At 38.2% G+C, this 288,358-nt stretch overlaps 1 protein-coding gene across 2 annotated transcripts; it reads left to right on the plus strand.

Annotated features, from left to right (window-relative positions):
* Nucleotides 1-7,855: 7,855 nt before the first annotated feature.
* On the plus strand, nt 7,856-203,250 carry SHISA9 (shisa family member 9). 2 transcript variants are annotated; one of them, XM_075105232.1, is made up of 5 exons: nt 7,856-8,327; nt 9,521-10,126; nt 17,344-17,471; nt 180,961-181,116; nt 200,615-203,250. In XM_075105232.1, exons 1-5 carry the CDS (start codon nt 8,158-8,160, stop codon nt 200,983-200,985), a joined length of 1,431 nt encoding a protein of 476 aa, XP_074961333.1. In that variant the 5' UTR covers nt 7,856-8,157; the 3' UTR covers nt 200,986-203,250. The 2 variants fall into 2 exon arrangements, with proteins under 2 accessions (XP_074961333.1, XP_074961334.1); XM_075105233.1 differs by lacking the exon at nt 7,856-8,327 and adding an exon at nt 8,762-9,093.
* Nucleotides 203,251-288,358: the final 85,108 nt, after the last annotated feature.

Genomic DNA, 288,358 nt, shown 5'->3' on the forward strand with positions numbered 1-288,358 from the left:
CCATGATGTGTGTGGGAGGAGGGAGAGGTGCCAGCTGGATCCATCATCTATCTTGGCAATTATACTGTGTTCATCACCATGGTATCAGAACACCTTTACAAGCTCTAAGAGTAATCACAGTAAGGGATCTCTAGTTTTGCCTTATGTCCTAAGAGGACTGGCTTTGTTATTCTCATTATTATTGTTGAACAGGTAGGTGAAAATAAGGGATTTTACATTTTATTCTTAAGGAGCTGAGATTTGTAATTGTTCTAATATGATCAGGGAATGAATTCCACAGCTGTATGTCAGCTGCCAAGAAGATTTTATCTGTTCATGGTATAGAGGTGACTCTTCTCTTGTCCCAGAGGAATGCAACTGTAGTGAAAGGTCACGAACTCAGTGAGAAGTAGCCTTCATCTTCTTACACTGTCAGGGCACAGAAAAGTTGCTTAGGGTGGATGTAGGCAGGAAGGTAGAAACAAGGATAGTTGAATACGCTGCTGATTTTTATTGGCCCCTCTAGCAGTGCAGGCAGCTTCCCTCAGCATACGTGCTAGAGAGCTGTCCTTATCACTGCCAGCAGACCATGCCTCCCTTGGGCTTCAGTGTGCTGATGGACATAGAGACCAGAGCTTGCTCTGGATATGTTTTGAACAATATATAGCTATCTGCGCTGGAGTGGTAAAGGTGCATTGTATGTGAAAATATTTCCTTAAATGTTTCTACATTCTCTCATATAATAGGCATCAGAATGTGGCCCTTTGATATTTTCACCTTTAACTTTTTCTGTATGGTTTTTTTTTTGTACCCTTTAATGTTAGATTTTGGGTTTGCTTTTATTATGAGTAACACTAGCATTATAAAATGACCCCATTTAAACAAATGAAATTTTGTGTCCTATAAAGAACATCTCAATGAGAATAAACTTATTCAATCTTGATCCTTAGAGAAGAATCTTCACTCCATTGAATTTAATGGTAATATTCCTGTTGACACCTAATGAGTCAAGACTTTGTCCTTTGCTGTCAATAAGTAATTAATGATAACCAACAGAGCTAATATTAAAAAAATCCTTTGCAATGAGATGAAAACACTGAAAACTGGACCTGGGTTCAGGCTTTGCATGGAGGATCTATTTCTGATCTTGCTGTGCAAGTGTTGGTTTTTTTTTTTTAACTTGAGCTAAACATTATGACAGAAACAAGTGAGGTAATTGGGTATTATGAGATATCTGCTCTTTTTCACTTATGGTCATTTTATGTGTTGAAATACTTGCATTGTTTATGTATGAATGCGATCCTATTGTTCAGCCATCTAAATTATCTGTTTCTTCATTATATTATGAATGCTTACTTCAACTGTTCTAGTTTGCATAGAAATTACGTGCAATTTCCTTTTTAATTTTGTTATTTTTTCTTTTTAAGGAAGAACAATCACTATATTCACAGTGAGAATTTGTTAAACTGGAAAATCATATTTAAGACTTCAAGGTGTATATAAATTACAAAATTGACTTTAAAGAGGCCAGCCTTCTGTCAGGTGTGTGTGAGTGAATGACAGACTAATTCCCACACACACTCAAGAAAATTGTGAGTTGTCCTTTTACCAAGTATTCAGTTACAACTGGCCCTATATATGTATTATTTCCATATTATACAGAAGTATTCCTCTTGCAGCTTCTTTACATTTTACTCCAATGTTACCTGCCTATATAAATATACAGATCAAAGAATCCATTCTGAAAATTGTACTCTCAGGTGCCAGTGTTTTTTACTATAAATGTGTTTAACCGTGTTATACTCTGCAATAACCTCCTATATATATGTTGGGGAGTAGATATCCTAAATATGTTATTAAAATTAGATTATATTTAGCAGGTTAGAGATAATCTGATGATTTAAGTAAACACTACAAGAAAAAGATACCCCTATAAACTGCTGTCAGCATCTTTTTGCACCACGTCTCAAGACTCCCTAATGTGTTTCACATTACAGTTAAAATCCTCTTATTTGTCCTGTTATTTATCCAGCTGTGGAATCACTGCACATCCACAAAAATAAAAAAACCTCTAGGCAAATATATGTTACAAAACCACAAGAAAAAAAAAGAATTATTATCAAAAATGTTCTGCTACACATTATTTACTTTAAGCATTTGCTTTTCACTTCAGTATTGACATGATGCGAAGAGCAAGGAGATTGGATTGATGCCTTTTCATTCAAGATAGGTATAACAGAATACTTAGATAGATGTTCTAGATAGATATTCTGTATATGTAGGTATAACAGAGTTGCGCTTTGCTGAGAAATATCATTGATAATCCTGTTAACATTATTAGAATGCCCTCTAGGAATAAAACATAAGAAATGGCATTTACTTTTCCACCTTGAGATCTTCATGGTTTTTTGACCCATCTGTCAGTATACCTGGCTGGTAGATTATTTCTTCTCACTGGCTATCATGCTAGAGGACAGAGAAGCAAACCCTTTTGGAGCCAGCTTTAGTACTGCTCTTTACATTGGCTGTCAAGTGGAGTCAAGGAGGGAGAGTTGTTACCATCTGCCTAAAAGTGTGGTCTGGAATGTGTATATGTGTTTGGGCACATCAACACTTTTCCAGCATATGTGCCTAAATTTAGTCTCTGAATTCATTATTCAGCTTTCAAATATGTGACCCGGTTTTCAGAAGTACTGACCACTCAGACATCTGGTGATTTCAGCATAAGCTGTGATTATTCAGCATCTCTTGAACAAAATCACCCAGTGCAGTTTCCATTTTAAATCAGTGGAAAGACAGTTCTTGATTTTAGTAGATACTGAGTTGGCCTGTGGATATTTAACCTTTGGCAACTACATTTGACAATCTTGGCTAGGCGTGGTAATCACATAAGAATCTGATAGCCACATTAAAACTGCAGTGTCATATAATCAAAAATGTATCACGGAACTCAGACTATTATTACTTTCTCTGTACCTCTTATTTAATCTGTCTTGTGACTTACCATTTTAAAATCCTGAATATCTTTTAACAGCATCCCTTAAAAAATGGAACTGTCAGAGAAATTTTCTTCTTCATAAATCTGAAAGTTCCTACATCTATACATTATTACTAAATGTAAGATACAAAATACATCAAGCCTTGGATGGGCATGTTGTGACAATGATATGGAGAGACATCATTAAAGCTTATTATCAGGGAAGCACACTAAGAAGGTCTAATGTTCAGAAAGAACTTTTGATTTTGGTTGCCTGACAGTACGTTTTGGAAGAAATGCAAAATATATGGTGGCTAAAATCTTTTGTTAGTTAAGTAATACAGCAACTTCACATTTCTGTGAAGAGCAAGTTCTTCACTTCTGAGGTTTACATTACAGCTTACTTCTATAGCCCTTGAGGGTTAATAGTGTTAAAACTGACAGACTATAACAGACTCACTAATCTGACTTCTTTCTGTTCTGTCTCCCATCCATGGATGTTCCAGGCATGGAGGATGCGCATTCTAGACTAAAACTTGTCTACCTCTTAATCTCAGTTACTGAAGAGTTTTTAGAAAAGTTATTTGTTAGATCAGCTCCTCAGCTGTTCTAACATATGCCAGAGTCAGACGGCAGAGGATTAGAAAATTTTCTCTGCTGTGTGTCCTCTTCTGTGTCTAAGCACAGCCTCTCTATGCTCAGGCACAGTATACAGCCTATTATACTGACTTTAACCTTGAAAGTTTTTAATGCTATTTTAGGTCTGTTTAGGAAGGCTTCCTCTCTGCATTGAAAAGTTGAACCCATGGGAACAAAGATGGTTGGGTTTTCAGCTGGAAGGATACAAAAGCAGTTCCAATTTTTTTGATCCTCTGTAGCCTTTTTTTTTTTTTTGTTAACAAGAGATAAGGATTCTGTTGGCACAATTTGGGATGATCTGCAGAGCCTTCTCCATTAGTTGAGTAATCCTCAGACACCTGGCCAATCATTCCAGATCTAAATTCCACCGTAGCCTTTACTACAAGCAGAAACATACCTTGTTCACAGGTACTTGCAATACTGTTCCAATTCAAAAGTAACACCAGTTTTGCCAAAATGAGAAACTGACTGGTAGTTTTCCTTGTTCAGGATCAGAGGAATAGCTGTGCAACAGGCAAACCTGAGGGCACAACTCATTTTTCAGCTATACTGCTGAAAGCTGCTTTAGAAATTTTGGCACTTTTTTCCCACTGCTGTATACTGAAGATGTTTGCAGTATATAGGTGTTTCCACTTGTATATTTACAAGTACTTAATTTACCTTCTAAATTTATCTGATTTTTTTCTGAGTTTCCTTTGAATTAAACTGAAGCTATAAGACTCTCAGGATTTCATTAAGTCCACTCCAAATGTGAATGCTGTTACTGCCTGCCTCAACGCCAACTCATGCAGTTACTACAGGTTTGGTTTTACAAGAAGACTGAAGAGAAAAACATTAGATGATAAAGGTAATTTCTGTATTGCAGAATTGCAATAAATTATCTTCCTCCTCAGTGAGCCATGAAAACAAGTCTCTCATGTTTTTTCATTCATGAAGCACCTCCTGGCTCATTAAGATCTCTTGATGGTGATCCCTTTGCTATGTGCAAAGTGTATTTTTTTTAGACTTGATGACAATAACTAAAAAATGCTCAATGTTTGTAAGATGTTCTAGTTAAAGTTGCTATGAATTAATGAAATCATAAGAACAAGCTCATTCTGTCCCTGTCTGTATGTGCATCTTTTTTAATGAAAAAGAGAAAGGTTAGTTTAAAAGATGTGTGCTTAATAATTATAAAAGGAGAAGTATATTTAGCATCAATACACTGCAGGCTGGGATTTCACATGCTGCTGCACTGATACGATATAATGATTGTGGTTATTTGGTAGAAGAACAAAGGCTTATGAAGTGTTAGCTGTGTAGCTAAAAGAAAGGTCTAGAACCATTGGTGTTTTATGAGTTACAAGAACGAATGATGTTTTAACCATCCAGCAAGCCTAATACCAATGGAAACGCATACTGCTCATACAGGGATGACAAAACTTATTAGAAACAAATGGGGCTGTCTGATCTATGCAGATTCAAGAATGTAGAGGTGTTCGAAACAAACTTCTGTGTCATGTCATTCAAGGCTGTTTACAATATTTGTAAATCATGGGACTGTTCTCAGTGTCTCTAAACATCATGTCACTTGTAGCCTCCTTCTTAAACACATTTTCCTTCTTCAACTCATGCCTGCTAAGGTCTTTCTTTCATGACTTAAGCTACCTTATTGCTCCACAGCAGACATCTTCTAACATTTACCTGTACTTTTAAAGACTAGTGATTGCAAACATGCTGCCAGTTGGCCTGCTGTAGTACTGTCACCTCTTTGTTTTTCAGCTGCAATATATTTTGTATCTAAAACATCCAAATATCCCATTACAGTATGAAATAACTATCAAGGAAACAGACATTGACTGCTTCATTCCAGTTTCCACATGACATTTCTTATCACAAAATACCTTTCACATCAATACTGCCTGAGATCAGGCCTGTCTAGCTGCTTTTTCTGACAGATTTTCACAGCTCTGGAATGCCTGTTAATAATGATTGAGGTATATGGCATTTTCCGGGAACTAATGATTGGCTAGAAAACTCCATTGATTCAGTGCTCAGCAAAGGACTGTTCTCTCTAGCAGGTAATCAGTCCCTGGGAAATACTCAGAGGCTGCATCAACGTTATTATTAACAAAAATGAAATACAGAATTTGGAACATGATAACTGCAATTGCTCTATAAGTTCTAATTGTTCTATATTCTTCAGATTTATCGCCACCTCAACATTCAGGTTAACTCATTAATTTTCTCTCCTAATTTTACTCCTTTTCAAACTATCTTATTTACAGAAAAAGCCCTTGAAGAATCAGTTCTAAGAATATAAAGAATTAAACACGTAATTGAACATGTATAATGCACACATACATATATATAGAGCACGATTGTGTGTGCGTTTATATAACTTCCACTGAGACATAGCTGTACATAGCTACACAATTTACCAGGAAAAAAGCGCCTATTTTCTAGCTTAAAGTTGAACAAGCATTGTCATTGATCTACATGTGAAATTCTCCATGAAAGCAAGTGAAAGAAATTAGAGGAAAATATAATAGGAATATTTAATTTTGTATAAGGTCTGTGCCTAAAATTAAATATTTCATTTAACTAAAATGATATGTGCTTGAGTAAAGACAACTCTGTAGGTTCTAGTTGAAACATTCATGTTCTCAATTGCTTCAGAGGCAAAATACATTCCTTATGGGATAACTCCATAGAAAAGTAGGTAATTATTACTTAACTCAAAGCAATGTCAAAGAGAGAAGTTTTGAAAGTGGAAGGCGATGGTGCTAAACTGGGAAATTTTTCTTATTTCCCAACTCAATAAAGACAGCTGAAATACATTAGAAGTTTATGGACTGACTTCATTGAGAAAAGCTTTATAAAATTGCATAATAACCTAAGATGTGCCTCAGTACTGTGTGTAATACCCACTTCTCTCAAGTAGTTTTCTTGTTTCCATTATTATACTTAATGGTTTTATATTTTGATCATGCAGGTGTTCTTACAACTACACGCTGTGAAGCCATTAAAACACACTGCCACAGGTCTAGTAAAAAGGGTTCATGCCCTAGTCTAGAACAACTCTTGTTCATTATTAGAACTCTAAGACATGGTACAGCTAAAATAACTTCACTGCTAATATGACTAACAGCCACAGAGAGCATAACAATTATAGTAACTAATGATTAATTAGAATAACATGATTTATGGGTTCTGGGTTCTATGGGTCTGATCCAAAGTCTTATGGTGCCATAAGAAACATTTTTTTTTCAAAGAGCTTTAATCAACCTCCTGCTTTCCCCAGTTCTGGGCTCTCGTTCCAAGCACATGCCACTTAGGGTCAGATTCTGATCGCGTGGACCTAAATTCTGAAAATGTTAGATTCTAGCCTAAATCCTTTGGTCTTTTCTGCAATAGGGGAATTCTTAAGGAAAACCCCAGGAACTCAGCAAAACAGGAAACTTGTACAATAGTTGGTCAGGGTTAATAGCCCATAAAATAAATCATTTTTTTATGTTATTCTTTCTGCACATGTATAGCACTAATCATGCAAAATATTTAAGCAGCTTTTTAACAGTCAGATCAACAGGGAAACTTGCATAATCTTAAGTGCCTGACAGGACTGGACTGTAACTGTCTCTAGATGCAATAATAAGTATGGAACAGATTCATTTTGTGCAGTATTTTCAGCACAAACTGCATCACAAAGTGTTAAATAATAAATAATAGCAGAGAGAAGTATACACAAGGGAGGAATGATATGATTTCAGAGGAGACTTGAAAGGGGATGTTGATGAGGTAGAGGTTTTAAGAATTAAATATTAAAACCCAAAAAGGCTGATTTTGGCTGGGACTGATTGTTTTTCTCTTCTGAGAAATAAAGGGGCTTTCTAACCTACCTCCTGGTCAGGGATGCAAGGCTTACTGTCAAACTGTTCCGTGGAATCATCACTGTACTCAGAGTCTATTTTTAAGAGAAGGCAAAGGATCACAATTAGCTAACTACAGCCCTCTCCGATTCCAAACGTCTGCTTTGTCCTCTGCCTCACCTTTCTACTTACCGCTTAACAACTCCACGTGGAGTTGGCCGAAGTTCCTGAAGTGTGGCAGCAATATTGCCCACTCGCAAGAGGAGGTGGCAGACGAAGGGTAAGGTGCCATTGCAGAGCCCCAGCACGCTGGCCCCTCTTCCCCAGAGACAACAGTAGCCTGCAGGGCTGCAGCGAGGCTGTCACAGGCATGCCCCGAGGAAAAGGGAAGCGGCATTAAGCACCAGCCCACACTGTAAAATCACACCATAATGGGCTTATTTCCTACATTTGGTGGCAGCATAGTATTCAGGATAATATTATCACTACTTGCGCAGGTTAGTGCCAAACCAAAAGACAAGAGACGAGAGAGTTAAACAACAGTGATGGGGAGTGAATCACTAAAAAGTCTTTTCCAGAGTCAGTTCTCTGTTTGGGGGAAGTTATTTTAATTCCGTGCCTCGCAAACAACCCGCAGCCTCACTCTGTCCTCTGGAGCCAGCCTGACTGACATTATAACAAGATTTTAAAATAAATGATGTGCAGGGGCCGCTCATGTTTAGCAGACATAAACGTAGCCCCACTCTGAAGCTCGCAGTACAAGTAACACCGTACCTGTGCAGAGCGCGCCGGGGTGAGGGCAGCGCCCGCTCAGGCCTATGGTTTAGCGGAGGTACGGCCCCATGGACACCGCTCCGCCAGGAGGACCTGCCTTCGCCTCACAGGTAAGCGGACCTCGGGACAGCGCTGGCCTCTGAGGAGAGCGGGCAGCCGGAGCAGCAGCGCTCTTCTTATCGGGAGAGCGGCGTCCTGCTTTCCCCCCTCGGGACTGCCGCCCGCTCCCCCGAGGCGCCCAGCTCGGCCTGGCGCCCGCGGCGTAGCTGCGTGGGGTTGCGGGCGCCCCCGCTTCACCTCCCCCGCCCTGGCCGGCCGTTGCACCCCTCAGCGCGGCGGGAGGGGGGTGGGAGGGGACGAGGAGGCGCTCCCGCGCTTTTGGAGACGCACCTGTGGGGAGCGCCCGCCTGGGCGGGAATTCTCTTATGTAAGGATGGCGGGGCTGAGGGGGGCGAGGTGGGGGCCGGCCCCGCGGCGGGGCCGATGGGAGAGGGGAAGCCCCACAGAGGGGCTGCTGGGGAGGGGGAAGGCGCTGGCCCCCCAGAGAGGCTGCCTGCGGGGGGGCAGGTCGGCGGGCAGCCCCGGGTCTCTGGCGCGCAGCCTCCCGTGGGCGCCTCGGAGCACGGGCTGGGCTCGCCGGGCTGTCTCGCCCTCGCTCTCGGCTGCACGCTGCCCGCCCAGGCGGATTTCCCCTTCGGCGGCAGCCCTTCCCCGCCGGCTGGATGCCGCGGCGAGCCCGTCCAGCCCGCCGCGCTCTGCCCTGGCGGCCGTCGCCTCCCGCGGACTCGCCCGGCTCCAGGCGGGGATCGGCGGGCGCCGTGGCTGGCTGAGGGAGTTGTGCGAGAGACGGCGCCGGGCTCCGCGGGAGAGCGGAAGGTGGGTGCCCCGGCGCCTGCACGCTGGCACCAGGCGGCGCGGGGGGGCTCCTCGCTCGCCCTCTCTCTTCCTTCCCGCCCCTGCGGCGCCCTCGCCTCAGCCCTCCCGCCTCGTGGCCCCCTCCACGCCCCTCTCGCCAGCCCCTTCTCCCCCAGCCCGCCGCACAGCGCCGTGCCCCGCGCTCCCGCCGCCACCTCCACCCCTCGGTACTCCTCCTCCTCCTCCTCCTCCCGCCCGCTTCCTCTCCCGCGCACTCCACAAGTGCCGCCCGCTCGCTGCTCCGCAGCGGAGCGGCGCCGGTCTGCGGACACTGCCCGGGGGGCGGCGGCCCCCGCCCGGCCCGGCCCGCGCGGGGCTGTCCGTGGTGCTGAAGGCGAGCGCGGGCTGAGCGGACGCCCGGCCCCTGACGGAGCCCCTTTATGTTCAGCTCCTGGCGCAGCGCAGCATACAGCAACTCGAGCGGCGGCGGCGGCGGCAGCAGCATCGCTGAGCCGGGGCTGGGAGGCAGAATGGAAGGCTTCATTCGGCTGCTCTTCGGCTACTTGGTGGCGGACCTCCTCACGCTGGTGTGTCGGGCTCAGGAGAAAGCTGGCCAGCAGCTGGGGAGCTTCGTGGTGCTCTCAGGAGGAAACCACTCCAGCCTTGGGGAACAGCTAGACCCCTCTGAGCCCCCTCCCACCCCGGACTTCTGCAGGGGCTACTTTGACGTGATGGGGCAGTGGGACCCCCCCTTTAACTGCAGCTCGGGGGAGTTCATCTTCTGCTGCGGCACTTGTGGCTTCAGGTTTTGCTGCAAGTTCAAGAAGACAAGGCTGGATCAAAGCACCTGCACAAACTATGAGACACCGTTGTGGATGAACACTGGGAAGCCTCCTTCCCGCATAGATGACCCTCTGCATGACCCGACCAGGGATAAAACCAACCTCATTGTCTACATCATCTGTGGGGTTGTGGCAGTCATGGTGCTGGTGGGAATCTTCACCAAACTAGGGCTGGAGAAGGCACACAGACCCCAGCGGGAGCATATGTCCAGGTAAGGCTGAGTGCCAGGCAGCAGGGTCCCCTTTCCCCCTATCTCCCCCCCTAACCCTAAAGCAGAGAGAGGAGCCCATGTGTTCCTGCTAAACAAACAACAACTGCCAGGCAGGCTGCATTCCCCTGCAAGGCACCTGAGAGAGACCAACTTTGGAGAGCACAGCTCCTGCAGTTCCCCAAGCCCAGGTTATCAAAGTACATGGATATTGAGGAAGACTAGAAATAATTGTGGAGCCTGCACAGCCAGTAGTCCATTTTTATCTGCAGTGTCTGACCCTCTCCCAAACAAGATCCAGCAAGTGTTCCCAGATATACTGTGCATGAATAGAAAAACAAAAAAAGCCTGAAACCAGCAACACTGAATTATAGAAAGCCTGATGGGTTCCCTTTTCCAACTGTTTCAAAGCTTGGAAAATGTTTTTACTTCTCAACAGAAGGATGTAAACAAATGTCATCTCACCCTCCCTCTCCAGCTGCAAAATGGTTTTGGCAGGACCTTCCCTACTCCCCCAACCCTTGCAAGTGTGCGAGCTATTTGTAAAATTTCTAAGCTGTGAAAATGAGCCAGGATGGAAGGGAAGAGGGAGACACAAAAAGGAAGAGCTATTGTAGAATTTCTTAACATTTTTTCAGTTAGTGTTGAGAAATAACAAATGGAATCTGAAAGTCTTGTCTCATCCGTATCTGTGTCTGTTATACCCTGTATCCACAGTGTAATGGCTGAGTTATATCAAAGAGAACCTCCCCCACCTAGAGTTAGGCATGCTGTGTACCGTCTACTCTAGATACTGTCTGCCTAGTGGTGGATAGGCAGGTGGGCAACTCAGGACAGAGCCCAATGACTTTAACAACATGTTCCAAACCCAGATTGTTACAGCAGTCCAAGATCAAGGCATAACACATTTGTCAAGTTTGCAGTCTGTCTGATTCTTTATGCTAATCCCAGGCACATGAAAGTAAAGCAGATGGGGGAAAGGCATTAAAAAAGGCAAACTCTATTAAAGAGTCTAAATAGATTCCAGCATATTGGGCAACTTTAGTGATGAAATGCAATTAAAAGGATACCTTCTACTGGACATGCAGTGTGGCAGAAAGCTTCCTCTTGCCCTGACTGGTAATGGTGTAGTTTACAATCTTTAAAGCTTATATGAACAGTTATCCTTTCAAAGATAGTCCAAGAGATCAACTCAACACCTGGAGCCTTATTTTTTACTGAAGTTTCTGCATGACTTCTTGATAAACTGCTTATCCTGAAATGAATAGAGAAAGCTACAAAAATACTCCTGGCAGATGCATTACCAGTTCACTAGGCATTATTTGCTATTTATAAATGGGCTGATGTGGATACGATTTTACTACCAAGGAGCAAAGCACGTTGCAGAAATTTTAGTCAACATGTGTGTCAGTGATACTTCTGCAAAGATGGTTTTTGTTGAGCAAAGTATAATAATCCTTTAGATATTTTTAATATTATCCAACTACTACATTGACAAAAAGAATACATGGGTCCCAATTTCTTTTTAAAATCTTACTCTTAAACTACAGAACTTGTTTGGAAAAAGCTCTCCCTTGCTTCACCCTCTTTCTGTAGTGTCTTAATGCAGGCAAAAAGGCAGGGCTCGTAACAGCTACAAAAACCAGGACAGAGTGAAGTTGTGGCCGTCCCTGCTTATACATGGCTTAAATCGGTCCTATTTCTACTAGTAGAAATACCTGCCATCTAAAGTGCAGGTGTAATGTTTTCAGAAAAGGCATTCTGTCCTAGTTTATGGAAATAGAATTATAGGGGATTGGAAAATCATTCTGAAATCCTTCAGTCCTGTATGCATAAAGATTAGGTTTCTGAAGTGGTTCTTAGAAAAGGTCATCTGTTACCCTGATTACTTAACAGTGTCTGAGATCTTGTACTTTTCTTGCCATGAAAATGTTCAAGTCTGGATTATATAGAAACTTGGAAAGTCATGATCACATGGGAAAACAGTCACCCACTCAGTACACATAATAGCTAGTCATGTTCTGAAAAAGCAGTGCTCTAGCTTTTCTTTTTTTTTTAAAAAAAGTTCTCACACTCCTATTACAGCTGTGGGGTGGGCTTAGCAATAATTTGAAATTGAATTAGATTTGTAAATCCCTTCAGCAATCTAAAAATCTCTCCATTGAGTGAAGAATTTAAGTAACCTTTTTGTCCTCGAATGTATGTTTAACTAAGATATTCACTCCTAGCTCATTTTACACTAGTAATGTTCTGAAAAAAAGGCTGCAATGCTTAAGAAATAATTTATGTGTTTAAACAGTTAATAGTACCATCAATTAAAATAATGTAGCCTATATTCATATTCACCTTCTTTTATAACACTCATCACTAAATATCAAAAGAACAAAACCAAAAGGAACACTTCTTATGTTTTTTTTTGTGGTGTTTTTTGTTTTTTTTTTCTGTAATGAACCTTTTATAAGCAAAAGTATAATGCATTGAGAGTGTTAGGTAGGCCAAACCAAAAGTACTAAGTGTTACTCCATTTTGGCTGGCAGCAAGAAACACACAGAGGCTGATTTGTCATCTATTTCCTTAGCTAAGATTCTCTCCTTTCCCTTTCCTAGCCAAGGGCTACATGAAATGCTTGAATCCTCTTCATTCCTATGAACAGCTTCACCCATGGAAGGGATGGTACTGCTTATCAAAAAAGACAATGCATAATGTAAACTGATCTTTTTTTATGAGGACTGATTTTTTTTAAAAAGTGAACAGAATACAACTGGTGTATATTATATATTTCCATTTCTGATTTACTAAAATATTAAAAAATATGAATGGAGACCTGACATATGGGAATAAGAACATTGACTTATAAATAGAAAGCAAAACTGTGCCACACTTATTAATTCCTTGCATTGTTTCATCTTGCAGTAGTGGATCTGCTGTTGAAGTAAGACACTGGTGTGTGTAAGAGTGGTACAATGTTAATAAAGGAAACTTCACAGGCTTGGTGAGCCTAGTTTCTACACAGTCACCTTTCATTACATTTTGTTTACTGCTATACCAAAACAAACCAAGAACACTGCATTAATTTCACTGAATTTTTCTGAAATATTTGACAATGAAAAGGCACTGGGGAAGTGTATTCATTTAGTGAACAATCCATAGGAAAAAATCTCTATTGGGCAAGACCTTTTAGGAAAAACGAGTCAAAATTTGTCTTTTTGATTAGAGAGCTTGTTACTTCCTTTTGTTTTGAGAAAAAAGGCCAAGTGTGGCACTGTTGACATTTTCTTTCTTGTTAGATCAGTGCTTTTCAGTAAAACACTCGTACTGTTGGCATGGAACTGTAAATCTGGAAGATGAAAAAAATGGAGAGGGAGTACAGTATTAACTCTACATGGCATATTTCACTTTAGACGTCATATGATAATGTTTTGTTTATTTCATTCTCCTAATTTTAAAATTTGTTACTTGACAATAAAAGGAGATAAATATTCCTTTCAGCTATGGTGTCCATGAAATAAGCAGTAATAGTAGTATCCAAACAGGGTAACTCTTCCTTTACCCCCTGCTTTCTAAGAGAATAAAGGAATAAGATGGTGTATGTAATCAGATATGGCAAAGGGAATGAACGTGGCAGTATTGTGCCTAAAAGGAAACAGAATTGATCTGCCTCCTGAACCAGATCTAGAAGCTCTGTAAGTCTGCGTAAGACTACATCAATGGGACTTCCAGGCTCCACCAGTTAAAGTGGAGAATTCTCTCTCAAAAATGAGTAGAAAGGGAAAAGCTTTACTTCGATTTCATGGAGGAGATTTTTCTGTAAATAAACTCACACCTTTGTCTTCTTCCCTAATCCTTGTGGAGAATGTGCAAACAAACCAAGAACCGAAAGGACAATATTTACAATCGTGCTCGTACGTTATAGCTCCTGTTTTTTTGAAGCAGTGCTTCTGACAGTATGTTAGCAGCCTTCCAAATATTGTGAACCATCGGAGCCCTTCTTTCTTCCTTCACAATGTGCTGAGCTCATGAGTTAAGTCTTTTGTTGATCATTCAAAAGGCATGTACCTGGGGCCAAAAATAGTCTGGCTTGCCAAAATCCTGAATCCTATGTGAGAAATTATTTCCCTTATGGGGTTTGACCCAGTTTTGGAGGCAAAATATGACAAGTGACCTGTGTTTCAGCTTCTTCATGTTTGTACCCATAAGGGAAATGCCTGGCTCCACATGCTTTATAAACCTGAAAACAGCATTACATATCCAAAGAGAAAAATCTTATGGCAAGAGAAATGCTGAAATTTTGTGTGTGATACTTGGATAGTTCTGGGTCGTGAACTACTGTGCAGGTAACATTTCTCCATTTCTGTAATACTGCAATCAGTATCAATACACAGGGCCTAATGATATTACTACCTGATTAGAAGGTTATCTTGTATTTTGCATTTCCTTAAAAAGTCGTTCAATATAGCAAAGCTGTAGATAAAGACCTTCTGCGTATATAATTTTTCAATGGGACCCACTCTAACAATTTATTTAGATAACGAACAAAATCTGTGTGACAATATTCAGGTAAGACAAATGCATGAAGGTATTGTAACAGCCTGTTGGCTTATGTGGAACTTTTCGAAGCAAACATCTATTCAAGGATTTTGTCATGTACTGGGGCACAAGCCTCCATTTATCCATTTTACTATATGGGCAAATTCCTAAAAGTACAAAATGCAGGTACAGCATTTTCTTTGTACTTCAGTGATATAAGCTGCTACACATTTTAACTCTCCCTGACATCAGTGGAAGATAAGGACAAGCTCTTTGTTATATGAGCTCTTCTGCCCTGAGAAGACTTTGGCTAACACAGTATAAACATAGGTGCTGTTTTGTTAAAAATAGAACTTGTTGGTGAGTAGTTAATTTTTTCTTTATATAGTGGGAATTGGACAGTTAATTCCTTAAAACCCCTTTGAAAAAAGCCACCCTAAAATGGTAGAAAACTTAGTTGGCATTTTCACTGACAGGCACTAGTTAATCTGCTATCATACGGGGTGTTACTTAAAGTCTACAGTGGACAATATTTACCATCAGATTAAGGGCAATGAGGAAAGCATTTCTGAAAACCCACTCTCAAAAAGTTGGAAAGTACTAATCCATGTATTACAAGCTCTCACAGTTTTAACTCCCTTTAACTAACATTGAAGTCAGGAACTTCCATTTGCATTTCTTTCCTTCCCAGAAACATGTCCTGCTGCCTCTGGAATAAGAATTAATATTGGTATTAAAAATTTCCTTTGTATAGAGACTTATTTGCATAAATTGACTAGATATTAATGGTTTTGATCCCCACTTATTTTAAACTATATTTTGCAATATAATGCTTTCCTTTTGCATAATTTTCTACATACCTTACTGAATTTTTATTTTTCTGCTGTGTAGGCCAGCTCTGCTATTTATGCTGTATAAGCATTGCTTTAAATGGGAGCTTGCTCTGATACCATTAATCATTTGGTTACTGTCTTCTGGCCTTTTACAGTGTCAACAGAGTATTCTGTAACATGTTGATCACAACTGTAACTAGTACTTTAATAACATAATGCTAGCCATAAACACAATGAACCATCAGTATCATTCAGCTGTGTACCAAAGCAATGTTGCTGCAATCTGAAAGCAAGATTCAGCTCAGGATTCCTCTGTCTGTAATTTAAATTAAGCTACTTTTAAATACTTAAAAGTACAGTGCTGCTTGATTAAGAAATCCTCATGTCACAGTAGTACAGTGGAGGAGCTAGATGGCACTTGCCATGGCTTTCATCAGTGATTGTGCTTATTTTTATTTATTTATTAGTTTATAAACTAGTCTTTCTTGATGCAGTATCTGCGACACTGTACATAATTTTGCAGCAAATTAAACTAAACTGGGCACAGTGCCCAGAAAATGCACCCATTCCCTGAAAAAAAATAGCTCAAGGGGTCTAAAAATTAAAACTAGTAAACCAAAAAGGAGGCAAATAATGGTCAGTGATACATTGACCTGAATAGAGAAGACCTGCATTGAACCCTGAAGACACTGATAACACAACCATAGCCTTCCTTTGCCTAAGGCAAGAGCTTCTGCAGGTGGGCCAATTATTTTGTGTGGCACAGTAGTTCAGCAGGTAGCTATATGGCATATACCTAAGGGCTAATCCTGTTCCTACAGAAGTCAACAGTGAAAATCCATAGCCCAGAATCTCAGGCAGAGCTAGATGTTGCCATGCTGAGAGTTTCAGAGCTTGAAACTTAGTCACTAACTCTGGATCCACAAGGCTGATACAGGAGTGTGCGCTTATCTGTATGCCTAAGAATGGACTTACACTCAGCAGGACACTCAGCGGTGAAACTAGTCCTTAGAAAATACACCAGAGCGGGAGGAATCTTTCTGTCTTTCAGATATAGTTACTTCCTGCAGATCTGCAGAAAAAGTCCACAACCAGCATCAGGTTGGGCATGGCCTAACTCTTCGGAATCCTTTTGCTTGCTTCCTCTTTGCTAGCAAAAAGCTTTCATCCTGTTTCTGAACTGTCTTCAAAGCAGCAAGGAGCATTCCTGTGCAAGCTGTCCTCCATCTTAATGACTAGGACACTCATAGAAGTTAGGGAAGACATTTTTGATCTCCCGTTCTGGATGACAAAGGCTTAAATCCCTGATCATGAAGAGCCTACTGGATTTCTACATGAAAATCAGGTGACCTTTCAACCTGGGTGACATCTTTGAATGAAAATCGCCAAGAGCACTGTGTTGTCTGGTGCTCTGTGCAAATGCATGTGTGAGAATTTACTTTGACAGGCCCTACTAGTAATCTAGATATGAAAATAACTGGTTTGTGAAAGCTATAGGCAGGGGCTAGGTGTTGAGGTGCTCAGCTTAACCAAGATGGCAATATTATTGAGCACATGCAATGGCAGAACTCTACAAGTCTTAACAAGCTTAAATTATGTTCCTGCAAAGCCAAGACAGCTAACAAACTTCATGTGTTTCTGTGTATTACTGCTAGCACACTGTCTAAGACAACCTAAAAAGAGCTTTAGGTGCAAAGTCTCACAATGAATCTGATTCCCTGATTTCGCTGTGCATGGAGCTGGTTTCCCCAGCAGACATTATGACAGACTGCATCTCACACTGAAAAAACCCCTTAGAATATATTGGTAATGCCTTGCAGATTTTGCAACAGGTTCACTTTGATTTTGTTTGGTTTTCAGGGCTCTTGCTGATGTTATGCGACCTCAAGGTCCTTGTACAACAGATCATATGGAAAGAGACCTAAACATTGTAGTACATGTGCAACATTATGAAAACATGGACACGAGACCTCCTCCAAATAATTTACGTAAGTTACATTATAACTATGAATATCTGGAATGCTGGCACTAAAATGAGCATTATGAAACAAATATTGCTGGATGTCAAACAAGGGTCGACAGCACATAGGTTCTTGCAAATTAGAAATATTCTTTATTTCAGAATTAGAAATATTTAGGATTTCCTAGTGCAAATAGTGCAACACTAAGAGAAAGCTATTTTGAATAGCAAACTTAGTTATATTTATTTTTAATTAGTTGTCTTGTTTGACTAATATTGGTTTTGTATCTTTGTCTCCTTCTACCTGGTACTTTTGCTCAGCTCATCAAGCTTTGCCTTATTCTATGTTTTGTTATACCAAAATGCAAATAGTTAAGCTTACAGCAAGATTTAACAACATGTTTCATAAAGCTGTAACACCCAATAAGAAAGCAGTCTCATTAAGCTGTTGTATCATCTCCGCTAGTAAAATAGTTAAATACTTTCCTGGAAAGCATCAAGTTGTATGTGGTGTTCATTTTTTTTTTTCTATCTTAGGGAAAGGTGAGAGGAAGGTTATTATTTTAAGTTTTAAATAATATTTTTATTCTGTATCTGCTATTACATGTTTATGTTATTGAAGGCAAGGAAAAAATGCACCTTGGAGCTTCAGAGGAAACATGGTGACATTTCAAGTGGTTCTGAAGTCCTAGGCAACTTATTTCTCAGTCTTGTATGACTGTGATCTTGTACTGACCACAATACAGATCTTTCTCATGCTCAGATACATTTTCCTTTTGTGATGAAAAGTTCCACTGCAATTTTAATTTGCATATATATTTATGCATTTTATATGAATCTATATATTAAATAAGTAAGTATACATGGATACAAATTATAGATAATATATACAAATTCAAGTTTAATATCTTTATAAAAGAGAAAGGTATAATTCAGGAAGGTTTAGGTTGTTAGGCAGTGGATGGCTTTATTCTGTGCTGTAGACCAATGTAGATGTGCCTTTTACTGCAAATATACTTCTGTTGCATTGGTATTTGGATTCTGAAACATTTAAAGTATATGCACTAGTCTTTTCCTTATCTTTCTGTAACTACAGGAAGCAAAGAATTTGCTTATATTTGGACAAAGAATGAGTTTTATTTGGGCTGCACTGTTATTGTGAGATTTTACTGCGTTCTTTTGAGGGAAGGGTATAAAAACAATGGGAGAAAGAGCAGATTTATATGCTGCATGTATGCCTCATACTTGTTTTGTGGTAGAAGCTGGCTGCGATTCCTTATGTGCATGGTTACAGAGCAATAGGAGAGAATTAAAGCTGTGACCTCTAATAAAGATACCACATATAGTGAAGTGTGACACCTAATCTGTCTGCACTGCTCTCCAGCAAAGTACTTCCACCTGGGCCTGTGTGGTTCTACACTGCAGAGGGGGAAGTACATACATACTGCAGCATTGCATCCCTAATTGTATAAAAACACACCACTTCTGGAGGGGAACTTATGCTTCTCTCTCAATCAAAGCTGCTCTAGACTGCTGGAGCTGAGGTGGTGAACTTCTGAAGGTTTAAGGAGGATGGGAATATGCACTGTATCTCTCTCTGCTCTGTGTATTAGCTCTTTGCTGATCTCTGATCCCTCCTGTGACCATGTTTTCAAGAAGAAAGGTGCCAAATGGTAATGAAGTAGGGGTACAACACCTATTTTCTCTCATATGTGAAATGTTTATTCAGAAACCCAATTAATGAAGGAGCCAGAAAGTAAAGAGATTCTTACCACGTTGACTGTATCTAGATTTTTGTAATCATCACACTGAGATATTTTGCTTAAAACTCTTTGTATACTACAATATACGATATAACACAGCAGGTCTTTAAAGTTGTTGCTTGGATTTGAATACAGATTTAAGTCTTGCTTCTATAAACTCTTGCATATAAATGCAACTCAGAGCCACGTAGTTACTGCTCCAAGGAACTAAAAAGAGATACATTTTATAGTACCTTAGGATCTTGGCTTATGATGACCCCAGACATCTGTAACACCTCTGTCTCAGAATTTGGCCCTCTGGCAGATGGAAGAGTTCCATGTGAAACAGCTCTTGCACGACTGCAGTTTACAACATAGAAGCACTACTGCTGCTTTGGAGCTCTTAGTCCACTGGGTAATGAATAGGGGCAGTCCCAAGATTGCTTCACATGCAGCTCAGGCATTCCTCCTACCGATGGAAACCTCAGAGGCAAGCAGCTATGATGGTAACTGATTCATAAAGTTGATTAAAGACTGAATCAGGTCAATCATTTTGTGCTGTTAAAAGTAGAGCTTCAAGTGGTGAAACTACCCAAGGCATTCTATAACCAGTATTACACACATTTACTTCATACCAAGTAGATCATTATCTTATATTTGTTGTGATTATATTATCTCATAAACTCACTTAAAACATGACTAAATGACCTATTAGAATTAGCCAGAACATCACAAATGTTTGAAGTCTGTTGAGAGTATGTGAATTTATGGTGCAGAAAAAAATCTTTATGAAGACAAATTATCAAGACACATTTTCCAAGTCCAGTGTCTTAGCAATTTGAAATTTTATAGTGGAGTTCTGAAACACTACAAGAGTGGATATTACTTGCAGAAGCTTGGGCAGTGCAGCATTACCTACTACTAGTGCTGGAAATGTGACAAGTTTTTTGAGTATTTTTACAGGCAAATAAACCAGGGTGAATTACAGCTTTCATGGAAACTCTATTCCAGATCTTTACCTGCACAGAGAAAATGAAGTGATACAAAATTATAGCATCAGATACTTTGAGATTTTTAAAGTTCTCTAAGTTATCACTTTCTATCTACTAGCCATCTCAAAACGAGACTTAAGAATTTGAGACTGATGTACTTTTCACATTGGTCCATAGGTATGAAGAGAGCAGGAGAAATTTCTTAGGCATTATGTACCCCTTCCATATTGTGTCTTTCAGAATACTGAAACTATTGAAGGCCAAACATTATTCAAAATATTCTAATTTGAATGTTCGTTTGCTCTTTCTGCCCTCTTGAAAAACATTTTGCTGATGCTGCCAACCCATTCTGGAAGTGTTTTATGAAGGGAGGCTCCGTCAAAATGACAAACTTCGCATGATCTCTGACACTGAAGATGTGCATGGTTTTGTTTCTGGACTGTTTGTTACCAGAGGACAAAGATTTTCTAAGTTGCTTGCAGTTAGCACAGCTATTTGCCAAAACTAGCAGTCCAATGGAAAGCCAACAGTAGAGAGTACTTTTCTGCATCTTGCAGTTTACTCAGCTTCTTGTCCCATCTTTTCTGATATACAGAAAAGAACAGCCATATTGGAGGTTCTGGAAAAACACAGGTTTTTTTCTTTGCCCATCTGAATCCATACAACCTAGATGCTTTTTAGTAAAAGCTATTGTGTCCTTAGTGGTTGTTAGTTGTCATAATTTTCTTCCAGTACTGTGCTTTACTTAGGATTACTTTTCCATTTTCATTACATTTCCATTACTTTTCCACATTAGAATGTAGTGGTGCTTTGTAAAAAAGCAGCAGATATCTACCGAGAATCATAGCATTCAAGGTCTCTAACAGGGAATGTTAAATAAAATAAAAAAAAGAGGACATTTAAAAGTTATATTAAAAACATAAAACCAAAAGCAAAACTTCCTGCAGAATTTGAGTTGTTTTGCTCATCTCTGACTTTCATGAATCTTAAGAAAGCAGCAGCATTCAAGATTTTCTTCTCTTTTTTCTTTCTACTTATTGTGTTAGAAGTAAGCAATTTATTTAACGTGTTGGGTTTATAACACTGGTGCAGTGGGAGTTAGGAAGCTTTGTAGCTACATCCTCATTTCTGAAATATGATTACTGCTATTATTTCTAAATAATCTATGACAGTAGAGTGAAACAAATACTTAAGGTAGTGCTATCCACAGCCATTTTTCCTAATGATCAGTAAAAGCGCTGTTACTCTCTCCTCAATAATAACTAGTCTTGCACTAGTATTTTTAAAGCATTTATGCTGACTCCCAAGATAAAGGTGATTTAAAGGGAAGCCAATTCTAGATTATGGAGGTATTAAGATGAAAAATGCTAGCTTTTAGTTAGTTTGACATGTATGGGTTATTTCTTCATTTCAAATTTAACATTAAAAAGAAAGAAGTGAATTGTAAACACACCACCACTCAAAGAATTGTTGCCCTGTGTCAAATGGACATTTTTCACACCGGCCAAGGATTTGCAGCACATGTGATTAAAATTACTTTTTCTGTTCTCAAATATGTGCAAGGTAATAGTATGTTTGCTGCTGCGTTTTATTGTCAGTTGTCCTGGATACTTACTGACTACAAATGCTATCGCTGAAAACAAAGCTAAGACATTTCTGTAACTGGTGTCTTATGAGAAGTTAACTTTTGTTATTTCTTTGTTTCTGTGTTGAGACAGTAAGCTTTTAAATAAGAGGGTTTTTTTTAAGTTCCTGTATATTGGAAAAAGCATTCTGTGTTGCATATTCCTGTGCTTTCCCCCATTTCTGTAAATAGAAGCGCAGCCTCTGTTTTCCAGTGAGGAAAACTGTCACCAGTTTGATACTGTGAAAATACAGTCAGAATTTGCAGGAATTTTTTGCGGTCTCTTTCATTCCTGGTGAATATGCTTTTTGTTGTTGTTGAATACAGTAGTCTTTGGCAAACTAATTATTTTTATGTTTAACATACATAAACATGTTTAGATCAGATGATTCATTGTATCACATTGCCTAAGCATAATTCCTACTGTTGCTCATTGGAAATAATCATACAGGCAAATTAAGGAACTTTAGTAAAGAGAAGTACTATTATTTGAAATGCAAAGCTCTTGAAGTATATAAAACATAACTAACTTACACAGTAACTGTTGGCCAATGAATTGCAGAATATTGTAGAAGTGGTCATTGAGAACATGCAGGTTCTCTGTAACAATATGCTTCTGGTGGAACAGGCCTTGAAACTCTACTAAAAACCTCGTTCAGACAGAGGGCTACAAAATCCAGAGGACTGAGCAAGTAACTGTATGTTTGGCCTCATTGGTATCTAGGTGCCTTGATTACAGTAAGATGCTTTTTTTAGGCCTGACTATATGCACAGGTCTAGCCCAGAGGAGTTGGACTATGTTCTTCATAAACTTTAATTAGGTGTTCCCCTCCTCACTTAGAAGGACGAAGTACAGTCAGAAAAGCTGAGCTGTACAGACAGGGCTCCAGCCATGTTTTATGTGTGAAAAGATGGACAACACTAATAAGTTTTCAGCCAAGAAAAAGATAGTTTTAGCACAGTCACAGAAGAAGTAGTGAAGAATTACTGCTGATGGAGTGCTCTAAGACAGTGAAGAATAAGCAAGAATAAAATGGCTGGCTTAATTGGAGGATGTACTTAGTTCACAACAAACTACAGTGCTATGACAGCGGGAAGGGACTGTAGTCAGTACTGGGAATTTGTTTCCATTTAAAGCCTTAGTCTTCACTGTCAGTGTGCAAAAACTCATTTTACTGGGGTTTCTATCATCTGTCCAGGAAGCACTTCAACACTATTCCAAAAGAATCTGATAATTAGGTTAAATTCCTGAGCTAAAAGCTAGTAGACTTATGTTAACACCAAGAGGTCTACTTATTACATTTTGATTGTAATATACAACAAGGAGGACAAATTCCACATTTAACTTATACAGGTTTCAAAACCAATCATCCAAGAAAAAGCCCACACTACCATCCCCAGCCATGTCAAAAGAAATATTGTATTTTTAAAATATAATTTCTGTTTGAGGTTAAAAGCTGCAAGTTGCTTTGTCACAGCTATCTTGAGACCACTTTTCAAACCACTTTAAATTAATTTCTAGATACTGACTTCAACTGAAATTATGCTACCAGTACAACTTCAAAGCATTAGCAGATTGGTGATAGAATTTTTGTTAATATAATTACAGCTATAGCAATGCATTCCAGAGGTCCAAAGCCTCCATGCTGGAAACAAAATTTCCCATATAATCTTAGAGTCTGAAGATGCATTTCTCTTGCAACTCAGTCACTGTAAGACAGTAATGTTTAATCAGTTTTGAATGTGTGTTTAGCCTCACAATCATTAATATAAAAATGTTTCTAATTTACATTCAGATTTTAATTCAGATGCATGATGCTGATTTATGAGAAGATGCTATGAAACTTCTTGAAACACCGATGAGTATTTTCAAGGAAGTTAATTACAATCTGAGAATGAGAGCTTCTGAGTTTGTTTAGGAAAGACAAGAAGTAAAACAAATGAAATACCTCATCTGTCATTGACTGTTGTGCATTTCATCAATTATTTTTCTTTTTGAAAAACAGGATGATTTTGAAAATTTTAATGTATGTTATATACAATAGCTGTTTCTTAATAACTACACCAGTCTTCACCAAGTATAACATGTCAGAACTCTAGCAATGCTCCTACCATACAATTAATTCCATGCCTTTGGAATCATTCTGTTGGCTTAATCTGGCAAATGGGAGAGAAAAAAAAAAAAGCTACAGCAAATAGTAAACACAGAATTTTGCATGAACAAGGACTGAGGGATTGCATGCTGGGTCTATAATCAAATAAAACTGTGAACATCATTACATACATTCAGTGGGTCTCTTCTTTGTTTTAAAACATTTCTTTCTTGTGAGATACAATTTTATTGGAAACTCTATGAGCATGTTATGCATCCTACCTGCAATTTTAGTCAGTGGGGTATGTTTTGAACCATATTGGGTAGGTCTTCATAAGCTCTGCTCCATATAACCATTTCCATTAGGACTGAACAATGAAGTTTTTGCTATTTCTTCGTTTATTGTACAATGAGAACAATTAGATTAGATTACTGCGTAGCATCCTATCATTTACTTCTAGTCAGATATTAATTCAGATAAATTTGACACATCTTAATAAAAATATTCATCGATGTAAAATGTATTTGGGAGAAATACAGTTCATCACTGACATTATCCTGTAGCGGCAATAATTAACATTATGGTAATAAAAACTATTTATAATATATTTTTACACTTTATAATGTAGTTTAAAAGGCTGCATGATTATTTAATAAAACAAAAATTATTGTTCTAACAGAAGAGAGCATTGCTGTACTAGACTATTATATAGGCATCTTTGAGTCACACATCAGCAGACTTGAAAAGCACATATAAAGGTTGAGACTCATTTTGCTGTCATTGGGGTGCAGATTAAAGTACTTTGAAATGTTGCCCAATAGTACAGGGATGTATTTCCATCTACAAGAGGAAAAGTTCAATATCTGTATGTGTTTTGGCTTTGGGAAACAGTTATGTGTTTCCCTTGTGGTTCCACTTTTACTTCCATACTATCAGTGTAATTATTTAATAAGTATTTAGTTCCACAGGTGCTTGTTATTAGGTGCGTCTTGTCATCAAATACTCACCAAAACAAAGGCAATGCTTAGAAAAATAAGGATCCTCTACTGTTTTGGCATTTTGCAATCTAAGTTTTACTTATTAAATTTTATTAATGAGGTGCTATTCCTATAATGTACTACTCAATTTAATACCTAAAGCTGTATTTTGTTTCTGGACAGGTACACTGAATAATAGTATTCTCAATGAATAATTTCCAGTACAAAATATTCCCACTATTAACCACAACTATCAGCAAGATCAATCACCAATGCTTCAGGCCTGTTGCAATCTTTCATGTCACTGGGATTCTTGATGTCAAAAACTGGTACAGGAAACTGCCAAACTAGTAGGAATCATGGTTTTTGAGAAAAAAAAAACCAACCCAAAAAATGAACCACAACACAACCTTTTTATGGTTTTATTCTGCCAGATTTTAGGTCCTTAAAATGAAGAGGACAGAGATTGAGGAATACCTTCCTTTGTTTTTTTTTTAATATGGCATGAGTCACCTCATTGAAAGGCAAACAAAAAGTACCTTTTGCTTTCACTGTTGGTTTGCCAACATCATTACACAGATGAACTACACTTGCCTTTTCCACGCCAAAACAGTATCATTTTTAACTGTTGACTTACAGCTTAATCATCTCTCTAAATCCATTAACTCCCACCCTCATGTTTTGTCTCAAGAATCATAGATTTGTAACAAAAGTGATAAAAACATAAATTCATTAATACGTCAGTTTCTGTCCATGCATTCAGGCGCAAGCATTAACTAGTGCAAACTGATATATCCACAGCCAAAGAGATACATTTTTTTATGTCTCTGGCTGTGTGAAACTTTGTTATTATATTTTAGATGTTAAAATGCTCTTATTAGAATTTTAACATTCTGTAAAATTGCTTCCCTTTTCATTTTTCATTCAGTCATACCAACTTTATCATGCAGAATCAGTATAGTGGTTACAAAATAAAGTAGAAGAGGTTGGCTGCATACATTAAAAAGCTTATGAATACACATCCCAGTATTATGAGGCAATTGTGATATGCTATTCAGTGAGAGGTATTCTCACAAATTTCAATCAACAGTTTCAATCATAAATGATTTTCAGTACCTTTGTTCTATGTTCTCTGCTTTATATCATAACTTTCCTTGAAATGTCCACATCGGCTCTGATTCCGGTTTTATTATCATAAGATAAAGTCAAGAAGGGAACTGAGTGTGTTTAATATTTATGAAATAGCTTTGTTGTTGATTTTTATAATAGAAAAAAGGGCTGAAAAAATCTCTGGAACCATGATACGAAACTACACTGATAATAATTCCCAGATGATTACAGTGTGAATTTTAATGTTTTCTTAGGTATGCTAATAAATTTAATCTTTAATTTTTAGTTACCACATTTAAATAGCTTTTAAGAACCCTTCAGTAACATGTTTTTGTTTTTAACTCATACATTTAAGAAACATGTTCATGCACGCAAGCTTAAGGATTTAACTGTACTTCTGAATCTATAACAAACTTGTAATGTAATCCAAAATAATCCTATTGTCTTTTACCATCCAATCCTTACCAATTAAAGGAAATACACATTTGATAAATAGTTATTTGTACATATACATGAGTATACAAAAAAGAGAGTGTGCATGACAAAATTTGGGCTCTATTGGAGTTAGCAATTTGTTTAGCAATAAACTGTCTCAAACACAGACCTGTTTTTTACCCTGAAAAGTTTTTTCTCACTGTGTTAGTTCACCTTTTATGCTCTACAGCGCTACCAGGAAAAAACCCCAGCCTTTCCTACGTAGACTGTTGCTCTTCGAGGGCAAATCTGATCATTCCTTATCACTTTTGAACTGCTTTATTGTTTTCTCTTAACATATTCTCCAGGCAGACTAAACCTTGTGCTTCCTATTGCTGTCTCTTCTGTTGCCTGTAACAAGCTCATCCTCTGTGACTAGAAATACTGCATGATGATGCTAGTTTTTGTTGTTTTAGGAAGTCTGGACAACATATGAAAGAATACCACAACATAGAAAAATATGGCAAATGTCTACTAGCATTTCATCTTATCAGCGGGGCACTGAAGATTAACTACTTTCAGCCATAAACGACAAAATGGTTGTGGATCAATTCAGAGGTGGGGGTAGGCACAGTCTGTCAGCTTTGCAACAAATGTAGGATTTTGACAGTGCTTACAGTAATGACTAGTTTGATCCAATTAGATGAAATTCTGATTGGTTGAAAGTTATAGTAAAGCATTCACTGTCTTTAATGGCTCAAGGATTTTACCCAGGGGCACTACAACTCACTTACGACCTCATATATATCTTATCAAGGGGAATTGTTTTTGTTATTAATCTTGAATAAGGAGAGAGATAAAGGGATAGGCAGGAAGTTTATCTCACGGCTTTGCAAAAAAACATTATACAGCTTAGAGAATTCAGAGTTGGAGAAGGAAAAATGTGTGTTCATTGCCAAGAGTAGTAAGAGCTAGGCAGGGGAAGTGCAGTGAAAACTACCGAATAATTTACCAAATAAAACCCTCCTGAGAAATGTTTTGAGAAGCCAGGAGGCTAGAAGTAGTTTCCAGCTAGATATACTTTCCATTTTTGTTCTGATTTCAGAGAAGTGTAGGAGTCTGCAAATTAGGAAAATGTCCGTGCCCTTGGCACACAGAAGGAAGGGAATCTTTCATGCTCTTCTTCGACGCTCCTCCCCTTTGGCAGCACAGCAGCTCTAGTTGAACAACTGTTGTCACCCTCCTGTATGCAGAACAGGCCTCTTGCAGGGCTTGTGCAGGTACTGAGTTCTCAACCGCTGAACCCTGGCACAAAACAGAATTGCAGGTGGCAGCTTTCACTTACATAAATGGTCTAAAATTTCTCTGGAACCTTACATGAGTAGAGAACTGATCACAGTGGAGATTTGTTTCACTGAGGCCCTTCCAAGTATGGAGGGATCCAAGTCAGCATGTTTGCAAAGGGGTAGTTAGCCAAGAACAGACTAACTGGTCTGGTAGTCTGGCCAGGTGGGTTTGGGCTATGTAAAACAATATGTTTATATCATTTGGAAGCAAATTAATAGATGAAGGTGTTAAAAAGAATGTGGCCTACCAACAGTACTTTATAAACAGTTTCCAAAAAGGAAGAGTAGTCTTTTCAGTATCATTCTCATCCAGGAGTTAAACTAAGGAAGCTGATCATGTTTTATATGTTTTTGTTCTTTCTTTTATACATCTGAGGGCCTGAAAGAGTTGCTGTGCAACACACTCTCAGATATTCCTGCCAGCGGCTGGGCTAAGAATCAGGAATGCAATTTTTCCTAAAAGCTTTGCTCTGCCTCATCAAATGACTAACTCTAATTTGAAGAATATATTTTGCATTTATAATAATGAATTAAATGATTTATCTTTTCTTTTTTTCAAAGCTGGAAGGTTGGAGCACTACATTTCTCCCAGAGTAATCCAGATTCTTGTTAAAATTTGAAGTTAATTTTTGAACGGCCAGCAGCACAGTGAGGAACTGTTCCTTATCCTTTGTCAAAACAAACCTGACCACCATTTCGATTAGAACAGTTTCAACTTTCTAGTTATAGCTTTGTGGTTAAACAACCATTAAATGCTTTACTTAGTTACATGGACTCCTATAATGATTTTTTTAAGCAAAATCATTTACATTTATAACTGATTACTTTTTTCCCATAATATTAAAATTTTATTTTTCTTTTGTTCTGCTTCTCCTCCTTGCTTAAGGACCTCCACTTAAGAAAAGAGGTGTGTGAAAAGGAACAGTTTCTCTCAGAAATAATTGGCCCAGCAAAGACCTTCAAGAAACCATGGAAAATCAGAAAAAAAGCTTGCAGTGTGTGGGATAAGACATCTGCAGAAGGTTTTTGCATAGACATTTTAACTAGAGTAAAGATCTCTTTAAGAGTTGTAATGAGAAAAGTTCACTTATAACAACCATCTCCTTATTCTCTAGTATGTGTCTGAGGTTTATCTTGTGTATGCAAGTTCTTGCATCAAAGCCAGGAAACCAAATTTTTACCTTGGGAAAGGAGTATACTATTCCTTAACCATGCAAACGTATGACTGTGGTGATAGAGAGGCCAGGAGCTAGGTGTGGATAAAAATGTTTGTTGCAAAAGTAGTAACAATTACCAGAAACTTCTGAATCTTGAAGAATATTAAAAATAAAATTATTTATGCTTCTTTGAAGATGTCCACATTTTAGCAGATATATTTTAGAGGATAAGTATATAAAATACAATTTATATTACTAAGGTAGCTCTTTCTCTGGCTTGTTCACTATATTAATGATTTAATGCCCCTATCTAAGAATTACCTAACTAATTTTTTTTCTGACTGTGATCCTACAGCTCTTATAGAGAGGTCTAAATAACTATATGCAAATAGATTAGGCTTATTTCTTCTTAGAGTAAGAACATTACAAGAGAGAAAAAAACAGGATTCTTTTAAAGCACATACAAATTACACACTTTATAGTATGATGATCTTGCATTGTCATAATCTAGAATTTTAGAGCCATTAACATTTACTTGTGAAAATCTGCTTTGAAATATTTATTTGCAAGCTACACCGTATTTCCTAGGTGACACCATTTCCTCCATTTCTACAATTATAGAGACACAGATGAAGATGTCTCTGGAATCAGAGACACAGAGCTAGAGTTAGGTTGCAAAGTATGTATCACCTATCTGCTCTATGCATAGGAAAAGATTTTCAGATTTTTTAAGTGTCAAAATTACCCAAAGATTTTCAGAAAGGAAGACAAGAGGTCCATGAAAAGCTGGTCTCTGTAACTTAGTACCTTACTCTGCTGAAATTGTCCACTGGAATAACCCTAGTGTTCCCCTTTCTTCTTTACCACCTCTCATGTCTCTTCATCAGGAAGAGGAAGGATTGTGCCTCTCTGCTCCAACCCCTCTGCACCTCAATGACCTATACAGAGCACCTCAGGTTTCTCTTGCGTTTCTTGATTTTGTCTGGACAAAGAATAATATTTTCTGGCTTTTTCAGAGTTATCCATTCTGGTATACATACGCTGATTGAGCAGCAAACAGAACAAACAAGACAACTGTAGAGTTCGTACTTCAGCCTTTTGTGTCCATTCAGCCATTTGTTTTCCTAACAGCTGTAGAAACATCTCATCTTTGAGATCTCAGTAAACACCAGAAGGGGCAAATTGGTTAAAAGCTGCTAGAGGGAGTAACAGGTAGACAAAAAAAAAATTTACATTAGCCTTGTTCTCTTTCAAGAACAATAAATCTAGAGTTATTTACTGAGTGCAATAAAATGCTACAGGGCATTGTTAGCACGAAATTTGGATCCATAAATCAAATAAATATTGAGATGCTGCTCTGAGAGTCTGTAATCATCAAACAGGGAGACCTAGTCATCAAAGGTTGGGAATGCCAGAAAAACAAGAAAAGAAGGATAGAATAATATATGGCACATCCTCTTCCCTGAGGATCAAAGAAGTTATCCATCAGGATGATGCCTGGTTTGTAGTGTCTAAATTAATTGAACAAGAAAGTCTGAAGGGAGTTGGGACATGTCAGAAGTCCAGATCATAGAGGAAAATAAAAGCTCAAAACTTGGCAGATGTTTTATTAATTGCTAATTATTCTTATTTCTACTTTACATGCTGTTAAGTGTATTCTAGAAGCTTCCAGGTAGACAATCCACACAATAGTTAATGCAGTTCAAAAGCACCATTAATCCCCTTCTATGGCTTGCAACACTCTTGGTAAAAAAGATACTGCACAGCTTCAAGGTTGGAGAGTCTCTGGTGTTAAGCAATCTGAGACTAACTATGAGATTACAAAGGGAGAAGTCGTAAGTGCTTATTTCTCTGTGTGAAATCTATGTATGTAGATGTGGATTTACTTTCCCCATATACCTGTAGCCTATACAGAGACTGAGGTCAGTGCACCCTGGAAGATGGTGAGCATGAGCTAGTAACTTTAAGAATACTCTTCTCATATACTTACTGACAAGTCTTTTCAGCTTTGAAGGAATTAACAGAAGAGAAATAATTTTATCTTAATTATCATCCCAGTAAATTAAAACTAGAGCATATGCTTGTCATAGTCCAACATCACAGGCATGACTGAATCCTGGCAGTCAGTATGTCATGATCAGTTCTCTATCATCTGAAGAATCCTTTTGAAATGACCTCACAATAATGGATTTCACTAGATTTGACCTGCGAGAGATAATTGCAAGTGGTATGCAGACTGCTCTGTGTAGTGGATTTGATATCAGTGACAGCTCCTAACTCTGACATTCTCACCAGCATTCCTCTGATTAAGATATGGAGTGCTTTTTTACATTGTACACAGGACTAAAACAGGTACGTGCTTCCTCTTCTGTTGAAACGGTTCCTGACACCCCCTTCATATAAAAAATGGTGAGGCCTTACAGCTGGAGCTATGTACATATGAAGCAAACCTGAGCTTTTTTTCGGTCTGACTGCATGCAAGCTGAGTGCCTCTGAGCTTTGTGCTTTATATTGTACAAGGGTGTTGCAGAACCTAGTGCAGAGCTGGCTGTGGTCCAGCAATACAACATTATCTTATTTATGGTTAGATACCTACAACTGGATAGTGTAGATTGCTGCTGCCACAGCTGTCTGAATTTGTATCCACTGCTATCCCTACCAGTCAGAGCAAAAGAGGTTTGGCAAACTACAGTATACAATATCAGCAAGCCTGGCAGATTGAATTACCAAATGAGGATCAGCATAGCCTTAACATAAAGAAGTGGCAAATTGAAAGGTAACTTGCTCAGAGAGGATGTATTGAACTTATAGGATGAGAGAAACTGTTAAAGGAAGATGACAATGAAGAGCCTTACTTCACATGGAAGATGTCAGAAAGCACACAGAGAGAATGGGTTTGATTTAAAATGCTTCACAGATTCTTTCTTCAAAAAGGATTCAAAATTTCAGAACTAGATAGTGTGTAACACCTGGAACTGCCTACATAGCTCACTGAACTTTCAGGAGAGCTGTGTCTGCAGAACAGTAATTACCCCCATGGGTAAATTTACCTGAACTGACTATTTGGCACTGTATCAACTTACCTCGTTTGGTAGATGTTTGGATGATAACCATATTATATTTTTCTTTTTAAGCCACAGATAAATAGTATCAGAAAGAGAGTAAGCAAAAATAAGCCTGGAAGCCAAACTCATTTTACAACAGTAGAAATAATAAGGTAATGATTTACCCAGCTATGACTCAAAAGCAGGCCAGGCAAAGTCTCATTCTCCACACCCCGATTTGTACCTAGTGGATGATACTATTGTTTCAGTTCAATCTCTCTCTCTCTCTCACTTGATCTCTTTCTCGCCCATCAAAGCTTTTCTTGCCTTCATGTTTGTGATTCGGCTTTTCTGTGCCTGACAGTTGTAATGAAGATATGCCACAGTTAGTGACAAGGCAAGTATTCTAGAAAAATTCTGCTAGAAGAGATGAAATGAAATAGCTAATACCTGACATCGGTTTCTGGAAGTGAACACCAATATGTAAATTTATGTCATGCTCTGTAAGTTACGGAAAAAACCGTATTTGTTGAAAGGTCATCATTAATTACAAAATCAATGAAAACACTTATAAATGCATGGAAGAAAATAACTCACTGTTAAAGTGTCATTGCAGCATAAGGATCCATAAAGGTGGTACAGGAAAAGACAGTATACATTTGTCTCAGTTTCAACACCAGCTCTAGCTGAAAAAGTATTATGGATTTTTAAAAGGTTGAAGTTGTGCTACTGGGCTTAGAATAACAAATGTGGGGTTTTAAACAAATAATTGTGCCTTCTTACATACTTAAACATTCTTATCACATCAAGATACTGCAATTCTATGTAAGTTCTACAACGGAATATGACAGTCTTCTCTCCCCATCAAATTTCTGAATTTAAGCCACGTATGTACAAAGCATGTGTAAGCTGCCACAGTATAGATAGCTACATACATTAAGATATATATACACCCCTGACATGTGCTATGTAATATATATATGTATTGTAATATACATATATACACATATATATGTATATATACACATATACAATAATATGTATAGCACATAATATTCTCAGTTCCCCACTGACATTTGAGCAAAAGGGTAAATGGAGGGTAACATAATGCAATTTTTCCTCAGCTGTGTAAGGAATCCTCATTTTGCTATTGCCTCCCCTTAAAGTATTAGCAGGGGAAGATCCTGTTCGTGATTAATACACCTTTATATGAATATATAAACAAAAAGTGCCTTCTGAAAGATGCATTTTCTAATATTATCTGTATATACTATTACAGGATTCCCTGAACTAACTCGTTGCACATTCTGAAAAAATCAAATCTATTTTAGTAGCACCATCATCATCTTTTCACCCATTGTTTACAATGTTTTATAATTATTGTAATCATTAACTCTACAGGCATAGAAATCAAAGAAATTTGTATCTTTGGATCTTAGGAATTAGTGCAAAATAATGTGAAAGTGTGCTGGTTTTGTCTGGGATAGGTTAATTTTCTTCAGAATAGCTAATGTGGGGTTATGTTTTGGATTGGTGCTAGAAACAGTGTTGATAACACAGGGCTGTTTTGGTTACTGCTAAGCAGTGCTTACTGACAGTCATGCCTTTTCTGCGCCTCTCCCCACCCTCCCACCCACCCCAAGTGGGCTGGTGGGGCACAAGGGGTTGGGAAGGGACACAGCTGAGACAGTGACTCCAACTGACTGAAGGGATGTCCCACACCATATGGCGTCATGCTCAGCATATACGGCTGGGGGAAGAAGAAGGAAGGGGGGGACGTTTGGAGTTACGGCGTTTCTCTTCCCAAGTAACCCTTTTGTGTGATGGAGCCCTGCTTTCCTGGAGATGGCTGAACACCTGCCTGCCCACGGGAAGTGGTGAATGAATTCCTTGTTTTGCTTTGCTTGTGCACATGGCTTTTGCTTTACCTGTTAAACTGTCTTTATCTCAACCCAGTTTTCTCACTTTTACTCTTCCAATTCTCTCCCCCATCCCACTGGGGGGGGAGTGAGCAAGTGGCTCTATGGGGCTTGGTTGCCAGCTGGGGTTAAACCACCACCTAAAGTTAGAATAGCATACTGATCCTGATACAAAACTAGGGAAAGTCACGTATTGTCTTTCATTGTCTTTGAATTCCATCCACTGTGTTTTAAACAGATACACTTGAGATGCAACAGTATAATTTGTATCAGCATAATACTGTAATAATTTCAGAAATATAATACAATAAACACTATTATTGTTTACATAATCAAGATATTCCCATCTCATAATCCAAGGATGCTTGTAACAATCTGTTGTATCACTTACGTTAACATTATTACCTACCCTGGGTACACTGTGATGTAATTTAAAACAGAAGCAACAGAGTATTGGGGATAAGGAAATGCTGATCAAAACCTTAAGGATTTCTAGAGGTCACAAACATCCTGGCAGTCTGCAAGGATCATAGCTGCTGACTAGAGAACACTTTCCACTTTCCCTGCAACTCCAGGTTAACACAGTTATTAAAATAAACACTTTGAAAAAATTAAGAATTGGTACTAATCAAGAGCTCATTTTGGGGGCAGAAAGGGAGAACCATAAGTTTTGTAATATCTATAATGCTTCAAATAAGCATATTAAAATATAAAAAATGTAAAATGACTACCCAGGCTAGTTTTTTAATTTTCGTGCAATTCACTAAAGAAATTAGCTTAGTTAGCAACGGTTCAAAGATCAGATATAAAATCTGAGTGTACGAAAAAGCTCCTTCTATTGAAGTGGACATAGGCATTGACAAAAACATACTGGCATAAAAAAAAAGCGCCTTAAGGGACTGGGTAGTGATTAAATAGAATGTGGAGCTTGTCACATCTGGATCGCCAGTTTAAATACAGTCGTAGCGAGTATAAGTGGCTAGTTGGTAAGTTTGCAGCCTAAACTATCTGTCAAGATTTCTAATCCTTTGAGCATTAAATATTCTGGAAAGAAACAAGTTTGCCAGTTTCTTAATAGTGTCAGTAACCTGTTCTCTTAAGCAGACAGACTTGCTAAAAACAGAGGTGAGAGCGTTTATTAGCAAATGTTTAATTTATGAGCACATTTGGTCTTACAGAAGTAAAAGTCTTTTAAACAGAAGCATGTTAGCTTTATTGATTGACTGCCTTTCGGGTGGAATCATTACTTGGGGGAACTAATTCTGTGACAGACTGACAGAGTAACTGGGCGATCTAGTAAGGTGGTGTGCCTCTGCTTTCTCTTCTCTCTCACTGTTGTTACGACACGCAATCTCAGTGGTACCTAAGTTCCCTTGCTGCGGGAGAAAAAAGGGAAAAGTGAGTGGGCAAAACTGATCCACCAGCAATATGCTCACATTGGAAGAAATTAGTTCTATTAGGACTATCTACGTTCTATAGAGACACATCCTGTATAATACAAGTCCTGTAATTTTACCCAGCAGCTCCTATAATCAGCATGTGGGCTGTGAAGCCAAAATGCTGCTATCCTTCTGTACTGAAGGTTTTATTTTAGTGACAAGTTTTTTTAATGATCAATGCTTGTGTATTGTTTTCTTTACTTGCTTTGGTACCATATATTAATACAAACCAGAAGTGTAAAATATGCTTATAATCCTGAGAGTTCTGTTAAACCCTAACTGATGGTAGGACAAAGGAGAATACTACTAATGGAAACAGCATATACTGAAGATTTTGCTTTTGTGTGAATGCAATTAGAGCTTTTCCCTTAAGCTAATAGGATAAGTAACTATATGATGACATCCATAGACACTGCAAATGTGCAGGAGGGAGAGAGTAGTCTTTGCTTGGTGTTCAGTGGTCCATGTGTAATAAGCTGGCAGTTCCATCTAGCTCCTACCAGACAAATGTCTACATCAGAAATTCCTGTTTCTCCCCTCCTCCAACTGCACATTTAGAAGTTTCAGCAGCAAAACCAAAGGCTGAAGCAAGACAGACAAGGCTACATTTTCAAAGCTATTCTATTTTTCATTCTCTAGATAAAGATAGACACACAAATAAATTACTATCGCGTATGTGGCAGGGAGATTCAGGACATCAGTTAATTTCCTGAATATCTGTGCATGACTGATCAATTCACATGTCTTTTGCCAAATTATTCTGTGAGATCTATCCTGATATTCCTAAACTTTGATCTCCTCCAAACAGCATTTGCCAACCTGATATAAACAGATAAATACTGTGTCTTGAGAGTAAAATAATGTTTTAAAGTTTTCAGTAGTGAGTCTGATTCCTGGATGATAGACTTCTAATAAATAATGTACAGGATGGATCACAGCTTTAATTATTTTTCTTCAAATTTATTCTTAAAAGATGTTGAAAATTTGTGAAAAGATGTTGAAGCGGTTCCTTAATACTGGTAGTTCTTCTATAGAAAATGTGGCATATACATAGCGTAACACAAACAAGCAGTGAATACATGGTAGTTTGGTGTGGCACAATTATTGTTGGCATTAATTTGGGATGTCTTGGTTTTGGGTTTTGCTTCAAAAACTGTGTTGACATAACCTCTGCAGCAAACCACAGTTACATGTAGCTCCCACAGATCTATATACAACTGGCAGGAAACTTATCAGTCTTACTTTGATCCATAATATTTTAGCTCTATCTTGGCCAGGATGTGGACTGTGGGTTTTTTTGTAATGTACCATTTACAAACTATGGAAAAGACTGTCAGACCTATTCCTACCCAGCTGCATGGCTTGGGATGAGAAGGGCCAGGAAATTGGTGCAGTTGGCCAGAAGTTCCCTTAAATAGCTAAAGCTGCACCATCTTTTTTAGGAACTGTAGTGAGTATCAGGGATTGGAGCCCTTTTTGAAGGAAGAACAGGGCATCACCGAAGTTGCCCTTGTAACAGCAAGCTCAGGTGGTGCTTTAACTCACTGAGAGCCAGGGTGGCTGGCATAGCTTTGAGGCTGAGGTAAAGCACATTGTGACTGAAGAAAATAGAGAATTAGGATGTAAATCATGTAAATATAAAAGATACTTTTCAGCTTTTCCATTAGTTATGGACAGTCCGTAATGACAATGAGCTGTAAATACTACATATACAGTGTTGCAGATTTATTACTCAACAAAAGCTATCTGCTTGTTATATCTTTTATTTTTTGTCTTCCAATATTCTTTCTAGTGCCTACATATGATCCTAGTGTGCAGCTGATATTACTGATCTAAACCAGAATTTATATTTTTTGCCCTCAATAGTTTCAGGTTTGAAACAACATTTAGGATAGTTGGAATGGGGGGCATTAGTATCATCCATCGTCTTCTTGCTATAAATGGTCCCTACTGTATGAAATGTATTTTAATTTGTGGGTAATATCTTTCTAACCTAACCAACTCCCACTTTCCTATATAATTTCATAAACCTTAACCTCACTCTGTGCAATCTTTGTAATTGTTTAGATGCATAGTGACTTGTCATTTGCATCCCATGAAGCTTTTATAACAATAGCAACTTCAATTAAACTATACCACTTGGCTTCATCATACTTCCTCCAAAATATCTTTGCCATCAACATTTCTCAGAGTGGCAATTCTCTTGAGCTTTCCAGAATTTATAGGTCACAGGTAAACCAGCATGTTCTCTGCAAATGTTAATGAGTTTACAAACTGCTGAGTATTACAATGATAAATTTGATCATATTTCTCTACTGACTTTACACAGTCTTGGCACTGTAATATTTTTAGCTTATATCTGCTCTCAAAGGGCCCAGTCCAAAGCTCATTGAAGTCAAGGAAAAGAGGTGTATTAAGATTAGCAGCTTTTGATCAAGCCTGAGACAGTCAGTGCTGTAAAAACATTATCTGTGCACATCCCTTATATGCAACTGACATCTCCTTGCACTACTGCGAGTTACTGAATCTCATTTTCTTTGCAGCTTTCCGCCTGATCAGGGAATCTATTAAAGTCCACGCAGTCAAGGCAGCTGTCTTGAGTCAGATAATTTCCAGCTTCCTAAATAAAGGGAACTAATATAATACCTACTTTATGCCCACATCACTGCCATAACTCACGTGGTATTGTGGATGGTTTTCAGAGAGGAGGAGGGCAGAATGCAAGCAGCAGTGATTCCTAAAGGCCTGTCCTTGGTCAGTCCTCTGCTTCTGCAACAGGCTCCCCCCTCCTGCTTTTACAGATATTTTCACCAACCTTCTTGGGCACAGTTCACTTTACAAAGTAATTGCTATATCTCTTAAACGTGTCCTTTCATACCTGCAGGGGTACAGTGCACACTGTGAACAGGAGAGAAGGTTGCATTGCTGTTTAGGGTCTCTGCTGATACTGGTATGAACAGAGATCTGTAGTCTGACATCTTTCCTGAGCATTTTAATATATTTACAGATAGAAAGGTGACCTTTGTTCAGAAAGCCTTTTTATTTCAGGGGGATGCAGGTTTTCGTTATGGTAAATGATGGCATTAATAGATAACATTTGAAGGGCTAGTAACCAGACCTAGCACTACTTTTAGAGAGAAACAAAATTGTTCACACCTGATTTGTTGAACAATCTTCTACAACAAGTTAACTTAAAAATACAGATGACAAAACTATCATTTTTCAGATGAGAATCTCCATGAAATACAGGCCAAATACTGAAAATACCTAGTGGTAGCATATCAAATATCCTTGTCAGTGAAAAACATGTCTTAAACACCAAAGCCCCTTAGATTAGTCTTCTATCAGAAGGCCAGTCACAAAATCCCTAAAGCCATAAAGGCAATTTTTCACTGTTGCTTGAAGCATTAGTATACACATATACTAATACTAAAAAAGTTTTATTCAAAAGTTCAGTCAGATACACTCAATTATACCAAACTTTAATATCTACCTTGCCTCTGACATTTAAATGTGGGGGACTATGCTATTCATTTATTTACCATGATAAATCGAGATTAATGGAAGATGAACCAAGTAAAGCAGACTCTTACAGAGACAAATTAAATTGTTAGAAAGGAATGAATGAATACGGCTGCATCTGGCTTTTTTCTTTTTTTTGCAAGTCATGAAGTTTACTTCTACACAGCTTAGGGACTAACAACTAGATACAAGTTACACCTTTCATCTCTACCAAATAAACTACTCCGTTAATGAAATAAAATTTTGTAAGGGTTTTGGTATCATACTGCTGAATGTCACTTGTGGAAAAGATTATTACCTAACATGACTAAATGTTACTGCATATACTAAGTCTTATGCAAGTATCAGAAATTTCCGTTCACATACCAATGAACAAGTTTTTTGTTTTTTGGTTTAGACACCTGGTAGACTGCTTTGGAGGTCCACTGAATGTTTGAATACTAGATATTATTTTTAAGTTGAAACTGGTTTTGAGTACTTTAGTTTGCAGGCCCCGGCACAGCCAGGAGTTTCTGAAATTCAACTATATGACTATTTTACAGTTTCCTAAGATTCTGCTCTCATAGTAAGAAAAAGACATAGAAAATGACTGTTTCAATTTTCTGTTTTCCATTTTTTGCCAACACTGATAATCTTCCATTCCACACAGCTACAATGATGAGCTAAAATACAAAATTACCTAAGTCCTTAATATTAGAAAAAACTAAAATACATTTTCTGATCTAAGACTCTTGTTTTTTCTTTTCTTTAAAGCATGTGCTTTAGTCAGTGTAATACATCCTGTAAAAACACTGTGTACACTCCACATACTTTCTAAATATCTGGTGAAATGACTTTTTGACTTTTTCAGGGCATAGGATGAATGTGCAGTGAATTAATAAAGCTCTATGTGGAATTTCTGAGATGATATTGATAGGTATAGTTTATTTTTTGTTTACAATTTCTCAGGCCTTTAGTTTTGTTTTCTTTCCTGCTGTCTGAATTCAATATCAAATAACTTTGGAATCCCACAATGCTGCTTCAAGCCTGAAAAAAATGGACTACAGCCAATTCCAGTTTTGGGCAACTATCCAAAATTACACACCAGCTACATAGTGCAAAGTAACTTTCATTACCTTTTTATCATGTAGCCACAATTTTTTTCTTCTTGTCCCCATTCCCTTGAGGAATGACCTCCTTGTCTGGGTTGCCCCTGTCTAGGAAATGTGCTAATCGTTATTACTTCACTTCTTACCATGAATGTGTTTAATCCTATGCCTGTTAACTGTGTGAACAGTAGTTTCATTGTACTTCATGTACTGTTCGGAAATGTAAAGCACAAGCACTGTTTAAGCTAGCATACAGTGCATGATCTTTTTAGATCTTTGTTTTGAAGGTGAACTTTAGGAAGAAGGTATTCATTATTTTCTATTTATTAATGTATTAGAAATTTCTGTCCTAGTTTTGGAGAGATGCTAGAGCCTACTGGCCACAGTTCTGACATTTTTAAACACAACTTCATTAAGGGATTAAACAAGTCAGCAACATACACAGAATAGCTATGCTGGCTGTTTCAGACACAATTAGAAAGTGTCTCGAGTCTCAAAATCTTAACCTTTGCAGGATACCAATACTGATTTTGTAAACACAAATAAATACAAGAAATAACCTATTATTCGAACGTATACTTAAAACATTATATTGTATAATGAATTGAGTTAAAGTGAATAATTGGAGTTAATGAATGATAAGTGGATTTAAAAATATTTCCAAAACAATGTATAGGAAGATAATTACATAAATGGGAACATCGAATAAACAGTTTAAGGTCATATACCATGTACTTCTGAACAAATTTATGGCCATAGTCACTAATGCAGTAAACAATCAATTCATTGTTTCTATTTAAAGTGGTCATGGCAGTGTTTTAGATATGAAATATCAGAAGAATTATAAAAGTGAAGAGGCATGAATATTTCTCAAATTATTACAAGGCTTTTTACAAAGTCTATGGGTCCATATCTACTAAATCAATAGTCAAATGAAACTCAGACATACAACTCTAAGATTAGCTAACAGATCCTCTACTTCACAGTAACTGATACTTCACAGCTTAAGAAAAAAAAATGCTCCATGGATTACTAACATTTCAGCAGAACATTGTTGTAAGTTAACTTTATGAGACAACGTAACCAAAAATATTTCAGCATATTTAATGCCGTCTTATATATGGCAACGGAGAAGATAATCCACAAGCTGAATGTCTCTACCCAAAGCTTTTATATTTCTGTCAGTCCTTTTCAATAAATAAGTACTTAGTTTGGCCAGCCGTTCATAGGGGAACTGTTGCTGGTTCACATGGGAGTATGCAGGCACCCCGTTCAGTAGGTGCCGGTGATGCCCATACCAAAAAGCTATTCAGTATGAAGTAGGTCAGATTAGGAGAGAAGTCAAGCTGGAAGTAGAAAACAAGACCTTTGGAGTAAAATGAACTTATTTACATTGGATTTAAGAATGCCATCCTGCTCACATTGTGGAACACTAGTGCTTCTCTTCCAGGTCCTCCTGCAAAGCTAAGCAGAACTTTGCTTTTTGTGTAGATTTTGTTGAAAACTATGAGGGGGTAGAATGCCTTCCATTTATAGTACACCCACAGGTTTTGTTATTGCTCTTTTATTAAAGGCTTGATCGACAGAATCATTAGCTGTGCAAATTATTTTCTTACATAAGAAGAAAAGAATGTCATGTTGTCATGGTTCAGGGGTGACTAGCAGCCCTGGTACCACCCTGCTTCTGTGTGGGTACTCCTTCCAGCTGCCAGGCCCTGATTCTGCTGTTAGGTCACTCCATCTTTACTCTGGATCACAAGGCTTTGCAATCATCCTGTTCCCATCATCCTGCCATGAGAATGCAGTAAGTGGTGCCATGGGTCTCTGGCAAGTCCCTCAAAACTGTCATCTCATGCATCCTGCAGTCCTATTGCTTTTTGGACAAGCAAAACTCAAGGTTTTCCCACCCAGCTCCAGCTGTCTCACAACTGTCATATCTGCCATAGATACCACACTTTCTTCTACAACCCTATGATTACAATAATCCACAGTAGCTCCTTTGAAATAATGCACCATCCCTTAACATAAAAAAACAGAGACACCTGGCAAAAATGTTGAAATTATGCATGGTTTCTGTGCCTGGCTCATTTTTCTTAAGACCCTGATGACCCACATGCCTCAGGTATATCCCAGGAAGCCTGTGGTTCAAGCAAATTGTATCCTTTTGTTCTTTGTGGCTGTGGTGTCACCAGGCAACATTTTCAGCAATAACACTGCTCAGAGTGTGTTCATTTCAACCCCTAGCCATTTTCCTGCCTCTTTATTGAGGAATATCACCCGCCTCGTTCCCACCAATTGCAATAGCATCACTGCTTCAGGGCTGTCTTCTGAATCAGACTGAAGGGTGGTTACGACTTTAGAATAACTTAGCAAAAAAGCCCTGTATATGTAGTTAAAGCTAGATTGGTTCCTCTCACCTAGTCCTTCGTGTGACTTCACAAAATGGAGCTGGAAGAACACCAGGGCAGCTGCCTACAGCTTGGGGGTATGAACAAGCTCTTTTGTTGGCATACCTCCACTTTTAGCTGCAGGCAGCTCATATTTCTTCTGTAGACACAAGGTTTGTTTTCAACAATTTAGTGTCCTTCTGAGTTTGAAATACGAGAGAAATAAGCCTGCTAATCAGATTGTAGCCAGAAAGTGAGCACCCCTAAATTAAAGGCTATTTTCTTAAGGACTCTTAATTCCTTTAAGGACCTCTGATTTCCTTTCTTGCTGATTTCCCAATAGGTCAGAATTAAACAAAGCAAATCCATTCACATATTTCAATATACTAACAGAAGTTGCATAGCGATAAAGTAATTGTACATTAATCCTGTGTTCTTCATGTACGTATACAGAAATAATAGACTAGGCAAGTTAAGTCTTCCTAGAAGAGCTAATCAAAGGTTTTAATTTAATCAGTTCATTTTATGTTCATCTTTCCTGTTTTGTCAGCCTGATACACATAATAAAAAATTAATCTCTTCATTGTGTTAGTAGTGTGAACCACTATTTTACAATGAGTACTTGACTGACAGTCATAGCCAAATGAAACATTTGCTGGCCCTCCCAGGGATTTTAAGTAACTGGTTTAATTCTGTGCCTTGAATAACATAGTTTCTTTCCTCAACAACATGAGGGACAAAAAGAAATGTGAGGCTTTTGTTGATCCCCCTTCCCCCGCAACTTTCTGATATTGGCTTAGAAATCTTTCAAAATAAATAATTCCCAGTATATGCATAAATTGTCTACTATACTGTGGTTTTCTTGAGTCTCCTAGGAGCTCTGTTAGGCAGGTATGGGAAAGGTAGTGCTATAAAAACCCCAAATAACCTTGTTTTACTAACTGAAAACCATTCACAATCATCAAAATAGCAGTCAATAAAAATGATGTTTCAATCCAAAAGGCATAAAAGAATGAATAGGAAACAAAGTGATTTTTCATTCATAGCCAATGAAATTTCATTTATGGCCAACAGAGGCGTGGTAACGCAAGCCTGAGAAACAACTATGGGGGCTAATACACCCCAGTGTGACAACACCTTGCCCATCAGAAGCTTTCACAGAACACACTGAAAATAAGTAAATGGTCCTCTTGCTGTGGAGCCCATGGATAAAAAGAACTCTTTGCCTTGCTTCCTTTTATCTTGGAAGATGCAAACATGGTCTTCTTGATTATTTTTGTCTTTTCTTTCAGCCTGTGCAGGCAATCAGGAAACCCTGGAAGGAACTCAGCATCCTAATGACCGCACTGTGGAAAGCGGATATTCAGCCTTTCAATTATAAGGTTTTACAAAATGATGTTTTCTAAATAAAAACAATACGTTCCTTTCCCCTCTTTTTTTTTTCCTGTCAGACAAGCCTTTCTAATGGCATTTTTATAAATGATGGTAACTTTTGAACTTATGTTTATACCACCATTCATAGCATTGCTATTATCACCATGGAACATACTGGTGAGAGAGGATCTTCTTTCCATAAGGCTCTTCTAATAGTAAATTTCATAAAGATATTGATTTTAATTAATTGAGCAATTAATAGTGGAACATTAAACAAAATCATCTGATGGATTAGGGGAAGCCCAATAAGCCATTCATAACTTGTGCCAGGATTCAGACTAATTCAAGACTGTGAGAGCTGAAAGCCTCCTTTGTTCTGCACATAGTCAGGCTACAAGATGCAGCCCCTTGACAAAAACAAAATTACAAACCTGCTGCATTTGCTGTCAGAAAAGCTGCCTGCAATTAAAATCTTTTGCCACCAACAGTGACAATAAAAGTGGAAATAGGAAAACATTCAATGACCTTGAAATGTAGTTATCCTCACATTTTATTTATTGGTATGAAAGAATTAAACCTGCTTGTCTCAAATAGAGAAATTATTGAATATTCTACTATTTTCTCTATGTATGTACTTGACACTCTTTGTATTAGCTGTATAAAATATATTAAATCACCATTGTACTGTAGTGATGTGTGTACACACACATATATGTTTATATATAAATTTATATAACAATAATCCTGCTTAGACTTCAAAAGATGAACTTAACTGGATTTCAGAAAAGTTACCAATCAGCGGTCAAAACATGCAATTTTAGAAAAGATTTTTCAAACTGTAGACTGAAGCAAAGGAAAGGCACTTTGAAACTACATATATATTTGAAAATAAGACATTTCTCTTCTTGCTGCTAATAAGCTCTCTGTTATCTTTTAGTGGTGCTATATTGTCTCCTGCATTTTTCAACCCTGACTGTAGAAACGCTATTTTTTGCTTTGGCCAGCACAAGCTTCTTTTGCTCCAGCCTTTATAGGTAGAACTAAAGGGAACCAGCCTGACATAGAAAAGCTCTTAAGGACTCAAACTTATCCATGAGAAAATTGTCCCAGTGTAGGACTGCAAAAAGCACACTTTACAGGGTATGCTGAGACAGCCTCACCATACTAAGTAGTACAGACTCTGCAGAAGGAAAATGGGCATGGAAGCCAGCTAGGCACTGCCACTACACTTCTGCATTCACTTATTGACAAGCTAGAAGTCTTCTTAGCACCACGTGCCTGTTCTTTGAATGCAAGACTATCTTCTGAGGTGTTCCTAAGGTTCTTGTTACTAAAACCAATCAATTTTAAGACAGCTTTCCAATTCTCCCTTTTCCGCAGACTCTCCTTGTTGCAGAAAATGCCTACAATACCAGTAATTATGCAATCCAGGCACATTAGCTAGCTGAGCAGGCTGAGACCACTGATTGTTATTTAACAACTTTGTACAGGTGCTATGTAAAATAAATAAATTATTTAGTAGCTTAGAGGAAAAAGTTAGAAGGCTTGACTTCAGTTCCTAAAATTTTTCTAACTGACTTTATGCTTTCTAGTAATGCTGAGCTTGTAATCCTATTAGTCAGCTCTCGTTTTCATGGTACACTAATTTGAATGCTTTTATACATGGATTCTGCAGAAAAAGTTTCAGGTCCTCTCCCATTGTTTTGTGTCACTGTGCTCCTGCAGCTGGCGATGGCATTTCTGAGAAAGCAGGTGTATGGCCAGAACATCCCCATGACTCAGTAATCCCTGGCTGCCAGAACTATCCCATAAGACTTTTCGCTGCCAGTTGTCACTAACTTTAAATCCATTATTCTTTTGTGAGGGAAAAGACCCCAATCTTCCCAGACTGGACTTAAGATAAACCTATATAAACAGATCATGTTTATATATCATGTGTAAGGGAAGTACATTTTGATTGAATTAGAAAGTTTGCTCAGTATCAATTTAGAATATTCACAAGTGGGTTTTAAAAATTACGGCAAGTGGGGATCCAATATTACCAGAGAGGACAAAAAGCAGTGGACAATTTGCCGCAGGTCACTTTTTTCAAGAAGACTTTTATTTCTATATTGTGGTGCATAATAACATATGGAGGATCATAGTACCAACCCTTGCCATGAAGGCAGTTATTTCAGGTCATTGTTTATTATTTTATAAGCAATTCAGATATTGCTTATCAAAGGAGGATCTCTACATTGCTGTATTCTTTAAAATGATGAGCCCACTTTTAAGGACTGTGGGTTTTAGAGCCTTTTCTTATCTCTTTCACATACTTCTCATACAGTTAGGGTTATGCTGTCTTTTTCTCTCCTAGAAGTTGCATGAACACACTGATCAGTGTTTCAGTGAGAAATCAGAGAAGTTATAAAATATGTTTGTGTCAGTACCTTGGAGCTGAAGTAAATGAAACAGTTCTTTCTCAGCATGGGAAGTGTTTTCTAACTCATAGAAAAAAAATTAAATAAAATGATGTTGCAGTAGACATCTTATAGATCTGCGCATAATAATTACCTAAATTAATATAAACTTAAAAAATGCTGCACTCTTCAAAGTCTTCACACATACAAGGTGCACTATACAATAAGCAATATATAGGCATAGAATCAAAATTTAGGGTGGAAGGGATCTTCAGAGGATATCTAGTTCAACCACATGCTTAAAACAGGTATAACTACATCAGGTTGCTCAGGACCATGTCTAACCAAGTCTTGAACACCTCAGAGGACAGAGATTCTGTAACCTTGCTGGGAAACCTTTTGCAATATTTATCCACTTTTCTGCAGAGCAGCATTCTTGCAGCTTGCACTGTTGCATGAGATTCCTTCCCAGATGCAAGACCTCATACCTTCCCTTGTTGAATTTCATGAAGTTCTGCTCAACACATTTCTCCAGCCTGTCCAAGTTCCTCTGAAGAGGACCCCTGCCCTCCATCATATTGACGGTTCCCCCCAGTTTGGTTCCTCCCATGCCTGCTGCGAGTGTACTTTATCCTATTCTCCAGGTCATTATTGAAGACATTATATTACATTGGTCCCGCTGCTAATCCCTGAGGGACCCCACTAGCTACTGCCTGCCAGCTGACCTTAGCACCACTGGTCACAATACTTTGATCCTAGCACTCCAGCCAGTTTTCCACCCACCCTATTTATCCTGTCCATATCTCATTAATTTGGTGATAAGGAGACTATAGCAGACTGGGACAAAGGCCTTGCTAAGAATTCAGGTATACAACGTCCAGTGTCCTCCCCTTCTCTACAGGGTTGGTAACCTCATCTGAGAGAGAGCAATGAGGTTGATCAGGCATGATTTGCCCTTTCTAAATCCCTGCTGGCTGCTCTCAGTCACCTTCTTGTCTTTCATGTGTTTAGAAATGCAGCTAATCCCCTCAAAAGCTATAACTTTACCAAGGACCAAGGTGAGGCTGATCATGGATTTTATTACAATAAAGTGAATTGTTACTGTTTCACTTGCATTCAGTGGAAAAAAAAAATCTAACAGAATAAATTACTGAGTAAGTTTCATGTACTTCAATACTACAAGTCAGTGACTTCAAATAGGGGAAAAAGCTACAAACCTGTTTGTAGCAAGAAACATCTCACTGACTGAAAAGGGATGGAAGCAGAATATTACCAAATATTTGAGATAACCATGAATCAGTTAATTTCACAGACTGCTATAATGGAGGTATTTTGCTACTACTGTGCAAAAATTGTTGACACACTTTATTAAAAGGCAAATAAATAACATCCCATTTATTTTCTGAGGATGCATGAATAAGAAACTCAGTTAAAAAAAACAACCTAAATTGCTGTTAGTCTTTGGGACTCATCCTGTAAAGTGCTGAGCAAACACTGAATAAAATGAGCCTTACTGAATAAAATTCTAATTAGAATAATTGAACTTTGATAACTGCTATGTCAGTAAACATAAATTAGCTTTAAACTAATTGTATTTACATTGTATTATGATTTATATTAATGAATGCATTAATGTTTATACTCTGCAAACTCTTTTGAAGTAAATATTAAAATCTATACCACTTAATCAGAAGTGGAATGCCCTTTGAATGCAAACCTGGCATGACTCTACCAGAAAAGGTTCTGTAAAGGAATATGGTCCAGATCTTCACTGTTAAGAGCAGGGGAAATGTGACTTCCTCCATTCTAGGCAAGGGGAGCTATGTATTGGTCTCTCTGCACGACGTAAGTCGGTACGATGCGGGGTTTCTGTAATTTGGTCTAGCTGCCACAAATCCTGCAGAGCTTATGATGCAACCTCAGTAAGCTGCTTGCTCTAATTACACTTCTCATTCCAATAGTGAAGTGTACAGTGGGACCCAATAGTTTTAGATATGGTGAAAGATAGAAAAATCATACAGCCATGTTCCACTTAAAAACAGAAACACCTGCCAACCAAAGCCAATCCAAAATAAGGAGGTAGGAGAAGCAAAGTGGTACTGAATATATCATAACTGAGCTACATAATGCGTTTCTTTTTGTGGCATTGAGAATGAATGCTACGAGGTCAGTGCTAACACAGACCTCTCCTCTTGGGCAAGTCAGGAAAACCCTATTCCTTAGCGATGCCGGGTCCCATTGCCAAGCCCTATTGGCCTTGTCAGGGTAGGGGGGGGAACCAGACAAAAATAACCAACCACAAAAAAAAAAAAACCCACAACACACTAAACCCCAAAACCAGCTTTATGAAATTTTACCCTGAAGGGGAACCCGAGGCTATGCATAGTGGTGTGTTCAGAACTGCTACCAGTAACTAAGCATTTGTTCTGGGAATTCAACTTTACACATAAAGCCTTCTTTTGTGTAGTTGGTCTTGCCTAATTTAATTTCAGTTGCTATTGACAGTCAACAGATTATCATAAGAATTTTTTCTCTAGTTGGTCTCAGAAACATGAAGATTGCATTGCTGTTCTTGTACTTGTGGCATATTATTTGCCACTGCTTTTAAACCAAATTATTACAATTTCTACTGTAAATTTACAGTACAATACAAAATGCAAAGAAAAAAATTATTAACCCTCTTAAAAACAATTATTTTCATCAACATTCCTAATGTTGACCTTATTCACTGGAAAATTTGCAGAAGGCAAAAACTGAGAGAAAAGAACATGGACACACACTTGTTTAAATATTCACATGAATATTCATGACAGGTGTGCATTATTTTCTAGTTATTGTTTCCATGAGGAAAATGGTGCAAGTTATGAAAATTAGACAACGTTCAAAAAGCACACAGTAATAAAAGTATTAGGGGAAAATTCTGAGTTTAAAATCTGCTGCTTTTCTATTAAAAATGACTGCCTAAAGCTTATTTTCAGAAATCTGCATTTCCAAATTCAAGTAGATTAAAATAATTGATTAATTACATGCCAGCTGACCATTCATTTTCTTTCATAAACCAAATCATCAAATTTTCTGATTCAAATGTGTTGAATATTCAGTGTCATCCCATAGTTCTGGAAAGGAAGGCAAGGATATGAAGATCACGTTTTGTCTAAATAATTCTAAACAGCTGGAAATCTGAAACTCCATTTGTCAGACACTCTAGCACATTTCCAAGAGCTTGCAATACCTTACATACTACAGGACAGATCTCGCTGTTTCTGTCCTGAACATTTGCTGGTGTTCAGTATTTCTGTTAAGCCTTTCCAGATAATGATATTTTAACTCCCTAACTGATGCCACACTTGTACTGATATTTGGACTTCCAGAAATTTGGAGTCTGTTGTCCTTTTGCCTAGGCATCTGCTGCAAATATTTTACATGATGCAAGTAGTTGCTCTGTAAACCCAGAGCAAAAATACTCCTCTATGGAGGTGAGCTTTATCTCCAGGGTTTGGGTCAAAGCTGAATGTGAACTTCTCTGGAACTTGATGCTTGCAGGAAGGTTTTGATTTATACTCAGCTGGTATTCTCAGCCATGTGAGATGAGATGAGCATGGTTATTACTGTCACAAATGATAAAGCCAAAGGTAAACATGGGAATTTCTTGACAAAGCAGTGGTTTACATTTGAACTTTAAAATGGAAAAAACCCCAAACAATTAATGCCTTTTATTTATTTGCTACACACATTTTCACTTGTGTAGTTTGATTAGCCCTCTCAATATTTTTGGCTTTTGAGTTTTTGACAGTTTTATAGTGAGCTCTGAATCATTCAAGCCACTGTGTAAGTGGTGTGCAAATATGGGGCACCTATATCCCTGTCTCCCTGTAATGAATGATGCATTGCACTTCAGGCATGCAGGTAGCTGTCCTGGAAATCTCAGGAGAAAAGTAGAGATGGACATACTGCTTAGCAAGTCTGATGCCTTTAAGATATGCTAAACTCACAGTGCAATTTACTGCTCTGTGCATGCACCTGTATTTCTTTCAGCATGAGTTAGACTTGCTGCAGACCTGACTCCTACTTGACTTCCAGAGATCTGAAAATCTAGGATGATATGGTAAATCACTCTTTGTCTTCTTAGATAATATTTCTCAGCATCTCCAGGGAAGTTCACTGGTAAGGAAGTTTTGAATCTCTAGATGGATATCAATATATAGATGGAGTTAAAGTGCTGGGACCACCAGGTCTCCCAGCATTTTAAGAACGACGATTCAGGTGTGTCCAGTGGTATAAGCATACCTTTCATACCTACTGAGAAGACAGGTTGTCTTCATAACAAGTCTTTCTTTTCTAGAATTATGCTGTACATTCCACTAGAAACTTTTACATAATTGTGTATTATTGGTTATTTTAAACAAAAGTAAAGAAACATAACCAATGTAAGACTGTAGCTTAAGTGTAATGACTTATCTTTACTTTTTCTACTTCCAACATCTGGCAATATTATCTAAAATGCTGTCAGCCTAAGACGGTGCTGAGAAGTTCTTTTTCAAATGAATATCTCTCTCTTATATGTCTGAAACACAAAGTGTAGTTTACTTAGTTCATTACAGGGCTGTATGGGTGTCTATTTAAGTGATCCTCCATGTGTCCTTCAAATATGCAAGTAGCATAATCTTTGTTTCTAAAGAAATAGTTACACGTACTAATTCAGGATAAAAATGTAATCTTACTGCAGCCCAATGAAAATCATCAAGCCTGCCTCCCTACAATGTCCACTTTTCACCAGAACTCTGTTGACTTAATTAAATTTAAGCTATGATTAAAGTAGTAAAGGAAAAAACTGTGACAAACATAGCTCATACACCCTAGATGTAATAATTTATAATTTTTTCATCAGGAACAAGGATAAAACACTACATATACTTAGCACCTGATAATAGAGACAAAACTAGTTACTATCATTTGCAAACTGGCCACATTAGGGCAAGGGATTCTTAAAATTTACAAGGAGATGAACAGAACAAAGGCATATTTGGTGAAAAATGTGCAGTAAAAGGAACTCTGGAGAGGAGATAGTACAGAAGGTAAAGGGCTGCTTTAGTATCATATCAGCCATCCCATTCTACAATCTACATTCAACATCCCTGATGAAAACCAACAGGAAAAGCTGCTTTCTGGAGTGTATTGATGTCTGCTAGTTAGATGAACAGAATTCTTCACAACAAATAAAAATCTAGTATTTTGAATGGTGGTTTTAAAAAAATTGAAACGTAAATGGTCTGTACAATGTTCTAAAAAGATTAAAGGTGACAGAATTATATTGGAATTCAGCAGATTGTCTTACAGTGAAAAACAACTTTGTGCAATAGTTTAAGTGCTGAATAAAATGTTCTGTGACAGAAATTTCCTACAAAGGAATAATTGAAGGAGGCATGTTTCCAGCGTAGGGTTCACATATTTGACAAATTGTGAAATTCACAAGTATTTTATTGTTGTATTTGTAAAAGATATGCAGTGAGCACTCCACAGTTTTCAGCCAGTGTCATATCCAAATACACTATTTTGAGCTAAATGTTTCAAAAGTCACAGGCAGCCTTTGCTAAATGATTACCTATAATAACCCATACCTATCTGATTGTTGGTGACTTCACTGGCCTTTGGAATGTTTACTGCTTAGGGCTTTGCTCATGCCAGTTACCCCCTGCATGTCTTTTTGCTTGTTTGCAAAGGCAGATGGCTGCACAACTTGTGGGAGCCTCAGCTCTTGCCTAGCAGTTGAAATTTGACATTGATTAGCATCATCAGTACAGGGTTTGTCCTTTTCCACTCTAGTGTTTGCAATACCCTTAATATCATCTTTATTTAGGAACTGTAATGACTTCTGTATACGTATTGCTACGTAGCATTAAAAGGTCTGTTAGCATCTCATCCTCAATCTAATAAGTGCACTGTTATGCTATCACTCAACAGCGTGCAGTGATAGAGAGAGGAAACTATAGCTTTTCAAACAAAGCTAAGTTGAGGGTAATTTATTTTGGATCACAAGCTGGACCTGCTGGTAAAAGCTAAACTTCATCTCACCTTTGGGCATTGCACTTGCTTTGTGCATATCTTTGGGAGGAAACAAGAACATATTAGATTATAAATAAAATGTTCCTGCCCGTAGGTTTTCTGTCTATTATTAAATGTGTCATGACCAATGGATTCAGAATTATTTTTTCATATCAGTATTAGGAAAGAAAAGTAAACACGATTCAATCTAATTTATGAGACACTTAGAAGATGATTTGAAGCAGACTGATTACAGTGTATCAGTCTTAATTACAGTATATATAAACTAAATAATATGAAATATTAATCTGCTGTTTTCTGACCAAAGAATCAATACACAGATTGGAAGTTAATTTTTTCCATGCTCTTAAGTAAAGAAATGAAGACAGCTTAATGTAGTTTTAGAATAGTTCTGGAATTTGACAATTAAATGAAAACAACCAAGATCCCATTCCTCCAAAATAAAAGCATGATTCTTCAGAACTAAGCACATGACTGCTTTTTTAAAGTGAATTTTAAAATAAAATATATTTTTCACTTGCTTCTTGCAATGCTAAATAAAAGCATAAATAATTTAATTGAAACATTAAATTAAGTAGAATCAATTTGTGACAGATTTTATGAAAGCACATAATGGCTGTTACACAATATGGGGCAGCTATACTTCTTATTTAAAAATCAGATTTCGTACATGATCATAATGAATGATTCCAGAAATATTACTTACTTTGTTTTACTTCTCTGGTTCTGGGATTCCCTCTGCTTATTGACACCCTAAAACTATATCTGCAAAGCTCAGCCCTGTGTCATGCCCTGCAGAACATTCTGATTCAAATGTGGTACTTCTTGATGCATGGGGAAGATATTCTGCATACTTTAGCCATTAGACTTGCAGCCTATTTTTTTTCTCTGAGTTCAGGATCGAAACTCTTTTCACTTGTGTTGCTCCTGAGCACTGAATACAAGTTTCAGTCCTTGGTCTCTAGGATTTTAAGACTTGAAGTTATGCCTCAAATATGTTGTGGAACAATTCGTGCTCTTCTTCCCTGGTACACCAGTGGAAAAGTGAGCACCACCCTACCTGTGGTACAGAATGATTGATCTCAATGTGCAGCAGAATTTTGCACAAAGCTAAAACATTCTGGTTCAAGTTTCTAAAAAATACTGTATGAAGCAGTAACAAGATGAACAGGATTTCACTGCAGAGAAAGTGAGGCAGCATAATGCAGGCAAGCTGCCAATTCAGAAAGTTAGATGTTTCACCACAGACAAGACCCTTAAGCCTACAACTATATCAGTAAACAGAACAAACTGGGAATAATTTTCTGGCTTTAGGTCAAATGGTATAGCAGAGCACATGTCCACACAGCTACCTATTCTCATATCTCAGACAGAGTGGCACCATCCAAACTGCTTGTTGGGAAGTTTGTGGCCTGTGCTGTCACCCAAGCCATGCCCAGACATGCAGGTTGGTGCTGCTGGCCCACCCCAAATATGCAGAGACTGTGCAAACCAGTGAACAGTATGGACAACTGTGTGCTAATGCCGTGGCTGAGACAGAGGCCCTGTTTAATTACTGTTACAGTTTGATTATCTGAAGGATTCACACTTAAGTAGAAAGGAGGTCCAAGTAGATTTCAACCAACAAAGTAGTAACTACTATAGCCTAAAATTATCCCAAGTTAATTTTAATCTCTTAAGAATTTTGCATGCAAGTTTTGTGGCTTTTTGGTACACAGCCTCTCAAGGCGCACACACACACTGGGCCAAATTAATCAGACTCAGGGACAGCACATCTCCCATTCTGGAGCAGCTGGTGCTGCTAGATTACTCTACCGACACTAGAGTATTGTGTGGATTCCACTGCCCTCTGGGGCTGGCAATCACGACAAATCACAGAGACGTGACCAGTGTTGAGCATGCCTCTTCCAACCTGCTCCAGTGCCTTCTCTCCTCACATCTATTTACTGCATCATGGCTTCTCTGAAGGTCAGCCATCCAGCCTCCAGAGCACAAAGATTTTGTGACTAGAATTTGGCATTTAAATTGCTTTTATTTTATTTTCAAGGCAACATTTTTGCTTTTTCTCTTTGAGTATTAGTTATTCAAAAATGTCAAAGACAATTTTCAGGAAAAAAAAAATCTTTCTCCTCTCTCCCTGTCTCTGTATACACACACACAGAGCGCTATTTTTTCTGTATTCTTTTCTTATACTGAGGATAAACATACAAGTTGGGGTTACTGGTTCATTTGTTCAGCCAATTTTGCAGAACTGTCCTTGGCATTCAGGGACAAATAATTCCATCCAATCAGCAAAAAGGAGACAAAAGAGATAATCTAATACTGCATTAGATTTGCAAGCAGTTCAAGGTCCTATCAGGCTTAAAGATCTTTTTTCAAAGAAATGTAGAGGTTTCTGAAAGAAATATATAGAACATTATAAACTTGAAGTAACAGTTATAACAGTGGAGACAGCAGAGCAGAGGCAGTTTATGATTCCCTTTCAGATTCTGGTGACCTTGACACTGTAATTATGAGCAAACAGTCCATTATTGTTAGGCCTATAAAAAGACAATAATTGCCTCTACATTTATTGATTGCCAAGAAAAGGGGTTTCGATACTCCTTTATCAATTACTTGGAAACACCTAACACCAAGGTTAGTTCCAAAATCTGAGTTCAGTTTGCTGAAAGAAAAGATGCCAGTAAATTTTCAGTCTACCAGCCTTAGGCCAAGATAGGTCTTATGATAGCACTTAAAAAAAGACATAGTGGCCATTACCTATCTACTTACAGATGCAATTTTATATTCTTTTCTGCATAATAAACAACTTCCCTCAGTTAACAGTTAACATCACTGAGTTCACATGTAAAGTAGGAAGGAATTGCTTAGGAAAAGTTGCAGGGCCTAGGCCTGAAAATGCCAACCATCCTTTCTTCCTGTTGGTTTTAGCCCTCAGCATTTCACAAGGTTTGACCAGGACCAAATTAATCACTTGCATTTAAATGTCTGCATTATTTCACTCCAGTTAATAGATGTCATGCTTTAGCATGAAGGGAATCTGGAAGAGTATTGCATCATGTAGAGTGAGAGTGCAAAGAATAACCTAAAAACCAATCGGATCCTGAAATTAAATACTTTCTCTCTTTCTCACCTACCAATATCTGCAAAATCTCCTTTGAACTTCTAAACATAGGTGAGATCAATTTAAAGACATCGTAAAGATAGGTGGCAGTCAGTGCCTGCTCTTAATCTATTAGAGTAGCTCTACCTCACTTGTACAGAACTCTTATTAATCTCTTTTTCACACAGAATTTGAGAAGTAGACATTGAGATGGCTTTCACCACTGGCTTGTGCTGATGGCCAGCATAAGGTCTGTGCATCAGTAATTTCTAAAGGCAGGTTTAGTTGGAGCTGGACCCCTTCCCTACTGGCAATGTGAACTGGCCAGACATGAATCAGCTCCTGTCAAGAAGCCGTGTACTCCCTGAGCCATTGCCTGCTACAGAAATCTCCCCCAGCTGCACACACACGCTTCTTCCCTTTCTAATATTTTTAAAATAAAATGTTGAGCATTTTTAATATTTATTTAAAGACAATACCCTTACAATGAAACAAATGAAAATAAAGCATGAGGTGGGAGATTCCACCTCCCTTATATGACTTCCTGTAGTTTCCACTCTCTTTGTGAATGAATCTTGCTCTTTTTCATGTATTTATTGACACAGTATAAACCAACAATAACCCTGCTTAGCAAAAGTCTTAACCTGCATACCTGCATATGAGGCTAGAATTGTACCTCATAAAGCTAAAAGAGGTAAATCTGCTAAATGGGTTTATAGAGGTTCACTTGCTTTTGCTACACCTCTCTCTCAGTTTATAATTCTCAGAGACAGAGAGAGAGTCCTCCCACCTTCTTCAGGGCTGCATGTTTGAAACACTGAAGTACATTTTATATGAAATTTTCTGATTATTTGAATCATACATTTGAATGCTTTTGCCAAAGCCAGTGAAATATTAGAATAAAATAATTCTTTAGACAGATTTTATGAGGCAGATGCACATTTGCAGCATTTCAAGGTTTTCATAGTTCCCTTGATTCCAACAGCCTGACTCAAACACTTCATGTTAGCCATGTGTTTGAAGTACTGTGTTTAGACCTAAACAAGAATTCCTTGGCTAAGAAAGACTTGTCCAATCTTCCATTTATGAAATAAAACAGGTCTTACCTCAGTCCTTTCTCTTCTGAGAGACAGAAAATTCTTGTTTCTGCTTTTAAAGAGACTGGCGTCAAACAAGTTTCCAAGGAAATGACGAGGTGTAACAGAACATACTCCTTGTAAGTCAAGAGAACAATACAGTTTCCAGGTCTCCTGTATTAAGCTTTTCAGGTGAAAACAAATCTTCCAGTACCAAAAATAAGATTCAGACACTAGACCTGCAAACAAATATGAGAATAAGGGTGGTTTCACATGTCAGTATTCAATTCTATAAAGTCGCTAGACTTTGCAAGCACTTGCAAAGTGTGAATAAGGTTTAAAAATCCCCATCCTTTTAAGGAGCAATTCCTTGTTTTAAATTTGCTCAATATTAGAACTAATAAGATTTTGCTTTATTTAAGGAGAAGGCTTAAACTGATTTAAAAGACATAAGAATACTTTTATCTATGGATTCAAAAGCAAGTCCATTGAACTCAATGAAGAAACATCTTTTCTTCAGGCTCTGGATCAGGCTTGATTGCCAGTTTGATAGCAAAGGCAGTGTTTTTACTGAGAGGACTCTAATGCTACCCTACTGCAAACAGTTATTTTTTTAAAAAGAAAGAATCACAACTCTCTGCAATGAGCAGAAAGCCCTCAAAATAATGCAGTAAAATTGTGATTCTGAGCAGATTTGCATTGGCATACATTCTTTTCATTTGGAAAGACTTGGATCTGTCAGGGTTTGGGTGGGCTCATAGCTATCATCCCTGCCATATAAAATCCAGTTTGGATCTCAAGAAACCCAGAGGTTTAGAGTATATAACAATAAACTATCTTTTAATAAGCAAATCTGGAGTTAAAACACACCAGCTTTTGCATCCATCTGGTGGTCTTCAACATTTCTTTGATCCTTTTATGTCTGTCCAGGATCACACCTAGGCTTTTAGTGAGCTCTCTGTTTCTTCTGCTGATCCTGAAGTTGCTGTTACCTTCAATGGCATTGTTTGTTTTCACCAAAAACTAAGTTTGGCAGTTACATTCTACCACAAAACCTCATTCAGCTCTTCATAAAAGGATTAAGTAATACAAGCTCTGCTGAAACCTGATTCTTGTTCTTGGCTTTTTTGTCAGCTGGTTGTAACAGTAGGCAACTCAGAGAGGTCCTGTGTCTCAAGGGCTTCCAAAACTCTTGCCTGCCCTGGGCAAGGATATACAGTTTGTCTTAAAGGTTACAGATGTTTACTAGTGATTAGTATTGCTTAGCTATATTGTATTGATGATCATTCTCAGATCAGGCAAACAGTAATTAATTGATTCCATCTGTATCTACATTTGGGCAGAGTGATTTATAATGACCATTCCTACAAAGAAGCAAAGGGCATATGGTTAACAAGTCAGCCCTAAGGGATGATAGTGGTGTTGAGAGACTGACAGAACTGACAAGGCTTTCCATAAGAACATTAATATACAAGTTAAGCTATTGCAATGAACTTACTGTACCTTGAAGTTTGAATATAGAACATGTAAACTTGCTATGCTATTCAACTATAAGAATTACTTCATGACAACATTTGTCCAAATACAGAGACACTGCAAAATAGTATCTGAAACTACTATTGTGTAATTTTTGGTTAGAAGGTCATAAGACCTCAGATAAGCGGAGCACTTTTAATATTAAAGGTTTACTATCTAAAATCAAACCAGAGATTTTCTGTCAGTGACCTATTTTAAGAAACGCAGAGTGCAAGATATTACAGTGCATATGCTGAAGTTGTCTTTCGTTACTATTTTTGGAGTACCTATTATTCTGATAGATTATTACAATTACAGATTCACAAAAGAACAATGTAACGTTTTCTGACGGCTACAAAGGTTCCAATATTTACTGTAAGTATCTTCTAGAGATCAAAATTCAAAAACTGTTCAAAACTTAGTCTCATAACCATCATTATACATGGTCAGTTACAATCCGTATCATGTAACATTCTTATTCTGAATCATCTGGGTGTTGTAAGGGACTTTATAGGATTTGCATTAGGGTTCTCTGAATTAGTATTTTTGGAAATTGTCATCTTGATGTTGGGAAGCCCACCACAGAGCCAAGTTCTTCCAAATCACCTGCTTAATCCGTAAAACAAGATCTGTGGACCGTTCCTTGTTTCCATAAGGCAATTTCTACAGTACTGAGTTACATAGTTTTGATGCATTTCATTGTTTGTTTCCATAGATGAGACTCTTGTATTACAAAAGAAGCATTTGAAGGACAAACTTGGAACTGTTCTTGTTACTGATGGCTGGTTTTCCTCAGATAAAAGCTTCCTGGGATTAGTACTTGAATAGTCTCTGGTCCTAGACTGATAGGCAAATTTCTCCTTGTGAAGGTTGTACTTTGGTTCATCATATTTTAAATGGGTCTTTCTGAATATTCTACACATTTTGAATAGAAATCTCACCAATTCTGTAAGTGGATTAACTTGATCACAAACCTGCTAAAAATGCCAGGTGAATATTTGATTCTTGAAAACAAGTTACCTATGTGAAGGCCAGCGCTCTCTTTTCAAAGGCAATAAAACTCGTGCTAATATTTACCACTGCTTTGCAGTTCTGGTACAAACCAGGTGACTACAGTATTTCAGTGTAGGCCTATCTATAATTAAATTAAACTCACAAGTAATCTATTCTGGCTATGCTGTAGTAACAGCTGTCAGACCGAGCAGCACTTTGTAAATCACCTTCTGTTTAACATGCAAGTGTTAGAGTTATTTATGACTATGCCATATAAACGTCACAAAGGATGTTTGGTGATTCACAGACGATAACAAAGAACATACTGTGGAACAGACATAGGAGAGAAAGCAACACGGTTTTATTGACAGAGCCATTTGGAGTTCTTAATACTAGTCCTGAGCAGTCCCCAAGGGCATCAGCATTGCCACTGCATTGGACTGAAAGCCCAGCTCTGCTGAAGGTAGCAAGAATTTTGCTCTTGTTTTCCTAAGAGTCAAACTTTCACTGATGGCTTTAGTGACAATTAATACTATATTAGCATAGAACAACCAAGTAAAAATTTGAGTGTGGCAGGTTTGCATTGAGTGCAATAATTCCCCAGGTTCTGCCTACCTCTGAACCATCAGGTGCTGCTCATACATATGACTAGGTGACATATATGCTATTTTGCTAAATACATTGTAGATGACAGCAAAAAAGTGACCCAGGCATTCCACCAGCCTGAGGGGAAAAAGGCAGGTTTAAACCTGTTCTGGCAAACTTGCCTACAGCTGTGCAAAGCAAACGTATTTCTTTTAATTTGACAACTGTGATCTCTTTAACATCAGGATTTCACAAAGTTAGCAAAAGTTTAAATAAAAAAAATTAACTCTGTCAGAATATCCTAGGGAAAGAAGTCCCATACTATTTAAAGCTTGATAAAGACCAGCTTTCAAACAGATTGGCTCTTCCTTTCAGCTGTTTGACCAGAGGAAGTATCTGCTCTGAGGACCTTGACACCACCATAGAGAGCTAACCTTGGAGTTCACTGTTAAATGTATAAGATAACTCAGGACAAATCCCGCATGTTTCCTTAGACTTTCAAAATGTATGCCACTGAGTCCATGGTTATATGTTGCTGATTGTTGGGAAAGGGGATTTACAAATATATTTAAGTTTTAATCTGAAGGCCTTTGGTTATGGTGTTGACCATTGTTCTTGTGTCTGGTGACCTTAAATCTCTCTCCTGGCTGTGATTTCTGTGCTTTGTGATTTCTGGTTTGTGATCATCACATGCAGCTAAAACATAAGAATTTAAAAAACACTGACAAATATAAAATTATTTTAGCTATATTGAATTGATTGCTGGAGACTGAAGCTCTGACAAACAAGAAAAAGCTTTCTGCCTCATTGCAGGGGGCTCTCTCCCCTTCTGCTGTTTGTGATATTTGACCGATTGCCTCACTCAGGTATGACTAAATCTGCCAAAACTGGTAGAGATTAGACTTGTCCAGAAGTGTATCCTACAACTTTGGGAAATAGCTGGATTAAATAGATCTATGGACCAAAATGTTGTGATGTGGCTTTTTGGGAAGAAAGCATTTGGCCCAGTCTTCCCATACTGTAATAGTTAACATACTCCTGTGTGAGACCACAGCCACCAGCTCAGAGCAGATGAGTAACTCAGAATCCTAAATCACTGAGTTGGTAATCTTTCTACCAAAGCTGCAATAAAAAGTAATATCTAGTACCACAGATGGTTGTGTTGATTTTTCAAATACCAAAGCTTTTCTAGTGACAACTAAACTTACTGTGCCTGGTCAGCTCATGTAGAACAATGGATAATTATTATAGAAATGAGCAATTTTTGCTTATTGGCCAATTTTATACAATTGATTGTAGAAAGAAGCATCATTCCGGTCTCCAGGCTCCTAGTCATACTTCAGTCTTGTATAGTGTACGTACTTCAGAATGTAAAGTAGGTCTACACAGAGGTATTAAGGTAATATAGCAAATGAGAAAGCAGCAGAAAGGAGGTTTTTTTTTTAATAAATATGTAACAGTTAAAAAGTAATTCTTGTTAGTTGTTTCTAACCAATAGCACATTAGTATTTGCACTACTTTAAAATCAGTAGGGATAAAACATTCTGTCACTTACAAACATTAGAAAAAATTTAGAAGCATTCCCTAGCCATTGAGTGAATTTAATTCTCTGTGGTTGACAGTGGTAGTTTTGACTGTAATTACCAGAGATGGCATTGTGGATAATTTCAAGGGCAAAAAAATACCTAAGCCAGAATTTACAGATGAAAAGCAAACTTAGAAATAATATCAGACCTATGATTCATTGATAGCCATTAAATTTTTTTTTTTATTGTAATGTAATATAAAAGCTACAGCTGCATCCAACCTTTTTTCTTTATTTATTTCCATCTTTAGGTTTTTTTTTCATTTTCTGTTTTAGTCATGTTTTATAGCAACTCTCAGAGAGATCATATTACAATAAATTTATCTTTTCAAAGCACTGCTAAAAATCTCATACCGTTACCTCGTAGCTAATACAAATCTAATCAGCTCATCTAGCATAAGTTTTCATTGCTTGTTGAAACAATAGCTTGTAGTTGCTCTTGGCCAACATAACTACTGCCTAAAAACTGTAAACTCCAAAACCATCTATAAAACAAGCAAACAAACAAAAACCCCACAGGCTTTACAAAGGCAGAATCAGTCAATTGGATCCTGACAAAACAGACCATCTAAATGTTATGTTTATTTAAATTCTTCACACTCTGTCTTTGAAATGACGAGACAGTGTCCAGATATCCTTCACAGTTCATTAGTCTTACCAGAATACAATGGCATATTAATCAAAACTAGTGAAAGGAATGCTGTCCAAGATGTCTCATTAAAATCACAACTTGGGGGCATACCCTGGAGTTGGCAGACTAACTACGATATGGAAGTTTGGGAAGAATAATGGTAACACATTCTTTGGCTCAGCTTTCCCCACTTTGATGGCTAGAAATCAATACCATAGCAGCCATAGAAAGTAATGCCATTGATAGTGTGTTTGTTGTTTTTTATATCTCCAGGAATTAGATTTTTGAAAGTGTGATCAATTGTCAGTTTAATCACTGTTTTGCTGTTCTGTGTTTTATCAAGCAGCAGATATTGACCTTTGAGGTTTTGAATTTTTAATGCAGCTTTAATTTGTGATAGTTCTCTGCACTCCACTGATATATGTATTTCTCCTGGACTGTTACAGTCCATATAGCAAATCTGGAATGCATCCATGAAGCAGCAACACATGAAGCCTTGAAACACTTGCTTAGAACAAATACATTTTAAATATTAAGAGGATTAAGTGACACTGTGATAACAATAACTTAGACCTAGGCTTTAAAGAAACCATACATACACTCGTAATCCTTGCAATAACGTACTCCAGACCATGTCTAATTTACTATATTTCTTTGGTTTAAAACCCCTCCCTTTCTTGTGTCCTTTCCTCCCCACCTGGAACATATATTAACTTTGCTGAAGTATACACCTTTCCTAGGAGACATGTCAGTCTTGAGCAAGTCCTGATAACAGGCATTCCTCAAACTGTGATTTTCTGTATGTTAATAGCACAGTTAACATACTTATGTTAATAAGACATTTTCAGTGCCTTAAAAAAAACCAACCCCAAACAACCAATGCAAGAAACAGTATAATTTTCTAGACTTTTCAAAATTAAATACAGGTGTAAAATTCAGAAATCACTTGGACATAAGGATTATGCTTTAGCATAGGTTTTGCAGCACTAAACTACTAAAGCAAAAACAATGTAAGAGAATACCCTACCAGAGATGAATTTTCACAATAGCTGCTTCTCTGACTCAGAGCTTCCATAAACTGCTACAAACTGAGGAAACCATTACAGCCAGCTGCCCAGACCCCACAAGAAGTACTCTCCCCACCCTCCCATCATGATGTACCTGACAGACCCAGGAGGCCATGGCTTTAAATTAGACTCAGCCAATCACTCTTGAATGGGAGGACTGTGAAATCTGTAGGTATTAATTAAATCAGATAATATTAGGCTTCTCATTGAGATTTGAGAGATACTCTGAGTAGAGTGACAAAATCAAGATGCAACAGGAGAAAAAAAACAGTTTGAGTTAAAATATATTAATAAGAGTTATATGAAAACAAATCTGCTGTGTAGAAGTAAGGTAATATCCCAGGTGTTTGGGCTGTTTTATCTGACCTTTAGAGTCTTTATTCAAGGAACATTCTGTCACCAGCATAGACTCCATGCCCCCATTCTGGATAATAGGAAGATTTGCAAACTGAGAACTTATGCTTAAAACATACATATTAGACAAAATTAGAGCATATATAGGTGTAATTTTTTATAATTTTATCAAAATTTTAAAGAATCTGTAGATTGATATCTGTAGGAATACAATGCATTTTAAATATTTTCTGTATTTTTCCATTTAAGAACAAAAACTAAAATGGAAAAACATATTTAATTTTAGCTCCTGAGTTGTTGGGATTAAAGCTTAACTGGTTCAAAGGATGCACATGCCAGAAAGACTGTTTTATGGTAGGAATAACTGGACATGTTTCCATGTTAATGTAACTGAAAAAAGCTCTTTCTGACAGCAGCTCTTACTTAAAAACTGTGTCTTAAATCCAGTTCCCCACAAAGGAGAATTACTAGAGCAGGAGACTCTGATTGTTCTAAAAGCGAGTTCACACATTGCATTGCATTAGACTTGTTTTCAAAAAGACAAATAACAGAATCTCTTATACTTTTTGCTACTATGCTGTTTTGCCACTTTAGCATAATAATAGGTGTATTTATCTTATCCCTTGTAGATTTTTTAAGTACTAGGGAGTGCTATTAAGCAAATGCAGTAAAACAATGTCAAGCTTGAGTGCGAGGCATGTGGACAATATCAACTCATGTTTTAGTCATATGAATCGCTGTTTTTCTTATTACTGAATTCATAGAATCATAGAATAATTAAGGTTGGAAAAGACCTCTAGGATCATCAAGTCCAACACTACCATGCTTCCTAAACCATGCCCTGAAGTGCCACGTCTACAAGTTTTTTGAACGCCTCCAGGGATGGTGACTCCACCACCTCTCTGAGCAGCCTGTTCCAATGCTTGACCACTCTTTCGTAAAGCAAATCTTCCTAATATCCAGTCTAAACCTCCTCTGACATAACTTGAGGCCATTTCCTCTCATCCTATTGTTAGTTACTTGGGAGAAGAGACCAACACCCAATTGTTAATCTGCAGTTTGGTGTTAATCTGTAGTTTGGTAAAGAAATGTATTTGGAGGACATGATAAGGGATGGGGTCAAGTAACCCATTCCTTGCTTAGCATGGGTCTTTGAGAAAGAACCAGGAGCACTTACAGCCCCGGCACAGCTCTGCAGCTTCTCACCCCCGTGCTCAGAACGTGATGCTTCCTCCTCTATTCCGTAAGATAAAGCAGATAGGAGAGCTGCCTAAGCACTAAGGAAGTACATGCCCTTTTAAGTGGATGCAAGAAAGTGTCTCTGTATGAGTTGTGTCCCCAAAGCTACAGTTGAAGTGACAGGGTTTCTGCATCCCCATCTCAACACTATGCATGTGGGCCCTCATCTGCGGCCTGTTGCAGCCAATGGGAGTCATTGCAGTGACTACAGTGGGCTTTGAATCCAGCCCTGGAGAGGAGTTAAGGCTTCACTCATCTGTATAACGAAAGGTTGAAAAACCTGACGAGCAAAACAATTGCTTTGAAATATTTCTTCATTAAAGTCTCATAGAAGGGACTCTGGCTGTCAAACACTATGTGGCAAAGGAAAGAATAAGACTGTATTTTCCAACTCATTAATTGTCTGATGAGTGTTAGCCTTTCAACTACTGGGAAATAACCGATCCCCCAATCAACAAAAAAAGTTGATAAATAGCAAATATTACATAAAAATCACATTACATTTAGGCATGTTGAATGAAGAAATCTATGTTTATGTGTTACTGTAAGAGTCTTGTTCTCCTATGTTGTTATACTTCTTTACTGTATGTTCTTCTGTTTATGTGACAATGCACTTGTAAAACAGAGCAGAGATTTTAACCATTACATATAGATTCATATTAATTCATGTTGAATATTTTTAAAAACATCTATACTTCAGCAAGATGAATTTTTAATATTGTTAACACTGTTCTCTCATATAACATTAGATTTTTTTCATTCATCACCTCTACAGTTTTCTGCCTTTCAGCCCTGCAGTTTATATGTACTTACCAATGTTATTTGCTAGTAAAACTTACCCTTAGGTCCTTTGTACAACTAATGTCTTGGGGTAATAATAAAAAATAATCTGATTCCCTTATCAGAAATGTAAAATGTTGAAGTTTCTTTACTGTTGCCCACAAAAAAATGGGGAAAAAAATTGAAGGTCAGTGATTTCATGGAAACAAATATTCAAAAGAGAGAAGTGCTACATTATGCTGAGGATTTGATTCATGTCAAACTCCATTTGCTAAATGAAAACCTTTTAAAGTAAAATGACTAAGGAAGTCTTCCTAACATGTAAGAAGTGAAGTTTTATTGTTTCCCTTTTACAATCCAAGGAAATAGTTTCACTGATTTTAATTATTCCCTTTGCTTTCAAGCACTAGACAAATCAAATGCAGCCACATAAAACCCCACGCTCATTCTGAAATAAACATCGTTACAGAGGGCTGGAGATAATAAATATAAACCATGTATAATTAGGAATTGGGACACAAGAAACTATTTGCCAGAGGTAAAATGGTCTGCCACAGACAAGGGAGATTTAAATGTGAGTTTAAATTACTCAGAGAGGCGTTCTCAGGCTCTGTTTCTGATTCTCCTTTGTGTTGTCCAAAGATGAACACTGGAACACAAATGAGAGTAGGTCTTAGCTTATCCTTATGCTACTAGATTTTTTTTTTATTGTCTCCTTACTGGCATTCTGGCTTTTTTTTTTTCTCCATTTTCCATTTACACAAAAAGTTTAGAAAAGTTAAGAAATCTCTTGATTTGTAAAACAGAACTATAAAAATATTCTTTCCACTCACAAAGAATCTATAGGTCTACTCCTCAGCATCTTTTGGATGAGGTATCTTTTTAGCTAGTACAAAGAATACCAACAGAAGAAGGAGCTGCTTTTCCCGACAAACAGGCTAACACGTTTCAGAAACTGAAATTTGTTAAGAAAGACCACAGAAGTCAAACATTTCAGATCTTAGTCAGTATTGATCTTGGGCTTTTTTATTTGAGGTGAAAAATGTTTTAGAAAATAAAACAATAATAAAAAAAATGCCTGGATATTTATTCAGGAAACTTTTAATTAATGCTTGCTTTTAGGTGGTTCTCACATGGAACAGCCACAGCAGGCAGTTGCCCAAGGCAGCAAACTGGGACAGTAAAACAGCCTTTGCCTTCTGTGGGGTCCTGACCCTGGGTCTGGACTAATGTTGGGGGTCTGCTGAAGAGGGGACGCCACGATGAGGCCAAGGTGGAGGGTGGAACTATGTGAAGACTTGGTGGTTGCCACTTGCTTAGCACACAGCCCCAACTGTGCAGACTGATAATATGCCTCTGCCACTCCCTACACTGCTTATCAGCTGCCAGAAAATTAGGCCTAAACTTATGTCAAGACCCTAGACAGTTTCTAACAGAACACCCTGGGGGAAGTATTTAAACCAAATCAAGAAGCTGTCACCTACTCGCAACTAAACACTAATCACAAGCACAACTCATAGTTGAGGGTTTAATTGTGTGGCTCCTTTATAGAAGAGTGAACATTTTTGCTGAACCATGAGGCCTTTATCCCTCCTCACCCCTCATTTATCTACCCAAACAGCCCCTGTTCAGCTCCAAGAGTCTTAGCAGGCTGTGTTGCAGCGATTAAGACACTGGGTACAAAGATATGTGGCGACTAGGGGCTTCACACCAGCTATAAAATTGGAGAATGGGAGTAACTGGGTGGAGCTCCCTCTCAGCTGGCTGAGACCCCCACCACCTTTGACCTTGCTGCGGACTACGGGAACACCAAAGAGGTCATATTCCCCTTCCACCATATTCATGTATCTTGCTCTACCAATTTATTATGTATTGAGCTTACTATATATGTTAAAATAACTTGCTTAAAGACAGTGGAAAAGGTAATAAAATTCTGGTGTGGAAAATATAATAGAAGTCTGGTGTATATATATATCTTGAGGGGAGACCTTATCGCTCTCTACAACTACCTGAAAGGAGGTTGTAGTGAGGTGGGTGTTGGTGTCTTCACCCAAGTTACTAGCGATAGAATGAGAGGAAATGGCTTCAAACTGCATCAGGGGAGGTTTAGGTTGGATATTAGGAAAAATTTCTTCATTGAAAGAGTGGTCAGGCATTGGAACAGGCTGCACAGAGAGGTGATAGAGTCACCATCCCTGGAGATATTTAAAAGATGTGTAGACATGGCACTTCAGGGCATGGTTTAGGCAACATGGTAGTGTTGGGTTGACAGTTGGACTTGATGATCCTAGAGGTCTTTTCCAACCTTAATGATTCTATGATTCTATATGTTAACTGCCTGGCATCTCATTAGTGAAGTGCGTTAACAGACAGAACCTGTCTCACTGCGGATAACAATCCGGGAACAGTGCACGACAGAAAGATTGGCATAGTTGGCAGGATTGCAATGGTAAACTGTAGTAAACAGTGAATTTACCACCAGCAATTCAAAACTTGCAATTGGATATAATCAGGGTTTGAGCCTAGCTGCCCCCGGCCCCTCTTAATATTTGAGGATTAGCTGGAATGCAAGGGGGTTCACGCTTTGCCAGAAATACTGCCTGATGCTTGGGCAGCAAAGTAAGGTGAATGGATAATGCCTGGAAGCCATGTCCTTAAGCAACTTTTTGCAGAAGTTTAAATGTAAGCCCTCTGTACAGGGATTAGAACGGGCAAAGTCTAATTGGAAAAATGAGGACAAAATAGTCCAAAGAATAGAGCAGCTGCACAAAGAACAAAAACAAAGGAAAGGGAAAGGGAAAGGAATAATATGCTCTGTCTTTGGCACCTGTTTAACATGTGCACAAGGGTTAAAATGCCAAGACCCCAGCCCCAATTTTGAATCAGTTTATAAAGATATAAACATTGAGCTAGAGAAAGCAAAATTATCTCTTAGAACTGAAAAGCTTAGTCAGGAAAAGCAGAAGTGTAAGGACTATCAGCAGGAAACATATGAGCAGAGGAGATATGCAAAAGGGTTAGAAGCTACAAACAATCCCCTGCAGTGAGAACTGGAAGTAGTAAGAAAGGAAAAAGAAGAATACAAAAATCACCTTAGCAGAGGCAGAGACCCGAGAAAAGCTTATTAATGTCACAGGTTCCACTCACACATAATACAGCAAAAATACAAAAATTGATTGCCTGTGCTGATCCTGAAACATGGGATGGCAATATTTGGGACTCAGGCAAGGAGGAAGGTGAATCCCCTGAGGCTGCCCTCTGACCTACTGTCAAAATGGACGTAGTGGCAGAGACTGGAGGGGAGGATCAACTGGGAGCCGTGACTACCATGACCAGAACTATTCTCTGGTCCCCCGCCAAATTAGCTAAACTACAGGAAAAATATTCTAGACGGCCCCAAGAATCAGAAACACAATATGTTTGGAGAGTATCTCTGATGGGGAGATTGGATAATGCTCAGCGATGCTGAAGCTAGTGGGTTCTGGGGCCCAGAAGTCTTCCATAACTCCATACCAGGTCAGGGGGACCACTCTTAGACTGCCCATGTTGCTTATTGGGCCAGGGGACTGGACCCCCAAGACCGAGGGGATCCACTGGTTATACGAACCCCTGGCCTCTCAGACCTTACGTTGTCTGTGCAAAAGGCTGCTTGTATTCAGGCAGTGTATGATCGAGGACTGGTCGCTGAGTCCCCAGTGTTAGCCCTGATAGACCCTGGTCAACTCACTCTATTACTTTGATGTCTCCCTGACAGTTTGAAAAAGTATGTAGCAGGAATACAAGATCACATTAGGAATGCTTCAAATATAAGAGACACTGCTAGGCCTGATAGGCGCAGCCACCTGTTCCCACCTGGAATGAATTGGTACAAGATGTTATCAGTTATGGGCATTGCATGGGGTGATCTGACAGATATTGGAGTCCTCGAGACCCAGTAGACAGACCCATGAAGAAGTTCGGATTCGTGCAGCCTCGTAACCCAAAATCGCAGCTGAGTCCACGTGAAAGCCCAATACCTAATCAAATGGGGGAAAACATGAAATTTGACCAAGAACAGAATAAACTCTGGTGCAAAGCACTTGAACTAGGCATTCCGAGACAGATCTTACTTCGCATATCCATCCCTGATTTACAGAGGCTGGTGCAACTGGTAGGCACAGATAAGATGACAGGAGACGCTAAGGGGTTGCCCTGAGCCATCCCATCGACTCTTGCTCAACCACTTGACACCGAGACAAACCTTACTAGTTTTGATGAATCGAGGCCAAAAGACATGGCAACTGTAGATACGTCTGAATCTGACTGGTGCCGATTGCTACAATGGCTCCATGTCAAAAGGGATCACTCAGGTGTGGCAGAGCTATACCAAGAGGGAATGGCACGAGGTTGGCCTGTATGAGCAGGCAGTAACAGCATGTGCCCAGTGTCATCTCTAGTTAAGTACGGACCATCCTTTGAAGGCCCTGCCGATGCATATCTGCAACTGTAAGACTACGGCACACATGGCAAATTGACTATATAGGACCCCTTAGGCCTTCTGAAGGGAAATGCTATATACTTGTAGGGGTAGAAGTTGTATCAGGCATTACTATGGCCACAGCGGTTAGAGCAGCTATGGAAACAACACTGTACATTGTTTATGGGAATGGTTTAGTATGCTCCCCAGCCCAGAGGAAATGTAAAGTGACAATGGCTCACACTTCTGCGCAGTAGTAGTGCAAAACTGGGCTTCGATGTATTTAATGGACCTTCCACACCCCCTACTATCCTCAGGCCAATGGGATAGTTGAATGGACTAATGGGCTAATCACACAATATGCGAAGGTAACTAAGTCAGACTGGTACTTTCGTCTATCCACAGCAGTATACCTGTTAAATAACCACCGAACCAATGGGGGAAGCCCAAAGAAAAAGGCATTTGTCTTTTCCACCTCTACCACAAAAACAGAATCTACAGTTTCTCCAGAACAATATCCTGTTCCATATCAACCCAGCCAACCTGTCCAGGTAAAAATGGCTCATATAGGCAACGTTCCTGTGGTTTTGTCATATCCTAAAAATACTTATGCCTGGGAAGCAAAGGATTATTCAGGAAAACCCACCAAATTCACATCTGATGGATTTTCCCTTTTTTTAACCCACTGCTGGTGCAAGTCTCAGCTCACCAAGCAGAGATTTTTCTCTTATTTACAGGTCATGCAAAATGATCAGCTGCTCCTGGGACAACAGACTGGATTGGGTAGAATTGGAATGCCCTCCAGGACTGGTTTTTTTTTTTTTTATAACTGAAGCTTTTTTCTGCTGTATATTATATGTGTTGCATAAATTAGTAGTCTGCTATATTTGTCAATATGGTTATTAGAAACCTTTGTTTTACCATTGTAACATGTGGATGGTATTATGGACAACATTCAAAAACAACAAAGCAGTGTTTATCAACTCACAACACATTGAAGAAAGCAAAGAATTTCCCCAAGAAAACTTAGTGTTCAAAATGATTAAGGGATTTTATTGCCTCACTAACCTGACAGGGGAGGGATCTGTTTGGAACTACCAAGCAGTGCTGGCACTGGCCTCCCATTTGGAGCCTTTGATGTGAATTTGTGGTCAGTATATGCTGTTAATTTAACATTAAATAAAACAAAAATAATTTGGGGATATAATGAAACACTTGGTGTAGCCGCTTATCGGGAACAGTGCATGACACCTTCCTGTTTACCTTTTCCCTACCAGAGCTCTGTAAAACAGTCCAGGTCTCCTAGTAATGATATGCTAAAAATTTCACAAACTGATGAAAGAATTCATAACAGCCCACCTTACAGAATGCCTTTCCCTTCCAACAGCAGAGGATTAAGGGCATTAGAAGGAGGCTATGAGACAGAGTTTGAAAGGAAATTTCATGCTGCAAATACTAAAGATTCCATGGAGAGAGGCCACTCCGCAGCACTCACTAGGCTCAGTAAGAGCAGTGGACACCTCAGTTACCTCTGCACCTTGTGAAGGGGAATGCGCTAATGAAAGGCTATGAGCTGTTTCTGGCAGTGTAATCCAGAACTGTGGAAGGAGACATGGGGGCTCATGAGGGCCAGGGCTTACACCTGTGTCTCTCTCCAGAGACAGGCCTTTGGGATCTGATTGAGAAAAGAGGCTGAAGGAGGAGATATTTGCAGCAGCCCAGTGCCGTTCCTGGAAGAGGGAACTGCAGCAGTGGATGGGATGGGAGCCTGTTAAGAGCATTTATTAACTGTTGGTACTATTAAATCAGCCTTCCAGCACAGCCTTTCTAGCTCACTGTATGGTACTGACACCATGGAGCAGGAGCAGAAGTATATCCTCCTGATGTTTTTTCCAGCACTAATTTCATAAAGGTGGGAAGGGGGAATGTGTCAGAGGATGGCTCCTCCTAGTACCCATCATCCTGGTGTGTAGCTTGGTACACCATCCTTCTGGGTCCTGGGAAGGAAAGAGAATGTGCAACATTTGCTTTTGTATTTTTATTTTCTTTCCCATGTCATGCCTCTGTATGTCTCATGGGAGCTCCAAGTGATTAGCCACAAACTCTGGTTGATGATCCCTTTAAAAGCAGTTTGCTGTGCTCCTGTAGAAACCAGACTGCCCTTCAGGCAAAAGTAGCATATACAAAATACGATGCATTTACTAAAAAATGTGCCTTTCCCTCTTTGAAGCTGCCTGTAATTACATATCTAGGGAATAGTTTGATGTTTCCATTTGCAAGTATATGGCTGGTTGTATTTAGCATAATATTTTTCATCTTTTCTCTTTCTTGTTGCACTTTTTGTGGTCATAAATTAAATTACATGAAGTTACAAGAAGAATGAGGATTGAGAGCAAGTCACAGCAGCCCTGAAACAAGAGGCTAACAACCAGTAAGGCATATTTAGGTGGTGGCCATCTCCCCTGAGCCTTCTGAAGGAGATGCCAGCCGGCTCGCTCTAACAGCTTGCATTCAGAAGAGAGTCTGGATATTTTCCATAATGTCTAATGCCCAAAGGGATCTACTGACTAGTCTGACATCACTTCTTGGGAAGAAAAGCTGGTTATCTGCCACAGCCTCTCCCTCCTGCAGCCAGACCAAATGTCTCTTGCTCAATAAAGCTGGCTTTGGGCCCTTGGGTTAAATTCTTCTCTTGGATTCAGGACCATAAGTTGAAAGCCTTAGTTGGTTTCAAAGGAGGTATTCCAGTTTTACACCAGCTTTCTTGTGATCAGAGGCCAAAGTGAAGTCTAGAGTACATAAAATAAATCCAGGCTTTTGGTCTAAATTTATAAGTTTCCTTTATAAAGCCTTCAAACAAGATTTATCCTCTGGTTAAGAATTTGTTTCAGTTTACTTCATCCTTGTCAGCCACTGAACAACATCCTGAAAATATTCTTTTGCCACTAACACAGCATTTATTATTTATATAATATATGTGTATACATGTGAACAGTGCCACAGAAATAATTTTAACTCTAAATTTACTGTCTTTTTAAAAAAATAATTGTGGCTTTGTGATTTTTCTTTAATTTGTTTACAGATTTCACTAACATTTTCTAATAATTTTAATAGATTAATTTCTATTCTTTAGGTTACTAGTTAATTTTCTTCACTCAAATAGACTGTTAAAGCAACTTTGTGGTTGCAGACATGAGCTCCAAATAATGGCCTCTAGGAACTTTGCACTGACATCAGCGGGATTTGCGTGTGTTTCTGCAGGCAAAATGTCACTCTATGTTATCAATTTTTGGACAGTATTTGTTTGCTCGTTTTGGTTTTCAAAATCTTGGTCATTAGAATTAGAGAAGCTTAATGATGCATATTATAGTTTAGGTTTTTGAATACTTAACACATTCTTTAAGTATTTTCATGTATTTCCTGGAAAAAATCCTGCTTTTTTATGAGATGCTTTAGTGGATGGGTAATATACACTCTATTTTTTGTGCTCTAATAGATATCAGCTGCTTGGGACAGCATTTAGGAATTCTAGACATTTTTAAAGAGGTATACCTTTGGCAGGTCTGTCTCTTATTGGCATTGCTTAACACTGCTTTGTCAGAGCATGTTTTCAGTTGCAAGCACTGAGAAACTTCAACCATGTGAGTTGTATTTTCTGTGCTGTCTGCTTCAGGCTACTTATTTTTAGCTAGAGAAAGTTTCAGACAGAGCAGTTCAGCCTTTAAAAAACATTTATCTAGCTCAGCCAATGGGTGGGAGAAGGACACAGGAAGTGGCAGTGGGGATGGAGAAAAGTGGGAACCCAAGGGAAGGAAATTTATTTGGGAGACAGTTACTGGGAAGGGGAAAGATAGTTCAGAGAAGTAGGATGGAGGAAGGTATTATACTGACCAGAGAGGTCTGCATTAAAGTGAATGACAGAGATGAGTTTAAACTGGAGTCTTGAAAGTATGATGAGAGAGAGAGAATACAACTGGATAAGGAAGCAGAAACCGAGGGAGAAAGTTTTTGGAGGGACAGGACAAGCCTTGGAGGTGGTTTCCAGGAAGACTTGCTCCATTACCTTTCCATGGGCTGCGGTGAGGCTAACTAGCCTGTAGCTCCCTGGATCCTCCTTCTTGAAGAGAGAAGTGACGTTACTTTATTCCAGTCCTAGGGAACCCCTCCTGATCACCACAGTCTTTCAAAGATAATACGTAGTGGCCTTGCAATGACATCAGCCACTCCCTTGGCACTCATGGGTATAGCCTGTCAGATCCCAGGGACTTGTGCATGTCCAGTTTGTTTAAGTGCTCCCTAACCCGATCCTCTTCCACCAAGGGTAAGTATTCCTTGCTCCAGACTTTTCCAGAGGTCTCAGGGACCTGGGATTCCCAAAGGATGGTCTTACCAGTAAAGACAGAGGCAAAGAAGGATATTGAGTACAGCAGGCTTCCACTTGTCCTTTGTCACCAGGGCCCTGGCCCTTTTCAACAGTGAGCCCATGTTTTCTCTTGTTTTCCTTCCGTGCTGATATAGCTGTAGAAGCCTTTCTGGTTGCCCTTCATCTTGCTTATCAGATTTAACTCTAAGTGGGCTTTGGCTTCCCTAACCCCATTCCTACAAGCTTGGACAGTGTCTCTATTTTCCTCCTGGGTCACCTGTCTCTGCTTCCATATCTTATATGCATTTACTTTACAGTTAAGTTTAGTCAGGAGCTCCTTGTTCATCCATGCAGGCCTCCTGCTGCCTTTGCTTATTTCCTGCTCACAGAAATGGATCATTCGTGAACTTGGAAGTGGTGATCTTTGAAGATGAGGCAGGGGAGTTGCTGGAAAAAGGGAAGATATCCTGAATTTTATATGCTGCCTCAGAATATCACATTATAACTCTGCGTCTGTCAAATGGTTCATGTCTTCATCTCATTAAGTGAGGCACTTAAACCCAATTTTTCATAGCCATTCATTTCTTATTTTCTAGGTGTCTGCTCTGAGCTTAGGTCTTGATCAACAGAAATGCTGAGCACTATTTATTGCAACTGAGATGAACAATGATTTGTAATTTGAACATAAGGAGGTTTATTGTTCTAAACACCATGTTCAGACCACCTCAATACCGCACCTCCAAGTTAGAGGATACTTTTGACCTTCACCTCTCTGTGCCTCAGTTAAATGCCTTATCTCGCAAGAGTTTGTGAAGTTAAATTAATTAGTTATTGTGAAGACCTCAGAGACAGTAGTGATAAATGAGACAGAAAAGCCTACATAGGAACTATTTGTCTTTTGAGATGGTTTGAACAGTGAGAAACAAGTAAGACTGGTGCTACACACAGCCTACAAAGTGTATCAGAAGGTGCTGAACAGTTTTTTGTGAGAATTGTTTACCCTTTGGCACTTAAAAAGGCAAGAGTCCTATGGAAAAGTGCTGAGAGCTTATGAAATGCATATCCATGAAGAATACAAGTGCAGCTACACAGCCAATCTTAAATTTTGGCATTTTCCAATTTTTAAATTATGATTTTGCAAACTTTGAAGTCTTCCTACATGTAGTTATGACAGTGTATTTGATACCTCAGCAGAATAGGTGGTGACATCAGAAGGTTTCGTTGTTTGTCACAGCCTTTCAGTTTTAATTACTTTGTGACTCATATTTTTATTAATATGCTTTCATTCTTAACACTCAGAAGTTTTTTCACTAATGAAACTACAGGAGTGTCTCTGGTAGTATAAGAAATAGTCTCATTAGAAATACTGTTTTTTAGACACAATACTGAACTTGGTATACAGTTAATTATCCATGCTTTTCTCTGAAGTGAAATATGGTCTAATCACGCATTTTACTCAGTGCCTACGCTGTGTGCATATCTTGATTACTGGGAAAATAAGGTAATGGAAAACATCTATATTGTGAGGAAAAATATGTATTTCATTTTCGTTAACATAATGGAACACATTTTCTATAGAATTATGGTACTGTAACCATTGCAGCGTCGTCACATATTTTGTTACATTCCTTTATTTTCACAGGTTTAAAGTTTGGCTACAAGCCTAAGCTAGAAAATAAAAAATGAACACTCTTCCCTGTTACCTTTCAAAAAAAATCAGATTCTCTAGTGCCAAATCTTTAAGTTCCAACTACGCAAAGTTTTCTTCTTTCTAAAAGATGGGAGATGCAATACCTGCCATTCAGACAGCAAAGTGAGAAACTTTTCTCCTATTAACTTCAAGAAGATTTAGAATTAATAGACTTCAAAACTGAGAATACAAGCTATTTGATAAAAATTTTGTTGTGGTTAAAACCCAGTTGAAACCATGTAGTCAGCATGGTTTTACAGCAAGCTGAGGCTAAAACAAATAGGATGAGTCGGTGCCCACCTGCTGATGGACCTTCAGTACTTCTTAAGTCCATCTAAACCTGTGTCTGTCTCTGAATCTGTGAGGTTGTTCCATAACCTAACTACTCTGCTAGCTAGAAATCTGCTTCTAATTCAGCTGTTGTCAGTTTATAAACAACTGGTTTTGTGCTGTTCCTTCTTCCTCTGTGGTATTTACTTTGCAGATATATTTTCTAAGAGTAATCATATTTTCTCTCAGCCTTCTTTTGTTGAGCTAAACTGTTAAACTGCCTCTCACAGAATAGTCTTCTTGTGCCTATTCTTTTGGGAATGCCCTCTCTGCATTTCCTGTGTTTTGAATTCAACAGTTTTATATGGCTGTCCAGAACAGTATTGTAGAGAAAGTCTTTCAAATACTTTCCATAGCAACACCAGTGTTTCCCCTTTTCCAGCTGCAAAGCATTTTATCTGTACTTACAAACACTGTACTACCTAGTAAAAGGCATGTTTTCTACAGTTGTGGCACGAGAAGGTTTACATGTATTATAAACCTAGTGTGCTCACATCTTTTTCCTCATCTGCTGTTCCAGCACAGAAGAGAAGACTGGGACAGTACCTTGAAGCAAAACTGTTGGGAACACAAATGATATGCAGTGAAGCTTTGAACCAGACCTAAATTCTTCTCACCAGAGTCAAAGCAACCATTCTTTATTGCAAAAAGCAGAATATAGCACATAAACTCATATTGTACAGGAGTATTCTGTAATATTTAAAATTACTCTGAAAATTTATGATTACTGCCTAGTAATGCTAAGAGCAAAACTGTAGACATGAGCTTACAGAAAGACAGCTGCATTTCTGCTGAATGTGTTGGAGGGGTAGGGAATGGTGGGGATTGGAGCAGAACTCAAGTTCCATTGCTTCTATTTAATTTTGGGTCACCAGGAACATACATAGCACAGCTCCTCAGGCACACTGGCAATATTCCAGCTCCTGCTACATCAGTCCCCCCCAAACATTGCCCCTTGCCCCTTTGCCAGCAACCCTGAGCAGAAACTTGTACGAATTACTTCTTGTGCCTGGAAGAGGCTGCATGCATGCTTTCCATGCGACCTTGCAATCACCACCATAGGAAGTTTACACTTTTATGTCATTCATATACCAAAAACTATTACTCTGAATTGTGACAACTGTCAATTTTCACATAATTAAAGAGGGCTTGATGTAGCAGAAAAAATGAACATGCCTGCACTTGTGCTCGCTCCCCAATGCCCCCTACGGAGAAAAAAATGTTTAGTTTGACCAGATTCTTTATGAGGTAAAAAGTGGTACTCAGAGGCAGCTGGAATCTGAACCTTCAAGTTTTAACATGACAGTATAGAAAATAATTTTTCATTAAAGACAATAAGTATCTGGTTGATGTGTTAGGTTCTTCACATTCTGAGATATCACCAAAAATGTAACCAGCCATGAAGGTTTCAAGAGGAACCTGTTTATATGGCATGCTCCAGTTGATGACAGAAATAAATCTTTGACATACAATGCCAAAGGCAGAATTCTTCAGCCTACACAGACACAATGAAAAGCAGGATGATCCTAGGTGATATTTTTAAGTCTATACCACTATTCAGGATTACATAATCATTTATTTGACTTAAGAGAACAAGAGGTACAGAGATGAGACAACCAAAGAAAGGGATGAGGTCTTCATAGCTGCCCAGTTTATTAAAGGTACCAAAATATTGTCTGAAAAGGCCATACAAGTAAGAGAACTAGACAATAATGAATTTAGTGAATCATGAAAAATATGACTGTTTCTTTGAAGCCCCATAGGTCTCCTTTAACAGTTGTAAACAATTTTCCTTTGTGGGGGCTTTTTGCATTTTTTTAATGAATGGTTACAATTATTTTATTCTTGCTAAAAACTACATATCCTGTGGGCAGTAAGGGCACAATTCTGTCTTCGGGAAAGAATTCTAAATGTTCATACATTTATTCCATGAAAAATAATTTTAAAAATCACCTTTACAAAAACATTTTGCCACTGTCACAGGTTTCAGTGAGGTTTTTTTTTTAAGTCAGTGATGGTTTTGCAGGTTAAATGCAGAAGTACTTTTTAGAGTAGTCAGTCATGTTGTTTTTAGGGTTTGGTGGGAAGCTGTGAACGCTGGCAGACCTGGACTGGGCAGTGACATGGTGATACCAGGACGGCCATTTGATCTGGGGGGTGGTCCCATGGCACTCCAGGAAAACATGCTGCTTGCCTCACTCCCACTGATGCAGAAGCAGGTTTTGCTTGTGTGATATGGTCAGAGGCATGGGTTTTGTTTATTGCCTTGCTCCAGCTATGGCAGTCAAGTGCAGGGCTGCCCAACAGATATCCCAGACTGCACCGATCCTATGGTTTGTGTACTTTAATATCCCTTTTCTATTTCCCACCTTTTTACCACCCACTTCTTCTGCCCTGGTCTCCTCCACAACACCCACCTAATTTATTTTTTCCTCCTTGCTCCCAGTTATGTTACATCCATCCCAAATTTGCCAATTCTGATACCACTACCTAGGTAATCCAGGCATTTTGTGGTTTTAGTGATGCAGTTACCTTGGTGCCTTGCAAGATGTTACTCCCCCAAAGGTCTCCAGAACACCTCCCCAATTATCTGTGAAGTTTGGCCTTCTGTTCCATTTCTCACAAAACTCCCCCTTAACCACCTGTGAAACCCAACCATTCCTGCACAGCGCTATCTGTAACTTTAGTAATTTTCTCACACTCTTATCAATCAATCATGTTCAGCACTTTCTCATGTAATGTCCAGTAATTTTCCACAACCTGTTATTTTACCTAACCTCAGTTCAGGGCTTAGTCAGTGGCCTCGTTACTTGCTCTAATGTTGATTCCTAAAATAGGGTTTCTTTTTCCCATCCTTCAGTCAATCCAGATGGATGCTCTTTTGTTTCCTTAATTTTCAAATCCCACTGCATTGTTTACCTATAAGCTTCTTCCTTACTTATCTTTTCCCCCAGTCAGCTGATCCACTTGTTCCCTGGATTAGGGATGTTACAGGATGAATACTTCTTTCTCTTCGCCTCCTCCTATCAGCCTGTTAAAATCTGAAGGCAGCTGCTGGCCTGAAAGGAATTTTGTTAGCTGCAGAAAGACTTCAGCAATGAGAGGAGTCTTACTGTCAGGCAGAAGCAAACAGAAGTGCTTATCTGGAAGACTGTGGTGGAGCATTCGTTCTTCCTAGTACACATTCTTAACCAACTAACCAACTCCCACCCTCTATTCTTGAGTACAGAAGTACAGACTCTGACGCAGGAGGATAACTGTATGCTTTTATATGCCTATCACAGGGAAGAGATCATAGGGGCTTCAGGTTAAAAAAAAAAAAAGGTGTGCTTAACCTGAAGCACTTTGAAACCCCCCCTTTCCCAAAAATTTCTAAAATTCATGGCTCTTTGAAGGATTTCAAGTTAGGAACCCAAAACTGACATATCCAAAATAACTCTAAAGATTTAGTTAATAACAGTGAAATATTACAGACGTATTCTTATGTACTCCCAACACAGTGTGGTACTGAGACAGATACAGCCCTCTGCATTACAACTTTTTTCGCTTCATATTTACTGTCTACTCAAAGCTACATCCATCCAGTATTGTACGTCTCTGCCGTGCTGAGTTGAACGTAGCACTCTAGCAGCAAGGAGAAGATCTGCAGAGTAGGAGGAGGCAACACAATGTGTTTGGAAGTAGAAGTCATACTGATGGGACTACTTGGGTAATTAAAGCAAGCAGGGAAACTGAAATGATAACATAGGCATCAGGATGACTCCAGTGAATTTGAGATTGTTGTACTGTGTTGGGATGAGGCTTGTTATTTTCCCCTTTTCAGTGCTCCCCCTCGAATTTATACAGTGAACTGAAGATTTGCGAAATTAATTATTCAGATTTCATTAATGACTTTGGCTATAAGCACACATTTTAAACGAAAAAAATTATAACTTTTGCATGGTCTGTAATGTTGTGGGTTTTGATGATTCAGAACTTTCAGTTGGTTTCATACAACTGAAATCTCAACTGTACCTACAACACTTCATATACAACCATATTTTTCATTTCTCCACCCTGCCTAAATCTTCTTTTCTTCTTTTTTAACAACCAGCGCATTTTTTTTCCATTAGGTATGGATTTACCAGTGCAAAATGTACTCCTTTGTGTCATGTCAAAGTGGAGCAGCCATGAGATGGTTCTGCCTCTTATTCAGATGAGGCTGCATCCTACTCTGTCATTAATTATCCAGAACTACAAGAACATCCCCTTTTCAACTTCAGTGTTAAATTTCATCATATTCTGAACAAAACTGCATTGAAAGCCCCACACTAAATGCAAAGTAATGCTGTTTTCTCTGAAACATGTCTGGAATTTCACTACCACAAACTTTTTGTAAATTCAAATCTCTTATTACCATCTTTTATTTGCATTGGGCTGGGGGATAAACATGGAATTGAAAAAAGAGTAGAATGAATTTTATCATCTTATCTTCACATTCACCAGCCCAAATCTGCCTCTCAGTTCTCCCAGCCTGCACAAGAGGAGGCAGCTGTATAGGAAGGGAAATCTCCTGAATAGGAGGATGGCTTCAACATGAACAAATCCGGAGGCACCTAAGGCTTTAAAACTTCATGACAGCATGGTGTTCGCAGACACCTTTCATCGGGGCAACTGCGGTATGTTAATGGGGATGGTTGTAACTTTGCCTAAAGCAATCCTGTTTCTTCTCTGAAGTCAGCTAAAAGCTAGATCAGGAAACTGCAGAAAAATGGTTCATTGGTAGGCGGGAAAACTGACATTAGCATTGAGTTAGGGGTCTTGGATGAAACAAACTGCCACCAGAGGTTATAAAGGACTGGAAGCTTTGATGTAGCTGGAGCACTGGCTCCTTTGTTTTCTGTTTGTAAAAAGCTCCCCGGTGGAGTTTTTGTTTGGGTTGTTAAAATCTGTTTAACTCAAAGAGCTGACAATAAGCACTTGGGAGCAAAACTGCCTCTTTGAAAGTCTTTTTGCTGTTCGACTGCATTGGCCAGCCCTACCAATTTATAGCTCTGTTAGCTCTCACTTCTCCAAAGGCTGCTTAAGCAAACAATTAAGCTTTGCTGATCACTCTGAGCACCAGAGTGGCAAAATATGCACTTTCTCTATAGCGTAGAAGACATCCAGAACAAAAACATTTTCTCACTCACTGTTCCCCATGCCATGGTATTAGGCAGCTTGAGTTCTCTGGTTTTAGTAGTCAAGGGCAACCTATGCTTAGCAAGGACTTAATTTCTGATGTATCAGAGCCTTGGACTAAGAGCAAAGCCAGTATTAAAGGTGGGTGTTGTTTTACACTTAATGTTCCTTGAGTAAGGCCGTCTCTGTTAAATGCCTAACAGTCAGTTTTGATCACTGCTCAAGGTCGTTACGTGTTAGCCCCACACCAACTGATTTGGTAAGTATTACTCATTATTTCCAAGATAACCCAATGTGGTCCCTGCCTCATGCTTACTGCATTGGCTGCCTCTTTCTTTTGCCAGGACCTGAATGATGGGCACAAATGACTGGCTTACCCTTGGCTGCATCTTGTGCATTTAATCCTGAAGCAGGAGAAAGTTTTAAGTGCAACATAGCAGCCAGAGAATATTTATCTGATAAAGTGGTCCTTCCAGTCCAGGTGACCTGTATGGCTGGATGCCTGCGTATCATGGCAGCTGTCAGATTGGGCACCTCCAGCGTGTGAGTCAACCTACAAGCATGTGCTTGTGCCATCCCATTCCTACCTGAGGAAACCTCATAGATAAGATTTGGGATGTCTCTAGAAGCAGAAAAATTTTTGCTTCAAGTTGTATGCCACAGCGTGTATTATCAAAACTTACTAGATTGAAATAGTTCATAGATCAAGAATCTGTTGTGCTAGGTTCAACGTAACAATACAGAATTAAAAGATGATCTGGAAAGTTTACTGTTCATTCTATGCTGAAAAGTCTTCTGGGCAACTGGTGAAATCTTTGCCTTGTAAAGCCAAAACAATTGAAAGATAAGCTCTATAAGAGCACCTGATTTCATATGGGAAAACATCTTTGAAAGAAAGGAAGCCAAACTTTGACAAGTTTTTCAACCAGTCTAAACTTAATATTTAATAAATTCTATCACTGCTAGATTTTAGATTTTTCTTTCAGCCTGAGTTATCTAGAATAGTCTCATTCCAGCCAGGTCTTATGGCCGCTCCTCCACATTCTTCCCTACTCCAATTTACTCAGGTTGCCATGGCTAGAAGGTTGATAGGCACAGTGTAAAGAACAAGCATCTCCTACTTGCTTTGGTACCAGTACCACTTTTCCCCCCTTAAAGAACAGTAACAGAAATAAGTGATTGAGAGTGAACTTTCTATGCTGTAATCCTCTGTGTAAATGAGCAAAAGGGCCTTTTGAGTTTGTCTCTGTGCTCAAGTTCCCATCCAGATTTGTAAGCATAGCTAACTGCTTTTACTCTCCTGACAGTTAAAGAACCTATTCCCACTGCAGAAGACACTGGATGGAAAGTCACTACATAGCAGTTGTTTGGGAAAAACAAAGAAGGAATTTAGCTTAATACAATTATTTTATACTGCTTTTATCCACCAAGAATTGCAGCACTTTTTAGAACATTTGGAGAAGGCAGGAGGTGTTTTGTGGGAAGTAGTAATGAAAAATTCATGAAGGATTAAAAATAGTTGGATTTTTCGGGTTTAATTCAGAATGTCTTTCTATTTCCCTTAGTTTCCTTCCCTATTTATACTGAATATAAACAAAGAACTTGTTCTAAAAAAGCTAGATGAATGGGACTGAGCTAAAGTGAAATAAGAAATAAATCCAATAATTTCTAGAATAAGTGGTTAAACTCTAGACCCTATATCTATACCCAAGTGTCAAAGTGGTATGGTTTGTTTAGGTATTCACACCATCCACAGATTTATCCACAGTTGCAAGGTATTTGTAGGTGATTAATTCCCTGAGAATCTGTCCACTTTCATTTTTTACCTAAGAAATGACGGTCTGAGACTTTGTAGTTGTATTTAGCTTTATCTGAGCCTTTCGATGAGCCTGCACTCCTTTTTCACAGGGCTTTCTCTTTGCTGTAACACTGGGCTGTGGAGACTATAGGGAGAGGGATAGAGGAGATGCAAGAACAGAGATAACTGATGTATTCTGAATCATGTTATCTGGAAGGTCTCTTCAGCTGTAGCCCACTAGATGATACCAAGAGGAACACTTGAAGTGCAGTTTTCTAGTACAGGCACCCTAATGCCCGCAAAAGAGTACAACTCTTAACTTTACAAAAGATTAAAACTCTTTTACAGTTATTCTGCCCAATTTACCCAGGCATTTCCAAGCCTCCAAAAGACTGCAGAAATGAAGCAGTAAGAGAATAGAGAAAACACTGCCACTCCTTAAAGGCATGTAAAGCGCCTACAAGAAGACTGCCAATCCATTTTTAGCCAGGTTTACATGATGCCAGAGTATAGGGTGTCAGGAAGACATTTGAGGGGTAATTTCCAAACTGGTATCTCCTTCTGTGACTATACCTGGGCTTCTGCATCATGCCCGGTGTGGTTAGGTCTCCAAGGAGCTAAGCAAATGTTCCATCTTTTTTCTAACTTTCTTCTCTTAAAATCAAGTTGTATTTGGTCACAGTGAGCCAAACAAAAAGTAGGTATTTGGTAGTTTCATATAAAGCTGAAAATAAAAGGAAAAAACTTGCTAGTTTTACTTTCAATTACTATTTCTTTGTTAACATGTTCAAGATCTTCACAGACAGCTATGAAAAAAAGAACCCTGACTTAGGATACTCTTTCAACCTCTAAATTTCAAAAAGGTTTCAGGGTTAATACTATTTTTGCTTGTTTTCTTTTTCTCACTATAAATACTATGAGCAGAAAGATGTTGCCATGGTGAGATTTTATAATGTTCTTAAAAGCACTTGTTACAGTTATGTACCACAGAGCCACCTTCACTTATGTGTGAATTGTAAAGACATGAAAAATCACCCCAAAGAAGTAGATAGTCTACTGTCTCAGATGTTTGCAATACTTATTTAAAGTACTGATGTTATAAATATTTTAGCAGCCACTATATTATTTGGAGACCTATACATTTGCAGCCAGAAAGGGGGAAAATGGTTGAACAAAATCAATACACCTTACATGTAAAGTGCATCATTTTCTGGAGTCCAGCTTTGTAGTAAGCTGAATTAGAGATTACAAATTAAAAATAACACAGAACACTTGCAATCTAAGTTATCCATTGCTACACTATGTGCTTGAGGACATTTTTGTGTAGACCCATGTGAAGTGCAGTGGTTTTGCCTTGAGCACTGTTTTGCCACTGCAAAAGGCAGAGTATTCACAAATTAATGAGGTATAGCATCATAGATCCCTCTCTCAGGAAAGCAATAGCCTGGGGGCTAGTGCTGCACTTTAGCTAAGACTGGGCTGCTCTGAAAATAGTAGGCTCTGGAGCAGTTACGGTGTTACCACGCTCTGCCTCCTGTCCATTTGACTTTCTTAGTGACATCTGGAAGCATACCTGCAGGCAGTGTGCCCAGGCACTGCTGCTGGCTTCCTTGTTCCCTTGGCATGCTCGAGCACATGAGTACACAGCAAGTTCTAATTTTCCTTGAGTCTGAACTTGAAGGCTCACTGTCTGCATAGCTTTTAAGTCTGAGAAGATTCTGGGGCTCATCTTAAACAGATAACAAGGGCTCGTGCCCTGGAATTTCTCCAAGAACTTCAAATCACTTAAATCTCTGGCACACCTGTAGCGTGTCCCTACTGCTGGTTTGTCTGGGGTAGAGCTGAACAGCTCCTGCTAGAGAGGCTAAACTTTAATTAACATCTTTTTCAAAGAAATGTTTGAAGCAGACACAGTAAGGCTTTTTCACTAGCCCCAGAAGTAAATATAAACCATCCCGAGCTTATCGCTAGCTGACATAAAATGTCATACCATTCTAGAGTCCAGTTGGGAAAAGGGAAACAAAGCTCAAGACAGCTTTTTCAGAGCTGGATACAGTTATAGTGTGAAAAGGGCTGTGCAATTGCTTTCTTGTTATGTGAATGCTAGTGTATGCCAAGCAGCGCTACTGAAAAGATTTAACTCCCTGAATTTCCAAAGAAATTCCAAAAAATTTCTGAGGTTACAGACTCAGTTGTGCGTCCACGTGAGCTGGGGCAACAGCAGAAGGCAGCATTTCTTGACCAGGCTACCTTCACCTTGGACAATATTTTGCATAGGCTAGAAAGAAAGGAGTCACATTGATTTTCCTTCCTTTCTCCAGCACTAACTCCTGGCTCCTCATCATCACAGTGAAGCAGCCAGCTCAAAATGCCAAAGTACTGAAGGAAAAACTCTGCAGTAACCCACAGCCTTTCACTGCCAGAACCAGAATTATGGTGATTTATACAGAATTTATGGGGAGGATGTATGGTGGCCTCCTGTATCAAACTAAAATAATGTATATATACACAGACACAGAGAAATATATATATACTCACACATGTAATATATTGTTATCTACCTTATGGTATATCATATTGTGTGTATATATATATTTCTGGAATTTACTCAGATTTCAGAAGGTGATGTAGGTTTTTGAAACCAGCATTTCAAACATAAACACTGCACTACTGCTTTGAAAAGGTGAAAAAGCTGCTAAACAGACCTTTCAGTACCAACCTAAAACTGTAGCACTTTTCTGATAACATTTCTAAGGTTGCCTGGTCTGTATGCTGCATTTTAGAGTTCTGAAATAGTTGAATTAAAAAAAAATCAAATCACTGGTTGCAATTGCTTTCAATACTTACGAACCATTTAGTTAAAAAGCAGGTACTCAGTTAATGACTGTATGGGATATACCTCCTGTGAAACCTAAACACTAATTATTGTTAATAAGTGGTGTCATATAGAAGGTTAACTATCCTCCAGAGGATTACAAGCGGGTGTAAATGTTCCTGAATGACTGGGATCAAATGTGGTACCAGTCTGAATGCAACAGGGATTGTAGTAATTGCAGTCTAGTGACACAAGACAAAAATGTGCTCAAAAGTTAATAGCTATAAAGAACAAAACTATAATTTTAGGGGTAGGGATTGTTTTACTAGGAAATGGTGACTGTACAGCTACAGTAAAGTCATCATACATGAGTGTAACCATCGATACAAAGACAGCTATGACTACAGCTACATGCATAGGGGCACATGGCTTTGCTGGTAGGGTTCACTGGTACTCCATACAAGAAGATGGCTTCTTTGTTTTGGTAAAGCTTCGGTTACTACTTAGTATTTTGCATTTGGAATCTGGATAATTACAAAATATTTCCATAACCATGCACCATGGCCTTTGAGCTTTCTTCTGCTGGAATCAGCAAGAAAACTTGGGTGGACCAGTCCTAAGAGGTCAAGGCATAGGATGAAGTCCTAAGAGATCAGTTCAGATTCTACTACCAGACAAATATGAAATGTTGCATTTAATAACAATCTTCATCTAACACAAATGAGAGAGCCAAATGTGCCTAGAAGAATGAGAGTCGCAAATCCTTTTAGTTTTCAGAATATGTGCATATACCCTTAAGAAACCCCAAATATATTTTGAAATATTGTCAGGACATCCATAGTTTGAGATGCAACGCTTATCTTCTGTCTTTTTACTGACAGTAATGGAGTGGCAATCATTTATGCATAGTATGGGAAAGACATTATCTATGGCAGATGTGTATAATAATTCTTTGTTTAAAAACTTGCATATATCCCAATAAACTGTTTTAAACATTTAGGATCAAAACGTAGTATCATCAACTTTGAGAAACAAAGAAGGTTCAAGTCAAACCAAGGTCAAGAGTACTACCTGGTAACATGCAGAGAGACCACAATAGGACGAAAAGCAATAGCCCTTCCCTAAATTGTCCTAATTCACCCAAGTTAAAAAAAAAATAAATAAATCAGAAGTTAAGGCGATGTGGCATATAGCTGTACATTGTTGAGTTATATTTTCAGGTCCAAACACCCTATAACCCTTCTGCTTATTTGCAGCCTATGTTTGGTCTGAATAAATCAATTTATACAATGCTATAGCTAAAACAATAGGAAACCGGATCATGTATTTTGAAAGCAATAGGAAAATAGTTTTAAAATTCCATCTGAACACACAAATACTAACAAGCAATAAGAAGAAAGTAACAAATGAATACATTTTAAAAAAGGGGAAGGATAAAGTGACAACAATGGTTATGTAGAAGAAAACTGCTCAGCAGGGTAGGAAGTTTTCAAAAGTTTAGAACTTTGTATTTCTTTATGAAATATGTATAAGCTGTAACAGCCCATTCCTAGCTACATGCAGCTGTATTTGAAGTATTAAACCAAGGACACTTTGGAGTTACAAGAGAATAGAAACAGTTAGAACAGATCTTCAAAAGTGCAAGTTGATATACTTTATTTATGGCCACAAGTCTCAGAAATGGCTGCATTGATTTATTTTTTCCAAAGTTTTAAAATAAGTCACTTTTGAAAAGGAACCCTCCATACAGCAACAGAGTTCAGCTGTTTTAGTAGGCTGAAAGAGGGTCAGTCGAATTGCCGTTACACCCCAAGCTGCACTGTAGTGGCTCGAATCATCTCAGCGATGCCTAGTGCTGCTACATGCACCACCTGCCAGGTCTCACAGTCAGCCTGGAGATTTGCATAGTGTGTTAGTGTAAAACAGCCTCTTACTCTCATTTACAAATTACCTTCAAATTATGCCCTCTGCGTTCTGACTGCCAAAAACCACTGAAGTACAGTGAAATTCGATTATGGGTTAGGATTTAAATAGTCAGTAATTTTAGGCTTACGTTTCCAATTTCCCAGATAATCCCTCTAACACATACTTGACGATGTACCTTCGTCAAACTTGCTGTGGGTCTAGCTCCTCAGGAAGAGAGAGCATGACACAACCAACAAAAGGTGAAAGGGCATCTTCCTCTGTTATGCCAATAGACCCTACTTACCTCTCATGCCCACTGTCCCTCTGGATGAGAGACAAATATGATCCTCCTTAGTTCATTCAAGATCCTGACTAACATGCTGTCTGTGAAAACCTTCCCTTCTGCTTTGTATGACAGACTGTTTAATGTCTCTTTTTCCTCTGTTGTGGAAGAACAGCACCTATACAAGAACATGAAGACAAGAAATAGCCTTGTGGAAATTATAATAGCAAAATGGAATATAAATATGTTCCACATTGCAAAATGTAAATAATATTTTAGGATTACTCTACTGTTGTTTTAAACCAATAACCCTTTAAAATAAACTATTGAAATAACCACACGCATACATGCATTCAAACACGTGCAAATAGACAGAAAAGAGGAACACCTTACATATAAAGAAACAAACCACTCTATCTCATACAATCACTTTTTTCAATTCCTTTGGCTAAATTGAAACCACGAGACATGGCATGTTATATACACGTGTTTATGGATACAATCTCTATTCTCGCTGTGATGTACACGCACATTTTTGTACTTGTAATTTCTACACATATGCATCAGATATGTGCCCCATTTTTATCCTGTTGTAGAAGTAAAGGAGAACATAATAATGAAGCCATTCCCTGACAAATGAAACAGCGAAGACAAAAACATTATCTCTGCAGCCATCCATCTTGTGTGCGATTTGGCAGAAATAGCATTGTTTTTCAATATTGCTTTTTTTCCCCCCACACTGTGTTTTAGCAATTTTAAAGTATTTTTACAAGTGGAAAAACTGCACGTTTTTCCCCCCGTGTTTCCTCCAGCGTGTTGCCGTGCGTTTCCATGGCTGCGGTACGGGTGGTTGCCGTGGGGACGGCGGCGAGGGCAGAGTCTGGAGCCACAGCCATGTGCAGGTGGCGCACGCCGAAACCCAGTGCCTGAGCGCAGAAGTGTTTTATTTGTAATATGAGAGAAGTTTAATTGAAAATTAAGTGGGTTCTTCTTTTGAAGTGGGTTATGTGCCAGTGGGTTAATTTTGCAGGAGCGGAAGAGTTCCGATTGCAGGCAGACAGGAGGCATGAAGAGATGAAGTGTTGTGATGATTCAGTATCAGTGCAGATTTCTGCACTGAAAGCCTTGCCCATTTGTGTAGTATTGATTTAAATAAGGATTACAATAGGATACTGCTACCAGAATTGGGCAAGTGAGAAAAACCACAATGAAAAGCATATCGAAAAGCAATAGTACTAGAGCGTAGGTTGCACTGCAGCAGCCCTTTCAAACAAAAAGGCTGTGGCACATTGTCTGCCACTTCTTACGCAGGAGCTCATCTCGGAATTAATCTGTAAGGCAGCAATGTTCTCTCTGAGATTAGCTCCAAGAAGTACACAGGGCAAGTTAGCATGTGATTTTGTATAACGCAGTAAATATTTGGTTTCTTCAGGAAACTTCATCTTATCAAACAGCTGCATAGAGAATCACGTGATTCTTTCTTTGCCCTAAGGTTTCTTTTCTCTGCGAGCAGTTCCATTTTTCCACTAAGTTTTAGTAGATAGTAAACTGTAGCTGGATGGCAAACTCTTGGGAAAGACATTACAAAATCAAATGCAATGAGCCTTCAAAACGGCTTGGGACTCCTAATTGCTCTAACAATACTTCTTCTGGTATTAAGATAAGTAATAACAACAGATTGGAAATGTTTTTGAGCAGAGCAAGGAAAAATGATGCTGCAAAGGAAACAGATAATGAATACTGCACTAATAGAGGGTGCCTCAGCTGCCTCTTCTTGTGAAAAAAATTGTTATTATACAATTTCTCTGTCTGACCCAAATAGACTGATTCAAATAAGAATTTGCATTGGCTGACAATAATCAATATTTATGTCTCCAGCCTCCTTTGCAGATGCCCCAGAGTGAAGTGGATAATTTAACTCTTACTAAGAGCAGCAAGAAATTCTATAAAATCATTGCAAGTCATTGTCAAATCAGGATTTTGCCAGCTTTCCAGCAACCTCCGCTAAACTCATCCTGAGTACTGGCATAGCTGCATGCTGTTGGAGAAGCATTAGAGTATTTATTTATTTTTTAATCCTTGCAAGCACCTCCCCAGTGGAATTTCTGGGATCTTCTCACTAATTCTGTCATTTCCACTTTGAATGCAAACTGTTCACTAGATGGTTTCCAAAACACACAAAAAGACTGTCTCTGTTTGAGGAGCTTGCAGCTGAAAGACAGATCATTGAATCTATTTTAGAGAAATCAACACTGGACAGTTTATACAGAGTTTGACTTTAATGTAATCCAATATGAAATAAGAGTAAAATTAATTCCTTATCATTAGAAAGCTCAGCACCACCATTGTATCTATGTTTCTAAAGTTGGAGCTTTTTTCTTCTTATATCTCATATTTTGGTTTTGACAAGCCAGCGTAGTTCTTGGAGCAATACTGCAGATGTCCTTTGTGCAACATGACCCAGTCTCAAACTTGCATTGCCTTTGGCAATCAACAGTGAAATAAATATATACGTATGACTCAGTATTGTAACTGTGACTAGTATGCTAACCTCACTCATTCTTTCTGTCTGTCGTAGTTATTTCTAGGGCACCACACTATCTGAATGCTAAAAATTGTCCTTGACAGGAGCCGAACCCACACATGCTCAGTTTCTGAAGAAGCAGTGTAATTTCTGGCACCAGAATGCCAGTTCTAATTAGGGAAGAATGAATCTCTCTAAATAAAAGAATTGACCAGCATAGTAACCCCACACTTGAAGAGGGCTTAACCCAAAACTTGGTTTCAGTCTTCAAATTCTGGTAGTTGATCCAAATTTTTAATTTCTCCTCCAACCCCCACAACTTATTTTTCCATTTTAGGATAAGGGAGGGGATCTAAAATACCATGAAATACATATTTCTGGTAGGTCTAAAACCAAGAAATACATGAAATCTGAGGAGTAGTGGCCTGCAACCCATATCCTCTAAATTTTATGGAACACTCCATCGTAATTGGGTACTTCTCTGGACATTTTTTAGATCCTCACATTAGTATTTATTAGCAAATTTAAATTTGGGAATATGCTCAGAATCCTGACTTGTTTTATCTTTGAGAATAGCAAACAGGGAAATAAAACAAATGCCACATTTGGTGATAAAAATAATTGGTACTTTATATAGCATATTCCCCTAAGTTCAGATATGTTCATATTTTGATGATAAACGGAAACATGAATGGAAAACGGCAGAGGCTTGTGCTCTTATAATTTTAGTATGCTCTAAAAACAGTTATGTGTGTGTCATTACAGAGGAAAATGATTTGGCTTCACAGACCTTGACTTCACTCAATTTTTTTTTTTTATTGCAGGGTTAAACATATTAAACATTTTATGTGCTTTAACATTGCTGGAGAAGGGACACTTGTAGCAGGGAATGTTAACACAGCATCTCCTGGAGGTTAACACAGCATGTCCTATTTGTTTTACGGTAGAAATGACATGTGCTTTGTTAATTTTCATGATGGCTTTGATGTTTTGTTATTCTGTAGAAAAGGTACACCTTTTCCAGTTTATGCATAAGTAAGTGCTGTCCTAATTTGCACATCTAGCAATCATTAAGAAGAAAATTTTGTGCAAATAAATTGGCATTTTATATACCCAATGTGGTAATTAATGTCACAGCTATATCTGCAGTGTGATTTTAAAAATAAAGACACACATTCTAAGTCATACCAAAAGAATGCTAGTAATTTTGTTTACAATTTAAACTACCAAGCAACTTTAAATACCTAGCTTGGCTGTAGGTATGGGCTCTTTCCCTAGAGAACAGAGAGAGATGGACTCGTTAAAACTTTGGTTTGGAAATGGAGCCTTTTTTTGGAACATATATGCTATATGTCTAACATGATTGTGTTGAGATTTTAACCTGTGTTGCATGCTTCTCTTGTTATTTTGTAACCCTGCTCATAAAGTTCAGCTGGCATTGTTACAATGACATGGCAGCAAAAAATGATTTACAAAACCATAGTTAGTATGTTCTGATAAAATTTTTGAGAGTGAATAGGGAAATTTTTAGTTAATAATGTATATAAGTATAGCCTATGGAAAGACATCCAATTTTTGAGGTCAGGTCTAATAAACAGGCAGATGTGAATATAAGAGGGGAAAAAAGATCTTTTCTATGTGCATCACAATATATTGCCTGATAATGATCTGAATTTTGATACAAATTGGCTTTCCTGGGTAATCAGAAATGCAATCTTTGCATGAAATCCACACAGCATTGTGTTGCGATTGCACTGATAAAGCACCTATGTACTACTTTGTGCCTATACAGTGAACTAGGCTGAAGTCCTGCCTTCTTTATGTACCTCTGAGAATGGCTACCCATAGCCTTATCTATCCATAGCCTCAGTTCATCAGCTTACAGATTGCTTTTTTCTAAATTTAGCATAAGATCAAAGGGCAGGGAAGCTGATGAGGTTACTTGTGCTGGTGCTAGTGGGTTTTTCTGTAGGTCCCAGGAGGAGGAACAGAATTAGAACAGACGTAATTTGCCTCCATATTTTTCTACCTTCATAAATTACCTTCTTTATTTCTGGCTATATACAATAAACTACCTAGAATTTAGCAAAATATTTTCCAATACTGTTGGAAAAGAAAAATCTATATGAGGAAGAATAACCAAAATAAAAAGAAAGTTGCCAGTCAAAGCGAATGAGTTAAGTCCCTGGGCAGTGCTCTGAAGTCTTGTGGGCCAGGTTTTGTGTCAGGACCCACCCTAGAGGGAGTGTCACCAGCTAGCAGAATAGAGGAAACTGGGAGGGATAATAGAAAATATTCACAGAATAAAATTAAATGTCACTCATTCTGACATTCAAATACATCAAACATGCTTATAAAAGTTTGAATGCTTAATATCTTCTTATCAGGGAAATAAAATAAGCTAATTTCATCATTATATCAAATAATATATAAAACAACTACATATCTCAACACCTGTAGATCTAAAAGATATTTAACAATTCTGATACATGCATACGCTGAGAGCACTACCACCTATAGCTCAGAAGTCCGGATGCTACAGGAAGAGCAGCTAAGCTACATTAGTCAGGACTATCCCACCCAGGTCTTTAGGCAAAGCTACTGATCAGATGCAGTTGCTCTTGAAAATATTCCATTTCTAAAGAGGCTGCATAAACAGTAAAATGAAAATCAATATGAAACAATTATAGCATTAAAAAAATATACATTATTCACCAGGTCCCATTCTCTTAACCATGGTTACAAGGCAATCTGTGAAATAATGCGTAGTAAACTAGCCAATATTTTTTCCAGCAGGGAAGCAATTGCTCCATGTGGCTCCAAGTGCCTTCAGCACTTCCACTCCATATATTTAAAATTTAGTTTTTTAAAAACTGTGCAGTTTCCTGTGTTCTTCAGCAATGGATACTGTGTGATGAGTAAAATCATTGCTGATGGAACAATCTCAGCTATTACTTTAGCTATTACTTCATAAACAGAAATTTGCCAATATTACACTCTACTGCATGCCCATTACACACATGCGAAGAAGGTTGTCTGACTTTCTCTCTAAAATTTTATTTCCAATTTGCCTAAATTCAATATAAACGTGGCAGAAATTTTAATTACTCAAAATCTGGAATTTGAAACAACATGAGATGAGGAGTCAAGATATAGAAGGATGAGATGATCAGAGAAAGGTAGACAGACACATAACTTTATGCAAATATTACCGAAAGGGAAAAGGAGAAATAAAAAAAAAAATTACTAAGCGAGATGCTTTCAGATTTGAATGATATAGAGGGAAGAATTAGCAACAGTCCCCTTAACTTGTTACTAAATTACTTTAGCTAATATTTTTATGCCAATTACATCCCTTGCACTTGAAAACTGAAATCATCAATTAGGAGAGAAAAATGAAAGAAGTTATTTGTTTTTTGTGTATTAACAACCAGTGCATGTGGCTTCTGTAACCCTTCTATCTCATTCTTCCATGCAGAAGGCAGAGCAGCAAAATCTTACCTCCCTTGTTACATTGTATTTTACAAACAAAAAACCCACTTAGGCAAAGGAAGGAAAGGAAGAAGGAAAAGGAAGAAAAATGCATGTTTTTACAAGAGAAACACTCTTTTTTTCTAAATGAATCAAAACTTTCTTAGAATTAGCCACATATCTGGTGCTGACACACCAGGTTAGAAGAGACTGCTAAAAGGAACTGGCTGGAGTTCCTACAAACAATGAACAGACTAAGCATTGACAAAAAGAAAGAATGCGGCTTCCTGAGCTGCGTCTCCTGAGATGCAACCACATCAGCAGCGGGCTGTAATGCGGTGAGAAGCTGAGCAGCAGCTGCAGCAGATGCAAGAGTCAGCCCGGCCCTAGGAGGGTGGAGAGAGCAGCAGCTGGCTCTCGGGTCGCTGCTCTGTGGTGGACTCAGTGGGGAGTACCAGGCAAACGAGTGAATGTGAAGATGAGAAGACTGGGAGCTAAATATTTGGGGCAACTAGCATAGCATAGTCTGGTTGTGAAAGGAAAATCTATGTGGTGGAACTGAAGGAAAAAGAATGTAAAGTAAGAAGTGTCACTGGTCAGATTCCTCAGATTTGGTCTTAGTCAAAACAGCACTAGAGGATTTGCCTGCAGTAAGACATAGGCCAGTCCTTCAATGAGCTTTGTGTGCGGCATTCCCATGTATGCTGACTTTTTATGATTGTTTTTCTCCCAATGGCAATGTCACAAGTCTCCTCTCAAATGTATACTTTACAAAAATGAGCACAAACCTAATAGTTTATAATTGATTATTATTCTATTAGGAAACAGCAATATCTGCAAGTCTTATGTAATCTAAAGACAAATAAATTATAAGTGTATCAATACTTTTAACATTTCCAAAATCTGAGTTAAATGCTATACAAATTGCAAAATTATCTTTTAATTACTTTAATAAATCTTGTTTACAGATGACTGCGAAAATCAGTGAAAACTAATTCATTTTGACTGTTCTGTCTGCAGTGCTGACAAAAAATAGAACAAATTTCTTTTTACTATGGTCTGGAAAGTGGGGAAAAATGCTTTAATTGAATATAATCACAATATGCTAACAGCACATGTTATTTTCGCACTATTATAACTTGATACTTTTACGTTTGAGGAAGGAATTCCTTTTATAGGAAAGGACTTTTGTTCCATTTATTATTGAAAATAAATGTTGAATATAAACTTGGTAACATATTTTATTTTAGCTTAAAAGATCTGTGTTTTAAAAACTGCTATCTACCTTACAGTACCAATATCCAAGATGTTTACTGCAGGGGTTCATCTGTTGTAATAATTTGTTAATGGTTAGTGATCAAAATACAGAAGGATTTGGCCCAGTATGATTGTAAAACATTGGCAGCCCCCTGGGCCATACAAACCAGTTAAATACTTTGAACTTGGCTCTCTGGAACCAGTTTATTAGAAAGGCAAGGATGCCACTAAAGTGTAGAAGAAACACAACACATTATCATGAGTTGTTAATGATATTCAGAAATTAACAGTTTCCCTAATTCACTATTTTTATATCATCCATATTCTTAATTGTCAACATGCTAGTAAGAAAATTATTAATTTCTACACTTTCAGTAAATAAATGTGCAAGATAGGAGGCTTTTTCTTCATGGTCTTTGTAACTGATTCTGAACCTTTGGGTGGATTTTCTTCCTTTTTAGGGTCTGATATAGAGCTCACCATGTTCTAGCGAAGGCTTCTCATTGACATTGCTGGAACAAAGACCACCCTTTAAACCCTAGAGGAATACAGCACCAGGTTAAATGCTGATTATAAAATACAAGGACTATTTTCCACTTGGGCTCATTATTGTTTTTCCTTCTGGAACTCAGCTAAGCTGAAACATGCTGTATGTGACATAATAAAGAGGCAAAAAGAAAAATGTTCAACTATATGCACATTAATAAAATGTGAGGATTGAAACAAGAAAAACCAAATTCCATTAGCATTCTTTACAACTTCCTTCCTGATACATGAATTAACAGCTTACCTAGGAACCCAAAAGTTATGCAGACCCCTCAAAATGGGTAGATAACAGGCTTGTCCAGCCAAAATGAACAAGCACTACCTCTCTAGTAAATACCAGTATAAATCTCATGGTGTGTCAGGTATGCCTAAGGATAGTAAACTTACTAATCTGTTTATACTGACATCCATTAAGAAAATAACTTTTAAATCTCTCTTCCTTCTCTTTTGGAAAGTATAATTTCTGGTGTCATATATTTCAGAAAGGAGGATCTCCTATGTGATACCCTTTGTCATTTCACAGTCACGTAGACACTCTTACTGTACATAGATTCAGAAGACTGAATCTTTCAATTGTTTTGATTTAAACTATTCAATTATTTCAACTGTTGACTTACAATTGCTTACTGACCTAGTTCCACCTGAAGCAGATCTGGTGCCAGCACGGTCTTTATCAGAAGTGCTCCTTTTGAGGGCTTAATAAGAACAGTTACAAATACAGTGGGTTTCTTTCAATGTATTTGGAGATTATTTCAGCATACAGAAGGGTTTTTTTTAATAAATGAAAACAGTATCCAATTAATAGCTGACATATTCTTGTATGTAGTACGGCACAGCATACACACACAATATGTTTCCTAATTACTGCACAGTACCATTAACATCACATCACATGTGCAGTATTACAAATCAAAGCATTTTATGCCGCCTAATTTTCTACAGGCGTGGCATAGCTCTTTTCTTTTGATGCCTGAAATCTGAACTCTGATCTGAGGAAGTGAGGGCTGTGGACATTTCCATTGTTCAGCAGAGAGGAACAGGATTTGCATTCAAATGAACAAAAAAGGGAAAAAAAGAGAAATGATCTGTAATTAAGAGGGTGCATGCATAAAAACTCTAAAAGGTGATGATACTTTAAAAGAATAGGTGGCGAAAGAGAGATTTCAAGCATGCTAGAGCCTTTCCAGTTAAGCATTTGACAGGATACTTACTTTAAATGAGTCAGTTGGAACCATTATACCTAACCAGGCTAACTCATGTGGTGTAGACAAGACTAAGAGCTGGGTTTAGTTAACATGATACTAAAAATACCTGTATTGACCTGATAGTAGTCTCTGTTAGAGCTGCACCTAGTGCTATTACTAAGTTGAAAAATTGGGCTCTGCAAACTAAACAATATCCCTAGTATTTAAAACACCTGACACTGATAGATAACTGTTTAGAGGAAGGGAAGTCAGAGCTTTCAGAGATGAAGAATAGTGTACCAAAAGTTCTGAAGCTTGATGTAAAAAGTCATTCTCTTGAAAAAATGTTATGACTGAGAATAAAAATCCATGAGAACTCTAGAGGTGGGAGGAACCATTATCACAAGCCTGAGTGACCAAAGTTGTCCAGAAGCCTATATTTCTTGAATATGGTACGTAATAAAGCATAACCACAATGTAATAAAGCATAATTAATGGGACTAAACAGTTTATTCCACCAGAACTCATGCCACTCACACAAGCTAAGGAGAGGAGACCATTATTTTGAAAAGGAAATTTGTCCTGAGAAACTGTAAGTCTGCTTTGCATCTGGGAGGAGGAAGAGTCACTATTGGTCTGCAATCACAAATACCCTGATACATCAACATATTTGTGCTATGAAGAACATTGCTCCAAGAAAAGACATTCAAGGATCTAACAAGAATTTGAGATGGTAACAAGAGTGTTGATATTTAAGTGTTGGTCTTTTTATTCCTGTTTTTTTCTCAGAAGACACTGCTTTCTGCAGCAGTCAGTTTGGTGTCTGTGAATGTGTGTGGTTTTGGTGTAAGTCTGAGTGCTTTCTATTGCATCAGTCAGAGGCTATTAAGCTGTCATAGCAGAAAATCGGAGCATTATCTTCTGAAGGAGCATTTTTTAAACTATTCCTCAGGTATTTTCTTTCTCCTTGCCATCACCAGAAACACAGAATCCTGACATTTAATCACTGAGTAACTAAAATGTCCTGATTAATTTTAATGATAGGCTATAAGATTTTTGCAATAATATTTTTCTTCTATTCATGGATTATATTGGCTTGTTTGACCTTCTTATTAAGAGAGAGTTGAAAAGTTTTAGATGTTATTAATAGCCACTATCTCTAATTTCAGAGTGTGCAATACACATAATACTGCTGACTTTCTTAATGATAGCTCAGTCTGTGTATTGGGCCACTGGTCTCTGAGGTGGACAAGTATTTTCTGCCCCAAATAAAATCCTTTAGACCTGTCTGATTTCCAGTTACTGTTAGTTGGAAGCCCACAGAGTAGAACCCAGTTCCTGTAAGGCTTTGGAAATCCTAACAAAAAAAAAAAACCCAAACAAAAAAAGGCAGAAGAGTTTGCCAACATGTGTGGGTGTGTAAGGATATTGGCAATCATGAGTTGCACAGCTATACTATTCTGTCTACGTGTGGGCAAGTTGGGTGCCTCACTGACTGAAGCGAGTAGGACTGTAGCTCACAGACCATAGTCCCTGCCTTTACCTTGCTATACCTAGTAAATAAATACAGATATAGCTAAAAAACAAAAAATACTGCTTTTATGAAAAATGTGTGAAGAAACCTATTAAACACAGTCTTTGACAATTTTGAAACTTCCCAGTCCTTAAGCAATCTCACCCGGAATACTGCTTGCAGAAACTCTCTTATGTTCCAGTTAGATCAGATTATCCTACTCCCGGTCTATAATTTCCCAAAACAATGCTGTACATTTGTGCTTTTTTCCACTTTGAGACTGCATGAAAATATTGCAGTTTTCATAAATTACACATTTGCAGTTGGAGAAAAACATCATTTGCACCCTTTGTATAATCCAAAGAATTTCTCCATCCAAGTTAACCTCACTTATCAGTGTGTCCTGAAAAACAGTATTGTGGAGCTCTGTATGAATTGTCTCTATGATTCTTCTATCAATTTCAGCTACAGGCTGTTTTTCTATCTTTCCATGCTTTAAATCCAGACTATGATATAGCTGTTAGTTTTTTTTTTTCTTGATCTAAACTTTAAAAGCAAAAATGTGGAAACAAATCTGTTTAACAAGCTCCCAGCTTTGCTTGGTTATTCAGTTATCCTTGGTTGTACTCTAAATTCCCATAGTTTTTCATAGCTTTATTTTTTATACAAACTGACCTGCAGAAACCTTGGATTCAGGTAAACTTGGAAAAATCGAGCCATCAGAGTTCGTGCTTTCTCCAGGGTACACTGGAATAGGTGTCTGTCCTGTCGTGGTCAGCACCCATCAGGGAAAACAATGACCAGGACAATGCTTTTCTTGGAGTGACGTGTTTGCAGTGTACAGGAGAGGAAAAGGACCTCTGTTGTAGATGCAATACTGCTCCTGCTAAGGGTTAATACTCCCTTCTCAAAATTGAAGCAGCAGTTCTAGTTGCTCTGTGTTGCAATTCATAAATGGCTTAGGCCATACTCTAACCTGGACACCAGCTTAGCACCCTGACAACTAGACGGACATTTGTCATGCCCATCTAGAGCAGATACTTCTGTCATGTTTGAACATGCTGAATATGTTAAAATTAAACAAGCCTGTAACTATTTCCACTTTCAAAAGAAACAAGTGTCTTCAAGCAAATGGTATTTGCAAATTACTGTTGAGAAATTTGGATATAGGAAAGTTAAGTGAATAGTCTGTTCACATTTACTAAGTGCATAGCAAAGACAGCAGAGAAAATTGTCTGGTGTTTTGATCACAAAAGCATCCATCTGTTCTCATAGAGGACCATGATTTATTCATTTAGCTTTGGCTATCATTGTTAAGAAAAAGTAATTCACTCCTGAACTTTGAAAGCTTCTTACTGAACTTGAAGCTAACCCCCATCTAAGAGCAGAGGAAAACACTGAGACAGTTTGTTCCTTTAAATCCTTTCCTAATGCATGCTTATATCTGAATTATCCTACTTTTCATTTCATTCAGCAGCTCTCACAGATACTACCTGTTGGTGGATTTATAGTAATCCCATACATTATTAACTCAAGTATTTTTCAGCAAATGAGATGTTAAGTATCATGATATTTGGAATAACATAGTGCAGTTTGTTTGAATGTCCATGCTTTAGAACTGTTGATCTTTCCATGAGATGCTGTTTCTTCTGTTGATATTGGAGAAATTATACACAGACATTATCCATGTTTAGTTTATAGGAACACTGTATATGACAATAACACAATGACAATCAATATGCTTACATAAGGGACACATATGGGGTTAGCAGCAGTCCTGTATATTTTGCATTACGTTACTCAAATTATCATAAGCAAGTGCACAAGAAGTGCTCCCTACGGATTCTCTGAAACTTGAGCAGACTTTCACCTTTATCTCTGTCATCATTCCCTCTTGCTTGGTGCCCTGTAGGTGATGTATATCACTAAGTTTCTTTGTGCATTTTTTCCCTCATTATATAATATTTCCTGAATGGATGTGAGATAGTTCTGAGTAAATAACTGCAGTTCTGCTTTTAAAGTTGAATTGTTTTACTCACTAAAAACATGGAGCTGAAGGTAAGTTATCAGCTCATGTAAATCAGTCAAGCTCCATTAACCTCAGAGGAACCACATCAAATTAGCCAAGCTGAGGACCAGACCCTTAATTATTCACTCAGTAATAGACTTCTTTGACCTTCTGCCTTAAAATTATGGCCACTAGACGATTTTTAAACCTCAGCTTTTCATGGGCAACTGGGATTTCACTTAGAGGAACTCAGATATTAAACGAAAGTTAAAATGTGTATTGGGGATTCTCACTGTACACTTTCAACATTTAATGCAACATTTAGACTCTTCATTCTTGCTCAGTTGAAAATAATCTTTTCCTTACCTGTATAGTTTAACTGAGGTTGCTTCTTTAACTTTATTATTTCTAATTGAAAGCAACAGTAACAGAATTTTGGTGTGCATAGATTCAAAATATTCATTTACAAAGAAAAAAATGCTTTTGCCTAAAATTTAAAATAAATTATCACAGTCCTGTTGGCTTTTCAGAAGTAAATGTTTACTTTTATTCCTCAGAGAAAGTAGCCAATGCACAAAACTTAGCTAGCAATCGGCAAAAGAATAAGAGTTTCCAAAGGATTATATTTTAGATACTTTGTTCAAGACCTAAAAGCTGTAATGGCATCAGATAAACTTCCAAATTATCAAGCTGGTCAGGTTTCATTCAATCACAGATTACAGAGTGTTCAAGTGTTCCAGGCATCATCTGATCTGGGACTGCATGTGTCAGGGACATGGTGCAAGCACAGTCACTTCTGCGTTGCCAGTTTGCCTTGCCCCCTCTTTGAGCCAGTATCTGGATTCCCAAACTACTCTCACCATGCTCATGCTAATTCACTCCCAGGTTCCTTTCTGAAGTGACCAGCTGGTTTTCTCTGGGAGGACACCCTGGCACAGCTGCTCTAAAACCCACCAAACAGTCAATGTGGATACTGATCCTGCCATGTTCTGTTCCCTTCTCCAAGGACAGTTTCTCAGTAATAGTCCTTGTGCCCTCATATGCCCTCACAGCACACTGAGGGACATGTAATACACACCCCACATCATACAATAAAAGCACAGTCTTAAGAGCTTTTCAGGCACTTTAAATGCAAAAGATGTATTAAATAGTAATTAAGTCTCGAGGTCACAAGGGTACTGCATAGGAACCACTTGATCTGCTTCTGCTAAATAAAGGAGGACTGAGGACTGACCCCTGGTGCCAATGCCAAATGGCACTCAGCAGCTCACAGCTATGCTGTGGAGAGCTAGTCAGCTTGAGAGCGGAGGAGTCAGAGAAAACTAGCTGGAATTGTCTCTGAATTAGGGAGCAAGCTGATTGCTAGGAAATGGAGCAATCATGGGCTGGTGCCCTGACTCTATTTTCAAGTGCTATCCAGGATAGATAGAGTTAGTTTAACCCAGTGGTTACTAGAACTGAGCATAAGGACATAATTCAGCAGCAGTCATCCTAAAGGACAATGCTGGAACAGCATGCAAAGAATCAGAGATGTGACATATGCAATATGCTCACACTAATTTAGGGCATATAAGCCATGAGTTCCGATTTTGGCCATGAAAGTACCCACTCTTCCAAGAGCAGCATACACTATGAACTAATTAATGGCACAATGCGTTTTAAAGCAAAGTCATCATTTATGTTATGGAAGAGCAGAAGACAGCTGTTTCTTTTGCAAAATATAAAAGTTTATCGCTTAGTTAATTTTGTCTCTTTGCCTTACCGAGAGAAAACTCTTGGTAAGGCAAAGAAAAAGACTATAAAAATGCTGCTTAAAACTAATGAATACTTTCAAGATTTACATGCTAAATTTAACCAATTTCTTTCTGGGAAAGGATAAATCATGTTTTAGAAAGAAAGAAACTGGACTTCAGCAAGGCAAAGCAAAGTTTCTGATATGATGCCACGTATACAACTACTATTTAAGATGGAGAAGATGGGACCTGTTAGAAATGTGGAGTGGATAAGAACTGCAGATCATCCTGAAAGCAGCTGTTGGGCTGCAGGGACTTTACATGGAGAATTCCTCAAGGACCAGTGCAAGGGTTGAGCTTATTTGATCTTTCATCAACAAAAATATAACAAAAACTAGGAATGTGCTATCTGAATCTGCAGATGACAAAAGGTGAGAAGTAGGTGCCTTATGAGAGATAGCAGTATCCTGCAAGAAGAAGAGTGATCGTGAGGATTGAAATAAAAATCAAACGGATTCTGCCATTATAAAATAAACACCAGTACCTGGGGACTAATATAAAGTTCTGGTAAAATCTAAGGGCTATTTGATAGCATATGATGTATTCATGCCATGATCCAAGGCGCCAAAAAGGCTTCCTGGTTACTACTTGATACACTCTGGTCATCCGGTCCTCCACAAGCGAGATATACTAATTCAAAGTGCAGCAAGTGTAGAGAAGGACTATGAGAGAAGTCAAGGAGAAAAAAAATCTATTTTACAGAATAAGATTAAAGGGAGCTGGTATGGCAACCGAAGCAAAATAGCAGCTGAACAAGAGGCAAAATTGCTTTTGGCTTAAGTATGTTAGAGGGAAATACCAAGTAGAAGAGCTGTTTGGGCTTATGAATAAAGTCGGCAAAAGTACAAACTGGTGTAGACTGGATTTGCATATATAGAGGTTGCAAATAATAGATTTCTAATCAGGAAAGGAGTGATTTCCTGAACCAATATCTCTGTTGGAGTAAGGAAAGCAATTGGCCTCAAAGCAAATGTGAGCCATTTATGCCATAGATGCCGAAGAAGGAAAACAACTGGATTTGATAATCCAGAAAGTCCCATCCAATCTTATTTCATGTTCCTGCCGTGGTAGTGCAGTGATGAGAAAGATAGTTTCATTTAAATACTGTAGAGTATTTGTGATATACAAATGTCTAAGTTCATGTCTAAAATCTTGGTCATGCGGAAGAAAATGTGAAACACCTCCTGTTTAGAGCTGAAACTCTCTCATGTATAAACTTGGAACAACACAACATTATTTCACTCCTAAACTAAAATGAACAGCAGCAACTTCTTGTCAGGACAAATTAAGTAGAGGCAAAGATCTACTAGTTTGTGCATCAGCTGTATATGCATTTCTTACTGATCTTATACTTACTGAAAGCTAAAATAGCACAATATGAAATGGAAGCTGTCAGGTGGTTTATGCCCAAATTTCAAATCAACCTTGAAGTTTGTAGAGAATATCCTCCACATTTAAACTATATGTATTTTAAATTCATAGCCTTCTTGCTGACGGAGAATATAAACTGGAAATAAACACTGCTTGTATTTTTTATTCTGCTACTGCAGTAACTGCAGAAGGTACCCCGATTGACTAAAAAACCTACCCTGACATCATCAGCGTAAACAGAAGAGCAAACAGAAATTACATGCATTTCTAAAGAGCATCTGACACGGAGAATTCTCTGTACAGGAAGAAACCCTGAGAGATGTCTGTGCCACAGAGGAATGATCCTGAATCGGTACTGACGACACACACCCTAGGGCTAGAAGAAGTTGTAGCAGACTGACATTGTGAACCAATTAGCCACAATGTGAAACAGAATTTATGTACCTTTACACAGTGCCACACTAATATATAGCCACACTGCTTTTGGAGAGTAAACTAATACTCAGGTGCCTCCAAAGACTTTGAAGATTTTGAAACTGAGCTCCACTGTGAGGGGAACATGCCAAATTCAAACAAAGGAAACTTTGCACCTGGATTCAACTTCAGTTCGTCATTTGAAATGTTTAGCCCAGGTTATTATCCAGATTTTCATGCACAGGATATATTTGACTGATTAGGAAAAAATGTTTTTTTGAAAAATTGCTAGATCACTGTCCACAGGAGAAGTGGGGCCACCAATCAGACTAGCCAGGCAAAACAGTCCCATTTTTTCATACTATGAAGATTTCTTAGGAAAGTTGTTATTGTCAGACTTCCATTTTATTTACCTCATTTATGCTGAAAAAGCAGTTTACTGTACCTCCTTTGGGAGCTTTGGGATAATGAAGATGTGGAAAGGTATGGCTTCACTTAAGATGTGTTAGCGAGAAGCAGAGGCAAATTCCTGCTGTCCCTGCAGCAAGGAGTCTTAGGTCAGGGCAGAGGCAGACTGCAAAGGAATTTCCTAGTATTTGTTATGTTGTGTATTAAAAAGCAATATAATTTTTCTCTCTTGTTCCAAAATTGCTGAGGAAACAGCAAGAAAGAGAGAGAAGGGGTGGGGGGGGAACCCCAAAACATAAGAATGTTTTAAAAAGGGAAATCCACACTTGGCAGATTAATTTAGTGATGGACTAAACAAAGAACAGAGGTACCTAGAGGGGAACTTAGGGAGAATTTCAGCAATTAAAACTAAAGGCAAGATCAGATAATAAAACCAGAAGAAATAAGTATTTTTCAAATGGAAAGTATCAACCATATTCTGAGTCAACTTAAGAGACACTTTGTTTCTACTTCACTTGCAAAGTCAATCAACTGTACCTAAGTTGCCATCAGCAATTCAGATAGTACACAGATCAGGATAAGCACACTTTTCCTGCCTCCTTTTGAAATTGTGCACTGTAAAAGAGAAATACAGATTCAGAGGGAAACCATGAGAGTGATTAGATGTGTAAGTTATAAATTCTGCAGTAGGGAGCTGTTGATGTAAATGGCACTGGGAGCAGCACTCAGTCTCCTATACAATAGGCTCTTTGCTGATGTCCATATGTGAAGCTAAAGCAGAACAGGTTCTGCACTGCCAGTTCACGGTGTAAGATCAGGTACTTAAACTGGACTTTGAACAAGCTAGCTCTTTGCAATGTCTGGGGCATAAAGAAGCACTAGCATTCCTAAGAATCTAATTTACAGCTATTTTAAGGACATTTTATGCTAATAGAGCAGTCCAAGGGGCCTTTAACATAAATGAGGCCCTGTGTCTCAGACACTATTTCAGCTCATGCACTTGTACAATAATAAATACTTAATTACCTCCAGGGTTGTTTTGGGGCCTAATTAATAATGTGTGTAAAGTGCTCTGAGATCCCTTGGATGAAAGACAGCACAGAAGAACAAAGTACAAAAATGTATTTTGTGAAACAATGTTTTATAAACCAAAATAAAGCAAAGAACAAGGATACCAAACTGACAGGCATGACTTGCGTGCTAGTTTTCATATCCCCTTGCCTTCTCCACTGTGTGCTCCCATTACTTAACTCAGATTTATGTGGCTGAACAGTTATTTCTATTACAATTGAACATTATCATCTTAGAGGAAAGCACAGCACAGGTGCATTCAAGCCTGCAAGTGTTGCACATAGAAATAAGTACTTGGAAAACCATAGGCACAGCATTGTAGAATGTGAAGGCATATGCTTTGTTGCTCTGAATATTCTCTACTCATTCTTACAGTCTACAAGAGAAAAAGCCTGATTCACTGGGCTGATCCCTGCCTTGGCACTCCTACTGCACTGACAGGAGAAGAGATGTGACCTCTCTCCATTGGAATCCTGTTGGAGGGGAAGTGACTTCCCTAACCTTTAGCAAGGTCAGCAAAAATCTCCCTTTCACACCTAAGTATGGTTGGCTTCCCTGCCCCCCCAGTTTCTTTGGTGCCATTCTCACAATTTGAATTAATAACTATTTTTATGACCTCTTATCTCATAAATGTAGCAACCTTAAGACATTTTTCCAAACATTCTTAAAACCTAAAGATGATTTAATTTTAAGAAACAAACTATTTCACAGAAACATCGAAAGACAGACTATTCTTGGGTCACTAAGGCCAGGATGTCTTTCTAGCCATCCATCCCTCAAAAGAAATACACCACCATAGAAGCCTGAATTAAGAAAAAAAAAAACCACAACACAAAAAAAAAATCCATACCCCTCTCAACCTGTTTTTTGAGTTTTAATAAATGTACCTATCTTATGGTCCTATGTGTATGAAAACAGTCCCAATTATAAATGACCCATATCAGCTTGTGTTACAAAGTACATCACTGTGATTCAGCAGAGGTTAAAGGAACAGAGAGTACCAAGCAATAGACTACACAGAGAGGCTTGACATCACGCTTTCAAGGTCAGCCCCTTTGGGTTCTGTTCTATCAGCTGTGATGCCATGTCTACATGGGGAAAGATAAGCAGGAACGCAAAGCAGAATTATTTAAATAGAGATGTAAATTTAAAGTATCTTCAATACAGCCTTAAGTTCATATGGATACTATCATTCAGAAATAAAGCTTTTTGCTGACCAAAGTAAAATGAATTTACTCAAAGAGAATTTATCTCTGATGAAAATAACACAGGAAAGAATACTCCAAATAAATGTATGAATACTGCAGTAAATTAATTTCGTTTAATTTTGCTTACATGTCCCTGTCTAGACATGTTTTTAACTTACACCCTGTAGTAAACTTGTAGAACAAAAGATCTTCTTAAATCTTTCTATGCATTTCTTAGCCTTTGAATAACAGCAGGAAAAGATGGAAGTACAGTCATGTTCAATGACTATTGATATAAATTATGGTTGGGGGAGGACTGATTTTTAACAGAGGCCTGTAATTTTGTAGGTGAAACTCTGTGTTGCCAACTGCATTACACTAAATCAACATCTTGCCTCTGCAACTGAATGTGGATTTAACTAACAAGACAAAAACACAGGCCTTAGTAAAAAGTGAGAGTCACTTAAAAATGCAACTTGTGAGTCTCCTCTATATATCAGAATAACTGCAGCACTTCTGCTAAACAACCTGCTCTTTTGTGAGAATGGGTAGAAATCACCAGTCATCCACACGACTTCATAAGATAGGGCTGTGTTAAAGAGTTCACACTGTACTCTGGACTACTGCTTAAATTATATGGGTTTGGTCACTTAATGGCTTTCTGACCCTTTTTATAAAGCAAATCTGTTCTCCTTTCTTGCTAATAAGTATTTATTTGTCTTGGTATAAAGTAAGGCAGTGACACAGAAAGGTGAAGCAGTGAGAAGACAGGATGCAGAAGCAGGAACTTGCAGGCGGCAGAAAGGCCACCGGCGCCCACCCCTCCCCAGTGACTCCCACAGGAGGCAATGACTACTGCCGTACTGCTGTAGCATTTAAGACCCAGCTCACCCAGGCATACTTTTGTGAAGCTGGCAGAATACAGAGAAACCTTTTGCAACTATCCCATGGTTTTCAAGAAGTTGTTTCACAATGCAGAGTATCTGCAGGATACTTTAAGAGGCAATGATGAAGTGTTAAGGTTTGCTAAACCTCAAAAGAGGAAGCATCCTCCAAGTTCCTTGTATGAGCTGAGTAGGGAAGCTTTTCTCTTTCCAGCAGTCTGATCTTCTGCTTAGTGAGGTTCACAGGGCAGTTTATATATTCATAGTGAAAGATCCTTTATAAAAAAACTTAGTGTTCTAATTTACATTGATTTGAATGAGAAATAATGCTATAATGAGGTTAATGCAGAACTCAGGACAAGCGTGTGGAATATAATTTTCTTTCTTTTATTATGACAAAAATGTTTAAGACACATCTGGTGATAGGGGACTGAATCCTAATGTAATATGCTATATATTGGCTAGACAAATGAAAGAGAAAAATAGAAGGAAAGGAATAAAGAGAATGATCCTTGTGGAAGCAAGGTCATTATGTAGGATCAATGCCCATTTGGACAACTCACAAATGCTCCAATGCTCATATGTAATTCATTTGAGTGCTTTAAAAGACACTTGAAAATCAATACATGAACGTTCTGTTAAGTGCTTAAGTGGATATAAGGAGCGTGTGTGCTGTTCTCAAGCATTTGACGTGGTAAACAAGCTAAAATTTACTTCGCTAATGTCACCAGGTAGGTTGGACAGTATTTTTATATATGGTCTTTTTTGGTTACTGAGTGGAAATGATTAAACCTGTAAAAGTTGAGATCAAGAAAAGGACTATATCACCTGCTATAGAAGGTATTAAATTGTTGAATAATGGAGTGGTTGGAATGGTTTTGTGTTAACTGCAAGGGAGCTATGCTATTGCTATTTTGTGAAAACTCAGGAGAATGAGTAAAATTGGTCTGCGTATTTATTTACCTTAGGCTATTTCTGTCACTTACCACAACTGCAGTGACATGAATTTTCTTTTCATCAGAAAAAGAAAGAAAACTCACAACGTGGCAATTTTTGGCAAGCTTAACCAAGTACAAGAAAAGCTTTTCTTGTCACATTTCCAGGTCTTTCCATAGTGTTATCTGTATAGTGGATGATAACAGCATGTGCCATATACAGCTGCATCATACAAACAAAAATACATACAATAGCAATTGTATGCTGAAAATTTTCAGTGGAAAGCTTTTTCAATCCAATTAGGCTGTGACAAAGGAGCCGCTTGCATTTTCAACTTCACAGAGGTATAACTACAATATTTGTAGAGATCTGGAACCTAATCTATAGTGTGGATTGCTATACGTAACATACCACTTAGGCACCACGGATTCTTGTTGCATCAAGCCCTTTAACTCTATTTGATACATTGCAAATGTTAAAAAAATTTAAATAGAATCATCAATGATTTTTTTGGTTTTGCTAACAGAAAAATAAATATTTAGGCCAGTCAGTGCATAGACTCTGAATTTAGCTTGGTTGTATTGATCCTTAAAGAAGCGTAGGTCAAATTATGAAGAATTTTCTCTTGCAGTTGCAATTCAGACACACAGCATATAATATAATAAGCATATAATTAAACTGGGAAAAGGAAAATAAAGAAACATCAGTTTTGATTAAAATAAAGCCAGTTGTATTTTTAACTTCCCTGGTTTGAAGTTTGATTACCTAACACATTAAATTAACATTATATGCTATGTGTTTCACTGTAAAGGGAAATGCTGTTTTAGGCAACCGGGGTGGGGGGGGGGTGTGCGGGCAGGGCAGGGCAGGGGGAAATCGCACAAAGAAGTCAGGAAGTTTCACCCAATTCTTCGACTGTGTACCTGTATGTATGCAAAGAGTTCCCTGAGAAGAGAAGTGTTATTCATGTGCATACAGTTACTTTTGTGTGCATTTGCACTGTCGAGGGCTTAGATGTCAATAAAGGTGAAGTTTTCATTGCACATCAAAAAGCCCTGCACATGAAACTTATTGCTGATGTTTCAGATGCTCCTTGCTGAGGGTGTCCTGAATGCAGGTTTTAGAAGGTATTGTGACCACTGCTGGTAAGATACAGATACTTGTCACTGATTTCTGGACCAAATTTTAAGTATAACTCTGCATATATACCACTGGCTTAAAGGAAGCACATCTCTCATATGTCTTGATGGGCTATATTTTAAGAGTGTGTCACAAACTTTTGAGAAGCACAGTTCCCTCATGGTTAGACAATTGTAAACATTGTTTAGCCTACTAAAGTAGCTGTTAAATACAGTGAGGCTGATTCACTGGTCCATCACTTCTGGCAGTCATTTACCTCTCAAAATGTGTGCAATAATACTATTACTCTGATCAGGTAATCTTCTACATCCACTTGCTTATATGCTGAGGATCAGATCAGAGAACTATACACCTGTCTTGGGATTTCCTAGTTCATTTCAGTTGAAATCTTATTTTCTACCATAGCATAATTTTTTAGATTTATGAAATTACTAATCTGAAGAAGACATTAAAAAAATAATGTTTTTATTCTAAAACCAGGGTCAGTAATGTGATTTTTTGTTTTAAATATGATTATCCACCATACAATGTTTCATAAAATTAATGAAATGCTACAGGTTTTCTGTCCTAGATCAAAATTTTGATGTATAAGCAGATATTCTTAAAAGTTAATCTTAAAAATTTAATAAACCTTAAAGAAAAGAATAACAACAAACAAAACAAGAGAAAACCTAAGAATGCCAAACACTTTACCCTGAGAAAAACCCACACAGCTGAAATATCATATTTTTTTAAAAAAGGAATTCAACATCTAATTAGGATGACTCTTTCATTGCACATAGACAAGAACATGAACAAAAATGAAAAAGTCATGTCTGTCATACAGGCAAGACACCAAAAGGACCTGATCCCACACAAGGCTCACTGATTCTACTAGCATTAAGCACATGAAAATGAAATTGCACAAGTGTTTACAGTAAAAAAATTAACTGCCAAACTAATACAAATGATTGAACACTTCTGTTGCTAAAGATTCTCAAGGGCACAGAATGGTTGTCAGCACTGTGGTATATATCATGAGTACTTTCATATTTCAGTATGATGCTTCATCGTATTTCTCTCTTACTTTTGTAGGCTATTGTTGATGTTCCCTAGAGGTGTCAAATACAGCTCCACTCCACTGCTAACGTTCATGTATATAGTATGCCACTTCTGCCAGATGATTAATGTTCAAATTCTTAAAAGTAAACACATTTCTCTAGTTCAAATTCTATACCGGGAGATAATATTTTAAAGGATGGCAGTTCTAGTTATTTGCAGTTACTAAATGCATTCATCTTTATATTTAAGGAAGGATTGAAATTTAATAACAGTGCATGGTGGGAACTGAGAGATTTACTTACCTTTTTAGGAATGATTTATGAAAGTCTTGTTATGGGAGAGAAAATGACTGTAACTGAAGGTGAATTATTGTGCACAGTTTAACCACATAATAACTTCAGTACCTGTAAAAATATAAATTACAGCTTTAAGGTTCTGATGGGGAGAAACATAGCTGAGATCACCAGTCAGCTGGGAACATATCAGCAATGTAAGTCTCTCCTGAAGCTCAGACTAAAGCTAAACTTTCCTTAGCTTCAGACTAATTTGATGAATGTTATTCCTTTTTCTCCATCTGTTATAACAAGGAAAACTTCTCTTCCAAGTCTTCTAGGACTTTAGGAAAGACATTTTTTCAATAAAATATTTCAAAAGAATCCTAGATGCCTGGTCACTGGAGCAAGCCAGAATTTGGGGAGTGCTAAAGTTCAGACCTGTGGAGGTTGTTCCTGGGGCCACCTACCATACACACCAAGGATTAAAGACAGTTCTGTTACTATTTCTTGTTAATGAAACACTGAAAAAAGAGGAACCCATAAAATTGTAATGCAGCTACAGAGCACTATGTAAACGGCAACACGTAGCTAAGAACAATCCCAAGCACCAGCACTTCCCAAGAGCGACAATCATACTGCTCAGGAGTGAGGAACAAGGTTGTCAGTGAGGTGAAGTGACAAAGAGAAATCTCAAAGAGCCGGAGCAGATCACAGCAGGACAGCTGTAGACTGTTATGCAATAGAAGAGTGGCGCAATGCAGACACTGCCTAAACAAGGCATTAATCTAGGAAGTTAAACAGTCAAAGGGATTTCACATGTTTGTTAGCATCTGCTGGTAGAACTTCACATTGCTTCCTGATTAATTAAGGTCTTAAATAATTAATAAACTTCTTTTATAATTATTATTACAATAGTATCTCATCTATGCTTTGAGTGAGAACAGGTATGGCAGGAAGTCCAGGAACCTTCAATCTTCCCATTTGCAGCTTATAACAGTATTGCCCCTTCTCCTAATGAGCACACAGTGATCACAGATGTCAAGAACAGCTTGATGCAATATATTGGCACACTCCTAGGGAATGATACCACCTGCCTTTTCATTCCTTCCAATGGGATTTTTATGACTTTGTTTTATTGTTACATAGTAGTCTCCTAGCAATGTGCCAGGTAAAGAAAGATTCCACACAACATATGAGCCTTTGCTTCTGCTTTTTTACTTAAAGAGGATGTTTTCAACTGCTGAAAACCACCAGAAAGGCAGAAAGATGAGCAAAACTGTTGTTGATGCCATTATTGTTCAATGACTTGGAAAGGACAGCAGAGGGAGTTTTACCATCTTAAAGTGTATTCATGCTGTCTCTGTGCTTCTCCCTTTAGATTAGCTTTTTGTAAGGGTGAAGAAATTCTGAACACAACATATTTTTTTTTAAGAATATAATTATTAAGAGATGTAGGTGCTGGAATATGGAGGGGAAAAAAAGTAAACAATGAACAGATGAGCTTCTGTAATGTATGTGAAGCCTGCAAGTCAAGAGCACAGATTGCATTTTGAATAATGCATTTTGTATAGAAAGCTCTCTAAATAACTCAGCGGAGAACACAGTGTGTAAGTAAGACAATTAAGCAATTTTGCCAATTAAGCTATGGTCTACCTCAAAATGAGAGTCCTTACAGCTGAGATTGAACACTGATAATATTTATAAAACAACATGTTTAAAAGGGAGTAGAAGAAACCTATTTCATTGTAATATACATAAAAAGTAAATCAGCCTTGGGTATGAAATAAACAATAGGCCAAAATAGTCTAACCTAGATAAATAAAATGCATTCACATTCAAGGATCCTACCATGTAAGTGGCCTAATTACATTTTATGTATCTTAGGAAAATAAAATGGGAGCTGCACTCAGCATCTTTGAAAGTTGTATAATTTTTGTTTAGGATGCCTAAGATGATATTTCTAAACTATGAAGGCAGCTTCAGAATTTGCATCTTGAGGGAGTGTGGCTAATTCAATCAAACAGCAACTGAGCTAGGGCAGTACTTTAGAAAGACACTATTTCTGGCCTCCCAGAAACACAAGCTTTTTGTGACTGCAAAGTTGTGATTTGGAAGTCAAAGGTGTCTGCTACTTTTATTGCTAAATCTATTCCTAGCAGAAAGGCAAGCATAGAGACATGAAGTCACAGATATTTACTAACTTAATGATAATCAGAAGGGGTAAATTGATGGTCTCTTCCAGAGTCTAGCTAAAATACAAGGGGAATAGCAAGAGAAAACAGCAAGGTAAAACCAATGAATTCTTGAGACAGAGACAATAGGTGTCATCCTCTTACCACTTCAGATGATGAAACAATGCTGAAGACAAGTTAGGAAAAAAGCTTGAGATATTTTATCAGCTAGTACTAAGTAGCTGCCGAGTCTATTGATTCAAAAACCATAACTTGATATTTAACTGTCATATTATACAATTGCATGCCAATAGTCAGGCACTTTAATACACCACTTCTATTGACATGTCTTTAAATAGAGAAGATGGAGCATTGAACAATTCATACAGAATATGAAATAATGAAATGAAATAATGAACTCTTGCTTTTCAAATTTTTTTTTTTTTTATAATTTGCTGGACTTTTTCCATTTCCTATTTTGTCTTCTTGTCAAAGCTATCTCAGTTTTGGCAAATCTTTTGATTTTGATTTAAAAATTCTTTTTTTTTTTTTGACCCAAAAATCTTTTAAACAAAAAAATTCAAACTGATTGTCTAATCAGGATACCAGAAAGATTTATGAAATTCACAGAATACTGAGATTTATATAGACAGCAGTACATTTTCAGAAAATGTAAACTAGCAGATGCCAGGCTAACATTTAACCTTTTCATGATTTTGCACAGTGGCAACGACTAGAAATAAACTAGTGAAAACAAACTATCTTGAAATGTTTGAGAACAGCTGCCTCAGGACTCTTCATGAGCTATAGCTGTGGTTCTAAGATTAATTAACTTGGAAGTACAGTCCCAGATACAAGAGTCCTTCTGGATACCCTTTGTCTTACTCTGCCAATCCAGAATAGCCAGTCCATATGGCCAAAAGGAGGAAGATTGTTGCTGCTGAGAAATTATTGCTTCTTTCTTCCTGTGGCTGGCAGAGGAGCACAGTGGAAGTTGAGGAGGCATATCCACATTTTCGCTGTGGCCTACAGACTACAGCCTACCTCTAAAAGGGTGTTGATGGAAACTTCAAGTTATAATTATAATCAGATTGGCAAAGCATTGATGGGCTTTGCCAGCAAAAGCACTTCACCCAGAACATCTGTTTGCACTATCATCAATTTAACTGGAGTTAAGAAAATAACATTATCAGTATCAGAAGGAGGTGGAGCCCCTCTTCCTTTTAGATTTTTATGTTATGTAGGATATTAATAAATATTTAATAGTCATATGTTGTAGCTGTTTTACTGAGACATGTTTCTCTGTCAAGGAGCAGTACAGGAATTTTCAGTACAGCAAGCTTCTTATACAATCACAGAATCATAGAATGGCTTGAGTTGGAAGGGGCCCTTAAGTGCCATCTAGTTCCAGCCCCCCTGCTGTGGGCAGGGATGTCTCCAATTCTTGGTGGGGGGTCACTGGTGAAATAGAAAAAATGTATTCCAGTGGAAGTATTTACTTAAATGCTCCTTGAATGGAGGATGTAAATCCTTTTAGCTGGCTCACAATTTAAGAGACTTCAAAGGAAGTCTTTGAAGTTTAGAAAAGACTTTTGAAGTGGCTGAATATGCAAAAAAGAAATTAGAGTGTTTAGCACAAAGTCCTGAACTTCATTAAGTGTTTTTGTCAATTAGAAAATAAGAGCAGTTTTTGCATAGCAAAAGAAGAAAATTAGAGTATCCTGTTAACAAAGACTTTGGGTATCTCCTGACAGAGCCTCTGAAGCTACCTAAGGGCTATAAACTAACACGCAACCCTAGCAGGAATACACAGAGTAGACCCAACACTTCCCTTCAAAGATGCACCTGGCTATCAGATAAGGATAATAATTTTTGTTCTTACCAGCCAATTCAGCATGTGCTCCTGCTGTGGGACAGAGCTGCAGCTCTGTAGTGTCCTGTGTAGTTCCCTTACCTGCATTTTTTTAGACCAGGGTAGCATCTCCATCCGACACAAACACTTTGAGCTATGAACTGTATCCACGGTCATGCTCTGATAAATCTGAAAGCCTGAACTGATTTCACTTTTGTTAACTCCCTCTTTAGGCAGAAGATGAACTTGGAGATGCATTATTTTTTGCATTTCATTAAACACATCTTTTCTCCCTTTTGCAAATAAACACCAGTAGGCTTACAGGCCCCTTATAATTTAGGTTTCAACTAATGGACTTAGTGAAGGAGTGCTGATAGCATCTAAGATGGAAACAGTCTACTACCAGGGCACAGACACAAAGATAACAGGAGTAAACTTCTCAAAGAGTAAACATGGGGACAGCTACTGGGATGAAGTCTGTGCACAAAGATGTACCACTGGCATACTCATGGTTAGCAAACCCACTGTAATCTCTCAGTACGTGAGGGACAGCACCCTGCCTGACAGAGGCTAAGCTAGATGTTGAACAGTTTCCAGCTCAAGCCCTAATAAATCAGCTTGCAGTAAACAGTACATCCATTGCAGAGGGCAGATACCATGAAAGTCCTTTATTTTCTTGCTTATTCAGTCATGATAATGTACTAGGGGGGAAAGAGGCAGAACAATCTTCCTACAAGAAACCTTTGAAACAGAATGCAATTTACAATTGACAGTTTCTGCCTATAACTCATTGGTAGCTATGAACACATGAGTAGCTGATGAATATTGTTATTTTGAACTGGGAAACGTTCCCAACCTGGTGTTTCTGTCTGCTTGATCAAAGCACGGGAGTTATGTGTTTGGGCTGCTTTGGGCTGCTGATTTTACAGCTTCTAATTCTTTCTCCCTTGAGTAAGGCAGGGTAACTAAATGAGACATGTATTCTGATGAAGCTGCTTCTATCAAAAAAAGAGAGCCATGAATGCTGTTATTGTTGTTCTGTACATTGTATTGCTGTAGCACCTACATAATCGTGAGCGGGAGCTGCCATTGAGAATACCATCTAGGCATAAGAAAGAGGCAACAGATGGATTCAGGAAACAAATGGGGAGTCCAATGTAACAGTGAGATAATATTTGGTAAAAAGAAAAGGAGAGGTCAAAACATACCAGCTGCATAATCACTCGAAATTTTCTGTCATCATATGCGGAAAAAAAGGCTTTAGGAAGGGATATGAAGGCAGACAACAGTTAGTTCTGTGAGTGCTGACAGGAAGCTTATACTAAGCATGAAGATAAGTGTTTGAAAACGTAATAGATGAGTTATCAAGCTGATGTTACTGGTACAGGAGAGGCTGGGAACTGATGTATTAAGAACATCAGGGCTGACAGGTGAGAGACAAGGATACGGCATAAAAATTGTGATACATGTTGGAACACTTTAAGGTTTTCCCAGGTGGGATCCCTTGATAAATAAAGAAAAAAGTATCAAACATCAGTTCTAAAAGGAGGAAAACAAGAACACAGATGTGAAGAATCACTTGTTCTAGCACTGAAATAAGAAAAATGCCCCTGATAAAAGGAATACTGATCCTTCAGATTAATTTCTTTCCCATATAAGAATATCTTTTAGGGGGTAGCCAACATCTACATAACACTTGTTTTGTCTGTTGACTGTCTAAATACTTTAGGCTACAGCTGAGAATAGAATTGGCAGAGCTGAAAGGCAACAATAAAACACCGTATGTATTTTTATGGTATTTTAGTGCAGATGAGAGCAGAAGGCACTAAATGCTCACATAATAAAAAAAAAGACCCTAACATTTTCAAACCAAAGTACTGATAGCTCAGATTAGTCTATGTAGAAATCTAGAGTTCATGACAGAACCAGATCTTGGAAAGTTCAGATACAAAGGTCTAAAACTCTGAAGCTGGAAACTAAGATGTCAGAGGGTCCTCTCATCATAGGCAAATCTTCATCTGTGCTAGTTAGAGGTGAAAACCAAAACTCATTAAAGCATCGAGCTATTAGGCTGTGGAACACAACACGTGCTTTTAGGCAATTGTCTACCACATAAGTCTTTATCATCACTCAAACTTAGACATTGAGTCTTATAAAGCTAACTAAAGATAAGAAAAAGGTGGCATTGGAAAGTGAAAAATTAATTTTGGTAATGCCAGAGGATTTTTAAATGTTTCAACATTTTGACATATATAAAGAATATATATGTCATTATGGAATGTAGAGTTTTATGAATATTTTTGTAGAAAATAGTAAGCTAGCCTACCAAATGAACAAGGGATTTTGCTATGACTTACATAATTTATAGAAATTAAGAGTTATAGGGCCAGAATTTCAGTTAGTGTAAAAATGTTTCAGTGCCAGAGACTTGATACGTTAGACACTAATGGAGCAAAGATGACTTACACTTGCTGAAGATCTCACCCGCACTGTTCCAAACTTTTTGGAGGAGTCAGAAGTGGAAATGCTCAGCATCTGAAGTTGCCAAGTGGCAACAAATGGGTATTTAGATCTTTCCAGGCATTTGGATCACAGAGAATGCCATTTGAAGGACATGGATGATATGTTTTCAGTAATTGCCATCTAATTTCAATCTGCCTCTCTCCATTTAGTTCTTTTTTATTGCTTCCTTCTCCTCCTCCTGTCATTCCCACCCTCAGCCTCAGGGACCTTTATATTTCTCTCCTTGGCTGGCCCCCTTTAATAAGGCCATGCCTTGTTATTTTATTGCTCCTTAAGTGGTCCCCTGTGTTTGGAAACATCTACTCTCCAAATCCAACTGCATCTTCTGAAGCTGAAATATGAAAGTGTTTTGACAGGATTTGTTATGGAGAAGGTGAAGACATACAGCTGGACTGGTCACCAGCTGACTACCTGAGAAGTAGCCATTCCTGATGTCACCTGATTAAAGAGACTAGATTGTCTGTGGAAAAATTAGCCTACTCACCCTTTTAATCCTGTTGATTTTTATAATTTTTTTCTTGCAGATGTCTTGATTCCTAAGAAATATCAGGTATAGTTGTTCATATTATCCAACACTTGGAATATTATACAAAGTTAGAGTCAAGTCCTACTTGCATTTAAGTTACTAGCAGTTATGGCACTGACTTTAATAAATGCAATATCAGGCCCTGGTATATTATTTTGGGTCAACATATATGTACTTTAGTGTAAATGTACACAATACATAAGCGTTTCACTGAAAGGGCTTTACATTTTTTACAGCCAAATTATAGAGCTCTGACTGCTCAGTCTCTCCAATTTTCAAGTCAGATATATCTACTTTTTAACTTTCTAAGCTTGCTGAATCATTGCAATGTATGAGTCATGCTCAGTGTTATTGTATTATATTGTCAGATGTGAGGAAAAAAATAAAACCATTTATCATAAACAAATATTTTACAATTTATAATATACAAGCAATGATTATGTATTCTCAGTAATACTGCTTTATATCAGAAACTGTTACAAAATTATTTTACTTGTTATAATAAAAAAGTTTAAACTCTAACCAAATAATTGATACATTTGTAGGCATTAATCCACCATTTATCTTTACCACATCTTAGACAGGAGCATTTGAGATCCCATGCACTTTATGAGGAAGTGAGGTTGTGACTTGGTATCCTAGGACACATCTTTTCCACCTCTTATAGTGCTATATATGCTTAAGGCCAGCTTTCATCCCAAAGGTGACTGCCTGAATGTAGTATGGGAAGTGAGTGTTAACTGTCTACAAGCTCAAAAAGTTCACAAGAGCATTTTACACAACTGTCATACTAAATGTGCCTTTTCCTTGAGACAGGAGAGAAAAAACAGTCCTTAAGGAAGAAACAGGAAACTTAAAAAACATGGTATGCATAGGATGGTTCTCATGCCTCTAATTCTTTCCCATTTGACTTTAGTTTCAATTGCTTATTACTTTTTGGAATGTAACTATTCAGACTGATATAAATCAAGCCGATTCTCTAATTTTTGTTGGAGTCACACTGACTCTTGTTCAATTTGAAAGCTCCACTGACAAAATAGATTCATCTACTTCTAAGAAAGAGGCACAGGAAAAAAGAGACTGCTTGTCTCCTTAAAAAGGTCCAGTATCTTAAACAGAGTTTTCTATATTTTAGGAGGAACACTGGTTTATGTCAAATATACCAGCCCCACCAAAAGTTTCCCAGACATCAGCACTTATTAACATGTACAATCTCTGCAAAACCCCTCCACCACAAACCTGCTGTGCTACCCTTGCAGGGGCATTGGCCGAGCTCTCCCTTCCCAGCAGGTAAACCACGAGTCATTCCACTGGAGTCACCCTCCCTAAAGGCACACACAGACTTTTCTGCCAAGACTTCTTTTCCTAGTCTTTTAACAGTCTGCCACAGTTTTTCAAGTTATTATGTATAACACAAGAGGGATGTAAAGGATCCTTCTTAATGAGATCCTTCAGGAACAAGAAAAGAGAATTTGCTTTCCTCCCAGTAGTCAGACAGGACAGACTCTGGGTTTTTGGGACAATGCAGCACTGACCAGGTTAACAGTTTCATTTTTCCTTCCTGCACTCCCAGATTCTCTACTATTTAATTAGTAGATATATTTTACCCTGCCTTCACCTGAAAAGCTGAATAAATTGGCAGTAGTAGGAAAACATAGAAAATACATGTGATTGCGTGATTAAAGATTATCTTGTAACCTAGACATACTAACTGGATAAAAGACATTTCTTAATTTCTCCACGCTTAATTTTGCAACCTTAATAATCTTTTCACATCTTTGCCTGTAGCTTTTTCTGAAGCAAAAAAGTCTTATTGAGTGATAATTATCAAACAGAAGATGGTATTATAAACACTTATAAGGTAAGCCATCCTGTACTTGTTGGTCACAGTCAGTGCATCCTTATTATGCCTAAACCAGCTTGATACTTATGCTATTACTAAATTGTTCTTGCCTTTTCACCAATAGACCACCAAACTTATTCTGAACCAGAAGAATGTTTTCAGCCTTACACTTCTAAGAAGCATTTCCAAGAAAGACATTTAGTCATAGTCTTGTGTGCAGCCCAAAGTGACGACTGTAACAGAAATACTAATATGAGCAAGCTTCTCAGACTTTGACTAATTGCTGACTGCTGACTGCTCAGTTTGTGAAGTCTGAGCTGAGCTACAAACATACATACAGCTCTGCAGAGATATGAATCAGAGCAAGAGCAATTAGTTAAAAAAATCAGACACAAAAATAAACCACGTGATTTTTTTTGAACTTAATTGTCCAAAATTATGCATCTTCAGTCTTTGGCCTGTGTTTAGTCACTCATAAAACCAAACATGCATCAATTTTCTTTGTGAAAATTTTTGTCTACAGCCTTGATTTGCACATATCAGTTAAGGTTTGTATGCAGAAAATAGAAAATGGCACATGAAAACTTCTGAGTATAGGCTGTGATTTTAACTACTATTAAGATTCATAAATGACCAAAGTTGAACACAAGACATGATCAACAGCACAGAACTAAATACCAAAATATCCATGAAAAAAATATCCTACTAGATTGGAAAAGGGAGAGGATAAGGAAACAAAAAATCTGTGTGACATTTAAGTACAGAGTCACAAAGAAAGCAACACTTCATCAGCTAAAACAAAGTAAAAGATGGTTTAAAATGGTGCTGAACCCTTTGCTGCTAGACAGAAAACCAAATAACATTAACAAGGCCCCTGCCAGATATTCCTGGTAAGTTTTCGCTGTAGTTTAGGGAAACTCTTTGAAGAGTACTGACTAACAAAAGGTAAAGTCAGGCTGCTCGAGGGCAGGGCTGCCATTCAGACAGCCTTAGGACTGGGCTGGAGGACTGGTCCAAAAAAAACCTCACAAATGCAGCAAGGGCACATGTAAAGTCAAGCCCCTTCAGACAAGCCTTCTGCCAGGCTCTGCTGGAAAGGGTCTGGGAGTGCTGGTGGGCAGGAGGCTGAGCGTGAGCCAGCATGTGCCTTTGCAGCAGTGAAGGCCCACAGTACCCCCAGCCTGTATGAACAAGGGTGTCACCAGTGGATCAAGAGGAACAATTTTTCTCCTTTAGTCAGCACTCATCAGACCACAGCTAGAACAGCATACGCCTCACATACCAAACACTCTGCATTATGGGAAACGAATTTGTTATTCCCAGAACAAAAAAATAAAACAAACCAGAAAGCTTGAAACCTGAATGATATGAAAGTGTTATTTGAGACATGAACATTAATCCCTCAAGGTATTTTCCTACTTCATCATCCTTTCCCCTACTTTTCGTTAGACTTTCAGATGCTTTATGAAAAGGATTTTAAAAAAATCTTAAAAGTTCCATTTCAGACTGAAAACTCCTTTCTTTCTCATTGCCCCAGGACATATTTGATTCTAATAAACTACATGAAAAACCTATTTGGGATTTTCTGATATCCTTTCTGTCCTGACTGATTATTGTAGCCTCTTCCAACACTTTGTGCGAATGGCAATGTAATAAGTGGATATTCAGAGGCTCCCTGCAAATATGGTGCTCAGATGCAGATGCTAACCAGCAAAATTTAGGTTGTTGCTCACATTGAGAGGTGTGGGGTTTCTTGTTTTATGTGACTTTTTCGCTTGCTTGTTTGTTGTTTTTTTTTTTTTTATTTAGTTATATGAGGAGTATTCATACAAGGGTAAAAAAATGCTTAACAAACGTTAAGTAAACCTTCAAGCCTTCAAGCTTCATAGATAGATATCTTGTCTGACAGGGAGGGACAGAGTTTGTCAGAAATTCTCAACTTTTCAACTTAGAACTTGGCAAATCAACACAACTGTTTCAACTCCTCTTCTAATTTAAATTTAAAGTTTAATTTTAAATTGCATTTCCCCACACTAGGAAGAATGTGGACAGCAGGTCAAGGGAAGTGGTTATTCTCCTCTACTTGGCACTGGTGATGCCACATCTGGAGTGCTATGTCCAGTGCTGGGCCCTGCAGTGCAACAAACACGGACATCCTGGTATGAGTCCAGCTATGGGTCATGAGAGGATTAAGGGGCAATAAACAGGCAATAGCAGAACTGAGAACTAAATGCACGTCCATCTACCAAGATCATGTTTCAATATTCATACACTTTAAAACTGTAGTCTATGTTTAGATGTAAAGAATGTTTAGGGTGAGGTTTTTTTGCTTTTTTTGTTTGTTTCTTTCTTTTTCTTTTCTTTTTTCTTTTTTTTTTTCTTTAATGCAGCCTTTTCCTAAACTGTACTAGCTGTATAATTTCTAAGATTTGAAATTGCTGATGAGCAGGGAATATATCCACAATTAGCAGGTCTTCCACCTACCTGCATACTCATCCCAAGGCTTGTGCTAGCTCTTGGAGGGGGATCTTGAGGTTAACTCTTTTGGGGTTTCTCCTCACAGTATTATTTCTACAGTACTTCTTCCTAACTGAAGTTCAGGACTTAGTTTCATTATCTTGCAAAACTGTTTGACCTCAGACAAATATTCCTTGCCACCATCTCCAGTTATCTTGAATAAAGACACATGAAGGTGGCAAGAGAGTATAAGGAAAGAGACAAGTAATAACTAACAGTGCAGAAAATAAGTATATTTAAGCACTGCAGTATGCAAAAGGTCTGGGAGAATTTATTGCATTTTCTCAAAAAAATTGCAGCTTTCTTAAAACAGCCAGTTGCCTATCATCATCTGATTTTTCTATGCATTTCCAAATTAAGAAATAAACGTTTTGTGTTACTTGATAGAAAAAATTAAAAGTTCAATTTAAATATGCCTATATGTTTACTAAAATTGACTTTTCTAGTTCATTCTGTTCATTTGAATCTTCACAATTAAAAAAGATGTGGAAAAAACTGATATTTATTGTCAAAAGATCAACATGTGCAATGAAATTGCTTTTTGTATATGGATGAAACTGTTTCACCGCATTTAGTTTGCCTAGCTAAGTGCTAGAGCCTCTGTTGTCATTCCATGTTTCTAGCACTTCAAGTCTGTTTCTCAGAGGCAGTGTGCTGGGAAAGCTCCATGCAAATACTGCTACAGGGAATTCCCTGACCACACTGGAGCATTACAGGAATTCTGTGTAAAACTGCTTTAAAGTTCACATTTTGGTAATTTTTTTTGTAATTTAAATTTTTTATATATATATCTATTTGAATCTGTTGTAAGGCTAAATACTAAGAAATCTTCATTAGCATCTTGCTTATTGTAGATCAGCTCATTCAGTTATTGTCATATACATTAAAATGTATTTACAGGTATATGTATACTCACACCCATTCACACAAATCCCTTCTAGATATACTTTTGGAGAAATAATACGTTCAATTAAGTTTTAACACCTTTCAATTTTCTTTGCATTTTCATAGGCATTTGAAATGTTTTCTTTTTTTAAAAAAAACCCTCTTTGAACTCATGCACGCGGATTAGCCTTTTAAATTGAAAGCACACATTAGGTGCATGTGAATTAATTAGCAATGGAGTATGTTTCAAAGGGAAATAATTCCTTTGTGACAGAAATCAAGCATCTCCTTTACCACAGGCTTTTTTTTTTTTCCTTCATATTGCTTTTCTCTTTTTGGCTCTTGCAACTACTCAGATACTTTTCCTACTTAACACACCCCACAGGGGCAGAAAAGTAATTTGCAAAGAGACTTGACAATTTACTAGACTGCACCAATACAAGCTCCTTTTTACATAGATGCTACATATGTCCATGAAAGTTCCACAATTTTGAACTTAGTAAAAACCAGAAAGCCTAAATTGGGTACTAAGGGAAGAGGCTAAACTAAACCCTTAGGTCATGGTCACTGATATATACACACAGATTTTAGGCTCTATTTTGAAGGAAATGTGGTGACACAATGCAATTTGGAAACCCCCTTACTCCTAGAATTTGCAATAAAGAAAAATTTCTTATGAGTTCAATTAGAAAACAGTTATGTTATTATCAAGTATTCAGTGCCCAGTATATTATCCCTTGCAAAGTGAAGTATTTCAGGTAAAGAGCGTTACATAATGTGCAGGCACCAACTGCTGAGGATTTAATTATTAACAAGCTTAATCTGTAACATGCACCATTCAAAAACCTTATTTTCTTTCTTTCTTCCAAAACAAGTTCCACTGAGGACAGTACCTTAGGTATATGTTCTACTTAATTTCTTTTTTTCTCAACGGCCCACAGAGCTTCACTGACCAGTGTGTAGAGGTTTGTGCCTTCCATGTTCTTTCTAATCCATTCCATGCTTCTAATTTCACTTTGGAGACCATCAAGAAAGCAGCCCATCTAGACTGTGACAAGCAGGCTGTGAAAGCTAGAACTAATTTACATTAAAATATGCATATTTATTTTAAATTATTTTTACTAATCTCTCATCCACAAATATGTTTTTTTATTTTTCATTTTGGTATGAGATATTAATGGATTTTTATTCACAAGGTGGCTTTACTCTGAGCATCTCTTCTCAAGTAAGGGATGACAGTGAGAAAAAATTGTTAGTTCTAATTTATTAAGCCTGAGAGTGTTTACAGTTTAAAACAAGCACTTTTAAACTTGGTAGAGACTGAAGTTTCAGGATCCATGATTGCTGCTAAGCTGTAAGCCCAGCAAAAGACTCTTTTTACTTCCAGTATTTCCATGTTGCTATTAAATTTACTATCAGTCTGCTGATCTTTCCTGAGCAGGACACTGGGGAGCTCACCCTAATATTAACTGAATGCTATCTGAGCCAGTGAGCTATCTCACCAGCGTTGGATAAGCAGGAACTAATTCTTCACTGCAGAGGGCAAAGGTAGCCCATGGGCACATTTCTACAGCTGGGCTAATTCAGCTTTCAGCAGGGAGCAAAACCCAAGTGTAAAGCAGGTCTATCATGACCGGTGCCCAAGCTGTTTCACTGAGTGTAGGATCCTGACACGATAATGCACTGGGTAGGGTTGACACACTGGAGCATGTTGAATATACGTGAATCCTTCCTACATAATCCCTTAGGAGGAATGAAAACTTGCACCAGTCACAAAATTCTTTGGGAAGACAAGTATGATAATGTTTCAAAAAAAATCCTTCAAGTCAAATGCAAAATTTACATTCAAAGTACTGGTAAAAGAAAAGGGAATTGTGTGGTGAGTTTACTCACTGTTAAGAACTGTTAAGAAAAACAACACCATTATTACCAAAGGTATAATTCAAGTTGGAGCATAAATAAAAATAATCTGACCTGCTTTCTTTTAGCCCTGTTTTTGTAAGTCTGCTTACCACTAAGATGTTTCTGGTTTGAAAGATCCCTGTTTTGACACTTTATCCTAGACTAATGTTACTTTGCCAGTCAGTTGTATCATTTCTATGACATGCTATGATAAAATGTGTTGGGAAGACACAAATTTTTAAAACAGAAGTAGACAAACACCTCCCAAAACTAATTCCCCTCAAATTCTGAGAAATCCTGAATGCCACGCAACTTGACTTCTTCCGAGAGGTATGACTTATGCCAAGGTTGTTCATATGGGATTTAGAAGACTTATGTTTGATTCATGGCATAGAGGCAGATCCCTGATATGGTTCAGTGGAAGTTATTTAACATCCTCAGTCTCTGTGCCCTATCTGATGAAAGGGAACAATCACACAAGCAAGTTTAGAAACTCCACTGAATACAGTGCAGCGCTGAGATAAGTGAGGATGCAAATAAAATAGCTCCCTATATAGTTTTGCATCGATTTGGTAGCATTCCTTTCAAGCTAAGTAGACAAATATTTCAAAATCTGATCTTGCACAGGAGAAGAAGCTCTAAGCTGCCTTGGTAATGGTCTTTTGTGAAAGCATCTAACCTTTCTCATGGATAATCTGCCTTAGTGTAGTAGAAGCATTGCAGGCAGTGTTCCATATTATAATAGGGTACTTTATTAGAGATGAGGGTTTTTTTCTTAAGTGAAAGCAGCAGTCAGCACCCAGCATACGGTGAAAGACCCATGACTCCACAATAAAATAGATTTAAAATAGAGCGGTAACAGCTATGTAGCCTGAACAAGCAAGGGTACAGTGAAAATACAACAATTTCTTATTAGCCAAATTAATATTGTGAAGAGCAAGGTGAGCAAATGCTTTTCCACAGTGAAAGATTTCCATAGACATTGGTTAAGGACAGCTGATAACAAGAACACCACCATCTTGGTGGATCCCGATTGATGAAAAATTCAAACAAAGATGTGAAGCAGAAGAAGGAAGCACTGAATAGTTATAGCATTTAGAAAAAAAAAGAAAACATTCAGGAAAAGTTGGTGTGCTGCTTAATGCAGGGACAGTGAATTAACTCATGGTTATAACAAGTGAAGATGTTTGAAGAAGGAATGGATAAAATAGGACTATATGCATGAAGGGATAAAAGTAAAAGGAAAATTAAGAAACAATGACGATGGACCCAGTGACCTTTGCTGTTCCAGTAATTACAGTTATTATGTTCCTGTGTTACTCAATTCTGTCATGGTTGTGGCTTGTATTCTATGAGTAGGACCCTTAGCATTAAAGTAAGTCAGAACTTGCGCTATTTTTGGTTCTAAGCTAATAATTAAACAAACTAAAAAAACCCCAACACTCTACATTCAAATCCTTCCCCCATGCTTAAATAATAGAATGAGATACAAGCTGCCAAAAATGGAGATATTCAGACATGAAGCTGCTACTTTGTGCTGAAGCCTTCCCATTGTCTATATATACTTCAGCAGGAGGACAAGTGATTCAGGCTGGGTATTTAAGAACATAATGTTGCCAAAACCAACATTTTAAAAAATAGTTAGGCCTCAAAAAATCCACAGAAACCCACCAGATCAATTTACAGTATGAAATTTTTAAAAAGCGTACATTTTGGAAGGGATTTTTTTCTTTTTAGATTTTTAAACTTTAGTATATACTTCTGTAAAACTTTCAGTCTTTTTTGTATAAGTAAGGCCTGAACATCCATGCAACTAAGCCTTCCTCTCCCTTGCTCTTCTTTAGATGAGTTTCTTCCAGACAAGAGCTGGAATTCTGATACAAGTGCAATTCAGAAACTGAAGCTTTAAAGTTCAGATTTTTAAAGACCCAACCTAAACATGAAGCCAGAATTCTAGTGTGATTTTCTGCCTCTTTAGGCACTCAGATACTTTTGAAAACCTGGCCCCAGTGCCTGTTCACCATATCAGGGATGCTACGGCTACAGTATAAAAAAACAAGGGCACATCAGACCAAATAAAATAATTCCTGATACAAGTGTTGGGACTGAACCAGCTGGTATCTCTATTCAGCAGGTGAAAATACTAGGACAGTAATCTGTTTTCTTCTTAATTTCAGTCCAGGCTGTTTTTTGAAGAAATCCTTTTAGAAATCCAGCTGTAAAGAAGCTGCCAGCCTCTGTTGACAGAATCAAGGTTTATACCTTATGCTAAAGGGCTGCAGGGGGAATGCAGTACCTATGGCACGCTGTGGGAAGGACAAAGTCACCATGTAAAGACTGAGAAGGGCTGGGAGGGGCATCACTCAGATGGGAGGTAGAAATTCAGATATTTCAGTTGAAGTCAAGACAGATGGGCAGATGCTTCTCCTGCTCAGCTTGCTGCCTCTCTCTGCCCCAGACTGTAGAGAGCTGAAAATATTTTAGTATATACATTTTACTCTTGAGTAGAGTAAAATGTACTTTTTGTTTATTATTCTTAATAAATCTCTTACTAATCCACTTATTCTTTCTTGACATTGGTTAATGAATCAAAGTTAGGATCCTGGGATTATTTTAGATTACATAATATAAAAGTAATTTTAAATAACAATAAAGTTAATTAGTGATTTTAAGGTAGTAATTAATCTATATCTCAGTGCTGCAACTCCTGCTTTATTTCAGCCTTGAAGAAAGCAGTGGGTTTCCCATTGCGCCATTCCCACCTCAAACATATGGCAGATTGCCTGAGGCCAAGACTTTACTGGGAGCAGGAGTAACTGCCAAACAAGCACTTTGAACTGTTACAAAATGTGGGCTCTGCTGAGTCATGTGTAACACACAAGCAACCTATTTTTCTTACCATGGAGTGTATTTTTACTATTATTATATAATCTTCCTGCTACATGGAGCTACATGGTTTTTAAATCAGTGATGCAGAAGCTATATTCATTTCAATGGGAATGAGGAAAAGATTGAAAATAGTATGGAGAGCTCAAAGCAATGAAGGAAGATTATCCCATGAGATGAATCAGTAGCTCCATTATGTTTTCAGGCCAAGTTCTTATTATAGGGTATCCTGTTGTAATAGTTTCACAGATTCTCACTGAGTAGATCCAAAGGCTCTTCTTGAACACAACTAGCGTTACATTTACTTTTACTAGTTATTCACAAATGGAGCTCTGATTCCTACAGGAGCTCCCAGATCTGATCCCCCACCAATATCTTTCTCCCTCTATCAGCAAATACAGTACTTACTAAAAGCACAGCAGATGCTTTGTCTTTAGAAATTGGATTAGTTAAAGGAACTGACAGTCCGGAGAATTTCCATGTTGACAGAGCTTTTTAGTTTCACATGAATGACAGGGCCTGTAGAAGAGGGCCTGTGCATTTAGGTGGGCTGAGAGGCAGAGAGAAAACAGAACGAGCACTTCTTAACTTCCGTTTCCATGCAGTTTAAAAGCATTTTGACTATTTCCAGATCCTGTATCACCCATACACAGAAAATTTTTAGGCAGCAAATTTAAAATGCAAACAATATCCTGTATTATTATTATATTATGCAAAATCATACAGAAAGGCAGCAAACTTTCCCCTAATTTCAATTACAAATTTCCATTTACTACCAACCATCTTGAAAGTCAGTATGCCCTGGTTGACTGCACAGAAAGTAGAGTCTTGTACAGTCATAGAGGCTGGCAATTATATAATATTACACATTAAACCAATTTCATCAAATACAAAGAGTCTTTCAGGTGATAAAAGATACAAAGATAGTCTGTCAGGTAGTCTGAAGGATTAAAAAATGCAATTGTGACAGTGCCTGATCCTCTGAATTATCGCAGCTGATTTTCCAATCATACTGGAATTCACACTGGAATATGGTATGTATTCCAAACCCAGAAGCATACAAACTCACCTCAGCTGGTAGTGATCTGACAAAATATAATTCTTGCTTTGGTTTTAGTTTATCTAGAATGTACAGAGCACTGTATTTCTGAGAAATCTGTTTTGAAATCAAGCAGTATATCAACAATGTGTAACTTTTTTGGTAAAAGTTGAATGTAAATTGCATTGTAACAAGAATCTGCGTAGAAAATTCAAGCCAACATGACATATACCAACTATGATATTATTCTGCTTCCACTGTCATAACAGATACCATATAATATAATGCCATACTGACTGACTCCTTAGTACAGCAGCATTTACAATGGGTGCCACTGTAAAAGAAAAAGGTTGTAAACTTTATACTGTGGCATTTTCAAATTGTCAGAAGTGATGATTTAAAAGAACTGCTACAAATATTGCAGCTGTCTAAAGATGTTCTAGGCAGTGAAACATTAACATTGGGAGACCATTTTTCTGGATAAACTTGACATTAACTTCTTTTGGCTAAAAAAATAAAACCTCTTGAGATGCTTTTCTGCAAAATGAGATCCCAATTATCTGGACAGCTCAGCTTTTATCTAGACTTTCAAACAAACTAACCAAATACTAAGCAATCATTGAGGAAAATGTAGGCTGATAGCAAAGACAGACAAGGTGCCTACCTCCAAAACACCTTTCAGGCTGCATTGGAAAAACTTAGAAAACAAGTACAGAAGTAGAGATGGTCAGACCTTTACGAAAAAATATTTATCTTGACATTGAAACCTTTCCTAATATTGACTTTTTTTTTACCTCGTGTTTTTTCTCAGATTCAGATTGGATTCAGATGCAGTTTTTTATATGCCAGGTGAACTGGACTGTGCAGCTGCTAAATACTCTGGGATGAAGATTAGGCCCTGATTTCTATTTTCCCAACAACCAAAAAAAAAAAAAACCCCACTAAAATAAAGCAGTAAAGGTTAGCAAAAGCTTATAATTTGTCATGAATGAGGTTTTTCCATAATTTCTTATTTTAGCTAGCTCTGACTGTGGAACAGCATGAGAGATGAGAGAAAGGAGAGGCAAGGGTTATAACAGAGGTAGCAGTTCTGTCAAGAAGAGGAAGCACACCCATGTTTGGGAAAAGAAGAGTAATATTCAGATTATACCCACCTATTTTCCAACTGAACGTTATACTGAGCATGAGGGGGCTTAGCTCATGTGCACACAGCAGGTGTAATCTCATCCCAAAACTCACGGGTTACAGAAAATATCCCTGACCCATGACTTCACATTGCAATACATTCTTCCCTATCTTTTCCTTACTTCTGTAGGATGTCTCTGGATTGCTTATCACAGCAGCAGATAACATAAAAAGCTAAAGTATCTGCCTTTAATAATATATTCTGCTGTTCTGTAAGAGTGTATTGGTAGTAGTAGGAAAACAGCTGGTAATGTTCAATTCCTGTGATTGTGGATTTCATCAAGATTTCAGAATTGTTTTCCAGAAGATTTCTTAGCACTCTGTACTGCTCTGTGTGAGAGGCATTTCAGGATAGAGCAGTGGTTTGAGAAGATGCAGGTGCACTGAAGGGGTTCAGAAGCAAAAAATCAAAGCATTACAATACCTATAGCATGGTGGCTCCTGTGCAACAAACAAATAATTAAAATGTTTAAGCTGGCATTTTCCAAACCACAGGAGCTGATCGGCTCCTTTTCTCTCCCTAGAGCTGGAAAAGTCCAAGAAGGAGCAAGTGTATCACCTCCATTCTCTACGCTGGAGCATCCTAATTGGAATTTGGAGGGTGGGAAATAGGAGCAGATTTATTTTAGGAGTAGGCATAGGAGAAAAACACTTTGGGGAACTTCAATGCTATTCTTTTGAGCATGGTGACCACATCACCATTCTTAGCTTAACAACAAAAGTGGTCAAATCTGTTTCTTTGTTCTCTGTCCCCTATTCAAATAAACAACCTCCTCCCTGCTGAAAAGCTTGGACAGAGGCTAACCCTGAGCTGCTGACCTGCACATAACTCCAAGACTGGTTCAGCCAAAACTCCAAAAGGAAACCCAAAATTCCAATCTCACAAGACTAAAGAAAGAGGCAGGAAACAAGGTACATAAGTGTTGCTTGAAATGGCCGGTTAATTTTAAAAGGAAAATGTTTGAAATACTAATGCAAGCATAGTCTAATCTAGGAAATCAGTGATGTCATTGATTTTTTGTTGCTGCCTGATGATAACATTTTATTTTCATCACTTATTATGTTTATTGTATAGGACTTCTGTGGGATTTAATATTACAGCTCGTTCAGCTACAGCAAGTGCTGGCAAAAGATTTATTTCAAAATACTCTTGTACCACTTAAAGAATTTTAATAGCACAGTAATTTCTGCAGCTTGACTTGATTTGGCTGTGCTATTGAAACTCATAAGTGAAAGGTATAACCACAGTTTGTTGTATATAGCATGCTGACAGCTAAATTTTAACCGGAATTGGCTGAGTTAGTTCTGAGTACTTTTAAATGAAGCTGGCCAACAAACAGGACATGTATATTTATGCCCTTTGAAGACTACTTGGTGTTGCTGTCTTGAATGCCTTCTACTCAAAAAAGCAGCTTTTTCTGGGATGACATCAAAATGTTGCCATGCAATGATGAACAGTTGAAAGGATTGCTTTTTTTTCCCCCAGAAACTGTGATTATTCAAGGATTTGTCCAAAGAAAGGACAAATAAATTATTTCCAAAATCTTTGTGAAAACCTCAGTCTGATCAGAAATCTCAGGATTCTGTTTTTCCTTGGTAAATGACATATTTTAAAATAAGAAGCAAAGCTCTATTTGTCAAAATCTGAATGAATGACTGCACTTAAAATATTTAAAAGATGTGAAAATGTGGAGGCAATACAGCTAATGAACCATGCAAAAGCATCTGATGGATCTCTGACTTACTGCTGTTTCTTTTGAAGAAAAAAAAAAGAGGTATTGTCAGGACTCATATACTTGAATAATAGTGGTATTTCATAGATTTCCCTTTGCATTTCTCAAGCTGTGTTTGCTTTTTAAAGCTTATTTTATAGAAAAAAGATTTTAATTATCAAATTTCCTGGGTTTATATCAAAATACGTACCATGGAAGAAGTCACTGAATGGACATTATTTCATTACTAATGTGGCCAACTCACCCCATACACTGTAGTATTATGCACTCATACTATCTTATGTTCTTATGTGACTTGGACAATTACCTCCAGAATTGAGTTAAACATTAGAGTTTTTAAGAGGTTGTGTCAGTTTTCTTCAAAATTAAATAACAGCAAAAGTACTCGATCAAAATGTTTCTAGATAAAAATAATGGGTCAAAATTAAGATGGTGCCCAAATAGGGTTAAATCAATGGTATGAGAAAACAAGTAGGAGCATTCCTTGGCAACATCCACTGTGGAAATGGAGAATGAATCCTACCTTTATAAAATTATTTGATACTATAGTTAATGTATAACACTTGGGACAGGAACAGTACAAGAACCCTATAACGGACAAATGTTGCAGTTCAACAATTACACAACATTTTTGCTATTAGTTCTTTAGGATTTTTAAATGGAACAGACATGGTTTTGTTGAACTGTGTCATGAACAAGACATTACTAAACTGCATAAATGAAAATATTCATTAAAACTTCATGGAAACGCTGCAAAAAGCATAGCAAGCAGCCATGGAAATATAACAGCTCTAGTAAAACTGTGAAGTCCACTAAATGCAAGTCCTGAGGCTTATATTACTGATTCACCCAAAAACTTTGAGTACAAGCATCACACATGAGGATACTACATGATATAATTGCCCTGTGAGAGTCTCTGAAGGTATTACAATAGATTTACTGGACCAATACACACATCACAGTTACACTTATTTAATTTCCCAAGTGAGCTCTAGCAGAGCACTCTTACTTGAATAACACTGACAACTTGGAGCTCTAAAAGCTTGAGAGTCATGCAGTGATTTACCCAAGAAACTTAATTAAAAAGAGTGATTGGAATTTATAGTCAAAACAGTACTGCACCCAGTTCTGATAGATCCTGAAGGTGTATTGCATTCTTCTTTGGGCTCAGATCTGGTAAAAAATGGAAGCGTGCACATAGGTCTATTCTTATTCATGTCAATATTTAGAATTATAGAATAATTTAGGTTGTGATGACCTTCAAAAGTCCAACCCTGTGCTCAAAGCAGGTGAACTTAAATCCCATTGCTCAGGACCTTGTCCAGTCAAATTTTGAGTTACCTCCAAGGATGGAGATTCCACAACTTCTCTGGGCATCCTTGTACCATACATCCCCAACAATGAAATTTTTTCTCCTGACCAGAATATCTCATCTTCCAATTTGTGCTCATTACCTCTTGCTCTATCACTTTTCTCCCCTGAAGAGTCTGGCTCCACCTTCTCTCCACCCTCCCATCAGCGAGTTGAAGACCTCCTCCTAGTCTTTTCTTCTTAAGGCTGAACCCTTAAGATTCAGACCTTAGGAACGCTTAAGCTTCTTAACGATCCCCTCACAGTACATGTCCTTTAGGCCCCTGACTGCTTTGGTGGCCCTCCACTGGGCTCATTCCACTATGTCAACAGCTTTTGTGTATGGGGGAGGCTCAAACTCTACATGGTAGTCCAGTTGTACTATCCCAAGTGTGAAACAGAGAGGAATAACCACTTTTAAAACCTGTTTAAGTCACTACATCTGTCATGGATTTGCAGGGAAGGCTTTTTGCAGCCAGGCCTATGGTGCCTACAGAACAAGTGAGTTGGTGAAATTGCTGCAGTAGCAGTAGTTTTTGCCTTTCATCAGAGAGTGACAGAATGAGGAGGCACCACAAAAAAAAGCTCAAGGTCTGACTTCTGAAATAGATTCCCTTACAGAAAAACTGGAAGGTCAGAGCTACAACTAGTCTTCAGCTCTGACACCTGAGGTGGCATTCTTTTTCCTAAACATAGGCATCTTGTATCATTTCAGACACCTTACAGTGTCTGACACACCTTCCTGGGCCTAGCAGAAAGAAAAAAAGGCTTACAAGACCTTTGTCTTTCTAGAGAGGCAGGTGGAGGTGCAGCAGGAAACCCTCGATGTCAGAAATAGTGTCTGCAATGGTCACCTGTGGTTATTGCAGGTCAGCTGTGGAGTCAGGGTGGCCACACAGACCCACCCACTGAGGGCCGCTCTGACTTGTACTGTGTCCAGCAACTAGAGGTGCTCTGGGGCAGGTTTACCCTTGGCATGTTCACAGTGCGTGGACCTAGTGTTGAATGTGAACAGCATATTATGTTAACTCCAAGCACAGATATGTGAGAAACTCCTCAGCTGCACAAATAGCATAAAAAGCACAAATGCACAATTCCCTGGTTACAGTAAGCATCACAGCTACTCAGTCCTACAGAAGAGAGAAAAACAAGGGGAATAGCTCAGTCTTGTAGCTGTTGGCTTCTTTCCTCTTGCCCTGAAAGGGCTGGTGTAACAGGGAGACTGTCAGCTTGGGAATTCAGTTATCTCAGCTGACTGCACTGCACCGAGCCAGATCTGTGTGTCTTAGACATTTAGCCATTGCTTAGAATCACATCATGAAGATAGTAGCTCATAAGCGCATTTGACATTTGCCTTTCACAGCATGTAAGTACTCTATTTGAGTAGCTATTTTTAATGCTGCATTAAATGATAGTAGTATCAGAGCTGTGTTTTGAATACATCAATTTACAGAGAGAATGTTACTTCATTAACATGAAGACTTCAGAAGAACTTACAGCAGTCTAAAAATAGTTATTTATTTTATATATTTATTCTGTTTAACTGATTGTTTTTGCTCAGTTTAATAAACAGTTTACGAAGGATGACTAATACCAAATCATTCAGACAGTATGATGTCTCACAAACTACACATTCCTGAGTAAAGCTCCACCTGTTAAAAAGCTAAGCAATGAGTATAAACTCACAGACAAAAAATGAAAACCACCCCCTTTCCTCCACCTCCAACCAAGTAGCTATATCTGAGCAACTCAATAACCTGAGAACGGAATACAAAAGTCAAAGACGGTATACACAGATGAGAGAAGAAAAAGCATATTACATACTTACCTGATTACCACATGAATAACATTTTCATGAGTATATCTTGAAGCATTTGCATTTTAAAAGTCTTAATCCCTTTTGTACAATACCTACATTGATTTTTTTTTTTTGTTTCACAAAAAATTAATAATTTGTGAGCTTTTTAATTTCAGAGCTTTAGTCACTTTGAAAAAGACTTACAATCAGCATAAGTCACTTCCTGAATATATTTTTAGGATATTAAAAACTAACAGAAAGATGTATCACAATGCAGAAGCCAGGAATGTAATCTTAACAACTTTCCACAATTAACAATGCAGCCTGTAATGGGTGTTATGTGACTACGGTGCTCTGTCACTTCTGAGGAAACAGACAAGTTGAATTCTAGAGGCACTGAGTTCTAGACAGTTCTACATAAATGTTGGAAGTCTGGCAGACTTGATGTTTATTTCTTAATCCAGCAAGCATTCCTGCAGCAACTGTCTCTCACCAGTCAATACATCTGCCCAGAAGGGATTAGATAGTAAATAGTGATTCTCAGTAAGCTAGAAACACTTGCTAAATATAACTATGTAACAGATATAACTATCTACTTAGGTGAAGGCGCAGACATTTTAGTTTCCCTGTCAGAAAGATATTCAGACTCAGCCTCTTTTTAAAACGAAACATTCTTGAGGGCCATAAGACCGTTTAAAAAAGGCAAGGATCAATGAAACTCCTGAGAGTTCCACTCACTACACTTACAAAGTTAATAGGTTTATTAAAAAATCTTCCATCTGAACCATCGTCTCTCTGAGGTTTCTAGTAATTACTGAGTCACATCATATTACAGTGTACAAAATGCTTAGGAAGGGATTTTAAAACTTCATTAATCTCCTGGTCCCATCTTTGTCATATCACAGAAAGGTTTAGGGGCTGGCAGTCTCCAATAAAATAGCAAACTCTGAAACTGCAGCAAGTTACACTTGCTAAATCTCATCCTTTATGTTTTGTAACATGCTGGAACACAATAATGGAAAAGCATTTAGATAAATTTAATTTAATAAGTGTGCAGACCCTTCTAATCCTACGGAAATTCAGCTTGGTACACTGATAGAACTTCTTTCCAGGACACATGAACACCAGTTGGAGAGAAAAATGAATTCTTGACCTCAAACTCGGACCTGGGGCCAAGCTGCTATCAGAGCAGTGAAAAAACAGGAGGCATTATTTCTGGTTTTTATTTTTCCTGCCTCAACTATTTGTTCCTGTTGTCAACAAAATGCCTCCAACATATTTAAGTGGTACATATAGAGAAGCACATGGATGCAAAATGTGCAAAGAATTCCTTCTCCCTCACCCTGCCCATTACAGGGGAACAAATACCAGCACTAAATCCAGTAAATCTTTGTCTACTGTACATCACCTGAGCTACTGGGCAAGAATGCATTCTTTTATTTCTTTCCAATTCAAATCTGAGATTCAGACAAGATACAACCGTATGTTTGCAAATTAATACTGCGTAATAGCTCAGCAGCAGAGTGGGCAACTAAATACATGAGCTTTTCTATTCCTAGCCCAATGCCTTATTAAAAAGCCTAATATTTTTCCTCTCTTTCCTCCACATAAAAAGGACATAGTCAACTTTTAGCTGTGAATAAGTTATGAACATCATCAAATGGACAGATTAGGCTGCTATTCTCTAAACAGATGCACTTATAAACTCTGCTGATCTTTGACAAGGAAATTGACTTCACTAAGCCACCATTTACTATGCTTCTTTTGCTTATTGACACAATTTGCCTCCTAGAGTTTTGTCAGTAACTGCAGCAGAATGTCAAGCTGCAGGGGTGGGTCAATGAGCTCAAGTTCATCCTCCTCTTGCTTTGTTACAGTAGCGGTAAATCTTGCTGTACGGAGCTTGAGGAAATACATTTTGTTGAACCTAAATAGTGGGAAGTTGGTCAAGCACATAATGCTTCCCAAACAGCACGGTGACTATCACAGCAGTAGTGCTATAGGAAACACAAAGTGATTTCAGGCAAGGAAAGTGAAACAAATATTTTGAAACATTGCTCAAACCACAGAAAGTTAGAATTACTGCTGGCAGTAACTACAACTGTATGGAAAATGTGTGCAGATTTTTTTTTCTGCTTAAAGAACCTTACGTTTTCTTAGCAAATGTAGAGTGGTTTTGGCTTCTCTGCTACTTGAACAGCCCTTTTTTTTTGCATTTATGATCCTTATTCAGTGAAATACTGGCAAAAAGAACAGTGAGGCAAAAGCAGAAGATCAAATGTTAAATAGACTTGATATGAAGCTGCCTGACATCTCCTCCCTTATGGCTCTGCCTTTTTACTTGATGCTATCCCAATACCTCTCTTATACCAGCTTGTGTCTTCCAAGAGTTTCCCGTGATCCCACAGATATTCCCACTAACACTTGACCTCAAACTCAGATCAGTTTCCAGTGACTGTTCAGTTCCAGTTCAGCTGCCAACTTCCCTATTGCTTCCTTAAGCCTGTGCAACTACTTTTAAACACTAAAGAAATAAATGAATATGGGCAGGAACGTTGCAACCTTAGGTATGCTAGTATCAGATGAGATCTGTTGTTAGTTACATCCTGTTTTACTTTTTCCTGTAGTGTTTTTCATTTTATTCTTTAAACATTATACAGACAAATTAGATCTGCACAGTGAACTTCGGGCTCTCAGCTTCCTGTGCTCTTTTGTTCTTCAATTCATCTGTCTCAGAGTTCTCTACCAGCACCCATCACCATAGAAACTGAGCACGTTTCAGTGATTACATTTGGTGTATTATATAAAACTTCAGATATAGTGAGAAAGCATTACAAAAGATTTGTAGGTGGGCCTCAAAAATGATCAGCATCTGAACGTCCATTCTGCAGTAAGCCCAGTGCTCTATCTACCGTCACCTCAAGTTTGTCAGCTGCTGTGATTTACTCCAGCCCAGCTGGCATGGTAAAGTGAGATCTGCTGCAGTAGCTTAACCTGCTGGTCACTCAGAAGATTAAGCTCAGAGACAAGAGAAGTGGCTAGGAGCCAGTAGCTGGATCAGAACATAAAGTGGGATGCATATGGAAAACTATCTTAAGACATCAGGCCCCTACCTGTTCTTGAAAATACTGTAGCATCAGCATGAAGTGAGCTGCATTTGTCAAAATGAGTAGTGCTATGACGGTCATCAGCACACTAGCAATCCTATATAAGAAAGGCATTTTCTTTGTGGACACTGGGGAAAGCAGCTGCCCAAACAGTATTGCCATTGTTATGCATGTCACCATTGCTCTCAGTATGAAAAAGGATCTTAGCCACTACAGTACAGCCCAATGTCCTCTTAGTTATCATACCTTAGTTATCAGCAGCTCATTGTTGCTAGTATGGAAGCTATTCAAAGGTCAGGCAGACTGCACTGGTGTTCAGACCGTTATCTACAGCCAGGAGGCAACAGACCATAAGGTGGTCTCCATGTTACAGCTCCAGTTTAGCAAGGTGTTCAGGCACATGCTTGACTAAGCAGATGACTAATACCACCAACTTCAGGCTCTTCAATGAGAAAAAGCCACAAGAGACCCAGCTCTGCTACTCTTACCAACCTGCCAGAAGTATTTGCTTCCTGAGAATCACAGTGTAACAATAAAACAAATACTAATGTGAATATTAATTGTGCAATCAGGGCCCAGGTATACAGAAGAACTGCATGGATAGGCAATTACATCTGCTCTCACAAGACCCTGATGCTGCGCATAGGTGCTGCATTCCTGCAACTTGCCAAAAGCTGTAGGAGTAACACAGCTGCTCATATATTTCAGCTTAACAAAACAGATAATCTCAAGACTATTATTAAAATAATTTGAAGTGGATGTAAAAGCGATCCTTAATTAATGGGAATGATTCAGTGTGTACTTTTGTGGAATACCAGTCTATACTTATTTTTGAACCATAAGAGGAAAAATGTCAGAGTTGAGAATTATGTTGCTTAATTCATTTTATATGGAATATATTACTTAGAACAATAGAAAGATGGAGACAGAAAAATATATTTAAATAGGAATGTATGTAAGTGTTTTCTTGTCAAGCACATGAAGCTCCCTAGTATGGCACCATAGGTGTAGGAACACCAGGCTGATGTGCTCCAGATTTTTTATTAGAAGATGATGATTCCACATGGGACATTTTAATCTTGTCTGTAAATATTTTGTAGCACACTAACAGCACTGATATTTTTTAACACATATATCCATTTTTCTACAAAGCCATTTTTCCTGAGGCCACTGTTATGTGAGCCAAGAAAATGCTTTATAAGCCTTATGAAAAACCAGAGGAAATAATAATAATAATAATAAAATAATTGCTTTTTTTGCTCATCTACCAATTCCCAACAAGTTACAGAGAAGTTCCTTTTCACATGAGATGGTACTCATGTCATCAGAATTTATGTAATTCTCCCGGGCAGAATGTGCCCTCATGGGAGTTCCCTCGTTTCCACGATGTAAATGAGAGCAGTCCAGCTCTGGCTGAATGAAAGTGGGAAATATTACTGTAAACGCAGTATTGAAAAGAGTTAAACAAAGGGGGAAAAGATTGTATTGTAGTGCAGAATCCAAATTATACTAAGGTAAACAAATCCTGTTTGTGACCATTAAACATGCATATGAAATTTGATAGGTAATTAGTCACAGTACACATACACTAACCATTTCACAAAATAAAATATCTTGAGTGGTTACACATTTTGATCATTCATATTAGTGAAAGAAGTTAATGTTCTAAGCAGCTGATTTTAAATATCTTCTCTAGGGAAGAAGGTACTTTAGCTATAGGTCGACAAATTATCTGACCACACAATAAAAAAACAAGCCCTGGGTGCAAAATGCTGCTAGATCAGTATCTGGCATCCATTTTGTACTTGCACAAAGACTTTAGAAGATTTAGGGCAATGAAAAATGGTAGCCAGCCTGTCATTTAACACACACTGCTCAACAGAATATAGCATGGTATTTACCACAGCAAATGCAGCATTGGAATGGCAAAGACTAAGGATATCTTTTCTGGTGGCAGCAGTAAAAAGGGCTGAAGAGCTCCTGCAGACTTCTGTGGGAAAGCATTCCCATGGCTGCCTTGGGAGGGGAATTGAGCCCAAGCTCAGAACAAAGCAGCCTTTGCTCAGTTGTTCACAGAGGCAGCCCAGGATGGATTGGGAAAGGCAAGGCACAAGCAGTGGCAGGGTAATGGCACCCCCAGCATAAAGGAGAAAAGACTGCACTGACAAAAGCTAGTGAGGACTCAGCTGTAGTTATTGCTGTGCCAGTTCCAGTGGGTGAAACTCCTGGAGTGTTGTGCACAGTCCCAGCTATTGTCTGTGCCTCTCCCAGTGCTGGGAACAGGGCATTAGTATGAATAGCCAGAGCTGTGTACTCTGATCCTTCTGGTTGTCTTTCCAAATTAGAGGTGAGGAAATACCTTGGGAACTTCCCATCCTTCCTTCCTTCTTTCTGTTGGGAGATGGAGGAAGCAGCAGGTAGAATCTCTCCTTTTTTGCTTTCCTTGTACCCCTCATTCTCCAGTTTGTGAGATGGGATGAGAGTAAGCAGTTCCAGCTTAAACTTGACCTTACACTAAAGTCCAATGCAATTATCAGTGAACACAAAAATAAATTCCTTCTAACAGTAAGTAGGCTTCAGATGCCTGTTTGAGTGCAACAAGCCCCAAACCTGCCTGCAAGAGTTAGCACTACAGAAGTAACAGTGACATGGACCCCGGTCTGCCACAAAAATCTACTGCAACTACTGAGGCAGCTAAAACCAGTTTGTTTACAGATTGTGGATGTCTAGTGGATTAAAAAATAAAAAAATGAAAGAGAGAACTCTTTTGATTGGTACTGCAAGTTGGATACCATATATTTGATATAAAAATTGAGGCAAAAATATTGGACGTTGTAGCATCACCTTTCCAAATACAACCAACTATGAAGAATTTTTAGCAATTCAGTAAAGAATTCAGAACAACAGACGTGGAGGTTTACAACAGATCTGTATCTCTTTGTGTTATTGCTATTGCAACTTTAAAGAACTTTCCTAAAACTACCTGTTTCATCCTACTCAGTGCCTAACAACCATTTCTTCCCCCTCTTTTTTTCCTTTATTTGCACTTAGAAGTTAACTGTATTGGCAATATCATTACAGGTAACCAGCAACTTCTGATCTCTGCTTTAAAGATGCAAGATCCCTTGCAGAGAAATTAATCAGCATGAAGCAGGCATCAGAAACTATTTGGGTAATATGCAGAAAGTAGTCTCTCTGCTGAAGGCAGCTGTCCAACTTTTCTATGTTACAAATGGGTGATTATAGGGCCTGAAAAAGAAGCAAAAGAAAATAAAAAAATCGAAGCAGGGTGAAGACTACATTCTAGAGAGCCTCGATCTCTTTTCCTCTGTGTAAGGGGAGATGGCATGTAGGTCACTACACAACACTCAGGTAGAAAATCAGCCTCCTAACTTCTGAGAAAGAGAGAGGAATGAAAAGAATGGAATCGCAAGGCACCGAGGCTGGGTGCTGGCTGTGCAAATCACCTATGAATTAAATGCGGCTGAATTTCCTGTAATGACATGGAGAACCTTCTGCATTATGCATCGTGAGACAGAGGGAAGGCACAGGGCACAATTCAATTGTACTGTCCAAAGCAGAATAAAGCAACTAGAGTGAGTTCACTATCTAAAGATAAAGATAAAGCAATAGATGTAGATAGGAACATTTCTCTTTGTTAGTGTCATGACTGCAACACATTTACTGACCATCCAAGTTAGAGACCATCTTCATTATTGCCATAACACCATTCTACTTACACTCATTACTCACTTTGACACAGCGCACTCTAGATGCACAAAACACAAGGAAATATAAATATCATTTTCATGCAGTTTAACAGCCTTTTCATTTGTCTGCCTAATGGGAGGGTCTGATTCTCCATTCCTGCTGATGGAGAGAAAGAACAGTAAATCTGGATTGCTAAGCAGCAGTAAATTTAGCACTTGATGCTAGAAAGCATGATCTAATAGGAGTGTTGATGAGTCCCTCTGGGTTCAGGAATCTTTTAGAACCCATCCCCCCACCCCACCTGGGTTTTTTCTTGTGTGTAACAGCTTAAAACACAATCTAGTCACTCACCCAGACATTTTATCAGCATTTGCTGAGTTTAAGTGCAAGTCGACCCGCAACAGCATTTTGTCTGCCAAGAGTACCTGTGTCATATGATTCACTAGACAGAAGACAAAGTAATAGTTATCAAAGGGCAATGTCAGTGTTTCCTGAGCAATAAAACTCAGTGTCATCAGTAACTTGCACCTGGAGCCCCCAAAACTCTCCCAAGAAACAAATAAAAAATCATTGGTTCTTGAATCAAGGCTTGATAGGCTTGCCACAGAGAGCACTGCAAAGTAGAGAAGCTAAATAAAATCAGATGTTGTTCACAATTATGCAAGGATGAACAGAGCTCACTGGGGTTAGGCTGATTTCCTGCTATCTTCCTTATCATAGCAGGATTCTCATCACAAAATATAACCTCATTAGACAGAGCTCTGTAAAAGAAAAAAATATTATCCCACAAAGGAAAGCAAAATATTTATTTTTAAAAAGGAAAAAGACTCAACACAGCAAAATAAAGCAATGATAGCATGAAAGGCTCAGTCCTGCAGGTATTTTGTATAAAAACATCTGACGCTATCCAGTACATAAAGCACCCATGGGAACACACACAGCATTTGCCTATACTGGAAAATGATAAAGGAAATGGCAAAACAACATAAGTGAAAGACAGGAAGAAATGCTGGAAGGTGCAATTCTTGTGGACATCTTCTGATTGGACTTTTCCTGAGGCCAAAGCCATGTCCAAATTTAGTATGTCATCTACAGTCTCATTTTTCCCTGTGCTGTACACTGCAGTGGTATATCACTGATAAAAGCAGAGGTTCAGTTTCTGCCACTAGAAGATAACTGATTAGCACAGAGAGGAAATCCGACTGAGGGCTGCCACTCCCCTAACCTGTGAATCTTTAGAATGTAAATATGCACCAGATGGTGAGTGCTTGGTTGGGACCTACCAGGAAAGGTTTACCATCAATATATATGGAGCAAATAAGATGAGTTATAACTGATACAGGTGTAATTCCATAAAAAATTTTCACCTCAGAGCAGAGTTGACCTGCCCTCATCGTCACTTTTCCCTCTCCCCTGTGTTGCTCTTAAAAAAAAAAAAAGTTAAACCTGGTAATTTCATGACCCAGTTTACTGTGTAGACCCACCAACAGCTGCATCTGTGCAACTGAGCGGATAGTAAAGTGCATCATGCCAGGAGAAATAAGAGACTGGGGAAGAGTGGGAGCACCCGAAGTAGGCTTTGGTAGCAATAGAAGTTGAAAGAAAATATGCCAAAGATATGAGCAGAATTTTACTCTGTCTTTTTTCTTTCTACTGAGATGAATTATAATAGAAATGAAAAGATGAACAGGTGAGAACATCCAACTATGCCAAAATCTAAAAGAAAATGAATGAAAAATGAACCAGGGGAAATAGGTAATTACACTCCTTGTGCATTAGCTGTGACAGCATGTTAATCTTAACACAGAGCTCAGGGTGAATAAACAAGTGCAAAGAACCTAGATGTGAATATAGCTAAAGAAAAAAATGCTTAAGAAAACTGCTACATGTATCAATTAACTATTTGCTCAGAACAGATTCATTTCCCACCAAGCCCTCCAAAAGCCCAGTTTGGATCTCAGAACAGGAATAGGAGAGAACTTGCTTTCTCAGAAATTGATGTGAAACTGGAATATTTTGTTTCAGAAGTTCTGTGTAGGCTGAACAAACTTTTCTGAGTGATACTGAGGACCAGTATTAGAATTATTAAAAGTGCTGTAGTTTCTGGTTGCTAAGATGCACTGACCTCTCCCAGGGAGCACGTTGATTATCTGATGTATCTTTCAGAAAAGCAAGAATGCAAAACACAGCCATTTGGAAATTAATATTTGGTCTTTCCAGTGGAGGATTTTCAGATTTAAGTGGCTATACCCCACTAGGTAAACATCACCTTCAAATGAGAATCAAAACAAAATCTGAGGAAATTTGATATTTATTTCTGTCTCCTATAAAAATATACGGGTTTAGTAATTCATGTTAATTGTAAGTCTTCTACCACCACTTATGGTAATTATGCTTGGCAACTAGTAGCTTTTGGGGAGCAGTTTGTGCACATTCTGTACCAATGTTATGAAATTTGTAAAGCAGATGGAGTCTCTTGGCTACTGCAACTTAAACACCCCTGTGGCTCTTATTTGTCAAATACACACATTGCCCAAACATCCTTATTGCCTCTGTCATCAAGGAAATCAGTAGTATCCTGTGTCCTCAGCAAGAGCCCTTCTCAACCTTTCATAGTGTGTCATATTTCTGTGACTGAGGCATATGAATAGAAGATGCTCATAGAGTCACTGGCCAGGCTATCCAGCATCCTAGGGATGAACACTTTTCCTCGATAGAAGATTTGTCAGGGAACATTTTCAATAATAAGATCATATGAACAAACAGATGAAACACTGTGGCTTTACTGTAAATTTGGGTAGCTGAGCAAATGAGACACAGGTCCAATGAGTGAGTGTATCGCCACTTTATATGCCACAGCTGTGTGGCTTCTTAATAGCTCTGCTCTCCACAGCAGAGCTTAAGATTTCCCAGTTGACTTTACTGTTATATTTAACTAACTAAATATAGAGAATACTTGACTCAGATTTGCAGAGTGCCAGTGCACTATTTCTCACAAGACATCCATGCTAGCAAATACAATTTATGCCCTGGAATAATGCCATGTGATGCGTCTGGGGATGTAACCCCAGAACTGCCCTTGGGGTTCTCCCCTGGCAGCCAGCAACATGTTGAGGGACGCAGCATTTCACTGCTCCTCCAAATACCCCCAGCCACTGTCACCAGGGAGACTCTTACTCTATTAAGTGAAATTTCCCTGATCTAATTCTAGTAATGACATTTACAACATTTCTAATTGTATAATTATCCACTAGACTAGTGACAGGAGAGGGTTATTTTTAATTGGATGGTAGCTTTTCATGGATTTTTAAAAATTCTGATTAATCTTTCTCACTGTAGTAAATACAGGTTTACTGAAGTAGTTGGTTTCTCATTTCTTGCAGAGGCGAATGTTCTGCCTCCCTAACTCCACCTCCTAGAGATCCCTCGCAGATGTTTTGTGTTTGTCCTTTTCGGGGGCAACACCAGGCAAGATACTCTGCTTTACACATCACCCTTGGGATGCAACAAGACAGACTGGCCAGGGAGGTAGCTTCTGCTCCTTGCTAATCTTGAGAAAAGAGTTTGTTCCTTTGCCTTGCTTGAGTTGGAACAGCACAGAAAGAAGTAGCACTATGATTACACTCTTTGGTACATATTCCCTAGAAGTAACTGTCGTGGTTTAGCCCCAGTCAGCAGCCAAGGACCACGCAGCCGCTCGCTCACTCCCCCCTCGTGGGACGGGGGGGAGAATCAGAAGAGTAAAAGTGAGGTAACTCATGGTTTGAGATAAAGACAGTTTAATAGGTAAAGCAAAAGCTGCACACGGAAGCAAAGCAAAACAAGGAATTCATTCACCACTTCCCATGGGTAGGCAGGTGTTCAGCCACCTCCAGGAAAGCAGGGCTCCATCACGCGTAGCGGTTACTTGGGAAGACAAACGCCATCACTCCAAACGTCCCCCCCCTTCCTTCTTCTTCCCCCAGCTTTATATACTGAGCATGACGCCATATGGTAGGGAATATCCCGTTGGTCAGTTTGGGTCAGCTGTCCTGGCTGTGCCCCCTCCCAGCTTCTTGTGCACCCGGCAGCGCACGGGGAGCTGAAAAAGTCCTTGACCAGTGTAAGTGCTACTTAGCAACAGCCAAAACATCTCCACATTATCACCACTGTTTCCAGCAAAAATCCAAAACATAGTCCCATACTAGCTACTACAAAGAAATTTAACTCTATCCCAGCTGAAACCAGGACATTAACCCATATTGTGGTAAAGCGATATGCATGGGAAGTACCCTAATCAACAAGAATTTGCAGAATTAAATGCTTGCTTTCAGCATCATGCCCCTGAACTCTGGCTTGCTTCATGTCTTTAGACTTATGCAGTCAGTGAAACTACTCCATACTCTGCAACTGTGAGCACCAGCTTAAAATTCTGAGATAATTTTTGTCTTTTAAAAAAGAAAAAAATAATTCATAAAAGCACTAAGATTTGTCACAGTTTTGCCTTAATTATAAATTCAGGTTTTCTTTTTTTTTTCTGAGGAACCTATAATGAAACAAGCATTATATCTGAGCTTCTTTCACTTTCCAGTTGCAGTAGTATCAAAACACACTGAAACATCAATATATTCTGTAACATGTTGTAGCACCTTGCAGTTCTGTCTTTTCTTTAAAAATGAGATAAAAAAGAAAATATTAATATCATACTTGAAGCATATTTTATGCATTAAAAATCGACTCCTTTATTAACAAACCCTTAGGGAGTTCACATGGTTAACAAGGTAACTAGATTTTTCAGGCTCAGGCTCTGTTGGAGCAGAAGTGTTGATTCTGTGTTAGCTGGAAAAACACTAAAGGTAATGCAGAGTGAATGCAACACAGATATGAGACAAATTTCGATGTATCTGCATCTGGATCTAACAGTGGATGGGCTCCTTATATTTCTTACATGTATTAACATTGCTGTACATGTTCTTTCACAAAGGAGATTAAAATAAGTCACTGGGACAAGGATCAGGACAGTTCACCAATTGCATTGAACTTCACATTTGATTTTTTTCCCCATTTTAACCTTTGTTGTTTTAACATTTTAACTAAAAATTAGTTAATTTTAAAAAATTAATTGAAAAAATAATATTTTAGTATGAGCTTTAGGTCTAATTTGTGACATATCCTGGCTAAACATGGTTCCATGAGAAGAACTTCCATTCTGGAGAGTGGAAGCCAGACTGTACCTTTCATGTGATTTCATATAAACTGAATGTTACAGAGCAATGGTCATTGTGCATCTGTTTTATAAAGCATTTGCTTGAATTAAGCCTGGGACTTGACTTAGCTAAGAATATGATATCAGGATATATGACAAAACCGACAACAAAATACAAGAAATACCCTTAAAGTAACATGTGTGATGTATTTATACTTTTCCTAATTCAACTAATAAAAAAGGGCTGTAGTAAAAAACCATACAGCCATTAATTCAAGCATATAAGCATAAAACATTGTGGGGAAAAAAAAGCTTGAGCTCTCAGAGTACTGTTCCTCCTGTCCATCTGTTTGTCCAATAAAGGAGGAAAACTGCTTTAAAAGAAGAGGAACGACTGTCATATTGTAGGCAGTTATATTAATTGTTATTTCATTGTAGAAGTCCAACTACTTGCAAGCATTTGTGGAGTTAAATTATATAGCAAAAGATAACCTAAGTATAACTCAAGAAATAAGTTCTGCTAGAAACTGGAAAACCCAATATCCACTTAGACAGCAAAACACTACTACGCGATTTAAGAGCAAGACATTTACTCCTAGGAGCACAGAGCTTGAGGCTTTCCTGGACACTTGGAGGGAGTGGTGACAGAGCAGTGCTGAAGTTGAAGGAGAGATCAGGAGTGCAAACACACTGCAGATAGATCCCTCTCCCACAGAATCATTGCCTTATCAAAACTGTGAACTGACCTCTGACTACTAGCACAGCCTAAGTACCTATTTTCTTCAGTGTTCCTAGTTTTTTCATATTTACCTCAGGGAAACTGGTAACTTTTCTCCCTACCTGTGAAACAAGGTCATTTTTCTAAAAATAATGTGAAATCTATGAAACTCTTTTCCTAACTCCACTCATATACCTCAGGGAACTAATACCCAAGATAGGACTGCAGGAACTTTGCTACTAAGACATCTCTCCAATAAACAATATATATTTCTCAATAAAAGAGTTCGAAGAGCAGCGGGGCTTTCCTCTCCTTCCAACCTGTACCACTATGGTAGCTTTTAGGTAGTCACAGAATAGGTGGGGATGGCTCATAGTTTCCTGGTCTGGTCAAGTACTTCTACAGCAAACACAAATTATTTAGCAGTGGTTTAAAAATTAAAATGTCTCTGCTTTTTTAGAATAGCAGCTATCTGACTTTAGCATGCCACTTACAAGCAGGAGTTGAAGCAGAGATGAAGTAGATGTGCTTCAGGAGATCACAACTTTCACTGCAGTGGCTGCCCAGCAGGGTGAATGGCACCAGTGGGTCATTCACGGTTGGGAGGGCTGGGGCCATAGCCCACTTGTTAGCCCATTAACACTTCCTAAGCAGCACTTTGTGTCTCATGTGTTTTCATCTTCACAGCTTCACCTACCCCTGTATAGAAGTCATCAGTAAGTGACTGGTAAGGCTACTAGGTTTGCAAAACTAATATGCTTTTCTCCTCTTCTGGCAGGAGTAGAAAAGATTCACCAGGAGCAAAGGTCAGTCAGCTGGGGCACTTCTTGCTTTTAAGCAGCAAGTATTTTCACATCCTTCCATCCAAGTATATAAAGCAGCAGCCAGACTGCTTAAGCAATTAAGCTTCATTTCAGAAGTAGTTAGGTGGTTCAGAAGGAAAGAGGTTTTTCTGAAGGAGTGCATGTGGACCTGCTTCAGAAACATGCACGCAGAGTATCATACAAAGCAGAATGGTTACAATCCATGTATTTTTAACATAGGACCTTGATTTTGACATGTAGTAAAGAGAAATTAGATAAACAGATTACAAAGAAAACAAATGTAAGGGAAGTCAGTGGAAGAATAAAGAGGAGGGATACCCTGGCAAGTTTATAAACTGCCTGTTCTAATATGGAATCAAACTGTGGTACTCTCTTTAAATCTGGTTTGGTTTAAGCATGTTGCTACCATCCTGCCCCTCTGCAGTCTGTGAATAAGCACACACATAAAAATCTATACTTCCTCACTCTCTCTTTTTCTGACAGTCAAGAGGTTTTGGTTTTTATTTAAAAAAAAAAGTAGCATATTGGCTAATGCTGAATCTTAATTGATACTTTGTTAGGAAAAAGTGAACTAAGTATGAAGCTGAAAAGATATTTTCCTTCTCAGCAGCCTCCTATAAATTCTCTGTCCTCTCATAGTCCATCCAATCCCTAAAAGGTAATGTATTGGACAGAAGAATAGTGAAAACAGAGAGAGTTATACTAGTGGAGACAGATGCTCAGTTATCCAAATAGGGTGGCTGCCTGTCTCTGTTAAGATACTCACCTTAAGAAATTCTAAGAAACCTGTAATAGATTATATAAATTTCAATATTTACTGTTGCCAAAAAATATCAAGTTCTGGCATAAAAGAGCAGGTATAGGGCAAATTTCTGTGTTTCTGAGATGCATCTTTCACATACAATTGGTTTGTATTTATTTATACTTTGAGACAGCTGTCCTACTTACATAGGTACATGCCAAGCCCCATGAAATGCTTTTCTGCTGTGTGTCAAGTTATACACTGATGTGAAGTTAATCTCAGTTTACCATGTCCCTTCATAGATGTTGTAATTCATCTTTACAACGTTTCTCTCAGCTTGCTACATCATGCATACCTCTATCTATCAACTCTGAGGGGTATACAGAAATAATCTATTTCTGGATTAATACAGATTAATGATTTAAACATACATATCTACTTATAAGTATAAACCACCTTTTTTAATATGTTATTATGTTTGGGCAGCAGTATTTCAAAGTTGCAAACAACAGTAGAAAACAGGGTTATCGTACTAAGAGCTATATTTTTTTTATCATGATAGGCATGATGCTGCATCGAGATGCAGGGCTCTCTGATCTTTTGGGTTACAAGGATTTAGCATTCCACATAAAGCTTCTTAGAGCTTTCTCTCTAGATGGACTACTTTAAGATCTTATTCTGTTGTCATTATATTAATTATGAATAAAGTAAAATTTTAGAAAGAATGTGGGTTTTACACAACATAATTTAATCAGGGCAAGTGGGGAGAGGCTGGTTGACATTGACATATCAAGTTTCATAACTAAGATTACCACTGATCTTACATGAAGGAACACTGTGCTAGAACACACCCATGGAATTCCAGAGAATATATCTTTTGAGCTTGGCTAGGGCCAAGCAATGTATACAAGCAAGTATAATGATGTGAGCCTAAGAGCCTTTCCCAATGGAAAGACTCTTAGAACACCTCCCCCATACAGTCACTCAGCCCACCAAGAAAAATAAAAAAATCTTGTTTAGCATATCTTTTTCGTCATTCTGTAATATTTCTGTATATAGTATCAAGAATCAAGGCTGCTGCTTTTTCCTTTACAACAACACCAGCTTAGAAACTCATCTCTGTTCAAGATAACATTCCAAAGTAATATGCATAAGTGATTTCTCTTGGGTGGTAAAACAGATACAAGAATTGACAAAGAACCTGTTCAAGCTGTTGCATGGGAATTGATACCTAGCTATACCAAAATGAGAGAGGCATGGTCCAGAATGCACATGAGAACAGAATTTAAAATTCCTTGGGCTGCTGCCCATGAGGTGAGCTCACTCAGTGTGAGCACCAAGCAGATTGTGTCAGGAGAGTCTGCTTCAGTGTTCAGCAGTCTCAGGTGGAAAATGGAAATTTCACACCATTTCATTAGTTACGAATGCAATAAACCAAATCTTGCCCTCTAACATCTTGGTTAATGTAAAGTAATTGTAGAAGCAACAGAACTGTACCTGGTACTGGAGATGGGAGTAACTGGCCCTGATAGCTTTAGAAGAACCACAATGACAGCAGAAGCTCAGAAACAGAAAAACTCTGTTTTGCAGGAGAGCACTAATCAGTGAGCCTTTTTAATGTTTAAGAATACTTCTTTCCTGGTATAATTTCTCAGGGGCTTTATTTATTTTTCAGTTTATGCAGTAGCAAGCTCCCTATCTCCTACAAGCCCTAACCTTTCCTGAATTTTCTGTGGTGGGCCAGGCAGTGCATTAAAAATGGACAAAGTCATTGAGTATAGGGCAGAAGAGCTACACTTTTTCCTCAATATGCCTTCTTGCTGTAAGAGAAGGAATCCATGCCATCTCCATGTCCAGTAAGCCAAGGTAAGTGGCAGTGACAGGGGAGTCAGAGCATTTGCCCAGGACTGAAGAATTTTCAGAACTTCCAGGTACATATATATGCTTTCATGGAAAATTAAGATGCACTCTAACATAGTTGCCCTCTTTTAACTTCAGCAAGTTATAGGTTTTATGGGGGAACGTTTTCCAAAGAGCAAGTGAGTTGTGCCGATGAATCTCAATTATTTGCTAATGAGATGTGTAATTCCTAAGTACCACTTTGAAAACGTACCTCATACTGTTTGAATGTATCCTTGTGTTCTCTAAGGGTGAGGCAATTTCCCTGAACCTTGAAATGAGCTGTTAGAAGGAATCAGTGCTTCATGCTTTCTGGGAAAATCCTACATCACGTGGAGCTATATCAAAGTAGCAGCTGGTGTGGGCAGGGAATGATTATAATGGTGTGAGGCTGAAAACTTTATTTTAGACTCCCATGTAACTGCATCAAGAAGAGAATCTCACCGACATGAGGCTGAGAAGAGGCAAAAGTGAATGTGCTGCCATTTATTTATTTTTAAATGGAAAGGACAATTCAGAAATTGAATGGTTGTGCACATCTGACAAAGTATGTCCAGAAAAATAATCAAAGGAAAAAAGGGAAGGGGAGGGGAGAGGGGGAATGAGGGACAGCAAGGGGGGAGATTACAAGTAAAATCACCATGATGGAAATGCTGTCTCAAAGCACAGGAGTACTAATGTGGAAGCTGCACAACCTTGTAAAAGATAGCTAAAGGAACTAGAAATAGAATCAAACAAAGTCGTATTATTAAGCAATCTAACAGTAATTATTACTTTGCTTATTGGTTAAGTGGGTTTGCATAGTAAATAAACATTTTTATACATAAAATATTGAAACATTTTGGCTTGGTAACATCTGAAATCTGAATTTGGCTGCTGTACACTTCATTCAAAGTGTTTTCTCTTCTGATGTATCACTGTTGTTAAAACAGCATGCCCAAAAAAGGTAGAAATCACAGGAAAAGTGAGAGGGCTAATAATTAATAGCAGTGATGTAATTACATGATAAGACTGCTTCTTTAGTAAGAACTAAAAGGTCACTAGGAACAAAGGCTTTGCAATAGATGTTTAAATGAGTTAAATTGAAATAAGAGTGCTTAGAATGAAACGTCTGAAGATAAGCATTAGTGGGTAACTGTATGTGGCTAGAACAATTTCTTCAGCATCTGCATTTCCCCAAGCAATTCATGCTTCAGAATGTAGCCTCTCTCCTGCAGATCTCCTATTTTCTTTGGAGGTTACCTTGGATGAGTTTTGCAGAACAATCAAGAGAGATTTTGGGACGTGAATATCAAGTACCAACAGATTTGAAGGTATTTTTGGTGTGAAGCTAAGGTATCTGAAGGAATGTCTCTTTAAAATGACAACTTCCTTTCAGACTTTGGTACCACCATCACCATCATATGTCAGTCTCATGTGTGTGTCCCCACTAAAAATTGGTCTAGTGCACTGTAACTCTCTTAAACAAACAGAATTGCTTGGAATCTTGTCTCTAATTCACATTAGTCCAAGTCTGCCCACACAGTAAAATTAAGTAATGAGGTGTTTTTAAAATGCATGAAGGAAAAAAAAAAAAGTTGTACTTGTGAATTTGGAGGTGATAAATGCAGTAGATTAAAGTGAAAATATATTTATCCTCTTCTGTTTTCCATTTGCTAGCTGTTCTCATACATGTAAGTTATCCTGCAGGAATCTGCAAAAACAAATTCCTGTTTGTTTTCTCATGTTATACTTTTTAAAAACAATTAACTGTCTGTAGGGTTAGCTCTTTCCCTAGGGCTAATTAAGAGTTAAACTACTCTGAGAGTTATTTTCGTAAATTATAGCTATTGTGTGCTGTTAAATGTCAATTACTGGGGTAAGCTGATTCCTACTGCATATTTATTAAGATTAATTTACAAGGTGTATTGAAGGAATTATTGAACATTTTAAAAATGTTAACAGATACAATTACTAATAAATCACCCTGACAACAAAAAATTCCCTCCTGTTCTTCAGTACGACCATGAAGCTTGTTAAAGCTTTCAAATGAAACTATGAGTGCTCTGTCAGATACAGAATTAGTGTTTTTCAGCTATTGCACTGAAACCGAATGAGCTCAACTGCACAGAGATGCTGGATAGTGTCAGTGTGGTAATTTTCAATATAGATAATGTGCTGAGGAGTCTCTACCCCCTGGCTGGCTGCCATTTCTGCCTGCATTTGGTGATATGTTACTGGCTTCAAAATTCCCAGTTCATGTTTCTGTAACGGGGGAGACCAGCCTGAAGGGATACAGAAGGAAGTGCCTCTGGAAGTTAGCTGACAAGTAATGGCTTAGGAAATTCCAATGTCAAAGACGAAAAGTTATTTCCAAAGTCCATTGTCAGAGTAGATTTTCAGTATTTATTCAGTTTACACACGATGACTTGAGGACACAGATGACTGCCATTTCATCGTTTACAAGTAACCCCCAACACCTACAGTAGCTGTTCACAAGGAAACACAATGTCAGGGAGCTAGTTTTTTCATTTGTTTGTTCATTTTATTCTTCTTTTATTGCTATGACCTTTAAAAATAGTTTTGTGTGGTTTTCATTAGATCCTTCATGAGTTGCCCTCTCATCTGCTCTTCTTTCCTTCTCATTTCCTTCTAAATCTCTGTATAACATTGTCAGTGGGTGCATTCCTCTGATTTTTCTGTTGGCCTTCCCTTGAAACATATTTTCCTAACATTTGGTTCTCTATTAGCCTATGTCTCTGAAAACACTAGCAACATGATTAATCAGCTACTGATCTTTTTCTCCTGCTCCCTTTATTAAAACGTTTGGAAGACTATTCTCTGCTGCCCCGGCGACTCCTCTGCAGCTTGGAGCTGGCAGCTCTAGTTGTTTTTCCTAGGGTAATTCATCTTCTCGCTTTCTATGCACAGTTACTAACAAATCAATCAAACTCCTAAATTTGAATTTAGTAGAGGTCTCGGATGGCAGGCTATGCTATTTCAACTTGTATCAAAAAAGGACATGTAAAAAAGAGACAGAACTGTTCCCTCATTTTGTTTGAATGGAAACAGCTATTTATTTAAGTCTACAACTGCCTGTAAATCAGAGGCATACTTAATAGAAATAGCACAATCTCTTTGGTGTAGTAATACTTACATTGACCATTAAATTTTTTTGGGGGTCTGGGTATAAGGATGAATCCCTGTGATGAAAGCATAATGATGATAAATGTGTGAAAGATTAATTGGTTATAAACATCAGTAAAATTAGGGAGTATGCAGACTACTGGCACATTATGTAAATATGGAAAACAATTCCATTTTAGGTGAGATGATTACTGTAGGTGACAGAACATGTTTCCTTTCTTTTCATCAGTCAAGTCATAGGAGCAGGGAATTTAACATATTTCACTATATTATTAGGACACTAGTGTTAAGAAACCATTAAATAAAAATATTTCTCTCAGGTATTAATTAGAGAGGCTTTGGTTTATGCTCATAAACATTTTTATATTCTTTTTCTTAGAAAGGTCATTTCATAAAGAGCTGAATGTTTGCAATTCTGGCTGTAAAAATCTGCAGCTAAGGGGAAAGGAAACTAAATGAAAAAAATGAAACAAAATGGTATTTTCCATCAGCTCTTATATGATACTTCTTCAAATATACAGCATGTGGGAGAAATAAATGCAATTCTCCCCTGCCTCCTATCAGCTATTTGTAAGGACAAAAATATGATTTCTGATGAACATAGGAGCCTTTTGCTCTTTACAGGCGTTCCCAATGCCCCCAGCAGGCACAGAGATGCTGCATTTCCTTCCTTCCCCACAGCAGCCACTGGAGCTGGTCAGCCAGGCAGGGACAGAGGACTCAGTGTATGCCCAATGAACCCAAAAAGGGCTGGGCAGCCTCTCCTCTGGGGCCTTGCAAAAGACCTCCTGCGGTTCCTTTGCACCAATGCCTTATTACCCAGAGTTGCACTGCTTGGCTTTCTCGTCTGTCATTCTTTTTTTGTTATTCCTTTTAAAAAGGAGTGGAAGAAGGAAACTGGGCAAAATGTAGATTCACACCACTGCAACAGGCATAATACTTGTTACTGTGACTCTGACCCCCATCAAAATAACTCTCACACTCATGTTCTTGTGTACACTAGTTGAAGAAAAAGCCCAGCTGGCTCCCTTCCCACTCAGCCACACAGTCTTTGCATCACTGAAACAATTTGCTCCAGAAGACTGAATCACCCTCCCAGTGCACTGGGTGTGCCGCAAGCACTTCCTCACAGTCGTAGCCTTGAACAGGCCCTTCTGCCACTGCTGTATTTGTGGTGGGACACATGGATCTGAGCAGCTCTGGACTCATGTAGCCCATGTAGGGCTAGGGGGAACCTGATAATCTGCTACATTTCCTCTGGCTCTGGAGAGCTGAGTTCTGCCAAAATGCAATACATCCATCTGCTGGTCTGTCCCAGCCCTCCTGGGCTTTCCCATGGGCTGTTCTGTGCTGTGAGGACTGAGTTCACATCTAACCATCCATCTAAACACAGCTACACTGCTAATTGCATGTAGGCCCAATATGTGTCTGAACATTACTTCTGAGGCCTGTGAAAGAAAAGCCACTCTGATTTAGGGGGTGCTAGTCAAAATATACTAAGAACATTTATATAGTGTAAAAATAAAACCCACTTGCCATACAGGCTATGTGTTTGCTCCATTCACAAGAGAGAATCTCACCCCTGGTGCATAATCTTTGTTTCATTTTTACGCTAAGTAAAGGAGAACAAAGACAACCTTTGAGTGAGCTACCTACAAAGTGAGCATCTGGTGATTCAGTGAAAGTCCTCTCTGTCTTACAGGAACTACCTACAAGTGTAATAATAGCACGTTTCATAACAACTACTTGCACTACATGTAAATCTAGCTGTAAACAACCTCTGATACCACTGCAGTGTGTCCACAATAAAAGGAGCGCTACATTAGCTCCAGAAGAGTAATGAAGTTTAATGATCCAATTATGCCTTTGTCTTTAATGAAATATAGAAATGTTTTTTTTTTTTTCTTATATGGGCAGAGTACTTTCCCACCTATATAAGCATTGTTTGGAAAAGAACTGATAATAGGTAAAACTAGAAAATTCGATTCAGAAAGTCAGTTTCTAGTTTAGAATATTTTCCATGACATTTTTTCTTGCTGATTATTGTCATTATTTGTTTCTAATAACAATGGGGTCCTGACATGCTCTCTCACACATTTTCAAGTAGTAAAATATTATTTGAAATATTTAGTTTCTTTCATATTGTCTTTTTCATTCTCTGGTTGGAGGAGGCCTGGCTGGTCTGAGGGCTTACAGTGTCAGACACTGTCACTCCTTGTGTTGCCTTCCTCTGTCACAGTTTAAGATAGTCCATCCTGCTAGCTGCTATGAAGCAGGAACTCAATTTCATTGGAAAGGAGTCCAAATCAGTGAGCAAGTGGCATTACATAATGACTATCTACAGCTGTGGTCTGGGTTGCTGTTGTTTTTGAGCTCTATGGGTCATATATGTTTTCTTATGTCTCATACCCTTGTCTGTATAGCAAGTAACAGTCTACACTCTTGCAGCTTATAAGCATATAGATCAAAGACGTTCTTCTCACTCATGTATATATGTATGTAGGTGTGCACATAAGTATTAAGTCTGTATCCTTCCTCCTTCATCAACCAGCTCGGCACAATGGAGTTCCTGGAGCAGAGACGGGGTCTGGTTTTGAATGTGTAAACAACAATAAGTGCCAAGATTACCTTTTTATTTTTCTCATTATCTTAGTCACATGCATAGTCTTATTCAAGCAGCCTTTTGTTTGTGAGGAAATAGAAGTGGTCAGGCAGCTGAGAACTATGGAAGATGGTATAAGATCAAGCTTGGTGCTTGTAAAAAATAAAAATGAAGCCTCACAAAACAGATCAGCCACAAGTCTGGCGTCTGTGACAACTGAATTAGAAACATTTTTCAAACAGTTCATTCCTACATAAAGGCTAAACTTGTAAAGGTCAGCAGAATGCTGAATTATTTCCTATTAAAACTTCAGTTGCTGAAGGATGCTTTTCCAGTGCAATTAGATTTTCAAAAGATTATGTGACTTTGCTTGTATGAATTTTTTTCTGCTTATGCATTTGCCAGGAGAATATGTTCTGCACTCTGGGATTGTTTTGGATATAGTAGCTGCAAGACAGAGAAATTCTGGATAGATATTATTGCTCAGTAACAACTGAATATGCATCCCGTTGTTGTTGTTTACTACCAGAAAAAATCCCACAACAGTTACACTAAGAGTAACAAAGTAATGAGAGCAGAATATACTTTGCACTTGAAAGGGTTTTGAAATTTCAGAATTTGGTTTACTTCTGATTTGGATAAAAGCTAAGTATTTTGGTACTCTTTGCAAAAGGCCAGTCCGGCACTGAAGCTCTGCCTGTACCGCACCTCACTGGACGGGACACAGCTGTGGAGCTGGGCAGCTAACTGCCGAGGAGGTGCAAACTAGAAAGCCAAAGTCCCAGTGGCATGTCAGCGCACCGGGAAAGCTGCATAGGCCAAGAGTTGGAGCCACCTCCTCGGCAGCTGGTCAGATGTGCTGCAGAAGATGAGGGAGTTGGGGAGTGGCTCTGAGCTTTCACTTCCCCATTAGCTCGCTGGGCAGGCAGCAGAGGTACTTGGCAGTTAAGCTGACAGAGACTGATATAAATTTCAAAACCTGCCCATTTTTCATTAGCCTTTGGTTAAAACCAAATTGCCACTGGGTAATGCTTTGATCTTCACAAATCAGCATTCTCCAGTCAAAGCATTTCTGACCAGCTTTAGCTGAGGCTCCAAATCACAAATTCCATGAGAGCTGGATGCCTGTCTCCAACAAACTCCTTTGCAAATCCACTCTTCTGACAGCATCACATTCTTGGGATGCAGGCCTGATGTCATGGGCTTTAATGTGTTCAGGATTAGAGCTCAATGGATTTCACACTAAGAACAACCAAGAGATAAACAGCAGCATTCTTTAAGACTCTTGTGAAATAATCTGTTTCTGAAGACACAGGACAAGAGAAAAACATTATATTTACATGAATTTACAATATTTACATTTCAAGTCCTCATTTTATCCTTCTTGAAGAATGAAAAAATATTAATGATTTAGGTTATTTAGGAGTGGTGAAAAAACCATGAATAATAAAATATCATTAATGCCAGCAGCAATTATAATTGAATTGCCCACAGACATTCATTTCTGCTTATTTTTCCCCTCACTGATACTACTACAGGAAAACATGAATTCACAACTGAATTTAATATAATTTTACATAGCTAGAATTAAGACTCCATATTTTACTTACATGAGGGTCATGATACTTTTATTTAGTTTACATTCAATAGGCTGTTATAATTGCACTTTATTTTGAAATCAGAACAATTAATTCAATACTCATTAGTGTTGAGCTATGGGCCTGAAGTTTTACTACAGGGCTTCAGGTCTTTGCACAGACTCATTTAGCTTCCGGTGTTTTGGAAAATAAAAGTGAAATCAGAATTTAACAAACCATAAATTATAGTCCTTTGTATTTGATTAAAATTATTACCTTTTAGTAACACTTCTAGCTTTGGTGCTTTTTTTAAAAAAATAAAATCATACCATGAATCCAGGATTCAACTGGATTGTTCTTGAGAGGGTGGCTAACCTTCCAAGCAACCACTTCTTTTACCTTAATCTTTCCAGGCTGTGTGTTTTAAATTTTTTCTATGTGTGTTTTTAATTATTTCTACAACATTCATACAGTATTTACAGCTGTATTCCACCAAAACTAAAATTTTAAAGTTTTCCTGTATATAAGCCTAGCAGCATCCTATTCTAGCACAGTAAGTAAGTCACTGGGACAGACAACTTGCATACGCCTACGCTATCGATTAACCAAGGGTCAAAGCTGACCTTTCTTACATGGCCAAAACTCCTATAAGTTTTACTTAGAAAAGTTTACTCTTTTTCTAGAATAAATATAGAAAGAAGTCAGACTTTCTTCGTAAAAACAAAGTGGCCATTGTTTATTTCAGATCACTTTTATAAAGTATCATTCTCCTTATGTTGTAGTAACAGATAAGACACATAGAGTATCCATGCTGGCTGTATAGCAACCACAAGGGGCAAAATAACAATGGACTTCAGCATCCAGAGCCTTCAACCCTTTCTTCTACTGATAGCATTACTCTCATGTATAATCCATTACAGTGTCAAAATAGAGATCTTCTATGAACCAGGCACATACACAATCACTGGCTACGATATACCAACACATTTAAACATGTTTACTATTACATAGCTACAAATGTAGGAGTGGGTGGTTGTCTGGTTCACATATAACTGCTGCTAATGTACGATAATTGCTGAAAATTTAGAGGTTTAGCACATCTCTCTCAATTCTGTTTTTGGAAACAATCACAATAACATACAGAAGTAATACAAAGATTTAGATTATTAACAGTTACTGTTACTTACAATTGTGTAAAGCTATATAATTTTTGCTGTTGATATTGGCTCTGATATTGCTTAATTGAATTCTACTGAAAACCAGCTATGAACTAAAGCTATTTGGAGGAGAATATATGACAATTTTATGACATGTTTTCCAGTGCCTCATCCAAATCTTGGCTATTTCCCTGCATAATCAGTTTCCGTGGTTGAAGGCTGAACTGCAAAGGGCTGAATCCTTAAAACAGTAATTCCTGTAAGCAGTATTGCTGAAACCTGGGGTTTTCTCCAAACCCCACTGCAACAATGAAAATGATCCACCATCGGGGATTAGACTGATGATATGTGGTATTTATCCAGAAAAAGACTTTGTTGCTTGCATAGTGCCATTGTGTAGGATGGATTTAGATGTTTAACACATTGTGCTCAAGTGCTTTTTATCAAATGGGGCCCATATGGAAAATAAAATATTACAGTTGAAAGCCTGCTCCTGTCCCTCCCTGCCCTCAGCTGGGCTAGGCCTTCACATAAATAATGTGTCTATATGCACGAAATGGTTATGTGTAGTACTTGATGTAGCTGGGAACAGGCTGGCTTGGCTTTAGAAGCACCAGCACTGGGCTCTTCCAGACACAGCTGTCCCTGCAGAGCTATCTTTACGCAGAGGCCCTTCTAACTCAAATGTACTCCTGCCCAGAGCTGAGATTTTATAGGTTCAGATTAAAAATGCAAAAATATTGGGGTTTTTTCCAGCCTTTATACTGTTTGTGCTATTCTGTTATACACTAGATGACATCAATGGCTGAGCAATGTGGCTTCCCAAGCAGACTGGTATAAAATGAACAAAAAGTCAGCAACCTTGATGCTAGCAGAATAACTCACTCGTTGCAAGCCACAGAACCTGTTTTCACCTTTGTTCCATAGAGAAGTCTCACATTTTAATATCCTGAAACATAGAATGTATAGTTTGCTTGCAAAAAAATACTTCTGGAAAATAGGTGTTTAATTCATTGTCTCTTTCTCAACTTCAGGCTTAATAGAATAGAACAGAATAGACTATTTCAGTTGGAAATAGTCTATTCATTTGGTCCAACTGCCTGACTAATTCAGGGCTGACCAAAAGTTAAAGCATGTTATTAAGGGCATTTTCCAAACACCTCTTAAACACCGACAGGCTTGGGGCACCGACTGTCCCTCCAGGAAGCCTGTTCCAGTGTTCGACCACCCACTGAGTAAAGAAATGCTTCCTCATGTCCAGTCTAAACCTCCCTGGCATGGCTTTGAACCATTCCCATCCACCCTGTCACCGGACACCAGGGAGAAGAGCTGAGCACCTCCCTCTCCACTTCCCCTCCTCAGGAAGCTGGAGAGAGCAACTGAGGTTGCCCCTCAGCCTCCTTTTCTCCAAACTAGACAAGCTCAAAGTCCTTAGCTGCTCCTCATATGACATTGCTTCCAGCCCTTTCACCAGCTTTGTTGCCCTCCTCTGGATGCATTTAAGTGGTCATGTCTTTAGCTAAGCAAAATCTCTCAAGCACAGTAGGAAATCCAAGTATCGATACGAACAAGCACTGTTCTCTAAGGAAACCTTGCTGGGAAATAACAGTAGTTAACATTCTAAAACAAATAGATACTCATATACATCTACAAGACAGAGGGCCTACAACATCAAAATTGTCCTCCACTTATATTCCTTTATCATAAAAAGGTCAGGTTCTTTCATCAATCTTTAGTCAAGTGGACTGATGCATATATAATAAATTACAGAAATGCCCTTTGTGCCTCTATTATTTTGTGAAAAGGAATAGCTAAGCAAAGGGTGCTCATCCACCCAGGAGGAAAAAAAAAACCCACATAACAGAAAAAAAAATCTTTATTCTCTTATTGAATTTCAAAGAGAAAAGACAGAAAAGTCCCATTACATTTCTCAGTCCTGCCAAAGCCACACATTCATAATTGGCAGTTAAGCACATATTTATCTGCCTTCTGGGTCTGTCTCCAATCTGAAGAGTGAAAGATCTTGCAATTTATTTCAATAAATGCAATAACTGTTGACACACAGAGGAGGCATTCTTATGGTATTTATTCATGGGACAGAAGTTGTACAGCTTTCTCCATCTTATCCTGATTGCAGGCAAACCACAGAATTTTGCTATGACTTGGAAACACATCCAAGTTTCTTCCATTGCAAACATTTAAATAAAAACCTAATAAAAATATGGAGAGAAGCTGAACATACTTCTAGTTTCCATGTTCTGCATGGCTATTTCATCATTAATATCCATAACATTCAATATGTACTAAGTACATAAGGTTTTTTTTTCCTACAATTTTCTGCAAGCTTTAGGATTAATAAACATTTAGTAATCCCAACATAAGTCAGATGGAGTATTCAGATGAAAGGCTGTTCTGATGCCCTATCCTGTTTCTGTGTATATAATATTCTCTATTTTTTATATTCAGCTGCTCACTCTAAATTGCAAAGACAACTGGTATTTCACGAAATGCAAATTCTGTTTCAAAGTTTTTTTCATTTATTTGGCATTTTTTGACATGAATTCCCATAAGCACTAGAAGATATAACAAATTATTAGTGGTCTCTGTGGATATGTGTGATTCTCCCAGATATGGAATTTAATCAAAAAGATCTTGCTGCTGAAGTCAAATGAGGGTTTACTTGTCCATATACTTTATGTGCATTAAGAACACAAGTTCTAATATAGGCATCTGAGTCTCTGGCTACAAAATTACATTGTGTGTGGATTGTGCTGTATGTAGAAAGGCTCAATACGGAATGTGCTCTATTAGAATGGCAGACCCCTCTGTCCTGCAGACATTATTGCTGTTTCCTTGCTTATAAAGTTTCGACTAACTCAATTTTTGTTTCCAACTATTTGATGAAAAAAAAATGTAGGATATCATTGTACATTTCAACTATTTCTTCCCATTGAAAACTGAAACATTCCTACTAAGCTGCCTCATGATAATATCTACTTTTCTAACCATACGTGAATCCATTCATGTATTATATGTATTATAACAATTCTCTGTCTGCAAATGCAAAAAACACTGGCAGAAGTATATGAAGTGTTTCTAAAAAATATACTAGGTGCATGGTTTACATTGCAGGTCTTTCAGTGACTTCATCATGAGTACACAAGGATGTTTTTTTGGAGTCAGGAATTGAGGTACTGGACTCTGAGCCCACTACTACTGTTTAACCGAATGTCTACTAGCCTTCTCCTTGAAAAGAGAGAGAAAGAGAGGCAGGTTACTCTACCAATCAAGCAAAGGGATCACTACAACTGTCAGCAAGAATCACCCTTGGGTGAAACATGACAGTTGTTTAATAGGTGATAGAAATATTACTTAGAAGATTAGAACACAGTCCAAAAATCGGTAATTAAGATACAGAAGGGAAGATTAAATGATTTCTATGTGATTTATTATTATGCTAGAAAGGAACTATTAACCACAGTATTTCTGGCTGTAAATATATAATACAGAGAGAATTTTGCTGAAGTAGCATTGATTAAAGTTGGAGGTAAAATATAATAAAGACAAAAGGAAACACATTTACAGCATATTGAGTTTCTGTGGGAAGTTTGAGTAATGATCCATTACTGTAAACAGAGATTATTTACAGTAACATGCTGTGAGAAGCAATAGTTCTGACAGGATTAATACAAGGACGTAGCCTTTGGTCACAGAGGAAGTTCACAGGCATCCAAATATCAGAGCTTCCAGCAGGCTCCCCTTGGGGGAGGGACTGTGCCTTTTTCTGCCTGACAAATTCTTAACACATCAGGAATAAATAAATAATAATAAAAATTGCATGGGAAAGTTCTCATAAAAATCTATGCAACATCGAAAGAGTTGATTGCTTCAGTCAGCTGTGCAGGAAGCTTCTTGCTCACAAGCCAAGCCTTCCAGGCAGGTAAAAGTCCTGGTAATAAAAACCTGACCCCATGCCTAGCTCTTGTTGATATTGTTGTGCATAGAATTTCAGTTCTTCCAGGAGCCGTTCATTTAAGCTGTCATAAATGAAAGCCCACAGAAAACTGGGGGCCTCAGCACCTGGCTGGATTTGACACTGAGGCAGAGAAGGTTGAGGCTTTGGCTTCTACAAGTTTTAGAGCAAGATGCAATTGAAGAAAGTGTAGGAAGGCTGTTGCTAAAACAGTTTTCTACCAACAAGAAAAGAAAAGGACAGCATACAAATCATACATGTGTGTGCCTGGCAGGAGTCCACAAAGCCTTGTTCTTGGAAGACATTCTCAGAAAGCTAAAGAGGCATTCTGCAATTCATTTTAAATAATGTATGCAGAGTAATAGGTTATAACTAGAAATGTCTGAAAATAGAAGCATCAATTTTACTTTTCATTTTGGGCCTGTACTTTACTTTTGAGATTAAGAACTACACTGTGAAAGACCAGTGGGTGACAACAATCTAGCTAATAAGGAGACAGAAATGACAAAAAAGGGCATATTATAAAGGGATATAAATTGTGTCCTCTATTCTGCCTGCCTTCTGACATATTTTACTTCAGGCAAGTACCACTGGGCAGGCCCTCAAACTTTGTCCTGGGTGTTGTTCTCATGCCAAGGTGCACTTGGGTTCAACAGCACTGTTAATTAGCATCATTGCTAAGTAAACTGTCCCAGTTCCCCATTCATCATTTTGTACCAGCTAATCATGGTTCTTAAAAAAACTTATATTTGATGCAGTGGCACTATAACAAAATATTGAAGCCCAACACCCTGTATTTCTGTTTAAGTATCGATTTATCAAGAGGGAAAAGGTCCAGTTTTGAAAGGTTTCTTACATTCAGTAAACCCATCCAACTTACCCTGCTGAAAGGTAAAGGACTGCAAGACAACAGCTTTTTACTCCAATTGTAACTAAATAAATGAATTAAAATCCTTAAGTCAGAAATGTCAGTCATTAGTACATTGCCTCATTTTGGAAAGATAATACTGCATGAATACAGGTACCAGAGACAGTGGTTATACATCAGGCTCAAAATAATGTACCGGTGGTTTAATGAAAGACAGAACCAGAGCTCAGGGAACCGCCATAGGATAACAACCACCCCACCTCCAAGGCATCAGTGCAAACATAATCCACATTTGTTTGCAAGGGACTGAGAATTAATTTAACAACTCATTTTTATTCAGTGGCTTTTGTGAAAAGGGTTATTGATCTCAGTCACCTCCCAGTGACTGCATTATAAAACACAGCTCTGAAAGAGAAACTACTAAGAAATCAGTCTCAGCAGGAAGGTCAAATGAGATGAATTGGGGAGCACATTCTCAGTGGGGTATGGGACTTCTGCATGAGGTTAGGGCACACGGGCAATGAGGAGCGCAAACAAACACACCGACATGTGCACTGTGTTGACGATATAAAAGGTACTGTGAATCTAATTCATCAGCACCAGATTTGTAAACTAAACAGTGATGAGGTATCACTACAGAAGATACACAGAATTACTGCAACTCGGTTTCTAAATATTGGCCTAAATCCATTAAAGTAGGTGTTCCTAAAATACATTCAGACAGAGCTTCAGAAATGTTCTAAATTTGCCTGATTCTGCTATTCTTGAAAAGTCTTGGTTTCACTGGTAACAAAGTAAAGGCTAGCCTGAGCACTGATCAAAACCTTGCCCTAAATAAGGCAATTTTCAAAATATCAGATCTACATTTGCATACTTTTGCCTCACTTACAAATCATACAGTGCACCAATTTGTAATGAGTAAGAGAGAAGAATTAATAGAATAGTAAGAAAATAGAGGCCATAAAAGGAATAACCTAGGAGCTGAGAGACTTCATTAATTTTTTTTAAAAAAAGTCCAAAGAAAAGAAAAGAAATGGTCCAACAAGTAGTTTATGGAGGCCAGTTTCTTCACTGTAGACTCACACTGTGGGAATTTCATAAGAGCCGTAGACCCTTTAACTTTAAATTGACTTAGCAGCAATTAGAAGGGAATAATCATCTTTCCTCTCTTTTTCTTGCTGTTATGCCACAGAGGGGTGGCACATGCCTATAACTTTGTCTTCTCAAACCAGAAACATGGAAGTGAGAATAGAGGTGAAAAGAAAGTGGATGGGAAATGTGTCTGGCGTGACCATTCTGGACAGAACTATGCCAATGGAAGTACTCCCATTCCTGCAGCTTCAGGCTAGTTTGGTATTGTCATTCTTCTCCAGAACCAAAAAGTACTGGTATATATATTTCTTAACTTTTTAGAGGAGGGGTGTGCTGAATTTGAATGAATATCATTCCCTTAGTCTATGGACCTTCCCTGTAAAATGTACACAAAATATCCACAAATGTCTACAAAAATGTCCATTGAGTTCACCCAGTCCATGACTCCGGACTCCATCTGTCGTATCAGTCTTTCAGGGCAGGAGAGATGGTGTGTGTGGTGTTGGATTGCTGCATACCAACATCAGTGTTTGTTCTATCACTGCTGCATTTTCTTTGTTTCATCAAAGTTCTTCTTCCATGAATTGGAAGATTTGTACTGTGATATCATTGATATGGCATATAGCAACCACAGAAGAGATGACATATAATATTATATAGCAGTTCGCATTGTGCCATTCAGTTCATTGGCTGTTTTCACCCAAAATCAAATCCCCTTGAGGCACACATTGGACTTCTCCATCCTCCCACATCACCCACCAAGTGATACCTCTGTATTATGTCCAAGGATGGGAAGGGGAAGGGAGGGGTAGTTGGTGAGGTTGTATTGGATGGTATGGGAGCTGGGCATGACATAAATGGTATGGCATAAGGGGTGGAGCATGTGCTGGTTTTGGCTGGGATAGGGTTAATTGTCTTCACTGTAGCTGGTAAAGTGCCGATGGCACATTGATGCTTTCGTTGCTGTTAAGTAGCGGCTCAGAGTCTATAAGTAGCACCTATAGTAGTCAGGGACCTGATGCTGTTCTCTCTCTGTCTTGCCTTTTTGGCTAAAGCTACATTCCTGAAGAGACAGCAGAGTTGCCTCCAGCTGTGCTTGCCCCTCACAAGCCTGGGATTCTGTCCCAGTGGTGGTGCCAGAGGCTGTTCTGGTGTCAGTGTACCTCTGCCTGGGTCAGGGGACCTGTGATGCCTGGCAGGGACCTCACCTGGCACTAGTGATGTGTCTGGGCACTGAGACAAAACAGGGGATGAGGGTGGCTCCAGAGCCCCTTATCTTGGATCTCCAGGCATAAGGTGGAGACCAAAGAGTTAGGCTGGAGATATTTTGATGGATCCATATCCTGGCTCTCTGAGACAGTACAGGTGCCTGCAGTGCAGATGTTTTTCAGGGAAATTTAGCACAATTATAAACTTGAAGAGAAGACATGGCTGAAGATGCCACACAGCCAAGCGGTCATTCCCTGAACAGATTATAGGGGGGAGGAAGACACAGAAAAAGGTCTAATTTAGGATACTGTAGAACAGAAATAAGCAATAAAAAAAGAAAGGACTCTGAGAGAAACCTGGCAACAGAGTACAATACTCTGGCTGAAGAAATGCAGGTCTCAGATTTACCTCTGGCATCGCAAGATGAAAGAGGACAGTGCATAAGCCATGAGCACACACCCTCAGCACACTGATCCAACAAAGTGGTCCCAGCTGTAGTACTTGTAGCACTGATAACAACAGTGTTAATGTACATATGCACTAAAAAGGAGAAGTGTAGTACAGCTACAGCTGGCAACACAACAGTTTACACAAGCTTACTTGCTCAGCCTTACGTGACTAATCCATTTTGATTTCCACCACTGGACAGGTGGAGGCTGTTTCCAGCTTTCCCTTCATGTCAGCTACATATCTTGAAGAGTATTCTTGACTAAGCCACTTGTTTATGATAATGTAGCCCATTATGCCTTATTCTCAGAGGAGCAGAGTGACCTGAGCCTAGCCTACTGCAGTTATTTTGATAACTGCTTTCAGTAAAGACTGTTAAGAAGAAAATATTTGCATTTTGGGAAAAAGGTTGTAATAGGATGGGTAATCTCAACCTCCGTTCAGGTGGCTGAAGTCTTAAAAGCCATTGAAATTTGCTTCTTCAAAGCAATAGGATTTTCTCATTTATTGAAACATATGTTCAGCATTGTCGCTTTAACAGTAGAGTTACCACTCTACAAAAGGCTGTTAAAATGCAAAAATAGAACTAGGTCATCTTTCTGCTGCACATCAGTGTATGTGCATGGACGTTATTGATCACAGAAATTACACATAAGAGGTTCTTAAAATAACATGGGGGTTGAGACAGCAGCTCTCACAGTTGCCTTTGAAGTCCAAAGGTTCAAAATAAAATGGGAACATTACTGAAATGTTCAAAGGGAAAATAATGTTCCTGTTGATACAGGATTGCCTGTGTCCTAATTATGGAAAGATTTTCTCTGTCCTCCATTTTCTCCACTCTCATATCTACTTGCCACTTCCTTCAATAGTTCGGCATGTACATCATCAGTAGAGAGGATCAAATAATGGGAGGTTGAAGTCACTTGGTATACTTTTGAATGATCCTTAGAATTGTTTAGAATACTAAAATTAAATGGCACCTGGTAATATGATGTTCATTTCTTTTACAAAACTGCAATTTAAAATCAAAATTAAAAAATAGGAATAAGTCCCTTCTCCTAGTAAGTACCTGGGTGATAATTCCAGGAAAAAATGGATAGAACCTCTTCCCCTGTTTCTCAGGATAGGTTCTGAAAATCACAATTTTAAGTGCAGAAAAGAAAGTATTTTTTAAAAATCTATTTTTCCATTTTCTCTTTCTTCTTGTCTCTTGTGCCTAAGCATGAAACAGAGTTATTTTACCTCTTGCTGAAATGTCATCAGCAGCTACACTAGGAACACTTGTGAGTAATGAGAAAGTTACAAACAACTAACTCGTTTGTGGCCAGTGTCATGTACATAGCAAGAGTTATAACCTAAACATCTGCCACACGCTGGTAACAATGCTGTGACTAAAAAGACCAGTGTACCTTGTAAGCTGACAATGCATGCCTCTTCTGAAATCATACAGGTTTTTAAGTATGTTTTCTTTCTGGTGAGAAGGTCAAGCTCTGCAGACAGCATATATAACTTTTAGTCAGACCCCATCTCTTCAAGGTACCATAATAGCTACTGTGGCTTATATAAATTCTCACTAATATAAGGCTTGGTGTTGATTAAAAGAAAACCATATATAGGACTCCAAAATACTTCATTTTTGTTTAATTTTTAGTTATTAAAAGCTAACATCTGAAGATTCAAAGAATCAAATTGTCCCTTTTAGAAAGCAGTGCCTCTGCATTCACTAAAAAAGGCAACAGTTTCAAGAAACTAACCAAAATCAGCATCAGAAAAGGGAAGGGTCACACATGAGGACAAGAAGGGCAGGTTTCAAGAGCCCTTGAAAATTGTAATGTTTCTACTTGATGCCCCAGAAGGATTCATCTTGCACACTTAGAGAAAGGACTCAAGTGCCATTACCTTTAAGAACACACCCAATGGATGAACTTCTGTAAAACAGTCAAAACCAAAGGTGTGCTGTCGAGCCTTGAAAGAGGAGAACACAATTAAAATAATTTAACTCATGAATTAAGAGATGGGGGAAAGGAAGGGAGGTAGGAATAGAAATCAACAGTTAACTCACCAAACTTCTTATAGCATCTAGTCAAAACATGGCATGAATAACAACTAATAAAGATTTGTCAAGAACAAATGGAGGTAAACCTAAGCAATTTCCTTCCATGACAATGTAACAGGCCCTTTGGATGGGGGAAAGCTGTAGATACAATGAATCTTGATTTTTTAAATAAGATTTCAGAAGCTGTTTCTAGAAGGTAAAATGGTCTAAAAAATGCATTCAGTGTATAGTCCCCAGTGATTCATATTTTTTGAAATGGAGGGATACACTGAACAAAGTTCTGCAGGGATTTATTCTGTCTCCAATATTGTGCAATATTTTCCTTAATGAGGAGGATGATGGGACAGAGCATACTTACACTTATGACATTTGTGGACAACACCAAGCTGGAAGGGGTTTTCAAAGGCCCTGAAGGACAGAATTAGAATTCAAAAGATCCTAAAAAAGCTGGAAAAGTGGTGTGAAAAACAAGGTGCATCCCTATTAAATAAGACACAAGGTTCTATGTATAAGAATAAACATCTAAACAAACACAGGATAGGAATGAGATGGTAAAGAGCAGTCTGACATAAAAGGATTTCTGGGCTTTAGGGGATTGAAGGCAGAAATGGATCAACACCACCATGCTGATATGAGAAATATGTTAAGATATGAGACGCCAAACCTCAAGAAAGATGTGTTCAGAAAGGCCGGATTTCTGAGACCTCTAATCACTCTCCATGAGACGACTGAAAGCATTCCTATTCTGTAGTGCAGAGACTTCAAAATACATAAAACATTGCAGCACAAGGAACAGTAATCATCTGCTCTCCATGTCCTTGTAGAAGAAGAGAACTAATGGACTAAAACTGCCTTAAAAGAAATGTAAAACAGATAATAGGACAAGTTCTCTAATGGTGAGTATACCACTAGAATAACATTAGAACTGGACCGGATTGTGTAGGTAGGCTATGGAGCCCATCACTGGAGGCTTTTTTAAAACGTGACTAGCATCTGTCAAGAGTATAGGTATATCCTTCCTGAGAGGAGTATGGATGAATGAGGTAATATTTTGAAAAGCCAGTCTTTCAAATTTGTACTTTCTGTGGTTCTGTGCAAGAGGATAACATGCATCCTACTCCATAATCAGTAAATTTTGTTCTCCACTATTCTAAAAAATAATAAATTATGGCTATTTCGCTGATAACAGAATTCTAGTTCTTCATTGACCTTCTGAGTTCTTTCTCTGAGTCTTTGCTTGCTTAACACAGACTAACAAATCAAAAATGGCACTGACGATAAGACTTGCACATGCGGATCAGCCAAGAAGGGATCCATAACTGGATATTACAACTTCACTGTAGCATACTGATATATTTTCATCTCTGAAGAGACTCTAGAATAATAAACTAAATTATGCCAGAAAGTAAGAAGCACACTGTTCTCCATTGCTGGGTCAGCTATATCAGGACAGAATATGCCACTGGCATATGCTCAGGTGAGATACATATGTAAGCAAAATATTTCTCAATCCCCACTTCAGCTGGATGAAATTGTCCTCAACCTTTGCTGACTGAAGGGGAACAATGCTGAGCAACTTCCTTTCAATTTTAACACTATTTCTGCCTTAGATCTTAACTCTTCAATTGCCTTTGCCCATGAACAATCCTGCTGGCAATTTGTTACCCACAAGCTATAGGCAGGGGACCACTAAGCTACTGCTTAGACATAACAGTAAATAACAAACACATGAAGTCTTGCTTGTTGTGTTTGTGTAAAAGCACCTTTGCCTTTATAATTTTTATACTGTCTAGTCTTTTCCGTCTAAAGACTTGGTATATTGGGACACCTAATAAACAAACTAGCGGAATGCCTGAAGTAAGGGAATTTTTAATAAAATCAGACTGCATAAAGGTTTACACTTATTGGTCATCCATAACCATTACGGTAAGAGAAAACAATAAACAAGTAAGGCATACAAATATTTAGAATAAATACTATAATGACAGGCACATTTCCACTAAATAAAAGTATATTAATTGTTGGAGGAAAAGTAATTTAATTGAAAGACAAAACAGGCAAAACAGAAAATCTGAGCTGGCTTATACATTTTAGCAGACTTTTTATTTCTGTGAAAAGGTACAGAAGTGTTTGATTTGTAAAACAACTGATACCTTATGGGAAAGTGTAAATAACATTCTTCTGGGCAAAAAACCTCTCTGTTGTGTAAGTCAAATTGCTGAATTTATCTTTTCTTAATTTGCATAGATAAGGATATTTGCAGTGCTCAAAGTGTGTATAACTGGTGGGTTTAATTAATTTCTCAACTCTGCTACTTGAGGCAAAAGATGAAGAAAACCAGAAATGTGGGTGGGAGTGAGAACACAGCACTGCTCCCTGCCCTCCCACAACTCAAATGCTGAAATTTGATATGAAAGCAGGGTCTTGATATCTCAAGAGTTCATCTGCTTATTGCCTTCTTAAAGGTTATAATCCTCTGTTTGTGAAGCCACAATGGGTTGCTGTAGAGAAGACTACAACGTCACAAATCCTATCAGAGGATTATAAGTCTGTCAGGTTGCGAGTAATTATGAAGGAAAAAAAAAAACATCAGAGGACACAAAAATAACCTTCATAAAAGGAGATACAGTGTCACATAATAAAAGTCTACTGGGAAAACCAGCCTCAGACTGTAGCACTTTTGCAAAGCAAAATCCCGGAAAATATTACAAGAATGTGAGTGCCATGGTACAGCATGGAGCCTGAGGGAAATGAAAAGCAGAAGAGAGAGGCTTCCAGCCAGTTTAGTCACAAGGCCAGTGAGATCCCACTCCCACCCTCCTCAGATGGCACTAAAACAGCCAGCTGATTTTGCAGAACTCTGGTCCTACACACTTGGAGCCTAACCAGAAACAAGGAGGCCAAACCTGAAACCTGATGAAGGCCCCATCTCCTAAATCACTGCAACCACAGAGAATTCAGCACCTTTCAGCATCAGAGACTTCATCTAGAAGACAGTGGGAAGCTTCGGTCACTAGCTCTTAAATTTAACTCATACACAAAGATGCAGTTGTCTTTTCCCCCATTTGTAACCTGTCACACAGAGTTCAGGCAAGCTTGCAGGCCTGAGATTCTTATATATATAAATAATTCCCATAGATTTAAACATAAAGTGGCAGCAACACATTCGGTATGAAAAAGGCCCTTTTACAGGAACATTGTGTGCACTTCCCAGGCTGGACTCATGTGGCAGTGGAACCTACAACTCTTTGCCCACACTACTACTAGTTTTCCTTCTTTTATGTTTCAACCCTTCCTAAAATCATTATTCAAAGAAATATAATCTCTGACTTTCACATAAGTAAGTGCCTGAAGGACGTAGATAGTGAATTAAAGAGGTGGAGGGGGGAGGATTTGAATTGTAAAATTAGTGCTGTCCTCATCTGCACTTCAGACTGAGAATGAAGAATCCATCTGTTTTCGAGTATGTGTAGATAGCACTGCCTTCACCTGACAGCAGCACAGAATTCCACGGCACTGGAAGGAAACTTGGGAATTTTACCATTCAAAAACAGGCACAGGGCATTGTTCAAGCAATAACAGCACTCTGAATACACAGCTCACTGATAAGTCTCCTGCCAGAGGAAAATCAGTTCCTTCTAACATTTGCACCAAGGGCAGAGCACCATGGATTTTGTGATCTGTGTCCTTGACCTTCTTTCCCACGTCCAGATGAGTGACATTGTCTCTGAACATCAGCTCATGAATATCCCTACTGTAACGCTTTCTCATAAAGACTGCATCCACAATAACCTTATTCATCAGTGTCTCAAATTAGATCAACAAGGTGCTAAGAGTTACTATGCCATCCTATCTCTTGCCAATTTTCAACTTGAACACATAGGAATTTTGGTGTCAGTCAGGACCATGAACCCTGCTGATTCATAAATGCTTGCAGGAGGAGATACACTTCACTTCCCTATGCTCCATGCTGTCAGCCCAGCCCACAACACCACTGAGTCAATAATGTGTTAATACCTTTTTGAATCTGACAGCATAACTGAAGATATCCCTGTGTCCAGCATTTTTCTGTTTTTGGGGAAAAAAAGCTTCTCCTCAGAAATCCACTGAGGATATCCGTATCTGAAAGACCATGTTTCCTCTACCATGGAAGGCAGCAACAGACCAAGAGGTTAAGCCAATAGAAAACATACAGCACTAGATGTCAGTATGCTGAGAGACACTCACATTCAGTGGCACCATGGAGAATCAAGAGTATAGCATGTAGCATGGGACTTACTCCTACAATCGCTTGATAGAAGAGGGGAAGGCACAAGACAGTATGTTTGATGACAGGCATTTACACTGTAGACTGTCACTTCCATTAAACAGAAACATTTTTTTTTGCTGGATGAAATGCCATCCCACTCATCTCAGATCCTTTTTGTGATGGTGATTAGACGGGTAGGTTGTCTGTGTTACAAGAATGTTTTTGTGATACGGCACAGAGACAGAACAGATAAGTGGCTAACATAAATTGCCATGAAAAATATGTATTGTCTCAAGAGCTATCACAGTTAGGGAAAATATGACTACTTACATGACTTGTGCATCACTGATGAGAAAACAAAAGTCTTCATATCATAAGGGACAGAGACTTATAGGGATGGCTTACAATACCATTATGTACAGAATAACACAACTCCATATGTTACTGAGGGTAGAATCTCATCTCAGAAGCTGCATTGCAAGGCTACAAGTGTTGAGAAATGGCAGCAGTAATGATCGAAGCTTGGAAAAACTGTCAGATGAAGAAAGATTGAAAGGAGTGAAACTATTTACTTCAGAAAAGAGACAAATATTTGAAAAGTGAAAAAAAAAGCATATGAAATAATGAATGGTAGAGAAGCTGGATTGAGAGTATCTGTTCTTGCTAAAATACAAAATCAGTTAAACTGCAAGGCAGAGAAATTAAGATTAGATAATAGGAATACTTTTAATTTTAGGACTTGTACTAGACTGTGGAAGATGTTGCTGCAGAGCACCATTAATTTAACAAGACCTGACATATCATTTTATGACTATGTGGAGAACAAGACCATGCAGATTTATAACAGTTAATGCAAACCAAAGAGTTTAAGAAGATTGCTGTTTCTGGGCATAACCTCTAGTGTAAGGGATAAGCACACACTTTACAGACACAATTTTGCATATAAATACAACTGGGGCTCTTGCACCCTATTGTTACACATCTAGTACTGGACAGAGAGCAGCTACTAAACCAGATGGAACACACACATTATGTACATGTCTATATGTGCACAAACAGTGCATTGTCTAATGGGCGTGCAGCCTGATTTTGAAGTACCACCTGTTGCAGAACATATGCTTGTATGCTTCTGCATGCAATGATGCTCTGGATGTGAATAAGAATATCCTTTAAAAACACAACATTTAATGCAAATCTGAAGGAAGGGGCAAAGAATCTAAATAAAAAGACAATGACAATGGCAATACAACACTACAAAGAGAGAAAAGACTCAAGTTATATATGTGTAGGAAAATGTACACATGCAAAACCTCAGGGAGGGTCAGTTCAACTGCATTGGGTCAACCTACAGAGAGGCAAGAGCAAGTATATAGGCCAAGGATTTGAGTTTCACCCCAACAGGAGACTCAGTCCGTGAATGGAGAATGGTTGTCTTATCCAGGAAGGAGCTGGTCTGAAATGAATTAGTTTACAGACATAGTCAAGTAATTAAAATCCCACAGCTTTCATCATATCGGTGATTTTTCAGAAATAGCACATGCAGTTTCCGTTTGTGACGCTTGTAGGAATGTGAGTATGGATTTGCAACACTGTATAAGCTAGTCGTATAATTAAGTATGAGAGACTCAAGAACAAAGAGGCAAATATCCATGTTGGTGGCAGTGCAGTTATGGATGGGAGGGGAGCAATTTTCTACTGGTATTCTCTAATCACTCAGATCTATCTTGTTTTCATAGCTGTTATTTTCAATTTTAGTTAGTTCAGGGCATATCTTTTTCTCTTGAGTATCTGAAGATGCTCAGCTATTATATTTTGCTCTGAGTTTTCCCTTTTTCCCCCTTGACTTCCCAGTCCTCTTTTGTCTGTCTTGTTCTCATTTCTTTTGTATGTGTGTCTGCAGGTGGCTTTTATAGCAAAATCTCATTTTGCTTGTCTGCCCTTCCTCCATCCTCTCCTGTTTTGTTACTGCATCACCTGTCTCATTTGTTCTTTTCCTTATGCCTGTAACTGCTCATTTACTAATAGATTCCATTCTGTGCCTATGGAGTGTTTCATTTTCCCTGTCTTCAAGCACCGAATCATTGACTTCATTGCTACAGAAAGGAATGAATCCCCAGGCCACTCTACAGAACAGGTTTCATTCTCCCACAGCTGAAAGGGAGGAGGGTGGCTGAGGTTAAGGGACGTTCATGACAGGTTGTTGGCTCTCAAACAGTGAACAAGCTTATTACTGCTAGCAGCCTACTTGCATCCCTCCCTTTAACCCTGAGTATTTCCAATAACCCTGGTAGCTTCTTGACAAGAATAATCAAACTGGGTGAACAGCACAATATTGTGTATAAACAATACAGAAAACAAAACAAACAAACAAATGTTTGGGGCTTTTGCCTTGTCTTGCCACATTCATACATGAGACCATGGTGTGTCAGGTGTTTCCACACTGGGTTCTTATTTGTATTAAATAATTGGTGAGATGCCCGTTCCTTGATTTCTAAATGAAGTGCATAAATTAGATATGACACCATCTTAATTGGATAGGCTGCAGCATAACTACAGCAACCAAATATATTATCGTTGTCACCGTGAGGCACACTAAAGCAACTCCAAAATTCACAATCAGGGAGGGGTGGAAACACTCCCAAAAAAGCATTTTCACTTGAAAAATGCAGTAAGTTGTTAGCGGTGACATCCGGATACAAGTTTCAATTGCACAGGCTGAGATATAGCTCAAGATAATAAACAGATACTGTGACCAGCAGCTGATGCTTTAACCATTTCCAAAGGCTCATCGTTGGTGGCTAGGATGTAAAACCCACTTTCTTTAGCTATAAACTGGTTTTGGTGCAGCTTCCTTCCAGTTCTTATTTTCTGCTCCATTTGCCTCCCACAAGCTTTTCTATACCTAGACCTCTTAAGGGGATAACAGTCAAAAGCACTCTTCAGCATCTGAAGACTTTTTTTTGTTTTTCTTTTTTTCTTGTATGTCTAATTCCCTGCTGAGCAGACATCTAGCTTTTGTGTGGTGAGCTCCAGCACGGTTTTTCAAACTTTTCCCTTTGGGCTGGTGTTAGGAAGACAGAGAGCAAACCACTAACACTACATCCAGAATGACTCCTCAAAGTCTTGGGATATTAGGAAGCCCCCTGGCATCATATTTCCTTGCTTCAGCAGAAAATAAGACAGGTTGTGAATATTGCAGGTTTTTTTTACAATATCACCATTGCTGATCAGGTCTGACTATTCACGCTAGAAGCTGTGACACAAACAGTTTTTCGACTTTTTGTGATGTTTGTATTCTCTTTTAAAAATAAATACATAAATTGGCAGTGGCACCGTGCAGCTGGTTATATGGAATACCATGCTGAGCAATGTACCACTGTCAGATTGCCAAAAGTAACATATCAGCACAACCAGAGCTTTCAGGTTAAAGTTGTCCCATTCAGTGAAGCCAGCTATTTGCAAACACCAACCACAGAATATCTGGTTTATAAGTATAAAGGATTTAACTTGGCACTAGATGTCAGTGATAAAGGTGGTAGGGATTTTTGTGGTTAAACTTTCTTCCAACTGTAACCAATCCTTTGTATCCCAGAATACTTTGAATAATCCAATAGATCATTGTTTGCTCCCCCAAATTTAACACTTACTATTTTTTCCAATTTCAGGAAAAAAAGTCAAAATCACAAATTGAAAAATCTCAAATTTCACATTGAGATCTTGAGATGCAGTTGTAGAGAAATGTCTTTGTTTCCTGAAAGAATCTCTATTCAGTATTGCTGAGACTGAAGGAGTATTTACAAGTATAAGACAACACTGCCGAGGCCAATACCTTTTTGAATTATAAATGTGTTTGCCCCAGAGTAGGCAAGGCAAGTCCTGTTTAAAACCTCCCAGTTGCTGATGGCTAAGCTTGGGTTTTCCCCAGTGGTTAGACTTACACTCCCCATCATCAAGCCTGCTGCAGAATTTGCATTACACCATTGTTACTTCAGTTACAAACATTTCCTAAATAGCATCCAAATACAGGTGAATTTACTCATCATCATTACATTAACTATAGGTGGAGAAAACAATAACTATATGTGGAGAAAACAACATAAATGTCCCATTTGCTTACTTATTTCTACCCAAATATAAGGAATCAGATCACACACAGTTTAGTGAGCTTGCAAACAAATGTAACATTCACCAGTTATGGCCAGTTAGACTAAAATTTAGTATAATCCAGATTTTGACAGATGTATATATCAAGCTTAGATTTTCCTTTTAGGCCCTAGGATTCCATTCCAATTAGAGTCTTTTTATAAATAGGAATTTTTCTTCAATTTTCTTCAATGCACTATGCCAGAGTTTGGCCTTTTGCTTAATTTACTTTCTGCAAATGGCCAACTGAATGAGTAATTTGAACTGTGTCTTCTATGTGATGACTTAGTCTTGTGTAAGCATCTGGGTATGAGTGAGGGGCACTGTCTAGTCAGTGCAGCAGTGGAAGAATGAGTGTCATTTATTGGCTTGAAATTAATAATTCAGGAGAGTTCTGGGCTTTTAACAAGACAAAAGAGAAGTCAAAGATTCTCTGGAAATGGAAAACATATTTCTTTACACCTTCATAAACACTCAAAGAACCAAATGCCAACAACAGTAGTAACCCAGCAACCTAGGAACAACATAGTCTGCTACTGAACACCTTGATGAAAAATAAGGACCCCTAATTAATTTTCCCAGGTACATTACTTCACTACATTTAAAGAGATGACTGAGTAAAAATGATAGGTATAAGTAAGAGACAGAGGTAGAAAAAAAACAGTCCTGGTTAACTACACCTTATTTACATTGTTTTTGCGAGTCTCCACAGTTGCAAGTCACTTTGGCAGTAAGCTTAGAAATGCTGGTGCTCACAACATTCTCATCATGGTGAAATCACAATGTTTTAACAGACTGAATAATATGAATTGCCACAAGGGAACTTCATGGTAGTAACATCTATAAAGTGCTGATTTCGAGCTATGCAGAAGAAAATTAGTGAATGTAGTGGTAAAACGTTGGTACCTTCCTTACATTAAAGGTCCCACCCATACTGGTAACTTTAGAGCTGCGCTGTTACCAAAATACAGCTGTGCTAGCAGTCCTCCTCAAAAGTATACTTGTAGATGCAAGTGTAGAAAAGAGACATTTGGAAGATATGGATGGTTTAGAAAGAGTGGTCAGCTATTTTATGGTTCAAGCCATTAGAGTAAGATGCTTTCCTCAGCTGTACTGTAGAAATAGAATGGGAAAGGAATAGGATTTTGCAAATTCTTGCTCTAAGAGAAGAGTCACGCCACTTAGTTATATCATACATACCAGTACTATAGCTGAACAGAAACTTACTAAGAGCTTTTATTTATTAGAAAATAGCAATTCATTAAAATAACAAATGTTTCTATGAGAGGGTTAACTTAACAATCTTACCCTTTCAAGGTAAAACTATCAAAAAGATTCAAAATGTGTTCCAATACTTTTTTTGGGAATTCTGGAACAGAAAAATTTCTGGTTTTCAATCCAAAATAACCTTTTTCTTTTTAAAAATGAGACAATTTATTTTATATATATATATAATTTTGAAATCCTAACAAAACGTTTCTCCTGATATGACACAATCAAGTGCAAAAAGAAATCCAACTTCAGATTTCATTTGTTTGGTAAAAGAAAAAACCCACTGACTGAAAAACTCTTTTGTTATGAGAAAACAATTTCTCATTCAGCTCTACTTACTATCCACAACCAGTTTGTTCCCTATTAATAACAAGTAACAGCAAGAAGAATCATACTGTTATTAGATGGTAGCACTTCTACCATTTTTCTTGAGTTGCCTCGAGGTGCCCTCACAACTTGTTTATACGTGCATGTGGTAGGAGGATGTGATTACAATGCTCTGCAGAGGCAGGGGCAGCCTCAGTCTGAACAGCAGAGACTGCACCAGGCAGCCACAATGGTGAAGAAGAAGGAGGTAGTTAAAAAATGCCTTAGCTTTCCTTCTCTCTCCCGGCGGTAAATCCGTTAACTGGCTTCAGAGCTCCTGCTCTTGTACTATGCTTCATTAATGAGCTGCGGAAAGCCAAGTGGCTCAATTCCCTTAAAATCCTGGCAAATTGCAGGATATTTGGCTCCTGCCAGGTCCTGTGGGCACTTGGGGGTGGTCCACTCACTCCATCATAATAAGCCTTCTTTCCCCTAACTGCCCAGCTTTCTTTCTACATGGTCATAAGCCTGTACTTGATGCTGTGGGAGTTACTGTATTGTCACCAATTCAGTACCATAGTTTCATTGCAGGAGAAAAATGCAGTCATCTGTGATTTCAGAAGCCATGATAAGGTTCTAGAATTGACAATAGGCACCACATACCTCAAAATACACAGCCTGGAGAAAGACTCAGCAAAACAGATATGTTGAGCATGTTGAAACCTGTTGAAATTTAGGTTTGCAAATTGAGTGCAGCATACAATTCTGACCAAACTTTTTAGAGGCTGGAATCAAATACTAAAAGCAACTAATGAATTATGGTATATCTTTGAAAGAAAAGTATCCAGGCTGTATTCTTGCCTAAAAAGGAACAAATCAACTACAGAATGGATATGGGGTGAGTGCTGATATAAAACTATACATACTCAGTAATTAGCTCCTGCTTTTAGGTATGTCTGCTACAGAAAATGTTATTGTATGATATTATGATACCTACTGCCAGGGAAAGGAAAAGGAGGAAACATAAGGACAAAGTGTGAGCTTTGAAGAAATTACCTAATGATAGTCATGAGCCAAAATTGCATGTTCTGCACTGTGGGGCATATCTACAGAACACAACATAATGCTGTGCAAATAATATAGCTGGTTCTGGTATTAAAAGAAGCATAACTGCATATATGCCACAGCCTGCTTGAGCCAATTTAAATCAGCCTGGCTATTTAACCACACAGACAGTGATACTACTGCCCTGTATTCAAGCTACCCTGGAACAAACTTCAAATTTGGTTTGTATCCTAACGCTGCAGGAAATTCAGCCTTTGCGTTGGTGTTCAATTGTTTCGAAAGCCTATTTTTTAGTCCAAAGATCTGTTTTATACACAAGTTACCATATATTGCTACAAACATTCATCAGCCTTTAATCATGCGATTAACTCTTTGAAGTACAGGTTTGCTGTACTCAAACTCCCACTTCATAGTAAATAGTGTTTTGTTGCATTAAATCTCATTACATATCCTGTCTAATCTGTACTGGGTAAGGATGTTAAAACCTTAAGACTAATTTATTTTTTTTATTAATGCTTGTCGATTTTCTTTAACACAGATCCACCACAGATGAATAACGTCATGCCAACATCTCCCCTCCTTCCTCAGATGGCACATCAACATTCGTATCCCAGTCTGGGACAGATCACAAACCCATATGAGCAACAGCCCCCAGGCAAAGAGCTTAACAAGTACGCCTCTCTAAAGGCAGTTGGTAAGTAAGCAACACGATGCATGACTTCTCCTTCAGATCAGTATGTTGTGTTTGCTGTTGTCAGCTGACATTCTGCTTCAAAGTTAAAAACAAAGTCTCACTCATCTGGACTACTTCATGATAGAACTTCATGTAGAATATCATGTTAGTTGGAAATACATTAAGAATTAACAGGGGGACTACAAGTAGTGATAAAAAACTTACATGTAAGAATTGGACATCATATGCATGTGTGTCTATATATGCATACAAAACCACACCGTACCTACTGTACACCATTCTTCAGTGAGTTTCACCCGTGTTATATGCGTACTGGTCAGCCCTAGCTCTTCATGCCCTTAATATGCCTACCTATGCATTTTGGTATGCATTTTCCAAACCTATCTGCACAAATGAGAGAAAAAAACATCAGATATGTTGCAAATTTAAAGCCCATGTTTAGACACCAGCTAAATAATTCCTAAAAGAGAAGGTGCTTGACACTTCTGAAGTACGAGCTTTCACCTTTTCTGCAAGATGTGCGTTAGTAGGTCACTGGAGAAATATTCTGAGGCCTTATGGTTTCAAACAATTAGTGCATCATAAAACTCCTAGTAAAGATCCCAGTGGTGGGTATTTTCTGTGACCGATTAATGTCATACACTATTATTTTAAGCAAATGTGGGAACATCCTCAAATAAACAGTTGTGGGAAGGGAAAAGGCCAATAGTGGGCAAAGATTTCAACCTAATTTTCATATTGGAAGCGTAAGTTGATAATACTTTTCAGGGGCTATAAATACTGCTGCATGCCATGTGAAGACAGGAAGCCTTTATCACCTTATATTTCAGGCCCCTTCTAGGCAATAATAAATTAAGAACTGGAGGGGTTTATTCATAAACAGCTTCTCACTAACCCTTGCTCAGCTTACACATACGGATGTTAACATCATTTCCCCATTAATTTAGAGCAGCATCATGCTGCCTATTTCCAGAAAGAGCTATTTGGCTCAGAAAAATAGAACAGCTGAAAACATTCTGACTTAAGAATCTAATATTCATCATGCCAGAAAAATTTTTCATCGCAAGTTGACATTCCTTTATCCAAATTTCAGGATAGCAGACTTCTAACAAAATGTACACCAAAGTCCCATCTCGAACAGTTTAGCTTTGCTTTAGCATGCTGGTTTTGTTTCTCATAAGTGGCATTTTTTAATCTGTTTATAAAAGACAAGGGTTAATAGCTTTCTGTTGAATTTTGAATACAGACAGAGTAGCTTTACAATTCCTTCTTCAAAAGGTGATACTGTGTAATAATGTGATGATTACCACAGATTTATGCACTGATATCAGGCTTCTTTTTCATATGTCAATTTAGGTCAAGCCAATCATCAAAGCTAAAAGGTACTTAAGCATAATAAACAAGAGATGAAACACTCAGAAGAAACTTCTCTTCTCCGCCCAAGAGGCACTGAATGTACTTTTTAAAAAAGAATTATTAAATTAGAATTTAGATATTTCTTAGGTGCCTGAGAACAAGTTTTTAAAGCAGCTAGATTATAACCATACAGTTAAATCAACCTTGAAAGACTTCACTTCAGCTCAGTTGTATAATGACTCTTGGAATCTTAAACTAAATTAAATATAACTTTCAGGGACATTTTCTTCCAGGAGGATTGCACCATCTTTCCATGCTTTTCCCTTGTCCTTCCTATCCCCTCTCTCATTTTTTTTCCCTCAAGATATACTGGCCTTAGACCACACCAGCCAAGTTTTAGAGTCAGGTGAATTTTCACAAGAAAAGTACAAAAGCGCTGCATTGTTATCCAAACTTTTCAGCAGAAAACAGTAGAGATTTTGAAACTGTTAGAGATTCACACTTTCTGTCTGGACATATGGACCAACAGTTAAATATGCTCAGTTTTAAACCCCTTTCAGACTCTCAAGCTGCCATTCCTCCCAAGAGGCACCTCTTGAGTACATCCCAAGATCACAACGCAGGTTTTCCATGATGCCAGCCAGGCCTAGGTTTGTGGCCACAAAGCTGACATCAAGTTAGCCAGACTGTACATTGCAGAGTTCATACTGGCTTTATGAGAGTTCTGAGAGGAAATAGCAACCGGCCTACATCAGGCCCACCAATATATATTTAACCTGATAATATATTTTGTACAAATAGACATAGGCTGAGTTCGCCCTGACCTGGTATTCATGTCACAGCGTGATGGCATTCTTCATATACTGACACATTTGCCACAACAGAAATTTAATAAGGGATGTATTCTGTACTTCTCCATGCATTTGAGGCAAACCATATTAATTTAAATGCCTCTTACTCTGCATGATCCCATTGTTTGGGTGTAGTCCACTGTGCTTAATTATCTTCTTTAACGGGGGGTGGGGGAGGAGGAAGAAGCATTCCTATTGCTTTGTAGCAACTGTAGATGTAGCTATAGTACATTAATATCACTCATCTTAATGTGGCCATAAGTGGTAAGAAGTTTAGATAACTGAAAAAGTAATGCTTTACCAGAGGCAGTATTAAATTAATTTCCACACAGCTGCTTTCTTCTGAACTACAGATGTCCTAAAAATTTGGCTGTCTAATTTTAGAAGTGAGCTACTCATCCCTCAGTGACTGGCTGCTGTGAAAATTCAGTTCATGGAAAAGTAGAGAGTCACAGTAATCTCTGCTCTGGATTGTGTTCGGGACCCACATTAAATTCAGTACCTGAGACTCAAGCACTGTGAAAACAAGAGACAACAGTGCCATTGCTATTAATTTGCATTGTGTTACTGAATGAGAATGACCAATACCTTGGTAGTGAAGCCAAGTTGATCTCTAGGAAGCTATTTTGAAGCTACACCCTAGAGTCCAAATCATACAGCTTAGTAGAGTGCAATTTGAAGTTGGACTGTTCATGCATGCATGCAATGCAACGTGTGCATTGCAGGGTGTCTGATTCAGCACAATGGGGGGAAGAGAGTTGAAAAGGCCAATGTGGATGTATTTTATTTAAAAAGTAAAATATTTTTATGAGAACCAGTTCAAACTGCACAGCCGAAACCTTACACACTCAATGGAAGGGGATATTTTCCTCATTTCTTGTTAGGAATGTCTTTATTTGTTGCAGCCTCCAGAATTCCTTAAGTACTGACCAGTGGCTACTGACCAAATTCACCTTTTTCTCTTACTGTCTGCTGGCATTTACATCTCTGAATAACGTGAGGATATTCTGTGCCTATTTTATATTCTCACATGTGTGCCTGGAGTACAACAAGGTAATAGTGAGTCGAGATTTACTTACTGTTTTCTTCACTGCACCAGAATTTTACTCTCCTTCTACCTTAACATGTACAACACAGGTATCAGCAGAAGGTAGAGAACCCCTTGGAAATGAGACAGAGCAATACGCACTTCCTGAAAGAATAGGAAAGCAATTAATCTCCTAGTGTCTCTGCCCTATCTGACTGACTGATAGGTGCACCTGTTCATCCATTATTTGCCCATTTTTGAACCAGAGAATCTTTTTTCAACAGTGCTACATATGTACCACCATGGAATGTCAGAGACTGTATCCAAGGGAAAAGTGTTAACAAGATCCAAGACCAGCCTCACCAAAAGTGGTCACTGAATGTTGTGTGGCAATAAAACACCCAGTGTTTAGATATTTTAATTTTTTGGTCACCTAAGATGACATGATCCTGGTTTCCTTTGGTGCTTTTGCAGTATTTGATTATTTATGTGAAAAGTGCAGAAAGAGGTTTTTCTGCATAAATTATTCTTATTTCCAGTTCATCAACCATCTTTTTACTCCATGCTTAAATGGTTATTGCTCATTTAAAGCAATCCTGACATGGCTAAAGCTACACCTTCAGGAAATTCAAGTCCCAGGACATACAAAGGTAGCTCATCACAAATTTTTATACACATCATTTGGACACTCATTCAGAAAGCATGAACAATCCAACTTCAAATTCCACTCTGCTAAGCTGTAAGAGTTGGAGACCATCCTGTTGCTTAATAAGTTTCCTAGAGCTCAAACTGGCCTCACTATCCTGAGATACTAGTTGTTCATTCAGTCACTCACATTGTTCTGCAAGTCTTGCTCAGTGACAGTTACTTTTCTTTCCCGAGTTTCAGGGAGTGCAAAGTGACTAACCTTCTTTAGAACTTCTTGGAAAAATTAAAAAATAACCCAAGCCCAACTTTCTAAAGCCCTGCAGGACTGGGAGAAAGATGACTCAGCTGCCGGAGAGATGCATAGATGTGTATGTAAAAACTGAGAATACAACTATTTCTAGAGTTAAAAATGATTTTATAGTTCTTTCATAAACATTCTTCTTCCTCTCTCTCACACACACATACACACACAAACCTTTGAGGAACTGACTGGGCATAACTTAAGGCAAGATAACTCAGCCAGTTAAAATTTTTTTGGGAAAAAAACAACAAACAAAACAAAAAAACCACCAACAACCCAAAACAAACAAACCAAACAAAACCAAACAAAACCAAACTAAAAAAACCCAAGCTACCAACAGACAGAATTTCCCCCAAAACTCAGACCCAGAATGCCTTCAGTGATGCTGGGAGCTGTAGTCTCCTGTGGGACAAAATCAGATCTAATTGACTGGATATAGTAAAGCTAGAAGGAGGATATAATTGGCAGCAGACTCACCATCATGTCTCTGAGTCTACAGCTCCCAGCATTTCTTGAAGCTTTACAGTTCTTTTTATCCCAATGGAAACGTAGACAGTGCTCCAGCTCTGCCTGCAGCTGCAAAACTCCAAAGTGAGACACTCAAAGAATAAATATCTCATGTTCAGGTCACTGTTACTATGTTAAAAATATTGTAGCCACAAGTGTGCCAATGCACAAAGCAACAACTCCCTCAAAAAGGTGAGACGTGAGAAAACTGCCTGGTTTGTTTGTCCTTTACATCTTCACACACAGAAGGATCCAAAGGGGAAGTTCACCATAAGGTTAACTCTAAGGTGTTATCTTTGAACCACCCTCCTCTCTGATGTGAAATTTGGTGGTGCCTTCTCTTAAGCTTCAGATGTTCAGTTTCTATAGAAATTATTATAACTCTATGCTGATAAAAGATGTCTCGTGTGAATAGAAGTGACTTCACAACAGCCCCCTAAGAACCTGACACCTACCTCACCTGAAGATGAGATTTTGTATTGTTCCCTATAGTTCATTGTGTTCTGTCTCAGCAGCCTCTGTGCAAAGACAGGGAGGGCTGGAAAGAAATACTGTCATTGGAAAAATGGGAACACACAACACGGAAAAAGACCTGCCCATGCATTCACAGGGGTTCACGCAAACTGGAGGAAAAGTAGAACTACAGAATTATTGGACGCAATACATTTGTGTTACTTTACTTTCCTATACCAACCACACTGTTACACTGACAGGTAAATACTCATGTTTCTTTGGAAGGCTTAAAAAGGAATTGTGCTTTCATTTCAAAGAGTAAAGAATTTTTCAGTTAATACTTCCATAAGCACAAAAATGGGTTCAAAAAAATCTGGTACTGGGGAGTAGCTCCCTGGATTTAGCACCATGAAAACAGACAGGGAAGTACAGATTAATGCATCATTTGTCATATCCAGAAGGTGATTCAGTTAATGATTTCATACCTCTAGAGATATGTTCAGTGTCATGGAAAATGCTAGACTAAGCAACCTGCCTGATTCAACACTGGAACTAGGGATCTGTCTTAAGGCAGTATGACATAAAAGCTTGGTATCTTTTTATTGTTGTTATTTACTTAGCCCAGTGTGGCTGGAGAATTTGAAACTTTTGAGTGTTCATTTGTTAAGGAAGTCTTTCATACTTTAGTACTTGCTTCTCCTTCGGGCACAGGAGAAAAGCCAAGAAGCACTCAGTAGCAAGCCTCACTTTACCAACAGCTTTGCTAGAATTGTTCCTTCAGCCTTCCCATTTCCCAAGCAGATGAAGTGCCAGTGTCACTTTTTCCATCTGTGTCTTCTGCTAAGACCCCCCAAACTTCATATGCTGCCCAGTGTGTGCAGAATTTCAAGACCTTTTCTTGCTTCCACTAACTCATGTAACTGTTTTCTCTGTTATTTACCAAACTGGCTTCCAATACCCTGAGGCACTCTGACATAGGTAAATAAAAAATGTTTGGGGAGACCTGATAAAAATATTTTCCTATTTTATCATCCAGCACACTCATTTCTTCTTCCAATGAGGTAGCCATATTTTAATTATAAATACATTGTTTGTGCAAAACCTCACTATCTTGAGCAAGATCAACTGCATCGCTGACATGTTTTTACAGCCTGTTAAAGAAACAACATTTTAGTATAATATCTACAGGGTAATATTCTTTCTGAGGCTGGGGAATCAGACATCCAAGCAGCCATTGCTCAGGCCATACTTTAGCAAATAAACAGAGATGTGAAAAGGTAACTCTTTGGGGATATGATGGTCTTAGCAGAAGTGACATCTAGGCTGCTGGGAGGAAATGGTAAGAAGTTCTTTTACAAGAAGCAGTTTTCACACAAAATAAGATGCTCTTAAAATTTCCCTCTATGTTGACTCATTTTTTAAGACTTTAGCAACACATTGAACTTGTAAAGGAAAGGAAATCTGACCTTCAGGTCCATTTAGTTGAAGTTTCCCTCAGGATTTTTAGCTTTCTGGGTTACAATCACACCTAGTGAATTTGTTTTGTCTGAATTTTGTCCACTATCTGATTTTATGGTGGATGAAGAATGTTTATAAATATCTATTAAATTCTTAACCAATTTCTCATGCCAAAACAGCAAATTTAAATCTGTGTATCCTTAATTCTTGTTCTTGAAATTGATATTCTTTCCACCCATGTTCCCTACAGTGGATTTGCTACAATGGAGAAACTGCCATTTTTTAATTATTACCAGCATGTATTTTAAAACAGTGAAAATGAAACCGTCATCCATAAAGTCATAAAGTTCAGATCACAAATGCCACTCCACAATCCATTTGTAGTTATAGATCACAGAGAACTCAACCCTTCTGCTAAAAATTAAGTTGGTTCTCTAGAAACTATTTGATTTTAAAATCCTTATTATGTGACAATGAATCAAAATGAAACAAAAATTAATTTTCTCCTTTTTATAACATACAACAAAAGATCTAAAATAACAGTAACATGAGTCCAGTTGACTGCTAGAGAATGCTAGTCTTCCAGGTTTTTTTACTGTCTTTTGCTTGTCTTTTGTCTTTGAAGACTGCTTACAATAACCAGCCTTATTTTTATGTATTGAGATGAGTAATGGCCACAGGAAGGAAACTAGCAAATCTAAACCAAGCATTTGTTATTGAAAGCTATTTCTATGAAATGTTAATGAATTATGCACAAGATTTTTTACACATTAAGTGATGTGAAGACATGAGTGAGTGAAACTTTACACTTAGGCTATACCACTAATAAAGTGAACCAATAAAAACCAAAGATCAGCTCACAGGAAGATAAAGTCTAAAATTGTTAAACAATTTCACTTGCAACCCTTCTTATACATCCTTCTGTAGAACTGTTTTATTTTGCACTATAAACGTATACCTACATATAAACATACTTCTCATTCTGCAATGCAAACTTTTTTATTGATTATTTAAGAATAGAGGTTGATCTTCAAGATATGAAAACAATTGTGAATACTTGCAGATAAATAGCAACACTGTGGGATCCCAGCTAAAGTCTAGATTTAATCTGACAAGTGACTTTTACAGTTCCAACCATAGAGCCTACACATCAACAGCACTGGTTGTTCTGACCGTACTCCACTCATTTTAACCTCCTGGACTATTAGCTGTGCAGGTCATTTATGGCAATATTTTCACAATAAGAGTTTCATACAGGTGCTCAACGTGTGATACCCTGCAAGTGGTTCTCAGAGGTGCCAGGTTATCAAAATTTATAACTTTACTGGTGACCCAAATCCCACCCCCAAAGACGTTTTTCAAAAAATTAACAGAGATTTTGAGACTCTCAGTTCATAACCATTTTTAAATACCTGCCATGCTTAGAAAGTGTTCTAAACTCAGCACCTGAAAGTGAAGCTCTAAATGATTGCAAAGTGTGAACTTTGGATGACTTCTGGGAAAAAAGTCTTGAAGATAATTTTCTTGAATTTAATTATAAGTTCCTCTAACTAGAGGCTTTCAGGGACCACTTTTATTAATTGAGTAGTCTTTCATGCTGACAATATTAAAATATAAATCAGGTTATAATGATTGATCCAGGGTTTTTTCTTTTAAAACTCAAAAGGTGAAAATGAAAAGTAGTTTTTTAAGGGAGGGCTTTGATTTAAATTTTCCCAATAACTGATCAAAGAGAACAAGAATAATAGAATGAAGCCGGAGAATACAATTCTGAAATCCCTCTACAATCAATATGATTAATTCAGGAATAAATTTAGGAATTTTGGGTTTGGGAAGCAAACTCAGTGAGAAACAGGCTTCAATTCCTATACTCATATTTTATTTCCCATAGTTCTACTGATTCACATTGGGGTTATTTTTGTATGAAAGTATTATTTCTTCAAGTACATCAGAATCTGCCTCCATGCAGATAATAGAGCTTTAAACTATTTATTTCAAGCCTGTTGTATTTACAAAGTTTGTGATGTGAACATGCGTTCAGGTTTGACTTGGTGATTTTAAACAGTTATGAGGATTACTTTGTTGCAAGTCAAGTTTACTAAAGTAAACAAATAATACTTTTTCTGGTTCTAACCAAATTCAAAAATTCAAACCAGAAAGGCTTTAATACTCGCCAGCTTTGTACATGGATATATCTCCAGTAGTATGATGTTCTTCAGAATTACCCATGAATACCGATGAAGAGTAGTAAGACAACTGATAGGAGTGAATCCTTTATTAGCAATATAACATAAATAGCAGCAGTTATCTGTCTGCTATTTTGGTTCTGCAAAGGACGTTCTAAAGACAGTAAGTGTGTTTAAGAGAGAAATTACATAGATAAAAGCCACAGAGATCATTGCTTTACTCCTACACATTCATATTATAATAACAAAGGGCTTGAGGCATGGAGGGAGGAAGAATAATAACATGATTTGTAATGCGCACAGCTAATTTTCCAGAAGTCCTTCCCCTGACAGTTTATTTGAAGAAGGATAAGAGGAAAAGAGAAGCTAAAAACAAAAGTATGATACATAGTAGCGTCAAAAAATCACCACAAAAATATCAGTCTGTCCCATCCTAATGATAATATTAAGTACAAGAGTTAATTTTTATAGTGGGAAAGTTTGCAAAGCTTTCTAGTCTATAGAAGGTGCTATTGCGAAAAGTTCACCCTCCCTTGCAAGGGACCTGCCACAGCAGGGAAGGAAGATCTGCGGCTCAGTGCTGTTGGTCCTCATTTTCACAAGTGATGGTTATGATTGCAGTTCCTGGGAAAAAAGGTAGATGTGGGAGCTGAACACTCCGATATGGCAGAAGTCGTGTGCGTACGCACTATTAAATATTCACTGAAGAGGGCTTCATTACTGATTCTTCCTTGACTGTCTGTCAGTCACAAATGCTTTTGCTTTATGTGAAGGCTACTCCGAGGGTTCTGTTCAGAGTAGGCATTAGCTCTGCTTTGCCTTTGGGTTTGCCCAATCTGTACGAACGCCTTATGAAACTGATTTTCTTCTGACAGTGCAAGTATATAATTGCTAGGGAACACTATTTCTTTTCAGTTTGACACACATCTCTGGTTTGGAAACCTCTGACAATTATGCACAAGGCTTTAATAATACAAATGCCACACAGTCTGATAGGAGGGAAACAGGAAGAGAAGGAAAGGAGAAAAAAAACCCCAGAACTGAATGCGTGCAAGTACAGCTATGGAATTACTTCCAATTTTTTTTTTCTCTCACTTAATAACTCTGACTTGAAAAGACTCCTTCTGGCAAAAACAATAGAAAAAGATAACTTTCTAATAGAAACAACTTATGCCACAGCTAATTTTGGAAAAAAAAAATGCTTGAATCCGGAATGATTGCTAAAATTTTTTTAAGATTATAACATTGAAGAAAGAGATCAAATAAAAAGAACTCCTGCAAAAAACAGTTATTACACCACTGGCACTTTTTTTCATTTAACCAGTACAATTCAAAAAGCCTTCAGGCCTTACCCCATATTCAGAAATAATGGTGTAAAATCTAGTGTGATGCCAGCTGAAAGACAGAAAAATGCAGATTTGTGTCAGCACTAAAACCATGTCTCAATTATGTATTCAGATACCTGAACTGGGTCTCCTGTGTCCTCATGCAGTTTCCTACATCATCACAGCTAGGAGCTTTTGTAGCTGATTTGTACCTGATTCAGACATAAGTTTAAGAGTTACAACCAGCAGTACGCTAAAAGAAACCAAAACATCTAATAAAAAGTATTAAAACTGAAAATAAAATTCAGCACACAGAAGAATGCCAACAGCGATGTGTGAGAAAAATGAAATTAGGTTCATGCTAAGAACAGTTATTAAAAATAAATTTGGTCAGGAATATAACGGCTTTTTCAGTCAATGTTAAATAAGATAAACTGACACCTTAAGTTAAAACAAACACACATTTTTAGACGCTGAATCATATTGCAGAACACTGTGAAATTTTTTCCAATGTGACCCACATACTACTCAGTGTGCAGCCTGCCAGGACAGTCCACCTGGTTTGCTGTCCACTCCCAGGAGCAAGGCACATTGCTGTGTGCAGACTGCCTGAATTACTCTGACTACAGTAGTGGGGCCTGTTATTGCATGACTGCACAAGTCTTCTGGAAAAGTACAATGAAGTAGTGCTCCTGGAATAGTTAGGAAGCCCTGCCCTTAAACAGGCTGAAGGTCCTCACTGACCAGAAAGGCTACAAACAATTTCACATTATTGTTGATGTATGAAAGCATTGCTGCACACTCTTGACACAATCAGATTTGTCCTAACTGATTTGCTTGAGAAGCGTTAAAAACTACCCAGTGAAAAAGTAAGCAAGATTACTGAATGAAGAAATGGAAGAATACTTTTAAGCAAATCTCCTAAGTGTTAACCTCTTTGGCTTTGGACAACATTTTTAGAAAGGAAACCAAACCCTCATTTCTTATAATCAGTTTATGCTGCAGTTGTGCTTTATTCAGAATTCAAGCATGACAGCATGACTCCTTCAAAAGGCAAGTTTTCTTACCATATATAAGGTTTCCAGTAAAACTCAAACTGATAAATATGCCTAAATGAGATAAAATTAAATAAATATTTCACAGTAGAATTTTTCATATTTATTTGCCATTGTGGATGCCATGAAAGGACATGAGCTTAGGGGCCTTTAGGAAAAAAAATAATGAAAAAACAGATTTACAGTTACAGGACAGCCACTGGCTGCATTTTCAAATAAAAGTCAGAGTTTTGAATACATAATTCTCTTATACTTCTGTTATAATTTCATCTATTGGTTTAAGAATAGAACTGGCAATCTTATTTCCTTCTCAAGTTTATAATTCATTGCATGATACTGAACCAGCAATTTAACATCTTGATGCTTGGAATTGAAAATGTTAAATCACTTGAGGACATAACAAAGTAGTGTGATCTTTGTCTGTCAGCATGCAACAGATTTCAGGTCTCCTGAAAACATTTACAATAACATGATGTAGCCACCATTTGTATCCACGTTGACAGAACCTATTGATTCTGGTAAATCAGAAAAGCTTGGTTTTTCTTACACTGGTTAGATACAAGTATTCTGCACATCATTTGTCTCTACATGAGGTACAAGGTGTGTATGTCTGGATTATTTTGACTAAAACCAATTTGCAATGATACCACTGCAGCACTTTGCAGAATTGAATCATAAATATTGTAATTTAATACTATGTAAATCAATGCAGTCAAGTGTACAAAGCCCAACTGGAAAAGCTGGTTTACATGTCCAAAGAGAAACCTTCCTAAACTTACACAGAAAATAAATGTTTGTAAGAACAAAAAGAAAAAACAGACTTTGCAGTGCTGTGGGTTTTTTGGCACAATGTCACAAGAGGGGTGTTTCTGCTCACAGACATATAGTTACTCTTATGTTCCAGGGAACTGCAACCCTGTACATGAGTTACCACACATGATGTCTGGTGCCTGAGGAGTTATTCAAATTCTGTCTCAGCATTCCCAGCCAAGAAGCAGCCTTCGCTGCCTGTATTGGATAAAGAGAACATTGCTGAGACTGGAGGCTGTGCTTACCAAGTCTAATTACATTCCTATTCTAAACCATTCCTAATGTGTTTCAAAACCCAGAAATATTCTGGCCTCTTCAGCCTTTCAGAAACTGTCATGAAAGTAATCGACAGAAGATAAATGTTTGGGCCTACATGTTTATGTTTCATCATGTCTCATATCATGAAAGTAGGATTTCATTTCACTGGGGGAAAAAATGCAGTCTTGTGTCTGGAGGTGGACAAGCTCCTTTCAAGCAATGTCTGCAGAATAAAAAGTTGATATGATAGGTCTTTTCATGCTTGATCTCTCTCCAGATCACTATAAGAAATGAGTAAATAGATAAAGTGGTAAAGGGGACCAGAAGAAGAATAACACAGAGCCACAAAAAGTAGGTTCTACCAAAATTATGAAAGTAATTTATGGATGTTTCTATCCATTATGTATTTTCCTTTACCTCTATCAGTAATAGGGAATACAAATAATGAGAAAGAATCCACAGATGTAAAATATTATCTTCCTTTTCAGACTATCTTAAAGGCAAACTGGTGTTAGAACTTTTGGGGGAAGAAAGGCAAATATTTAGGACAGAAAACAATGCATTGCAGTCCACAGGCTGAATTCTGCATTCTCAAAACTCAATACAAGAATGGAGAAGGAAGGATGGAAAAAAGATCTTAAATGGCCCTCATCCTTTCTTAGAATTTAGTATGGTTTAAAATTGCCCCACCTTATACACAGCCACTCCAGTGCCCATGAGATCAGAATAGCTCGTGACCAAGCATGAAGTAGCTGCATTCCTTCCTCTTGGCCATATACAGATCTGTCATATCATTCTACCCACTGCTGGCATTTTATGAACAGAATTGTGTCTACCTGAACATCTAGCTGTATTCTGCATTCAGGTAGACTCCATGTTATGCAAAGGAAATTCTTTGCTCCATGATGCCTGGTGAACCCCTTCCTTCAAAAGACACATCAGTAGTTGTTTGTTTTACTGGATGGAACACACTTTTCAGTGAATTTCTTGGATCAAATTCATATGTTACAGGAAATCTCAACTCAGTCGATGTTAGTTTTTTCCCCACCACGAAAGAACTTGTGCTAGAGTAGAAATGATAATCCTTTGATTTTCAGATGAACTCCCACAAAAACTCTCACTTAAAGTTGGCTTATATCTTGGAAGCCTTTGAACATATTGTCTTAGGTGACAGCTTAGAAAAGCAAATGAATAAGCAATCACACATTCAGACAGGATCAACAACAGCACCACCAAAGGCAGCATCCTAGTATTCCCCTGGGTAAAATTCTTGTGCTGTCATTGAGCCAGGATTCATTACCCTTTTGTCTTTCCTTGAGTTTTCACTTTCATTACTTAGAGAAATGTAATGTTCCCATAGCTTCAGGTAACTACACTAATGTCTCAGCAAAGTCATGGCTGTAGAAGCAAAGCCCTGTTATAAACTGTTAAATATTACATAGGGATAGCTTTACTGTTACACAGAAAACATCTACAAATAAGCAGTTAGTGTAGCTTAGCTGTTATCTGGTGTGTCATTGTAGTAATTTCATTGCTATCCTGTCCCCAAGCACTTTCCATTGGCTTTCTTTCTGTATCTCTAGCCCTAAATTTGAAATGCAGTTTCTTTGTGGCTAGAATAAAGCTCTGCATTTCACAAAGTAGTTCTTAAAATATGTTCAGATAACAAACAATTCTGTGAAACATCTACTGAGAAACAGGGTTCCCTATATATTTTTGTATCTTCTGACACTGTGACTGCAAGCGCCCACTGAAGGGTTTGGGTTTTTTTTAATATCTTTAGAGCTTTTATAAGGGCTCACTCCTTTGTGGATTCTCCTCTCTCACTTCAGAGGTTCCTTCCCACTCCTAGGTGCCTACTTTCACAAAAGCTGTAGGACATAATTGCCTTTCAGGATTCTACACTTCTCCCATAGCTGTAAGAAGTGGTGCAAAAACTCAGAGCCATTTTATGGACCCACAAAGATAAGCGGATTGTCACTGAGGAAAAGAGCAAAAAATCACTGCTTCAGAATTACCCAATACCTCCTTATTTAGCTGTACTTTCTACACAGAAGTGCTTGCAACTGCAATATTTTACAAAAAAAAAAAAAGCATTACACAATGTTAATGCATGTTCACACAACTCTTTGTGCCAAAAGTGGTTACACAGCCACCTTGAAGACTACTTAAGGAGCAGAACACTATTACATAGCTTTAGGGCCACCTCTCAGCACAGAAAACATACACTAATAGCGCACTGAGAAATCCTGGCCCTATTACAACCACAGGATTTTTGCCACTGATTTTCAAGAAAACATGTTTTCATCCATGGTATTTAGTCTATAAGTGACTCACTGGTTTACATACTTCTGTTATATAACTGTGGATTATAAAGAAATATGTGAAACTTCCAAGTTTGGTCACGGCCAATCAACAATCAGCAAAAGAACAAAGCTTATCTTTGTTAGTGACAAATTTAGGCAGAATGGAGAAACTTGAATCAAAACATACCATCAAAAGCCCCTCCCTTTCTGGCCACCTCATCTAAATGAGCCTAAACTCACTGAAATTTTCCTACACATTCCCATGACCTTGCTATCCCAAGCAGCTTGGTAGCCATCTCCTTTCAAAATCAAAATTCAAGGATCAAGGCAAGGGTCCCAATCTGAGATGTTTGACATCAATACTAGCAAAGTCAAGATCAAAACAAAATAGACAGTTACGGTGACTTTAAGGCGTTGTTGGATTCTGATAAGAGTGAGAAGTGGAGTGACCCACTGTCTAGATGATAGGCTCATGGTTGTATAACTGCTCCGAGCAGGATTTAAATCTACATTCCCTACCCAGCAAGGTGCATCCCACCTTCTGCTAGGATGGTCCCCTCCCAGATTCACATCCTGATGGACTTGTGCTGTGGAGAAGAAGAAATTTCAAGATTTATTAGTCTAGAAAGACAAAAGAAGAGAAAGCATGTCTTCAGCTTAATATTTAAGGAACTCAGCCGGGAGGGAGAGTGTTGCTTTTGATCCTTATACTGCTTCTATTTTTTTTTCAGTTACTCATTTCATGCACAGCAGGAACAAAAGCCCAAGTTGTCCCCCCTCCCAGGCACACGCTCTAGGTTGGAAAAAATTCATATTTCAACACTTTTTCCAGATGAACAGCTACAACAGTAACTAAATTTGTGGGTGCATTACCTTAAAGGAGTAAAAACTTTACAAAAATATTGAAACTGAGAACATTTGTATAATTAGTTGCCAAGACTGGAGGGAGGGAACACAAAGAATAGCATGCAAAATTAAAACCCTTCTTCTACTATTGTTAATTTGGCAATTTTGTAATTCTAATTCTTTACTCCTTCTGCAAACATGACAGTAATATCTTTAAATCCTATTTACTGATCTATATACAGAGGCCAATGCAAAAGGCACTTCTATAGCACCTTTTGTCTGAAAACTCAGTATACTCTACAAACAGCAATTAATCTTCATAACACTTAACTACCTCCTCCAATGTGTTAACAGTGTGAAACCAAGGCAGAAGAAAGTTGAGTCATGTGCCCAAGGTCACATAATAAATCCATTCTGTGACTCCAAAACGTCTCTTTGCATGTTTAAAGTCCACAAAATATTTATAGGGGCTGGTTAAGAAGAGAAATGAACTTCCTGAGATTCACAGTTGATTTTTAAAGTAGTTGGCATCAGGATACTATAAATATGCTTTTCTTGATAAAACATTTGTTACAAAACCATGCTCAATATTAGTCATCTGAGTCTTTCTGCTTTGAAAACCAGAAGTAAAAAACCTTGTTTCTGCACTACACAAGCATCAGGTAACTCACACTGGGGCAAGCACACTGGTATTATAAAACCTATAATCTAGTCAGTATGCAAGAATGAGCACTGCTTCAAAACTTGCCAAAAGCCCATTTGAACAATTGAACAATTTGGTTTTATCAATGCTTTTTTGCTATGTATTTGCTACAACAGTGTTTTCTTCCACCCAGTTCTGGGTCACGTGCCTATGTGTAAGCCTGCACGTGCATGCTGAAAGAAGACCATTTTAAAGACGTTAAAACATTAGATAAATAGGCTGGCTTTCACTGTTAGCATTTAACTCCTCGGCATACGTAAGAAATTCTCATGCAAAACCTTGCAAACCGTTATTTGAACAGGACAAATACAAACAGCAGCTCTCCAACACTGTCTCTGCCACACAAAACACATGCAATCACACATTTGCCAGCTTTCTGCTTGACTTTGCTGAAGAGGATTTATGGATCAAAGCCTGGTTTGTTGTCTTCAAGCCCAGTTTCCAGACAACAGTTGAGAAGTCCCTAGAAAGGGACTATGGACTAAATTAGTTAAAGCAACTTTAATGTAACTATATTTACAGAAATAATAATTTCACTTACTGTATGATCTTCCATAAAAAACAAAAAGAGTTGAAAATTTTACGTACAGTGTGGCATATACAAGAGCAAAATCAATCTCACAGATGTGTCATAGGCACAGTCCTTGTGAGGCTGATTTCTTCCTTGCTTAGTTTTTACAGTCAGGTTGTTGTTTATATGCAACAGTAATGCAATTTACTCTTCTGTGAAGATATTAATCTTGATGTGTTTGGAGATCTGAGTAACATATCTAATGTCTGACAAAATTCAGAGATCCAGGACCATTGCTGGCAGTGGGAAAAGGTGCAAGCAAGAAAAAATAAAAAGAAACTAAGGAAGTAGCTTCAGCTTGTTGTGGCCTTTTCAGTTAGCCATACAAACAAGAAAAATGGCATGAAAAATCAAGCAATGCAAATATCTACAATCTTTAGTCATTGTTTACATAACTGCATCACCAGTGTTACTTATCTAAACAGAAGTCATCATTTACATTGCAATCGATCATCAAATATCTTGGTTATGTAAGGCAAATTGCTGCAGCTTAACTAAGATGAGATTAAAAGTACAAACGTAGAATTTTCCTCTATTCTTACATGAGTTTAGCTTAGTTTTTAATTTTTCTATGCAAATTAAACCCGTTTAAATGTGAAATAGGCAGACAAATATATCTATATTAGGAGCTGGACATAATTAACTACGCTAAATTTAAATTACATAAGCTAGTGTGACTTTTTGTATATAGACAAGGCCTAAGTCATAATATATAGAAGCTCGCTCCCCTAACCAGTTGACTTGCAGTTCCTTTGATGTAAAAATTTATACAAATAAATACTTGTGTGGATATTCACAATGTCTTTTCTGCAACTGTTTTTCTCAATTATTGATAACAGATTAATGAGAAATTAGCAATACAGACTGCATTTCCCTCCTGTTTTTATTCAACTTGTATATAATACTGTTTTGTGGCATTTAGTAAATATTAACAAATTAAAAGGACAAGCCACATTTAGAACTGGAAAAAGGTCTTCCAAGGAGAAACAGGTAGAACTTGATTATTCAGATTACAGATCTCTAAATGAAACAACTCACCCCAAAATCAAAGCAGAATTTAGTAGGTTCTCTTTGTAACAGATTACAGGTCTATCATCAATTGCAGCTGCACATCCTAGACTGAAATTAGAATAGGCCATTATCTACATTATGTGATTTGTTTAAAACAGAAGACATCTGTATGCTATAGAAAAGCATTAACTTATCGATTAAAAAATGAGGCAGATGGAGATGGGTAAAACATACAAAGCCTACTTTTACAGCACAGACAAGCAATTTCAGTTCATTGAGGAAAAACACCCCTTTAATGTCAAAATTAAGGATTTAAGAGCAAAGTCCAGTCACACTATTATTATACAAAAAATGTTATGAGATGATAAACAGTAACTGCTTTTGGTAATGTTCCTGAGGGACCAGGACAAAGGGGATGCAGAACTGAACCCTGATCTTGAAGATTAATGTGGTGCTTATGGGAATTTCACTGCCTTGAATAAAGATCCAGTTCAGAACTAGAGAGAAGGAGAAAATTCAGAGTGCAACAAAAGCCTCCTAGCAGTACTGGGGAGAGAGAAAAAGAGGGGAAATAAACAAAAACAGTGTAGGGAATTAAAAACCTACTCATCATGAAGGCAAGAGGAGCTGACATGTACATGTACAAGACTTTTGCAGAGAAGTCTTACATGACATATCTTCAAGGAAAATGGATGGATCTAGCCAGGGCACAGCAAAAGTCAAATACAGGCCGACACAATCATATATTCAAAGCACAGCACTGCTGATTAACACACCACTGTGTTAGTTGATCTACATATTTGGCACTATCTTAAATCAAAATCTAAATTTTTGAAGGGGGTAAATAAAACCTCTTTACGTAAAATTCAAGATCATAAAAAATGAAATTCATTTAAGCTCCCCTTAAATCCCTGATACTCAGTCTCAAAATTTAAATGAATTGCTGAAGCGCTGCAGAATGCCTTTAGCTTCCTGAGCACGGTTCATACGTTTAAGCAAGGCCAAATAAATGGCAGCAATAGCAACAATCAAACTTGAGCAAAAGCATGCACTGGAAGACACTTGTCCAGGAAATCACAGAGGGCAAAACCCTAATCTGAGAACTGCAATGCAGTATTTTTTGGCAGGACTATTGCTGTATTTCTTACTGGCACTGGCCCCAGAAAATGATGTCAGAACCTGGAATTTAGGATTTTCATTGTCTGGAAAATAGGGTTAAATAGGGTAAATATCTAACCTTCAACAACCCAAAGTATTTTCAGCCCCATAAAGCATTAGTGAACTTCCAACCATTTAGAAGAGCAGATGCCATTCTTCATTTTTCTGTAAGGCACTATTCAACCAAAACAGGTCCATCATTGGACCTCACAACTGGCTTGGTTTAACATCCACATGACACTTTTCATTTAAAGGGATGTGCAACCGGGCATCCCAAGATGTCTCTGTATTTTCAGTAATGTCTGTATGCTTCTGAACACTTCCTAAACTTCCCATGCTACGTCAGATGAGCAGCGATAAGATTCATAGGACCTATCCCCATAATGTAAATATCAGCATAACCTGAGTCATTTGGGGCAGGAACAGCCTTTTGTTAAAGAGCAACAGGTTTTTGTCTGCATATATGAAAAGCCTAGCATAATGGCATCCAAAAATATTCTACAGAGAGAAAATAAGGAGTGGGAGGTGGCATGGATTTCTCCTACTGATGTACCTGTAACAGTATCTGGACGACAGATGTAACTGTGCATGACATACTATAAACTGTGTAACATTTTTCTTGTGTCCAACTGATTTTTTTGTCCCCTCCCCCTTTAAAATCCAAATAGCTGACAAAGTCAACGATGACTTCTACACCAAACGCCGACACCTTGCAGAACTGGCTGCCAAGGGGAGCCTGCCACTCCATCCAGTGCGCCTAGATGAAGACAGAGCTTACACGATTGACAGTGGCCTAACCAAACAGAACGGGCAGAAATCCAAAATCGCAAAGATCCACACACACCCATTAGGTTATAATTCCCACTACAAGACCTGGGATCCCAATGACCAGTCTCTTAGACGGCAAGCATACACAAACAAGGGGAAGCATGGTATGGCAGACCCAACGTTAAGCGACCCACTGACAACCCGGAGCCAGCACTATTTGGGCCCACAGCCATACTTCATAACTAACAGCAAGACCGAAGTAACTGTTTGAGTTTGTTTTCCTTTACTTTTTTTTTTTTTTTAATGAAATCCTTTAAAAACCATACACAAATACACACACAACACAAACACTCAACTGAAAGGCAAAAAATAAATATAAAAATATAAAATAATAAAAAAAAAAAAAGGAAACAGAAGGAAGGAAGGAACTTCCACCTCAACACTCTTGGTATCCAGCCAACTGTAGGCCGAAGAGTGGGTTAATACCATTCAGCAATACACACTGAAGGTTGAATTATAAACTCCATTTGTATTTCACAATGGAACACAAACCCTTGTGACTAAATTTTTTTACTTGAAACTAAAATCCATGATGAGAAGTAGCACAATCTAGAGAAACTTTATGTCTGCTTAAACATTTACACTATGTTCCTGCCTTGAGACAGAGGAAGAGAGAACAATATACTGTAATATAATATTTCAGAGAGGAATTTTGTATAAAACCTATTAATAATCACTAGACCTGTGAAAAGCCAAGAGCCAGCATCTTGGTACAACCCCTAACATCTATTATTGTACTTTCACACCATCCTATAGAAAGCGCAAAAAATATATATACAATAAGGGACAAAGACTCTTTCACAAGGAATTTATGAAGACTGTTACAATTAAGCTTATGGGACCTTTCTGGCTGGTAAAGAATCCTGCAGGATGATAACAAACAGCAGAAGATTTTATTTCAGTTTACTTCGTTTGATTTGAAATTTTTGGGAACCTCCAAAACAAGAAGAGACATATCATGACACAGAAAGCTGCTGAGGGAATAAGGGCATCAGGATATTCCCTCTCAGTCCTCCTGTTTTCGGGCAGATGGTAACAATTCTTACTTTGCAGACTGTCAGGACTTTTTCTTTACCTAAATGTTTTGCCTATCTTCAACTGCTTCAGACTGAAATTAAGCGTGGGTGGTGCCTTTACTGTATTACTATTGTTCAATGACAGTCTTGTTTCTCAAAGTGACCCCTCTGTTCCTTCAAGCTATTTCCTCATGTTTGCTAAGGATGACAAGGGTTCTGCCCTGCTCAGCCTCCTCTGTTTGTCCCAAAGGGATATTGGACGACATCTCCATGCAGTGGTTGCACAGTCAAGACTATTTAGTTAGCCCCTCCATTTTCCCAATTTAACTTTTCCCTCTAGTCTCTCACTTTGTACTTGCTTTAGCCATGGTAGCTCTTCGTAGCTCAACTAAATGTTATATGGTATACTGTCTCTATCGTTTGGCTTTCTATAGTGGCATTCCCTCTTGGTGGACTATTTGGTGGAAGAGGCTAATAGACTAGCCTCAAACGTCAGAGATCTGGGTTTAAACTAAACAAACAATTGGGCTCGTGGTCTTGACTGTGGTTCTGATGAGCAGGATGCCTTGTTCATATGAGTAAAACCACTCTTGAAATGGGCACTGGTAGTAGACTCACAGTCCTGGGCCTGTAAAGGCTTCAGCACATCCACAAAGATATAAACAGAGTTGGGATGGGATGGTGGTGCTGCAAGAGCCTGATGGCAGGCAACACACTCAGTCTTTCACTTAAATTCCTGCCCTTCCCCCAAAACAAGTCGTTCAGCTAAATCCTAACTAGCTATCTTACTACAGTTGCGTTCTCACCAGCTGCCAGTTCTTCTCGAGATTAGTTTTGGAAGAGTATGCAGGGAGGAGTGAGAACTGCTATGTTGTAAGAAGAATTGGAAGTGGCATTTCTTACTGTACTCAACTGACTGGCAGTGCTGCTTCTTAATCAAGGATGCAAGGGCTAAGAATTTGAAATCTGGTAAAATGGAGAGACCATTTTTTTAGCTATATTGAGGTTGATTTGCATTCTGAGAGCACTGGCATCTCTCCATAAGTGTGCTGCTAAATTATATGATCACATGTTCTATGACTATCAGAAGTGGACAAAGCCCACGGGACAAACACTTTGCACACAACCCAGATTCTCCACTATCTTTTATTCCTTTAATCTTTATTGCCTTCACAACTGGCTGACTTAATTTGACCCTTTATGGAATGTTGCTGTTAATCCATACGCTTTAGATACACATTGCAGCTGCACTCTAATTCACACAGGTTTCGTGTAACTTGAGCATATTTTATGTGGAAATATTTTAGTAACTGTATGTTCTGTAAGTAAACCCGTGTTAATACTTGTTAACTACAGAGTTTATGATACCAATAATACTTCCTACAATAAAATGTTTGTTTGTTTTTTAAGAATGTTTATTTGTAAACATATGTATTCACTATATTAATATGAATTTCTTACCTGGCAATAAAACTGATTCTATGTGAATCCAACTTGCTGGCTCATTCCTAAACTTCTATCATTGGGCCAATTTTTGAGTATTAACTGAACTTCTGGAACCTCTCACTTCAGCCAGTGGGGTTCATCTCAGCACAAATGATGATTTGACTCTGCCACTGGTAGTCTTGTGAACAAGAGGTTCTTTGGAAAGCAGCTGAATGTTGTATGTGTTACATATGTGCAATGCCTTTTACATGTAGTATAACATAATACACACAAGGCACGCAAGCCTTGCAAAGCTCCAGGTGCCCTGTAAGCCTCCAAGCATCACACAGAGCTTGTGTCACTTATCAGTTAATTACAGTTCTGAGGAAAGGAAAAAAGGTAAGCATGCACAGGGACAGATCCTGCTCCTCATGAATTCATGAGAGTTTTGCAATAAGCTTCAGCCACATCCCAGGATTTGCCTACCCAGTAAGAACAGATGAAACAGTGGGGTATATTGATTCAAAATTTGTATATGTTCATTACAGAAAAACCTGAACATAACAACTGTGTACCAAGTCTACTGGAACAGAAAGCCCTTTACAGGCTTTTAGTACTGCTAATGGCTCGTAAACCTGACAATGAACAGAACCTCAGAAAAGGAGAGTGTTTGGGTAGCTTCTTTGCTTTGCTGCAATGGTATCGGTTGAATTTCAGAAGAAGAAGCGAAGAATCAGGATACCTAGCTTCAGAATCAACTTAGTGCATGACTTGGTGCAAATTTAGGTGCAGTTTAGGATTCCTAGGAAGCCATGACACATTATCAGAGAGAAAACATCAATTCAGAAGTGGCTGGAGTCAGCCATTTTAAAGAGTACTAAAGTCTCATTTTCATTATATGCCTTTATGGGTGCCATGAAATAGTCTGTAAAAGCCCCACTTCTGGTTACAGGAGCATTTCCCTGCCTCAGACACAACTACAGAAGCAACCTCATTCTGCCGCAGGGCTCAGGAGAGACACAGAATGTGGCCACACCATCAGAAAAAATCTGGGCAGCCCTGCGACCCATAGGGGAGCCTGGAGAGCCCAGTGGAATACAAGCCTAACCTATGGTAGACACAACTTACTGTTACAGCTCCAACAACCACCCATCTAAATTGCGTGTTGTTTCTACCAGCAAATTCCTGACTGGAATCATGGATGGCAAAAAGGACAACTGCTTGGCTAATAGACATGCCTCTGCATAGCCTTTGTTCTTCCAGGTACATGAAAAAAACTAAACCCTCCAAACCCCGTCCTGCACCTGATTTTGTGTGTCTTGATTTTTTTTCTCTAATGTTAGCCTGAACCTTTTGTCACCATGAGCAAGAGCTGCACTGGGTTCCCATAATTCCTCCATAAGGCTCTTTGATATTAACACAGGTGCACCGCACTACAAACAAAAAAGTGTATTGCCAAGATATGAAGATGTTCCATATACAGAGCTACAGAGTCTAAAAGTCTAAAGTTTATCTTGTTTAGACGCCTTTACCCTGGAAACATCTGTTCTCATGACTAAATCTTTTGAGCATGATCCTCAGCTTACACAAACTGAAGACATGATGACTTTATAAATAGACGATCAGGTCTCACGACATACCACGCTACCTACAAAGTGTCTCCAGGACTCAGACTTCAGATTTTAATGGATCTGGGAAAAGATGCACACTTTGCTCTATTCTTATAGAATGGTTATTGAATTTTGGGTACTAAATAAATAACCCTAGTCCACAAATCCCTTTTGCACGAAATCCTGCTCACTTCATTTAATCCTGGTCTCTATACTTGAATACATGAAGGACTTCCAGTGATTACAGTCTTTACTGTAATTATATATTCTTTCTATTTGGAATGGATAATTTTATTTTGCTAAAACCAGTTATGACAGGAAGCATTACTGTATTAGATTATATCATCTCATCTATCACCCAGCCAGTGTGAAATAGGATGAGTACCACACTACTAAAAAGTGAGCATTGTTATTTTCATGAACGGGAAAGTCAAATTATTGTATCTATTGATTATATATGACTCCAGATAACTTCTGTAATTTCAGCATTAATATAATATATATGTAGTAGTACAGATGCCATGCTAGCTAGGGTATAAAAGCTGGTTTTACCCAAAAAGGACTGAATGAAAGTCCTGTTCATTTCAAGTTATACAGCAACTTACTCTATGTATTGTTTTTAATACAGCATTACATGGTCAGTTACAAACAGCTTCCAGGATACATTAAAATCCCAATTTAAAAAAAAAACCAAACAACTTTAAAACCCCCCCATATCAGTTCAATAACAAAATCCTGAAGGGGTAAAACTATTATTAACGCTGTTGTTTGCATTAAATATCAGGAACTACTCAGAAAATTCCTGGTAATTAATCCTCTAGAAATGATACTGGTTTGGAAGAACAAAATCAGAGGTTTTCTAATTGTAGATAAAATTATCAATTTAACAGCAGTTTGGCAGAAGATGTAGCATATAATGGCACTATTCCAAAAGTCACTTGGAGTCATGACACCATCCCAGTTTACAAGATGTGCATTACATTTACCTTACATTCCTATCCGGTTCTGACCACTCTGCCCAGCTGCTGCCCACCTGAAGAGGAGAGACATACAAGATGATCCTTCATGCCATATTCTGCAGTTCCTACTAGGTTGCCCATAGAATAGCACAGAAGTCTAACCTGATACCTTAGGATTCAAACTCAAGTTTATCTCTAGCTTTTGCCCAAGACATGAGCCGTGTTTTCTCAACAACAGGCTTAGTGTCAAGGGGTGATGTTAGAAGAGATGAAGAAAGAGACTGTGCAATGTGAATTTGGCAGCTTGGGATATTACTCACAGAATGCACCTCTTGTAGCACTTGTGCTCTGCTCTAGCAAACTGCACAATCAGCCCAGCTGGCTCTCCTCGTATACATTGTGTAGGACCATGTTTAGGAGGGCAATGGCAGATGAGTGTGATTAATGAGGGAAGATAAACTTCAATGTTTTATGCTAAACTGCTAAATCAATTCATTTGAAAAATGTGACATAATAGCACATTAATCTCAGCCTACAGATTGGGGGAAAAATCAGCCAGCAAATGCTATTACAGCTAAAACCCCAGGGGGAAACTTTCAATGTAAACACCAACATACAGCTCTAATTTGAAAAGTGGCTGTAAAAAACAATTCTTGGAATTTATGCTTCATGCGTTAGAGATTTCCAGACTCAAATTGCTCAGCCTGCAAATAAGATGTGTCCTCATACCTGCCAACTGAATCTGGGACATGAGAGTTAAACCAGACCTTTCCTCCCCATCCAGCTGCATTAATGAAAGTCAGAACCAAATTAGGATACTGGTTATATCCTGTATCTGCACAAAAGCTGCTGTCAGACAAACACAGCTGATCTGGCCTAGTAAACACTTCTGCAGACGATGCACCACGAAGAATTTGACATACCTCATTCAGCTGTGCTGGCCCTGGCAGGTTAGCAAAACATGAGACAGACATATTTGTCACCAGTGAGAACACATTACACTTTTTGACACTGGAAGAAAATAGATACTGACCCTAGCTCCGGGATTCTTCCTACATCAGAAACTGCCAAATAAACAATGCCTGAACAGGCCAGGGCTCCCTGGATAGGCCCTCCTCATCACAGGACTGCTCTTCTGGCAAGATAATGGTGTTGCTTCAAGAGCCAGGTGTTCTCTTCACTTTCATTTAATTTTTCAACTTCAGAGCTTCCCTTCTGGGAAGAAGCAGCTATGGATTCAAGCTTACCCAGGGGTGAGGTAGGTCTAGAACCCCAATCTATCACCACAGCTCAGGTTTCGCATAAGAGAAAAGAATGAGATGCTACTTGTACCTAAGTGCATGAAGCAATGTTAGAGTAAGTCTGGTCCTCCACGGATGCTCTTTGTACCCATCTTTCTCTGCAGGTAACTTGAGGGAAATTTTGCATCGCAAAACAAAATAATTTTGCAAAATGCTTTTTTTTTTTTTTTTTTTTAGTAAAGGTAGAATTCAATTTTTAGCCTATCCAGGGCTTTAACAATACACTCACACTGTTACACACACAGTCGCACCTTGTCTGTTTAAGTCAACACTAGCTTCCTTTGCTTAGCAACTTTGCCTGCGTTTAACAGGCATTGTTTCTTGTTAATTGGGATTGATGTTGCACTGGCAGAGTTCATCTTCTGAACCTGCACACCAAGGGTTGTGTGCATCCCTCACAATAAATAAGGCTGGGAGTACAATAGGCTATCAAAGGTGATGATTTCAAACCCAGAGAGAGTGGCAGGCAGTACTGCTGCTCAGAGGTTCAGCTACAAACTAGAACTGAAAAATGCAAATAATCACAAGCCTTCTCAGTGGTCATTGGCAGGGAACAAGTCCTACCAAGCAGCAGGTGTGTCAGTGGAGCCACTAATACTCCCTGAGCAGAAGCACATTCTTCTTTTTATTGCATGCAGCTGTTGGCCTCGTTTTCACTCTCTGGTATTTGGGCTTACACTAACATTTTGATCACAGTAGTTACTATTTGAGAGACTTTTGCCAATGTTAGTATATATATAATTCCCCAAAGTAATTGGTCCCCAAGGGAAAGAGCACTTTACCTGCTACTTACTATTTCTTTAAGCAACAGAAACATTGCAAAAATATCATAATTGTGCTCTTTTTTTCCTGCTACAGGTGAAGAGGAAGTAGGTTTTGCTTTGTCCTTACAGGGGTAAGAAGGGAGCTCAAGGATGCCTACTTTTCTGTCTCTTTTCCAGGCAGTGTTATACGTCAGTAGGGATTTTTCATACACATTCTGCAGGAGACAGCACTGACTACTGAGCACAGAGCCATCCTGTTGAGTCCCTCATGTACTAGGCATGAAAAAAATTGTGCAATTAAACAACATAAAGATAGACTGGACTACTGTGTCATCAGTGCTGGCTTTGCCATACACCATGGTTTGGTGGCTACTTTCCACCACCCGTGTGAAGAGGTCAGGAGAATAGCATGGTATTTTCAGAACTTATGTTCTCCAGTGAATGCCTGCAGTCTTCCTGAGCATCGACTCATACCCAGCACCTCACTTGGGCTCTCAGCTTCCATACCGATGTAGTAGTCTCAGAAAAAAACCTCTCTCTGTGTACATGTGTGTATGCACATACACATTTTACAAGATTTCCCACATCGGTAGCTTGACCTTTGGAGCCCTTTTCCCTAAAACATTTGTGTTTGCAACACTATCAAAGGTAACACTGATTTGGAAAACCCACCTAACTACCTCAAATTTTAGGGGCCTTATATCACTTCTGAAGATAGGATCTATATCCCTAATTTAGTTTAGTGCTTTTGAAAATTAAATACTAAAGAATATGATGGTCTAAAGAACAGACAGTCTAAAGTTTGGGGATTAAAAGTGTCCTTTAAGACTGTAATGTATTTTACCATTACTGCTTGGGGAATGATAATACTAAGAATGATAGAGAGCAACTTGACAGGATCCATTAAGGCAGAGACAGCTTGTGTATGCTATTATGCACAAGACTCTGCACAAGCCTGCCTATGCAGAGCAAACTGTCCTGGTTTTTACTAACAGTGATTTATGAGTTTGGGGTTTTTTCTGTTCTAAGAGATGGATCTAAAAAGCACAAGGCTAAGAGGGCTCATAACAAAGGTGCCCTGTTGAACACAGCAAGAGACACAACATTGTACAGCATGACTCTAATAGCAAAGGCCCTGATCCTGTACTGCTGATTTAGTGGCAGGCTTGTCAGCATGCAGAAGACCAAAACCCACAGACAACACACATTCACTGTTCAATATGCAAAAGTTTTTGGGCTCCACTACAAGTGATTTTTTTTTCAATCTGACACAGACTAAATGGTATGGGAAAGGAAATGCAGCAGATACATGACAGGATTGCACAGATCTCCTGGACTCCGTCACTGCTGAGACTGCAGTTCAACAAAATAATGGTTGCAACATTGCCTTGTAGCAAAATGTAATTATCCTGCTGGGATCTCATTTACCTGGTTGTCTTGTAACTTTGACACAGCTCATAATGAGTAGGGAAGAGTCCACTATCAGGCTTTTGCTTGGCTTCAATGCGCACATTCAAAGTCCTTGTGAAAGACAGGTACTACAGCCATTAGGACACTGAGGTCTGCATAAAGTCAAAGTGTGGGTACCACTTTCTACAAACAGCATAAAAATATATTGAATTTTGAGGCCCAGTTCCAATTCCCTTGTGATTTGCTGCCTAGCTTCTTAGAAAACTCCGTCTTAGACACCCTAGCTTCTTTGACTTTTAGTTAATATTTGGCTGCTTACCTATTAAGATGTTTTACATCTTTCTACATAAAGTGAGTGCCACGCTTAATACTGGTATTCCTTATACTGTCACTTCACCATGTACAATTTATTTTATTATTAATTGATGGTTTTATTAGGTGAGATATCATTCTCCTAAGACAGCAGTATTAGATAAGCATTCAGCAGGAAACGCGTCTTTTATCACCCCCAAATCTACTGATAATCACAGTCCGATTATCTCTGGGGTTGTACTTCCTTGACAGGTTAGTGATAGAAAAACTTACTGTATACATTACAAAAGCCATTCTCCCATTTGAAATGTGGTTGGTTTTTTTTTTCATAATAGGAAGAGAATACAAATATATGTGCAAGAAGACTGTGTCTGTGTGGAGTGTGAGTGAACAGGCAGAAGAGAGGGGACACTACACTTAAGTAAAGATATAATATCAAGTATTTTACCAGCTCAAATATCAATCCCCATATCTATAATATTACAGCCACAACCACTGTATAATAATACTTTCTCATACATAAGTATGACAGAGGTTGAAGTGTAGTCAATGCATTTAATCAACTCCAGGGAAAGATGAAGTTGACTTTCCAATAATGACTTTCCAGTATGTTCTATTACATTTGTTCACTTTTCAACAGTGACCTTTTAGGATGGGTCACAGTTTCAGAAAGAGATGAGATACAAAACTGCAGAGCGATTCTTTGTAAAATATTACAGTAATCAGTAGCCTTGAAAACTCTTCTCTATTGTCTTATCTGAAAATGGAGGAACATGTATTGTACCTCATATACACATATATATGTATATAAGGAAAGAAGGAGGGAAAAAAAAAAAAAGAGACAAACACAAGCAAGACAGCACGGTGTGCAACACCTCCGGTTGATGCTGCAGCATTACAGAACGCCAGCCAAAGAGCATATTACCAACATTAACAGAAGCAAGCTTGCATTGGCTTTGGGGTTTGGTTGGTAGATTTTGGGTTTGTTAATATCAGAATGGCCATATTCCCATCAACAAACAGGAAACTGAGGAAAAGACAGATTATCAAAAATGTCCACTAGATCAAGAGAAAAGTTACAAAACTTAAGAGGTGACTAAGGCTGCAGTAAGAAAAAATATATAGAAGCGATATAGTGGTGTCTGTTAATAACTACAGAAGTTTTACACCATCTGTTAATTTCCCCTTTGTCAGCTGCACAAGGGAACCACATGAGAGACACCATAATAAACAGAGGTATTTTTTCCCTCTTGGTGATCATAAGTCTCCAGAACCTGTGGCATATATGTTCACTTACACCCAAGCTGTTAATATATACAAGTGAGAAGAGAACCAGTATTTTTATCAATGTGGAATAGCAGCTGAGACAGACAACACAACCTCCGCAGAGGGACATAGCCATATGTTACACAATAATGAATGCCAGAAAAATAATACAGTGTTGAGGTTTCTCTTGGAGAATTCTATTCAAAGACATTTTAACTAGAGGTCAAAAACCACTGTCCATAAAGACTCTGCAAAAACTGACATAGCACGAGATCTTACAAAAAAAACATTTGGAAAGCACATGCTCTACATTAAACCCCAGACCTGCTTCTATTATCCGGTTAGGGCATACACTACCTCCTGCCAAAGCCCGGCTCTGCATATACTATATTTCTTGATCTTCTCTGTTGCCTAGTAAAGGTTTTTTAATTTGCTGCCAATTCAACCCCTGAAGCACAGATGGGAATAAAAAGCATCTTATCTCCTAGCATACTATTCCATATCATGTTTTCCACTATTTTCCAGCTGTACAATCTCTCAAGCTGTATGACATGCCTGTTTCCCTTGGGAGACTGTTTCGCATACACACAGAATCCTAATACCCCTTGTCCATATTCCTGCATGTAAGGCTTGAAGCTGTGGTAGAGGAAGGAGCCCTATGCTCTCATCTGTTTTCATCTCATTCTGTCAGCAACAGGAGGAAGAATTGCCAGAAAGCTGTTTTATAGGTTTCTCATCCAAAACTTCAGACTGGCTGAGGTGCTAGCAGGAAAGGCACTTTTGGCACTCCATTGGTGAGCACAGAAAGTATCTCCTGGAACATCCTGATTGGAGGTACGAATTTCTGTCCTGAATTCAGCCAGTGACATCTTTAAAAATACTGTACCAAGCCTTGGCCATCATGCTTCCAGATATATAAGGGTCAGCTGGAGAGTACCAGGGAAGAGAAAAATCAGTACAGTTATTGTAATCAGTTATTGCTTAAACAATACGTATGAATAAGCAGAGGTGTAGAGAAAACAAACTGCGAGGAAAACAATGAAAAAACTACAGTTGTTTGTGCTACAAAACAGACAACTGAAGAGATGTTATGTAAAGATTATATAATTTGTAACAAAATGTCACTGAAAAGAAGATAAAACAGTTCATATCTAGTGGAGACAGAATAGCGAAAGATTAGGTCTCTTCTCCCCGGAGAAGGGAAGGCTCATGGGGGACCTGATCATAGTATTCTAATACTTAAAGGGTGGCTACAAAGAAGATGGAGGCTCTCTCCACAAGGAGCCACATGCAGAAGACAAAGGGGCAATGGGCTACAAGTTGCACTGGGAGATGTTTCATTTTGATATAAGAAAAAATGTTTTTACGGTGAGAACAATCAATTCCTGGAACAACCTCCCGAGGAATGCGGTAGAATCCCCATCACTGGATGTTTTTAAGACATAAATGGACAGGGTGCTAGATAATCTCATCTAGACCCCCTTTCCCATGAAATTTGGACCAGATGGCCTTTCAAGGTCCCTTCCAACCTGGGCTATTCTCCAAATCTTCAGTTTCTCCGCATATACCACTGGCAACACAGGTAAGGAGTGACACACATAAACATTGGTGTTGACACTGGTCTGCTGATATTTAACAAAAACACAGAGGATTTTTTTTTTTAAGAAGACACAATATAGTCAGTAACTGACAATATACCATGTTTTAGATGGCAATATGAAGCTGCTTGCACTATGTATACTTTAGAAATACAGTCCCTTCTCCAAAGATCTTGTATTTGAAGTAGCATTACCTAGCAGACAGAAACTAACACTGAATGAGTTTCAAGGATTTGCTCGATTTACAGTGCAGCAAAGTCAGTAATTGCACCCAGGATTCTAATTATAATCAGCCAGGCCTCTCCTCCCCAGGACATCAGTGTGCTGTAAAAGGCTGGTGTCCTTCTGCCACCACTTAGAGAATCTCATTTTGATCATTTATCTCAATGGACTTTAGCATTATCCTAATAGAAGAAGGCAGAGACTCCAACAGCAATTTTAGAGTTCTGCTATTTGGATCAGAGCATTTGTGAGAATAATGTAAATGTGAAGCCAAGTGGAGTCAAAGCATTAGTGAGGAAAGGGGTCTCAGATGTAAAGAGAGGGATCTAATTTTCACACTGTCTTTAGCTTGTTCACAGGCTAAATAAGTGATGCCAGGAAAGAAAAATACCCACAGACTCACTTCAGAAGTATGAGGGGAAAAGAGAAAAAAAGACTGAGTGGGAACAGGAGACTCATCGCATTACAGGGGAAGATTCTGCAGATTCTGCATGTATCACTTGAGCATCTCTGTAGCCCCCCCCCAGCTACTTTTTCTCTCACAACTTGTCTAGATGGAACTACTGGAAAATGGGTGCCAACTCCATTATTCAAATAATAGCATTTAGTAAGATTTTCCAGGGGTTCAGTACCAAGGAATATTTTCAGTCATGACTTAGAGGACAGACTACAGAGCAGACCTGCAGAAAGGAACAATTTTGGACTGCAAGTGCTCGTAAGATGTGACTGGAATTCAAATGATCTTGATGATCCCAGCTATTTCAGAGCACTGCAGATCAGCAATGGCATATGCAAAGCGCTACTAACATGAGGACATGAAAAACAGACAAGGTGGGAAATGATAGACTAGGAAACTTTTCTGCAAAAAGTATTTTTGAGTTCTAATGTAATATAATCCTTCTATTCATATGAGTAAGGCCTTAACTGAAATATCATCAGAAATTTATAAATGAACTCCGGAAAGGAGAAACAGCAATGGTCAGATGATTAGAAATTACAAAGATAAAGAAGGTAGCATAAGCCAAGAAAAAATAAAACTTTGTTATTTTAGAGAGTATTTCTTCCTTTTATTCTAGAGAAAAGACAGCTATGGAGAGACATGATTATATCTGTGTAAAGAGTTGCTGAAAAGAAGAAAATAATTACCCTACTGGAGACAGGAAAAAAAAAATGGTTGGTGTAAGGACAATTTAGTCAAGTATTAGAAGGAAAACCTTTTGAACAGTGTGGAATGACAAGCAATGAAATGGATTTTATACAGAGGCTGTGGAGTTTCCATTGCTAAATTATTTTAAAGAAACCTTGAACTGATTCTGTCAAGAATGATTTAGATATTGTTGAACCTTCTTGAAGGAGAAAGATGGACTAGATGATCTTTGGAAGTCCATTACAACTCTTCTATTATTTTTTCTTCAAGGTCCACAGCAAAGATGGGACAGAAAGTCTATTCTCCTAGGACTGAGTTTTTTCTCATATTTCTTTTATCAGTTAGCAGCAGATGAAAGCTGTAATTAGTGGCATAAAGGTATCTGAGGTTTCGCAAAAATTCAGTGATTTTACACTGCAATTGCAAATCAGTGCATAATGTTCCCTAGACAGACGTATATAGTAGCTAAAAGCACGTATATCTGGACACACTACAGACTGTCTGGAAACAAAGAATCCTGAGGCACAAACAATTCTAGCTGTGTTATTATGTATTATCAATATCAACCAACTTGATTCATATATTTGACAGTAGCTCTTTCGTTTGACGTCCTTACCTGGCAGTCAACCACAGTCTTTAAAAGGCTGAAATCCTGATCTCCAATATAACATCCCACACAGATGATGTGATCTCAGAGGTAAGGAAAGAACCTGCCTCTACAAGTCAGCTTATAGCTACAATCTGAATAAATCATGCCTCTGAATTCCAAGCAAGCGTATGAAAGGGTAGAAGAGTACAGAAGGGAGGTAGAAAGGTTTTGACCAAGAAGTAAGACTGGGCTTCCGAAAGACATAGGTTTCATTTCCCAGTGTGAAATGGACTTCTTATGTCATTGAGGATGAATCAGTTCAATTTTTGTGATATTAGTTAATTTAAAAAGTGGGAATAAAAATAATCTCTCTTTAATTTGGCTGTCAGATCCCTGGGACAAATAGTCTAGCCCATAATATTTAAGAGAGAAAGGAAAGTAATGTATTCCCAAGTGCTCCCAGTAGAGTTCGTATATAAACTTTAGTCAGTCCTGGGAAGCATGCATAGGGTTAAAGCTCCAAACAGATAAATTCACTGAGAATTTAGGCAATGATGTCACTGTGACCAAAAGTTGGCCTTAAGATAAATAAATGGCTTTCAGTATTCCCTGCAGTCATTTGCTGTCCCTTGGCACCAAGATGAAATCATAATGCTTTGTAATTACAGATAAAAGGGATTTGACATGAGAGCTCTCCAAACAAGCCAAACATCCTGGAAAGTAAAAAAAAGACCCAATAACTTGCTTGCATGCTCATTCTTCAGACTCGAGAATAACCATCAAGACAATTTTCTTATTATTAGCAGCTGTTCAGAAATCAGTACTAGATTCATTAGTTAAATCAGTGGGCTTTCCCAGACAAAAAGAAAATTATGGAAAGAGGAGCATTTGAGAATAAATTAGCCAGACTGTGACAATGTCACAAACACGAAACCCTACAGCTCTGGCATGTAGAAATTACACAAAAACAAATCCCACAAACAAAAGATACATTCCAAGCATAACTGAATATCTTAAAGTGTAACCTCCTATTCTTTTGACAGCACAGAGGATGGACTCGTCTACTTAAGCAGAGACAGGGATGCAACAGAAAAATAAGAAAACCTTATGTACTGCTACGTCTGTAATTTAAAAACAGCTCTACATTATATTTGAGGAAATGTTGCCATCACCCACAAAGGACAGGATGAAAAACGGTGGCTTAAAGTCTTTCTCATCCTATTTTCCTAAGTGTCATGGTTTAGCCCCAGTCAGCAGCCAAGGACCACGCAGCCGCTCGCTCACTCCCCCCTGGTGGGACGGGGGAGAGAATCGTAAGAGTAAAAGTGAGGCAACTCATGGTTTGAGATAAAGACAGTTTAATAGGTAAAGCAAAAGCTGCGTGCGGAAGCAAAGCAAAACAAAGAATTCATTCACCACCTCCCATGGGCAGGCAGGTGTTCAGCCACCTCCAGGAAAGCAGGGCTCCATCACGCGTAGCGGTTACTTGGGAAGACAAACACCATTACTTCAAATATTCCCCCCCCCCCCCCTTCCTTCTTCTTCCCCCAGCTTTATATGCTGAGCATGACGCCATATGGTATGGAATATCCCGTTGGTCAGTTGGGGTCAGCTGTCCCGGCTGTGCCCCCTCCCAGCTTCTTGTGCACCCGGCAGCGCACGGGGAGCTGAAAAAGTCCTTGACCAGTGTAAGTGCTACTTAGCAACAACTAAAACACCTCCGCATTATCACCATTGTTTCCAGCAAAAATCCAAAACATAGCCCCATACTAGCTTCTATGAAGAAGCTTAACTCTATCCCAGCTGAAACCAGGACACTAAGACAAGATCATAATACATATGTGAAAATTCGTAATTATTACCACTGTAACCACTGTTATAACAGCACACGTCAGTAACATGTTTAAAACTCCTAGTTTGGGGTTTGTTAGTTGTCCACATGTGCCCTGCAGGTAACTCTCTGAGAGGTTTGAGTTCTGGGCTGCTGCCTACATCAGACCCTTGGCTGCAGCAGAGACATTTGGTAAAACTAGTGAGACTGACAGAAGAGACTTCTTTCCTCTTTCAGAAAACTGCAGTGATCCAGGCTATTGCTATTAACCCACTACAGAGAAAAGCACTATAAAATAAATATCAGCTGAATTTATATCAACAGTACAGATGTGCATGTAAAAAGCATAGCCCAAAGTCGTACTTACAGAGCATTCCTGTAAACATTTTTATTGATGATTTTAAAATCTAATTGCAAGCACCTCACATTTGCAACAGAAAAAACCCAGGCATGTTAATTCTTTTCACAGTGAGTTCACCATTAGAAAATGAGGACCATATTAGGAAATTCAGATTAGTAGTAGCTGTGATTACTTTAATTTTATCCCTTAAAGCTTTCTCTAAAAAATTAAAACAAAAAATACTGTTTCTAGGATGAACTGTTTCCTCCCAGGTATTTTATGTTTTAAATGTGAAATACTTTGGCTTAAATAATACAAACTACAGATGTGACTGCTAACGTGGATCTGAAAAAAAGTAATTATTACCTAGTCTAGAAATTTACTTAAGTTTTGGCCACTAATTTTCTATCTGCTGTCAATGCTTTCTATGGTGTTGTTTTGCCTTGCTGCTGCTGTTTGTATGAGAATCATTGTCTTCAGTTTTGTAAACCAATGTCATGGTCTTGTAGAGTGTCGTGAGGTGTGTTGGAAGAGGTTCATTAAATGGGACTTTTGTTCTCATTTGTACTGGTGAGAATCCATCTTCCTTGATGGACTGTGGGAGAAACTCCTATATATGCCAAAGAAATACCGTATTTCTTTTTATTTTGCAATTATTACCATCTATAGACAACCATAGTCTATAAACACTCTAGACCTGGTCGAATACAATTATATATAAAATATAAAAAGCACCCATACAAGTTACCCTGCAACTTAGAGGTAGCTTGTTGACCTTATTACGCTACAGAATTGGTCACTTAATATTTATAAATGTAAATATAAAACAGTTATTCAGCTATATTACAGGGAAAGTGGTATTTGCTAAATAATGCTGGCAATCATAATTTAAAGAGTTTATATGCATGAATTTGACTCTTGAAGAGAAACAGAGATTGCTAAATGAAGTATAGTATTTAATATTTTAAAAATAATTGTAAATTCTAGACAAAACTAGTAAAATGCTTCACTGCTGATACCAGCAGGATCTCTTCAGAGGTATTTACTTAAAGAAGAGGCAGCATCATGCCCAAATGTAATACTTATACTTTCCTACTGACCTCTATAAGGATTAGCTCATACCTGATGACTCTTGCTCAGCAAGGTATTCAAGCACATGCCATATATATCTGACAGTTATCTGATAGTTAATGGCAGAGGCTCTGGACTTAAGGCTAAACATGTTCTTAAGCATTTTATGGCACTGGGCTCTAGTTTCTGGTAGAGTTGTTTTGCCCAGTATTGACATCTGTAACAAGTTGCTTGTGTTGCAATAACTGTTCTAACCTCAACAAAAGGAAGAATTATCTAAAATCTCTTATTCTGTGGTCTGCCATACTATCTGATATTGCATTAATTATTTACATAAAGTATCAAAGTAATATATAGTAGGGAATCCTAGCTTGCATATTAAGTTATTTCCATTTCTACATGTATCATTTCACTTTTCCAATAGTCACTATCTTCTAAGCAAATGAAACTACAAAGTTGTAAGACAATTGCAGACTTATCAATATTACTAAATATTCTTTTTCTCTTTTTTCCTTTTTTAATAAAATTCCATTCAATAAACATTCTGAAAAGAAAAAAAGTGAGGAAAAGGGAGAGCAAATGTCTGACTGCAAGAAGGGAGAGTATAGTGAAGAGCCTTTTATCAAGCTATATCTATAGCTAATCCTAGTTTTCTGAACAAAAGTGGTCACTGGTAACAAGTAGTGGGTTCTGAAAGGCCTGAGCAACCTAAGGGAATCTGGATCACTTAGTAGATCTTCACAAATTTTCATAATTTGTTGACTTATTGTTCCTATTCTGTATAATTTTCCAACTGTATGACTTTTTCTTTTCAGTGGTAGCTTTTTAATCTAAACAAACTATTTTCAGATTGGAAGTACACATCTTTACTTCTTTACTGGGGAAAATTATTGCTATAGCATTAATCAGAACAAGGAACTGCACCACACATAAATACATTCAAAATGATCAGTCTTTTCATTCTCTGTAAAACTGATGCATGGTAAGGGTATATTGCTAAAAAAAAAAAGTATAAGGAAGAGACTTCCATTTTAGCATGAGATATTTCTTAAACTTTTTAATGGCTACTGAACTGGAAAAAAAGCTGCATTCTGATCCTGGAGGGAGCTTCCTGAACTGAAATTCATGACTTAAAAGATAGAATTTTTTTTCTTTTTGTTTGTCCCCTGTAACTAATAATAAAGGTAAGCAGCCTGTTGTAACAGTCCCCTAAGAACGATTTACAGCCATCTAACTAGCCTGAGAGCTTTCATACATGAGATTCCTCTTGATTTCAGTATTAGTTCTGTGGTTTTAAAAGACGAAATATTGCCTTTAATAAAATGTTTTCACTTCCACACATTATCCATAGATAAGCTTTTCGTGATTTTCTCTCACCATACTTTATCCTTCTGTAAGTGACTTTATGCAGCCTGCATGCACTCCCCAGCTTTGTAAGCACAGGCAGAATATACATCATTGGATAAAACATCATCTCCAGTTTTAATGGAAGGTTGCAATGAAGACAGATATTTCATAAATGTCTACAAAGATGGATAGCAAGTCTGACAGAATTAAAAAGAAATAGACAGTATCAATCTATATAATATAATCCCTGTCAAGAAATGGGCTATCTTAAGTGTGCATAAGCAGCAATATTATTCATGGTTACACCACAGTGTAATTGCTTGCTGGATTTGAATGAGGTTCCCCTGAATATGGATGAAGAGACAAAGTAAAGATAAAAGAAGCTTAAAACACCAGAAAACTTAAAACACAAATGATCAAGTCAGCTACACCTCCTTTTATTGTGTGTGTGAATAGGAATTATTATTAAACCAATAGATTTATAACACTAGTCAGACTGATGTACAATGCAGAAAGAAAACTGTTTCCCAATTACATTCTGCCAATGTGCCTCAGCCTTAACACCCAGCATCATTGCCAGTAGAACCCTAAGCCTTTTTTAAGCACAGTCTTAAAATTGCTTCAAACTGTATCAGAAGAACTAGTGATTTTTAGGAAGACAGATGACTGCAAAACCCTCACAAATCTGTATCCCTTAGATTTTGAGGGAAATCTAATACTTAGGTCACTCGTGCTAAAAGGCATCAACCAGGCCTGCCACATCTTCAGTGTGTGGATTATTAACTGAAAATTGTAACAAGGAAGAGAAGGGAATTTAATCTGCCATTGTCAGTGTGTTGCTGTGATTTGGAGCAAACCCAAGTGAGTAGCAATGTTCAACATGTAATTCCCTGGTTCTGAAACAAGAGCAATAGGATTATGCCTAAACCTTTTCAAAAATTAGCTGCCAAAAATGCAAAAAGACAAATACATGAGGTAATCCACCTGAACTGCATTCCCATATCATACTGGGACCTGATCCACTACACTCTCAAGACAGACAGAAACTTGCACAGAAACTGTCATGAAACCCTGACAATAGAAAATCTGGCCTGAGGCAGCTTGAACTGAGAAGGCAATCTCCTCTCTGGAAGCCAGTACAGAAATAATGGGAGACTCAACATGGCAAACACTAAGGAGCAGTTCAGAATAGATGTAGCAAACTGCTATCAACAAAAACAAGCAGGAAAAAAATGTTTGTCTTCTTCCAAAATGAGCATCTCTGTATGGAGCAGACAGTTGGAGTCTGGATTCCTCTAGACAACTCACTGCTGTCTTCCTCCAGTATGGACATTAGGACAAAGTTAATGACAAAAGACAGCAGTAAAGAACAAGCTGAAGGAACAAGAAAAATTTTACTCGACCCAAAGAAAGGCATATTGGAGATTGCAGTGGCAGACATAGAACAGTGGATATATTGGCTATCTTGTCAGTCCACAGCACAGCTACATTTCTACAGAGACTAGCTGAGCTGGACACAGTTTTCCCACTACTCTCCCACCTCGTCCAGCAGAGAAAGAGCTGAATTCAGATTTTTAAAAAGGCAGACTCAGACATTAGCTTTGTGAAACTTGATTACTTTTGATTCAGTATGTTAGAAAATATACTTACGAATTTTTAAATATTTCTGCTGCAGGCATTTCAACTTTTTAAAGTATTTTAATTTTAATTTTCTAAATTTAAAATTGAAAAGCTATTATATGGAAAATTTGGACATTCGCTTCTTTGTTTAATCAACACTGATGAATCTGTAATTTTCTAAAAACCCGAGTCAGCGAGGAGCACGGCGGCGGCAGGGGCAAGTCCCGCGGCGCAGCGCTAGATCGGGGCAGGCAAGGCGGTTCCTCGCACCCGAGAAGCCCGGGGGTGAGCAGAGGGACCCGCCAGGAGCCGGCAGCTCTCGTGAGCGAGACTGACGTGCAGCTGACGCGGCCTGGGGCGTGGCCAGAAGCAACGGCGGGAGATTTAAACAGCCCCTAAGGAGCGCGGCAAACGGGACGGGCAAACAGGGCGTGGCGCGGCAGGAGGGCGTGGCGCGGCAGGAGGGCGTGGCGCGGCAGGAGGGCGTGGCGCGGCAGGAGGGCGTGGCGCGGCAGGAGGGCGTGGCGCAGCAGTTTGCACAGGCAGGGCGAGCAGGAGGTACGCTGCAGTCCGCTTGTAGGTCTACAGCTCATGCAAGTGCTTCAGTCTCAGGCGAAATGGTGGGCACTCGCCTCAGAGCTAAAACCACTGTTCGTTCAGCGAAAGCCCCTGAGATGTCAGACTTATCCACCCAGACAGGTCTGGTAAGGAAGGACGCATCAGTACAGGCAGTGGGTTGCGGCAATTGCCTAAATCTCTCTCCTGACAAAAAGGTAAGTACCTGCATGAGGTGTGCACAGGTTGATGACCTCTTACGTCAGGGGGCTGAACTGCAGGAAACGGTGAAGAGGCTGCGCAGTATTAGAGGAGCTGAGGCAGAGATAGACAGGTGGCTCCAGAATCATATTCCTGTGGCAGACACTGCCGAGAATGAAGCACCGTGGACCCTGGTGACTCACAGAAGCAGGATTCCATATCAGCCTGCACCCTCCACCATCACAATCAGAAACAGATATGAAGCCTTAACGACTGAGGACACCCATGAGCAAGGTCTGCAAAGTCCCCTGCAAGGGGAAACTGTACCAGTAACATACAGTGGACATCGTAAAAAGAAAGGACGAGTGCTTGTGGTGGGTGACTCTCAGTTTAAGGGTACTGAGGCGCCCATCTGCTGACCTGACAGGGAGTCACGAGAGGTATGCTGCCTTCCAGGAGCCAAGGTCTGAGACGTTGCCGAGAGGGTGCCACAACTCAGCAGGAAAACAGACTACTATCCGCTATTACTGTTTCTTGTAGGCATGAACGACACTGAGAGCCATAACCTGGGTAAAATCAAGGAAGACTTTTGAGCCCTGGGGGAGCAAGTGAAAAACATTGGTGCCCAGGTGATCTTCTCTTCCATTTTGCCAGTTCGAGGGAAGGGAGCAGCCAGAAACAGGCGCATAATGTATATCAACTCCTGGCTACGTGGCTGGTGTTTGGCTTTTATGACAATGGGGTGTTCTTCAATGACAGCAACATGCTAAGGAGGGGTGGAATCCAGCTGTCTAAAAGGGGTAAGGAAATCTTCAGCACTAGGCTGACTAATCTGGTGAGGTGGGCTTTAAACTGAAGAACTTGCGGGGTCGGAGCCGTTGCAAAAATGCTCACACCAGCACGTCCAACAGGGGAGTAAGTCAGGCCAAGCAGTGTGGTGATAAAGGTTCCTTTGCTGTCTCCCAAGAGGTGAAACAGAAGAGTAATCACCTCAAGTGTATGTATACGAATGACGCAGTCTAGGTAACAAACAGGAGGAACTGGAGCTCTGTGCCCACTCAGAAGGGTATGACAACATAGGAGTAACTGAAACATGGTGGGACAACTCAGATGACTGGGGGATCACAATGGATGGTTACAGGCTCTTTCATAAGGGCAGGCAAGGTGGAAGAGGTGGAGGAGTTGCACTCTACATCAAGGAACACCTTGAATGTATCGAAGCCAACTATGGTGATTGCGACTGCTCTATCGAAAGCCTCTGGGTTAAAGTCAAAGGGGTCATCTCCAAGCAGGACCTCACAGTGGGCATCTGCTATCGACCTCCTAACCATGATGATGCAGCTGACGAAGCTATATTTGGGGGCACTGAAGCAAACTTCTGGCCAACAGAACCTGGTCCTGATGGGGGACTTCAACTACCCAGACATCTGCTGGAAGAACAATATGGCAGCTTGCATGTCATCCACCAAGTTCCTGGAATGTATTGAGGACTGTTTCCTGATACAAATGTTAGATGTGCCGACCAGGAATGAGGCACTGCTGGACTGGCTATTCACAAACCGAGAAAGCCTGCTTTGTAATATCTCGGTTAGTGATAGCCTTGGCTGCAGTGATCACAATATTGTGGAGTTTGGGATCCTGCTGAGTGTGCTGAAGCTCAGCTCTAAGACAAGGATCCTGGATTTCAGAAGAGCAAACTTCAGTTCACTCAGGGCTCAGTTGGGAGGAATTCGATGGGAAGCTTCCATGGAAGACAAAGATGCTAGTGAGTGCTGGGAGTTCAAGAACTCTCTATTGGAAGCACAAAGCCAATTTATTCCCTACAAAGGAAGGGAAAGTAAGCGGAGCAAGAGGCCCCCATGGCTCAACCATGACCTCCTGGGTCTACTCAAATCCAAAAGGGAAGCATGCCAGAGATGGAGAAGTGGAGGATTATCTGTCGAGAGCTACAAGGGCATTGCCAGAGTGTGCAGAGATGCAGTTAGAAAAGCAAAAGCCCAACTCAAATTGAAACTGGCTGTAGATGTCAAAAATAACAAGAAAGGTTTCTTCAGACATGTCAACCATAAGCAGAAAAAGAAGGAAAACATAGGCCCACTGTTAAATGGAAAAGGAGAGACAATCACCAATGATGCTGAAAAGGCAGAGGTCCTCAACACTTTCTTCACCTCTGTCTTTACCAACACTGTTGGGTCCCAGGCTTCGGGAACAAAATTGCCGGTTGATCCAAACACCAACCCACCATCAGTGAAGGAAGAGTAAGTATATGAATTACTACAGGAGCTTGATCCCTACAAATCAATGGGCCCTGACGCCATCCACCCGAGGGTGTTGAGAGAGATGGCTGATGTCATCGAAGGCCACTCTCCATTACCTTTGAGAAGTCATGGAGAATGGGGGATGGCCCAGAGGACTGGAGAAAGGCAAATGTTACCCCTATCTACAAGAAAGGCTCGAGGGAGGATCTGGGTAACTATAGGCCCATCAGCCTTACTTCAATCCCTGGGAAAGTTATGGAATGAATCCTCCTGGGGGCCATCACAAGTCAAATGAAGCACGTGACTGGGAAAAGCCAACACAGCTTCACTAAAGGCAGATCGTGCTTGACAAACCTGGTGGCCTTCTATGACAAAGTGACTTGCCTGGTTGAAATGGGGCAGGCGGTGGACATTGTCTACCTGGACTTCTCCAAGGCCTTTGATACGGTCCCCCACAGTCTCCTCCTGGAGAGATTGATGTGTTATGGCCTAGACAAGTGGTCTGTGCAGTGGGCGAGGAACTGGCTGACAGGCCGCACCCAAAGGGTGGTGGTAAATAGCTCCTTTTCCAAGTGGCAACCTGTCACAAGTGGGGTCCCCCCGGGATCGATATTGGGCCCAATGTTATTCAAGATCTTTAAAAGTGATCTGGATAATGGCATCAAGTGTAGCCTGATGAAGTTTACAGATGACACCAAGTTGAGTGGGGAAGTAGACACTCCAGAAGGGAGAGCTGCTCTGCAGGAAGATCTGGATAGGCTGGAGGAGTGGGCCAGCAAGAACCTTATGAAGTTCAACAAGGAGAAGTGTAAGGTCTTGCACCTGGGAAAACGTAATCCAGCAGTGCAGCACAGACTGGGATCCACTTGGCTGGAGAGCAGCTCTGTGGAAAGGGACCTGGGGGTCCTGGTGGACAGGAAGCTCAACATGAGTGAACAGTGTGCTGCTGCGGCCAAGAAGGCCAATGGGATGCTGGGTTGCATCAAAAAGGGCATCACCAGCAGACATAAAGAAGCCATTATCCCTCTCTACTCAGCGCTTGTCAGGCCACACCTGGAGTACTGGGTACAGTTCTGGTCCCCACTATACAAAAAGGATGTGGACAGGCTGGAAGGGGTCCAGAGAAGGGCCACCAAGATGATCAGAGGACTGGGAAGCTGCCATATGAGGATAGGCTGGGAGAGCTGGGTTTGTTCAGCCTTGAGAGAAGGAGGCTTAGAGGGGATCTCATCACCATGTACCAGTACTTTAAGGGGTAGCTACAAAGAAGACGGAGACTCCCTTTCTACAAGGAGTCACATGGAGAGGACAAGGGGGGATGAACACAAGTTGCTTTTGGGGAGATTCCGATTGGACACCAGAGGAAAATTTTTCACAGTGAGGACAGTCACCACTGGAATAATCTCCCCAGGGAAGTGGCTGACTCGGCCACATTGGACACCTTCAAGAGTCGGCTGGACAGGGTGCTGGGCCATCTTGTCTAGACTGCGCTCTTCCTAGAAAGGTTGGACTAGATGATCCCTGAGGTCCCTTCCAAACTGGGATTCTGTGATTCTGTGAAAATATTATTCTTAAATGGCGTTTCCCCATAAATGTTCTGTTTCGACATTTAGACAACATTTGGCTATAGATTTTTTTTTTGATAAATGTACAATTGACTCCAGCTCCTGACGTAGCAGTACTAATATCTGAAACCATGTCCATGTACATCCTTAGTACCTAAACAGGGTACTGATTTCATAAAAGACTAAAGCAGCTCACATACTTCTAGCCTTCTTCCAACAGAAGCAACCTTTGAAAAGAATCAAAGGATTCTAAAAGCTTTCATTTACAGCAGAATATACATTAGGTTCAACTTAACATTTTATTTTTCTACTTTTTAAACTCCAATTGTACTTATTTCCTTGTTTATTTGTATGGCAAACTGTGGATTCATTTACAATGCACTGTCAGCTGTCAACTGAAATGACATTTTTTTATTATTCAAAGCTAGACATGGCCTCCTTCTGTAATGACAGAAGTATTCAGAATTTGTTAAAATATAGTGGAGGGATAAAGGAAGCCAAAGATACTTTTATATCAATACTTGCAGGAATTATTCCGTGTACTTCAGACTCTACATGTTATAATTTTAATCACAGCAGATTATTTGCATAGTGTTATCTTCCAAAAATATAAAAGCTCCTTATAAATACAACTACAATTAGAGCTTAAAAATGCCTAAGAAAGAAGAAAGGAAAAAAAGGAATTTATGCCAATCTTACTGAGCAAAGTAATAATTTCAGGATTTCAATGCTTTCAAAACTTTCTGAGTTTAAAACAAGAATTTTTATGACAGGTGGGATTCCCAAACTTAGTTTTCAAATGCTGAGGTTCATTTTAATTTTATTCACTGAAATGTTAAATCTTGGATAAACATTGTTAAAAAGATTAAATCAAATCAGGCATAAAAATTTCAGCAGAAACACCCGTGCCACCTACAGAGTAGTAACATTTGAATGGATACATCTACATTAATATCTGTTATTAAAGCATTACAGCAAATGTTTAACCAAGGAGATAACCCTGAAGCAGTCCAAAAGAAAGACAGGGTCAAGGGAAAAAACCACTTAAATAGTAAAACAAGAATAGTACAGGATAACCCTGGACCTTATCACTCACAATGGGCAAAGAAACTCAGAAGGAGTAGTTTTGAGAATAGTATAAGAACAGGTGAAACATACTTACCTTGTACACCACTGGCTTCCAGCAGTTTGTAGTTCAGGATCTCCTGAGCCAAGTATCACATCTTTCTATTTAATAATTCTCAGTGGATTCTTTTTCATTCATTAAGTTTTCCAGTCACTTTTTACACATGTAAATTTTTAGGACCCTCAACAACCTGCAGAAAGGCATTCTGGAACATTTTGTATTGTATGAAGAATAAGCCCTTTTTGCTTCTTTTGCAACTACCTGCTGCTAATTCCATTTGATGCACTTCAAGCATTTTGAAAGATCAGCTGGATTTAGGCCGAGATGAAGTTGTGAACATGAGATTATCTATTCTTTATGGAACTTCACATCCATTTATTTCATGTGCTATCCTCATATTTGCAGTAAATGAAAATTTGTGCATTTTAAAAGGTAATTTATTTGACGCTTAAGGTTACAGAAAGACAAAAACCAGAGGAGTGCAGAAATGCTGGTACAGAAATACTGAAGAAAGCTATAAAGTGGAAACAGACAGTGATATACTGTCTTCTAAACCAATCCTACTAGGATCCCGTAGGATCCTAGTCTAGAGCTTTTCCCCTCATGATCCACAGATATCTAAGAGCCTATCAGCTGCTTCTACAAACTCATGAAGAGTTAATTAAAAGAAACAAGTGTCTAATCAATAGTTTTAAACCTATTATGCGGAGGTCCGCTTCTCTTAGAAAATCAAACCTGTGATTTGAAAAAGACTGAAAAACCCATTCTAGTCAAAGCACAATGGACAACCGCGCGGAGGAAATAGTCATTAATCTTGTTGAGTTACAGGGAGGCTAATGAGAACTACTGTACATATTTTTTTTAATATAATGTATAATAGCTGAAGGATTTTTTATTCAGAAGGGGACATGATCTTCCCTTTCACAGATCAGACCATATAATGGATCTTCCCCAGTGTCAGGAAGCTCATAGAGGTGGTAATGCTTTCCTCTTGATTTTGCTGCAAGTCCCCTTCCACTGTGACAACTGGTCATCTCCTGGACAGGTTGTAGGAGAACAGATGAGAGTTTAAACTTCAAAGCAAGATGGCTAGAGCAAGAGAAACAAGTTTAAAGCTAAAGATATTACCAGTTGCATTGGTTACCTTCCTTAACTTCACCATTAAAAGCAGAGTCAAGTGGCTCTTAGAAGAGTTTCTTTTCAAATGCAACACTGACATGAATGAAAGAAGAAACAACAATATCCAAGTCAATGCAATGTAAGTTAATTAGCTTCTAAAAAGCTTCAAGATGTCAGACTTTTAAGATAAATTTTATCCCTTTTCATTAAAAAAAATCTTTAATGTCCTTGTTTCCAATGATGTCTGATGGGAATGGGAGTTTGGCAGTAGTTCTATAGCTGTCAGCCAAGTCATCAGGCATAGAATGTTACCTTAATAATGGATAAATGGCAACAGATTTAAAGTCAGCAGGTATGTAACCTAGGGACATAGAAGCATTAATTAAATCAGTAAAGCCAGGCAAAAGCTCAAGAGGAAAAACCTGAACAAGAATTTGGGAAGCACTGATAAGGCTTGATTTTCTTTCTGCACAACTTGTGCCTCCAGCAATTCAGCCCCTAAGATGCAAGAAAGCTGTGAAATGAGCTATCAGAACACTTGTCAATCATTGGACAAGCTGTATCATGGTCAAAAGGTACTTCTAGGGCCTGCAGGAGAATAATGGAATGAATATATGATTCAGGTTTATCAGTGACTGAGCAACTGCAGTTTTGATTATTGCAGCAAAGAGGCTTAAACAGAAGGGGGAGAGTGATAATGGATAAATTAAGGATTATAATTCTTACTCTCTTTTCATTTCAAAGAATTCTTTTGTTTCAATAGTGTTTGCTAATTTCCATGTTACAGGAGACTTTCTGTATTACAGGGCGAAGAAAGACCACTCTGCAAATTGTTAATTAAAGCTAGATCAGGTGGTGCTCTTTTTAATTCCACAGCAAGGGTTTGGAAAGTTACATAGGTAGACAGACATACACATTTATTAATGGAGAAGCCTGTTCCTCTTTGAGGAAGAGGTGATACAGAATGAGAGAAGAATAACCTAGATTCAAAAGAAATCTGACAGTTGTCTCATTCATTAAATTTTCAGTAAAACCAAATCTGATAAAAGTCTTAAGAGTACACAAAGTGTGTGTATATATTTTGTGTATATATTTTATATAGATATATATAAAAAGTATGCATGCACTTTGTGTGGAAACTACTTGTTTTACCTATGGAAATACAATCAAAAATCCACCAAACTGTCAACTGTCTAGAGTCTTTGTTAATGGTCTGAGCAAGAATGACTAGTAAATGAGAATTAACTTCTGACTTTGATCTAAATAATCTGTACCTTATCAGTTCAATTTGCAAGCAAATTAAACACATCAGTACTTGTTCTCTGGATATAAATCTGTCACCTTACTATCATGTGAAAAAGTGTTTTCCATCTGATTAATCAATATGGAAGATTAATGCTGTCAGCTCCTTAGGTCAAGTGAAATTATATTAAATGATGGTTAAATGGAAGATACATGGTTGTTCCTGTTCAAACGTACTCTACAGAGCCAAAAATACTAGCCTGGAGCGGGAGTTTGTGTTTCTATCTCTACATATTTTTATTATATGAATGTAACACTTTTGAAAGGATCTGCCTTCATATCAACTTTCAGCAGAGCAAAAGCAACACAAAGAAGATTGTTCCGCTCTTTAGAAATGAGGTCGAACAAAGGGAATAGGGAATGGAGTATTCTAGTAGTCAGAGAAATATTTGTCGTATAAAAAGTGAAGGCTTTTGAGATTTCACCTGTTCAGAACCTGACTGATCATTACAATGTCTTGAAAATCCTTGCACTGTACTCGTTAGCTTTTCTGTTCTTAATTTACACATATGTAGGAACAAGACAGAAATGTAATAGAGAAAAAGTAAATAGAGCATTATAACAGCAGCTGAAAATGAAATTGAGTTTTAAAGCATTTTTACTTCAGATTTGTTTTACTACAAGTAATAGATAAAATATGTATCCAGTTTTCAAAAGAATGGGACTGTCATTACTAGTATGTGGACCACATCCCAGTCTGCATTCTTAGTGGAACTAAAGCTAATCTAGAACACTAATCTGGATAGGAGTCCTGTTTCCTAGGGTTCTGAAGAGGTGGAATATGGTGTCATGGGCAGACCACCAATGGAAACAGCTACCGCAGAGTGACTAGTGCAACCACCTCAAAATACATGAGACAGATGACAGATTTCCACAAGAAACCTTTTCTTAGATGTTTGCAGCAGTTCAAATGACAGACATTTTCCATTCTCTTCTCCATATCTTAATGTGCAGTCAGAAGAGGATTTTTTTCAGTGTGTTACTTTTCTATAAAGCCCTCAAACTGAGGGAGAAGTTCTATGCTTCAGTTATTTAAATTATTCGTTAAATATTTTGCATTTCATACTACCTCCCCCCGAATAACCCCAAGCAAAATTAGCATAAAAAGTGGTGTTTGAGAAAGGTATTTCAAATTATTTGCAGTGCACTGAAAACCTAGCTGAATCATGAAATTCACTTAGTTAGGCTTTGATGCCAAAAGTCTAAAAGAGGTTTTCTCACCAGTGGAAATCTTCTATTAGCGAAGAGTTTACCTAGAGAAAAGTAGATCAAAACAATTCCAAGTGCTAATTATGTTCTGCATATGAATTTGCTCCACCTTCATAAGCACAAATAATGAACAGACAGATACCTCTAATAAACAACTTACCTATGAGGAAATTAGAAGTGCACATCCCTATTGAAGAGAAAATAACAGCAAAGCTCATTTTTAATTCACTGAAAACTATTCAGCAGTTTAGTCAGAATGAAAGGGCACACCAGTTACAAGGGGACTCGGGCATTAATAACAAAACTAATCTGCATAGGCATGTTGTACAGATCTCTCTAGAGTCCAAGTTGGGGAAACAAGATGTGACAAAATGGAAGAGCTACAAATGGAAAAACTGCTACAAGACTAGTCAATCACCTGGTAAGTATGTGATCAACACACATGGGGACTCCCAGAGTGTAGTAACAGGTAGATAAATTGGGTGATACAATTTTGCTAGTTCTGCTGCTACAACTGGAAAGCAGCCATTCATTCTGGTGATGACAGTTATAGCTTCTGGCCATCACCACTAATTAAATCGCTATCTTTCCTATTCCATTTTTTTCTCCACATATAGATGCAATCAAAGACAGAACAATATAAAGAAGGAACAAGAAATTAGATTTAGGTAATAATTCCAAAAGTAAAGTGAGATAGCCTGAGATATTAATCCAATTCCTTGGAAAACAAAGCATGCTTCTGCCAGAAAGAGAGGTGCAACAGTTTGTGAGGTGATGTATGTATGACCACAATGCTGTAATCAAAACTTCATGTTTTTTGTAACTCATAAAATAGCTAGAAAAATGCATAGCACACATAAAAATGGGAATAGTTTATGGATGGTATGTTTATCAGTAATGTATTATCTACAGGTTATTACAAGTTACAGTACAGCCTTTTTCAAAATATGGATTAATTGGTTCTGTTTCAAATACAGCAGTTGTCACTTTTTCTCAGAAAAGACAAGCACTCTTGAAAAACAAATCATACGCACAACATTACTTATCCAAAACCAAGGTCCAGCCTCACGTGTGCATACTAGAATCTGCATTCCAGTGCTCAAACCCTCTCCTACCCACCACCATGCATTTCCAATGATAAACACAAATTTTAAAAGGAAAAACCAAATTAAAATAGAACATGTAGAAATTGACATTACTGTATCTTTGTGGCTCTTAAACTACAGACTGCATAATACAACAGACAGGAAAAAGTTTCAGCTGAAGTGATCCACCTAAATAAGGTCAATTCCATTTTCTAAGTGCAACAAATTGCTTTTCTGAAGTGGCTTGTGGATACTGTCGCATACACTCCCCCTGCCAAAGGCCAGCTCAGATGTCAGTTATTGCTGGACACAATTCACTCCTCAGGTGTCCTGAAAACCTTGTGTCACTGCAAGACTCTCCAGACTTTCTTTTCTTACACAAGGAATACAGAGCTATGTGCACATGGGGGCCAAACACTAGAATATGTTTGAAATAAAAGCTCTGACACAAAACCAGAATGGGAATATTGATACTATTCCAGCAACTTCAGTAGTGACTGGCCCTCAGACATGGGTGTTTTGCCTTTACATGCAGTGATGGGTTAAATGTACTAGTTTTAGAAATGCAACACAGTGAAAAGTCAAATACCACTGTAAAATGTTTCTGCATGTTATCCTTCTGCTATCTGAAATACCCTCATACGGAACATTGCTGTTGGAAAGAACTCAGACAGTACCCCAAAAAAAGATTTATACCACACCAGCAACAGTGCTCTTCATTTCCAGAATGTTTAACTAAAACTCCAGTAAGTGCAATAAATAGCTTGAGGATTTTCTTTTACTTCCTCAGTGTAACAGTAAATCTTCTGTATGGTTTCTGATGACAAACTGCCTCCTAACCTCTTTTAGTTACAAGTTGCTATAATAGCAAGACCATAAGAATGTGGGTATGTTACTATAGGGAAATGCCATAGAAAAAAGACAGACTCAAAGAAAGGTTATGAAGGAGACTGACAAGACTGAGGGATAACAAGTAATCGTAACACCCTACTATGGATCACCATGTGGTTGTGCCAGTTTTCATATAAAAAACAAAGTAATCACTCTTGTCCTCAACATCCTGTTTCAGAGATTCTTGCCTGTAGGGACAGTTTCAACATTGCTTTGAAATCTCTAGTTTCCTTCTCCAGCTACTGTCCCTTCTGAGCAGAAAGTATCCGTGACAAATACTTCATTGACCATTTTTAGCAAATCTGATGTTCATCCAAAACTAGCATTTCACCAGGAAGGGCCTTTGCCCAAGTTAACACCAACGGAAAACTGAATTATACGATAATGAACAAAACGCAATCCAGTCATCTCACACAAGTTAGTTCCCATTTAATTTTCCACTCATTTTCTCAAAGGTGCTTCAGATTTCACCTCACCACTAATGAACCTTGCTAGACCAATGGCTCAGCAGATCTCAGTGCCCAATGGGGTGTTTCTCCATCATAAAGATGATCTGTCTGCTTCAGCCTCATGGGTCTGATCCAGTACAGTTAGTGAGGCATAAGGAAAAGGTGGAGTCTTCAAATCCTGAAGCATTTTATAATGGGTCATTATCTTTTATAGTCTGTATTACTACATCTTAAGTTTTAATCACCAGGAACTATCTTGCTGTCTACTCCTTTGTGGAAGATAATGGTGGCCTCCATCCATTCTTGTCATATTTTTTTCTTTAAAAATAAAATAAACATGCAAAAGGCCCTCACTGCACAAGCATGCAAAATGCAGAAAATAAATATGAGAAGGCAAAGCTTCAAATTAAAAGTGGGTCTGTAGATCACTAGTGCAACTTAAAAAGGGGAATAAAACATCCAGTACTTAGGCAGTAATAGAGTCTCACACTTTCATCATATTAGCTAGCAACATAATGTCCTGGCAAACTTTCTTAGGCTAGATCCTGGGGACCAGATTTAGCATAACACACTTCTGTGAGCCTATGCAATGGGTACAAGGCACATTCAAATCACAAATGCCTGTTGCTGTGCTGGGTGTCTAAAAGGAGGGTCCAAATTATATGAAAAGCTGTTCCTTGCACAGCAGTCCTCTAACTGCAGCTCTTTACTCATACTTATTCCTGGTAGTTCTCTAAGTACTGACATATCCTGAGAGGAATTGTGTAGCTTAAGACATTACTGCCCCAACCTGTCAACCTCAGCCTTTCCATAGAGGTCACTCACAACAGTAGCTTAACAAGAGATGCCAACCTGTCAGCTGAGAAAGGTGAGATATGCACACACATCCTGCTCTTCCAACTCTCATATGAGCATGTTAACCTATGGCACAAAATACGGTGACATAATGTCAGGAACTGCCGCAGCAACGTTCATCAGATGTCTGCATCCTAAACATAAGCCTTATCACAAAAGGGGTTTTAAAGCATTTTAGCTTCAGTACAGCAAGTTATTAAACTTGTGAGCACTCTGGCCAAAATTAGCGTGACTATATATATATATATGTAAGATGGTACTTGCTTAAGTACCTTGTTGAATTAGGTTTTAATACCTTACATATTGGTATTTCTAAAGTAAGTAATGAAAAAAAAAGTTAGAACATACCAGCACAAAACCCATGGGAGATCGCATTAACTGAAACAATCATGCAGTTGACACATGGTTTCTGTTTCTAATGAGGCACATCAACTAAACAGAAAATAAAGGGATAGGAGCCCTGATACTTCCAGGTATAAAATAATTAGTCTCAGAACAGAAAGCACTATCATCCTGAGAGCTGACTGCCCAATGGCTTACAATAGGTTTCTTGTACTTTGTGGGAACTATGGCCACAGCAGACACACAGACAACAGGTCTGACCTACTATGGAAGCTACTGCATTCTGTTTCTTTGAGGGACACATTTAATACATGTCCATATGTCTTCCCTTTTGGCTTTGTAACTCCTATTAAAGCGACTAATGCTGGGGTGGGGGAGAGGTGTCAGATGACTGGAAGACAGAAGGTTTGTCTAAATGCAACTATTAACATAACCCTTTGTTAACTTAGTACATTTCTCCCTGGGAGAGAAATGTATACAAAAATGGGGCTAAGGAGCTGGATAAAGATATTCATGCAACATTGGCAAAAAATGAGCAGCTTACTGTGGCACTGGCACAGGGAGCTATGCCATACTCAATTCCCTTCTGCAAGGGAACACATTCCAGTAGTTCCAGGAGTGGCTACACTACCAATAGTTCCTAAGACATCCATTTAATATATTTTATTACCCTGGAGTCACAGCAGCAATAATTAATTCTGAAAGAAGTAGTGCCTGAGGATGTATAAAACTACACCAAGATTTCATTGATCCTCAGTATGCATGTTATGATACACATCTATATAGGTACAGATATATGCATATATTCAAAAATATATCAATCTGCAATGCAAATTTCAGAAACTGCAGAACGAAAAGATAAATTAAAATGCACCTAAATTTACTCCCATCCTTAAAGAAGCAATATGTAAACATATTATTATAGGATGGATTAGCATGTCTAATTCCATGGAAATTAGAATATAGATAAAAATGTAGAACTGTAATTAAAAGAATGAAGAGACGACATTAATAGGATGAACCGTACACGCTAATGCAAAACTGTATGCAAAACTGTAGGCCTGTTTTCAAAATTACTAAATGAGGAAAAAATATAGTCTGTTCCTGGGAAAAGATTGGTAATAAGCAGTTATAGTTATCATACAAAACCTGTTGACTGTTTCTAAAACTTGTTAGATATCTTTTATCGTTTGCAGGTACATAGAAAAAGGTTTTCCCTTCCATGCTTTACAAAAAGAACAGAAGGAAGTAGAAGTTTTTGTTACAAATACTGCTGAATAGATTGACAATTACATTTTTCTTAGTTCTCTGGCTACAGATTAAAACTGCAGCTTAATATTACCCATTTTTCCCATTTTAGTCAAAGCATCTCAGAGAATTCCTGTTTCAAAGTATCAAAGAAAAATGTTTTCAGTTTCAAGTTAGAAGTACAGACATTTCCCTCTTTATTCATACGGTATTTTCTGGCTGAATTTCAATTTCAGTTTACAGGTTGTTAAAATATTTTCCTGTTATAGAACAGTTTGGTCAAGAGCTAAATCAATCAAAGGTGAAATAGAAAACACCAATGATAAGGGTTTTTTTGTCCCTGATGCTGATGTAGGAGAATTACCTCCTGGAGAAGAATCATCAGTTGCAGTCCTGAAATAATTAAACCTTTTTATTTTGAGAATGATGCATAAACTCATTTCCACAGTAACTTTGTTTTGCATTTCACAAAGTTCTAACCCCAGAATTTCTCTGTTACACCCAATATACTATGCTAATTTGCCTCTGAAGTCATTGTCTACACAATGAGTTGCAAAAGTATCAGTTGTATTTTGTGTATTTACAGATGCAAGAGATTTCACAACATTTATAGCCTTTCCTCACTTAGCAATCCTCTGCTTACTTCAGTTTTCTTTCTCTGCTGATTGCTTTTAATCAAGAGTTCATTTTTAGGTATAGTGAAGTGATTCCCACAGTAATTGACCTCTCTGCAGTAAAACGAAATTCATTCTTTGTATCATGTCAGTTTTCTGGCTGGTGAGCAGATGAAACAGATTCTGACCATTATCCTGTTAACTCCATTTAACTCCAGCTAAAAGAGCATATTGAAAGGTTTAGTCACACCTATGTCTAGGATCTTAGTTTCAAAATCTCTTTTGAGAATGACTGAAAATATAAAAACATCAAAAGTGCATGCATGCACACAAGATCTGCAAACAGACAGAAGCGACGGTGGGAAGCAAGCTATGATTTTAACCACCCAAGCCAAACCATTATTCACTTGCTATGGTCAGAAAGCAGCAGCCATTTTATGTTTTGAAAACTCTTTACTTTACAGAGAAAAATTACTGCTTTACTGTACAAAGTATAAACACAGTGTTTGGTTTCTTTTTAACTTACTGAAGGAGTAACTTCTGCTGAAGCTGATTTTGATTACTTACTGATTTGTTCCTAATAGATTTTTCTAGCAATAAAAGTGTACGTGGACAACTTGCAAAGATATTTTAAAGATACATAGAAAAGCATCATAGAATCATAGAATCACAGAATCGTTAAGGTTGGAAAAGACCCTTAAAATCATTGAGTCCAACCGCTAACCTATCACTGCTGAGCCCACCACTAAACCATATCCTCCAGCACCACGTCTACCCTTCTTTTAAATACCTCCAGGGACGGAGACTCAACCACCTCCCTGGGCAGCCTGTTCCAATGCCTGACAACCCTTTTGGTGAAGAAGTTTTTCCTAATGTCCAACCTAAACTTCCCCTGGCGCAGCTTGAGGCCTTTTCCTCTCATCCTATCGCTTGTTACTAGGGAGAAGAGACCGACCCCCACCTCGCTACAACCTCCTTTCAGGTAGGTGTAGAGAGTGATAGGGTCTTCCCTCAGCCTCCTCTTCTCCAGACTAAACAAGCCCAGCTCCCTCAGCCGCTCCTCATAAGACTTGTTCTCTAGACCCTTCACCAGCTTCGTTGCCCTTCTCTGGACACGCTCCAGCATGTCACTGTCCTTCTTGTAGTGAGGGGCCCAAAACTGAACACAGTACTCGAGGTGCCGCCTCACCAGCGCCGAGTACAGGGCACTATCACCAACCTGCTCCTGCTGGCCGCACTATTCCTCATACAAGCCAGGATGCCATTGGCCTTCTTGGCCGCCTGAGCACACTGCTGGCTCATGTTCAGCCAGCTGTCAACCAACGCCCCCAGGTCCTTCTCCACCAGGCAGCTCTCCAGCCACTCCTCCCCAAGCCTGTAGTGTCACCTGGGGTTGTTGTGACCAAAGTGCAGGACCCAGTACACTTGGCTTTGTTGAATCTCATACCGTTGGCTCCGGCCCAATGATCCAGCCTGTCCAGGTCCCTCTGTAGGGCCTTCCTGCCCTGCAGCGAATCAACACTTCCACCCAGCTTGGTGTCATCTGCAAACTTACTGATGGTGCACTCAATCCCCTCATCCAGATCATCAGTGAAGACACTGAACAGGACCAGCCCCAACACTGAGCCCTGGGGAACACTGCTCGTGACTGGCTGCCAACCGGCTGCCAACCGGATTTGACTGCATTCTCCACCGCTCTCTGGACTCAGCCGTCCAGCCAGTTTTTAACCCAGCGCAGAGTGCACTTGTCTAAGCTGTGAGCTGCCAGCTTCTCCAGGAGAATGTTGTGGGAGAAGGTGTCAAAGGCCTTACTAAAGTCCAAGTAGACAATGTCCACAGCCTTCCCCATATCCACTAAGCGGGTCACCTTATCATAGAAGGAGACCAGGTTAGTGAGGCAGGACCTCCCTTTCATAAATCCATGCTGGCTGAGCCCGATCCCCTGGTGTCCCACACATGCTGTGTAATGGCACAAGATGATCTGCTCCATGACCTTTCCTGCACCGAGGTCAGGCTGACAGGCCTGTAATTCCCCAGATCCTCCTTCTGACCCTTCTTGTAGAGGGGCATCACATTCGCTAGTTTCCAGTCATCTGGGAGCTCCCTGGTTGACCAGGACTGCTGATAAATGATGGAGAGTGGCTTGGCCAGCTCCTCTGCCAGCTCCCTCAGTATCCTTGGGTGGATCCCATCTGTCCCCATGGACTTGTGAACATCCAGGTGAAGGAGCAGGTCAGTGACTGCCACCTCTTCAACAACTGGGACTTCATTCTGCATACTATCTCCATCTCCCAGCACAGGGGCCTGACAACCCCGAGGATGACCAGTCTGACTATTAAAGACTGAGGCAAAGAAAGCATTAAGTACCTCAGCCTTCTCCTCATCTTTTGTGGCAAGGTTACCTTCCGCATCCAACAAAGGAGGGAGATTCGCCCTGGCCCTCCTTTTGTCACTGATGTATTTATAAAAACATTTTTTGTAATCCTTAATGGCGGCAGCCAGTTTAAGTTCCAGCTGGGCCTTTGCCTTCCTAATTTTTTCCCTGCATAACCTCACAACATCCTTGTAGTCCTGAGTCACCTGCCCCTTCTTCCAAAGGTGGTAAGCTCTCTTTTTTTTCTTGAGTTCCAGCCAAAGCTCCCTATTCAGCCAAGCTGGTCTTCTCCCCTGCCTGATGGACTTACGGCACAAGGGGACGGCCTGCTCCTGCGCCTTTGAGTCTTCCTTCTTTAATAACGTCCAGCCTTCCTGGACTCCTTTGACCTTCAGGACTGCCTCCCAAGGGACTCTGTTAACCAGACTCCTTAACAAACCAAAGTCTGCCCTTCTGAAGTTCAGGGTAGTGGTTTTGCTGACTCTCTTCCTTACATCTCCAGGAATTGAGAACTCTATCATGTCATGGTCGCTGACCCCAAGACAGCCTCCGACCACCACATCACCCACCAGGCCTTCTCTGTTCGTAAACAGCAGGTCCAGTGGGGCACCTGCCCTGGTCGGCTCGCTTACCAGCTGCGTCAGGAAGTTATCTCCCACAGACTCCAGGAACCTCCGAGACTGCTTTCTCTCCGCTGTGTTGTATTTCCAGCAGATATCTGTTAAGTTGAAGTCTCCCACGAGAACAAGGGCTAGAGATTGTGAGACTTCAGCCAACCGCTTGTAGGGTACTTCATCTGTCTCCTCATCCTGGTTGGGTGGTCTATAATAGACTCACACCTTATTGGCCTTCCCCCTGATCCCTACCCATAAGCACTCAACCTTATCATTACCATCGTTGAGTTCTAGACCTCATAACTTAGAGGTTATAAGTACTCCTCATCAGCACAAATCACTGTTTCTACTACTGTATGTGCACCGCACTCCAAAGAGAGCTTATTTAAACAGAAATTTCATAGGTACAACAGATTGTGGACACCACTGGATTTCCAAGCCCAGAAACCAAGTAATTGTTCTTAGGCATAAGACAGTTTTGGGTCAGGTGTCCTAACAACACACTAACAGTTAAATCCTGAAGAACTGGCTTAAGGTCAGGTAGAAGGTCTAAGTGAAATGAGTGCAACAACTCGCACAGTTTAACCTCTAGATTGCTGTACATGCAGAGGGGTGACTAGTTGCATTTGGCAAAGCTCTACAGATGACTACCTCAGCAGAGAAGCTTGCAGGATCAAAGCTGTGTCCTCAGGCTAAGACCAATGAACCCCTTTCACGGATGACTTGAACCAAACTTTGATGAAGTAGTGAATCATTAACTCATTGTCTCCCTTTGGCACTAGTATTTGTAAGGCACCCCAGATAGCCCATAGGATTATTCAGGCTGGAAGGGACCTCAAGAGGTTATTTCATTCAGCTTCCTAATCAAAACTTCCTTCTGCTCCTCTTTCTGAACCTTTTATAGATAGATAGATAGATAGATAGATAGATAGATAGATAGATAGATAGATAGATAGATAGAAAAAACAAATATACAAACACATATCATTACTCTATGTTGTAATCAAATCCAGTTTAAGGAGGAGATTACATTCAAGGACACTATTTTGCTCTGAGTTAAGGAAAAAGCAGCCCTTTTGCTTTATGAAAAAAAAAACCCGAACACCAACATCTAATACAACATGAAAATAATACAGAGTGCAAGTTATTATCTTTAAGGCCATATTACCTTTTCTGTTAGCAGCAAAAGCGCATAAAATAGTTAACATTAAAAACTGAAATTAAATAAATATGCTCTCTAATGAACTAATATACGTGGGTAAGGTAACATCTGCTACTCTGTTTATAAGAAATGTGTCAAACATTAGATATGCCAGCATTCATGCACACGTTCAGATGGAAGTTGGAGAATTTGCTTTATTTGCTCAGCAGAAAATGGAAGATTTAATGTCATGGCAGAGTAATATCAGACCTGAGAGTACTAGGAGAGAAAGGTAGAACTTTCTTCTTAAACAAAGAGACAGCCCTTCTGATAACTGTTGCTAGTTGGTTACTACAGAAATGGAGTCTTAACTGATTTGGAAACAAGGAAACATTTTTTAAGAAGTTCTGACCTACTTTCTATCTCTAAACAAAGTTTTAAGTAAGGAGTGATTAATAAACCGCACTAGGTCAGGATTAACCCTTGGAGATAATGGGGCTCTGCTGTTTCCTTTATGTTTCTCTTCCCTTGCCAGATAATCCTAACAGGAAGATCCCAGCATTTCCCTAGCCAGCCCAAATCTGCCCTCACAGAAAACATGGGCGATGCCCGCTACTTCTTCATAAGCATCGCCTATTCCATTATAAAAAGTCCTGGGAGCAATGCATTTCAGTGAATTTCTTAGTGCCCACCTTACAAGGTAAGCAAGAAGATTCTATGCAAAAGCCTGTGGTAGAGAATGTAAAGCCTATAACCAGAAAGGTGCCCTTGAAAGGGGTTGCAAACTGATCTAATGCCTAGTTTCTTCTGTAACTACGTCAACTGTTCACAGACATTTATTTGCTGTAATGGATAACAAATCTTGAGATCTTATTACATCTAGATTAAATATTTAACAAGAAACAAGACCAATTCCTCCATTTTGTTTGTAAAGTTCAACAGTTCATATTAACCAAAACATACTTTTAATTCACCTTCAGTCCACAAACAAGAAAGCTGCTAAATAATAGAAACACAAAGCCCTAAGACCCAATAAAAACCCAAGACTTCCATCCCACTGGTTTGGATCCTTTTAAGATAAATCATGTCTCACAAGACTGCTAATATGGAGTAATTTTTTTGTTATTTGTTTAAGCTTTCTTCATAGTAAATATTTCAGCTGTTTTACCCTGTTAAAATGTTCTTTTTTTTTTTTTAACATTTTTGTCTTACTTTGGATGGACAAGAAAACATAACTCACTGGAATAATTTATCTTAATATTACATTTACTTATTACTAAAGCACTTTTCTATGAGGATTAAAAATGCTATGCCTGTTACTGACTCTAAAAGAATATCCACGATCAGTCTGTGGTAATAACATATGGTAATTAACCCATGATAAATAACTTTGGTAAACAAAAAACCCAGTGAAAATTACATTTAAATAAGCACCTCTTTTGTGCAGGAAAACAGGGAACTTTATAACACAGAATTTTGCTTGAGAATTGGAATAGCAGAACTGTCAAAGTTATTTGGGCACTAAAGTGCTGAGCTTAATAAAGATGGATGGGTGTGAAAAATGGGGTTGTGAAAAACATAAACTTTATTTATAGTAGCTCATAGGCAACCCCTAGTTCTTTTGAAGCTCTTTCTGCAGTTGTACACAGGGAGTGCAAATTGGGTGAGAACAGAAACTTGAGGCTAACCTGCTGAACACTATTGGTGTGGGAAGATCTTGACAATATGCAATGATCTGTTGCACATCCATTTTGTAGTACAAAAGGAACATTTTTTCATTCCAGGGGTACTGAATAGCTCTGTCAATTTCCAGAGAAAGGAAAGGTTGCTCCTAATATTTCCTAGCTCAGGGACACTGACATTCATGCTTTTAAAAAGTCATACTGATGGTCCTTCTGTAGTGCAATAGTACATTGTGCTTTTTGCCTGACTGGAGTGCTGAATGCAATGTGAATTGAGAAAGGATCCAAACTCTCAACTCTGCCCTGAACAGCCCATGGGCAGAATTCCACTTTCACATAGAGATTTCTTAGCATCAATGTAAAATAGTTTTTGCTTGCACTAGTAGGGAGAAGAAAGCAGAGGACTGAACCATCACTGTCAAGACCACTACATGAGTAATGGATAGCTGTTTGGTGGCAGGAGGATGAGGAGGTCACAGGCTTTAAAAATTACTGTTTAAAAAGTTTCTCACACCAGCTCTGAATATTATCTGGAATAGGTGATTGGCACTCATCAACCTTATTCTCACTTCCTGGGAACCTGACGCTCCACTGCTTCATTGACAGTCTTCAAATTACTATTAAAAAATGCTTACAAGCTCCCAGTCACTGTTATGCTATACTTCAGCTCAGTTTCTTCAGGGAATTTTGTAAACAAGGGCATTTTCATAACACAGAATAGATTTTTTTTTTGACAAAACATACCTATGAAGAGATTACCCAAGTTATTTCAAATATGTAGACATTACTAAAATACATTCTTTCCTCTACATCTAACTTGCACATACACCTTCAGATATGGTAACTACTTTAATCTGAAAATATGTTTTCTTGATTAACATTGACTAAACATTTGTAATTTCTCAAGCTCTTTTGTGACACCAGAAAGTATGAATAATAATTCAGAGAATAAATTATTTTCATTTTACATACTGTGTACATTATTTTGTGTTCTTGATTACTATTATTTACCAGTGGTTAAAATTGCATTAGGCTTTTTTCCTCATACTTTCCCTGCATCTTGCTTTTAGTAATTAAGCCCACCAACTTTTCTTCCTTTTTACTTCAAGCTGTCTGACAGCCCAATAGTACATAACAGTACGTTCCCCCCACCTGTCCTGCTAATCTGACATGAAGTGTCCTATGAGTTTATACCCTTATGTACAAGTGCATTCCTATTTTAAGAGCTTTTCAACATTTGCCATTTCTGAATACTTTGAGATATGAACAAATCCTTCATTTTAAATATCTGGACGTGGTGGGTCTGGTCATTTCTGCTGGTTTTTGTTTGTGCTCACTGAAACTTCCCATAGAATCCTCAGGAACCATCACTGACTTTAAATTGTTTGAATTTAAATATGTTTTCATTAGACAATCAGAGTATGATTTATGAATGTTTTCACACATTCTTTGAACCTAGCTAATCCGCCCTCCCCTTCATGATAACTTAATTTATGGATAAGAAACAAGATACATTTTTCTAGTTAAAATGTTCATCTCTTATCTGTCACATATGAAGTCCTGGCCCCACTGATACAGACAGGAAAGCTCCCACTGATTTATTTTGTATAGGCTCCTATAACTATACATAATTCTCCTAGTCTTGGTTATTAATAGCCAAATCTCTTTAACAGTCCAACCAGTTCTGCAAATACCACCACTCTTCTAATCTCCAAACATCTAATGAAAATGTAAACAGCATGAATTTAAAAAGAAAAACAATCAAAAAACAAACAAACAAAGAGTATGCTGACTATAAGAGAAAAGCTGTGATAGTAATAATTTATCATATATCTCCAGGAATCTTATTATTTATGCTGCTGCCCATAGTAATTTAACATCAAATTGTACCCAAATAAACTACTCCAGGAAGCTTGTTACAACATAAGGAGTTGCAGGCAGTACTTTCCTTGGATGAGAAACAAATCTAAATACAAATAGCACTGGATTTGTACTTTTCATATTAAAATAATCCAACCTAAGGGGAAGGAAAAGGCAACATAACGACAACTATAGTCAACCCTTTCCTTTTTGTGCTGCCACAGGCAGAGAGACTCCAAAACGCTCATGTCTTTGTTGCTGAAGTAGATCAGAACTGCTTGGCACTATGATCACTACCTTCTAAGATCAGTGTACAGGAGTTAAGGGCATGATGTTAAATTTCCCAAGTATTAGAGTAATTTGAGGAGTTTTCTGAGATGCATGTGGAATGGCTGTCCAGTTGTCACTTTTCCTCTACTTCTGCATAACAGAATGAAATTAATTTCTAAAATCTTTTGCAGCACTACAGGTCACGTACATACAGAACTTGGTTCACAAACTCTCATTTGAAATTATAAACACAAAATGTGCCTCATGCATCTTACACACAAACACTGCCTTAACACTGAGGAAAGCTATCAGCTAATTACTGAAAAGTTTAAATGAAATTGTTTAAAACAAGACACTTAAAAGTTAAAATGAAACTGTGTTGCTGTGGATCAACTACAAATGTATTTTGAAAGTACTAGATAAGAATGAATTAACAGATATTTGCATACAATAAAAATGAGACAAGAAACAGCATTTTTATAGTTGTATGTTATACATTTAGAAATTATCCAATAATTCTGCCCCCAAACCTGAAAAGAAGCATATATCAATGGGAAAATTGTAGGAGGACTAGACCATGGTTTCAGAACAATTATCTAATTATAGATGTCAGCAGATTCTCATGTTTCCTTTAAAACCATTCAAAAAGGCAGTCTAAGCTCTGATTCATGAAAATTCTCTGATATTCAGGATATCATTTCACACGTACTGAATACTTGATGAGGGTGCCTTCCTCAGTACTCTGTTGCTTCTTCACTTCAAGATCTCAGAATAAGATGACTAACCAGAATAATAAGACTAACCTATGTTTTAGGTGAATGTCTTCATCAATATCCAGTAGACTTGGGTGATGCGCAGCTGTTTAGCCAAACATACATTTTGATTGCTGTATGGCAGAAACAGAAATTTGCTGTCTTGTGTCAGGGCTGCTGTGTTAAAATAACTTTTCGACTTCCTTCACTGATCATTTGAAAGGATGAAATATACCAAATCTCTGTGGTGAGTGCCCAAGTTCCTCTCTAGTGATTTATTTAATAAAATCTGGAGGGAATGGAAGGGTGAAGGTCAGTCAAGTTGATACCGGGATGAATGATCCTTGAAGAACAGCTCTCACGGTACTTGCAAATAATCCAATGCAGATTGGACCGTAGTGAGGAATGCATTTGTTTAAAAGGTCATGCCTCAAAGATCACAGACGTAATCTGGCATTAAAATTACAGATGCAACACAGACACTAAAGTTTACTTCATCAACACGATGCTTATGAAATGTTAGGTAAAAACACAGGATAAAAGCATGCATAGAAGCATACTGCAGACTCAACCAGCAGTCAAGTCTGGCAGAAGTCTATCACCTAGTGACAGCTTCCTTTTCTCTCAGTTGTTAGGGTGATATAAAGAGAAAGGAGTGAGACAAGTCCTGGGCTTCATTACTGTGGGAAGAAGATATGATACAATGATCAAAGAGTCACAAAAATGTTAAAATTATTTCAGATTGTTCAATCCAACTATATTCATATTTGGTGCATTAAAAACCAAACTTGCTGATATGGACAGAAAACACTCAGTATTAGGGAAGGAGAGTATTTACTGGAAGTGCCAAGGAAGGACTGAAATTTAACTCCTACCTCAAAATCACCCAGTGCCAGGTTTGAGGGAGATTTGTCTGGTGTATAAGAACCATAATTACAATCTCCTTATTTGAGTATGGTGTTTATTTCCCTAAAATACAACTGTCATGTGCTTGGGACATCTTAGTCATGGTGTATTTGTGAACACTGCATATGTCAAAATAAAATATCACTAGTAGAAATGCATAGCCAGAATATGAATGTCATTGCTTTGAGGTAACATCCACAGTGGGAAATCTTAACTGAACTAGTGCAAATGAGAACTGTGTAAAAAAGTAAGAAATGAATCATTCTTTCCTTGATTTCTATTGTCTAGAAAAAAACCCTCATATCTTCCTTCTTCCTAGTGTAAGATCTCTTTTGTTTGCTTCCACTTACTGATGCAGCTGGAAAAGCTACATAAAACAATGGCTTAACATCTCCACTGTAAAGGGCTTGCTAAGGTAAGGAACCCATAAGCAAAAATTCTGTCAGAACAGTTAGCAGGTAATATCTTATGATAAGAGACATCCTTACAAGAGATCTAGTGTTTTTTATAAAACAGGCATGCACCTGCACAGTGTGGGCCCCATTAAGACTGTATGATTATGTTTAGATGAGCTACAGTATGAAGCTCTCAAGACAGTTTTGAATTTATTTCCAATATGAGAAGGGTGAACAAGCCAACAAGAGGAAGAGGTTACATAGAACATAGTGGTTTTGCTGTTTAATTCATGAAGTAATTCCTTCTAAGAAAAAACTTGTCACTGCTGAAGAATTTTCTGTTCTGTTCTTAGTCTTATAATGACCATATCTAATGAACTCTAGTATATACACCTGTAAAATAAAAATGTAACCTTTCTGCAGGTGTAAAAGCCTGTTAAAGATTTCCATGTGATGTTTACAGTTTGGATAACCTCTCAAAACAAACAATTTAAATGAAGGTATTTGGAAAATATGTTCTCAAAAGGACTTTCTTTCTTGGGAAAAGGACAAACATTTTTGCAAAATAAAACTAGGCAGGATCATTGTGAGATAATGGATAGAGAGTCCTCAAAAACTCACTTATTAATCACTGGCTTGAGCAAATCCTTGATCAGAACCAATGTCCATGTACATTTCATTACTCACAGAAACACTGTGAGGACTCTGTGGATCTGTAAAATGACCCAAGGTATTTGCATGGAAGGTGCAGCAAACAGCATCTGCACGTGAGCCACAGGGATCTCTATCATCAAAGTGACCAATCAAAAAGCCTAATTACAAAATGTTTCCTAAATCTTTACAGTTATATCCACACAAACTTACAAAAAAAAAGGGCTTGGTTTAATTCCACTTCAGTAAAAGTCAGGATATTTGCTAGAGTGTATTTTCAAGTTATAGTCATTCTGAATGAGAATTCAGTACACTGCAAATTATTTCAGTAGGAACTGTTAATACCCACAAGTGCCCTAGCATTAATGCTCCAGCATAGAACAAGATACCATAGTTGAAGAATTAAGTAATAACTTGGTTTGGGGTCCCTTAAAATAAAACTTGTCTAAGTGCTCAAGTTTTATTTTCACAATAATTTACCATGTTTCTCACTTAAATCATCCTCTCTTGGTGTTTCATAATAAAGACAGACATTGTAGTGACATTGGCTAGACCTTAGCAAAGTTCCCTCAAGCAAGAGAAACCTGAGCAGAGAAACCAGTTTAGCACATGGACAAATTCCTGAAGAGCCCCTGTGGAAGCTTGCATCATAGACCTAATTCCACTTTTTTCCCTTCAACTTGTTAAATAAACGTCCTACAAATGCTAGAATACATTCAGAGGGAGGGAGGAAGGGAGGAAGGAAGGGAGGAAGGAAGGAAGGGAGGAAGGAAGGAGAGAGACAAAGAGAGAAAGAGAGAAAGAGAGAAAGACCACTGAGATGATAATGTAGAGGCAATTAGTCTCTCACTACCATATAAAATAGGTAAGGGAAGGAGGCAAGGGTCAGGCAGACATTATTGGAAGTAATTTAAAATTTACTACATATATAAAATCAGAAAACCTGTCTGATTAAAACAAAGTCCTGTATCAAAGAGAAATCTATATTATAGTATAAACTAAAAAAAAAGAAATGTTTTATGACATTAATCCTCATACCTCTGAAAACAGAGAGTTCTCTGCATTTCTTGAGGATATAATTAATTCACAGATATTTCTTTTAGATCTAAAACTGAAGTGTAAATTCAGTTTGGTTCCTATGAAGGCATCAAAACATTTTTATTTTTTATGCTTCATTATCTTGATCTCTTAGCGTTGCCCTGGAACAGTTCCAAAAAATATTCAGCCTTGGTAACAGAATTCCATTCACCCTCTAAACTATGATAAAATTAATTAGCAAGCTTTGCACTTGGCATGAACACAAAAACTTCTACCGGTCATTTTCTCTGGGTGCATAAGAATGCCTTCTGCCAGCTCAGAGCAAGTTCAATTATGCTTTGTTCAATCAGACCTTTGTCTGCAAAGATAATATACAAATGATGTAAATATAGCTGACGGGATTTTAGAAAGATACTGCCTTTATACTCCCTAACTACTGCGCCCCACAAGAGTTTTCAGACTCAAATTGCCATCACAGCACTTAAGGATCTTAAAAAAGCTAACTACTTTAACTACATGTGTGACTTTGAAGGACATTCATTATATTGCATAAAACTATGTAGACAGTTTAACTCATAATTTAAAGAACTTATTTCATATGTCTTAATTCACCTTCACTGTAATTTAGATCAAACCAAATTAAGACTAATTTAATTATGAGTAAGGTTGCCTATACAGAGATTAAGCATTGTTTAAGCATTGTTTAAGCTGCTAAAGATGATTCAGTCCCCACATAGACATTCTTGCAGGATGTGCTTACATATTATATTCCCCTCAGTGGCAAAACCACTGTAAGAAATAGCCACATCCCTCTGACATCTTTTGCCCAAGCCAGCTGTACTTGTCCCCCACTCTGTGGTTTGTCACAGAGTTTTGAAATGATCCAAACTGAAAATACCTTTCCAAAGCAAAGTTGCTGCCAAGAGCAACATATGACACCACCTCAGATTTGGCAGTTATACAACACATAGCCAGAAAAGCTAGGCTGACCATTCATTGCATTGCCTTCTCTGTATTGACTGATTTTTGTTATGTTTTATTTTATTCCTCTCTCCCCACTTTTGTGCATGCTGGCATTTTCTGTAATTACTGCAAACCACTTTTATTACTACTTCTGCAATTTATATTATTCAAAACAGTAAAAACAAGGGAAGTTTTAAAGAGTTTTCTCAGATTTGGGATTTGACCACAATATCTCTTCTGATGACAGCTTTCTCATTTTACACAGTACATCTCTGTGATATATTTGATAACAGAGTAAATGCTATCCTATTGGGCTCATTTGTGTTTAACCACAACCATACCGCAAGATGCTGTTCTAACCATTTAAGCCATTTTTAGTGTATGTGAGCACTGGGTAAAACATCCGGATTATGATACTCTTGCAACATATCGAGGTGTCCAAACAGAATCACCTGTGGTTGCTGTTAGCATTACAATTCTTTGGTGCTTGCAAATCCACACAGTTGAGGACTATTTTACATATAATCACCACATTATAACATGCAACTGCCAAAGATGCTTCAAAGATCTGTTAGAGGCCATTTTCCTTTGAACTGTGGTGCCTGTTACAGTACATGCAAATTTCATTGAAGTTGTATTTGATTTTAGCTCACAGTATCTCACAGAGAAAAAAATATATAACAGGCGTCATACTTGCCAGATTAAGGCTTCCTGACTAGAGCTAAAAGAGCTGGCTCAAATACAGATGGGAAATACAAAAGCTACGCTTTGATTTCTGTTGGAATAGGTACAGGAACTTATCTGCATTCATAGTAACCTCTTCAGTTTCATCTCACGATATATTCTAATATGCAGGCGGATTCTACAGTCTGCCTCACTGTGTTTTCATATTTGAAATCTGATTCACAACAGTGAGATTATGCAGGTAACTCAACAGGCTGATACTTTCGGCCCATGTAGGATAGACTTCAGGCATTCATGTATTTTATATATTGCTAGAGCTGTGTTTGCCTCCAAGTTTCATATGAAATACATCTTTTCAGCTTGGATGCAAAGGCAGCTCTAGCAATATATAAAACACATGAATGCCTGAGGTTTATCCCACACATTTTTAGACAAACAGAGCACACACAGAAGTACTTTACCAGAAGTTATAAGTTTCCATCAAGACCAAGTGTTTTATTTAGGTTTAAATAAATACCAAGGCTGTTTCTCAAGCTCTGCCCATGCTGTGCAGAGGCACATAAGTTTATAGACTGAATCTGAGCAGTCCTGCTTTAAACAGGGAGTTGGAATGACCTCCGGAGGCCCTTTGCAACCTATACTGCTCTGCAATTCTACAAATAGCCATAACTGATGGCAGTATGTAATTATAAATCAGAATTGACACCTCTCAAAGAGGAACTGCTCTGAGATCATGGTTATTCTATTAATGCTAGTTCAAAACTTCAGGTAAAATAGCACTGGTGAATCTCTACCTGTAATTGTATGTGCCTTTTTTCCCCTGATTGATTCTGCCACATTCAACTGTGACATAAGGGATGGTCTAGTGATCCAGGAGGCCTGTTTGTTTGGCTATGCAAAGGAAGCTTTGTGACTTGTCAGAGTTAAAACTGTCAGATATAGAGTCCATAAATACAAATATTTACAAATGTAAAGAAAAAACATCCAATGTTATTATGTTAGGTTTCTCCATGCTTAACATCAAAGGGTGAAACAGTATGCACAGAACACCACCACAACAAAAAATCCTTAGTATTTTTTGTATCAAAGTCACCATGGTGCTGCATCTATATTCCTTTACTTATATCTTTTACAATAAAGTGGTTATTAAATTTGCCACCCTACTTGCTGCTCACTGAGAAGGAATTTTTAATTAAGCCCCTTAAGCAAGGGGATTTAGTCCTCAGCAAATAACGTGAAGAGATATATATAGATACATATATACCAGAGCTGCACTCAGTGTGTAATGTAAAAACTAATTATCTTGTCTGGTCTGAGTTTAGATACAGACACATTTCTTGAAAGAGGTTCACTGCATCTTTCTTTTGGTTTTTTGGTTTGTTTGGTGGTGGTTTTTTGGGGGTGGGGTGGGCTGGGTGTGTTTTCTTTTTTGCTTTTGCAGGCATTGTGACATATCTGTCCAAAGCTCACACTTTTAGATAAGTGTTTCCTGTTTCATTAGAACTTTTATCTTATGGGAAAACATACCTGAGGAAAAATGGACAATTAAAAGTTTGAGGTTTTTACACCTCTGTCAATAATGTTTCTTTACAAAGTATTGTGTTCAGCGATGTTCCCGGAAGACGTCTGGGTACCACTGCTTTTAACTAAGCAAGGTGCTCCAGACGCTTTTACTATCTTTTATTCTTACCTTTGCCTAACTTTCTCCTGATTAAGATGAAGAGTGTACAAAAGAGATTTGCTGTAAAACAGTAACATCTAACACAGGAAAATCACCACGTTATGCCAGCAGAGCTTTTTTTGGTAGTAGAAGTCTGTTTTATTGTCTTAGTAGAGAGCAATTTCAAGTAGAGGATTGCCTTGCTGCTGGAGAATCTGAAGACATTATTTCAAGCATACTGCGTGGAACTTGCTTTTTCTTGTGAAAACAGCTATAAGACTTACAGTGGTTTTGCTCAAAGGAATCTCTTAGTGAAATCAGGTCTTAAACTAGCGGGGAACTATAATCCCACATGGCATTAATGGACTTTTCCTCAGTTGGAAGACATGGGCCTAATTTTGACTCTCATTTGTTTTACAGCAAAATAAGTCAATGACTTTAATACCATTGCAAACAGCTAAGGTCAGATTCAAACAATTTGCACTGTTCAAGATAGGGTGCCATAATAAAAATTCTATGCACTTAATAGATCATAGTTGTGACATTTTTACAAGGATCAATATCCTGGATAATGTCCTTCTTGTGTTATTAACTGCCCTTCTACAACAAGCCTCCCCATACACGCTTTTTGTCATATATGGACCAGATCCTAATATCATTTACAGAGAAATAACTTAGTTAAAATGAATAATACTTGAAGCTGTTGAAATAATTCTATGTCTACTCAAGCACGGGCATTTAGAGTCTGGACCACTAGGTTGAATTAGTGGTTTACTTTCCCTATTGTTCCTCCTGAGATAATTTTTGAGATTTTTGCATTCCAACAGTGGAAGCATCAAAAATATTTTACAATAAACATCACCTTACTCATTGAACATGTAATTATTATCCAACTAAATTCACTAATAGTGCTCTTTAAATACTCAATGTGAAATAAGCAGCATAGGAAAAATTAGGTGACTCAAGATTTCTAGGGTTTCTCCAGTTATTTTTGCTATCTATTTCAGTCAGGTTGTATTTGATGATCTGTTTCCTAATCAGAAATCCAGCCACTTTTATGACAAAATAATAACAAGGAAAATACAACATAATTTAATTTAAAGAGAAAGTCAGTTCAGCTGAATTTTGAAACCTATTTGATGTATTTTTCAAATGAGCTTATTTGCAAGCAATGATGTGCCAGTTTCTCCTGCTTGTCCCTCATTTCTCTGTCACCCATCACAGTGAAATCATTAAAAGATCAAAATTTAATCACATAGAAATTAAGGTTACTAATAGGCATACAGAAAAAGCCACTCCTTCATGCGAATACGGAAGCTTTTTATTTGTTAGGTTAGCATGCCGTTTGAAAAAGCTTATCACTTGCTCACAGAAAAAGTCACAATTTGCATGAAAGAAGGATCTCAGCATGCAGTGTTGATAGCAAGGTTCCACAGCTGATGTCTGCTGCAAAGCCTGCCACAGGAGGCCAGGATAAAATTTTATTTTCACTGAGATCTGGCTAACTGCAGACCTGAACAGCCTCTTATTTTATAAGAGCACACAATTCATTAACATCAAGGTTGAGCAAATAACAGGAGATTTTGCTGCCCTTCTTGTACTGTAAACCCTCAAGGGGAACAGGTTTTCATCAGGAGAAATGCTGCGTTCCACAAGTGTGAGATTTCTTGTGTGGCTGCAATATGCTTCAATTACCACAACTGCACATCGAGAATAATTTCACTGCACTATAAAGGGAGTACCAAATACTAGGAAGGCACAATCCTATGTACTGTTGTGCATGGCTACATGAAAGGCAGTAAAAAGAAAGGTCGGAGAGTTTGTCTCCCACTGTTCAATCTTAAGGTTACAATATCTATATTCAATTAAATAAAAATACTTTCCAATCATGATACATAAAAAACAAAGCCTACTTGTTGGAAAGCATAAATGGTAAATATCACACACCATGCTGGGAAGTTTCTCATTTAGATATGCTGCCTTCTCTTTCCTGCACATGGCACGTCACTAGAAGTTTTGGGGAAGTTTATAGATCCATGCAAATGATAATTTCTTTTGTCACTCAAGGCTACACCTCAAACCAAACCTCCTTACTTTTTACCTGAGCAGGAAATAAGAACAGAAAAAACAATTGCATGTTATATAAAAGATAAACATAAAAGAGCATGTTACTGAATCAACTTAATTATAAAAACAGGTCCCTTTCTGTCACTCATTTCTGCTTCCATGCCAAATATTCAGATTTGGACATTAAGAGAGTTAGAAAATGCAGCTTCATCACAGTGTCCAAACACCAAAACTGACATCATCCAAAGGAAATATCAAGAGACATTGCCCTCTCCACCTGCAGAAATGACTATAGCACAATTCAGGGTGTTTGCCAGTGTAGGCCATCATGAAATTGGCAGAGAAGTGGCAGATCCTGACATTTTAAATGAGCTGAAATCAGAGAATGAGACTAATGAAGAGGTGGAATGTGGGCAATAAAAATGTACCCACATCACATATGCCAAGTAAACAGAAGAATGTTTGGTACCTCAAGCTTGAGTCCTGATAATAACAAAAATATGCACAAAAACAAGCTGATGTGTGCACTGCAATAGACAGCCTTAAACTAGCAGCCAATTTCCTGGGATAAAGGTTACTGACTGCTGAACCTAATTTAAAACGGAACAAAACCTGTCTGGAACAGAAATAGGTAAGTGTGTGCATGGGGGAGGTAGTTACAGAAGAAAAAGTGCAATATACTTGAGACTATTCTATGTCTTCTTACTTCTGATCAGTACCCTGGTCACAACAAGTGAAGCATCCCTAAGGAAGCTTGGAGCATCCCTGACTCAGGAATTAGAGATCGGTTAAGCTCAATTACCTCAAAAGGGAGAAAAAGTAGTAGCAAGACATGTGGGTAAAAAACCAAACCTACCCACAACTACACCAGGCACCACTGCCCGACTTTCCCACCCTCCCCCCCCCGCAAAAGCCACATCAAGAGAGTAGTGCATTAGGTCAGTCCTCTATCAAGCAAAAAATCAGAGGAAGGTGCAGTTGTATCACTGCTTTGGGGAACGTAGCATGCCTTACTCAATAACAGATGGCAAATCCCAGCTCAGATTGTCCTCATACTCTGTGTGGGGACTAGCAGAAAGCACATACAAAAGTTTGTGGAGATGGATTTGGAGAAGCTGTATTTAAATAGTCACATGCCCAGACACTGAAGGACAGCAGGTGCAAGCTCCCTTTCCTCATACTTCTCCACAAGGCTGCATGCTACACAATCAGTTTCCTTCATTTGCAACACTTCCCATCTCAAGGAAGAGTTTACTTTTGTTGCTTCTGAGGTAGTAAGTATGTCTGAAGTGGGGACTGCCCATTTGTTATGCTGACAAACACCACTGCTGTGTCTGATCAAGGCCTCCAGGTGCTACCTGCACTACAAATAACTAATAAAAATTTAGAATAATTCCTTCCCTGATGACAGATTGTTATCAGTTTTTGTTGCCAGGTTAGTTCACTGCTTTCCAATAGCTCTTAGAAATAAAGGAACAAAGGTTTTCAGCATTTTTGCTTCTTTCTTTGTAAACTGAAGATGGGGGGGGAGGAAAGATAAAGATGAAAATGCAACAGGAGATTAAAAGGCCTCTGGGAATCTCCTTTTTCACCCCAAGCCTGTAAGCCTCGATCAAGACTAGACCCTTCACACCCTGTTTACCTGCAAGAGAATGTTCCCCTTACTAAAATGGTGCAGACTTTGGTCTGTCAGAACACACTCTTAACCAGCCTCTCCCTCCCCTAGAAGCAGAATATTTTCCCCCACTCTGACCAGTGAGTAAACTCAGATCATTTGAACAGGTCTGATTTTTGTCCAGACTCCAAAACTCTTGTCTTCCTCAAGGGCCAATAACAACATTGATAAGTGAGAAGCCCTCCTTATAATAGACCCCTATTTACAGAACTTCAGTAAAATATTTTTAAAACAAAAGATGAGGTTCTGGCGGTTTTGTCTAGTTGGCCCTGTATGAACTTATCAACTTCAGAAATGCACTAAAACTTCGTAGCATACAACTTCTGGCAAAATAACACACATTATCTCCTCTTGGGAACAGGAACTTTGAATTCACCTGTTGCAGGGTTTTTTGGGGCTGTTTTTGTTTATTTTTTAAACTTACATGAACATGCAAACTCCCAGGAAAGTCACCCTATTGCTACTGAGGATTAATTTCTTCTCTCTACCCTAAAAGAAAATAGCGAATTATTTTCAGGCAGGGATTTCCTGTAATGCAGGGTAGTTTTTCTTTACTGACCCAACTGCATAAACTATTAGCAGAAGGGAGGTTATTGCATAACATCATCAACAACATTATGTCCAAAGTTATAGAGTTCCTGTTGATGACTTTCAGTACTCAGTATTACTTTCACCCATTTCTCTGCAACACATAAAATTCTTATGTATTAATTCATTCACATAATCTAAAGTGTCTTCCATACAGAAGTCTTCATGTAAAAACTATTATTTATGAGGTGTCAAGTGAATAGTATTATGGCTGTAAGAGACTATTTGGTAGAAACATAGGACACATTAAATTTTAAGAAACTGACACGCCTTGTTAATTAGAAATGCCAACATTTGACATTTTTATTACCAAGAAAATTGATTTATTATAGACCTATTTAATTTTGGGGAAAAAGCTGATGCCAGGAATTCTGATTCACAGTCCACAAAGGTAGGTTTCCAACTACAGTGCTGTACAATTTCATATCACTTTACATAGAGCAAGTAGATATAAATGAAATGCAACAAGCCCTGTATATCTAAAACTCTGAGTAAGTACAGCCGAGTAGAAGAACTTATTTCCATCCACTTTCTGATTCCTGGTTTCCCATCTGGGACTGTGCAAGGCACTTTTAAAGCAGTCCTTCTGGTAGCTAGAAGAAAACTAATGATTTCACCATTCAGCGGACAGAGCTATACCAGCGACCAGCAGTTGCTTTTTTTGTTTTATTTTTGTAAAAATAAAAAAGGATTAGATAAGAATACTAACAGAATATACACATTCCTGATTTTCAAAGTTACTTTTATACCTGGCAGTTCTATCTAAGGAGGACTGTTGATGCACAGTGAACAGATTTCCTTATACAGCTGTGTAAGACCATCACAAAGCACTGATCAGACAGACTTAGGATTTTTTTTCCTCCAGAAATCTTTGTATTTCCCTACAGCAGGGTACTGAAACCGTTGGACCAAACTGCTTTAAGCATCAGTGTAAAAACCTGGGAAAGCCCACTGATTTCAACCATGCTATAAATTTATTTTCTTCCCTAACCCGAACTTATAACAGTGTCATATGTGACCAGCTTATAGCCTCCCAATAAATTAATCATAGTGTCAACAAATTCACACAACCATAGTAATAGAGATAATAGTGATTCACATGTCAACATGGAGTTAAAGTGAGGAGTAGAGGGTGAGGCACCCATAACTTTCCTCTGACCAAAGAACTTACACCAGGACTAAGAGGGTAGTTCTTGACTATTCAGGGCAGTATTTGGAGGGTTTCAGGCCAACGGCCATCAGCAGTGATCCTTTCAGTATGAGTAAAGGAAGAGTTGGCTTATTCATATTTCTGTGTCACAGTTTATATGAATCTTCATGTTATCTTTCAGTGTGTAACAGCAAGCTAGTGTGTTTGAGCTTCTTTATTATTTATGCGCAACACAAATGCTTCTGCAAAACAAACGCAGCAAAACCTGCTCATAATGGGTACCAAAGGGACTTCTACTTTTCAGCTCTTCGTAGCAGCTGGTTGAATAAAGCAGGTTAATTAGATTCCACCACTCAGACAGCTGAGGATTTACTGACTGTGAGAAGTAGTGCTGCCCCAAGTGAAGAAAGCAACATAAATAGCTGTGGCTCAAGGGGCACCTTGGACATATTGACATTGTTTTCATAAGGTATCAGTATGCCAAGTTCCCCCTGTGTGGGATGAACAGGCAAATCTTCTGCAAGGGTGGGGTTAGCGTGGAAAAAGAGTAATGAAGCAGTTATCTGAAGCATCTGGAGCATCTCTCAGCTTGAATATAACATACAGGAAGAGAAGGTTCAAGGGAAAGATGCAGTACAAAAGGCATAGAAAAAAAACAGTGTGAGAAAAAAAGAAGAGAGACAATAAAGAAATCGAGCTAGAAGCAAAAAACTAGTTTACAGACTCCTCTTACACCTTCTTTAAATCCAAATTATTGCAGACTATTCTATAAAGAACTGTTACGCTATGGCTATGTCTACACTGTAGGTTTCACCTGTGGTCCTACATGTGTTTTTGCCCAGATGACACACAACCCATGAATTTGTTCTTCTAGTGCTTGCTGTCATTTGAGTGCAGTTGTTGTTAAATGTCCTTCTGTATTTAGAAGGAACATTCTCCCATGGCTTCCTGAGGGGAAAAATAATCCTTGGACATTTGGCACAGAGAATATTGCAATTTATCCACAGAGACACAGGTGAGAATAGACCAAGTGAGAGCACACCAAAACAGGAGGGAATCTGTTCAGACTCCATACTAATCATATGGCCTAATTGTGCAGCAGACTTACCTTAGCTGCATCACCATGGTTATTTCCCAACAGTTCATTTTGGAAGAGGTGCAGGAAAATGTTACAAAAGTAAAGCTTTGTGAGAGTCTTCTTAGACACCACTAGTAAATATAAAAAACTGCTGAAGGTAAGTGGAAGATGAAGGTAACAGAAAGAACAAAAGGCACAGCTTGTCTTTTTTTTCCTACTGAAATTCTGAGATGCCATTTCAAAAGGGTTTATCTTGAAGCATGCAGACACGTGCTAGAGGCTGGGCATAATTATTTAGACTCACTGACTCACAGATGTTACCTTTAACTGGTTTGTCAGTTGTCATGCACCATCTGACAATCATGCTGAAGAGAAGAAGTACAAACAAGACTGCACGTGTACTTTCTAACTATAGTGGTGAATATTGCACCAAAGTGACTGCCAAAGACAGAAATCCAAAGAGCAGCTCTTCAGGTACAAATTTTTTACGCTAGTAAGACATGAAAGGCGAGTGCCACGTACTCATCTATGAGACACCGGCATTTTGGTTTACTTCCAAGTGTTTAAGATCAGAGACCTGCAGAGCTACCATACTTTAGCTAAGATGCCAAGGGTATGAAGCATTCAGAACCATTATCAATATTTTGCTGTAAGACTATGAGGTCATATTAAAGAAGCTTTTGCACGAGTCTGTCCTTAAGAAATAGCTAATCTAATCTTAACACTTTGGATATTTCAAGTCTTGATGCATTTATAAAGCTGTAGATGTCACTAATCTAAAAGAGTTTGCAGACACTCTGAAGGGACGGAATCAAAATAGTTTTGAAACCTGTTTATTGGAGAACTGTATCCTTTCCATGTGCTCCAGGACAAAAACAATCAAGACTGACAGACTGGAAAATCTCTTGCTTTGCTGCAAAAATATTGATGCACCAGCATCTGCTAAATTAAGCCCACCACCGCAGGTATTTGTTCTGCCCCACTCACAGGAGGTAGAACACGGAGTCAGAGGGATGCGCTCTAGACAGCACTGAACTGTATCTCCAGATATCCAAATTTAGTAAATACAGTAATTCACAATTTATTTTTTTTTTACAGTTCATATAAATTTCTTTAGTGACAAACATTAAACTTCTTAGGAAGAATGGCTATGAAGCACTACTGCCTGTAAACAACAAGGAAACTTGAATACTGTAGTATTCTTGGTTCCATGTAGTCACCTCAGCTATTATAAAATAGCACACTATGGACATTTATGTAGATATGTTCAGTCATGTTTTCTAAGCCACTTCAAAGAATTTCAGAACAAATACTTCAGATAATGTGACAAAGGAAAATCCTACATATACATTTACAATCAAGACCTGTACTGCTACTACCATTATTTAGATTTGAAATGACAAGCAGTAGAACTTAGGTGAAGCTTTAAAGAACAAACTCACATATGATCCCAATATAGTTTCTTGGTTTTCATGTATTTCCTGAAAAAGGCTTTTGCAATATTCTTAACCATTTATTTAACATTGTAGCTATGCCTAGTCACTATGATTAAGGGAGATAAACATATTCAGAATAATTAATCTCCACTAATTCCTATATAGAAAAGAAAAATAATAAAAGACCCGCTGCATTTTAAGCACATTGGCCTCTAATATATGCTAGAAACTATAAAGTAATTACAGTTGCTTAGAATATTTTAAAAAAACCTGGCTGAAATATTTCTAACTTCATTTAAGACACCAAATCATTGAAACCAAATGCTTTGCTCAGGAAATATGTTGGATGTCTGTCTTTGACAACAGGGATTGAAGGTGACAAAGACACATCCTTTTAACTGAACAGCTATGCTCCTCAGTGTTTTTTTGTTTAAGAAACAGAAGTCAACGTTTCTGAAAGTGTGGCTAGATAGATATACCAAATTATCACAACTAATTCTTTAAAAAAATTTTAAATGTCCCAATTGAATCAAACCATTTCTTTCTTATTTGACTAGATTTTAACTTTTCCTGTGCTAAACCAGGGAACACTTCTAAAAGCTGCATTTTTTCATAAAGTGGTCCATAATGCTTGGGATTTACATCTGCATGGAGGGCATATGCAAGGTAGTACCTCACAGAGGATTCCTGTTGTATATTTTCTGTTCATGATGTTAAAAAAAAAAAAAATACAAACAAAAACCAATGACATGACCGGACTTCAAAGCAAAACCAGGAAAACTTCAAAATTATGGGTTTAAAAGTAGACATATCAAATGCACAAAAATATGGGAAGTCTTGGCACACACACCAGATTACATCTGTGAAATACTACAGACACTTTGGAATACGCAGACCATGCAGATCCTAACACCAGTAAGCGATGCAGTACCTGAAGAAGTCCAAGAGAGAACAGTTGTTCTATGTTACAATATCATGTTCTTTAATACTGGCTGGATCAGGTGGAACCCTCTGGTGAAAAGAGGACAATTGTTCTTCCTCTTCAAGCTACCTCATTTTCAGGGAGGGAAGTCTGAGACTAGCATAAGGGCAGGCAGGAAAAGATGTAGAGAGTGAGAAGAGCTGAGCAAGGTCTGGGAGCCTGAAGTTCATTCAAAGACCAGGGGGGCTACTGAGAAAAGCAGATAGACAGAGTTACTAAGGGTATCAGCAGAATACCAGCTCTGGGGTTGACCATCAATGCTGGATACCAAAAGCTATGAAGAAAATCTGAAAATACCACCCTCTATAATAAATTTGGTGACTGATACAATATAGAATAAAAAATGAAAGTGTCCAGAGACATAATAGGACAGCAAAGTATCAAATTCTCACTTAAAATGTGTTGGAAATAGGTGTCTTGTTTCCAAAGGTTCCTCTAGAACTATCTGTCAGCCTATATTTTCAAGTTAACTCTTAAACCACCATTTCTTTTAGGGACAATCTCAGATTAAAATAGGGTCCATTTTATTTCAGATTGCTTCCTATCCCACTTTTTTTCTCTCCAATATTTAATCAAAGTGTGAATGTTGCCATATTTCTGATGTAGTGCTGTCAAGAAAGGTAAGCAGAATTTGTAGCCTCAAATTTATTTTACTTTATGCTAAAATTTCCCAGTCACCAGTTACCTGCTTTGCCCCCAAAGGTATTTAGTGAAAGGGAAAAAGCCTTCCTGATGGCATCTGTGAACTGGTATGCATTAGAGAAGCAGCATGACAGCCAAAACATATGCAAGGGTCTGATTTCCCCCTCCCTCCCGTTGGTATCTAGCTATTCCTGTTGCAGAGCTTAAGCCAGGCTATAACAGTGCCAAGCTTTAACTACAGATTAATATTTTCCAATATATTTTTCAATGTCATTTCTAGACTTATTTTACATTTTTATTGCAAATTCAATTCCCAAAGGAGCTCAAGCACTTTGCAAACTATGTGAAGGACTGCACTTCAACAGATTGTTAACTTCTGGAGTAAAAGGCAAGCAAGCACTAATCAGTGGGTGGCAACAGTTATGGGTAAAAGTAATTTGGGACCAGTACCTTTCAGAAAGAGGTCTCCAATATATATAGCTTCATTAAAATGTTGTTCAATACTACCAGCGTATGAGCCATGGATTTTACAGCATCATACTTCAGCACTTCTTGATAGACATTTTGTAACCACTGAAGTTTTCACAGTATGAGTGGTTAAGTTTAACATGTTAAACACATATAACACCACATACCTTACCTGCACTCAGTTATGGATAGCTTACATTGTCACACCTTTGTCATATAAGCATGTCAGGTTTGTAAACATAGAATGATTTAAGAAGGGTCAAGCCTGAGGTAACAAATTTACATGTGAGGACAGATCTTGATTTAGGTTTCAGTGGACACCGACTCCAAGCAAGAATATCAACCAGCTAATTGAAACATGACTGCTCTTTTAATATGAGCTTTGGCCTTTTTCTGCAGCGAGACAGTCAATGCTGTCTCCAACTTACAGATATCGTTAACAGCTGAGCCATCACAAGGTATCTATGGACAGGTTTATAAAACCACACTACATAAAAATTCACAAGCTGTTTTCAAATTAAGGAACAATAAATATCCTTGCAAAATAACGAGTTAAACAAGCCGATTCTTCTAGTTACATGCTTTAAAAAAATTTCAATCCCTGATTCTCATCTCAGTTCAAGAAAAATTACAATTCTTTTACCTGGGAATTTATTTTGCATTGTTCTGCCTTGCTCCAGAGCCACTGCCTCCTCTGGGATTCATTTTTGCAAATGCCTTCCAGTCAAAGTAAATACGATGTCCTAGTGATACCAAAAGTAAGTAAATTGAACATTTTATTATTTAAGGTAATTAATTTATGTTATATTCTGATAATGTAATTTAAAAAAAAAGTATCCTGGAGGACACTGGAAATATGTCATGCCAAATTAAAACTAAATGCAAAAACTACCCTTATTCTTTCCAAATGCAGAATGATTCCATGCTAAAAGTGTACATTCCTTCAAAGGAAAAAAGCTGACAAAAGAGATATAAGTTACCAACGGATAGAGGTAACAGTGAATTAAAGATTTACAGATTAATCAAGATTGGGAAATGTAATTTGGATGATAGAGTATCTTTGGGGTTTTCATGAAAAAGAACAATCTGACACTGATTGTCCATATAACATCTAGATGTGATCGGATCACTGAATACTCCTGCACCTTTCAATACTGTTTCATCACACTATGCCCAAGAGGTACCTTCTAAATAATTCCTATTAGAGAATGAACTAATTAACTGAGCAGAAAGACATTCAGAAACTCCTGTCAGTATAAGTCAATGATTAAATCTGGCACATGGCTTTTAATGTTTTTGAAAAATAATTAGGTAAGATTTTCAATTAGTGTAGATTAAGTAGAGATTTACAGAATTCAAAGGCTTTCTAAGAGTTTAACAGTTTAACAACCATTTCAAATCTTCAATAAAACATTATTTAATAACAGACGATAGTCTCCTTTGTTTCTAAATCCAAAGGCAAGGAAGAATACCTTCCAAAACAGTCCTGTTTACAATTTTGTCTCAAGGGAGAAGGAGAAAAAATGTACTTCAATGAAAACAAATAAAGAAAAACAGTTTCCTATTCACAGGAGCTAATTATGTTTACAAAAAAAAAAAAAGAAAAATTCAGAAATTACTTTTAGTAAAATGCAAATAGTAGAAGAGGGATATAAATAAAAACCCAATAGAGTTGCTTGGTGTGATTTTGCAATCACAGCTTTCAGAAGCAGAAAGCTGAAAAAGAATAAAAAGTTGCTTTCCAATAACACAGAAAAAAGAATGTTACAACTACCCAGTCAACAGAGGCAGAAAATGGGTAACTAGAGGAGAGTGACAGAGCCAGCTTTTAGTGACATAGTGATAAAAAGGAGACAAAAAAGCAGCAGAAAACACTGATGCAAACAACTATTTGTAAACGCCAGATAAAGAACAGCTGAACGCAATAACTCAGGCTATAACATGTCTGATAAAGCAGCCTTGCAACGTTCTAATCACCTACAGTCTCAGGACTCCTTTTTTTGTGAGGAGCAAATAAGTCATTGTTTTGATAGAGCAGTAAATTTCATGCATAAATTTGAAGTACCAAAATATGATGCATCCTTTAGGAAAGCAGACAGTTTCCAAGTAATTGAGAAATAGACATTGGAAATGAAATTACAATACAGTTTGGATAGAACATTTCCCATATGGAGAGATTCCTGCAGAACGGGATGTCCTTTTTCTTAGACTCCTCTTGCTGCCCAGAAGCAGCATCACTTTTACTGTTTCACTACACTGGTAATTTCTTATCATTCCACCTCATCTATATGGGAAGAGGGGATGTAACATACAAAAGAACGATCACGTACAGACTGCAGGAAAGGGTGTATGGGCTTAGTAGAAGTCTCCCACAGCCATCTATTGGTGCAAATAAAATTTGGCATAGGACTGCCAAAAGGTATTTGAGCATCCTAACTTGCTTCTTCCCTAATAAGCAGGCACATCTCAAACAGGTTTTGCATATAATGGGGCTCCCACCCACACACTTTGCCAAATAAGCCCCTCAGAACCCACCAAAAGGGCACATAGATCTACCTGATAAGATTATGGCCAAAGCCCAGAATGAAATGTCACTTCAATACTATTAAAAACTGTCTCTAAGCATTTGTCTTCATTGTGTTTAAGTGATACTGAAGTGTTGAGAAATATGCGGATGGACCTTGGGCCAATAATAAATTCAACAATGGAGCCTCAGAATGCAGATGGATGACATAAATGTGTTGGAAACAAATTAGACAAAAATAATTGAACATTAGTCTTTGTATAATTAATTTGCTACTAACTGACATTAATTGTACCTTTCCTCTCGGATTTCTGTGAAGCTATTCTCAATCACATAGTTTCTAATTTGCCTGAAGCCTTATGAGGAAGCAGAATGTGCAATAACACAGGGTGATGCTTCCCATAGCTCCCTGCTGTTACATTCTAAATGGCTCCTCTTTGCACAGACTCATTCCTTTCTTCTATACATCTGTATTAGAAGTAGATCCTTTACGCTTGCTAAAGGCTTTTGTCATCTACATACTATATACAACAGATTAAAGCTAACGTCAGAAAATAATCAGAATTCATAGCTTTGAGAGGGCATTCTAGGTTCTGCTATACATAAAAATATCCCACTAACGACAACAAAAAATATGAGTCTCCTCTCTGAGCATTCAGCTCTAAAATTGTCCCAGATCTTGACAAACAGCATGCAATTAAATGAACAAGATCAGAATGAGAATAGAACAGGAATCAGACTTCTAAACCTCACTGGAGGGTGCCATATCTGCACACATGTTGATAGGACTATTCCCTTTACCTTTGTAATTATGCTGCAAACTGTTTATAACTCTTTCCTAGGATAATAAAAAAATGTACCTGAATAGAGCTTCACCCACTGAGAACCTACAGATTCTTTATACACGAAGTTTCCCTTCATAAAAGAGATTCCTAACTGTTTCCACTGACCTGTTTGGGTTTTTCTGGGAGGTTGTTTTGCCAGTATTTTCTGGTGTACATCTAGCAAAAGTGCATCAAGCATTAAAGATGGTAGAAGATTAAGTTTTACCCACTAGAGCTATGCTTTGGGTCATCCCAAAACTCTTTATAAATTGACAACCCTTCCCACCCTGATGAATTAAAGCCTTTTGCTTCCTTAGCTGTAATTAATTCAAAGCGAAGTCAAGGAAAAAACAATTAGGCAACACTAAGCAAATTTTAGGGACTCATTAACCTGTTATTCTATATGAGTTTTGGTTCCTGACTGTACCTAGTGAAACTGGGTGTATATGCAAATTTTAAGCCTTATTAAGCATCAATCACTTATTAGAAGTCCTGCAACATTGCAGCAGAATTTCCTCAACTTGAATCATTTTGGCTGATAGAAAGATTTGGACATGGTGTCTATTGTTGTTCTACAAGGAAGAAAATATTGTTTTATAGTGTGTTGTCTGTTATTAAGCGTCCTTTGTTACCTTGTGTATTTTTCTGCAAGATTTCTGCCAATTTAGTGTGGTAGCAAGTCTCCTAGAGAAACTGCAAGTGGAAAAAGAGCTGTAACATAGGAATCTTTTCCCCACTGGTACTTGTTAGGCTCTGACTGAAGAAGTCAATTGAGAGAACCGACAACTCCTCTCTAATTCCAAAGCCAAACAGAAAATCTGGAAGGTATTGAGTATTAACCTGCTGACCTTCATTCTACAAGATTTAAGGTACAAGCGCTTGCCTGAGCAGGGGCAGAAACCTGCCCCACTTCACATCTTTTCAGAAACTGTCCAATTCAAGTTTTTTCATTGGGTACCCACCGTTCAATCTGAGTAAAAAAATTTCCCTCCCTCTAATTAACACCATTTACTGGTTCAGTTGAATTTACATTTTCCACAGGCTCTTGAGAAGTGAAGGCTTGAATATTGCTGTTGCCACAAATCAGTTGGCCTTAGTTACAGTTTAGTTGTGGCTTGCTTTATTTGTGAAGGATTTATTAAGATGAGAGGTACCCAACAAATATTCCTATACCCATTGGACCTGGGTTCTGCCACAACATTTAAATCTTTGGCATATATTTCAAGCATATATACATGTTTTATTAAACTTATGAACTTAGTCAAGCACTCAGAGGCACAACTCAAGCTTAAAATTACTAAATAATAAGTGCTAATTGTTATTTAACCTCCCATCTGTAAAACATACAGTTTCTTTTTGAAATTTAATCTTTATGGCTTTAAGGAGACATGCAGCAAAATAAGCCACATATCATTTGTTTGATTAGCAAGCTACTTCATCATTGGATGCATACATCTTTTCATCCTGTTTTAAAACATGCAGGTAGACCATAGCAATGTTGTTTCCTACTGTTTTCTTACTGATCTAATCCACATGGGTTTATTTCTAAAGACAGTCTCTTAACTGAGTTCGCATCTTTTTGTACAGCAATGTTAAGAGAGTATCTAAAGCAAAACACTAAAGGGACTTGAAGTAGTGGGTTGAAATCCCAGGGAAAATTTTAGGAGTAAGGTTAATAGAGAGACAGAATCTCTTTTTCTTCTGCCATCTGCTATAGCTGGGGGGAAAATCCAAAAACAAGAGATGAAGTATTAAAGTTCTTTTGAAGTCATAACACAGCCGCATACAAGACTATATTCTTCTCTGATTTCAAATAAGTGTCTGTGTGGGGTTCCTCCTCACTCCTCAAGGTCTCTTCCACCCTTATAATGACAGATCTTTTACTCCTTCAGTTACTTGCAAAGTTTGCAACTATACTAAAATTTCCCCTAGTATTAGGCCAGCAACACTAAAATGTTAATTGCTTATAAATGAGATTAACCTAAAAAATAAACTTCTGACATTCATTTTCATCACCTGTGCTTCATAGGTGTTCATCAGAAAAAAAAAAAAATCACATTCATCACATTTTATCATAAGGCTAGTGCTGAAAAGAACAAACTATGATCACTGAGTTGCTAAAAATGCTTGAATGTTTTCAGAGGCATAGGCCTGAGTCACTTAAGCATTTAGTTCCTCTTGATCTTAATGGAACTCGGGCACCTGTGTTCCTTCATGCATCCGAGACTTGCATTCCTCAGGCCTTTCAATCATGGCAAAAAAATGTATCCTATCACTTGCTAAATAAGTTCACTCTAGGTCATATATATGTCAGCTTTCATATGGGCAATGCTAGCAAAGAGAACAGCAATCATTTTCATGTAGCTTGGGGCTTGAAACAAGCTCTCACTTATACAGGAGTAAATTCAGGGTAATTCCATTTACTTCATTTGATTGGATCTGGCCTCCTGCCTCTGACACTGCCTGTGGTAAGAAAGAAAAAAAAAAACCAAACCCAAAATGAAAAAAACAACCAAACAAAAACTCAAAAACCCTGAAACTGTACTGTAACATCTTTTTCTCTCCAAAATAAGACTGCATTTTAAGGGGAATGCTTACTAAGAGGAATGTCACATTTTTGCACCACTTACTAGCTAGCCTTTCTATATGGATATTTAAGCAGAAGAAACCAAAACTAATTTTTGTAAAATGAGGGGGAAAAGTCATGCACAGACATAGCACTTGCTACAAAATTCCTTCCCCTTACAGACATGATTAGTTTCCCCTCCCTGCAGTCCAAAAAAGAAAATCAAAGTCTAAGCACACAAGATCCTTATAGTTATGTCATCACATAAACTATATTGACAAGGGCAGAAAGATCCATGCTAAGGATTAGTACTCCAGTAGTTAAGAGGAAAAAGAGAAGTCAGATACCTAAGCATCTTTTCTGGCATGATAAATTATTTTTACTTTTTTGTTTGCTCTGGTGTTACTATTCCCAGAAGTAGCCTGCCAGGCAGCACCAGGTATCCAGCTGTTACTGTGCCAGGTAATATATCACTGAAAAGGGGAGTCAATTTTAAGCACTTGCAGAACACCTTCCATTACCCTCTTAATAGAGTTTCAAGTTTGGCATATCTTTGTGTCACTGCTCTTGAAAATTTTGGCTTTGCTAATTAAATATAGAAATATTCCATAAAACTTACTTATGGTTCCCTGTGATAATTACTCTTTCCACTCAAACTTATGGCAACTGGAATCCTCTGCACCGCAGCACATAACTATGTACGCCAAGAAAGAAATCAAAATGTGTCATCACTGTTGATAGAAGGATAAATATAGTTGAAGTCAGATTAATATTTCCAAGATTACTCATTTCTGCTTCAAAAGAGAAGCAAAGATCATGTGCAAAATGACAGCTACCCATCTGGGACTAGAAAAGTCACCATATGGATGTCTTTTGGCTAATTATAGATAAATTTTTGAACTAAGAGATTTAAAAGTAGGGATGTGTCAGTTCAAAAATATACTTCCTCTACTCCCTCATTCAGGCAGTGCTTTGGTGCTGGCTAATGAATTAAACAGAACATTAGATCACATAGATTTGCCTCACCTTTAAGAAGGCAGTTTTGTCCTACTTCATGTAATATGCAGTCACGTTTGTAGCTCAGTTAAAGGAAATTTGTTACAATGATTCCTTTTTTTCCCCCCAGATCAGAGGAACCTCTATAATTTTTTAGCTCAATGGCCCACATATCAGAGGCCATGAGACTGCCTTTTGTTGCTGTTTTACATACGATACTCTACTTGAACTACAACATATACTCCTGAAAAGCATCCCAAGTGGATTAAAAGATGTTTCAATAGCATAATTGTCACCCAAGGTAAATTATTCCAAGAGCAATTAATTTACATAAATGATTAAGTATATGTTCCTAACGTAGTGCAAGTTGGTTCCTCTTCCACTATAAGATTAATTTTTTTGTTGTATTTTTGTCCGCTGAATTGACTGATTAATACTCTAACAGATTACTGAACTGGTTGCATGTAATTATAGACTAATCACATTTTTCTTCAGCCTTTGCTTTGATACACTAATAGAGTGGGCTTCTTGACCTTGGGATATGTCTTCTATATTTTAAGTCCAAAAAAAAAAAGAGCTCCTCTAAACCCTGCAGCTTTTGGCCTCCTTCTAGAACTGCAAACACTAGATGATACTCCAATAGCAATTATATCAGTGCCAAATGCAGAGGCTGCACAGTCTTTTCATGCCTGCTTAGTGTTTTATAGCATTTATACATGGATTGCATTAGCCTTTTTGTCACTACAGTAGAAATTAACTTCAGCAGATAAAGGTAGCCGATGTGAAAACTGCATCCCTAATCAATGAGGAGAAACAGGCTTTTCCAGAAGACCACTGAGAGTATTCATACTATGCTCATGACCTCTGATAAAGCCTCTTTTCCTCCCCTCTGTTGAGTACATTAAAGGTTACGCAGGGCAAGTACATTGGATGTCACCCCTCTCTCCCAAATGTGCTAGGGGTGGGGACAGGTGTCGGGAGAGTTAAAAAAACACAATTAAGTTGAGTTCTGACCAACAGCTGTGCTCTTCACTCCTCTTCAGAGAATTTTAAGACAAATCATAGCACCTTCAGCTGTACTTTATCCATATAAACTCAGTACGAGTTCTGGTCTCATACAAGTCAACATACCAGAGACATTTTTTTCATGCCTCTCTCCTCCTGCCTTGGTAGAATCTCACATTCTGTCTGTCATTAAACCAACTACCTATGACTGTTATGCACAGAAATAGTCCCTCTACCTGCCCTAGATGCACCTGAGTATCTACTTCCTGAGATCACCAACAGTCATCTTTGACATCTATACACCAGTGAGACTGAGGATGAAAAGGCAGATGAAAATGATAATTGCACCTGATCCATGTAGTTTACTACTTAAAAGACAGCAATTTCAACTTGCGGAGTCCCCATTTGGCTCAGGAGCTAGTGCTTCCAGGGCAGCAGGCTGCCTGGAGGATCAGGGAAGCTGCTTTCAGCAGCTGGTGAGCAAGGGCCTATATTTCAGCTTCTCCCATTGCCTTCCCTCACAGCCCAAGGGGGAAAACCAATGTAAAGAGATAACGGCAAGAAATCAATTCCCTTACTTACATGACTTTTAATACAGGTGGCAATGATACAGCACAAGGACTGTCTATTGAGTAACATAATTGTAATTTTCAGCATTAGGTAAGTAATCCTTTTTATCTGGATATAATCCTTACCCCATGAAGGAGCTAGCTTAACATAGCATTTTTTCCTCCAACTATACTACTACACCATGTAACTACACGAGTTAGCTCTGTCCTCATCACTAGAGCCTTATTTCCAATTATGCTGTTATGAACAACTTAGTAGCTGATAATTTATCCATGCCATGAAATCTGGAATTTTAACCACACATAAAGACTGTTACAGTCACACTCCCAAAAGAAGCATGTCCATCCCCATGCAAACCACAACCTGCAAAACCATCTTAAGCCACCTCAGTCCCTATTAGCTTCAAGTTTTCTTCATCTTATCATGGAGTTTTCCACCATTGCTTTCAAGAATTAAAATTAGAGCGTGCAAATGATTTAGTCCTTCAGCTAAACCAAAGAGCCTATACTTTCCTAGAGAAAAAGCAGGAAGTTAGTCAGCCTTCCAAACGATCATCTAAAATTCAGCTTCAAACTCACTCTAACATCCATCCCATGCACAAGAGCAGTAGTTTGCCTCAGCAAAACAAAGGTAAGACAAGGCACTAATATTCTAGGCCTACATTCTGATCTATTCACTTTTAAACACAAAACTAACCTGCATCTGCTCATCAGCAAGCCCCTACAGTATTCACAGTCCAGCTGATATCCCAAGGAAGGACTTTTTCCTCCTCTCATGCCCTAAATTAAAAAAATATCAAGCAGTTCTTCTGTTACAGCTTTCTATTTATCCTAGTCTCAGCTGTAACTCTCTAATAACACACCCCAGCCTTTTTAGATGCTTCAAAAATCACTCAGATAAAGCAGTTGCACTCCCACTCAGTGCTGCACATGGTACAGCCACTGCAGCCCAGCAACAGATGAACCCCTATAAAGTCCACAGTGAATTAGGCAAAAGGCTACAGACACCTTCTTTTAGAACTTTTCTGTGCATCTGAGACATGTTCCAACTTCTCTGGGCTGACCACTTCCATGCCCATAGACACAGCCTCCTGCCCACCCACTTCACCTCAACTGCCCACAGGCACCACTGCCAAATTCAGGACAAATTGAATTGAGGCGTCCTTATTTGTATAAAAAGATCAACTTGAGGGGAAAAGAAAAGAAAAAAAGAGGTGAAATGGAAGTAAGTGAAGTGTGGGTTTAGTAGTTGTAGTACTGAGCTTTTATATCCATAGCTCTGAATTGGGTCTGAAAACCTTAGTGAGAGGCACAGAAAGGCATGGGGAGTCACAGGCCTTACAACAAGATCCTTAACAATTAGTACGATGATCAAAGAACTGCCTAAAGGCAGCATGAACAGAAACATTTGAATAAGCTCCTGGAAAAAGTTACCTTTCATGACAGTCAATAGTTTACAAGCTACTGAAAGGCAGCATCTTCTTCTGCTTGAAGTTTGCAAGGCTGAACTTGAAAGAATTTAAAAGTTTGTTTTTGCTGTAAAAGATTTGTGGTTGCTGTTTCTGCCCTGTTATGTTCAGGAGAGCACTAATCTGGAATAAGGGAGTCAAAGTCCAGTCTTTTGCTTATCTGAAGAAGTAACAGTAAAAACTCACTTTTCTCACCTTTCTGGAGGGTAAACTATTTTCATGACTCATCTAGGCCTTTCTTTACCCCTTCCACCAAAGCTGTACTGCTCTACAGAAAGTAACAGCAGATTTATAGGGCCAGAGAAAGGGTGCAGAATTCTGCCCTAATGATGCAGAGCATGCTGTGAGGTGAGGGGATGGGTAGGCAGAAACTGCTTCAGACACAGCATAAAATTCTGTATCCCCCATTTTGGTTTTTTTATTCTACTAGGTTAGATTTTTAAACCAGATTATCATACAGTGGATCATGCTTTAAAGCAATTACCTCCAAAACATACATGCATTTTAGTAAAATATCTAATCTTTTTTGCCAACTGATATGTGTTGTGAACTAACTTGTCGAATGCTAACATCCCATTTATATGTTTCCCAGACATGTCAATCTGTTACAAAAGAAATCAGGTTAGTTCTTTGCTGCTTTTACCAGGCTTAGTTTTCTTAGGATGGCTTTTTTTGCATTCAGATGGAGGACCATTAGGACTAATGAAGAAATTTCATGGGGAGTTTCAACTAAGGAGAATATGTCTCCTAATTCCTTGATGCTGTCCTCTGTCTTAACATGAAACTCAGGAGAAGAAATGAGGAAATCCCTCAGAAGACTAAAAAACCCCCATAATTTAGCCTGTCTGCTGATAAAAGCATTGGTATTGATGGAGTTAAGGGATTGGCACAATCAAGTTGTTTATCTGCTGAAAATATGAAGCAATGTGAATCATTACAATTCCAAAGAAATTGGAATTTGGAATTTTCATGTTGTTCATGAAAATGAACAACAGCATATGCTTATGCTTCCTTAAAATTAGCTTCAGGCTACTTGTTTGTATCCCATGATAATAGCAAGCATGAAATAATAGAAGAAAGTTTCTATATTGTAAATTCCCTATAGGAGTGAATCCAAAAGTACATGGGTACGCAATGAGCACTGCTCGGGCAAAAACACATCTGCGATTGTCTTCTACCAGAACTGCTAGCAACACAGCCACTTAACTACACTAACCAGAAAGTTTGGTGTTTTAAATATAGGTCTTCCCTATGTAGGGAATAAGTAATGCGAATGTAGGTCCTTTCAATACAATGCTAACTTTCTAAATATATGCAGATATATTTAGGAGAACAGGATGTAAAGTAATGATCTGTCCATCCATCAAGATGGTTTAGCAAAAAGGTACTTCAGAACAAATGGCATGGTGTGCATGGTGAGGGGTCATTTGTGTGTGTTGTAAGTTACAAAATTTTAATCACACACAAATCGTGCATTCTGATGCACTGACCCAAATTAAAGCAATTAACAGGTATATACCCTATTGAACATGTTATTATACTACAGATAATGCTATTATACATATCTACATCTAAGGCAAAAAATATTTGCAAGCAGCTACAAAACAAAATCATAAAATCCTGAACAGAATGTTAGAATATCAGCCCAGATGAAAATCAATATACTTTATCTGAAAAGACTTTAATAAAACCACTCATGAATTCATGGCATGTTTCTTTGCCTTAGCACAGACTAACAAATATCAAAGTAGTTAGAATATGTAACTTGAAAAACAAATAAATTTTCTTTCATAAAACTTTAATTGGTATGGGCGCTCTACATTCAACCTATCACTCAAATTACTGTGGATATCTTAAAAGGGACTTATTTCTTACACCATGTGTTGTGCCATATATCATCTGTTACTAAGCATCACCTCTAATCTGCCTTACAACAATTATTTTGCTAATAGGTTATTCCCATGACTTTTTTTTTTAACTTCAGTATGAAATAATATAAAGAAAAGGGAAGAACCTTGCCTGCATGGAAGAAGTATTTGTTTCTCTACTCACTGTAAATAAGATTCAGTAAGTTTTACAAAAGGAAAGGTTTTCTCTTTTCCTTAGTAGGGCATTTCTTCTCTAGACAATATTCTCAAGTTTTATGTTTATACAAAATAAAAGAATTCTTATGTGACATCATATATGTCCAATGTGCTTTGCAGACCTGTAAAGTCACAAAAGTGAAAGTAATGCACCTGTCTAACAGACTGGCTCAACAACAGGAATTACCTTCGGGCATTCTGATTATTGCACAGCAGAGAAAAAATTAAAAATCAGACCAAGTTGGCAGCTTAGCAGCCTCATTTGCACTCTGTGGGGACTGGGCTGGCACTGATCAAGAAGGGGTGGCCTCAGACCTATCCCTTGTGTAGAGCCAACACAAGCAGAGCTGCTGATGAGGTGATAAAGGTTCCAATGTGGCACTACCTTGGAAATGTGTTAACTCCAGCCACCATGGGAAATATCAGATGTCAGCAAGCATAAGGTGCTTGTAGGAGGGCTGGCAAATGAAGGCCTCTCATTAATCTCTTACAGATGAATAATGCCTTTGCTACCATTTCGTACTGGTGTTTAAGGAGCCAACTTGTCTTATGTTTATTATCCAGAGTACGAGAACCTGCACTGAAATCGGAGAAGCTGCCACTGGAGATGTGCTCTCTCTCTTCTCAGTGGAATTACTTTATGATTTTTGCTTTCACCTGACCCTTATGACACTGTGTACATTACTCATAACAGGTGGCTGCAGTAACAATGACATTACAATAGGACAGATTTTGAAAGACCTACTTGTGCTGCCTAATATTGTACCAGGAAACAAAGAAATATTGGCCCTAAGGGTGCCAGAAGTTGACCCCTTCAGTTTTCTTTGTTGTTGTTTCCTGTCATTGTTACTATTTTACATAAATGGAAATGCAACTGCAGCATCAGCAAATCAACATTATGAAATCTTTAGAAATAACGATACTTAGATATTTAATATTTTAAATTTAAATAATTAAGACTTTCAAGACTATATTTTCAAAATGCCTACAAAAATCTAACTATGGTGGTATGAAGTATAACCAAGGTAATCAAAAAAAGTTCTACTGTTTGATCTGCTATACTGCCCAGCATACACACTTTGAACATAATGCTATGAGGTGCCACACATTTACTTCTAGGAAGATTAGAACATTGGATTGCTGCTGTTTTCCAGCTAATTCTTGGAACTGGTGTATGCTCATGTAACAGAAAGTTATCATAATGCATAATCTTGTGCAGCAGCAGCTCCAGACTGTGGAGCGAGTTTTAGCCTGGGTTGGCACTATTATGCTGCAAGATGTTACTACACATTAGCACAGTCTGACCTAGAAAAAAAGTGATGTTTGACCTGGTGCTCATGTCACAGTTGTGTATGGATTATGCCACTAAGAGCTGCTGGCCTCAACACCTTGTTTACAAACATAGCCCAAGTGTGGATTTCTACAAGAAGCTCAGAGAAAGTTCAGCATAGTTTTGCTGATTACTGGAGCCAAAGCCATAGTTCAGAAGGCACGCTGTTTTGACCATTCATTCAAAATGCACTTCCAAACCCTTAGTTTCATCAAGGGTAGTGAAAAGTTAAGGCTGCCATTCAAATAGTTATGCCTTGTAGAACAGTCCATATAAAATTGTCCACTGTTTTGACATCCATGCTATGTTTAATATCGGTGGAATAAACGACGATTCAATTTTTGTATAATCAATTTAACAAAGCATTATTCTTCATTGTTATGTGATGTTGCCATGATGGTCTCAGAAAGGGAAGTCAAGGGCTGCTATTAAAAATGTGAAGCACAGAGACTGCGCTTTAATACGGTGTTTCAAGCTTCCTTTGAGAATTTTATAATTTTTTATGTTTTGAAGAAACATCTGACTTAACAAGTCCTTGTGCCATTACTCACACATATTTAAGTGTGTGACGTCATTTCTTTTTCTGTTTCCACCCTCTGGAGAACATAACAGAGAGAAGAAAAAAATTCCCCAAGAATGTCTGCTAGTCCCTACAGGCTGAGGACAAAACAAAGATAAACATATACTTCAAAACATCAAGTCATTCAAGAAAGCTGTAGTTTAAACTTTCTTTTATGTCTTGCTACTACAGTTGTTACACCAGAGACCAAGATCAGAAGCACAGCAAATGGGACACCTTGAGTCAGTACATACGTGTGACTTAAAAAGTGGATTTGAGTTCAAAAGTAGGTAAACTCCTCAGATCTAAATAATGTATAAAAAAATCTTGACACCTCAGAAAATGATCAGGGAAACAAGAAGCAGGTAATAGGATTGTTCTATATATTCTGTCAGTAGCCTTTTCTCACAGAATATAAGAAATGAGCTTTTCTAGCAGATGGAGAGAAAAGAGGGGCACAGTATATTCTCTTTTTAAGGAACCTTCACCTAGGAAAGTAGTTTGACAGGTAGGTATAAGTTGACATAATTTACACATTTCTATAGCTTGGGTAAGTATAGCCTATTAGTGCAGGATGTTGTAACCTATGTGACGAGGCTTGAAACTGAAGAAGGATGAAAGAAGATGCAAGATGAAAGAGCTACAGTATGTGATGTGCAACTTACACCATTATTCCTATCACCTCTGTCCCCCAGCTCTCATAGATTAGGAGTGAAACACGACCTGCATATAAGTATGAATATATTGAAAAAGCCGTAGGCAGCAACCAGGGAAGCAATGAAATTGGACAAGTTGGACAAGTATTTGAAGGACACTTCAAAGAGTTTAACCCTAGAGAAGAAAATTTTATATATTTTTTAATCTGATTTTCTTCTTCTTATGGTGCATTTGCACTATAAGAAAAATCTATTTCACCTTCCTTCTGTGCACTCAGGAACAAAACCAACAAATTTGGGAGATCACGCATTATAACTTTGTTTTACTACTCAGTATGAAAAAATTAAACTGCAATATTTCATCCCAATTTCCAGCAGAAGTCATTACTACATGCTATTTTATTTTCCAACTCAGAATTACTAAATCATTCCATTCACCTGGCTGGCTTTTTTATTTATTACCTTTGACACAAGTCTATCTGGAAGCCCTCCTTTCCAAATCTATGTTTAGAATGTATATTCACCAGATATAAAAAAAAGTAATCAACATAATGTTTTCCTTGTTGTATTTAAATGGCATTTATCATATGAAGCTCTGAAACCTTACAGTTTCATATGTTACAGAACTTCAATAAAAATTCTGGCAAAAACCATTCCAAATGCATATCTGTACCTTCCTTACCAGTATATAAATGGCAGATGAAAATACCTTTCTTCCTGGAAAACTATTGGAGCCTTCTACTGCAATATCCAGCACCCTGCAATAGAATCTGTGCCATGGAATGATCTAAAAAAAAAAGCAGCAACTATTTTACTGGCAGGATTGCAAAAACATAACTGTTCAGGTTATGCACTTACCATGTTAACAGTACAGACTGGGTGAAAGAAGTTGGGATGTAGTAAGCAATCAAACTTCTGTTATTTGCGTCACTTATTAATTTCCAGATATAGAACCTGAGAAATCAGGAATAAGGTGGGCAAAAAAGATTTGACATCATGTGTTAGTTCATTACATCCAGCTACATGACAGATGGTTATAAATCTTCAAACCTCTATGACTGTTTGCAAACAGCTAATTCAACAATAACAATGTAAAGACCACTGTAACCACATTATTTTGGTGTTCTTGTACCTATACACTGGTGTGTGAGGAAACCAGGACCCAACTCCATAAAAACTCCGATGTCTAGAAGTACTTTTTCTTCCAGCCTATGTGCCGTTCTCTGATACCTGGTGCTTATCTTCTGCGCTCCCCTCTCCTCAAGGTGCCTTAGATCTCCTGTCTCTGTGGGGAGCTTTTTCCTCCTCCTCAAACATAGCCCTAGCAGCACGTGTAGCTCTATAATGCACTCCTTGTTTCTAAATATTTTTATAGATCTTCAGGATCTTGTCACTGAACAGCTTAGGCCGTCACAGAAACAGCTAGAGACAAAATTAGGGCCAACATCTTATGATCATCCATGCCTCTATAGGAATCACTAAGCTAAGGCATTTGAAAATGTTAATTTGTTTTGAGGAACACATTTTTAGGTTTTTTTTGTTAGCTTGTTCTGATTTTTTTCCCACATGCTACAATATTTAAAGGACATTAAAACTTTTATAACAGTTGGTGCCTCATATCAAGGCAAAAATAATACACTTTCAGCTGTCTTTCTTTGTATGAAGCTTTTAAAGAACCTTTATTATGTACAAACAATATTTGACAGCTCAAGACAGAATTACTATATGTTATTCTTTTCCAAAGAGTAAACAGATCTCTTTCTTTTGTCATTTTTTTTTCTCTCAGTATACTTTGTCTTTCTCACTTGGGTAGCCTCCAAAGCTCTGAGTTTACATCCCTTATACACCTACTAAGAAACCGACAGTTGAAATCAATAAAATAATTCAGATTGGAAGGGATCTCTGGAAGTTACCCTATCCAGCCCCATTCACTGTAAGGTCAACCTCAAAGTTAGGTCAAGTTGTTCCGGGCCTTTTTTGTTTTCTCCCCGGATGGAGATTCCACAATATCTCTGCGCAATCTGCGCCAGTGTTGGACTGCCCTTGCCATGAAAAATCTTTTTCATTATGTCTAGCTGGAATTGTCCTTGCTGCATCTTGTGTCTGTTGGCCTTAGTCCTTTTGCTGTGTACCTCTAGAATACTCTGGCTCTGCCTTCTCTATAACCTCCCATTACGTAATTGAAGTCAGCAATTAGATCCCCCCAGCCTTGGCCTTCTCTTTCTAAGACTAATCATGTAAACATGTCTCTGGGCACATTGTCCTTCAGCTCCCTAATCATCTTCATGGTTCTCAGCCAGACTGGCCCCAGTAAATCAACGTCTTTCTTGAACTGGGGATCAAAAAGGACACAGTACTCCAGATGTGTTTGCCTCACTTTCTTCTTATTCAGCTATATTTAGAGTAAGCCAGGCATTTAACTTCCAGTTATCTCTCAGTATCTGCAAGTCACAAGGAATTCTTGCCAGTTCTGCGGCTAGGTAGTATTTTAAGAAAGGGCCTCAAACAAGATGAATTTCATATGCGTTCAGAGTAAGAGTAGCAGTACTTTTCCATAACTATCTCAAAAATCAAATAATCATCTTTTCCGCTTTGGGATGAATACATCTCCCAGACGTCCTGGGATGCATGTAAAAATATTCCTAGTCCAAGTCTAACATAAGTAATATATTCAAAGCAGTATATAATGTTTAAAAAAAACATAGTAAGTTAATGAAGGCAAATAACTCCCCTTCTAAAGGTGGGGTATGTTAGCAATCTATCCTCTCCCTTTGTCTGTTTCTACCACATGTTAAAGCAGCCTATCAGCAAAGGAGCTAATCTATGTCCACAGCAGGAATTCTATAAAACTTCTGTGTTACACATATGAAGGGGCTTGTGAGGCTTACCAAATATAATTCTAGTTCAGAGCTGAGAGGACAGCCCTAGTTTGTATGCAGTTTATAAACTGTTCTTGGAGTACAGATTGATTTTAAAGAAATGAGAAAAAGACCAAATGAAAAGTAGTAATGACTTCAAGCCTGATCAGTTGAAAGTAAAGGTTGAAAATTTCTTTACCAGTCTGTTCACATACTTGTTCTCTGAAACAGCTCTCAAAGGAAAGGGCCTAATAAATAACATTTAATCATAGATTCAGGGTTCCTATACAGAAAAGCATAAAAACTAGAAACAGAAACAGAAATGTTGGTCACAGGGGGAAAAATATATCCCTGTTCTAATTCTACTGCAACATATAATCTTGATTAGATCCATAGAATACAAACTTGAACAGATATTTCAGTAACAATTCAATAGAAGATTATGAAAGGATAGTTATTCAATAAACATCAGGTGCAAGTGATAACAACAGGGTTCAAACTGCCTCAGAGGATCTTCTCTGAAATAAAACTAAGTTAAGTCCCTGTTCAGAAGTATACTCCCATATCTAGCTTTGGGAAATAAAAATCTAACCTCCCTCATTAGCCTACTAAGTAGCTTTTCACACTTGCAAATTCTCAGGAGTCTTTGTAACATGGAATCATCTGTAGCTTTAGAAGCTAACATGAAAAACAATTACATGAACATAGCCTGGATCAGTTAATCTAGTGTTTTGTAATGCCTTCAGCTTCCAGCACTAATTGTTCAATGTTCTGTATTCCAGAATATATTCACAAACAATTCCCATGAGCCAGAAAGCCCTTGCTAATTACCCCAGTGATATCCATTCCTGCTCTCCTATCACCTAGTTCTGTGATTCACCTCTATTACTCCTACATGGCCAGTCTTCGCTGAAGACTGCCATCCTCTTGATCTAATCCAGCCTCTCCCCTCTCCTTCCCCAAGAGACTGGGTCCAAATCACCATAATCTTCATTCCAGAAAATAATAAATGTGATGGAGGCAAAAAATCCAGTTCCTTGAGACAGAAATGTAGGCTGCTAAAGTCCTCCTGACAGAACATATATATCCTGTTCCATAAGACACAGGCATAAGGGCAGGGTGACCAACTTAGTCCAGGGAATATTTTACCCAGTTGCTGGGGCTTTCATAGGTACAATCACAGCATCAAGCATTTATATAATCAAAACAAAACCTTCAACACAAATAATGTATTATCTTGTGGAACACTAACAGGAGAGTATCATCTGTCCTGCGGGTGAAATAAAGCAAGTGTAAAGTTCATACTGCATACTCTGGCTGATTTGTACACCTGATCTGGACCATGATTGTTGATCCAGGTGAATCTATAGCACTGAGAAAAGGTATTAATGATCACCTGATAAAGCTGTAGCTTAACTTTGAAAAAAGATGCATTGATAATTTTGTGATGCCCTTACAATAGGCAAGTATGAATCTCTGTGTAACTATAGCAAGCTCTTACGGCCTGTGCCGTAGAAAAGGACTTCTAGAAAAGGACTGCTGATGTCTAGGCTGGTATATTTAAAACAAAGATTGACTGCAGGCTATATATAAGTACTTCTGCATGTGCACACCAAAACAGAAAGAATTCAAACTAAGGAAACGTACAGACTTCATGTCATTTGTTTCTCCTTCAACAGAAAATTGACCAAACCCCCTGAAATTCACAATAGCTAGGCAGAAGAAAACGAAAAGCAAAAACAGTGACACAAAAATTTAGCTAAAAGAAAAACACATTTCTTCAAAATTGCTATCTTGTAGACATTTTAAGATGAGCAAATTTGCTTCCTGATTAATAGAAAGGAAAGATTCCTTATATTACACCTGGATGTCCTGCCTGTTCCTCACAGATATGCAAGTGTGAAAAGTGAAACTCAAGAATACATAAAATCCTGTAATATATTATATAGTTGAAAATGGTGTAGCAATACTTCCTTTTTATCCTGATCTGAGGCTTCTATTTATTGCCAAGGCACTAAAGTGACAGTTGTCTTAAAAATCCTTACTTCATGAGAAGATATAAAAGTACAAAACCTATTTTTCACACAGTGAACAATAAAGTCATGTGCAAAAGAGTGATGGCAAATGCACAAGATTTTCAGACCAGAACATTAGAGAGATCTTTGAGATAAGAAAATGCATATGAAGAGTGATACTTAAAGATTTTCTTCAGCTGGAAGCTGGAGCTTTTTTGAGTCAAAATTCAACTTCCTTAAGTTACTATTGTGATATTTAATCTTCGTGGGTGCTCTGTAGCTTTTCTTCTTTCTGGGACTTTACTTTGCTGGAAACCTAGGTGGCCTGAGGTAGGCTACAAAATATACTGTTGTATGTAACAGTTTCATAATATGCTAATATTTGCTTCTGTTATTGTGCCTGTGGAAAAAATCTCAGAAGTTTATTTGAAGTTGCCACAAAACTTCAGTACCCAGATAATATAAATGCTATTATATCAATAAAATTACCTCAAAATCCTGATAAAGTATCAGCACATGAACATGCAAAATCATCTCCAATTTACCTTCTGGTGTAAGTGGTTGAGGGAGATGATTTGGAGGCAGGCAGAAGGAGAGAGGTTAATAGAAACAACAGAATGTTTGGAAATCTCAGTGGAGTTGGAGCAGTAATTACAGATCAGCCTCTCACTAAACTGTTTTCACCTTTCATGTACTTTATGATTGTCATACTTTATTTTTTATAGTGACAAAACAGTGTGATGCATTAGACCATCAGTCTGACTGTGGTTGTTAAAGGACAGTACTGCAGTCCAAGATTGCTTACTAAATTGTTAATATCACTGATATAACTTCTAAGTCCTTACTGGATTTGGAACATTATTTTTATCATCTGCAGTATTCTAAAATGAAAACAGGAGGTGTTCTACAGACAGCCTGTCAATAGAAGCTGAGAGATGCAAATAATGTGAAGTTCCCATCTTAAACGTGCTCCTAAACTATTGGATGAGGTCTTAATCCCAGAGTTACCAGCCAATATGTTTACAAAATTGAATGTATTTTTTATTCTCTGTGAATGTTTTGAATATTCTGATCTCCAGTTTTTTATTTCTTCCATTATTTGCTCACTGTAATGACACTCTATATTTGTGCTCAGTTCAGTTTAACAAAGTTTATTTCTGTCAGAATTTCCTTTAGGACAAAGTTAAATCTATGATGAAAACTGAAGTTTTTGAATAAACATCCACCTGCATGGACTGTGGGTGATGAATTAATCCAAAGGATTTGCTAGTAAAGCATTTCATGATGTTGGAATGAGGTTTCTGTTTCTCAAAGACCTTATCTTCACTGACCCTGTTCAGTGCCAAGACTAATAGCTTGAAAAGAATCCTAATCACACTGCAGTTTTATAAAGGTAGGGCCCAAGGTCCCAAGAAGGGCAAAGCCCACCTATGCTAGTTAATGTACACATACTGCATAAGGAAGAGCCTCTGCCCTCTTATACAAGGCTTTTTTTCCCTTTTTCTTTTTTAAATACCTGTTACAGATGTGGGACAAGGACAAGAGAAGGTTACACATATTTCCCCCAACCATATAAGGGACTGGTGAAAAAGCTAGAGACTGAATGTAGAAGATGCCCTCAATTTCAGAGCTGAGTGAATACTTCAGTTTGAATTTTATTTTTATACTGAAAAGACTATGTGTAGGTCAGCTGGTACTTGGCTGACCCGAAATTGTTTCCCTTTGTTTCCAAATATTTCACAATTGTAATAAAAAGTTATTTTCTTGCCCATATTATTCTCCACCCTACAAATAAACTGAAAAATAATTATGTATCAGGTTTTCCTCAGGCCCAATCTATTGCATTAGTCACACGACTGGCCTTGATGTCTTGTTCAATAAGCACTCGCATTTCTGATTTTACTTATGCCAGGTATTCTAACATGCCTCATTTGGCTTATTTTTAAGACAAATTTTTCCCATTAAATGTGATTTTAAAGCAAAAACAATCAAGCCTGAATGTCCGTAATCGTTCACAGCTTTTGTAGTTCTGTTTGAAAATGTATCAGACTGAAAAACTCTATGTAGTATTCACTCTTCGTTCACATGGTTCCTTTCAAACATGTCACACGAATGAGAATAGTTTATTATTCATGTCGGCCCATTAAGAAATCTGGTTTATGCTTATACTAGCTGTGGTATATTGAGGCAGTGGAAAAAATGACGAGACACCTGTTTTCTTGTATTTGAGTCTGCAGACAGTATTCATTTCATCACACAACACACTATCAGACCTCTGAGCTTTGCTTTTCATATCCCAAACCAATAGTCAATGTATGAGAAAGAAAAAGTAATGCTTGGTTAATAATGGAGGCTTAAGTGACTATTCAAAAGAAGATTGAATGACTTGCAAATGCAATATAATTGGTGGCAATGTTATCCAAAGTTTGTGCATCTGCTCCTGTCCATAGAAACTTCACAGCATTCTCATGCCTGAATTTAATTTATACTGTCAAATCCACCTCAGTGTAATTATTCTAAATTTTATTGAATAAGATGGAAGTATAGCAGATACAAGTTGACACATCATTTTATTTCCTTCTATTTTAGTCATGGCTACATATTTTAAACTTTATGCCAAAATATGGGACCTCCACTTGCTGCAAAAGGGCATGAACCTCTGTCATGCCAAGAACTAAACTTTGAAATTCAAACAAAATGAAAGGGGATTCCACTTGGCTGCACTAAATCCAGACGTCTTTTTTTTCCTTTTTAATTTATTTTCACAAAACCAACTTACAATCTTTCCTCTTTTCTTTTCCGTTGCTAACAGTTTAATGTCACTACACAACCTATTTGCTTAAAAAACAAAGAACAAACAAAAAGCCTCTCAGTTCTTTTAAAAAAAAATCTAACAGACTATTTGAAAAACATAGAAATCACAGAAAAAAATTACAGATGTCTCAACTGTTTTATGCTTAACTGAAAATTAAAAATGTTGTTGCAATTGTGATTTTGTATTTTAACATTGAAAAAAATTACTAGGCTTTAAAAAAGTAAAATGGCTGAGTTATTAGTCTGTGAATTGCCTGCTGTGCCCAAGCAGTAATGTTTTCTAATGTGTATGTTTATATCAATATAATGACAGCACCATGCTTCAGATCAACTGGATACTAATTACAGATTTACCTGATAGACTGGAATGGCTCCCAAGGAGCTGTTGCACTCTATTTAGCAAGTAAGTGATTCTCCTAAAAGCTGCATAAGGACTTGTAATGCTAAATAATCTCATCTGGATACCATTTTGTAATACACTTTTTTTTAAAAAAAGTTTTGATGAGCTTCAGCAAATACTTTGCAAAGATGTGATAGACCACTGAAGATGCTTGGAGTTCCAGACACCGGGGTTTTCCTTGAACCCGCGAAGCCTGTTTTGTTTGCATAGAAGAGAAATTACAGCCCTTGAAGCAGCTCCTCAGATGTCAGATCTAATGTCTCCTTAACACTATGAAAAGCAAGAATTCTCCATTTCATGCACTATGAGAACTAGGATACATCCATTGAAATTATTAAGCATAATATTCAACAAAAAAACGAGTTCATTCTTAAAACACAGATTATAAAATCGTGGATCTCATGACTCCAAGAAATTGTGAAAGCAAAGGAACAAGTAGGTTCAAAAAAGATAAGCACAGGAAATACAGCTGGCAGACCTTTAACATGGTCTGGATACAACCTTAGAGTCAAGAGTGATTTAAATAAAGCTCTGATTTTTTGAAAGTAAGAGGATGGGTTGATGGAATAATTTATTTAAAGACCCCAAGTACTTTCTACTGATTTTTCACATCACTGAAGCAGTTCAGGCTGGTATAGAGCCCATAGTGTGTACGCTAACTCCCACTGTAGAGCATAAACAGTCCCACTGCATCACTGTGGGAAGGTGTTACTCAATGCGAGCAGAGTATCAGGTTGTGAGCTGTAATCATTGTTTACACAAACTGAGAAAGCCTTAAAGAAAGACTAAAAAATACCATTTTTAATGAAGACTCTCCAAAGAGGTGATTAATTTGTTCATGACCAGTTACTAAAAATGTAACCAGTAAAGTGTAAAAAAGGTTTTATACTCCATATAATTGCCTGCCTATAATGTAATAGTAATAATGAAAACACCTACAGTAAAGGCTTGTTAACTCAGTGTGTGATATATGATTCCTGTTTCACTTTAAAGCAGAGAAATTATTCAGAGCCAGCATCAAGAAGAATTAGACACTTGCTTATGCTCATTACATCTTTTTGTTTCAAAAGCACTCAAAAGCATAATCAATTGTTCCCATCTCATTTGGAAAATCAACACTTACAGTTCCTATTATGAATCATTGGTCTCCTTGTCTATCACTTAAAACAAATATGTTTTGCTGTTCTTTGATTGTTCTTGTCTTTCAGGTTTTCACTTCTGGATAATAAAATGCACATCACTAACTACACTAAGAAATTTGGTGATTTCTGAAATACATAGCCTGGGCAAAGAAATGAAAATTACACCAAAACAAATTAAAATGCAGTACAAAATATATTACAGTTTATAAATGTGGTATTCAGTTTACATTGTGGACAAATTCTTGTCATTTACCTAGGCTGTTTAGCGTCTTGGTCTACAGGAAAACTTGACATTTGTCTTTAAATAATTTACATTGCAGCCAACACAGTAGCAAAAGCCATTGTGCTTTCCTGGATTTGAATTAAACCCCTGGATGCTGGGAGGTAAAAAAAGAGAATAGCTGAAGAATTCTAAAATTGTGGCAGACTTTTCATAAGTATATGGTATCTTTTTACTTTTTACACTGTACATTTTTTTCCTGACATGTCACTCAGGAAAAAAAAATCTACAAATGGTTACTAGACTATAATTGATCATTACAGATCAGACTCTGACTTCAGAACACTAAGTAGTATCTTATCCCTTCATGTTGAGATTTATTCAACATAACTAATCTGAAAATGGGGTAGCATTCAACATCAGTAATTATAAGCCTGCTCACTCATTTTCTACAGATACTTCTGGGGTTTGTTGCAGTGATTTTTGGCTTTTGTTCTGAAAATGACTAGTAAAATGTACTAATAAACATATAACAGTGAAGTGAGACCAGAGAGCAGATCATAGATGAGACATTCTTGGAAAAACAAGTAGCAGAAATAGCCATTGCTGCTAGGAAGAATTCCCTAACTCCACGGAGTAGAAAGTCTAAAACATCCAGTGGGAATTAAGCTTTATCACATCATCATCATTTACCCTGTAGCAAGAATGACGGTTCTGCATAGTAATTTGTTTAGAAGTATATATTATGTATTTATCTTTTCTTTTATTATTTTTTATACGGTATAGGTCTGTATTTTGCTGAGCTTTAATGGTTCAGATCTTCCTAAGCCTCTCACAGAAAAATCACACCAAAAAAAGCTCAAGAAATTATTAAAAGGAAGCTCCAGTTTCTTATTATTGCTGACTTTATCTAATTACTGAATGTTGTTTTACACTCAGATATACACAGATGCATATAAAAGCCTTATACCTTCCCCAAAAATAAAATTACAATAACTCCTGCAACCAGATGAATGTAATAGGATTCTGTTCAATCTATCTATTGAGTGCCTCCATGCATGCTTCTTCAAATCAATAGTTATTCTTAATACAGATCTGCAAAATGCATAGCTATTAAGAACAAGAAAAAAAAACTTAAAACACTATGTGCTTTTGAAGTTTATTTTCAGTAAACAAAGTCTTCCCTTTCTCTGAAAAAAAGGAAGAACACATTATATTTTAATGCTACAAAAGCTTAAAAAAAAAAAGGGATTTTCTAAGGAATCCAAGGAGATCAGGCACCTACTTCCTTAAGCTCCTTTGAAAATTGTAGCATTTATCTTCAGAAGTGCTTACAGCCAGCTGGAGAGAGGCTGGCTGAAAGGATCCCATCAGGATTTCACAACCCTGAAGTCATGTAAATTGTACCACCCTCTTGATTTGCTGGAGCTTTTACGTAACATTCCTGTTGTAAAAATCACAAGTGTACCCCAGGATGCCCTAAAAGGCTGGGGGTGAGGAAAGCACATTCTGAGCTTAAAAAAGGAGGGAAATATAAGAAAGCAAGATTCCCCAGGGGAGGCAGGTTATCTGTGAGATGCATGGGAATAGGCCACCCTTGAGCTGAAGAGCCAAGGCAGGGCTGAGGGACAGGGGGCTGTTTCGTTGGTCTCCTTATCCGGCAGCCCCTGCACCAGGAAACACAAAAATGATGAAAATCAAAAGGGTTGTGCACTAGCTTTTGCCGAGCTGAGAAGACTCACTATGAGGCTTAACCATGTACTTCTGTGACCTGAAGTCAGATACCACCAAGGAGGAGACTTGCCTCTCAACATATCCCAGCCTGGGCATCCCTGCCAGGAAGGGCATTCAGAGCCTCTGGGAACTGTGTAAGTGGCAGCTACTGAAAGCTGATGGGACTGGAAGGAACTGCAACAGGGCTGAGGAAGCTGGAGATGAGACAGCCTTAATCTGTACCTTTCAGTGTTAATGTTTTGTTAAGAGAAAATAGAGCTGAGGTTGGGACTTTCACAGTTGTTTTCTACTGCTGGGGAAAAACTGTCCCAAGGATCAGTTGTTTCATATCCATTGAAAGATGGGAAACAGAAATGAAGAAGGCAGCCCAGACAGCTGCAAGGAAAAACAAGCAAGATGAAAATCATAAACCATGGTTTGTGAGGGACTCTTCTAAGTATTATTCCTAGTGATATGCTGATTGTAGTTCTTTCTCAAGAGCATTCCTACAGCACCTGAATTCAGAAGCAAACGTTCTGGTTTTTTCCTTAGAAATTTGAACCAAATATATTAAACAGAACTTCTTGCTTAGAGACAATATTTTCATTAGTGAATGGACACAGAGTTGGGCTGTCAAAAACTGTAGTTTGGAAGAGGCACAGTAAATGCTACTAATATATTTTTGTTAAATAAATGGACACATGTGAAACCTCTGACTAATTCAAATTGATTCTTCTGCTGACAATGCTATATGTTTGCAAAGGTTTGTGAGCATTGATCGAATTTGTTTGTATAGCTCAGAAGCCACCAACTGTTCCTCTCAAAGTCTGGGTATTTTTGTTTTGTGTCTGTATGGATGGAAAGATGAATTTTCCAATGCATGATTTGCATTTTAGCATGAAAGAAGACAGCTTAATAGTGTACAATATAGTACAGGAGATATGTACACTTCAAAAATTGCAGAGGTGCATTGAGCATATGTCTCAAATGGTAAGAAAAGTGATTGATCTCATATTAAAGGTCTGATCCTTCTGCAAAACATGCTCATTCAGTCCACAAAGAAACAAGTTCAATAAAGAAATATATACCATTGCATGCTAAAAACAATGAAGTCAAACACGGAGAGCTCCTTTCATGTATCATTTTTGATTGTCCTACTTTGCTCTGTCAGGAACAGCAGTGACAGCTTAGGCGTTAAAGCTTTCTGACATTGCAACAAACAAAACAAAGCCTAGTTGCACATTTTGGAATTTATTTTATACCACATCTAAAATATAAACAAAAGAGGGAGTTTTCACATTCTCAAACAGAGCAGCCACTGGGGACTGTTTCCAGAGATGATGTTTTCCTCATATAAGGATTCTTGCTAGTTGAGTAGAAAAAACATACTTTATAGCCAGCTCCAGCAGCCAGGCTGGCCAACACAATTATTGCACATTCTGTCAGCACATTTCCTCCCTTCAGCTTTACTTCTCCAATCTTTTTCAATATTGTTAAAATGAGCAATCATTCCTGATTCACACTCCCAAAAAAGGCAGAAACCAACAATTCCCAATGGCTATAAATTATTAATGCAATTGTGCCAATCACACAGAGCTTAGTGCTTTTAAAAATGGAATGAGATTATCTGCACAGTTATTTTCAATCAGATTCATCTCTTATTAGGGGGCATTATGCATATGGCTTGCTTTCAGAAAGCTATCTTCTTTAAAAAAGATTATTGCACAGTCATTTCTTGTGAAATACTATGCAAGCTCTACACTTAGATACTAAATCAATCTTTTGTTTCAGGAAATAATTATATGTAATGGGTATTTTCTTTTGTGGATAGACTGATTCTTTCCAATGTAACAACCTGCTCTGTTCTCACTTGTTATTCCCATTCAAACCATCCCTGCTTTCAGTTGGTCCTGATTTACACCAGTCTAGCAAATACAGAGGCAGATCTGGTGGTAGCAGCATAGCATTTTTTTTGCTGCAATAGCTTAAACAGGCTGTAATAGAAAAGTTTGTAAGAGTAACTGTACAATGTATGTGTTAAAATATAGCTGGGGTATATGGCTGTTTCGAAAACTACAAGCTAGAAAATCTTCCTTTCTGGTGCACAAAAATCTGAA

The sequence above is a fragment of the Phalacrocorax aristotelis genome, chromosome 10 (assembly GCF_949628215.1).
Source record: "Phalacrocorax aristotelis chromosome 10, bGulAri2.1, whole genome shotgun sequence".
Taxonomy (NCBI): Eukaryota; Metazoa; Chordata; class Aves; order Suliformes; family Phalacrocoracidae; genus Phalacrocorax; species Phalacrocorax aristotelis.

Coding starts and splice junctions, on each gene's coding strand:
- SHISA9 (XM_075105232.1), top strand. CDS start 8,158: ATGTTTAGCAGACATAAACGTAGCCCCACTCTGAAGCTCGCAGTACAA. Junction 17,472..180,960: donor ACCTCCTCCAAATAATTTAC/GTAAGTTACATT, acceptor TCTTTAACACAG/ATCCACCACAGATGAATAAC. Junction 181,117..200,614: donor CGCCTCTCTAAAGGCAGTTG/GTAAGTAAGCAA, acceptor AAATCCAAATAG/CTGACAAAGTCAACGATGAC.